At 63.6% G+C, this 257,259-nt stretch overlaps 27 protein-coding genes and 3 long non-coding RNA genes across 43 annotated transcripts in view; 11 read left to right on the top strand and 19 right to left on the bottom strand.

Annotated features, from left to right (window-relative positions):
* The window catches only part of DCTN2 (dynactin subunit 2), a 7,776-nt gene extending 220 nt beyond the window's left edge, over positions 1-7,556 (bottom strand). Inside the window, exons 1-14 of one of the 2 annotated variants that reach the window (XM_062597294.1) lie at positions 7,458-7,556; positions 6,230-6,298; positions 2,308-2,404; positions 2,133-2,194; positions 1,771-1,869; positions 1,523-1,683; positions 1,266-1,413; positions 1,103-1,168; positions 975-1,013; positions 795-872; positions 584-655; positions 369-471; positions 175-266; positions 1-73 (exon numbers count right to left, since the gene is read on the bottom strand). The exon at positions 1-73 is cut by the window's left edge and continues 220 nt beyond it. In XM_062597294.1, the coding sequence (XP_062453278.1) occupies positions 1-73; positions 175-266; positions 369-471; positions 584-655; positions 795-872; positions 975-1,013; positions 1,103-1,168; positions 1,266-1,413; positions 1,523-1,683; positions 1,771-1,869; positions 2,133-2,194; positions 2,308-2,404; positions 6,230-6,298; positions 7,458-7,493 (1,195 nt within the window). In that variant the 5' untranslated portion in view covers positions 7,494-7,556. The remainder of the gene's footprint in view (positions 74-174; positions 267-368; positions 472-583; positions 656-794; positions 873-974; positions 1,014-1,102; positions 1,169-1,265; positions 1,414-1,522; positions 1,684-1,770; positions 1,870-2,132; positions 2,195-2,307; positions 2,405-6,229; positions 6,299-7,457) is intronic. The other variant, XM_062597295.1, reaches the window with a different exon arrangement.
* Positions 7,557-10,030: 2,474 nt separating this feature from the next.
* KIF5A (kinesin family member 5A) lies at positions 10,031-26,230 on the top strand. The gene is given in 30 exon segments (XM_062597160.1): positions 10,031-10,159; positions 12,366-12,453; positions 12,940-13,013; positions 13,129-13,233; positions 13,369-13,417; positions 13,710-13,765; positions 13,876-13,963; positions 14,400-14,524; positions 14,950-15,054; positions 15,191-15,339; positions 15,724-15,872; positions 15,969-16,177; positions 16,311-16,379; positions 17,552-17,758; positions 18,832-18,978; positions 19,248-19,436; positions 19,662-19,779; positions 19,962-20,029; positions 20,374-20,483; positions 20,798-20,899; positions 21,526-21,586; positions 21,677-21,748; positions 22,105-22,209; positions 23,608-23,754; positions 23,756-23,825; positions 24,433-24,556; positions 24,865-24,935; positions 25,080-25,107; positions 25,420-25,512; positions 26,164-26,230. Coding segments are annotated over 29 exon segments (3,093 nt in total). The 3' UTR covers positions 25,499-25,512; positions 26,164-26,230.
* Positions 26,231-27,936: 1,706 nt separating this feature from the next.
* PIP4K2C (phosphatidylinositol-5-phosphate 4-kinase type 2 gamma) lies at positions 27,937-33,012 on the top strand. Of its 4 annotated transcripts, none has more exons than XM_062597288.1 (11): positions 27,937-28,091; positions 29,456-29,515; positions 29,827-29,924; positions 30,066-30,162; positions 30,246-30,386; positions 30,472-30,618; positions 30,879-30,917; positions 31,264-31,377; positions 31,551-31,800; positions 31,887-31,990; positions 32,114-33,012. In XM_062597288.1, the coding sequence occupies exons 1-11, from the start codon at positions 27,957-27,959 to the stop codon at positions 32,192-32,194; spliced, it is 1,266 nt and encodes a 421-aa protein (XP_062453272.1). In that variant the 5' UTR covers positions 27,937-27,956; the 3' UTR covers positions 32,195-33,012. The 4 variants fall into 4 exon arrangements, with proteins under 4 accessions (XP_062453272.1, XP_062453273.1, XP_062453274.1 ...); XM_062597291.1 differs by having other exon boundaries at positions 27,947-28,012; XM_062597289.1 differs by lacking the exon at positions 29,456-29,515.
* A 577-nt stretch (positions 33,013-33,589) lies between these two features.
* DTX3 (deltex E3 ubiquitin ligase 3) lies at positions 33,590-37,659 on the top strand. 2 transcript variants are annotated; one of them, XR_009960973.1, is made up of 5 exons: positions 33,590-33,662; positions 34,894-34,968; positions 35,371-36,031; positions 36,612-36,829; positions 37,109-37,187. XR_009960973.1 is itself a non-coding variant. In XM_062597308.1 (5 exons), exons 2-5 carry the CDS (start codon positions 34,956-34,958, stop codon positions 37,182-37,184), a joined length of 996 nt encoding a protein of 331 aa, XP_062453292.1. In that variant the 5' UTR covers positions 33,590-33,662; positions 34,894-34,955; the 3' UTR covers positions 37,185-37,659. The 2 variants fall into 2 exon arrangements, 1 of the variants encoding a protein (XP_062453292.1); XM_062597308.1 differs by having other exon boundaries at positions 35,371-36,059; positions 37,109-37,659.
* Positions 37,660-39,083: 1,424 nt separating this feature from the next.
* Positions 39,084-44,038, bottom strand: B4GALNT1 (beta-1,4-N-acetyl-galactosaminyltransferase 1). Of its 2 annotated transcripts, none has more exons than XM_062597237.1 (10): positions 43,833-44,038; positions 42,980-43,153; positions 42,527-42,633; positions 42,382-42,419; positions 41,589-41,773; positions 41,158-41,292; positions 40,888-41,119; positions 40,547-40,687; positions 39,477-39,714; positions 39,084-39,298 (listed from the first exon to the last, which is right to left on the bottom strand). In XM_062597237.1, exons 1-10 carry the CDS (start codon positions 44,036-44,038, stop codon positions 39,084-39,086), a joined length of 1,671 nt encoding a protein of 556 aa, XP_062453221.1. The 2 variants fall into 2 exon arrangements, with proteins under 2 accessions (XP_062453221.1, XP_062453222.1); XM_062597238.1 differs by having other exon boundaries at positions 40,888-41,075; positions 41,162-41,266; positions 41,593-41,773; positions 43,833-43,877.
* A 2,939-nt stretch (positions 44,039-46,977) lies between these two features.
* Positions 46,978-53,577, top strand: OS9 (OS9 endoplasmic reticulum lectin). Of its 2 annotated transcripts, none has more exons than XM_062597188.1 (15): positions 46,978-47,151; positions 48,948-49,124; positions 49,437-49,500; positions 49,637-49,713; positions 49,892-49,990; positions 50,113-50,314; positions 50,401-50,508; positions 50,793-50,893; positions 51,052-51,094; positions 51,227-51,315; positions 51,677-51,928; positions 52,014-52,209; positions 52,439-52,606; positions 52,681-52,793; positions 52,924-53,577. In XM_062597188.1, exons 1-15 carry the CDS (start codon positions 46,984-46,986, stop codon positions 53,050-53,052), a joined length of 1,986 nt encoding a protein of 661 aa, XP_062453172.1. In that variant the 5' UTR covers positions 46,978-46,983; the 3' UTR covers positions 53,053-53,577. The 2 variants fall into 2 exon arrangements, with proteins under 2 accessions (XP_062453172.1, XP_062453171.1); XM_062597187.1 differs by having other exon boundaries at positions 50,401-50,529.
* Positions 53,578-54,981: 1,404 nt separating this feature from the next.
* LOC134152060 (glycoprotein-N-acetylgalactosamine 3-beta-galactosyltransferase 1-A-like) lies at positions 54,982-57,193 on the top strand. Its single transcript, XM_062597102.1, has 3 exons — positions 54,982-55,186; positions 55,395-56,131; positions 56,947-57,193. Exons 1-3 carry the CDS (start codon positions 54,982-54,984, stop codon positions 57,124-57,126), a joined length of 1,122 nt encoding a protein of 373 aa, XP_062453086.1. The 3' UTR covers positions 57,127-57,193.
* A 2,126-nt stretch (positions 57,194-59,319) lies between these two features.
* LOC134152059 (glycoprotein-N-acetylgalactosamine 3-beta-galactosyltransferase 1-B-like) lies at positions 59,320-61,178 on the top strand. The gene is made up of 3 exons (XM_062597101.1): positions 59,320-59,482; positions 59,770-60,431; positions 60,999-61,178. Exons 1-3 carry the CDS (start codon positions 59,320-59,322, stop codon positions 61,176-61,178), a joined length of 1,005 nt encoding a protein of 334 aa, XP_062453085.1.
* Positions 61,179-63,526: 2,348 nt separating this feature from the next.
* On the bottom strand, positions 63,527-78,201 carry AGAP2 (ArfGAP with GTPase domain, ankyrin repeat and PH domain 2). The gene is made up of 19 exons (XM_062597099.1): positions 78,042-78,201; positions 70,508-70,566; positions 70,293-70,380; positions 69,265-69,350; positions 69,027-69,168; positions 68,798-68,932; positions 68,575-68,690; positions 68,316-68,471; positions 68,085-68,171; positions 67,869-67,973; positions 67,574-67,736; positions 67,329-67,445; positions 66,862-66,995; positions 66,668-66,794; positions 65,694-65,845; positions 65,529-65,619; positions 65,029-65,251; positions 64,573-64,828; positions 63,527-63,733 (listed from the first exon to the last, which is right to left on the bottom strand). Exons 1-19 carry the CDS (start codon positions 78,199-78,201, stop codon positions 63,527-63,529), a joined length of 2,604 nt encoding a protein of 867 aa, XP_062453083.1.
* A 942-nt stretch (positions 78,202-79,143) lies between these two features.
* On the bottom strand, positions 79,144-81,336 carry LOC134152205 (uridylate-specific endoribonuclease C-like; the record flags this gene model as incomplete). The annotated part of the gene is made up of 6 exons (XM_062597371.1): positions 79,144-79,258; positions 79,399-79,541; positions 79,943-80,049; positions 80,260-80,376; positions 80,511-80,713; positions 81,185-81,336. Coding segments are annotated over 6 exons (837 nt in total), but the record flags the coding sequence as incomplete, so codon positions are not given.
* Positions 81,337-82,737: 1,401 nt separating this feature from the next.
* On the top strand, positions 82,738-87,409 carry TSPAN31 (tetraspanin 31). The gene is made up of 6 exons (XM_062597347.1): positions 82,738-82,913; positions 84,608-84,775; positions 85,605-85,685; positions 86,043-86,183; positions 86,282-86,410; positions 86,507-87,409. The coding sequence occupies exons 1-6, from the start codon at positions 82,851-82,853 to the stop codon at positions 86,579-86,581; spliced, it is 657 nt and encodes a 218-aa protein (XP_062453331.1). The 5' UTR covers positions 82,738-82,850; the 3' UTR covers positions 86,582-87,409.
* A 90-nt stretch (positions 87,410-87,499) lies between these two features.
* CDK4 (cyclin dependent kinase 4) lies at positions 87,500-91,342 on the bottom strand. Of its 2 annotated transcripts, none has more exons than XM_062597304.1 (8): positions 91,301-91,342; positions 90,095-90,346; positions 89,882-90,017; positions 89,641-89,808; positions 88,848-88,957; positions 88,536-88,586; positions 88,322-88,457; positions 87,500-88,133 (listed from the first exon to the last, which is right to left on the bottom strand). In XM_062597304.1, the coding sequence occupies exons 2-8, from the start codon at positions 90,310-90,312 to the stop codon at positions 87,906-87,908; spliced, it is 1,047 nt and encodes a 348-aa protein (XP_062453288.1). In that variant the 5' UTR covers positions 90,313-90,346; positions 91,301-91,342; the 3' UTR covers positions 87,500-87,905. The 2 variants fall into 2 exon arrangements, with proteins under 2 accessions (XP_062453288.1, XP_062453289.1); XM_062597305.1 differs by having other exon boundaries at positions 90,095-90,366; positions 91,301-91,332.
* A 1,749-nt stretch (positions 91,343-93,091) lies between these two features.
* LOC134152120 (25-hydroxyvitamin D-1 alpha hydroxylase, mitochondrial) lies at positions 93,092-98,522 on the bottom strand. The gene is made up of 9 exons (XM_062597230.1): positions 97,423-98,522; positions 96,422-96,612; positions 95,157-95,353; positions 94,500-94,700; positions 94,255-94,418; positions 93,994-94,157; positions 93,835-93,916; positions 93,532-93,729; positions 93,092-93,441 (listed from the first exon to the last, which is right to left on the bottom strand). Exons 1-9 carry the CDS (start codon positions 97,780-97,782, stop codon positions 93,328-93,330), a joined length of 1,671 nt encoding a protein of 556 aa, XP_062453214.1. The 5' UTR covers positions 97,783-98,522; the 3' UTR covers positions 93,092-93,327.
* A 399-nt stretch (positions 98,523-98,921) lies between these two features.
* METTL1 (methyltransferase 1, tRNA methylguanosine) lies at positions 98,922-101,810 on the bottom strand. The gene is made up of 6 exons (XM_062597098.1): positions 101,512-101,810; positions 100,550-100,680; positions 100,283-100,467; positions 99,752-99,865; positions 99,306-99,407; positions 98,922-99,184 (listed from the first exon to the last, which is right to left on the bottom strand). Exons 1-6 carry the CDS (start codon positions 101,808-101,810, stop codon positions 99,053-99,055), a joined length of 963 nt encoding a protein of 320 aa, XP_062453082.1. The 3' UTR covers positions 98,922-99,052.
* Positions 101,811-103,110: 1,300 nt separating this feature from the next.
* EEF1AKMT3 (EEF1A lysine methyltransferase 3) lies at positions 103,111-105,796 on the top strand. The gene is made up of 4 exons (XM_062597097.1): positions 103,111-103,121; positions 104,266-104,467; positions 104,769-104,880; positions 105,206-105,796. Exons 1-4 carry the CDS (start codon positions 103,111-103,113, stop codon positions 105,595-105,597), a joined length of 717 nt encoding a protein of 238 aa, XP_062453081.1. The 3' UTR covers positions 105,598-105,796.
* Positions 105,797-106,648: 852 nt separating this feature from the next.
* TSFM (Ts translation elongation factor, mitochondrial) lies at positions 106,649-109,040 on the top strand. The gene is made up of 6 exons (XM_062597313.1): positions 106,649-106,699; positions 106,924-107,076; positions 107,473-107,601; positions 107,806-107,928; positions 108,100-108,184; positions 108,386-109,040. Exons 1-6 carry the CDS (start codon positions 106,667-106,669, stop codon positions 108,802-108,804), a joined length of 942 nt encoding a protein of 313 aa, XP_062453297.1. The 5' UTR covers positions 106,649-106,666; the 3' UTR covers positions 108,805-109,040.
* Positions 109,041-109,298: 258 nt separating this feature from the next.
* CTDSP2 (CTD small phosphatase 2) lies at positions 109,299-115,198 on the bottom strand. The gene is made up of 8 exons (XM_062597320.1): positions 114,859-115,198; positions 112,136-112,284; positions 111,937-111,975; positions 111,701-111,802; positions 111,492-111,548; positions 111,072-111,164; positions 110,796-110,981; positions 109,299-110,705 (listed from the first exon to the last, which is right to left on the bottom strand). Exons 1-8 carry the CDS (start codon positions 114,920-114,922, stop codon positions 110,580-110,582), a joined length of 816 nt encoding a protein of 271 aa, XP_062453304.1. The 5' UTR covers positions 114,923-115,198; the 3' UTR covers positions 109,299-110,579.
* Positions 115,199-124,616: 9,418 nt separating this feature from the next.
* Positions 124,617-126,499, bottom strand: LOC134152210 (uncharacterized). Its single transcript, XR_009960975.1, has 3 exons — positions 126,112-126,499; positions 125,276-126,004; positions 124,617-125,172 (listed from the first exon to the last, which is right to left on the bottom strand). It is a non-coding gene; the product is annotated as an uncharacterized LOC134152210 (long non-coding RNA).
* A 553-nt stretch (positions 126,500-127,052) lies between these two features.
* SLC11A2 (solute carrier family 11 member 2) lies at positions 127,053-149,193 on the bottom strand. 4 transcript variants are annotated; one of them, XR_009960970.1, is made up of 18 exons: positions 145,669-145,841; positions 143,243-143,326; positions 141,819-141,958; positions 140,918-141,043; positions 140,413-140,532; positions 139,137-139,243; positions 138,383-138,453; positions 138,225-138,292; positions 137,628-137,783; positions 137,012-137,170; positions 136,574-136,660; positions 135,941-136,060; positions 135,550-135,699; positions 135,144-135,217; positions 134,833-134,986; positions 134,176-134,229; positions 129,148-129,268; positions 128,753-128,841 (listed from the first exon to the last, which is right to left on the bottom strand). XR_009960970.1 is itself a non-coding variant. In XM_062597222.1 (17 exons), exons 2-17 carry the CDS (start codon positions 143,274-143,276, stop codon positions 128,764-128,766), a joined length of 1,698 nt encoding a protein of 565 aa, XP_062453206.1. In that variant the 5' UTR covers positions 143,277-143,326; positions 149,128-149,193; the 3' UTR covers positions 127,053-128,763. The 4 variants fall into 4 exon arrangements, 3 of the variants coding, with proteins under 3 accessions (XP_062453206.1, XP_062453205.1, XP_062453207.1); XM_062597222.1 differs by lacking the exons at positions 129,148-129,268; positions 145,669-145,841 and adding an exon at positions 149,128-149,193 and having other exon boundaries at positions 127,053-128,841; XM_062597221.1 differs by lacking the exon at positions 129,148-129,268 and having other exon boundaries at positions 127,053-128,841; positions 145,669-145,840.
* Positions 149,194-151,692: 2,499 nt separating this feature from the next.
* On the bottom strand, positions 151,693-152,927 carry LOC134152212 (uncharacterized). The gene is made up of 3 exons (XR_009960977.1): positions 152,847-152,927; positions 152,450-152,625; positions 151,693-151,737 (listed from the first exon to the last, which is right to left on the bottom strand). It is a non-coding gene; the product is annotated as an uncharacterized LOC134152212 (long non-coding RNA).
* A 1,146-nt stretch (positions 152,928-154,073) lies between these two features.
* LETMD1 (LETM1 domain containing 1) lies at positions 154,074-160,559 on the top strand. Its single transcript, XM_062597302.1, has 9 exons — positions 154,074-154,198; positions 154,654-154,805; positions 154,980-155,095; positions 155,435-155,517; positions 156,690-156,876; positions 157,231-157,332; positions 157,810-157,962; positions 158,734-158,830; positions 159,311-160,559. Exons 1-9 carry the CDS (start codon positions 154,074-154,076, stop codon positions 159,379-159,381), a joined length of 1,086 nt encoding a protein of 361 aa, XP_062453286.1. The 3' UTR covers positions 159,382-160,559.
* Positions 160,560-160,938: 379 nt separating this feature from the next.
* On the bottom strand, positions 160,939-171,268 carry CSRNP2 (cysteine and serine rich nuclear protein 2). 2 transcript variants are annotated; one of them, XM_062597241.1, is made up of 5 exons: positions 169,862-171,268; positions 165,746-165,993; positions 165,302-165,561; positions 164,728-165,024; positions 160,939-164,430 (listed from the first exon to the last, which is right to left on the bottom strand). In XM_062597241.1, exons 2-5 carry the CDS (start codon positions 165,894-165,896, stop codon positions 163,549-163,551), a joined length of 1,590 nt encoding a protein of 529 aa, XP_062453225.1. In that variant the 5' UTR covers positions 165,897-165,993; positions 169,862-171,268; the 3' UTR covers positions 160,939-163,548. The 2 variants fall into 2 exon arrangements, with proteins under 2 accessions (XP_062453225.1, XP_062453223.1); XM_062597239.1 differs by having other exon boundaries at positions 165,746-171,268.
* A 3,770-nt stretch (positions 171,269-175,038) lies between these two features.
* On the bottom strand, positions 175,039-197,012 carry TFCP2 (transcription factor CP2). The gene is made up of 15 exons (XM_062597299.1): positions 196,673-197,012; positions 187,405-187,556; positions 186,736-186,812; positions 186,489-186,594; positions 186,150-186,256; positions 185,173-185,325; positions 182,191-182,301; positions 181,266-181,354; positions 180,677-180,725; positions 179,979-180,072; positions 179,257-179,347; positions 178,077-178,186; positions 176,672-176,814; positions 175,937-175,988; positions 175,039-175,824 (listed from the first exon to the last, which is right to left on the bottom strand). The coding sequence occupies exons 1-15, from the start codon at positions 196,792-196,794 to the stop codon at positions 175,787-175,789; spliced, it is 1,494 nt and encodes a 497-aa protein (XP_062453283.1). The 5' UTR covers positions 196,795-197,012; the 3' UTR covers positions 175,039-175,786.
* Positions 197,013-198,193: 1,181 nt separating this feature from the next.
* POU6F1 (POU class 6 homeobox 1) lies at positions 198,194-211,434 on the bottom strand. Of its 2 annotated transcripts, none has more exons than XM_062597197.1 (12): positions 211,395-211,434; positions 208,193-208,306; positions 205,816-205,928; positions 204,956-205,154; positions 203,028-203,137; positions 202,391-202,616; positions 201,273-201,502; positions 200,682-200,810; positions 200,330-200,548; positions 199,780-199,918; positions 199,463-199,637; positions 198,194-199,290 (listed from the first exon to the last, which is right to left on the bottom strand). In XM_062597197.1, exons 3-12 carry the CDS (start codon positions 205,867-205,869, stop codon positions 198,945-198,947), a joined length of 1,827 nt encoding a protein of 608 aa, XP_062453181.1. In that variant the 5' UTR covers positions 205,870-205,928; positions 208,193-208,306; positions 211,395-211,434; the 3' UTR covers positions 198,194-198,944. The 2 variants fall into 2 exon arrangements, with proteins under 2 accessions (XP_062453181.1, XP_062453182.1); XM_062597198.1 differs by having other exon boundaries at positions 208,197-208,306.
* A 1,900-nt stretch (positions 211,435-213,334) lies between these two features.
* LOC134152211 (uncharacterized) lies at positions 213,335-218,165 on the bottom strand. Its single transcript, XR_009960976.1, has 3 exons — positions 217,887-218,165; positions 217,077-217,156; positions 213,335-213,580 (listed from the first exon to the last, which is right to left on the bottom strand). It is a non-coding gene; the product is annotated as an uncharacterized LOC134152211 (long non-coding RNA).
* Positions 218,166-219,128: 963 nt separating this feature from the next.
* Positions 219,129-223,885, top strand: DAZAP2 (DAZ associated protein 2). The gene is made up of 4 exons (XM_062597372.1): positions 219,129-219,251; positions 221,994-222,115; positions 222,616-222,858; positions 223,566-223,885. The coding sequence occupies exons 1-4, from the start codon at positions 219,239-219,241 to the stop codon at positions 223,692-223,694; spliced, it is 507 nt and encodes a 168-aa protein (XP_062453356.1). The 5' UTR covers positions 219,129-219,238; the 3' UTR covers positions 223,695-223,885.
* An 821-nt stretch (positions 223,886-224,706) lies between these two features.
* On the bottom strand, positions 224,707-227,365 carry SMAGP (small cell adhesion glycoprotein). Its single transcript, XM_062597368.1, has 4 exons — positions 227,303-227,365; positions 226,109-226,192; positions 225,904-225,978; positions 224,707-225,811 (listed from the first exon to the last, which is right to left on the bottom strand). The coding sequence occupies exons 2-4, from the start codon at positions 226,125-226,127 to the stop codon at positions 225,639-225,641; spliced, it is 267 nt and encodes an 88-aa protein (XP_062453352.1). The 5' UTR covers positions 226,128-226,192; positions 227,303-227,365; the 3' UTR covers positions 224,707-225,638.
* A 210-nt stretch (positions 227,366-227,575) lies between these two features.
* BIN2 (bridging integrator 2) lies at positions 227,576-231,952 on the bottom strand. The gene is made up of 11 exons (XM_062597195.1): positions 231,859-231,952; positions 231,073-231,153; positions 230,915-230,969; positions 230,698-230,792; positions 230,495-230,590; positions 229,693-229,800; positions 229,536-229,621; positions 229,309-229,384; positions 228,912-228,994; positions 227,876-228,784; positions 227,576-227,776 (listed from the first exon to the last, which is right to left on the bottom strand). Exons 1-11 carry the CDS (start codon positions 231,934-231,936, stop codon positions 227,611-227,613), a joined length of 1,833 nt encoding a protein of 610 aa, XP_062453179.1. The 5' UTR covers positions 231,937-231,952; the 3' UTR covers positions 227,576-227,610.
* Positions 231,953-232,403: 451 nt separating this feature from the next.
* CELA1 (chymotrypsin like elastase 1) lies at positions 232,404-234,526 on the bottom strand. The gene is made up of 8 exons (XM_062597336.1): positions 234,447-234,526; positions 234,219-234,301; positions 233,989-234,089; positions 233,603-233,728; positions 233,329-233,465; positions 232,842-232,987; positions 232,574-232,723; positions 232,404-232,490 (listed from the first exon to the last, which is right to left on the bottom strand). The coding sequence occupies exons 1-8, from the start codon at positions 234,484-234,486 to the stop codon at positions 232,473-232,475; spliced, it is 801 nt and encodes a 266-aa protein (XP_062453320.1). The 5' UTR covers positions 234,487-234,526; the 3' UTR covers positions 232,404-232,472.
* A 1,377-nt stretch (positions 234,527-235,903) lies between these two features.
* Positions 235,904-249,588, bottom strand: GALNT6 (polypeptide N-acetylgalactosaminyltransferase 6). The gene is made up of 10 exons (XM_062597192.1): positions 249,101-249,588; positions 246,860-247,032; positions 243,604-243,753; positions 243,033-243,267; positions 240,508-240,625; positions 240,077-240,277; positions 239,399-239,530; positions 238,131-238,232; positions 237,712-237,864; positions 235,904-237,518 (listed from the first exon to the last, which is right to left on the bottom strand). Exons 1-10 carry the CDS (start codon positions 249,586-249,588, stop codon positions 237,405-237,407), a joined length of 1,866 nt encoding a protein of 621 aa, XP_062453176.1. The 3' UTR covers positions 235,904-237,404.
* Between the last annotated feature and the right edge of the window lie 7,671 nt (positions 249,589-257,259).

The raw sequence follows: 257,259 nt of genomic DNA, 5'->3' as shown, positions 1-257,259 counted from the left end.
GCTTGACGCGGGCGTCGATGGCAGCAAAGTTGTCTTCTACCACGGCCAGGTTTTCCTTCATGGTCTTCTGGACCTGGGGTGGGGGAGCGGGGTGGGGGTGAGCAGGGGGCAGGAGGGGCACCCCCACGCCGAAACGGGGTGCCCCCCCATCCACGAGGTGCCGGCAGGACCCACCTGGGCCAGCAGCGCGGCGTTGTCCTTGAGGGCACCAGCCATGACCTGCTGCGTCGTGTCCAGGTGCGTGAGGAGCTGCCCGAACTGCATGGCTGGGAGGGAGGCGAGAGCTCAGCGTGGGGGGCTGCCGGCCCCCCGCCTCCTCCCACGTGTGCTGCTGCCCCCCCCCCCCAAATCTCCTGCGGGCTCCCTACCTTGCTCATGCAGCTCCTTGAGGGCCACCAGTCTCTGCACCACGTCGGGCAGGGTGCTGGCCATGGGGCCCCAGCGCTGCACCGTCTCGTAGATCTGGTGGACCTGGAGGAGGAGGACGACGACTGTCAGGGTGGTCTGGGGAAGGGGGGGCTCCTTTGTGGCCCCCCCCCATGTTAGGTTGGGGGTCCCCAGCGTCCTCCCAGCTGGCTCTCACCTTGCTCTGGGTGTCGGCGTCCTCCACGGCCGCCTTGTGCTTGGCGATTTCGTTCACCTTCCCGAGGACGCTCTGGGGAGAGGGGCCGGGATTTGAGATCCCCAACCCCCCCCATCCATAGCCCTCGCCACACGCACGGCGCTGGCTGGGGCCCGGGGGGGGGGGGGGGGGTCAGCCCCCAGCCCCGTGCCCCTGCCTGTCCCCACCTCACCTGCAGCCGGGCCTCCACCTGGTCCAGCACAGCCACGTCCAGGGTGCTCACCTTGGCCTGCAGGATCTCCACCGTCTCCTGGGGGTGGAGGGCAGCGTGAGGGGGGGGCCGGGCGAGCGCCGGTGCCATGGGGAGGGGAGCAAAGGGCTCCCCCCCGCCCCCGCCCCACGCCCCACTCACCATGAGGCTGGCGCCTTTCAGCCCCACTGCCAGCGGATTCTGGGAAGGGGGGGGGGGGAAGAGAGTGCATCAGTGGGGCGCGGTGGGGGGCAGGATGGCGCTGGGTGCCGCCCTCGCCTGCCCCGTACCTGGCTGTCGGGCTCGCACCGCACCGTCGCCTCCAGCTCCGCCAGCCGCTTCTCCAGCTCTGCGATCTGGGGGGGGGGGGGGGGAGAGGGGGGAGGCGAGGGGGTGAGCCGGCAGGCACCCCCCCAGCCGTGCCCCCCCCCCCCAGCTGCGCCCCCCGCTCGCCTTGGCAGCCTGGACGAAGCGCTCCTGCTCCGGCCTCGAGTGCAGCTCGTACGTCACCGTGCTGCCGCCGGCGGCCGGGGCCTTGGCCGGGCTCTTTCCCGGCGCGACCTTGCTGCTCTTCGCCGCTTCCAGCTGCAGCAGCAGGCGCCTGCGCAGGGGCAAAGGTGGGCGCGGGGGGCCGGCACCGCGGCGCGGGGACCCCGCTGGCCTCCCCGGGCCCCGCAGGGCCCGCGCCGGGGCCGCGGGGCCGCACTCACTTGGCCAGCGCGCCGTCGGGGTCCGCGAGGTTTATGGCAGCGTCGGGGCCCAGCAGTTTCTCCAGGTGGCTGGAGACCAGCTGCTGCTTCAGGCCCGCGACCTGCTTGGCCAAGGCCACGGGCGTCAGCTTCTCCTCCGCCGCCGACTCCTTCACCGTGCTCTGCGGGGAGGGGACGGGCGGCCGCGTCACCCCCCCCCCTCCCGGAGATGGCTCCCCGCCGGTTCCCGCCGCGCGGGCGATGCTTACCTGGATCCTCTCCACCTCGCCAGCCAGCTCCTGCACCTCGTGCAGCAGCCGCTGGTACCGCTGCTGGGGCGTCTCCTTGGTGCCAAGGCCCTCGCCGAGCTGTGGGAGCAGAAGCAGCGGGTCGTGCGGCCGCACCGGGCGCCCAGCGGGGCTGCGATGCCGGTACCGGATGCCTGGCTGGGATGCCGGTACCGGAGGCCCGTCGGTGCCCACCCGTGCAGGAGAAGGGATGTGTTCGGTGGCCCTGGGCAGGGACGTGGCCACGGGGCGAGCGGAGACGGGGGACTGGGCAGCGCCACGGCCCCGAGGTGGCCCAGGCGGGCGAGGACATCCCTGTGCCCACCCCACCGCGCTGAACTCACGATTTCGTACTCCCCGGACTCATAGCCGGTTCGCTTGGTCTTGCTGATGCGGTCGGAGAAATCTGAAAGAGAAGGAGCAGGGGGAACGTCACCCCAAGACCCCAAACTAGCCCTGGGATCAGCATGGGGGGGGTCCCCACAGCCCTCCACCCCCACCCCCGGACCCTCAGCTCACCCAGACCCTTGGTGCCAACTCGCTTGTCCTTGAACTTGTCGTAGGCGGCGTTGGGGTTGACGATGAGGTGCTCCACGCTGGTGCTGGTGAGCTCCTCCTGCGCACAACACCCGGCGTCAGGCGGGGGGTTCTCAGCAGAGCCGCTGCCTCGCTGCTCCCCGCAGCGCCGGCCGCCGGCGCTGGGGCCAGCACGGGTGGTGCTGGTGAGGGGGCGAAGGCGGCCCCGTCCTCCCCCAACGCCCCGGGGAAGGGGGGGGGGGTACAACACCGAAGAGCAGCCCTCGGGCTGGGACTTGCCCACGGGGACAGCAAGGGCTGTCCAGGACGCAGCACGTCCCCAGGGCCCGGCGGGGGGGCATCAGCCCCCTGCCCTGCGCCGGCTGGCAGCAGGGCCAGAGGTGCCAGGGCACATCGAGGCTTGAAATCTTGAGCTGATTTTTAGCAGCCAAGTTACTAGTATCTGAAAAAAAAACCTGCTGCTGAGCCCAGGAGCTTTGCGGGCAGCTGGGCCGTAGCTGCCCCACGGCCGCGTCTCGGGGTGGCACCGGGGAGCCGCCGCCTCGCCGCGGGCCATTCCTGCAGCTCCGCCGCCACGGGCCGGTCTGCACCGAGCGGGTGCCGAGACGAAGCCGCCGGCCCAGGGGAAACCCGTTGAGGGGAAGCGCTTCGCCCCGCGGGATTTCAGCCCCTCGAAGACGGAAGCCAGCGAAGGAGCTTCGCCCAGAGCCCGGCTGGGACGTGCCCCCCCGGCCGGGCGCCCGCTGACGGCGACCCTGGGCTCTCCTCGCCCCCCGCTGCGGTCGGGGGCCCTGAGCCAGCGGGGCGCTGCCGCAGCCGCCCGAAGGCCCCCCGCCTGCTCCCTCGGCGGCCCCCGCGCCCCGGCCCCGGGCTGAGGCGCCCGCGGGGAGCCCTGGCGCCGTGCGGACGGACAAGAAGGGAGGTGAGAGCGGCGGGGGCAGCGCTAGCAGAGTTAGAGAGGGGGGGGGGTGCCCGGCCGGGGCGGGAAGGCAGCGGTGAGCGCCCGCGAGCGGAGCGCAGCGTTAGGGCGGCCGACGGACGGGCTCTTACCAGCTCCTTGCGTTTCCCAGAGGTGAGAAAGTCAGAGCAAGGTTAGGAGGAAGGAGGAGAGGGAGGGGAGAGAGAGACAAAAATCGTATTAGAAGGTTTGTCCCATGCACGGCCTGACCGTCGCCCGCGTCCCTGCCCCGAGGCCCGCCGCCGGGGCCCCCGCCGGCCCGGCGCGGGGGGGGGGAGCCATGCGGGACGCGGGGGCCGCCAGCGCGGGGACAAGGGCAGCGGCAGGGTTAGTGGCTGCGAGAGCGGGGGGAGCGGAGGGCCGGGCGCAGCCGAGGCGGCGATCGCCAGGGCCGGCAGCATCCCGGAGCGCAGGGAAAGCGCCTGGGTTTGGGTAGCAGGACGCGGCTGTTGTCCTGGGGCTCAGCGAAGCATCGTCCTGGGGGCTGGAGGGGCCGCTTTGGGCACGAGGTGGGGGCCTGCGACGCGGCTGAGCCCCTGCTCCGATAAACCCCCCTCCCGAGTCTGGCTCTTCCTTTCATCCCAGGGGATTTCAGCTGGGTCGGAAAGGCCTGGAGGGAGGAGCCAGACGCCCGGCAGGTCCACGCGCCGCTGGGCCCTGCGGCGCCGGCAGGATGCATCCAGCTGCGGTCCCGGGCTGGGCTGGGGGCCGAGACCCCCAGCACGCTGCTGTTGCCCCGAGGGGCACGGACCCCCCCATGCTGCCCTGGCAGCAGGGACGGGGGCTCAGCACGGCCTCTCGCACCCGTCCAGGCGCCGCCCAGCCCGGCGGCGTGCCACCGAGCCCGGCAGCCTGCGCTCCAGCCTCAGCCCCAACCAGCCAAACCGCCTTCCCGGCCCTGCAGCGGGTTCGGCTGCAGTCGGCGTCACGGGGATCGATAACAGGCAGCCGCTACTGTGCACATCTACCGCATGCAAAATCAACCCAAAACGGCATGCAGAAAATAGAAGCAGTGAATGGGCTTACTTGTGCAAACTAGTGTCCAGGCAAGGTGGGGAGCAGGGAGGGAAGAGCGGTGGGAAAACTCAGGTAAGTTCAGTGCGCAAGAGTCAACCAACGTGATGAAGCCGCACGAGGGGCTCCAGCGAGCCGGGGCCGGGCCGGGAGGCGGCAGGCGCGGCCGCACGCCAGCCAAGGCAGCGCTGCCAACTCATGCCGGCGGCCGCCGCAGCAGCGCCCGCACCCAGCCGCCGGCCTGGCACCCGCCCGGCAGCGACTGCGGCACCCGCGGCTCCCCTGCTCCGTCCCCACGGCAGCGCTTCGGTCCCAAGCAAGGGGCCCCAAATCCTTTATTTCAGGGGCAGAACGTCACTGCTTCCCGTTTGGAGCAGCCTAAGGCGGGGGGAGGCTCCCAGGAGAGGAAAAACAGAGCAATTAAAAATCTGGTTAACCCTTCGCCTCCTGTCCGCAGCTGGGGCTGCATGGTGGGGAAAATGGGTGCAGGGGCGGCAAGCCACGGCCGCGGCACCGCTGCGTTATTGACGGTGACTTCAGAGTATCTGAGGCCCGACGGGTGTTGTTTGGGGCGGAAATAGCCAATTTCAGCCTGATTTACTGAGGGAACCTGCCAGGACCCGCGTCTGCAGAGACGTGTTTGCCCGCAGGTGCCAAGTTAGCCCTTTCGTGCCCGGCGTCCTCCCAGCCCTGCAGCCATCCAGCTCCAACACGTGCAGCACACGGAGTGTCACGCCAGCCCACGCAGGGTGGGACCGCGCAGCCGGGGGGGACGAGCACGCCGAGGCCACGCCGCCCCCCTGTTCCCCCCCCCCAACCACCAGCCACGCTGCGGTGAGGAGCCGGGTCTGGCCCGCCGCACCGTCGAGGCCCTCGGCTTGGGAGCGCGTGCCGGCGAAGCGAGGCCCGGCGGGCGGGCGGGCAGCGGGAGGGAAAGGATCTGCAGAGCCAGCTGGGATCCGCGGGGCCAAGGCGGGGGCGCAATGCAGACGGCACGATGCAGCGGGGCGCCGGGAGGGCACGCGCACACGCGTGCGCGACAGCCCCGGGCCGAGCACCCCCCGGGAGCGCGCCGAGGTGGGGATCACGGCTCCGCCGGGGCGGCCGGAGGCGCCGCGGCCGGGAGCACGCGCGCGAGCACCACCACGTGCCCTTGTCCTGCCTCCCAGGCGAAGCTGTGAGACAGCCGGCTGCCACGCAACCCCGGACGAGCCCCTCGTGCCGTAACACGCACGGCCTCGAGGACGGGGGGGCTCAGCAGCCCAAGGACAGACCCCAGCACCCCAGAACCGCTCCGACCCAGCCCTGCCTGGGCATCAGCCCCGTGTCAAGGACACCACGGTCAGGCCGAGGCCGGCAGCCCCAAGGATGCGGCAGGCATCGTTCCCAGGAGAACACGGCTTGCACACAACAGGCTGCGGCCCAGGGCTGGTCCGCGGGATCCTACTGCTATTTGGGGCTGCTTTTATGGGGCTTAACCCCCGTCAGCGTGGCCCCGGGTGTCCTCCGCCTGCTGCCAGCCTCTGCTTCCCGTGCCTGGCCCCCAACCAGGCACGCTTCTCCCGGCAAAGCCAACGGGAACGGGGGCAGCTCGCCAGCCTTGCTCACTTGTGCTGCCCTCGGCTGAGTTACGCAGCACGCAGACCCCGGGGACGGGGACGGGGACAGCCACCCGGCACGGGGCAGGGACTGAGCCGTCACTCCTTGGCCCCCGAAAACATCTGCAGCTCAAACAGTAGGTGAGCATCCCTGGGACACAGCACCGTGGCGGGGGATGCGGCACCGCCGGGATGCCCGCGGGCACACGGGCCGGTTCCCAGCCCTGGTGCCGGTCCTGGCGCGCCGGACCTCTGCGGGGGGGGGGGGGGGGGGGGGCGGCGCGGGCACGCTCGCGCTCAGCCGCCCCACGGCGCGGCCCCAGCGAGGCCTTACCGCGTCGAACTCAGCCTGGTCGTCCTCGGGCAGGTCGCTGGTCTCATACACGTCCGGTTCGTTCCTGGCCTGGCAGCGCAAACAGGCTCCAATGAAACCTCGGGGGTCGGATCGGCCCCGCAGCACCCACCACCGCCCACCCCAGCACCCCGAGAATATCCCTCTAACCATCAGATACCCCCACACCTCGAATCCCCCCACATCATCTCCCCAGCACCCTCAGGTGCCCCCTCAATCCTGGACAGCCCCTGCGGTCGCCATCGCCCAAATACTCCTGATCCCTCCTAGGCTCCCCCCGGTGTCCCCTAACACCCTGGGTACTGCACCAGGTGTCCCCGATCCCCTCCCTCAGACACCCCCAAATGCCCCCGATCCCCCCAGTTATTCCCTCGAGTACCCACCACTCCCTGACAGCTTCAATCTCCCCAAATGCCTCATTTACCCCCCCTGACACCCCAATTCCTCCAGGCACCTCCAATGCCCCCAGACACCCCAATCTCCCCCGGGGCACCCCGATGCACTCAGTCACCCCGGACACCCCGATCCCTCCAGGCATCCTGATGCCTCCCCCAGGCATTCCGATCCACCCAGGCACCTCCATCCCCCTGGCACCCCAATCCCTCCAGTCACCCCTGGACATCCTGATCCCCTCTGGCACCCCGATCCTCCCAGTCACCCCCAGACACCCCGATCCTCCTGGGCACCCTGGACACCCTGATCCTCCCAGTCACCCCGATCGCCCCAGTCACCCCCAGACACCCCAATCCTCCTGGGCACCCTGGACACCCCGATCCCCCCAGTCACCCCCAGACACCCTGATCTTCCTGGGCACCCTGGACACCCCGATCCCCCCTGGTAACCTGATCCCCCCAGTCACCCCCAGTCACCCCAATCCTCCTGGGCACCCTGGACACCCCGATCCCCCCAGTCACCCCCAGACACCCTGATCTTCCTGGGCACCCTGGACACCCCGATCCCCCCTGGTAACCTGATCCCCCCAGTCACCCCCAGTCACCCCAATCCTCCTGGGCACCCTGGACACCCCGATCCCCCCAGTCACCCCGATCCTCCTGGGCACCCCGATCCCCCCAGTCACCCCCGGGCACCCCGATCCCCCCAGACACCCCGATCCCCCTGATCTCCCCAGTCACCCCCAGTCACCCCGATCCCCGCGGGCACCCCGATCCCCGGCGCACCCGCGGCCCGGCCCGGCCCGGCCCGCACTCACGATGCCGGGCAGGTCGGCGTACTTGGGGTCGGCCATGGCCGGGGCCGGGGCCGGGGCCGGGGCCGGTACCGGGTCGGGCCGGGCGGCGGCGAGGCGGGGCGGGGCGGGGCGGGTCTCGCTTCGTCTCGCGAGAGCTGCGGGCGCGGGGCACGCCGGGAAACGGAGTGCGGGGGGCGGCGCGCGTGCGCCGCGGGGGTGGGACTGAAGCGGGGGGGGGGGGACACGAGGAGGGGGCACGCGGGGGGGGGGTGCGAATGAACCCGGGGGGGTGCATATGGGGGTGCCCCTGGGGGGCACACGGGGGTGCGAATGAACCCGGGGGGGTGCATATGGGGGTGCCCCTGGGGGGCGCACGGGGGTGCGAATGAACCCGGGGGGGTGCATATGGGGGTGCCCCTGGGGGGCACGCGGGGGTGCGAATGAACCCGGGGGGGTGCATATGGGGGTGCCCCTGGGGGGCGCACGGGGGTGCGAATGAACCCGGGGGGGTGCATATGGGGGTGCCCCTGGGGGGCACGCGGGGGGGCGCGAATGAACCCGGGGGTGCATATGGGGGTGCCCTTGGGGGGCACACGGGGGTGCGAATGAACCCGGGGGGGTGCATATGGGGGTGCCCCTGGGGGGGTGCACGAGGGTGCAAATACACCCAGGGGGTACATATGGGGGTGCCCCTGGGGCTGCACAGGGGTGTGAGCGCACCCGGAAGGGGGGTGCACATGGGGCGCTCACACCAGGCGATGCACAGAGGGTTGTACATGGGGGGTGCTCAGGGGTGTGGGTGCACACTGGGGGCGCCTAGGGGTGTGAGAGCACCTCGCGGGGTGCCTGGGCGTGCGGGTGTGCACAGAGGGGCGTGCTGGAGGGGCGTGGGAGGTTGTGCCACTGGGGTGCACCCAGGAGAGGGCTTGGGGGATGTGCTCAGATGTGGGTGCTCATGGGGGGTGCCCTGAGGGGTGCACACGAGTGTGAGTGAACAGAGGGTGAGTGCACAAGGGTGTGAGCGCACCCAGCTGTGAGTGCAGGGCTGGCTGAGCACGCAATGGCACTGGAGCGCACCCCGGGTAGGCACATGCCAGGGTGAGTGCCCACTGCCCTGAGTGTGCACTGGGCAGGCACTGACGTGGGGTGTGAAAGCAAGAGAGCTGGGGGTGAGTGCACACTCATGTGAGTGTGAGTGCCCCCGGGTGAGGTGTGTGCAGGCGCTGCCTGCCAGTCACCGGGCAGGAGCAGGGGGGGGCTGCAGCCGTTCACTGCCCCTGCATTGCCCCCCCTCCCCCAGCTTGACCCCTGGGCCTGGGTGGGCACCAAGGACACGAGTGTGCCAGGCCTCAGCTCCGGCCTGGGCCCTGCCGGTGCCTGGAGGAGGCTGGGGGAGGGGGGGCCGTGAGTCAGGACTCCTGGGTCCCCGGGCTGGGGGGAGGGGAGCGGACGGCCTGCGGGAAGGCCGGGGGGGGGGGGGGCCTGCAGCCAGGCCCTGGGGCAAACGCCCTTGAGGCTGCGGCTGGGCCGGCTGGGCCGGCGCTGCCCGTGGCCTGGGGTCCTGGCCCCCTCCCGGCTTGGGGCTGGGGACCTCCAGCGTCCTGCCCCCCCCCTCAGCTGAGACAGGAACCCCGGAGTCCTAGCCCCCTCCTTAATGAATCAGCAGTTTTGGGGGGCAGTTGGCAGGGCTGGGGCTGCCCTTGCGGGGGGAGGGGAATGCGCCGGGGGGGGGGAGGGACACCGAGGACACAGACACACACACATACACACACACACACACACTGGGGGAGGTGGCTCCCCCCTCCGCATCCCGGCTCCGTCCACCTTAAGGGCCGCGGGCGGCTCCACCTTAACGGGGGGGGGGGGCGTGCGCGGGGGGGCCCGGCCTCCCCCGCCTGGTACCGGGGCTGCAGCGGCGCCGCGGTCACTGGAGCACGGGGCAGCAGCGAGCACCGGCCGCCGCCTCGGGCACCGCCGGGCCCTGGGTCTCATCCTGCACCGCTGGGCACCACCCGCATCCCCGGGAACCACCCTGCATCCTCGGGCACCACTCGCATCCTTGGGCAGCATCCTGCATCCTTGGGTACCACCCTGCATCCCTGGGTCGCACCCTGCATCCTTGGGCGCTGCCTGATCCCGAGGGAGCATCCCGCATCTCTGGGTCGCATCCTGCATCCTTGGGTACCACCCACATCCCTGGGCAGCATCCTGCATCCCTGGGTAGCATCCTGCACTGCTGGGTACCACCCGCATCCCCGGGTACCCGCATCCCTGGATCGTATCCCACGTCCTTGGGTACCACCCTGCATCCTCAGGAGCTGCTTGACCCCTAGGTAGCATCCTGCATCCCTGGGTGCCACCCCACACCCCACAGTACCACCCGGCCCCTGGGCAGCATCCTGCACCCCTGGGTGCTACCCCACACCCTTGGGTAGCCCTCAGCACCCCTGGGCACTACCCCCATCCCCGGGTACCACCTGCATCCCAGGGGCGCTCCCAGCATCCCTGGGTAGCACCCCACACCCTTGGGTAGCACCTACCGCCCAGGACCCCCCCTTCTCCCCAACTCCTCGGGACCCTCCAGTGCCCCCGGCATGGCGGAGCCCAGCGCCGAGTGCAGCATCAAGGTGCTGTGCCGGTTCCGGCCGCTGAACCAGGCCGAGATCCTGCGGGGGGACAAGTTCCTGCCCGTTTTCCAGGGTGACGACAGCGTCGTGGTGGGGGTGAGTGCGGGGGGGGGGGGAGTGACCCCGGCCCTCCCCCACCCCTGGTGGGGCATGGGGGACCGGGCCTGCCCGGCAGTGGGGAGATGGGGGCAGGATAGCCAGCTGGGGGGGGGGTGCTTGGGGGGCAATAGGCAGTGGCGGGAGGATTTGGAAGAGGATAGAGAGCCGGGGGGGTGCTGGAGGGGGGTAGGCAGCCGGGGGGGATTTGAGGTGGGCAATAGGTAGCTGAGAGGGGGATTTTTTTGGGGGGGTGGGAAAGGCAGCCGGGGGGGAATTGGGGGTGGAATAAGGGGGGGGATCACCCTGGGTGTGGCTGGCAGTGAGGGGACCTGGAGCCCGGTGGGACGCAGCCCCCCCCGCAGCCCCCGCCAGGGCGTTTCCCCCCCTGCAGCCTTCCCCTTTCCCTTTCCGGGGGCTCCGGGTGCCCCCAGTCCCCCCAGTATGGCCCAGTGCTGGGGTTGGGGGACTGTTTACAACAAGCGGAGACGCCCAGATGCCGGGGGGGGGGGTCGGTGCCCCAGGTGCCGTCAGTATCGTGCCTGGAGGGGGCAGTTTGCCGCAGATCCTGCCCCCGGCCCCTCCCTGCGGCGCGGCGCGGCCCTTTGTTAGGCTCCACCGCCCCCTTCCCCCAGTGCCGGGGGGCTGCAAGGACTGGGGCTGGGGACCCCCCAAAGCGGGGCCTGGGGCACGGGGGGGCTTCCTGTACGGGACCAGCCCCGGCCCAGCCGGCCTGGGGACCCCCCCAGCCCCGAGATGGGGGTTCCCCGGGGTGCGGGCCGGGGGTGGGGGTGGGGGTTCTGTGGCTCTGCGGCTGTGTCGTGCGGGTGTGCAGCTGTGCTGGGTGTTGTCGCACGGGGTGTTGCAGTGCCGCGCGGCTGTCGGGTCTGTGCAGTGAGGGGTGTTGTGTCGGAGCGCGGTTGTGTTGGTGCACAGCTGTGCCGGTGCAATGCGGGGTGTCGTGCGGCTGCTGAGGCTGTTCGCTGCGGTGCTGCCTGTGCTAGTGCAGGGCGGAGTGTAGCGGCGCGGGGTCTGTGTGCGGTTGTGACATTGCAGGGTGTTGCATGTTGCTGTGTGTTGCTGCGCTGGTGGTGGTGTGCGGCTGTGCAGTGCAGGGCGCTGCGTGACTGTGTGGCTGTGTGCTGCTGCGCTGGTTGTGCTGTGGCTGTGCGTTGCCGGGTGTTGTGTGGCTGGGTCTGTGTGCTGCGCCTTGTCTGTGTGTGTGCGTGTTGTGTGGCTGTGCTGCGCGTGGCTCTGTGTGTGTGTGTGTGTGTGTGTGTGTTGTGCGGTTGTACTGTGCGTTGTGCAGTTGTACTGTGCGTTGTGCGGTTGTGCTGCGCGCGGCTGTGCTGCGCGTGGTTGTGTGCGTGTTGTGTGGCTGTGCTGCGTGGGCTGTGCAGCTGTACTGCGTGTTGTGCGGTTGCGCTGCGCGTGGCTGTGCTGCGTGGGTGCGGGGTGTCCCCGCGTCCCCCGCGCAGCGGCGGCGGCGGCGGCGGCGGCGGCGGCGGCGGTTCAGCACCGGCGCCTGGACAGCTCCCGCGGCCGCCGGGGGCAGCTGGGGGGTCCTTGGGGGGCTGGGGGATGTCTGAGGGCTCTAGGCGGGTCTGGGGGGATCTGTAGGGGTGTATGGGGGGGTCTGGGAGTGTTTGGGGATGTCTGGGGCTAGGGAGATATCTGAGGGGGTGTATGGGGGTCTGAGGGGATGCAGGGGGCACTGGGTGTTTGGGGGCATTCTGGAGGGGTCTGAGGGGATGTATGGGGATATGGGGGTGTATGAGGGGCTGGGAGTGTTTTGTAAGGTATGTGGAGCTCTGGGGGTGTCTGATGGTGTTTATAGGGCCTGGAGTGGTTGGCAGAGTGTATGGGCAGTCTGGAGCTGTCTGGAGGCGTGTATGGAGGGGCTGAGGGTGTGTGAGAGGTAATGGAAGGGGGTTGAGGGGTATAGGACTCCCAGGAGTGTATGGGAGGTGCGTGGGGGGTGTATAGAGGGGCTGAGGATATATGGGGATCCGAGGGATGTTTTGGGGGATCAGAGTGTAGGGGGGAGGTAGAGGTGCTGTAGAAGGGTCTGGGTTCATTGGGGTGTGAGGGTCTATGGGAGTCTGGAGGTGTGTGGGTCTCTGGGTAGATGAGGGGCCAGGAGAAGCATGGGGACAGCAGAGGGGGGTCTCTCCTGGACACTGACACTCCCCCATTCCATCTCCAGGGCAAGCCCTATGTCTTCGACCGTGTCTTCCCCCCCAACACCACCCAGGAGCAGGTGTACCATGCCTGCGCCATGCAGATTGTCAAGGGTGAGGGGCCGGCAGGCTCGGGGGGCCCCGGGCTGGGTCCTAGCGGGGGGGGGGGTCAGGAAGGTGCTGGATCCAGGTGCAGCTTGGAGGGTGCTGGGGGGTGACATGAGTGTGTGGGACAGGTTGGGAGGAGACCCTGGCAGGGGCAAATGAGCTGGGAGTCCCTCGGGATGCTGAATGTTTCCTGGGGTCTCTGTAGGACTTGTGAGGGGTCTATAGGGTCTCTAGGGGGCCTGGAGAGGTCTGTGAGGTGCCTGGGAGTGTTGATGAGGTCCCTTTGGGGATCTCAGGGGCTCTTGGGCATCTCTGAGGGTCCTGGAGGAGATGTGGGGGGGGGCTATGAGGTCCCCAGAAGCTTAGGGTGCTCCTTGGGGGTGGTTCTGGCATTCTGGAAAGATCTATGAGTTCTCTAGAGGTTCTGGGAGTCCTTAGGGGTCTCTGGGGGGTCCTGGGAGTGCCAAAGTCTCTCTGCCCATCCCACTGCAGATGTGCTGGCTGGCTACAACGGCACCATCTTCGCCTATGGGCAGACGTCATCAGGCAAGACCCACACCATGGAGGTGAGGGGAGCTGGAGGCAGCTCAGCCTCGGGGAGTGGGGGCCTGGGGAGATGGGGGGCTCTGGGATCCCTGTAGAGGCCCAGGGGCCCCAGACTCACCCCCCTGCTGCCCCCAGGGCAAGCTGCACGACCCCCAGCAGATGGGCATCATCCCCCGCATCGCCCAGGACATCTTCAATCACATCTACTCCATGGATGAGAACCTCGAGTTCCACATCAAGGTGGGCTGAGGGCACTGGAAGGACTGGAGAACTAGAGTGCTGGGAGGACTGGGGGGCTCATGGGGCTGAGGGCACTGGGAGGACTGAGGGGAGCAGGTCCTGGTCTCCCCTAACACTCCCTTTCCCTCCTGCCAGGTTTCTTACTTTGAAATTTATCTGGACAAGATCCGGGACCTGCTGGACAGTGAGTGGGGAGGCTCTGGGGGCACTGGCAGGGACTGGGAGATGTTGGAAGGGTATTGCGAAGCACGGGGGGGGGGACTGGGAGGCTCTGGGTGGGTATAGGAGGGCACTGGGAGCACAGGAGGCTGAAGGCATTGGAGGTTGCTGGGAGACACTGGGTAGGTGTGGGGGAGCACTGGAGGCACTGAGGGGGCCCCAGGGCAGTGGGGCTGGGGGCTGCAGGCCCTGGTGGTAGGGCAGAGCTGGGGGGTCACCTCCATCCCCTGACCCCCTTCACTCTGTGTCTTCCCCAGTGACCAAGACCAACCTGTCGGTGCACGAGGACAAGAACCGGGTTCCCTATGTCAAGGTGAGGGGGGTCCTGGAGGGTGCCCGAGGCGGACACTCCATGGGGGGCACCCACAGAGGTTTGGGGGCTGGGGCTGTCCCTCTTTAACTAACTCCCTGCCCGTGCCCCAGGGCTGCACCGAGCGTTTCGTGTCCAGCCCTGAGGAGATCCTGGACGTGATCGATGAGGGGAAGTCCAACCGACACGTGGCCGTCACCAGTGAGCACCCCGGGGTGACAGGGAGCTGGGTGGGGGGTGGGAGGAGGCCCACAGGCTGCAGACTTCAAGGAGCGGTGGTGCAACCCACAGGGGGTCTGTGGGGTGCTGAGTCCCTGCTGTGCGGGGAGTCATGGGTGTCCTTGGGGCACTGTGGGACTCTGGGGAGCTATGGGGCTCTCTGGGGAGCTGTGGGGTCCCTGGCAATCTGTGGGAGTCTCTGGGGTGCCATGGGAATCCCTGGGCACTATCGGGGTCCCTGGGACACTGTGGGGTCCCTGGAGAGACATGGGGCTCCCTGGGGCATTGTTGGGTCCCGGAGTGCTGCAGGATCCTGGGGCCCCGTGGGTCAGCGTGGCGTGGGGTGCTGTGGGTCAGTGCGGTGTGGGGTGCCGTGGGGCGGTGGGGCGGGTGTGCAGCCTCTCCCTGTGCCCCGCAGACATGAACGAGCACAGCTCCCGCAGCCACAGCATCTTCCTCATCAACATCAAGCAGGAGAACGTCGAGACAGAGCAGAAGCTCAGCGGGAAGCTCTACCTGGTCGACCTGGCTGGGAGTGAGAAGGTCGGGGGGCCTCAGGCCTGGGGGGTCAGTGGGGCCAGGGGTCCCCAGACTGGGGGGGGGGTTTGGGTTGAGGGTTGTTAGGGGCACTTTGGGTTGGGGATGTCCCCGCGGTCCTTGGGCTAGAGGACCCTGGGGCTGGGGACATCCCTGGGCTGGGGCCCTGGGGCTGAGGGTCCCTGTGTTGGGGGTTTCTCAGGGTCCCAGGGCAGAGCTCTCTGGGATCGGGGGTCCCTGGGGTGTCATGGGGTTGCACGGCCCCTCAGCTGGGGGTCCCTGCGGGTCCTTGGGCAGGGGGTCACCTCCCTGCCCCCTCGGTGCTCAGTGGGGCCAGCCCTGCCTGGATGCCTGAGTCCTTGGGGTGAGCCCAGTGGGGCAACTGGATGTGCTGCCCCAGGAGGGACATCTGAGCCGCCTCGGCCCCACAGGTCAGCAAGACGGGGGCCGAGGGGGCCGTGCTGGACGAGGCCAAGAACATCAACAAGTCGCTGTCAGCGCTGGGCAACGTCATCTCGGCCCTGGCCGAGGGCACGGTGAGAGTGTGGCCCCCAGCGCCCTGCCACGGCCAGGCCTCCCACCATGGGGCAGGGGTCCGGCTGTGCCCCCAGGGTCCTGCGGTGACCCCCTTCCAGGGGCTGGGGCCCTGCTGAGCCCCTGTGTCCCCCACAGAAAGCCTACGTGCCCTACCGGGACAGCAAGATGACCCGGATTCTGCAGGACTCGCTGGGGGGCAACTGCCGCACCACCATGTTCATCTGCTGCTCCCCGTCCAGCTACAACGACGCCGAGACCAAATCCACCCTCATGTTTGGGCAGCGGTAGGGGAGGGCAGCGGGGTCCCCGGGAACCCCAATTGCACCCCTTGCACCCCCATGCACCATTGCATCCAAGCTACACCCCATACACCTATTGCACCCTCTGCATCCCCTCACACCCCAGCTACACCCCCTGCACCCCCTGAACACCAGCTACACCCCCTGTACCCCTTGCATGCCAACTACACCCTCTGCACACACCCAGGCTCCTGTGATGCCCCCAATTCCCAAAGGGAAGCAGCAGCATGGGGGCTCCGGGGCTGGGAGGGGAGCAGGGTGGACCTTGAGGGGTGGCTGTGGGCAGGGGCTCTGGGGTGGTCCCTGGGGACCCCTGGGGGATGCTGCCTGGAGCTGGCTGGTCCCAGCTGAGGGGTTCCCCCACCCCAGGGCCAAGACCATCAAGAACACGGCGTCAGTGAACCTGGAGCTGACAGCCGAGCAGTGGAAGAAGAAGTATGAGAAGGAGAAGGAGAAGAACAAGGTGCTGAAGGAGACCATCACCAAGCTGGAGGCTGAGCTCAGCCGCTGGCGGAACGGTGAGGGGGGGCCCAGGCATCCGGGAGGGGGCAGATGGGCTGGCAGCCCCCTCGTCCTGTCCTCCCGGCACGGGGAAACTGAGGCTGCGCCCACAGGGGAGAACGTGCCCGAGACGGAGCAGCTGAGCGGGGCCGAGGCGGAGACAGAGACCGGCACCGGCGAGGGGCCGGGGTCGGGGCCGGAGCCCACCAGCGAGACGCCCCTCAATGACAACAGCTCCTCCATCGTCATCCACATCTCCGATGAGGAGCGCCGCAAGTACGAGGAGGAGATCCGCAAGCTCTACAAGCAGCTGGATGACAAGGTGGGCACCCTCCCAGGACCCCCAGAGACCCATCCAGGACCCCCAGGGACCCCCAGGACCTTCAGGACTGCCCTGTGCTGCCCCCACACCCTTGGGACCTGGGTGGCACCAACACCCCCGTCTGTCCCCCCAGGATGACGAGATCAACCAGCAGAGCCAAATCATGGAGAAGCTCAAACAGCAGATGCTGGACCAGGAGGAGGTGAGACCCACCCCCAGAGCAGTCCCTCTGCCTGGCCCCTACAGCCCCCATAACTGACCCTGCTGGGGCCCCCCACCCTGACCCCTGGGCCCAGCTCAGGACCTCTCCTTGGGACCTCTGACCTAGCCACTCTGGGACCCCCACCCTGACCCCCACCCTGACCCCTGGCTCCCACTCTGACCCCAAGGACTCCACACGCTGGCTGCTGGGATCCCCCACCCTGACCTCCCTGGGATGCCCTCGACCCACCCTGGATCCTTTACCCTGACCCCCTTCAACTTGCCCTGGGGACCCCCTCAGACCCCTCAAACTTTCCCTGCTAGACCCCCCCATCAGGGACCCCCCCCGGGTTCCCTCCTTGATGAGCCCTCTGCACCCCCACTTGGGACCCCAGGAGGACTCCTACACTGACCCCCCTGCACCCCAAATGTGCCCCCTTGGGACCCCCCGTGCTGACCCCTTGGGACCCCCTGCACTGACCCCTCTGGGACCCTGCACTGACCCTCCCCCTGCACCCCAAACGTGCCCCTCTGGTGCCCCGTGCTGACCCCCCCCACACACCCCAAATGTGACCCCCGTGGGATCCCTGTGCTGACCCCCCCTGGGACCCCCTGCTCTGAACCCCCCGGGACCCTCTGGGCTGACCCCCTGCACCTCAAACGCACACCCCAGCCCCCCCCCCCACCGTAAACGTGCCGCCCCCGGCCCCCTGCGCTGATCCCCCCCTGCACCCCAAATGTGCCCCCTGGGCCCTCCACGATGCCTCCCCCGCACCCCAGACGCCCCCCCCCCGCGCTGCCCCCCCGGGCCCCCCTGGAACCCCCAAAGCGCCCTGCCGGCCCCCTGCGCTGCCTCCCCCGGCCCCCGCGCTGCCCCCCCCCCCAGGAACCCCCACACCCCAGACGCGGCCCCCCGGCCCCCCGCTCTGCCCCCCGAGCCCCCGCCGCACCCCAGACGCCCCCCCCGGCCCCCCGCGCTGCCCCCCCCCGCACCCCTGACGCCCCCCCCCCCCCGCGCTGCCCCCCCCGCACCCCTGACGCCCCCCCCGGCCCCCCGCGCTGCCCCCCCCCGCACCCCTGACGCCCCCCCCCCCGCGCTGCCCCCCCCGCACCCCTGACGCCCCCCCCGCGCCGCCCCCCGGCCCCGCGCTGAGCCGGGCCGCGCGGCCGCAGGTGCTGGCGGCGGCTCGCGGCGGCGGCGAGGCGGCGCGCCGGGAGCTGGCGGCGCTGCGGGCCGAGCACGGCGCCGCCCGCGCCGAGGTCGCCGAGGTGCTGGCGGCGCTCGAGGAGCTGGCGCGCAGCTACGACCGCAAGGCGCAGGAGGCCGAGGACAGCGGGCGCCACAACCGCCGCCTCGCCGACGAGCTGGCCCGCACCGAGGTGAGCCCCACCCCCCCCGCCCCCCCCGGGAGCCCAGGCTGCCCCCCAGCTGGGGTGGCCCCCTCGACCCCCCCAGGGACCCCAGCATCACGCTGGGATCCCCGGGACTCGGACCCCCAGACCCCCAACCAGACCCGAAACGGGACCCCCAGACCCTGAACGAGGAGTCCCCGAAGCCAGGACCCGAACGGGGGGCAGCCAGAGCCGGGACCCCCCCCAGAGCCAGGATCCCCCAGACCCTGAACCCCAAAGCCAGGACCTGAATGGGAGCAGCCAGAGCTGGGACCCCCCAGAGCCAGGATCCCCCAGACCCTGAACCCCAAAGCCAGGACCTGAATGGGGGCAGCCAGAGCTGGGACCCCCCCAGAGCCAGGATCCCCCAGACCCTGAACCCCAAAGCCAGGACCTGAATGGGGGCAGCCAGAGCTGGGACCCCCCCAGAGCCAGGATCCCCCAGACCCTGAACCCCAAAGCCAGGACCTGAATGGGAGCAGCCAGAGCTGGGACCCCCCAGAGCCGGGATCCCCCAGACCCTGAACCTCAGCCCCAGAGGGACCCCCAAAACCTCAAACCAGAGCCAAGCCAGGATCCCGCAGACCCCAAATGGGGACCCAGACAGGGAGCTGCCGGAGCCAGCACCCACTGAATCCCAAACCAGCACCCAATGGGCAGCACTGGCAGGACCCTGGGGTGCTGGGGGGGGTGGGTCCCAGAGGGCCCCTGGAGGTGCCTGGATGGCCCTGGGGCTACCAAAGATGCAGATGTATTCCGGGGGCCCCAGGGGGGTTGTTGATGGGTCCTGGGGGGGAATCCTGGGTGCTGAGAGGGGCCCTGGAGGTGCTAAGAGACCCCTGGGTGCTGCGGGCTTCCTGGGGGTGTTGGAGGCCCCTGGGGTACAGGAGAGTTTAGGGGTGTCCCTTGGATCCTGTGAGGACCCTGGAGATGCAGGGGGTTCCTGGGGATGCTGGGGGGACCCTGAGGGTTCTGGGGTGTCCCTGGGGCGCAGAGGGTGCTGCGGGGACCCTGGGGTGCAGGGGGTCCCCGGGAGGGCGGGCGCTGAGCCGTGCCCGCAGGCGACGACGCTGTCGCTGGAGACGGAGCTGCAGCGGGTGCGGGACGTGAGCGGGCAGCAGCGGAAGCGGGCGGCCGAGGTGCTCAACGGGCTCATGAAGGACCTGAGCGAGTTCAGCGTCATCGTGGGCAACGGCGAGATCAAACTGGTCAGGGGGGTCCCCAGTGGGGGGGGGGGGGAGGCTGGGCAGGGGGACGGAGGGCACCGGGGACCAGGCACGTCGTGCTGGGCCAGTCGCTGCACCGCGCTGTGCCCGTGCCATAGTGGCACCTGTGCTCACTGCCGTGCCCACGCACGCGTGCGACGTGTCCGTGCCGTGACACGCGCGTGCAGTGCTCACTGCCGTGCCCACGCACGCGTGCGACGTGTCCGTGCCATGACACGCGCGTGCGACGCTCACGCGGGTGCCATGCGCAGCCCGTGGAGGTGAGCGGGGCCATCGAGGAGGAGTTCACCGTGGCCCGGCTCTACATCAGCAAGATCAAGTCGGAGGTGAAGTCGGTGGTGAAGCGGTGCCGGCAGCTGGAGAACCTGCAGGTCGAGTGCCACCGCAAGATGGAGGTGACGGGCCGGGAGCTCTCCTCCTGCCAGCTCCTCATCTCCCAGGTGGGCCGGGCGCGGGGCCACGCGGGACCCACGCGGGACCCACGGGGTGGCCGTGGGGCAGACCCGAGAGCCGTGTCGCAGCCTTGGTGGCCCTGAGCTCGGCGGGCGGCCCCTTGTTGGTGGCAGCGGCTGGGTGGCCCCTGCGGCCAGCGGTGGCCCGTGGCCGTGGCCCGTGGCCCGTGGCCGTGGCCGTGGCCGTGGCTGAGGCTGCTCCCGGTCCCGCAGCACGAGGCGAAGATCCGCTCGCTCACCGAGTACATGCAGAACGTGGAGCTGAAGAAGCGGCACCTGGAGGAGTCGTACGACGCCCTGAGCGAGGAGCTGGCCCGGCTGCAGGCCCAGGGTGCGCGGCGGGGGCCGGGGGGCCGCGCGGCTGCGGGACATGGCAGGGGACACGGTGGCGGTGGTGGTGGGGGATGCGGCAGGGTCACGGCGAGGAGCTGGCCCGGCTGTGGGGCGCGGAGGGGTCCGGGGGGTCCCGGCGGACCCCAGCTCGTCCCCGGTGACCCCGGCTCTGTCCCGCAGAGACGGCTCACGAGGTGGCCATGAAGGACCGGGAGCAGGATGAGACCCAGGAGACGGACGAGGTCAAGGTGAGCGGTGCTGGGGTTGGGGGGTGTCGGGGTCCCGGCTGCATGGGGGGTGCAGGGGTATCCCAGGGCCAGTCCCGGGGGGGAGTGGGTGTCCTTGGGGTGCAGGGGTTCCCTAGAGGTGCTGGGGACTGTAGAGGTCCCCGGGAGGTGCAGGAGGTCCCTAGGTGTCCCAGGGGCAGTGGGGGGTCACTGGAGGAGGCGGGGGGTCCCCAGAAGGTGCAGGGGGTCCCTAGGTGTCCCGGGGCAGTGGGGGGTCACTGGAGGAGGTGGGGGGTCCCCAGAAGGTGCAGGGGGTCCCTGGGGGTCCTCGCGCCCCCCGGCGCTGAGCGCTCGGCCCCCCGCAGAAGGCGCTGGAGCTGCAGCTGGAGAGCCACCGCGAGGCCCAGCACAAGCAGCTGGCCCGGCTCCGCGACGAGATCAACGAGAAGCAGAAAACCATCGACGAGCTGCGGGAGTGAGTGACCCTGGGCACCGGCACCGGCACCGGGCACCGGCACCGGCACCAGGCACCGGCACCTGCCCCGGCCCCGGTCCCAGCCCCAGCACCGGGCACCGGCCCCGGCCCTGGCACCGGCCCCGGCCCCTGCCCACGGCGCCGGCTCCGAGCCCCGCTCCCGTCCCCATCCCCGTGCCCGTTCCCGGACCCGCCGGTCGCCAGCCCGGGAGAAGGAGGGTGGGGATGGGGGCTGCTCTGTCCCGCTGAGGGTCCGTCCGTCCATCCATCCATCCGTCCGTTCATCCATCCCTGACGCCCCGTCTCTCCCGCAGCCTCAACCAGAAGCTGGAGCTGGAGCTGGAGAAGCTGCGAGCGGAGCACGAGGCGCTGCGGGGCGAGGAGCGGGCCAAGGCCGCCCGGCTGCAGGAGCTCACGTGAGACCCCCGGGATCCCTTGGGACCCCCTGGGGCCCCCAGAGACCCCTGGCAGCCCTGGGACTCCCCCCCCCCCACAGCTTCCCCAGGGGCCCTGGGACATACCCCCGATACCAGGACCTTCGTGCACCCTTGGGGACCCCCCAGGAGCCCAATGACACCCCCAGGACCTCCCTGGGACCCTCAGAGGCTCCCGAAAGCTCTGGGAGTCCTTGTGACCCCCCCAACTTCTCAAGGACCCAGGGGCACCCTGGAAGCCCTGGACTCCCCCCCCTCCAGACCCCTTAAACCCCCAGGATCCCCTGTGACCCCCCCCCAAGATGCCAGGACCTCCTTGGGGCCCCCCAAGACCCTCAGGAGCCCTGGGACTCCTTGGGACCCCCCAAGCCCCTGGGGACCCTGGGACATCCCCAGCACCCCGTAACACCCCTGGGACCCCTCAGGATCCCCGAGCCCCCAGGAGAGCCGCAACACCCCCGGAGCCCCCCGGCAGCCCTGGGACACTCGTGGGAGCCCAGGGCCCTGCATCACCCCCGGGCCCCCCCCCAGCACCCCAAGAGCCCTCGAGACCCCCTGAGATCCCCGGGTGCCCCCCCAGAGCCCCCCTGACCCCCGTCTCCCCCCAGGTTTCTCTACGAGCGCCACGAGCAGTCCAAGCAGGACCTCAAGGGGCTGGAGGAGACCGTGGTAGGTGCGGGGGGGGGAATCCGGAGGGGTTGGGAGGCTTGGGGGGGTCCGGGGGTGGCCATGCCCCCCGCTCACCCCCGCCCCCCCCAGGCCCGTGAACTCCAGACCCTCCACAACTTGCGCAAGCTGTTTGTTCAAGACGTCACGACTCGAGTCAAGAAAGTGAGTGTGGGGGGGGACGAGGGGGCCATGGGGGGGCCACGGGGTGATGGGGGGAAGGGGGGGGACACAGGGGGGGAAACTGGGGCAACAGGGGCAGAAAATGGGGGTGACAGGAGAGAAAAACTGGGGGTGAGGGAGGAGGAAATGGGGGGGGCAACGGGGAGGGCCATGGGGTGGAAAGTGGGGGGGGTTGGGGGGGACAACGGAGGAGAAGCATGGAGGAGCCAAAGGGGGGTGGAAAAGGGGCAGCGACACCGTGCAAGCTGGGGGGCCGCGGGGAGGGGGCGCCACCGGGGGGGGCAGGGGGCTGGAGGGGCCGGGGGGCCGGGGGGCCGGCTGACGGCGGCCCCCCCCAGAGCGCAGAGCTGGAGCCCGAGGACAGTGGGGGGCTGCACTCCCAGAAGCAGAAGATTTCCTTTCTTGAGAACAACCTGGAGCAGCTTACAAAGGTTCACAAACAGGTGGGCTGGGGGGGCCGGGACCCCTGTGCCCCCCCGACCGCCCCCCAGCCCGGCCAGCCCCCCGCAGCATCACCCCCCCCGCCCCCCGCAGCTCCCCCTGCTCTGTCCCGGGAGGGGGGGGACCCCAGGGTGGCTTCGCCCCCAGCCCTCCCCCCCCCGAGGTGCTCCTGGGGCCCCCCGCAACCCGGGGGGGGGGGGCCGTGGCCTGTGCTGACCCCTGCTCTGTTGCCCCCCTCTCGCTGCCTCCTCCCTAGCTGGATCTCTGGGTATCCAAGGTACCGCGCCCCGCACCCCCGGCCACCCGGGGACGCCCCCCTCCATTTGAGGGGGGGCACTGCCCCCCGCCTGCTGCACTCCTGCCTGGCTCTGCCCCATTGCGCCCCCCCCATTCCACCCCCCCATCCCCATGCTTCTGCCCTCCACCCGGCTCAGCTTCGCCATCACGGCCCCCCGCTGCTGCATGCGCCCACGGGGGGCACGGCTGGGGGGCTGGGACCCCCCAAACACCACCATGGGGCTGGGACTGCCCAGGAATGCCTGGGGGGCTGAGATCCCCCCAAGGCGCTGCTGGGGCTGGGAGGCTGGGACCCCCCCCAAGGGCTGCCATGGGGCTGGGACCCCCCAAGGCACCACCATGGGGCTAGGACCCCCCCATAGCACCACCATGGGGCTGGGACCCCCTGAGGCACCGCCATGGGGCCGGGTGCTGCGGGCTGGGTGTTGCAGGACACCCCGGGTGCCCAGAGCCGCCGGTGCCCTGGTGCTGCCGCTGCCAGTGCTGTGCTGAGCCCCGGCACGGTGCCGTGTCCCGGTGCCCGTGCTGAGCCCCGGCACGGTGCAGTGTCCCGGTACAGTGCCGTGTCCCGGCACGGTGCAGTGTCCCGGTGCCCGTGCTGAGCCCCAGCACGGTGCTGTGTCCCAGCATGGTGCCGTGTCCCGGTGCCCGTGCCATGTCCTGGTGCGGTGCCGTGTCCCGGTGCCCGTGCTGAGCCCCAGCACGGTGCCGTGTCCCGGTACAGTGCCGTGTCCCGGCACGGTGCAGTGTCCCGGTGCCCGTGCTGAGCCCCAGCACGGTGCTGTGTCCCAGCATGGTGCCGTGTCCCGGTGCCCGTGCCATGTCCTGGTGCGGTGCCGTGTCCCGGTGCCCGTGCTGAGCCCCAGCACGGTGCCGTGTCCCGGTACAGTGTCGTGTCACGGCACGGTGCAGTGTCCCGGTGCCCGTGCTGAGCCCCAGCACGGTGCTGAGCCCTGGTACGGTGCCGTGTCCCGGTACAGTGCCATGTCCCAGTGCCCGTGCCGAGCCCTGGCACGGTGCTGAGCCCCGGCACGGTGCGGAGCCGCGGCACGCGGTCCCCAGCGCCGGTGCCGGCGGGTGCTGACGGCCGGCCGGGGGCCCAGCTGGTTCGTGACAATGCAGATCTGCGCTGCGAGCTTCCGAAGCTGGAGAAACGCCTTCGGGCTACGGCTGCGCGAGTTCAGGCCCTGGAGGGGGCCCTGAGGGAGGCCAAGGAGGGGGCCCTCAAGGACAAGCGCCGCTACCAGCAAGGAGGTGGATCGCATCAAGGAGGCCGTGCGCGCCAAGGGGGCCGCCAAGCGCGCCCACAACGCCCACATCGGTGCGGGCGGGGGCCCGGGGCAGCGGCTGGGGTGCCCTGGGGTGCGCGGGGCAGGGGCTGGGGTGAACTGGAGGTGCATGGGGGCAGGGGGCTGGAATGCACTGGGGGTGCATGGGGGCAGGGGCTGGGATGCACTGGGGTGCATGGGGACGGGCTGGGGTGTACTGGGGTGTGCGGGGACAGGGGGCTGGGATGCACTGGGGTGCATGGGAACAGGGGGCTGGAATGCACTGGGGTGCATGGGGACAGGGGCTGGGGTGCACTGGGGTGCATGGGGACAGGGGCTGGAATGCACTGGGGTGCATGGGGACAGGGGCTGGGGTGCACTGGGGTGCATGGGGACAGGGGGCTGGAATGCACTGGGGTGCATGGGGACAGGGGCTGGGGTGCACTGGGATGCATGGGGACAGGCGGCTGGGATGCACTGGGGTGCATGGGGATGAGGCACTGGGATGCACTGGGGTGCATGGGGGTGGGGGCCCAGCGTGCGCAGGGATTGGCATGGTGCCCCGTGCAGGAAGTGCAGGGGGGCTGGCATAGACGCGTGTTGGGGGGGGGGGTACGGGAGCACCCCGACAAGCACCCTCAGCCCCGCGTGTCCCCGCAGCCAAGCCAGTGCGGCCGGGGCAGGTGCCGGCGACGTCGCCCACGGCCCCCTCGGGCGCCCGCGGCTCCGAGGGGCTCAGCTACACCAACAGCCTCTTCCAGGGCTACCCCGGCCCCCAGGGCTAGTGAGTGTGGGGCAGGCGCGGGGGGGGGGCTGGCAGGTTTGGGGGTGCAGCAGGGTTCTGGGGAGGGCGGAGGGGGGCAGCTATTTGGGGGGCACGGGGTTTTGGAGGGGATGGAGCGGGTAAGGATGTGGGGGTCACAAGGGGGGATGGAGCACAGGGATTATGGGGAGATGGGGGGGTCACAGGGGGACGAGTGGGGGGCCGGGCACAGGGGGGGGCAGGGCGCTGGCACCCTCCCAGTGCCAGCAGTGCCTGGTGGGTCTCACGACTGGTGTCCCCCCATTCCCGTGTCCCCCCGTCCCCCCCAGCTTCGCCAACGGCTCCAGCGCCGTCTCCAGCAGCCCCCCGGACGCCTACCAGCAGCTCAACGTGGACAACGGTGAGGGGGGCCGGGAGCTGGGGGGTCCTGGGGGGCCAGAGACTGGGGGCTCCCCGAGGGGATGGGGCTCCCCGGGTGGGGATGGGGACGTTGGGGGGGGGTCTCCCTGTGACCCCCCCCCGGAGCTGCTGTTCTTTCTTGCAGGGAACGTGACAGACATCAATGATAACAGGTAGGAGGGCGCTGGAGGGATGTGGGGTGCTGGGGGGGGATATGGGGTGCTGGGGGGGTTGTGGGGCGCTGGGGAACAGATGGAGGGAGACACAGGCATCAGGTGTCAGGGGAGCTGGAGACCCCCAGAGCCAGGACCAGGGGCCCGAGGGGGACCCCAGAGCCAGGGGGGCTCAGGCCAGCCCCATGGTGGGGGGCGGTTGGCCACTGAGAGTCTGAGCTGGGGTCCAGGTTGGGGTCCAGGTTGGGGGTCCGGATTTGGGGGCCAGGCTGGGGGTCCAGGCTGGGGTCCGGGCTCACCCCCTGCCCCCAGGAGCGACCTCTCCTGTGCGTGCGAAGCCGAGGAGCAATCCAAGCTGTTCCCCCTGCGCCAGGAGACCGCTGCCAGCTAATGCCCCCCCGCCAGGTACTGGGGACCCCCAGGGACCCCCTGCACCCCCCGGGGACTCTCTGCACCCCCTAGGAACCCCCTGCACCCCTGGGGACCCCCTGCAGCCCCTGGGGACCTCCAGGTCCCCCTGGAGATCCCACATCCCCTTCCAGGATCCCCCTCTCCCAGGAGACACAACACCCCTGGGGTCCCTTCCCACCGCCGCCCCCCCCACATCTCCCCCGGACCCCCGCATCTCCCCTGGGGACCCTCATATTGCTCAGAGGCCCCACAGATGCCCCCGGAGGCCCACATCTCTCTGGGGACCCCCTCCACAGCCCCCCAGGACCCTCCCAGGGCTCTTCCCAAGACACCCGTGACTCCTGGGTCTACCCACATCTCTCGAGGACCCCCATCCCATGGGGCCCCCCCCATCCCATGGGGCCCCCCACATCCCTTGAGGACTCCTCACACCCTGTCAAGACCCCTCCATTCCTTGGGCCCCCCACATCACTTGTGAACCCCCAGCACCTCCCCGGGGCCCCCCCCATCTCCGAGAACCCCCATCCCTGGGAGGTCTCTGCGCCCCCTTCTTTCCCAGCCCCCCCCCCGATGCAGGGTGCCCCGGTGGGGTGGGGGGCACGGGGTGGGGGGGTCCGCACCCCCCAGCCTTCTCTCACCCCACAGGTCCCGCCGGCCCCGGCCCCGCTCGCATGCCTCTGTGCCGCTCTCCGTGTCCTGTGTGCTCGCCGCCACGCTCGCCCCCTCCCGCCCCACGGCGGGGGGCCTGCCCCACGGCAGGGGGCCGCCACGCTTGCCTCCTCCTGCCCCATGGTGGGAGACCTGCCCCACGGTGGGGAGCCGTCACGCTCGCCCTGTCCTGCCCCGCGGCACGGGGCTGCCACGCTTGCCTCCTCCTGCCCCACGGCAGGGGGCCTGCCCCACGGCAGGGAGCTGCCACGCTCTTTCCGTCCTGCCCAATGGCAGGGGGCCACCACGCTTGCCCTGTCCTGCCCCACGGCAGGAGACCTGCCCCACGGCAGGGGGCCACTACGCTCACCCCATCCTGCCCCACGGCGGGAGACCTGCCCCACAGCGGGGGGCCGTCCGGGTCCCGTTCAAGATGCCTTAAGCCGAACCGCAGAGGAATGTCGGGGCCCCCCAAGTGGGGGGTGAGCCCTCCCGCCTTGCACCCCGGCCCCCCACCCCCACCCCCACCCCGCTCGGCGGCCGGAGGGGTCGGAGAGGCCGGGCCCCCCGGGGCGCCGTGGGGCGCTGCCCCCCGTGCCGCCACCGCTGCTGCATGTCCTGCCCGACGCCTCTCTGTAGCCCCAACCCGCCGAGGCGCCCGCCGGGAGCCAGGCAATAAAGGCAAGCGATGCTGGCGCCCGCCTCCGTGGGGCTGGGGGCCGGGGGGCGGCGGGGCTGGGGGGCCGGGGTCTCGGGGGGGGGCAGCTCCGTGGGGCTGGAGGCCAGGGGGCGGCGGGGCTGGGGGCCGGGGTCTCGGGGGGGGGGGACCTGCCTCTGTGGGGCTGGGGGCCGGGGTCTCGGGGGGACACCTGCCTCCGTGGGGCTGGGGGCTGGGGGGGACCCGTGTCCGTGGGGCTGGGGGCCGGGGTCTCAGGGGGGCAGTGGGGCTGGGGGGGGTCGCCTCCGCACCTCTGCGCCTGCCACGGTTTCCCCGGCTGCTCCCCGGAGCGGGGCCCAGCCGGCAGTGCTGACCCTATGGGACCCCTATAGAGGCGGCCTGGGATGCTGGGTGGGGACGCACTGAATGCTCCTATGGGGAACATATAGCAGCCTTATGGAGCACGCAGCATGGCCCTGGAGGGAACACGTAGCACCTCTACGGGAAACGTATAGCATCCTTACAGGGAACGCACAGCACCCCTACGGGGAACACACAGCACCCCTATGGGGAACACATGCTGCCTCCATAGGGAACACACAGCACCCCGGTGGGGAACACACAGGACCCATATAGGTAACATGCAACACCCTTATAGCATGCACATATGACCCCCATAGGGACCACACCCTATAGGCAGCACCCAACACCCTATAGGGAGTGCGAGACCCACAGAACCTGGCGAGCAGGGGAGGTTCCTCAGTGGGGGGCACATGCCCTATAGCCCTGCTGTGGGTTCCCGCAGACCCCCGGGGCAGGGCCGGGGATCCATACAGCCCCCGTGGCGGGGCAGAGCAGGGGCCACAGACACCCCATAGCCCCTATAGGGGCTTATACCCAGCAGGGCCCAAGGGGAGCCGGGGGGCTGCCCCCGGGCGGGCTCGGAGCCGCCGTGACCCCACGGGCGCCCCCTAAGGCCCTACAGTGCCGGGGCGGGGCGGGGGGCTATAGGGCACCTATAGCAGGAGGGGCGCAGCGCGCCTGCGCGGGGCGGGGCGTGACGCACCCGGTGACGCGCCGCCGCTTCCGGCGCCGCAGCGGTGCGGGCGGAAGGCGGGCGGAAGCGGCGGCCATGGCGGCGGCGGGGCCGGCGGCGCCGCGCACCAAGACGAAGAAGAAGCAGAAGCGGTTCGTGCCGCAGCGGGTGAAGGTGCCGCGGGCCGCCGACCCGCTGCTGGCCGTGCTGGCCTGGGGCGTGAACCACCAGGTGAGGGCGGCACCGGCCGCCCCCGCCCCGCTGCCCGGGGCCCTGCCCGCCATCTCCGGGCGCTTCGCCCCCTCCCCCGGCCCGGCCCGGCCCGGCTCGGCCCGGCCCGGCCCCGGGCCCCTCTCCCCAGGGGCGTCCTGCAGCATCGCCCCGCGCGCCACCCGTGGGGCCCCCGTCCCCCCTAGAGGCCCCAGACCCCCTCCCGTGGGGCCCCCGTCCCTCCTGGAGACCCCAGACCCCCACCCGTGGGGCCCCCGTCCCTCCTAGAGACCCCAGACCCCCACCCGTGGGGCTCCCATCCATCATAGAGAGCCCAGACCCCCTCCTGTGGGATCCCTGTCCCTCCTGGAGACCCCAGACCCCCACCCGTGGGACTCCCATCCATCATAGAGAGCCTGGACCCCTCTCCTGTCCACCCCTGTCCCTCCTGGAGACCCCAGACCCCCACCCGTGGGACTCCCATGAGCCTGGACTGCCTCCCGTGGGCCCCCCATCCCTTCTAGAGACCCCAGACCCCCACCCGTGGGACTCCCATCCATCATAGAGAGCCTGGACCCCTCTCCTGTCCACCCCTGTCCCTCCTGGAGACCCCAGACCCCCACCCGTGGGACTCCCATCCATCATGAAGAGCCTGGACTGCCTCCTGTGGGCCCCCCATCCCTTCTAGAGACCCCAGACCCCCACCCGTGGGACTCCCATCCATCATAGAGAGCCTGGACCCCTCTCCTGTCCACCCTTGTCCCTCCTGGAGACCCCAGACCCCCACCCGTGGGACTCCCATCCATCATGAAGAGCCTGGACTGCCTCCGTGGGCCCCCCATCCCTTCTAGAGACCCCAGACCCCCACCCGTGGGACTCCCATCCATCATAAAGAGCCTGACCCCCTCCCGTGGGACCCCTGTCCCTCCTGGAGACCCCAGACCCCCACCCGTGGGACTCCCATCCATCTTAGAGAGCCTGGACCCCCTTGCGTGGGACCCCTGTCCCTCCTAGAGACCCCAGACCCTCACCCGTGGGACTCCCATCCATCTTAGAGAGCCTGGACACCCCTTGCGTGGGACCCCTGTCCCTCCTAGAGACCCCAGACTCCCACCCATGGGACGCCCATCCATCATGAAGAGCCTGGTCCCCCTTGCGTGGGACCCCTGTCCCCCATAGGGAGTCCAGGACCCCTCCCGTATCCGCATCCCCTGTAGGGACCCCGTGCCCCCACCCATGGATTCCTCCATCTGCCATGGGGACCTCAGACCCCCTTTCCTTCCCCTTGGCATCTGTGGTCTAGCCCCACCCAGGTGAGGGGGTGCACGAAAGCCCTTCTGCACTGTGCCCCCTCCCCGCAGCACTGATGGCTCCCCCCCCCCCAGTTTGTCCCAGTAGCACCCCTTGGACTGCGGCGCGGTGCCCCCCGGACTGCCCTGGAGGAGGTGGAGTGGCCCCTGGGCCTGCTCGCATGGCGTGTGCCACCCCACAACGCTTGCAGCCCCCCGGTAACGGTGTTAACCCTCGCCCGCCTGCGGCTACCGCTCGTTAATCCGCTCGTTAACCTGAGCGCCTGCCCGAGCTGCCCCCCAGCTGCGACGTCCGCGTGGTGGGCCGCTGGCGCCTGCTCACTGGGAGAACTGGGGCCTTCCTGGGGGCCCCTCGGCGGGCCGCAGAAGGCGGCGGTGCCACGGCACGCCTCGGACGCGCGGCTGGCAGCGCGGGGGCCGGCGTCACCCGCCCCGCTGCCCCGCAGATCAGCGAGCTCAGCCAGGTCCCGCTGCCCGTCATGCTCCTGCCCGACGACTTTAAGGCCAGCTCCAAAATCAAAGTCAACAACCACCTCTTCAACCGGTGAGGGCTGGCTCTGCTCGCGGGGCGCCCCGGGCAGGGCCGAGAGCCCGCCGGAGGCTCGGGACACCCTCCGGAAAGGGGAACGAAGCCCCCGGCTGCCCGGGGGGGCTTGTGCCCTCAAGCTGGCGCCTCTGTCCCCAGGGAGAACCTGCCCAGTCATTTCAAGTTCAAGGAGTACTGCCCCCAGGTCTTCCGCAACCTGCGCGAGCGCTTCGGCATCGATGACCAGGACTACCAGGTGGGCCCGCGGCGCTCGTGGCAGCTGGGGGCCGTGCCGGTGTTGCCCCGGCCCTGCCTGATGCCTGCGCCCGTCCTGCCCAGGTCTCGCTGACGCGGAGCCCGCCCCACTCCGAGGGCAGCGACCGGCGGTTCCTGCTGTCCTACGACCGCACGCTGGTGGTGAAGGAGCTGTCGAGCGAGGACGTGGCCGACGTCCACAGCCTCCTGTCCCACTACCACCAGGTACGGGGCCATGGCAGCCGGGGGGGGTGGCCAGGGGCCCTTGGGGCCCGCTGAGGGCCCTGACGGGACCCGCGTCTCCCCACAGTACATCGTGAAGTGCCACGGGACCACGCTGCTGCCCCAGTTCCTGGGCATGTACCGGGTGAGCGTGGACAGCGAGGAGACCTACCTGCTCGTCATGAGGAACATGTTCAGCCACCGGCTCTCCGTGCACAGGAAGTACGACCTCAAGGTAATGGGGCGCCCACCCCATCGCCCCAGCCTTGCTGCCCCACCACGAGCCCCCCCCCCAAAGCTGCTAGAGAGGCTTGGAGCTGAGGCAGACTCCCAAATTGGCTCATACTCTTGGGTCATCTGTGTGTCCTGCTTCCCTGTACTCTTCACCTCTGAGTGGATTTAGCTGGCTCTGGCTCCGATGCTCCCTCCTCCGTCCCCTCTGCCGGGAGAGCTGATTCCCCCCCCCGGCCTAACGCTGCCTCTGCTTTCCCCCAGGGCTCCCTCGTGTCCCGAGAAGCCAGCGACAAGGAAAAGGTACCAGGGCACCGCAACGTGGGCAGGATGGTGCTGAGAGCCCCCACCCTGGGAAAGGGAATTGGGGTGATCCTGAGCTTGTTACTGGCCTGTCCCTGGCCTCTGCTTAGCGATGGGGCTGTGGCTTTTGAGGGAGAACTGATCCCTGCCGTGCTGTGGCATCCCGAGAGACTGCGGAGGCAAGGTGCCACCACACGTGTCCCCAGGGAGTCCCCATTATCTGCGAGCCCCCAGGGTCCTCCATAGGGGTGAGGAAGACCCTGCCGGCTGCTTGGCGTGGGGAGGGGCCTCCCGGCAGCCGTAACAGGACTGTGGAGGCCCGTCCCATACATCCCTCTCGCCGCAGGGCAAAGACTTGCCCACGCTCAAGGACATGGACTTCCTGAACAAGAATGAGAAGGTCTACGTGGGTGAGGAGGACAAGAAGGACTTCATGGAGAAGCTCAAGAGAGATGTGGAGGTGGGTGGGGGGCACCGAGCAAAGCCATGGTGCCCATACGTGGGCTGGGTGTTTGGGGATGGGGTGGCTCCTCCTGACAGCGCAGTCTCCCTGGGATTGGTACCTTCCTCCCGAAGACTGGCTGCTGGCGCGAGCTTTCCGTGTCCCCTCCTTTGACCTGCCCATGTCATCAGTTCCTGGTGCAGCTGAAGATCATGGACTACAGCCTGCTGCTGGGCATTCACGACGTGGCACGGGCAGAGCAGGAGGAGGAAGAGGAGGTGGAGGAGGAGGAAGGCGGGGGCGACGAGGCGGGGGCCGCCGTCGTGGGCTCCTACGGCACCTCCCCGGAGGGCATCGGCAGCTACCTCAACTCCCACCGGCCGCTGGGCCCCGGCGAGTTCGACCCCTATGTGGACGTCTACGCCATCCGCAGCGCCGAGGGTGAGCGGGGTGCTGGGTGCCTGGGGGGGTGGGGGGGCGAAGGCCGGTGCGTGGGGCTGACCCCCCACCACCTCACCGCCCCCCAGGCGGCCCCCGCAAGGAGGTGTACTGCATGGGCCTCATCGACATCCTCACGCAGTACGACGCCCGCAAGAAGGCCGCCCACGCCGCCAAGACCGTCAAGCACGGGGTGAGCCCGGGGCGGGGGGAGGCCCGGGGTGTGTATTTCTCTATGGGGGGGGGGGTCAGGTGGGGGTTGCCCCCCCCTCCTTCCCCCCCCCAAGGCGGGCTCTCACCCCATGCTCTCCCGCAGGCGGGTGCCGAGATCTCCACGGTGCACCCGGAGCAGTACGCCAAGCGCTTCCTCGACTTCATCACCAACATCTTCGCCTAGTGGGGGGGCCTCCCCCTCCCCTCCACCCCTCGCCCGCTCTGGGGCCGAGACACCCCCTCGGCCCCCCCACTCCCTTCGCTCCGGCTGTCCCAGGCACGGTGCCCCCCTCTCCCCCGACGTGAGCGGGGCTGCCCCCCCCCTTGGTGCCCGGTGGGGTTGTGCTACTCAAGTGCCTTATTTTCCCTTGGTGGGGGGGAGCGGGGGTCCAGCCCTGCTGTATGCAATAAGCTGGGGGGCTGCCACCTGCCCCCCCCCCAGCCAGCATGGGGTCCTGGGCACCTCCTGCCCTGGCTGCAATGCTCTTGTTCCCCCTCCCCATGCTCTGGGGTGGGGGGCAATTAAACACTACTTGCCCTGGGCTTGTGGGGTGCCCCCTCCTGGGGGGGGTAGGAGGTTCCCCCTTGTTCCCCCCCCCCAAAGGGGGCTGTTCCCGGGGGATCCCTGCGTTTTGCTGACAGTCCTGGGGTGTCTCCCAGTGCAAGTAGGGCCATGGGGGGGGGGAAGTAGCCCCCCCCTTTTCTCTGTTATGGGTCTGGTTGGGAGGGGGGTTACAGCCAGCCTGTGCCCCCCCTCCAGCGCAGGTGGGGCTGGGGGTGCGTGGCCCTCTCCCTGACCCTACTGCAAGTGGGACCACGGTGTGTGGTGGCCCCAGACCCCCTGTTTCTCCCCCCCCCCCTTTCCGTTATCAGCAGGGTCTGGGGGGGGGAGGATGACCCCCCCAGACCCTGTTCTCCCCCCTTCCACTGGGGGGGGGGGTGTCATGGAGGAGGCCACCCTCCCCCGCTGTATCCTGAGAAATAAATTATTGAACAGGTCAAGGCTCTGCCCCATCACTGGGACCCCCCTGTGCCCCCTTTCTGCCCCCCCCCCCGACTCTGTCCCATTACCAGGACCCCCCTGGGCCCCCCACCCCCCATTTCCCCCCCATGCCCCGTTCCCCGGGCTGTGCCCTGTTTATGGGACCCTCTTCTCCGGCACATCTGCCCCATTACTGGACCCCCCCCCCTGCAGATCAGCCCCATGGCAGGGACCCCCCCCCCCCCCCCGGTGCCCGGTTACCGGGACCCTTCGTGTGTCCCCCCCATGATGCATCGTTGCCATGGCGACCACCACCTCGCCCAGCTCCCGCAGGGGGCGGGGCCTGCTCCGTCCCGGTGAGTCCCGCCCCCCGCCCGCCCGCCCCGGTGCGGCCGCCGGTGCCAGGCAGCGCCTCTCCCCCCTCCGCGCAGCGCCGCGCCGTTGCCATGGGTCCCGCCCCCGTTGCCATGGCGGCGGCGCCCCGCCCCACGCGGCCACGTGACGCGCGGCGGCTCCGCGAAGAGCCGCCCCCCCCTCCCTCCCTTCCCCGGTCCTCCCCGCCCCCCCCCCCCCGCCCGCTCCCCCCCCCCCCCCCGCGCCGCCGCCGCCAGCCGCCGCCGCACCGCTCCGGGCCGCGCCGCCCCCGCCATGCTCCGGCCCCCCGGCTATGGTGGGTCCGCGGGGGGGGGCGGGCTGGGGTGGGGCGGGCTGTCCCCCTTCTTCCCCACGGGTAGCGGGCAGAGCCGGGCCCAGCATCCTCCCCCCCCCCCCCGGTAACGGGCAGAGCCGGGACCAGCCCCCCCCCCTTCTTCCCACCCCCCCTCCCGCGTCGTCGTTGTCCCCCGGTCTGGCCGGTTCCCCCCCCCCGCCCACCCGGGGCTTGGGTAGGCCTGGGCTCCCCCCCCCCCCCAACCTCCGGGCCCCGTCTTACCCCCCTCGGCCCCATCCTGCCTCCCCCCCCCCGTTTAGTTCCCCTTCGTCCCCTTCCTGCTCCCCCCTCCGATGCCCCATCCTGCCCCCACCCCAGCCCCATCTTGCCCCCCTCATTCCCATCTTGCAGCCCCCAGGCCCCATTTTGCTCCCTCCATCCTGTCCCTCCTCATCCTCATCTTCCCCCCCTCCTTACCCAGGTCCCCCCTGAGCCCCCCTTGTCCAAGCCCCCCCCCGGCCTATCCTACTCCCCCTGTTTCTTTTCCTGCCCCCCTCATCCCTGTCCTGCCCCCCAGGCCCATCCTGCCTCATTCGGCCCAGTCTCACCCCCCTTGGCCCCATCCTGCCCCCCCCAGGAATGCCCCTGTCCCCCACCCCGGTCCCTCCCTCGGTGGTCCCTGTCCCCTGCATGCTGCCTCCCCAGGCAGTGCTGGGGGGTGACCCCCATAACCGGGTGGGGGGGGGGGCTGCAGCCCCTCTACAGACCCCCCCCAGCAGGGGGAAATAGGGGCAGAAGAACAACCCCTTCCCCCCCCCCCCCGCCGATCGTGGGGCTTCAAGGGGTTTGGGCTGCCCCCGCCTTGAGCAATGGGGTCTGCAGCGGGGGGCACCAAGGGGGCTGTGCTCGCCCCCCCGCCCCGCTGTTCGCGGGGGTGGCGCGGGGCCGGGCCCGGCGCTTCGGGCTGTTTGTTATTGTAGGGTCTCCTGGGGACACCGCGGGGGCGGGGGGGGGGGATTACACCGCCTCTGTTATTGTAGGGCCTCCTGGAGGGGGGGGGGCGTGTGGGGCTGGGAGTGGGGAGCACAGAGCAGGGTCCCCCCGAGCCTTCTCGGGGGCTGTGGGGGGCTCAATGGGGCAGCGAGCCCTGCTGGGGGCGGGGGCTGCCTGGTGGGGGGGGGGGCTTAGGAACAGGGTCTTGGGGGTGGGGGGTGACAGTGTGACCCACATCCGTGCGTGTCCCCCCCCCCAGCCCGTGGCTGGTGGCTCCGCTGATCACGGCTCTGCTGGCGTTTCCGGCCCGCGCTGTCCCCCATGGGCTCACCAGGTGGGTGCTGCCCCGCGCACCGGGACCCCCTCCCTGGGCACCGGGACCCCCCTCCTCGGGCACGGCAAGGGCTCCTGGGTGCTCCCCCCGGGGAAGGGGGTGCCCCCAGACCCCAACGCTCCCCGCTGTGGGACAAGGGGCTGTGACACCCCCCCACCACCACCACCTTGGCTGGAGGAGAGGGTGGGTCAGTCCTTGAGAGGCCTTGGTGGCACCTGGGACACGTCCCATCCCACCCACCCTGGGACCCGGGGAGGGCTCGGGGGGGGGGGGAGGGCACCCCGGCCTGGGGGGAGGCCTGCGGAGGGACGCCGTCAGGAAGGAGCAGGCCGGGGACGTCGGGAGGGGGCTGCGACCCCCCCGGGGCGAACTCTGACCACCGCGGGCCTGGGCCCCGCGCAGTGTCGTTTGTCCTGTCCAGGATGGCGGCGTGCGGGGGGGCCACTAAGAACAAGCTGACGGTGTCCAAGCGCGTGTGGGATTTCCTGACCAAGGAGAGCCCGGCCAAGCTGGCCCGGCTCAAGGAGGAGACCAAGGTGAGCATCCTGGTGGACGGCGAGACCTCGGACATCTACGTGCTGCAGCTCTGCACGCCCGCCCCGGGCACCGCCAACGGCCTCTACCTGGCCCGCAAGGCCCTCAAGGCCCTGCTCAAGGAGACGGAGAAGGAGCTGAAGAAGGCCCAGCGCCACGGGGAGGTGGTGGGCTGCGTGGCCCTGCTGGACAAGAGCGGGCCCGGGCTGGGGGCCCGGGGCCCGGCGGGCGGCGGGGGGCGCGCCGGTGGGGCGCCGGCGCCCGGGTGCTCGCGGGACGAGGAGCCCGACCGGCAGTGCCCCATCTGCCTGGGCGAGATCCAGAACATGAAGACGCTGGAGAAGTGCCGGCACTCGTTCTGCGAGGATTGCATCACGCGGGCGCTCCAGGTGAAGACCGCCTGCCCCATGTGCGGGCGCTTCTACGGGCAGCTGGTGGGCAACCAGCCCCAGAACGGGCGCATGCTGGTCACCAAGGACTCCAGCCTCCTGCTCCCCGGCTACGAGAAGTTCGGCACCATCATCATCCAGTACGTCTTCCCACCCGGCGTCCAAGGGGTAAGACAGCGCGTGCCCCCCGCGCCGGCTGGGCACCAGGCATCCCGGGCTGGTGAGGTGTCCCCGAACCGGCCCTGTGCCCCCAGTAACGGGGCTCCCCCCTCCCTGCTGATGGGGTGTCCCCCTGGTGCTGGGGCGGCCCTGGTGCTGCTGAGCATCTCCAGACCTTGCTGGGCACCTCCGCCTGGCTCTGCACCGCTGCCACCTGGGCACCCTGCTCTGGTTGCGTGCCCTCAGACCAGCTGAGAGCCTGGCACCCAGCTACCCCAACCCGTCTGGGTGCCCCCAATCCAGCTCAGTGTCCCCAGCACCCTTCCGCGGCCCCCAACTTTGGTGGGTGCCCCTGACGCGGCTCTGTGCTCCTGGCACCGTGGGGTTAAGCCCAGCACCCCTGGGCACCCCAATCTCCGCAGGTGTCCCCCGGCCCATCGGGGCTCCCCCAGGGCATCCCACCCTCCTGGCCCCGTGTCCCACCACCACCACCACCCCGTAACGCCTCCCGTTCCCTCTTTGCCCCCCGCGCCTGACGCCCCGCGCCGGCCCCCCTTGCAGGTGGAGCACCCCAACCCGGGCGTGCGGTACCCGGGCACCACGCGGGTGGCCTACCTGCCCGACTGCCCCGAGGGCAACAAGGTGCTGGGGCTCTTCCGCAAAGCCTTCGACCAGCGCCTCACCTTCACCGTGGGCACCTCCATGACCACCGGCCGCGCCAACGTCATCACGTGGAACGACATCCACCACAAGACCAACTGCACCGGCGGGCCCCAGCTGTACGGCACGCGGGCCTCGGCGGGGGGGGGGGGGAGCCGGGGGGCGGGGGGGGGGGGGGAAAGGGGCATCGCCCTCGGCGCAGCCGTGGGGCGCAGCGGGGAGCGCCCCGGGGACGGGGTTAGGGGCGCGGGGTGCAGGGCGGTGGGGCTTCTCCCCCGGCGGGATGCTGTCGTAGCGGGGTTGGGGTGCCCCGGGGAGGGGGCACCCAGCTCTGGGGGGGGGGGTGGAGGAGGTGGGGGGGGGCGCATGCGGCTGACCTGAGCCCCCTGTGCCCGCAGGTTCGGGTACCCCGACCCCACATACCTCGCCCGGGTGCAGGAGGAGCTGCGCGCCAAGGGCATCACCGAGGACTGAGCGCCGGGGTGCCCCCCCGCCCCCCGCCGGGGCAGCGGGGCCCCCCCAGCCCTGGCCCCCCCCCTCCCCGGGCACCGGAGCCTCCAGGCAAGCGGCTCGGGCACCGCCAGGGACGCGAGGAGCGGGCCGGGACCCCGCACGGGGGTGTGCAAGGAGTGGGGGGGGGGGCACGGTGCCACGCAGCCACCCCGGCACGGACGGACGGACAGTGCCACCCTGTACATACCCCCCCCCCCCCGCCCGCTGCCTCCTGCAGCCCCCCATGGACAGACGGGCAGGCTGGGGTGGGGGTGGGGGTCTCACACCCCTTCCCCCCCCTCAACCCGTGTGCCCTGAGCCGGGGAAGGGGTTGGTGCCCGTGGGGGGGCTCATGGGCAGGGGGTTAATTTATTTTATTATTTTTATTTTTATCCCCCCCCCCCGTGTGTCCGCCCTCCTTCCCGGCTCTGTAACTTTGATCCAATAAAAAATATGCAAGACGACGAAGCGAGCGCGGCTCTGGGGGGCCGGGCCCCCCCCCGGCAGCCTGGGTTCCTTGGGGCACAGGGGCCACCCTGGGGGGCACGGGGGGGGGGGCACGGGGCCGGGGCTGGCTGTGCCCAGTGTGGCTTGGGGGGGGGGGCAGGCTAGGCCCCCCAGGCTGGCCCCTCCCACACTGCACCCTGCGAGGCCCCCCGGGGTGGGGTGGGGGGGGACCCTGTGGGACTGGGGGCCATGTGGGGCAGGGACACTGTGGGGCTTGAGGGGCACAGGGGAGGGGGGACAGTGTGGGGCCGGGCGCTCTGCAGGAGGTGGGGGGCTCTGGGTGCCCCTCCCTCACCCCCTGCCCCCCCCCCCGAGCCTGCGGACACCTGCCCTGGCCACCCCACGGGGGACCCCCACCCCACGGGGACCCCCACCCCACGGGGGACCGCCTCATTCCCTGCTCCACAGACACCCCCCCAGCCTCCAAGACCCCCCTGCCCCACAGGGACTGCCCACCCCCTGGACCCCCCCCCCCCACGGGGCAGGACACCCCCAGCCCATGAGGACCCTCCCCCCCCCAATCGCATGGGGCTGTTGGGGCGCTGAAAGCTGCCCCGGGGGGGGCAGAGCGGGGCAATTGCGGGGCTGAACCGGCCCGGGGGGGGCGGGGGGGGTTATAGGGCAGCCCCCGGTGGGGGCGGGGGGCGGGCATTACATCATCGCAGGGCTTGGCCTCCGATTGGCTCCTAGCCAGTGATGTCACCCACCCTCGGCAGCGGGGCTGACACCAGAGAGGGGCGGGGCTACTGCCGTTGTGGGCGGGGCTCTGCTAAAGAGGCGGGGCTCGGCCGAGGGGGCGTGGCCTAGGCAGCGCAGGGGCGGGGCTTGGCCTGGGGGCGGGGCTCCCTGCCCTCCGCCTCTTTTTCTCCCTTTTTTCATAAAGAAAAGCGCCGGGGGGGGGCCGGTTGGTTCTCTTTTTTTTTTTTTGGTCTCGTTAAAATCTCACCGTCGGATAGAAAAGGGCCGGGCGGGGGGGGGGCCCGTGGCAGCGCCCCCCCCCCCCCGCGGCCCTGGCGTGGCTGGGGGTCCCCGGGGAGGGGGACAGAGACTTGGCACAAAAAAATCCTCATCGCAGTGCGGGGGGGGGGGCTGTACAATAGAAAACAGAGTCTTTGCGGGGGGGGGGGCAAGGTCTCGGACGCCTGGCTCCCCCGGGGGGGGGGTCCTTACAGCCCCCCCCCGCCCCCCACTCCCAGGGGCCGTGGGACCATCCCGCTGCCGTGGTCCCCCCCCCCCACCCCCCACCCCGGCCTGGTACAAAAGAGCTAAAAACGCCGTGAGCGGGGGGCGGCCGCGGCGCCGGCCCCGGGGCGGTTGCAGTCCTGTGCCGGGGAGGCCGGCGGCGGCTGGCAGTGGCCCGCGGTGGCCCGCGGGCTAGTTGCCCGTCATGCACTTGAAGCGGTTCTTGAAGTAGAAGAGGCCGTGCTTGAGGCTGAGGCTGTCGTCGCGCGCCGCGGGGTAGCGGTACTTGGCGTACTGCTTCTCGCTCTCCGTCTTGCGCCAGGGCAGCTTCAGCTTGGACGCGTGGTCCACCACGACGTCCTCGCACGAGCCCACGTGCAGCACGCCCAGCCCGTCGATGAAGAACTCTGCGGGGCGCCCCGGCGTCAGCGCGCCCCGGCCTCCGGGCTCCCGACCCGCCTCGGCGTCCAGCCCGAGCGGCCGGGTGCTCCCCGGGGCCGCCCAGGCGGCCGGCGTTGCGCCCGCTCGGGGGATGCCCCCCTCCCCGCTCCCGCCGGGGGCCCAGGCGTCCGGGCGGCAGCTCACCGAGGTGGGCGATGCGGCGGAGCCGGGGGTCGAAGCCCACCTGGCGCACCTTGTCGGTGCGGGCCAGGAAGAAGTTGACGACGCCGTCGGTGACCACGCAGCCCGGGAAGCCGGCGAGGCGGTGGTGGAAGCCGGGCCGCGTGCGCAGGCAGTCGCCGCCGGCGCCGCCCGCCCGCACGCTCAGCCGATGCCGGTACGTCGTCGTGTAGCCCGTGATCTCCCGCACCGCGCCACCCACCTGCGGCAGGGCCGTCACGCCGGGAACCGGCACCCCGCGGCATGGGGATGCACCGGGAACCGGCACCCCGTGGCATGGGGATGCACCGGGAACTGGCACCCCGTGGCATGGGGATGCACCGGGAACTGGCACCCCGCGGCATGGGGATGCACCGGGAACTGGCACCCCGCGGCATGGGGATGCACCGGGAACCAGCACCCCGCGGCATGGGGATGCATCGGGAACTGGCACCCCGTGGCATGGGGATGCACCGGGAACTGGCACCCCGCGGCATGGGGATGCACTGGGAACCGGCACCCCATGGCATGGGGATGCACTGGGAACCGGCACCCCGCGGCATGGGGATGCACCGGGAACTGGCACCCCTGGTACGGGGATGCACCAGGAACCGGCACCCCGCTGCACGAGGATGCACCGGGAACCGGCACCCCGCGGCACGGGAATGCACCAAGAACTGGCACCTCCTGGGCACGGGGATGCAATGGGAACCAGCACCCTCAGGCATGGGGATGCACTGGGAATGCGCACCCAGCACCCCATAGCACTGGGATAAACTGGGAACCAGCATTGGGATGCACCAGGAACCAACACCTCCTGGGCATGGGGATGCACTGGGCACCAGCATCGCCCAGCGTGGGGATGCACCAGGACGCACCGGGCACCGGGATGCGCCAAGCACCAGGACCCCACCAGGGACCCACCAGGAGCTGCCACCCCCTGGCACTGAGCCACCCACCTGCAGCACTGCTGTCACAGCGGGGGGACAGGGCCTGCAGCCCCCCGCCAGCCCCACGCCGCCCCCAGCCCCACGCTGCCACCAGCCCCGGCTCACCAAGTCAAGGCTGGTCCGCTCCAGCACGTCCACCAGCTTCTCCAGCCGCGTGCGGGGGGTGAAGATGAAGTCGTCGTCCACCCACAGCACGTACTTGGTGGTCACCTGTGAGATGGCCAGGTTCCTCCCCGCGAACCAGCCCTGTGGCAGCACTGGGGGTCAGCACTCCACGGCCTGGTCACGGCCACCCCACAGCCGAGCTACAGCCCCACTGCGACCCTCCCTGGGGTCCTGCTGCCCCCAAGGGACACCCTGGGGTCCTGCAAGAGCCCCATCCAAGCTCCCTGGGGTCCCACCACCCCTCGGCGTCCTTCCAGCCCGTTCCACGGTCCCCAGCCCACCTTGCCGAAGGGCATGAGGTAGTGCTCGAGGTGGGGGCCCTGCAGCGGCTCGGGGCTCTGGCTGTCGTCGGCCACCACGATGGTGACGGAGGGGTAGAAGCGGCGCACGCTGGCGATGAGCCCCTGCAGCTTGTCGTAGCGCAGGAAGGTCTTGGTGGCGATGGTGACCAGGGCGCTGATGTTGTACTCTGCGGCAGGTGGGTGACCGTCACCCCCCGGTGCCGGGCTGGTGCTCGGGGTGGGGCTGGGGGCCCCAGGGATGCCCAGTGCTCACCTGCGTCCCCGTCACCCGGGGGGCCGGGGCTGTAGAGCCGGGGCGTGGGTGGGTGCCGGATGCGGATGGTGAAGGAGGCCTCATGCCCATCGGTGGAGAACTGCACTGGAGAGCCGACGGGGTGGTAGGTGCTGGGGTGTCCTCAGAACCACAACCGTAGTGTCCCCAGCACCAGCACCCAGCCACGTCCCACCCATATTGTCCCCAGGGACAGCACCTGTCCATGTCCCACCCATAGCATCCCCAGCACCCATCTGCATCCCATCTGCGGTGCCCCCAGAACTGGCACCCAGACACGTCCCACCTGTGCTGTCCCCAGGGGCAGCACTGCTCCACGTCCCGCCCCGATCTCCCTCCAAGCCCTGAGCCCCTGCACATCTCCCCCCACGGCCCAGCTCCCACACATGTCCCAGCCCCTCGGCAGCACCCACCTATGTCGGCCGTGTTGGGGTGGAAGAGGGTGTTCGTGTAGGTGACGAACTGCAGCTGGCGGTTGAGGTGGTCGAGGCGGGCGGCCGTGAGCGAGAGCCGGGGCTCGCCCTCGCCCTGCAGCGCCACGCCGTCCACCACGGCCGCCACGTCCAGCGTGCCCATCGTGGCCGTCAGGTTCACCTGCAGGGCCGCCAGCGGGTTACGGCCGCCCCAAGGGCGTCCCCGCGACGCCACCCTCCTCCCTGGAGCCGCAGCCAGGACGTGGCCCCTGTGGGCCCCACTGTGCCCCTCGGGATTCACGTCCCAACGCAAGACCACACGGGGACCGTGCAGGTCAGTCCCGTGCTCACGCCATGTCCACACGGGACCAAGCCAGGACCACGCACAGCGATGCCGGGGCCTCGCAGGACCCCACCAGGACCATGCACCACCGTGCAGGACAGTGCAGTGCTCACATTGTGCCAGCAGACAATGACTCTGGGACCACGGATGTCCCTCCTAGGACCACGCACAATCACCCTGACACCACGCATGACCACACCAGGACCATGTACGTTCACACCGAGACCATGCATGACCATACCAGGACCATACACCTTACCAGGACCAAGCACGTCCACACTGGGACCATGCACAACCGTGCCAGGACCACACATGCCCACACCAGGACCATGTATAGCCATGCTGGAACCATGCACCATGCGAGGACCATGCACATCCCTGCTAGGACCACGCACGACCACACCAGGACCACGCACAGCCGTGCTGGGACCATGCTGTGCCCTCACCTGGTAGGATTTCCTGCCCGCTGCCTGCAAGCTGAGCCCTGCGGAGCCGGAGAAGCGGAGAGGATGAGCAGGGCCGGAGGCAGCCCCGAGGCCGGGGCGGCGCGTCCCCGCAGCCCTGCCCCACGCCCACGTCCCCTGTCCTCACCTGGCACCAGGACGCTCTGCAGCGGCCTCACCTCCACGCCCTGGGCCGGGTACTCGAGCGGGGAGTTGGCGCGGACCACGAGGAGCCGGTCGGCCGGGGACTGCACCCTGCGCGGGGGGTGAGACCTGGGGCCCCGGGTGTCCCTGCCCCGCGTCGTGCCCCAGGCACTGCCCCACACGCTGCCCGTGCCACGCCCACGCGCTGCCCCTCATCCCGCCCCACGTGCTGGCCACGTTGCACCCTCAATGAGGGCCACGTCCTGCCCCACGCAGTGCCCTCTTCTTGCCCCACATGGAGCCCACGCCATGTCCCGCACAGTGCCATCACTCCGCCCCATACCGGGCCCATACGGTGCCCCAGGAGAGGGCCATATCCTGCCCCATGCTGCACCCGGGTGACGCCCACATCCTGCCCCGTGTCGTGCCCCACACCGTGCCCACGGCCGCCGCGCACCGGAGCTGCTGCCGCTGGTACTCCTGCTCGCGCTGGCGCTGGATGAGGGGCAGCTCGTCGGGGTCGAAGGCGCCGGCGAAGTCGACGCTGTGAACCTGCCCGAAGAGCTGCTTCGGGAAGGGCAGCGTCATGCCCGGCTCGGCCTCGCAGGAGCAGGCGTTCCTGGGCAGCCGCCTGCCGAGCCGCCGCCGTCACCGCCGGCCACGGCCACCCCCTGCCCCGGAGCCCCCCCACCCCCTGTGCCCTGCTGCTTCTGCCCCATGGGTGCCCCCCATCCCCACCTTGGGGTGCTCCCGGCCCCATGCACATCCACTATGTGCAGCTCCCAGCCCTACGGGTGCCCCGCAAGCGTCCCATGTCCCCCCCACACTGGGGTGCCCCCAACCCTAGAGGTGCCCTACATCCCCACCCTGGGGTGTCCCCCAGCCCCATCATGTGCAGCCCCCAGCCCCATAGGTGCCCTGTATCCCCACTACATACAGCTGCCTGCCCCATGGGTGCCCCACATCCCCACCCTGGGGTGCAACCAGCCCCATGGGTGCCCCACATCCCCACCCTGGTGCCCTGCATCCCCACCCTGGGGTGCTTCTAGCTCCATAGGATGCCCACATCCCCAAGCACATCCACCATGTGCAGCCCCCTGCCCCACGAGTGCCCCACATCCCCACCCTGGGGTGCAACCAGCCCCATGGGTGCCCTACATCCCCACCCTGGTGCCCTGCATCCCCACCCTGGGGGTGCTTCTAGCCTCATAGGACACCCACACCCCCATGCACATCCACCATGTGCAGCCCCCCGCCCCACGGGTGCCCAGGGTGCCCCCCGCGGGGGTGCCAGGCGCGCGGGTCCTTACTCCATGACCTGCTCCTTGAGGCGGAAGGCGATGTGGGGGTACTGGCGGGCCGGCTGGCCGAGGCGCCCGTCCGGGAGGCGCGCGGGGGGCCGCGGCCGCAGGTCCACGCTGCTGTAGGGCTTGGGGGCCCACACGTGCAGGTAGAGCAGGGCCAGGGACGCTGCGGCCACCAGCAGCGCGCACAGCGACTTCTGCACCGGCCGCATCCTGTGGGCCACGGGCAGCTGGGGCCGGGCCGCCGTGGGGCCGCCGTGGGGCCGGGCTGCCCGCCAGGGCCCCAGAGCCCACCCAAGCCCCCACCCACAAAGCCAGGCTGGACGTGGCTGTGTCAGGCCACTGCAGCATTGTGGTGGTTCCCCCCCCCCCACACCGAGACCCCCAGCTCCCCCACAACCATGGGGCCACCCAGGCTGGGCACAGGCTGGCAAAGGAGGTGAGTTGGGGGGCACCCCCATTGCTACCACTTCCCCCAGTACCTCCCAGTGTCTCCAGTGCCCCCCAGGCCTCTTCATTCCCCCCAGACCTGCAGCCTCCCAGGACCCCCCAGCCCTCCCAGTCCTCCCCAGTGCCCCCCAGTTCCCCCAACGCCCCCAGTACCCTCATCCCCCCAACACCTCCCCAGTCCCTCAGCCCCCCCAGCCTCCCCCCAATGCCCCCGACCCTCACCTCGGGGCAGGCGAGGGTCCCAGCTCGGCTTGGGGGGTGCCGGGGTCTCACCCCACGCTCATGGCTCTGCCCACCACACTGCCACGGCCTGGACACAGAACGCGGTGTGAACGGGGGGCCCAGGCGTCCTGCTCTGCGTGGGGGGGGCGCAGACGGGGCCAGCCTTCCCCCCTCTCCCGGTGCGGTGAGCCCGACCGGGAAATGGCTGCAGCCCCCAGCCGGGGGAGGGGGGATGTCACTTTTGCCTAGGGAAGGGGCAGGATTTGGGGGTGGGGGGGTTCTGAGCTCGGGGGGATGTTTTGGGGGTGCTGGGGAGAATCCAGGGTGCAGCAGAGCCTTGGAGAGTGGGGGGGGGGGCAGGGGGATGCGGGGGGGGGGCATTCCGGGGGGCAGGGCGATCTGGGGACATTTTGGGGGTGCAAGGGGGATCTGCGAGGACCAGGGAAGATGAGAGGACAAGGAGAGACCTGGGGGATTAGGGCGATGCGGGGACCCTGGGGGGGGGGGGAAGGGGATCCGGGGGGCGGGGGCCAGCCAGGGCGGGAGAGGGATGAGGGGCCTGGCGGTGCTGGTGGGGTGGGGGGGGGACGGGGCTTTCGGGGGGCTTCAGGGGATGGGAGGAGGCCGGGGTCGGTGATGTGGGGGCCCAGAGGGGAGCCGAGGGGCGGCGGCAGGTGCCTCCCTGTCGCGACATGCCGCGATGGGCCCGGTCGGGGCCGGGGGAGGTGCTGAGGCGCTGGACAGCTCCGGCCCTACCTGGCTCCGCCGGCGGGTCCCGGCGCTCCGCGGCCGCGCACCGGCCCCGGCCCCGGCCCAGCAGCGCGGGGGGGGCGGGCGGGGAGGGCGCCCCCGGCGGCCCCAGCCGGCAACGGCAGCGCTGCAGCCCCGGCAGCGGCGGGGGGGCGGAGGGGGGGCCGGGGCCGGCCCCCGGCGGGGGGGGCAGGCCGGGACCGGGAGGGTCCTGGGGGACCGCGAGGGGAGATGAAGGGTGTCGGGGGCCGCGGGGGGGGGGGGGGGGGGACAAACAAAGGCAGCGGAGAACAAAGGGGGAGGACAAAGACGGCTGGGAAGGGGGGGGGGGCGGGCTGCACCCCCGGGCTGGGCACCATGTACCGGGGCAGATCCCAGCTGGCGATGTGGGGTTTTCCCCCAGATCGGGGTGAGGGGGCAATGGGGGAGCTGGGTGCATGGGACCCAGGAGTCCTGAGCCTGGATTTCACACCCCCCCCCCAGGGGAGACCCAAAGTGGGGCTGGGCCTGGGGAATCTGCACCACCTCGGGCCTGGGGTCTGCTCTGTGCCAGCCTCTTGCCCCCCACCCCCACCCCGGACAGGGAAACTGAGGCAGGGGAGGGGCTGAGGCCACCACAGCTCCCATTCGGGGCAAGGGATTTATTAGCTCCATTTCGCATCATGGGATTAACCCCCTCTGCCCTGCGACACCTCCCTGAGCCCGGCCACTAATGGCATTAGCAGCCCGATCCCCAATCATGGCTAATCCCGTGGCAATCCCGGGTCTCCAGCTGCTCTGGGCCCGGCGGGGGGGGGGGGGGGTGGAGCCAGGGCCCAGCGGTATGGGGGGGGGGGGTACGGTGGGCACCAAGCTCCAGCATGGGCAGGACAAGCCAGGCTTTGTGCCCACGCCAAGAGCCTGCCACAATGTCCCCATTGAGGCCATGGGCACAGGCAGCTGCTGGCACTGCAGCACCAGGCCTGAGCCTGCCTGGGGCCCGGCTGCCTCCAGCTGCCACCAGCGCGGGGGGAACGTAGGGGGCGGCACCTCAACAAGGGCTGGGCTGGGGGTCCATGGCAGTGGGGAAAAGGGGGGGGCAGAGAGGGTCACACACACGTGTGTGCACATGCTGGGCTCGTACGTGTGCCCCCCCCGCCCGCAGCGTGGCAGGGACAGCCCCCAGGCTGCTGGACGGGGGGAGCCTGGCCTTGCCTGGTGCGTGGCCATGGCCGTGGCTAGGCCACAGTGTGTGTGGGGGGGCGCTTGGTGGCCAGGCTGAGGCCACCCCACCCCACGACAGGTCATGTCCCCCCCCACACTGGGCTCTGCGGTCACGTGATGCGGCCGGCTCGTCTCTCCCCCCCAAGATGCTCCGGCGCGCCCTCGACCAATCAGAGCCCCGGGATCGCCTGTATCCTTCTGCACCAATAGGGAGCCAGGCGGCTCCCCTCCGCCCTCGTCCTTTAAGAGCCCGGCTTACGTCATCGGGGCCGGCCGGCCCTCTTCTCCCCGATTGGCTGCTGCCTGCGCTGACTCAGCCCCATCACTTCACCCCGAGGGGAGGTGCTTCCGTCCTCCCACCGCGGCCTCAGTCCTGGAGGCGTCATCGCTACGCAGCTACCAATAGGAGGCGCGCCAGGGCCTGACGGACGGGCAGGATGACCAACCGCCACGCGCGCCGCCGGGAGGCGGGGAGGGCGTGGAGTAGGCGGCGGGCGGAAGCGGCGGGCGGTGGGGAAGGGGGGGGGGGAAGATGGCGGCGCGGCGGGGCCCGGGCCCGGGCCCGGCGCTGCTGCTGGTGCTGGCAGTGCTGGGCCCGGGGCGGCCGCTGCGTGGGGCCCGCGCCGCCCTCAACCTGCAGGAGCTCAGCGAGCTCAAATACGGCATCGAGATCCTTGCCGAGCCCGTGCTGGCCGGGCAGGTGCGACCGCGGCGGGGGGCGCCGGGCCTGCCTGGGGGTCCGACCGGGGCCGGGCTGAGAGGGGACCCTGGGCCCATCTGGGGGCCGTACCGGCCCCGGGAGGGGGGGTACCGGGACCGGCGGGGGTCACCAGGCCTCTCTAGGGGTCGTACCGGGACCAGGGGGCTCCAAGGAGAAACAGGCCAGCACCCGGGGTGGCACTGGGGCTGTCCTGGGGGGGGGGGGGAGTCAGGCTGGGGGGCAGCGGGGTGAGGGGATATCCAGCTCGGGACTTGGTGGGAGGGGACTGGGAGCACTGGGGGAGAGCTGCCTGGGGAGGAGGCTCCAGGGCTGGACTGGGCGGAGCGGGGAGAGGGACCTGGCTGTGCTGGGCAGGCCCTGGCGGGAGCTGTGGCCAAGCTGGGAAGCAGACTGGGAACGTTAGGCAGGGGTACTGGGACTAGGGCAGGAACTGGTTGTGTGGGGCCAGCACCCCGGAGGAGTTAGGCTGGGGAGGGCACTGGACTGATTTGCTCAGCCGGGCTCCCTAGGCACCAGTGCTGGTGGCAGAGGGTGGCTCTGCCTCAGTTTCTTCAGCTGGGACCTGTGGCCGTGGGGCTGGGCCGTGGTGCAGAGCCACAGTGGTGCTAGGAGAGGGGGGCCGCAGCAGGGTTTCACTGCCCCTCTGTGCACCAGAGCCCCTGACCCAGCACCGAGGGTGGCTGGCAGATTCGGTACCTTGCTAGCTTCCTGGGTGCCGGTTCCCTCCGGGCTGGCTGGGCAGCTCCCGGGTGTCGGTGAAGCTCAGCCCCGATGTGGAACCACTCCCGTGGGTCGCCTGGGTGGCACAAGTGACAGTGACCATGTGGCAGGGGCCACACACATGGCAGGACAGGCCCTGTGGCTTCTACGCCTCATTCAAGGCAGCCTGGCCTGAACCTTCAGTGGTGCAAAGTCCTTTCCCTGCCCAAAGAGGCCAGGGCAGGGGCGAGATCAGCCCCCTGCAAGGGCCACTTGGTGCCCGGCCCCCGCTCAGCCCCTGGGTTTGGCTGTGCGGGGTGAGGGAGGCTGTAGGGAGCGCAGCACCCGCTGGTCCCCACCATCCGGCTCAGGGTGACTTTGAGCCGGGAGGCAGGAGCTATCGAACAGTCTCCAGGGTCAGGGTGCCCTGTCCTTGGCCCAGAGAGCCCAGGAGTGGGGGCAGCTGCGGTGCCCAGGCTAAAGCTGGTAACGCCCCGCTGGCTGGACGCGGAGGGGGGCAGTGGTGATGTGTCTGTCCTGTGTCCCCCGCCCCGCAGCCCCGTCCCAGTGCTTTGCCAGAGAGGCTGCGCTCATCCGCCATGTTTCGGGGGAGGGGGGGGGAACTGAGGCACGGGGAGGAGACAGGGCTGTGATTTGCCCCGAGTCCCCGGAGAGGTCGGACCCCCATCCCCTGCGGCGCAGCACGGCCTCCCCGTGCTAGTCCCGCACTACCTACCTTGCTGCTGGGCTGGGCTCTGGGGTTCCCAGCCTCTCCCTTTTGCCCCGATGAGCGATGGCAATGGTGCAGCAGGCTTGTCCTCCCCGCTCCAGCCCCGCTGGCCTGCGGAAGCAATCTCAGTGTGCCCGGAGCTCTTGCCTATGAGCCCTGATTGGTGGGGGAGGCATTTGAGCCAGGTGGCACTCCTAGGAGTAAGATGCGAGTAGGCTCGGTGTAAGCACCAGGAGGGGAGAAGGTGAGCTGGCCGCGTGTGACGTGGGGCTGCCCTGCGCGTTTAGAGGCAAACCTGGCGTGCCCAGAGCCTTTGCCCCACACCCCTGTCGATGTCTTTCCCCAGAGACAGGCGGAGGATGTGGTGACTGTGGCATCAAAGTTCAAGCAGCGATATGAGTGTCGCCTCCCCCCTGCTGCCGTGCGGCGCCAGCCTGATCCCGAGGAGGAAGCACAGCTCTACAATGGCTCTGGCATCACCGAGCTCCTGCGCCCCATGGGGGCTGCCCCCTGCCTCGTCAAGGTAGGGGGATGTGGGGCACCCGCCTGCGTGCCAGGGTGGGTGAGCGGGTGCAGGAGGTCTGCCTGTGGGTCGCAGGGATGGTGGAGGTGTGGGGGCCTGCCCGTGAGCTGGGGGGATGACGGCGTCCTACTGGGGGAGCAGGTTCCTGCCTGTGGAGCGAAGGGGAAGGGGTCACCCAGGAGCACAAGGGCCCTCTCTGAGGACCAGGAAGGGGGATTGAGTCACCCCAGGGTGGTGAGAGTCACCCAGGGCCAATGTCACCCCTTGGAGCCCATCCTGATCCCAGCCCCAGGTCCTGCCTGTCTCTTCCAGACCAAGGACTGGTGGACGTACGAGTTCTGCTACGGGAAGCACATCCAGCAGTACCATGTCGAAGGTACCCCTGCGCGTGGCCCGTCCCCACGGTGCCCGTGGACGGCGGGTGACCCTGAGCGCAGCCAGGGTTGGCGAGAGGGGCAGAGCACTGGGCTCACCCCCGTGCTGCCTGCATGACTCCATCTCTCTCGCTGCAGAATCTGAGATCAAAGGGGACGTCCTGTTTCTCGGCTACTACCAGTCGGCATTCGACTGGGACGATGAGACCGCTAAGGTTTGTGCTTCCCTCCGGGCTTCGCGTGCAGCCGCAGGGCTGATTCGAGGCCATCACGTCCCCTCTGTGCCCTCGTGGGAGGGACCTGTCGCCGCGGGGGCTGCACAACCCTTTACGAGATGCCAGAGAACCTCCCTGGGGAGCGAGGCCCCGCTGCCAGCCTGCTCTCTGCCCCCAGGCCTCCAAGCAGCACCGGCTGAAGCGATACCACAGCCAGAGCTACGTGAATGGCTCCCAGTGCGACCTCACCGGGCGAGCCAGGGAGGCCGAAGTCAGGGTGAGACGGGGGGAGCGTGGCCGCAGTGCCAGGCTGGGGCTGGAGGTGCCGCGGTGGCCCCCGTGGCCCAGGATGGGGGTTCGGGTGGTGGACGTGGCTGACGTCTCTCGCCCTGGGCGCAGTTCCTGTGCGAGGAGGGCGCTGGGGACTACATCGCAAGGGTGGACGAGCCCCAATCCTGTTCCTACGTCCTGACCGTCCACACCACCCGCATCTGCCACCACCCCTTCCTGCGCCCGCCAGCCAGTGCCAGCCCCCAGCCCATCCTGTGCCAGCCGGCCCTCAGCCCGGCCCAGTATGTGGAGTACGTCCGGGCCCAAGTCTGTGAGTATCAGGGACCCATGGGCACGTGGTTGGCCCCTGGCACGGAGCTCCAGGAGTGACGAGTCCCTTCTGTCTTGCTCTTCTAGCTGACACCAAGCGAAAGGTGGAGGAGATCTCAGAAGAGCTGAAGACACTGGACACGAGGCTGTGGAGCGAGAAGGACCCCGAAGACCCAGCACAGCCCCATGAAGGAGGTGCAGAGGCCCACGGCAATGGTACAGCCCGCATCCCCCAAACCTCAGTCCCCTCCTCACAGGGGGGTGACACAGGGGACACGCAGCCCTGCTGGGGGGCCCTGGCAGTGCCCACAGGCGCAGGGTCATGGCTCCTGCCCTGCCCTTTGGCCCAGGAGCTGCTGTGGGCACTTGCTGGCTCTGGCAGTAGGTTTGGGGCTGGGCTGGTGGCCTGCAGTTTGGCTGGGGGTGCCGGTGCCACGTCTGTGGTGCCAGCTTTGCCCATCTCCTCCGTCCTGTGCCAGCTGCTCCAGGGGATGAGCCAGACCCAGCCAAGGATGCCACCTTCTGGGAGAGGGTGCGCGAGGTGACCGGCAAAGACAGCAGCCAGCAGGACAGCGCCAAGGTGAGTCCCCGGTGTCCTCGGGGCCCTTGTCCTCCCACAGCATATGGCTCCTGTGGCCACATGCCAGGATGGGTTGGGGCCAGGCACACGTGACATTGGCTGCCTAGGGAGAGGAGTGTAGTGTGGACTCCCGCTCCACTACCCCATCCTTCCCCCAGGAGGAAGAGCCGGTCACGAAGGGAGCAGAGAGTCGTGCAGCTGGTGAGTGCCTGGCCGCATCCATGGGCCAGGGTGGCTGGACACCACCACTCCATCCCCTCCGTGGCAGGCGCTCTGTCTGGGATGCAGGCGTCAGTCAACTATATTCTTTCTGTTTTTGTGGCTATCTTTTAGATAACCGGAAGAAAATCCACTTCAAAGTGATCAGGAACCCTGGAGATCTGCTGCAGTTCATCGAGGAGCTGAAGGAGAACACCAAGAAGGTGGGCCATGGCTTGACTCCATGTCATAAGCTTGACTCCAGGCCCACCCATGGGTGATGAGACCCTGGAATGGGGGATGTTCCCGTGCTTCCATCCCCATTTGGCTGCGGCAGCTCCTTTTGTCCTGCTCTGTGACTCGATTTCCCTGTTGGCAATGCCACTTCAGTCATAAAGGATGTTCACATAGGTCAGGTGCCACAGTCATGGGCCCCTTCTCACTCCCTCGGGACAGGATTTTGCCCTCCAAATGGATTTAGGCGCCTACTGCCCCTGCCAGACTGTCCTGGGCTGAAGGCCTGTGGTAGCCCTGAGCCACAGTGTGGTGGTTCCTGCATGGCTGAGCCCTCTTCTGCATGTCCAGGCTAGGGAGAAAGCAGTCAAGGAGGAGGTGGCAGAAACCACGGAGCCCCCGGTCCCTGAGGAGCCTCCAGCCACAGCAGCAGATGGGGAGCGCCCAGAGGAGGAGGAGGATGAGGAGGAGGAGGAAGGGGACCTTCTGCGTGGATTTGAGAAGGAACTGGAAGCTGTGCTGCTGCCCCGGGACCAGATGGCCCAGCTGAAGGAGGAAGTGAAGACAGAAATGGAGAAGGAGTTTGACAACATCATCAACGAGGTGAGCTGCCGCGCAGGCCCCGCGGCGGTGCTGGCGGGACTGGACCCATCCTTGCCCCTGCTGAGCCTCTGCCCCTCGCCCGCAGGTGGAGGATGAGCTGGAGACGGAGGGGCTGAAGGGGGAGTTTGACCGTAATCAGGCATCCAAGTCCCTCGCCTCCACCCTCAACCGCCTCATGGACAAGCTGGATGGGGGCCGCCCCAGCAAGGCGGCAGAGAAAGAGGAAGAAGAAGGTCCCCGGAGCAAGGCCAGCCCCAGCTCCCCAGCCGAGCAAGCACCTGGTTTGTCCTCAGCTGCTCTTCTGTGGACGGCCCTTGTCCAGCCGTGTCCTGGAGGGGGCAAAGCTGCTACCCCGGGCCGGTCCCGTCTCTCCTGATTCCTTAGACCCATCCAAGGGGTGGTTTTAGGGTGCTGGGGGCAACCAGGCACCCCTGGCTGCAGCTCTTCCCAGCACCCCCAGCCTACACCCGGGAGGGTGGCCCTGAGGTGGCCCCTCTCTCCCCCTCGCAGATGCCAGCCCAGATGGGCGCGTCCGGGTGCAGGTGAGCAGGATCAGGCCAGGCAGCGCCCAGCACCGCGAGCCTCGCGTGCGGGAAATGGGCCGGGACAATCCCCAGCTGCACCACATCGAGAGCGAAGTCCGGGAGCTGCTGGCCAAGGAGGGCCTGAGGGCTGAAGGTACCGTCGTGGGGCGCTGGGGGCTGCCTCCCCGAGCCGCGGCAGGCTCCCACCGCGTATCCTCCCCCTTGCAGGGAAAATCGAGATCAAGATTGTGACGACGGGGGGGCCGGGTGACGAGGACGAGACGCACTGGCTCTCGGATGAAGACACCAAGAACCTCAAGGACATCTTCTTCAACATCCTGGTGAGAGCGAGGAAACTGAGGCACGGGGCCGGGGCGGGCAGCTGCGGCCGCTTCCGCCGGGGAGGCGGGTGGCCCTGTGCAGTGGGGGCTGGGGGGGGGGGGGCCCAGTGCCCACGGTGTCTCCCCCCAGATCCAGGGCACGGAGGAGGCACAGAAGGAGCGGCGGCGGCAGCAGGCGCTGGAGGACAACTACCGCTTCGTCTGGGGGCACCGCGACGAGCCCCAGCCCCCCGGGGACTCCGAGGACCCCGATTTCTGACCTCCCCCCTCCCCTGGACTTGTGCATTTGCCCTTCCCGGGGCTGAGCCCAGCCCTGGCGTGGGGGTGCCAGGGCCCTGGGAGAGGGCGTTAATGCCCAGGGCGCCCCAGGTACTGCGGGGCCCTGGGGGGCGGGCTGACCCCCCCCGGCCCCGCTCTGCCCTCTCCCTCCCTTTGAACCTGTGTGGGGGACTAGGAGTGCTTGGGGGGGAGGAGGGGGAGCGTCTCGCTGTGTCCCCTGTGGTGGGGGACAACCCTGTGCTGAGGCTGGGCACGGTTGTGATGTGGATGAGCCAGGGGTGGGGAAGGGGGAGCGTGGGGGGGAGGGAAGGGGGGGTGTTTCTATCATTGCCGCTGGAGCCCTTTGTGTCCCCCCCACCCGTCCCTGGGCGAGGGGTGGGGGGGGGAGGGCTCTTTCTCATAATGAGATGTAAAAAAAAGAGTCGTTAAGCGCCTGCTCCCCCCCCCCCCCCCCGGCCCTGTGCCCACAGCTGGATTTTTATCAATAAACCGAGGTCAGCCCAGGGCTGGTGTGTGTCTGTGTCCTGCGGGCCCCCCCCCCACGAGCCTGCCGTGCCCCCCCCCGGCCCCCTGCCCTCGCAGCTGCCCCCCTCCCGCCGAGGCCAGCATGGGTCACCCCACGGGGGGCTGGGTGGGCCGCAGTCCCCACTGTGGGCAGTAGGTGACACTTGGAGGGGGGGGGGGCAGCCGGAGAGGCTACTCTGACCCCCCCGCCCGGGGCTGGGAGGGGGCAGCGCCGGCTCTGCCCTGCCCTTGGGGCTGGGCACGGCCAGTTCCTGCCCGACCGGTCGCGCCGCTCCCGTGGGGCCCGGGCGCGCCGTGGGGCCCGGCCTTAGTGGCCCCCCCCCCCCCCCCCCCGCTGCCGCCCCCCCCTAGGTCACTCTCGGAGGCGACCTGGGGCCGATGGGGCTCTGCCCGCGGGGTGGGGGATAGGGCTGCACTTACCCCGGGGGGGACACGCGTGGCAGTGGGGCCGCGGCGTGGGGCACCCCCCTTCCGCGGGGGGGGATTTTGCCCCCTCGGGGGTGGAGGGCAATATTGCAAAGGGGGGGGTGGCAGCGCGCCAGCCAATCAGGGGCGGGGCGGGGCGGGGGCCCGCGCGGCGCTGGCCAATGGGAGCGCGGCGGGGCGGGGCGCGCCCTGCGGCTCGCTACAATGTAGCGGGCGGCGGCGGGGCCGGGGGAGCCGCCGGGACCCCCCACGCCGCCGCCGCCGGGACCCCCCACCCCGCCGCCGGGACCCCTCCCACGCCGCCGCCGCCGGGACCCCCCACCCCGCCGCCGGGACCCCCCACGCCGCCGCCGCCGGGACCCCCCCCACGCCGCCGCCGCCGGGACCACCCCCCCCCACGCCGCCGCCGCCGGGACCCCCCCCACGCCGCCGCCGGGACCCCCCACGCCGCCGCCACCTCTCCCAGGTAACGGCGCCGCCGTCCCCGGGCGCCCCCGCTGCCCATCTGCCCCATTGCCCGCTCCCACGAACCCTCGCACACCTCCATCACCCCCCCCAGAACCCCGTTCCCCAAATCCTTCCCACTTCCTCACAGGATCCCCCCCCCCTGCGCCCCATCTTAATGGGCTGCAGGGAGCACGTGGGGCTTGGACCCCCTTTTCCACCTCCCCCTTTAACGGGTACCTGGGGGGGGTCTCTGTTGCCCATGTTGTGCCCCCAGTGATGCCCCTTTGCCGAGGCGGGGCTGCCCAGGGGCCTGGCAACCCCCCCCCCCGTGGGTCCAAAGCCCCCTGGATGTCACCCCAGGGCTTCCCCAGTGCCCTGGCAAAGGGCCGGCGCGGCGGATGGGGGAAGCGCGGTGGATGGGAGCAGCCGCGGCGGGTCCCCGCTCGCCCCCGGGGCCTGACGCCCTCGCCCCCAGGCCGCGCCGGACGCCCGCCCCCGCCGCCGGCCCGCGATGCTGCTGCCGGGCCTCAGGAGCCCGTCGCTGGCCTTCCACGGCGGCATCTTCGTGGGCTTCGCGGCCACCTTCTACCTCCTCAACGGCGTCCTGCTGCCGTGGCCGGTGCCGCCGGCGCGCCGAGCCCCCCCGGCGGGCGAGGACCCCGCGGGGGCCGCCCAGCACCCCGGGCTCTCCAGCGTGGTCCAGCCGCGCTCCGCAGGTGGGTGACGCCACGGCAAGGGGCACGCGGAGAGCGCCGGGCGCTGGCTCTGCCCCGGCCGGGGTCTTGACCCCATCAGCGGGAACCAGGGGAGGCTTGGGGTCCCCGGTGCCCATGGGGCATGTTATGGGGGGCTCAGCCCCCTAGAGGGGTGGGGGGCATTTGGAACCCCCCCGGCCACATGCATCTGTGGCCTTCCGCGGTCCAGGAGCCTTCTGCCGCAGGCGGTGCTGTGCCGTGGCGGCCCGTGCCGTGGCCGATGGTGCCCCCGTGCCCGCAGGGGAGGACCGCAGCGTGGCAGACGAGCTGTACGAGCGGGTGCGCATCCTGTGCTGGGTGATGACGGGGCCCCGCAACCTGGAGACCAAGGCCCGGCACGTGCGGGCCACGTGGACGCGCCACTGCAACGTGGCCCTCTTCATGAGCTCGGAGCGGGACGAGCGCTTCCCGGCCGTGGGGCTGCCCACCAAGGAGGGCCGCGACCAGCTCTACTGGAAAACCATCCGGGCTTTCCAGTACGTGCACCGGCACCACCTGGGCCAGGCCGACTGGTTCCTCAAGGCGGACGACGACACCTTCGTGGTGGTGGCCAACCTGCGCTGGCTGCTGGCCAACTACACCCCCGAGCGCCCCATCTACTTCGGCAAGCGCTTCAAGCCCTTCGTCAAGCAGGGCTACATGAGCGGCGGCGCCGGCTACGTGCTCAGCAAGGAGGCCCTGCGGCGCTTCGTGGCCGCCTTCGCCTCGCGCGCCTGCACCCACACGAGCTCCGTGGAGGACCTGGCGCTGGGGCAGTGCATGGAGAAGCTGGGCGTGGAGGCGGGCGACTCGCGCGACACCCGCGGCCGCGAGACCTTCCACCCCTTCGTCCCCGAGTCCCACCTCACTGAGAAGTTCTCCAAGAGTTTCTGGTACTGGAACTACTGCTACTACCCCATCGTGGAGGTACGTGGCACCTCCCGGGGCCGAGCCCACGGCGCCTCCCGGCCGTCCCCGTTCCATCCTGCCGGCGTGGTCCTGGCTGGTGCTTCCGTCACCGGCCACGGATATGAGCCACCTGCTGTGGGTCTCCCCATACGTGGCCACACTCTCCCCTCCCCGCTGGTGGGAAAGCCGTGTCGTGGCTGCGGTCCTGCTCGCAGGGGGGCCGCGCCCCCCCCCAGGTCCCCAGTCCTGGTGGGTCTCATGTGGCCACCGGCTCGGCCCCGTGCACCGCGGGCTAAGCCGGCCGCGGGGTTAATAGCCTCAGCGGGGCGGCGCGACCGCGCTGGCCCCGCGCCCGAGCTGGAGGGCCTGGCCCTGTGCCCGGGAGCCGGGGCCGGGGGCCGCCTCCATGGGGCTGGGGGGGCCCGGCCTCGAGGGCCTGTGGCTGGTCTGGGGGCGCTAAGGACTCCCGGTCGGGGAGGGGAGCTGCCCCTATGCAGGGCTGGGGGTCCTGCCGGGGGGCTGGACGGGTGGTTCTGGGGGTCTGGGGGGGGTCCTGGCTGGGGGGGGGATGTGGGGGTGGCTGTTCTGGGCCTTGGGCTGCCGGGAGTTGCCCTGGGGGAGGCCTGGGAGCTGCAACCCCCCCAACCCTGCTATGGGGGTGGACCCGGCCAGAGGCCACAGTGATGGGCGGTTGGGGGGGGGGGATATGCCCAGAGGCAACTGTGATGTGCTGGCAGAGGGGACACAGCCAGAGGCCACGGTGATGGGTTGGGGGGGGGAGGATCCAACCTCGACACGTGTGTGTCCCCCCTAGCTCGTGTCTCTGCCCCCAGGGCCCCCAGTGCTGCTCGGACCTGGCCGTGTCCTTCCACTACGTGAGCGGGGAGCAGATGTACGCGCTGGAGTACCTGACCCACCGCCTGCGCCCCTACGGCTACCGGCCCCGCTACCGCCCCCCGCCGCCCGCCCTCGCCCCCCAGCCCCCCGCGCCCCCCAACGCCACCCTGCCATAGCCCCGGCCCCGCTGCCACCGCCGCCCTCTCTGGCGGCGGCCCCTGTTTGGGAGACTTGCTGCTCTTTCGGTGGCCGAGGCTGCTATTCTGGTGGCCGTGGCCACTGTCCTGGGGCTGTTACCACTATTGCAGTGGCCAGCGCTGCTATTTTGATGATCAAGGCTGCTCAAGGCCACTAATTTGGTGGCCGTGGCCACACTTCTAGCAGTAGAGGCTGCTTTTTTTGTAGGCTGAGGTTATTCTTTTGGTGGCCAATGCTGTTATTTTGGTCATCAAGGTTGCTCTTTGGTGGCCAAAGCCACTATTTTGTTGGCCCCAGCTATGCTTTCAGTGGCCCAGGCTGCTCTTTTGGTGGCTGAGAGAACTATTTTGGTGGCTGAGGCCACTCTTTTTGGTGGCCATATCCACCTTGGCCACCAAAAGAGCAGCCCCAGCCACCAAGATGACAGTGCTTGATGGTCAGCACTGCTATTTTGGTGTCTGCAGCTGCTGTATTGGTGGTTGAGGCTACTATTTTGGTGGCCGCGGCCACAGTTTTGGCAGCGGAGGCTGCTCTTTTGGTGGCCAAGGCTGCTCTTTCGGTGGCCCAGGGTGCCATTTGGGTGGCCACGGCTCCTGCAGTGCTGCTGCCCTGTGGATGGAGGGGGTGGCCCCCTCCATAGGGGACAGGGACACATCGTCCCCCCCCCCAATGTGGGTCACACAGAAGGGGTGGGGATCCCGGCAGGGGATCAGGAAAGGCTGGGGGGGGTGGGAGCCCCCCGGGGGGGGCTTTGGAGGGTGCTGGGGGAGGGGGAGCAGCCGCCATGGGCTCTGCGGTGGCCACATGCACTGGCCCAGGTGGCCCTCGGGCCGGATCCTGCCCAACCTCCTGCAGTAAAAGCCCTTTGCCCCGGGACTTAACGACGTTTTCCTCGTTTGGGTGCGGCTGTGTACCCAGTGGGGCGGGCGACCGGCTGCGTGGCACCCGCGGGAGGGCTGGGGCGGGGGGGGGACACTGCCACCGCCAGCGCTGCGGCTCGGGGTGCAGCCCGTCACTGTGCCGCCACCCACGACGGGGCCGAGCCGTGGATCGGTCACGGCAGCCTCGGCCCCACGCGGGCGCAGCGGGGGCCGTCTCGCCCCCGTTCGGGCACAGCCGGGTGCCCCTGTTTGGGTGTAGCAGGGTCCCTACATTTGGCCACTACTGGGTGCTCTCCTTTGGGCACAGCTGGATCCCTATTTGGCACAGCTGGATCCCCCATAGGACACAGCTCGGCTCCCCCAGGGCTGGGATGCAGCAGGGTCCCCGGGGGGGCCGGGCCGCGCTGCCCCCGCCCCGGGGCTGGGCAGGATCGGGCCCGCCCCGGACGGCACCGGACGGGACGGGACGGGCGAGCGGGGCCGCGGCAGGTACCGGGTCGGCCCTCCCCCCCCCCCCCCCCGTCCCTGGACGGCGCTTGGGGGGGCTGGGGACAACCTCGGCCCCGTCACTGCCGCGGCCCCCCCCTGCCCCCTGCCTCGGCCCTAATTAGTGCCTGTAATGAGCTTTGACTCATTGCCGGAGCTGCGTGTCCCTGATCCGGGGGAGGGGGGAACCGGGGGGGGGGAAACTGTCACAACGGAGGGACCGGGGGGGGGGGGGTCACGCCGTGCTGAGGGCTTTAAGGGAGCGGGGGGGTCGCATGGGGGGAGCTGGTGGCTTTGGGAAGGGGGTGGGGGGGTGGGGTCAAACCGGGACAGGGAGATGGTGGCTGGGCGGCGTGGGGCCGGGCTGTCACCTGGGGGGACATGGAGGCTCGGGGGGGGGGTCATGGGTGTCACATGGAGGGGAACTGGTGGGGGGGGGGGAGGTCTCACCAGAGCAAAGATTAGGTCGCTTGGGTGTGTGTGGGGGGGGTCATATGGTGGTGGTAGGGACACCGGGGCTCCTCATGGGGAAGGAGGTGGTGGCATTTGGGGGCCCGGAGTGGGTGTCATACTAGGGTGGGGGGGAGGTAGGGTGAGAATTGTGGGTGGGAGTTGGTGGGTTTTTTTGGGGGGGGGTCCCACAGAGTGGGGCAGCTGGAGGTTGGGGTGGGCAGGGGAAGATCTATTGGGCTGAGACCCCCCCCCCCGAAAGACCCCCACAGGAGGGAGATTGCCTGTCTGCCACCCCCCCCGGTCCCGTGTCCCTTCAGCCCCCTCCTCCCTCAGTGACATCCTGGCAGGGCCATGAACATCAGGCACCCACGGGTGCCCTCCTTCCCGCTGGGCTTCGCCGTGGGGCTGGCCCTGGGGGCGGCCCTGCTGCAAAGCCTGCGCCAGGCCCTGGTGCCCCCGGCCCCCCAGGGCACCCTCGGCATCAGCCCCCACCACCGCCTGCCCCCCCGCACAGGTGAGCACGGAGGTGGAGGCTGGGAGGCCGCCTGGGCTCCCACGATGGGGTGGGGTGGGGTGGGGTGAGAGCTCTGCTGTGCACACACACAGCGTGGGTGAGTGGGGGGCACCTGCGTGCACGGGAGGGGGGGGTGCACGGGGGTCCATTCAGCCACGCGCTGCCCCATGTGCAGCATGAGCCAGGGTGCTCGGGGCAGGGGTGGGCTGAGGAGCTCCGGTGGGACCACCACGGCCCCCGCCGCCCCCACCCGGTGCTGAGGCCACGCCGTGTCCCCCACCCCGCAGAGGACCGCAGCGTGGCGGACGAGCTGTACGAGCGGGTGCGCATCCTGTGCTGGGTGATGACGGGGCCCCGCAACCTGGAGACCAAGGCCCGGCACGTGCGGGCCACGTGGACGCGCCACTGCAACGTGGCCCTCTTCATGAGCTCGGAGCGGGACGAGCGCTTCCCGGCCGTGGGGCTGCCCACCAAGGAGGGCCGCGACCAGCTCTACTGGAAAACCATCCGGGCTTTCCAGTACGTGCACCGGCACCACCTGGGCCAGGCCGACTGGTTCCTCAAGGCGGACGACGACACCTTCGTGGTGGTGGCCAACCTGCGCTGGCTGCTGGCCAACTACACCCCCGAGCGCCCCATCTACTTCGGCAAGCGCTTCAAGCCCTTCGTCAAGCAGGGCTACATGAGCGGCGGCGCCGGCTACGTGCTCAGCAAGGAGGCCCTGCGGCGCTTCGTGGCCGCCTTCGCCTCGCGCGCCTGCACCCACACGAGCTCCGTGGAGGACCTGGCGCTGGGGCAGTGCATGGAGAAGCTGGGCGTGGAGGCGGGCGACTCGCGCGACACCCGCGGCCGCGAGACCTTCCACGCCTTCCCGCCCGAGAAGCACCTCACCGAGTCGCTGCCCCGCGACCGCTTCTACCCGCAGTACTCCTACTACCCCGTGCAATGGGTGAGTCCCTCTGCACCCCCCCCCCGCCCCGCTCCCAGTATCGCCCAGTATCGCCCAGCTGCCCACCAGCATTGCTGCTGCCATTCCCTGGGCAGGCGATCTTGCCCCGCCCACCTGCCAGGCCACGCCCCAAGTCCCGCCCACACCCAAGAGGTGCCCATAAACCCCCCCCCCTCCAAGCTGCGCCTGGCCTTATAGCCCCGCCCACCTCATTTGCATACAAGCACCACTTATACAAGACATCACCCAACTGCGAAGCCCCGCCCACCCTATTTGCATTCAAACCCCGCCCACATAGCCATCACCACCCGCCCCTGCATCAGCCCACCCAATGCTAAGCCCCGCCCACCCTATTTGCATCCAATCCCCGCCCACATAGCCAACACAGCCCGCCCCACTTCACCCACTCATGCTAAGCCCCGCCCACCCTATTTGCGTTTAAGCCCCGCCCACCACACCATTCCACCCAATGCAAGCCCCGCCCTCTCTCCCAGCCCCACCCACCCCATTTGCATCCCAGCCCCACCCCCCCGCGGGAGCCCCGCCCCCCCTGACGTGGTCCCGCAGGCGGCGGCGAGCTGCTCGGACCTGGCCGTGTCCTTCCACTACGTGAGCGGGGAGCAGATGTACGCGCTGGAGTACCTGACCCACCGCCTGCGCCCCTACGGCTACCGGCCCCGCTACCGCCCCCCGCCGCCCGCCCGCGCCCCCCGGCCCCCCGCGCCCCCCAACGCCACCCTGCCGTAGCCCCGGCCCCGCCGCCGCCGCCCCCCCCCCACCCTGAGCGCCCACCCGCGGCCCGCCGCGCTGCCGGTGCCCACCGCGCTGCACGGGCCCCCCAGCACCACCATGCTGCATGGGCCCCCCCTCCCCGCACCACCGCGCTGCATGGGCCCCCCAGCAGCACCACGCTGCATGGGCCCCCCCCCGCACCACCGCGTTGCCTGGGCCCCCCAGCACCACTGCGCTGCCTTCGACCACCGCTGTGCTGCATGGCCCCCCAGCACCACCGCGCTGCATGGGGCCCCTCCCCACACCACTGCACTGCATGGGGCCACCACTGTGCTGCATGGGCCCCCCCCCCGCGCCACCGCGCTGCCTGGGCCCCCCAGAACCACCGCACTGCCTGGGCCCCCCAGCACCACTGCGCTGCCTGGGCCCCCCAGCACCACCGCGCTGCATGGGCCCCCCCCCAGCACCACCGCACTGCATGGGCCCCCCCCAGCACCACCACCGTGCTGCATGGGTCCCCCAGCACCACCGCGCTGCATGGGCCCCCCCCAGCACCACCACCGTGCTGCATGGGCCCCCCCCCAGCACCACCATGCTGCATGGGCCCCCCAGCACCACCACCGTGCTGCATGGGCCCCCCCCCAGCACCACCATGCTGCATGGGCCCCCCAGCACCACCACCGTGCTGCATGGGCCCACCACCACGCCGTGCGGTGCCAATGGCACGGCCCCATGGCGCAGCCCTCCAGCACCACCATGGTGCGTGCCCCCCCCCCCCGGCACCCCCGTGCCGCGTCGTGGCCTTCCGGGACTGCTGCCCGGCCTGGGACTGGGGGCACCTGGCACGTCCAGCCCGGCCCCGCTGTGCGGCCCCCCCCACCCCTCGGCATGGGCCTGATGGCCCGACCCTCCGGCCGGTCCCACGGCCCCGGGTCCCACCGCGCCGCTGGGCGCTGCACGTCCCCCCGGGAAGGAGCGAGGCCACGGTCACAGCGCCAAAGTCCGACAGTGTTACGTACTTACAGTCACGACCCGCGAGATTAAAACGCTGTACAGGGGCCCGGCGCCCGCCCCGCGGGGGCCCGCGCGCCCCCCCCGGCCCCCCCCCCCCGGCCCCGCTCGGCCGCCGCGCTGGCCGGGTGCCCCCGGCGGTGCCGCGCCGGCTGGCGTCACAGCGGGCGCCGATACATTCATTGCAGGGGTTGGGGAGGGGGGAGGACCCGGGGTGCTCGGGGGGGGGGGGGGTGAGGGGGGATGTGGTGCCATGGGTGCACCCCACGGCCCCCCCCCAGCCCGGTCTCATGCCGGGACCGGGCTGGGGGGGGGGAACCGCGTTTCCCCCCCCCCCCCCCAGTTCCCCCCCCTCCCCGCGCTGGGCACCGGAGCTGGCTCTCTCCTAAAAGTCTAAACGAAGCAATAAATTAAAGAGGTTCCCAAGGGGACACCAAGAAAAGGGGGGGGGGGGAAGGGACCAGGGTGAGGCCATGGCTGGGGGGGGGGGTTGTACAAAAGGTCATCTAGAAAAGGCCGGGGGTGGGATGCTGGGGCCTGCTCTGCTCCCGCCATGGCCCCCCACCCCTCCCCGGCCCCGGGGGCTCGGGGTGGCACCGGCGAGGTGGCATGGGCAGAGGTGACAGGGATGGGGGGGGGGGTTGAGCAAGGTTTGGGGGGGGGCACCGATGTGCTGGCATGGTCAGGGCAGCGTTGACAAGGGTGGCATGGATGAGGTGGCATGGCCGAGGTGGTCCGGGCAGGGGTGGCATGGACGAGGTGGCATGGCCGAGGTGGTCTGGGCAGGGTGGCCCGGGCAGGGGTGGCATGGATGAGGTGGCATGGACAAGGTGGCCCAGGCAGGGTGGCCTGGGCAGGGGTGGCATGGATGAGGTGGCATGGACAAGGTGGTCCAGGCAGGGTGGCCCGGGCAGGGGTGGCATGGCCGAGGTGGTCCAGGCAGGGTGGCCTGGGCAGGGGTGGCAGGGACAAGGTGGTCCAGGCAGGGTGGCCCGGGCAGGGGTGGCATGGATGAGGTGGCACGGACGAGGTGGCCTGGGCAGGGGTGAGGTGGCACGTGCCTGTTGGTCCGGGGCGGGGAGGGGATGTCACCACCGCGGTGCCAGGCGCGGCGAGGAACCCAGGCATCCCGGCGCCGGCAGGAGCCGCGCAGGCAGCGCGGGGCACCACGCACGGGCTCCCCCGGCGCGGGGCCCAGGCGTCCGGGCAGCGCCGTGGCACTGCCCACGGACAGGAGCAGAAGAGCCCCCAGCAGGAGCCGGATAATAAATAGAGCATTAAAAATACAAAGGGGGCGGCGGGGGGCGCCGGGGGGGGTGGGGGGGGGTCCGGCGGCGCCGGGCCCGGCCCGGCTATACCAGGGCGGTGCGGGCCTCGCAGTGGCCCACGCTGGCCGAGCTGCTCTTGCGGCGCAGCGCCGGCGTGGCCAGGCCGCCGGGGCCCTCGCCGGGGCAGCCGTGCTGCAGCACGATGTCGGCGCACTCCTGGCTGCCGGCGCGGCGCGCGTAGAAGAGCGCCGTGCGGCCCAGCCCGTCCCGCGCCTTCGCGTCGGCGCCGTACTGCGGGCAGAGCGGCTCCGTCAGCGGCGACCCCCCCCCCCCGCCGCCGCCCTCGGCCCGCGTCCTCCCCGCGCCGCATTCCCCCGTGGCCGTGCCACGACCCCCATGGCCATGCCATGGTCCCCGTGACCATGCCATGATCCCCATGGCCATGCCATCTCCCTCTCATGTCCCCCATGGCCATGCTGTGGTCCCCATGGCCATGTCTTGATCCCCATGGGCATGCCATCTCCCTCTCATGTCCCCCATGGCAATGCTGTGGTCCCCATGGCCATGTCTTGATCCCCATGGGCATGCCATCTCCCACTCATGTCCCCAATGGCCATGCCACGATCCCCACGGCCATGCCATCTCCCACTCATGTCCCCCATGGCCATGCTGTGGTCCCCATGGCCATGCCATGATCCCCATGGCCATGCCATCTCCCTCTCATGTCCCCCATGGCCATGCTGTGGTCCCCATGGCCATGCCATGATCCCCATGGCCATGCCATCTCCCTCTCATGTCCCCCATGGCCATGCCGTGGTCCCCATGGCCATGTCTTGATCCCCATGGGCATGCCATCTCCCACTCATGTTCCCCATGGCCATGCTGTGGTCCCCATGGCCATGCCATAGTCTCCATGGCCATGCCATCTCCCTCTCATGTCCCCCATGGCCATGCTGTGATCCCCATGGCCATGACATCATTGCTGTTGCCATGCCACAGTTCCCATGGCCATGCCATGTCCCCCATGGCCATGTCGTGGTCTCCATGGCCATGCCATGTCCCCCACGATTGTGCCACCTCCCTTGTGGCCACACTACGGCCCCCCCACCACGTGCCTAGCTCCAACCTACCCACACCAGCAGCTGGGTGATGACCACCTGGGCCAGGTCGCAGGCCACGTGCAGCGCCGTGCGGCGGTCCTTGTCACCGGTGGCAGCATTGAGCTGCTCCTTCTTGCTGTGGGCCAGGAGCAGCAGCACCGTCTCCAGGTCCTTCTCCTGCACCGCGTGGAAGAGCTGCTCCCCGAGCGGCGCCTCGGCTGCCGGCAGTGGCGCCAGGAACAGCCGCTGCTCGTATTTGGCCCGGATCCACGACTCCCGCTCCTCCCTGCGGGGACACGCGGCGTCAGGGGGCTCGTGGTGCCGTGCTCTAGGTGACCCCGCTTGAGCAGGGGGCTTGGACTGGCTGATCTCCAGAGGTCCCTTCCAACCTCAGCCGTCTGGTGCCGCGAGTCTGCCACACACGTGGAGGGACACGCAGCCACGCGAGGGGACACGCAGAGGCCAGGGGGTCCCGGGGCCGCTCACCGGGACGACTCGGGGGTGGGCTTGGAGCGGCCCTGCGGGTTCTTCTCCCAGATGCTGTTGGCCGTGGCGTTGCCGATGGAGGTGAGCACCAGCGTCAGCTCCCGGGGCCAGTCGTCCAGGTCGAGGGAGCGCACGCGGGACAGGTGGGTGCCCAGGTTGCGGTGGATCCCCGAGCACTCGATGCAGATCAGCGCGCCCAGGTTGAGGCTGGCCCACGTCGGGTCTGGGGAGGAACCGCAGAGGCTCTCAGGGCCTGGCCGGGGGGGGTGAGGGGCGCGACCGGCCCTGGGGCACCACGCAGCATCGCGTCCCCCCCCCCCCCCACCCGGCACCGCGCGGCCCGTGGCGCCGTGTGACCCACGGCACGTGGCCTTCCGTGGCCCGCGGCATCACGCAGCCTGGTGGGTGGCATCACCCGTGGCTTCGCGTGTCCTTGGCGTCGCGCGGCCCGCGGCATCGCGTGCCCTGCGCCCACCGACCCCCACCAAGGTGACACTCACTGGGCGCCCCGCAGTCCACGCACAGCGAGTTGCCCCGGGCGTTGCGGACGGCCTGGATGGCCACGGCCTCGCTCTGGCTGTCCACGCGGGCCTGCGGGGAGACGGCGGTGACGGGGCGGCCGCGGCGGCCCCCCACCCACCATCTCCACCCCCCTCGGGTCCCACCTTGTTCTTGCTGCTCTCGCAGCACTGCAGGCTGGCCAGGATCTGGCTCTCGATGGCCTGCACCCAGGCGTCCCGCTCCTCGAAGCTGCTCGCCTCGAAGTGCCACGTCTGCCCCGTGCTCGACACGATGATGAACTCGAAGTTCTCCTCCTCTGCGGGACGAGAGACCCAGGGCGGGCGGCTGGGACCGGCTCCCGGGGCCCTTCCGGGGACCCTCCCGGGGCTCGGCCAGGTGCCCCCCCCCCCGGCCCGGCCCCCTCCGTCCCACGTCCCCGCGGCCGTGTCAGCGGCGGCACCGGGACGAGGAGCGCGGCTCTGCGCCGTCCGCCTGGAGGGCCGCCAGGGCTCTGCCCGGCCACGGCCACGGCGGCCACGGCCACCAAGGCCACCACGGTGGCAGGGACACCAAGGCCACCACGGCGGCGGGGACACGGCAGCCACGGCCACCACGGCGGCGGGGACGCGGGGGCAGCGGATGCAACGGCGGCGGGCGAGGATGGGAGACAGCCACATGCATGAGTGGAGCCGGCCGCGGACCACGTTACCTGTTTTATAAATATTTCTTAAACTACCAAAGCTTTTTAATTTCCACATTTTGCGCTTGGCTGCGGAGGGTCCGGGGCAGCGAGAGCAGAGGGAGGAAAGGGGGAAAGAGAGTCACGAGAGGAGCCCCGGGGCGAAGCGCGGGAGCCCTCGCCGGGCCGGGGCGGGCGAGCGGGCGGCGTTTGCAGAGCGAGGAAGAGGAGGGATGCGCCAGCGCGGGCGGCGCGGGGCAGCGGCGGCCCCACGGCGAGGACGGGGCCCGGGTTGTGGCGCGGGGTGGGCGTGGTGGTGGTGGTGGGGCTGGCGATCACCTCGGGGTCTCCAGTGATCCCGACGCCGGCTCCGTCGTCCCCGTGGCCCTGGGCCATCGGCCCCTCGGCCCCCATCCCCGGGGCCCGCGGTCCCCGGGGCGGCGTCCCCAGGGCTCTCACCTTCCGCCTGCCCCGAGGAGCCCTCCGTCTTGGACGGCGTCATCAGCTTCTTCCGGCGGTGCTTCTTCCTGTCGATCATGGGCGACGGCGGCGGGTCTTTGCCCGAGCTGCTGGGGCTGGATACGGGCTCAGAGGTGGGGGGGGCGTCTGCTGAGAGACCCACGCCCCAGCGTTGGTGGGGCCACCGGGCTCACCAGGGCCGTCAGAGCCACCAGGCTCGCTGGGGCCACAAGCATCAAGGAGTCCATCAGAGTCCCCAGGGCCAGCAGGTCCACCAGGGCCACTGGGTTTACTGGGGCCACCAGGGTCACTGGGATCGCTGAAATCACTGGGCCACCAGGATCACAGGGGTCACTGGGAGCACCAGGACCAAGGGGATAACTGGGTCCACCAGGCTCACAAGGGCCACCAGGATCACCAGGCCACTGGCCTCACTGGGCCCACTAGACCTACAAGGCCACTGAGCTCACCAAGACCACAAGGTCCCCCAGGATCCAGGGTCACAGGGGTCACCAGGGCCACCAGGGCCACCAGCCTCACTTGGGCCACCATGTCCCCAGGTTCCCCACGGGCCATGGGGCTTCCCAAGGCCACCACAGTCGCAGTCCAGGCTCTGCCCCAGGGAGAAGGTCCCACGAGGGGACACAGAGGGGACACTCACCGGCGCTGGGCAGCTTGGCGCTGGAGGCGGAGGCGCAGCGCTGCAGGGACCGCTCCTTGCCCGTGCCCTTGAGCCCCAGCTCCGGGGGGAGGCTCAGCCCCACGGGAGAGGTGCTGGCTGCGGGCAGGGGACGACCGGTGGGACACAGGGACCTCCAGGAGGGTCTGTGTCCCCTGCTCCCTGGGGCATCCCACCACCCGAGTGGTCTCACCACCCAAGGGGTCCCCACCACGCCGGGTACTCACCGGCCCCCTCGGGCGCCTGCACCCCGGCCACGTCCTTCACCAGCCCGTTGATGCTGGCCGAGGGGCCGCAGGCGGAGATGGCGCGCGGCGGGCGCTTGCCGGGCACCTTGACTGTGGTCCGCAGCAAGTCCATCTCCTTCCCGTGGGTGCTGTGGATGTAATCCTGGCACGGAGGGGGGGCGGACGCGGTGCTGAGCGTGGCTGGGCCGTGTCGCCCCCGCCGTGGGGAGGGGATGCCGTGCCATGCCGCGCCACGGAGGCTGTGGGGAGTCCGTGGGGAGCCCGGGACACTCACGTTGATGCTGGGGTGGTAGAAGAGGAGCCCGTTGCTGGACAAGGTGACGTATTTCTTCTTCCACTCCTTGTTGAGGGAATTGCCGCTGCGTTTGAGCAGGAAGCTCTGGGGAGGCGAAGGGAAGGTGAGCAGGGACGCGTCCGGGGAGGATGGAGAAGCTGGGGGGGGGAGATTGTGGCATGGACACGTCCGGGGGTGACAGCGAAGGGCAGTCACCTGCTTGATGGGGATGGCACGTCCGCTGCCCGCCACCTCGCCCCGGCTGTCCAAGCTCCTCTTCTCCGAGTCGCTGCCCCGGCGGTTCTGCGGGAAAGGGCTCGGGGTGGGTGTCCCGCAGGATGGGGGGCTGGGGGGGCCCAGGGTGGGCTCCCGCCAGCGAGCCACCTTGGGGTCCCCCCCCCCCCGGCACCGGCCTCGGCGGGGCGCCGGGGCCCGCGGCGGACTCACGGCGAAGAGGCTGGTGCGGCGCTTGGCGCCGCGGTGCAGGGAGCTGGGGGTGCCCAGCGCGGCCGCCGCCGGCTCCCCCCGCAGCTCCCGGTGGCTCACGTTGGGGGTGGACGGCAGCGAGGACGAGTAGTCGCTGGCGTGGCCGCCGTTGCTGGCCTGCGGGAGAGGTCGTGGATGCGATGGGGGGACGCTGAGCCCCGGGGTGGGGGGGGGGGCGCATCGCCGTCCCGCCGCCGCCGCGGGAGGGACCGGCGGGTACCTGGATGCCGCCGGCGCCGGGAGTGGAGCCGGCCGAGTGGCTGGGGGAGCTGGGCAGCGACTTGCAGGAGGCCAGGAGCTGCTGCTGCTTCCTCAGCGCCACGACCTTCTGGGCCACTGCGGGGACGGCGGCAGCGTCACCCCGCCGCCGGCCGCAGGGACAACCCCCCCCCCCCCCACCGCCGCCGCGGTGTGCGCCCCGTGCCCCCCACCCCATCGCCCACCTTCGGTGAAGACCCGGTCCACGTTGAGGCCGTACGTGGCGCAGGTCTCGTAGTAGAGGCACCGCTTCATGTCGCCGCAGAGCGCCTGGGCTCGGGCGTCCTCGATCACCCGGGGGTTGGAGGAGCTGATCTTGTCTGCGGGCCGGCGCGGAGGTGAGGAGGAAGGGGGGGGGGGACCCGGCGCGGCCCCGGCCCCCCCCCCCCGGCCGCGCCGCCCCCACCGGCTCACCCTGCGTGCCCACCAGCGCCAGGGCCACGTCGCCGGTGCCCCGGTGGCTGCTGAGCAGCTCGTGCAGCTGCGTCACCTCCTCGAAGCTGCTCTCGTTCTCCAGGCTGAACACGAAGATGACGGCGTCCGCCCAGTTGGCAAACTGGAGTGGGGGGGACACGCACGGGACAGGGGCGTCACAGCTCTGCGTTACTGGCCGCAGCCACCACGGCCGCCCCCCCCCCAAGTCCAGACGCACCTTGGCATCCGGGGGGCCTCCCTCCTCCCGGATAAGCAGGAGGTGGCTTTGGCCGTCAACCATCATCTCGCGCTTGAACTGCCCACCTGGAGCGGGAGACAAGAGGGGCTGTACCACGGGGCAGCCGTGCCAGGGGCTCAGCCCCAGCCCTGAGGTCATGCCCAGCCCCGTGGCCATGCCTGACCCCATGGCCATGCCAAGCACTGTGGCTATTCCCAGTCCTGTGACTGTGCTCAACCCCATGGCCACACTCAACACTGTGGCCATGCTCAACCCCACAGTTAACCCCAACCCCATGGCCATGCTCAGCTCCATGGTTATCCCCAACCCCGTGGCCACGCTCAATGTTGTGGCCATGCTCAACCCCATGGTTATCCCTAACCCCATGGCCATGCTCAACGCTGTGACCATGCTCAACCCCATGGTTAACCCCAACCCTGTGGCCATGCTCAACTCCATGGTTATCCCCAACCCCATGGCCACGCTCAACATTGTGGCCATGCTCAACCACACGGTTAACCCCAACCCCATGGCCATGCTCAACACTGTGGCCATGCTCAACCCCATGGTTAACCCCAACCCCCTGGCCATGTTCAACTCCATAGTTATCCCCAGTACCATGGCCATGCCCAATGCCATGACTGTTCCCAGCCCCATGACTTTTCCCAACCCCATGGCCATGCCTGGCCCCATGGCTATTCCCAACATTGTGGCCATGCCCTGTCCCACTGCTGCACTCAGCCCCATTGCCATGCCCAGCCCCATGACCATACCCAGCCCCAAAGCCATGCTCAGCTCCATGGCCAAGCCCAACTCCATGGTCATTCCGAACCCCATGATCATCCCCATGGTCCTATGACCATGCCTGGCCCCATGACCATACCCAACCCCAAAACCATGCTCAGCTCCATGGCCAAGCCCAACTTCATGGTTGTTCCAACCCCACGGTTGCCCCCATGGTCCTATGACCATGCCTGGACCCATAGCTATTCCTGCCCCTGTGGCCATGCCCAGCTCCAGCCACTCACTCTCCGTGGGCTCCAAGCCCACATATGAGCCAGTGAGGAAGCGGTGCACGAGGGCCGACTTCCCGCTCTTGCTGCTGCCCAGGACACCCTGTGGAGGGGCAGAGAGCGGTGTGAGGGCATGCCATGCCACGCCACGCCACGCCACGCCACGCCACGCCACACCACGCCGCACCACGGGGCTGGCACATGGGGCTGCCCAGGGCTGCAGTACCCACCAGGCGGATCTCGGGGACGGAGCGGCCCAGGGTCCATTCCTGGCTGTTCACCAAGGCCTCTGCAGGGAGGAGAGGGGTGAGCAGGGACCCCGAGGGGGGGCCACTCCCGGCACTGCCGGCAGCACCGCCGGCGGCTCCCGGCGTGGGCGGCCAGGGAGCCGTCACCAAGCAACGGCGCCCGGCACCAAGCTCGGCGGAGGCGGCAGGGAGGGCCACGGGGACAGGCCTTGGCCGTGGCACCCTGCCACGATGACGGGAACCCCCTCCTTCTGGCATGGCCACCCCACGGTCGCCCCCTCCCTGCACAGGGGGGCACAAGGACACGGCGGGTACATGGGCACAGCAGGCGCAAGGTCACAGTGTGCACGAGGACGCAGAGTGCACGAGGATGCGGTGTGCATGAGGATATGGCATGCACAAGGACGCAGTGTGCACAAGGATGTGGCGTGCACAAGGATGTGGCATGCATGAGGACGCAGAGTGCACGAGGACTTGCTGTGCACGAGGACTCGGCGTGCACGAGGACGCGGTGTCCACAAGGATGTAGAGTGCACGAGGACGCAGTGTGCACGAGGACACGGCATGCTCAAGGACGCAGTGTGCACGAGGGTGCAGGGCACGGGGCCATGGCGGGCACAAGGCCGTGGCGTGGCACAGGGATGCTCCGTGGCACGGGGCACGCTCCCTGCACACGTGCCCTGCCGTGGGCCACGGTACCCCAAGCCCCTCCACATCCCCAGCCCGTCACCGCAGCATCTCGCCTCCTGCACCACGAGAAAGGGAAACTGAGGCAGGGGAGAAGCAGAGGGTCCCCCCCATGCGGGTGCCCTCGGGTTCCCCTGCGCCTGGTCCCCAGCGTGGCCCCATGCGCGTGGCAGGCAAAGGGTTAACGCCGGTGCCTGTCACCCCACGCGTCATCACGGCGCTGTGCCACCCACGGGCCCCACTGCCACCCACGGGCCCCCCCAGCAGGCTCTGCCCACGCGGCCCCATGGGGTGGGTGCTGGGGGGGGCGGGAGATCTGGGGGACACGGGGATGAGGTGGACGGATGGACGGACGGGTGGGTGGACGGACGCAGGGTGGATGGACAGGGTACGGGATGGATGGATGGATCAATGGATGGATGGACATGTGGCCAGATGGGTGGACAGACGGACGGATGGCTACAGGGTGGCCGGAGAGAGGGACGGGCAGGCAGAGGGGCGAAGGGCTGAACAGGAGGCCGGGCGCGAGGGGACGCAGCGATGGGAGAGCGGACGGACGGACGGATGGGCCGTGAGCGGACACACGCATGCCTGCCGCCCGTGGGGCGGCCCGGGCTCCCCCCAGCCCCCTTTGCAGCCCCACAGAGCCCTCCCTGAGCCAGGGCCGGGCCCTGCGGGGGAAACCGAGGCACGACGAGCCCAGGCGCCCGGGACCCCCCTCCCTTCGCCCCCCCCCACCACCATGGGGGTCCCCAGGTACTTACTGGGGGAGGCCCCGCGGGGCAGCTCGGTGCTGAGCAGGGCCCAGGGGGGCGCGGGGTGCGTGGGGGTGGACGCCGGGCTCTTGGCGAAGATCCCGCTGATGAACTTGAGCATCTTGCGGTCGCGGGTGGAGGCTCGGCCGCCCTCGCGGCCCCGCTTGAGCCCCGCGCCGCCCTCGGCGGGACCCCCGGGCGCCGCCGGTGCCGCCACCATCAGCCCCCCGGGCCCCGGGTGCAGGTCGCTGTTGTCCAGGGTCTTGCTCTTGCCCTTGCGGGGCGAGAGCCGGGCGCGGGTGGCCGGCCGGGGGGCCGCCTCGGCGCCCGCCTTGCTCCCAGTTTTCGCTCGCCCCTTGCCTTCGCCCTCGGGCCACGAGAGCCGGCTGCCCGGACCCTTGTGGGCGCCTTTGCCCGCTTTGGCCTCCGAGCCCATCTTGGCCCCGCTGGTGGTCACCGTCTTGAAGGGTTTGTTGGCCAAGCGGAGCCGCCGGGGGCCGGCGGCCGGGTGCGGCGAGGACGCCCCGGGACCCAGGTAGGACGAGGGGGGTTTGGCGCCGTCCGGGGCCGTGTCGGGGCATCCCCAGCTGGCCTGGCTGAGCAGCACCCGGCGGGCGCCCGGCGGGCAGCCCTCGGGCGGGGGGCACTCGCGGGGCGCCCCGGCCCGCTCGCCCGGCACCTCCAAGGTGCCCTTGGTCCCCCGGGCGGGCGGCAGGACGGTTTCAGGCTTGGGGGGCAGGAGCGCGGGGTCTGGCTTGGGGGGCACGGCTGGCGGCAGCAGGGCCAGGTCGGGCTTGGGGGGCACGGCCGGCGGCGGCAGCAGCGCAGGGTCTGGTTTGGGGGGCACGGCCGGCGGCGGCGGCAGCAGCGCGGGGTCCGGTTTGGGGGGTACGGCGGGCGGCAAGTCAGGCGAGCGGCACCGAGCCGTGCCGGTGCCCCGGGGGCCCGAACCCTCCGGTGCCGGGCTGGGGGTCCGGGGGCTGCCGGGCTGCAGGGAGGCGTCGGGCGGGCCGGAGCCGGCCGTACTTATCCAAAGCGCGTCCTGCCGTTGGAAAAGCCGCTCCGGCCTCTTGCTCTTGCCGCTGCCGCCGTCCTCAGCGCGGGCACCGGCAGCCGCCGCTCGGCCGCCCGCCGCCGCCGCCGCCGCCGCCGCATCGCCGGGCCCCGCCGGCTCCGCTTCGCCCGCCACCGACTCGAGCTTGACCAGGGTGAGGGAGATGAGGTAGGTGGTCCGGCGCTGGAGGCCGGCGGCCCTGCTCATGGGTGCGGGCAGGGCCCCCCCGAGCCGGGCGGCCCGGGCCTCCTCCTCCTCCTCCTCCTCCTCCTCCTCCTCCTCCTCCTCCCCCCCCCCCCCGGCCCCGCCGCCCCGGGCTCCGGCGCCGCGCGCGGCTCCGCGTCCGCCGGTGCCGAATTGAGGCTCCGGCACGGTCCCCACCCCCGGCCCTGCCTCCCCAAAGCCTTTCCCGCTCGCCCGCCCCCGGAGGGGTTGGCACCGCCGCCGGCCCCCCCCGCCCCGCCCGACGGATCGGGGCCGCCCCCCCCCCCGCCGCCCCGGGGGGTGGGGGGGGGCGGGGGGGCTCCGCCGCGGTGCGGGGAGGGGGGGGGGCGCAGCACCGGGGCTAGCGAGCGGGCATGGAGGGGGGGGGGAGGTTATTGGGGGTCCGGTGTCCGCGGGGGGGGCGGCGCGGGGGGGGCCATGCCCGGCCGCCGCGGTGCCGGTGCCGGCGGCTCACGGCAGCGCCCCGACGGGCTCCTCCTTTGTGGCGGCGGGGCCGGGGCCGCCGGGGGAGGTTGCGGGGGGGGGGGGGGGGCGCCGCCGCCGCTCTCCGCCGTGCGCCGCTCCCGGGCGGCGGCGGGCGGGGAGGGAGGAAGGGAGGGTGGGAGGGGGCGGGCGGCGCCCCCGGTGCTACCGGGCACGCGCGAGCGCTCCCGGGCGCCCCCCCCCCCCCCCCCCGCGGCGGCGGGAGGGACCCTCCGGACACCCCCCACCACCTCGCTGGCACTGGCGCCGGCATCGGCCTTCGCTGCCGGGAGCCGCCCCTCAGCCCTTCCTCCTGCCCTCCTATCCATGCCTCCATCCTCCTCATCATCCCTCCGTTCCCTCCATCCATCCCTGCCTCTCTTCACCTGCTCCATTCATCCACTTCTCCATCCTCCACCCATCCCTGCACCTCTTCACCCCCTCCATCACCTCCATCCATCCCTTCATTCCCTCCACCCATCCCCGCACCTCTTCACCCCCTCCATCACCTCCATCCATCCCTTCATTCCCTCCATCCATCTCTTCTTCCCTCCATCCATCTCTTCTTCCCTGCATCCCCCATCCATCCTCCATTCCCTCCATCTATCCCTTCACCCCTCCATCCATCCATCCCTCCCTCCATCCCTTCTATCCATCCTCCATTCCCTCCATCCATCTCTTCATCCCTCCATCCAGCCCTCCATCCCTTCCCTTCTATCCATCCCTGCATCCCTTCTGCCCCTCAATCCATCCCTCCATCCCCTCTATCCATCCCTTCACCCATCCATCCATTCATAATTCCATCTCCTCTACCCATCCCTGCACCTCTTCACCCCCTCCATCCATCCCTCCATCTGTCCCTTCACCCCTTCATCCAGTCCTTCACCCCTTCAATCCCTCCACTCCCTCTGTCCCTTCATCCCCTCCATCCATCCCTTCATCCCCTCCACATCCCTCCATCCATCCCTTCACCCCTTCTATCCTTCCCTCCACCCCTCCCTTGCCTCTTCATCTGTGCTCCCTCCATCCCTCCTTTCCCTCTATCCATCTCTCCATTGACCCCATCCTTCCCTTCACCACCTCCATCCATCTCTTTCTACTCCTCCATTCACCGCTTCCATCTATTTCTTCAGCTGCCCCATCCATTCCTCCATCTCTTGGTCTTTTTTCCACCCCTCATCCATCCCTTCCACCCCTCTACCTCCACCCCTCTATCCACCTTCCCTTCATCCCCCAGCCCATCCTGCCCCCTTTCCTCCAGCTACATCCACGCACCCACCCTGGTGCCACCTCTACCACCCTCCCTGCATCCCTGCTGCTGCGCCCCGGCAGCCGGCGGGGTGCCGCGGGCCGGGCCGGGCCGGGCCGGGCTGCGGGCCGGGCGGCAGCCAGCGGGCCCAGCCCGCCTCTCTTCTCTGGCATTTTTAGCAGCGGCGCAGAAATCCTCTGCATCCCGTTGCCATGGCAACGGCAGGGCTGGAAATGCGGTAAAACAGCGGGATCTCGCCCCGGGGGCGGAGGCCGGGCTGTGCGAGCTGGCACCACCGGTGGCACCGGGAACCAGGCGGCCACCACGCCAGTGCCCAGGCCCACTGGTCACACCAGCATGCCCCCATTCCCCTGCTCTGCCCGCATGAGCCATGGCCGGGCATGATGCAGGGATGGATGCGGTGCCCAGGGGCCAAGCACGGCACCCAGGGAGGGATACAGAGCTTGGGGACGGACACGGCGCCCGGAGACAGATACGGTGCACAGGGACAGACAGGGTGTCCAGGGATGGACACGGTGTCTGGGGACAGATACGGTGCCCGGGCATAGACATGGCGCTCAGGGACGGATACAGTGCCTGGGGACGGATACGGTGCTCAGGGGTGGATATGGTGCCAGGGAAAGGATACGGTGCCTGGGGACGGATACAGTGCTCAGGGATGGATACGGTGCCTGGGGACGGATACGGCGCTCGGGGACGGATACAGTGCTCAGGGGTGGATATGGTGCCAGGGAAAGGATACGGTGCCTGGGGACGGATACGGCGCTCGGGGACGGATACAGTGCCTGGGAATGGATACGGTGCTCAGGAATAGATGCAGTGCCAGGGAACGGATACGGTGCTCAGGGATGGATACGGTGCCAGGGAACGGATACGGTGCTCAGGGATGGATACGGTGCCTGGGGACAGATACGGCGCTCGGGGACGGATACGGTGCCTGGGGACGGATATGGTGCAAGGGAACAGATACGGTGCCAGGGAACGGATACGGTGCTCAGGGATGGATACGGTGCCTGGGGACAGATACGGTGCTCAGGGACGGATACGGTGCCTGGGGACGGATATGGTGCAAGGGAACAGATACGGTGCCAGGGAACGGATACGGTGCTCAGGGATGGATACGGTGCTCAGGGATGGATACGGTGCCAGGGGATGGATACGGTGCCTGGGTCAGGCTGGGCGGAGCAGATGCCTCGTCCCCTCTGGGTGCACCCGTGGGTGCCCGTGCTGGGGCTGCCGGCAACGCAGCAGCAGGGATGGGCAATGGGGACCGGCCTGCGCACCCGTGTGCGGTGGCAGCGTGGCAGTGCCACCCGGGAGGGACAAAAACACCCCACGGGGATGGGGGGGGCATGGAGTCCCCGGAGCCCCCAGGGTGGCCCGTGGGGCCGGGCACTGCATCCTGCTGCCCGCACCAGGGTCCCAGGGGAGCCGAGCCGGCTCCCGCGTGTCCCCCCCCCCCCAGCGGGCTCGTGACGGCACCGGGCACGTCGTCACGGCAACCCGCCCACGGCCACGCTGGCATGGGGTACACAGCCGCCCACCCCCCCCCAAGCCGCCTGCCATGGGGGGGGGCCACGTTGGTCCCCCCAAACTGCCCCATGGGCCCTGCGTCGCCCCTGCCACCGAGCCCCAGGGATGGGGGGGGGGCGACACGGTGCCCCTAGGACAGGCCCCAACCCCCCCCCCCCATAGGGGAGGCCTGGCCCCTTGCAGCCCCCTGCCCCCAACGGTGCCAGTGCCAGACTCCCCCCAGTGCAGCCCAGTCCCTCCCAGTGCTCCCCGCCAGACCCCGGAGAGGGGCTGGGGACCCTCCCTGGTGCGTATGGGTGGCCGCAGTGGCACCGCATCCCGGCCGTGGGGGTGACACCGGGTCACTCCAGGCCTGAGCCCCCCCCCCCAGTTCATTCGCACCCCCACTCCATCCCGCAGACCCCCCAGTCCCTGCCTGCCCTCTAAGTGCCCATGGCGGCAGGGGGCCATGGGGTGCAGGAGGGAGGGGCCCCCTGCCACCCCCATTGGGGTGGGGGGAGCTCTGGGGCAGGAGCAGCACCCGGGGGGGGCAGCAGGGGGGGGACCGCTGCCCCCAGCGCCGGCGGTGGGTACCACCTCCCGGGCGCCTAGCAACAAGGCATCCCCCTGCTTCCCGTCGCCGCGGCAACCGCGGTGATGCCGGGGATGCGGGGGTTTGGCGCGGGGAGGGGGGGGGTCCCAGGAGCGGAGCGCAGCCCGGCCTACACCATCCTCCCGCCCCCCCAACCCGCACCACCGTGGGGGGTCACGGGGGTCCGTCCAGCCTCTCTCCCCCCCCCTTCCAGGGGCGCGGGGCCCCGGCGGGGGGCGCGGGGCCCCCCGGGCGCCCGCCGGAGGTGAGGAAACGGCCCACGTCACCGACCGCAGCGCAGCGCCGGGGTTGTTGCAGCGGAAACCGCTCCGACGGTGCAGCCGCCGCGGCCCCGGGTGGCGAGGGGGGGGGGTGTCACGGACCCCCAGCCCCGCACACCAACTCCCCCCTCCCCCGCCGTGGCCCCCCAACCCCGCACACACGGTGCCCGCCGGGCCCAGCCAGCTGCGCCGCTGCCCCTGCCCACCCCGGCACAGCGCTGGGCAGGATGAGGCCTCGGCCCCGCCGGGGTGCCAGGGCAGCGGGGACCCCTCGGTTGGGGTGTCCCAGCCCCCCCACCCCGTCCCAGCACCCACAGGAAGCCAGTGCTAGTGGATGAGACCCACAGGGCAGGCGAGCGGCGGGGCCCCTCGGCCCCCAACCCCCCCCCGCCAAGGGCGACATGGCACCCCCCGACGCGCCCCACGGCGCTGCGCCGGCCTCGCGGCCCCCGCCGGGAAGGCCTGGATTCATCCATCCGTCCGTCTGTCCGCCCAACTGCCCGTCTGCTCTCCCACCGCTTCACCTGTCCGCCTCTCCATCCCGCCGCACGGCCCCCCCGCTCTACGCCACCCGCTCCGGCCGGCCGCCCCCCGCACCCGCCGCGCCGGGCTCCCGCGGGACCCCCGGAAGGATGGTGGTGCCGGGTCCCCGCTCCGCGGCACCGGCGCTCCGGGTACCTTGCACGACGCTGAGCGAGGCGGTGAGGCTGGCGCGGAGCCGGGGGTCGGGCACCGTCTCCACCAGCCGGATCAGCTTGTTCACGTGCTTCTTGGCCCCCTCGTGCCGCTTCACCTCGGCCCGGATGGCGGCCAGCACCAGCTGCCTGGGGGCGCTCATGGCGCCCGGCCGCCCCTCGGCACCGCGCTACCCCCGCGCCGGGCGCCGCCGGGACCCCGGGGCCACGGCTCGGCCCCGGGCTCGGCCCCCCTGCCGCGTCCTCACCCCCCCACCCCGGCCCATCCGGCCCCGCTGCGCCTCGCCGCGCTTCCTGCCTGGCGTCACCCCGGTGGGGCTGGCGTCACCCCGGTGGGGCTGGCGCGGGCGCCCGCCGGCGGGCGCAGGGCTGGGCCTGGGAACCGCCGGCCCACGGAGCCCCGACGCGGCGGGCGGCGGCGGCGCCCGGCGCCGACGCGGCACGTCCGGGCACGCCGGGACCCGTCGGGCGGCCCAGCACGCCCAGCCCTGCCGCCCTGCCACCCCCAGAGCCCCCGCTGCGGTGGCACGCTTGCCACGGCCCCGCTGGGGCTGCCCCCGATGGAGGGGGGCACGCCGGGGGCGGGGTGGGGGGCGTGCGGGCACCAGGACGCGCTGGGGACACGTTGGGGACGTACCGGGTTGCACCGACAGCCCGGCGACACGCAGGTGCCAGGGATGTGCCACGGACGCGGGGACACCGAGGACGTGCCACGGGCACGCGCACGCTAGGGCCATGGCGTGGACACGCACCACCGGGGCCACATGCAGCTTGCACGGACACGCTCGGGACACGCGTGCGGCCACGCGCCGCACGCCCACGCAGCCGTGTCCTTGCCACGGCCCCGGCGCAGCTCCGAGCGGAGCCGTGGCCCCGGCTGGGTCGGGAAGGGCCCGGGAGGAAACGCAGCCTCCCCCGTCGTCCCCCCACGGCTTCCTGCCACCGTGACGTGGCACAGCACCCATGGTGGGGGGGGGGGCAGCACCCAGAGGAACGGCGCCGGGGCAATCGGCCCCACGGGGACCCCACGGCAGAGGCAGGGCGGTGGGGGACGAGCGGGGGTTTATTGCCCCGCGCGGGGCAGCTCAGGGGCTCACGGGGTACGAGGAGGCCACGAAGCGCTGGCCGTCCCCGTAGAAGGAGTTGGTCCAGGAGTAGGTCTGGATCTGGGCGGCTTTGCCCCCCAGGCTCACGTGGCACCTGCGGGGATGGAGACAGCGTCGTGACCCACGGGAACGAGGCCGTGGGCAGCGGACCCCTGTCCACGCTGGAGGGCACCGCTCAGTGGGGGGGGGGGGGGTCCCAGCTGCCCCCCAGCTGTGGGTCCTCCCCACACTCACAGCTGGTCGGGCCGGGCTTTGTAGCACAGGGTGTAGAGGGCCAGGTCGAACTCGGGGCTGGAGCCCATGAAGACGGAGCCGATGCTCTTGAGGTAGCCGCTCCAGCGGTACTGCAGGGCCAGGACGTCGGGGAAGGCAGCCCACTGCGGGCACAGGGGCGCGTTGGGGGGACGCTGGGGATGGCCACGGGGGCACAGGGGCGCTGGGGAGATGGTCACGGCGGGGGGGGGGTGATAGGAACTGCAGGGGCAATCATGGGGCAATGGGGACGCGGAGGTTGGTCACAGTGGGGACCCTGGAGATGGATGTAGAGGAAGAGGGACCTTGGGGATGGTCGGAGCAACAGGATCTCTGGGGACATTCACTGGGAGGACGTTAGGGACCTTGGGGATGGCCATAGGGGGGCACAGACCCTGGGAACAGGCACAGGGAGTGCCTGAGGCTGGGATATAGGAGCTGAGGACAAGCTGGGGAGCTGCCAGGACCCGTGTCCCTCGGGGGGTGAGAACTGTCCCCTCCTGGGGGCCGCTGTCCCCGCACTCACAGGCCCGTCGTAGCTGTAGCTCAAGTAGTTGAGTTGTCCCGACTTCTCCAGCTCATAGAGCTGGACCCAGCTGTGGCAGCCTGACACCTTCCCCTTCTTGATCTCCCCTGGGCAGAGAGCAGGGTGAGGGCAACGCGTCCCCGTGTGCCCAGGCTCTGTTCCCCCATGCGCCCCATATCCCCAGCTCCCCAGCTCCCCCTGTTCTCATCCCCATGGGCTCGGTCCCCGGCATCCCCCCGTCCTTCCCTTCCCCACGTGTCCTGTATCCCCCCATCCAGCCGGCTCCATCCTCCCCGTCCCCCCCTTCCCCGTGGTACCGTGGAAGACGTGCTCGAAGCCGGAGGAGTCGAGGGCCGCTCCGCTGGAGCGTGAGTACAGCCCAAACCACATGTCCTTCAGGTCAGCCCGGAAAGCGTCCACCGAGGGGTACAGGCCTGGGGGAGACCATGCTGCTGTGGGGCTCGGCCATGGGGCACAGCCACCCCCTGCCCAGGCAGCACCAGCCCCTTCCTGGTGCCATGGTATCCCCAGCCCCATTTCTCCACCGTCCCCTGGCCCCGTCCCTTACCCTTGGCAAGGAAGAAGCGCGTGAGCGTGGCCATGACGGGCGTCTGGAAGATGGCCTCCAGGAAGGCCTCCTCCTCCTGCTCCTCCTCAGACGTCAGCGTCTCAGCGTGGCCTGTCACCTCGTTGTAGTTGTCCAGCAGGGCCAGGAGCCGGGCGAAGGTGGGCTTGGCAAAGAGCGTGGCCTCTGCCACGTACTTGAAGAGCCTGGCGCCCGGGGAAGGCGAGTCACCAAAGAGGAGGCACAGGAGAAGGTTATGTGGGTGGGTGGATATGGGGTGGACGGACAGATATGGGATGGATAGGGATGGCTGGAAGAACAGCAGACAGATGGAGAAGGATGGAAGGACAGACAGGTGGACAGCAAGATGGATATGGGCAGACAGACGCATGGAGAGTTGAGTATAGGAGGGATGGATGAACGCAGGGTGGATGGATGGATATAGGATGGATGAAGAGAAAAACATATGGGTAGACAGGGAGATGAACGGACAGGTAGATGGACAGCCATGGATGTCTGAAGGGTGGATAGACAGCTACGTGACTAGTTGGATGGACGGATGGGTGGACAAACCAACGACCAGATGGACAGACAGATGGCTGGCCAAAAAGGACAGCTAGGCAGAGGGACCGAGAGGTGCGCTGGCACTTCCGGCGCTCTCTCCGCCGGCTCGGCACCTCTTGGAGGCGTAATCCTTGCCGGCGCTGGCCTCGGAGCTCGGGATCCTGCGCTGCAGGTCGAGGACGATCTCCCCGTCGGCGGCCCTGTTCCCGTCGGCGGCGTAGAGCTGCTCCGAGACGTCCCTGAGCTCGTCGTCGGAGATGGGGGAAGCGGAGGAAAGGGAGAGACGCGGCCCCACGGCCGCCCCGTCCGCGAGCGAGGCGCCGCGGGCCAGGCAGGGCAGGAGGCAGAGCAGCCCCAGCACCGCCGCCGCCGCCATGGTGCCACCGCCGCCGCCACCGCCGCCGCCGCCGCTTATATCCCGGCTCTATCGCGGCAGATAGCGCCCGAAGGCCGGCGGCGGGGCGGCACGTGGTGGCCACCCCGGGGCCCGGCGGCCGCCCCGGGGCCGGGGGCCGGCGGCGGGGCGCGGGAGGCGGGCGGCCCCCTCCGCTCGCCCCCCGCCTCCGGGCCCAGCGCCGAGCCGCTTCCGACACCGGCCCGTGATTCGGGAGGAGATGGCGGGGGGTTGGGGGGGGGGGGGCTTCGGGCTCCCCCTCCCCAGCCCCTCCCGGCCGCCCCCTTATCACTGGGGGCTGTTTAATATTTAACGGACCAAATGTCGCCGGCCCAAGGCCTTCCCAGCACCCGGGCCGGGGGGACACCCGCCGCCAGGGACACCCGCGCTGGCCCCTCGCCCTGCATCCGGCGCTGGGGGGCAGGGACGGGTGTGGGGTCGGGGGAGGGGGCTATGGGGGAGGCCTTGGGAGATTGTGGGGGGCCACGGAGGCACCTACGGGTATATGGGGGGCTACAGGAGAGTCCTTGGGAGATTGTGGGGGGGCACGGAGGCACCTAAAGGTATATGGGGGGCTACAGGAGAGTCCTTGGGAGATTGTGGGGGGCCTTGGAGGCACCTAAAGGTATATGGGGGGCTACAGGAGAGTCCTTGGGAGATTGTGGGGGGCCACGGAGGCACCTACGGGTATATGGGGGGCTACAGGAGAGTCCTTGGGAGATTGTGGGGGGGCACGGAGGCACCTAAAGGTACATGGGGGGCTACAGGAGAGTCCTTGGGAGATTGTGGGGGGCCACGGAGGCACCTATATGGGTGCCTCCCATATAGGTGGGTATATGGGGGGCTATAGGCGACCATAGGAGAGGCCGGAGGGCAACAGGGCCCTGCAGGTACCTGAGCGGCTATGGGGGAAGGGGACCACGGGGTACCTGGGGGACCATAGGGGCGCTGGGGGCTATAGCAGACTATGGCGGAGCCTGGGCGGCTACAGTGGAACCGTACTTGTGGGGCTGGGTGGGGGGGCCATAAGCCTGCCCCAGGGCGGGCGGGCGGGGGGGGTGGGGGGCTGCTCCATCCGGGCTCCCACCCCCCACGCACATCCCCATAGGCAACGACCATCCGGGCATTTGCCCCCCCCCCCCCGTGGCGGCTTCAGGACGCGCAGTGCGCATGCGCCACCCTGCTGCGGAAGCACTTCCGCCCGAGCTTCCCGACAGCGCAGGCGCGTGGGCGGGGCCGGCGACGGCGCAGGCGCGGGCTGGCGGGCGTGTCGCGCAGGCGCAGTGCGGCGCTGCGCGCTGGGCCGGGATTTAAAGGGCCAGGAGCGGCGGGGCCTGCGCTACCCCCTCGCCCCGGCCCTGGGGGCCCCTTCCGCGCTCCCCAAAATGGTGTGCGGGGGCTTCGCCTGCTCCCGCAACGCTCTCTGCGCCCTCAATGTCGTCTACGTGGTGAGCGGGGAGGGGAAGGGCGCCTGGGGTGGGGGGGAGTCGCGAGGAGGGAAAGGCGAGGACCCCCGTCTGGGGACTGTGGAGGGGGAGGAGGCCCTCGGGGGGGGCTGGGAACCCCTTTTTTTTGGGGGGGGGCTGGAGTTCCTAGGGGGAGGGGAGAGTGAGATTCTCCCTCTGAAGGGGGCTGGGTAGCTGTTTTGGGGGGGGGGCTGGGGGTCCCTAGGGGAGGGGAGGGGGAGAACCCCCTCTGGGGCGAGGGGGAGCTGGGCACCCCTTTTGGGGGCTGGAATATGGGGGGGGGGCCTTAGAGGAAGGGCTGGAGGGGGGACCCCTCCCTTGCTGGAACTGGGTCCCCCCAGTGTAGGGACTGGCGTTGCTGTAGGCCCCCCCACACCCACAAAGGGGCTCTAGGGTCCCGTTGGGGCCCCTCATTCCTGGGGGGGGGGAGTGACTTGCCCTGCATAGGCTGGGGTCCCCCAGGGGCCGACATGTGCCCCCCCCTCCTGGGGGGATATATGCCCCCCAGAGGGGACTGGGAGACCCTGCCAGACAGGGGGCCTGTCAGATCCCCTACCAGAGGGTGAGGGTTTTTTTTGGGGGTCGGGGGGAGCCTGACCAGGCAGCCTTGTGATGAGGGGGGAGGACCCCCCCCCCCAGCTGCCCTGAGCCCCTCCAGGCCCACAGCTACAGCTGGGTGGCCTTGATGCAGGGTTGTGGGGGGAGACAACTAGTCCCCAGCAAGGGCTGTGTGCACCCACTCCCCGACCAAAACACCCCCAGGGCCAGCAGGACTCCCCACCCCACCCCACCAGCCCCTGGGAGGATCTGGCTGGGCAGGAAGGGGGCTGGGGGGCTTAGGGAGGCCAGGCTGCTCCCTCCCCCCCCCCCCCCGGCCTGGCCCCTCTAATCTGCTGGGCCAGGAGTGGGGCCCGGTGGTGACAGCGCGGCTCCGGGGTGGGACGTTTCCAGGAAGAGGCCCCCAGGCACCCGCTGGGCATTTCCCGATAACGGGAGACGTGGACGCCGGCCCCGGGGCTCCCGCCAGCCCGGGGACATCGTTGCGTCCCCCTGCCCAGCCGCTGCCCCTGGGGCACCCCGTGGGGCACGGTCAGCTCCCCCCCCCCCACACACACACACCAAATCTGCTGGCTCGAGGGTGACCGTGTCCCGAGGAGCCAGACCTCGCAGGGCCCGTGGGCTCTGGGCTGCGCCCCCCGGGGCAGCTCCGTGGGGTTTTCCAGCACCCTTCTGGCTCGCCTCCTTCCTCTGCCCTCCCACGGCCTCGGCCTCAGCAGCCCTCCCTGGTGGCGCCGGCTCTGCACGAAGCTCCCGGTCCAGATGCAGGTGGCGATGCTGGTAGGGGGGCAGCTGCGGGCTCTCGGGGTGCTGGACACCCCTGGTGTCATTTCAGGGACCCCCCAGTGCTGTCCCATGGCCTGCCAGGAGGAGAAGCACCTGGCGATGAGGGACTGACTCGGAGCAGAGCAGCCCTGGGCTGACCCATCCCCGTGCAGGCGCTAAGCCCCTGAGATCGCAGACACCCCCAGGGCAGTGTTTTACAGCCAGGGAAACTGAGGCACGGGGCAGACTGGGTCTCTGTCTCCTTTCCCTAGTCCAGCGCAGCTCAGGCTTGTTGGTGGGCACGGCGGGGGAGGGGGGGAGGGGGCTGTGGCTGATGCTGCCCCTCGTTGCAGCTCGTGGGGCTGCTGCTCATCGGCGTGGCCGCCTGGGGCAAGGGCTTTGGCATCGTCTCCAGCATCCACATCATTGGCGGCGTCATCGCTGTTGGCTTCTTCCTCCTGCTCATCGCCATCGTGGGCCTCATCGGAGCCATCCACCACCACCAGGTCATGCTCTTCTTCGTATCCTTCGCCAAGGGGAAGGGACGGGGGCGCGGATGAGGGGTGGGTGACGTCCCCCACGTCAACCAGCACAGACCAGGCAGGACTGTGATGGGGGGGGGACCCAAAGCAGCTTAGCCAGGGCATGAGGACGCAGGGCCTTGGCTAGAAGACGCAGTCGGAGACGGTGCCGGGGTCGCTGCTCCCGTGGCCCAGCGCGGGTGAGCGCTCGAGACACGGCTCTAACCCCAGCATCTCGCCAGCTCTGATCTGTAAGCAACCCACGGCGAAGCTCTGTGCTCCCCTCTCCCAGCCCAAGAGAAGGAGCTGCTGGTTCAGACCCCTCTGCCCGGAGCCAACCCCAAAACACAGCCTGGAGCCCCCCCTCTCCCCCCGACAGGCCCTGGGGATCCAGGTGCCCCCGTATCCCCAGGCCAGGAAACACGCCCGTGGCAAGACCGGGTTGAGCCGAGGCTTTGGCGCTGGCTCTTCCCCCTTCCCCCTGGGAAGGGAAGCAGAGGGGGAACCACAGCTCGGCTGGCGTCTCCGCATGGGCCCTGCACCCATGGGAGAGCTTCCTGTGCCGGCCCAAGCAGCGCCGCTGGGCGCAGGAGCACCACGGCCATCGGGGCAGGACGGCCAGGAAGGGCGTTGGGGTTTATGGGACCGTGACTGGAGCTGTGGGGGGGGGGCAGTGACAGCCCCCAGCTGCCCCATGGGGGGTCTCCAGCTCCCTGGAGCTGGGGGGGGGCAGTGGCAGCCCCCAGCTGCCCCACGGGGGGTCTCCAGCTCCCCGGGTGCGAGGAGAGGGCACTGCCGAGCCTCTTGCCTTGACTCCAGCCCTCCCAAGTACATGATCATCCTGGGCCTCGTCTTCATCTTCCAGTTCGGCGTGTCCTGCTCGTGCCTAGCTATTAACAGGACCCGGCAGGTGAGTCCTTCCCCACGCGGGGCCGGACGGGGGACAGGGCTGTCCCTCGTCTCCCCCTGTACCCAGCCCCCCATGGGGGGGGGGACACTGGAGGCCACCGGTCCCCAGTCACTCGCCGGCCAGTGTGGTATTGTGCCAGCCCAGGGGGCACAAGGACAACGAACACTGTCCCCTGCCAGCAGGGACGGACGCCCTTTCCTCTCCTTGGGGTCCCTCCAGCGGGTGCCACCTCCCCGTGCTTGCACCAGCGTCCCTGCCTGTCCCCGTCCCCTCTGTGCAGAGGGGTTTTGACCGGTGGGGGCCCCGGGAGCGGGCTCTGAGGGCGGCGGGGCCCTCCCGGTGCCCCTTCCCGCGCAGGAGGGGCTCTTCAGCTCCACCTGGCCCATCCTGAGCAACAAGACCAAGACGGAGCTGGAGAAGAACCTGGACTGCTGCGGGCTGCTCAACAGCACGGCCGACTTCCAGACCTTCCAGGCGGAGTTCGTCGTCTGCCCTGCGGTGAGTGGGGGTGTGGGGACCCCTGCACCCCCCGGGATGCTGTCCCACACCCCCCCTCGCTCACTGTGGGTGGGATCCTCCCCCCCCGACCCCTGCAGAAGTGCAAGACCCTCCTGGGCAAAGACCCCCGAGCCAAGTGTCTGACCTGCGGCGAGAAGATGCTGCAGCACTCGGACGAAGCCCTGAAGATCCTGGGTGGCGTCGGCCTCTTCTTCAGCTTCACAGAGGTAAGGGAGGACCCGGGGGGGTGCCGGGCGCCCGCGGGGGCCGTGCCAGCGCCCCTAACTGCACCTCCCCCCCACCCCGGGCCACGTCTCTTGCAGATCCTGGGAGTGTGGCTCGCCATGCGGTACCGAAACCAGAAGGACCCCAGAGCCAACCCCAGCGCCTTCTTATAGGGCCGGTGCCCTGCCCCGTCCCCCGCTGGGGCACGCGCCGCCCCTCTGCCCCCGTAGCCGCTAGCAAGCCCCTCCCGGGGACCGTCTCCGTCGGTGCCAGGAAAGGTGCCCCCGCTCCGGGCACGCGGGCCCTCGGCCACGTTCCCAAGCCGCTGATCGGACGCGCTGCTGCCGCATGAAGCCTTTGGCACGTGGCAGCCAGGCCCGAAGGGCTCCGAAAAGAGAGAAGGGTGGTGGCGCCGTCGGAGCGGGCCGGGGTCCGGCTGCGCCCCGGCCGGATGCGGCCTGCGGGGCGGGGGGCCAGCCCCAGCTGGAGCTGGGCTCGCGGCCACGGACCGTACCGGCCCTCGGGGCGGGCACCGGGGCTGTGTCCCGGCGGCACCGGCTCCGCAGGCGCCGGACAGACCCGGCCCCTTCAGGCCAAGGCTCCCCACTTCATCCCCCACCTTATCCCAGTAAGCTTTGCCCCCCAGACTGGTGCATGCTGGTTATTTATATGCTGGGAAGGGGAAACAGGACAAGCAGCACCTAAAGGACCTCTGCAACTTCCTGCCCACTTTCACCCCCTCCCCTGGCACAGGGCTGGTGCTGCCCCTGGGTGTCCCTCCACCCCGGCACTGGGATGGCACCAAGGGCTGGTGGGTGCCCCTGCACCCCGCTCTGTCCCTGTTCTGGGTTCTTGACCCCCTCCCCCCCATCCCCTCTGTGCCAGGGCAGAGCACGATGGAGGGGGTGGCAGCACAGTGCGTGCCCCCACCCCGGCCTGCCTGCTGCCGCCGCAGGGATGTCACCATGTCCGAGACGGTTCGAATAAACGCGATTCAGTGACGCTGGCTCTGGCTTTCTTTGGGGGGGGGCACCCAGGGCGGGTGGCTTCCCGCCCCCCACGACGTGCGATAGCCGGGCGGCCGAGCCAAGTGACGACGCGGGGACGGGGCCAGGCCACCCCGGGCACTGCCGGCGCCCCTTTATTGGGAAGGGCAGTGGCTGGAGCCAGGAGAAAACGCGGTGCGCGTCTCTGCGTGCCCACCCCTCCCTGCCCCCCAAAAAATCCACGCCGAATCCTCATAAATAGCAACCGGCAGCCGCAGCACAGGGGGAGCGCGGCCGGGCCGGGGCCTCGCACGAGGTACCCCTCGCACGAGGGGCTCCCCCCCCCCTCCCGCCCCCAGCTCCACCGCGCGAGCAGAGCACCAGTGCAGGGAAGCCTCGTCTTCCCCCGCACGCGGCTCGCGCGAGGGTTGGGGGGGGGGGGAGCGGGGGACCCGGGCGCCCGGCCCCCTCCCCGGGTGGCTCGCGCCCCGGGACCGCCCGCGCGAGCGCTTCACAGGCACTCACCGGCGGCAGCCCCCGCGCGAGCCCTTCGCACGCCCCCGGCGCCGCGGGAAAAGGGGTCGATCCCCGAGTTCGTAAGCGCTGGGGGGGCCGCGGGGCCGCCGGGGCCGAGTCCAGTCCTGCACGGCCCCTCGCCCCCGCCGCGCTCCTGGAGGTAAAGGTGCCGCAGTGCGTCGTAGGCGGAGATCCGCTTGTAGGGGTTGAAGGTCAGCATCTCCTGGGGTGGGGGCACGACACAGAGTTGGGGGGGGGAATGCACACGTGCTCCCCACGCGCCCCCCACGTGCCCCCCACGTGCCTGAAGGTTGCATGGGTTCTCCCCAGCCCCGGGCACGTTGGGGTCTGTCCCCCAGCCCGGGACACCCTCCCCCCCCCCCCCCCAGTGTTGTCTCCCCACCACCTCACCAGCAGCAGCTGGGTCCCCAGCGGCTCCATCTCGGGGACGAAGCCCTCGACGGGCTGGGGGGGCCGGGCCGTGAACGCGCAGCGGGGCAGGGCCACGTCCAGGGGCCAGTCGTCCTCCACGGGGAGCCCAATCATGCTGGGGGACGGGGGCGTCAGGGCCGGGCACCCCGGGGTGCCAGCCCCACAGCCCCCCCCCCCCCCGCTAGACACTTACTCGAAGATCTTGCCCAGCTGGTCGGCCTCCGAGTTACCGCAGAAAAGGGGCCTGGGATGGGGGGGGGGGGGGACAAGGGAATGTCACCGGAGCGGGGACACAGCGCTGCCATCACCCACCGGCATCGCCCGGCCATGCCGGGGGACACGGGCAGGCGGTTCGGGGCAGGGATCTCCCCCCACCAGGCCACGTTTGTGGCAGGCAGCACCCTGTGATGGGGGCCCGTTGGGGACCGCAGGACACGTCGGTCCGTCCCCCCCCGCCCCGAGCCACCCGCCGGCCCGCCCCCCCCCCCCCCCCCCCCACGCTCACTTCCGCCTGAACATCTCGGCGAAGATGCAGCCCACGCTCCACATGTCCACGGGCGTCGCGTAGGTCGACTGGAGCAGCACCTCGGGCGCCCGGTACCACAGCGTCACCACCTGCCCGCGGCACGGGGACGGGCTCAGCGCCACGGCCCCCAGCGCCTGCAGGTCCCCTCCTGGCCGGGGGCCACCGCCACGGAGACCTGCAGCCGCCCACGCCCAAAGTGCCCTGGATTCGTGGCCACCTAGATCTGCACCCTCACAGCTTCCTCGGTTCACGGCCACCTGGTGCCAGGGCCACCAGGATCTCTGCCCGCAAGTCCCCCCCTCCCAGCCCTAGAGACACCGGGGACTGGTGGCTCTCCAGATTCGCAGCCACGTGGATCTGTGAGCATCCACAAAACGTGGCCACTCTGCCCTGCGGTGGCTTCCCAGACTAGGTGTTCACCAGTCCCTCCCTGGGTCACCCTGACCTGCAACTCCCTGGGCTTGTGGCCACCCATGACCCTCAGCTCCCTGGATCCATGGCCAACCCAAGCCATGGCCACCTAGATCCGTGGCCACCTGAGCCCCACAGCTGCCTGGATCCATGGCCAACCCAGCCTGTGGCCACCCAGGACTCACAGCTCCATGATTTGTGGCTGCTCGGCTCCATGGTCACCCAGCTTCACAGTCACGTGGCCTGTGGCCTCCAGCCACATCGCTCTCTGCGTTTGTGGCTGTGCAGATCCACAGCTACGTGGCCCTGCAGCCTCCCAGGACCCCAAAACTCCCCAAATTCATGGCCCCTGGCCACACACCACAGGGGTCAGGGCCATCTGGCAGCTGTAGATGCGGGCCAGGCCAAAGTCGGCCAGCTTGACCTGCCCGTTGCTGGTCACCAGGATGTTCTCGGGCTTGAGGTCCCGGTGGACGATGCAGTTCGAGTGCAGGAAGTCGAGGCCACGGAGGAACTGCCGCATGAGGTCCTGGAGGGGGAAGAGCACCCGGCGTGAGCGGCCCCGCGGCCACCACGGTCGCCGTCCCGGTTCCCTGACCCACCTTGATGGTGTCGAGCGGCAACCCGGGCGCAGGCGCCTTGTCCAGGTAGGTCTTCAGGTCCTGGTCCACGTGCTCGAAGACCAGCGTCACCTTGGTCTCGCGCTCCGTCCGCGCCGTGGCACAGACGTCCATCAGCCTGGCCGGGGTGGGGGACGCGGCGTCAGCGGGGTCCCTGGTCCCCGCGAGGCGGGAGGCGGCACCCGCCGGACTCACCGGACGATGTTGGGGTGGTCGAAGTGCTCGAGGCGCTTGAGCAGGGCCACCTCGCGCACGGTGCTCAGGGGCAGCCCGTTCTCTGTCGTCTGCACCCGCACGTTCTTCAGCGCCACGAACTTGCCGCTCTGCAGGTCCCGCGCCTTGTAGACGGTGCCGTAGGCGCCCACGCCGATCTCCGCCACCGGCTCGTACTGCTCCCGCACCTCCTTCGCCATGCTGGCGCCGCCGTCGGCCGGGGCCCCCGGCACCCTGCAGCACCCCGGCACCCGCTGACCGGCACCGGGGTCAGCCGGGACTCGCCTGCACCCCACAGCCAGCACCTCAAGGAGCGAGGAGCACCCGGCGCGTCCCGGACGCCCGGCTCAGGCGTGGGCGCAGCACCCCGCAGCCCTTGCACCCAGTGCCATATGGCCCCCTCTGAAGCCCAGCCCCAGCGCCCAAGGGATCAGCGCCCCAGAGCACCCTGCAGCCCCCAAGGGGACCAGCACCCCAGGGGGACCAGCACCCTACAGCTCCCAGCACCCCCTAAGGGACCAGCACCCTGCAGCCCCCAGCACCCCAGGGAGGGAGCAGCACCCTGCAGCCCCCAGCATCCCGCAGCTCCCTGCAGATCTCGACACCCCAAGGAGGAATCAGCACCCCACAGCTCCCAGCACCCCATGGATCCCCCCCCCCCAAGCCTCTGCTGCTCTCCTCCGTGTTAGCGCTGCCCCCCCCGCAAGGGACACGCGTGCAGCAGGGACCGGGGGAGGGGGGACACAGGACTCTGCCCCCCTCGTGCAAGGTGCCGGTGCGCGGGGAAAGGAGCGTGCAAAGGGGGCCGGGAGGGGAGGGGCCGCCCCCGTGCAAGGCGCTCGTGCAAGGCGGGGGCCGCCCGCGAGCAGCGGGGCCGGTGCAAGGCGCGGGTGCCACGCGCGCACGGGGGGGGTAAGGGCGGGGGAGGGGGTCCCACGCATGCAAGGGGCCGCTACAGGGGGCCGGGGTCCCACGCGTGCACGGGGCGGGGCCGTGCGCAAACGGCTGGTGCAAGGGGGGCTGGGGGGGGCGGGCGATCCCGTGCGTGCACGAGGCTCGTGCAAGGGGGCTCCGCCGCGTGCACGGGGCCCGCTCGTGCAAGGGGGCCCGTGCAAGGACCCGCGGCCGTGCAAGGCGCCCGTGCAGGGGGCCCCACTCGTGCAAGCGGCCGCGCGCGCCGGGACTCACCCGAGCAGCAGCGCGCGGCCCGCGGGTCTCGGCGGCGGGGCCCGGGCCGGGGGCGGGGCTGGAGGACCGGAACCAGAGAGACGGGCCGGCCGGAAGGGCCGGGGGGGGGGGTGGAGATGAAGGAGTCGGACGCCTGGGCCCCTCTGGCTTTATTCGGGGGGGGGGTGGGGGGGAGGGGGAGGATGCTGGGTGCCGGTTCGCCGGGAGCAGCCCCGGACGCCTGGGTTTCTCCGACGCCTGGGGTGGGGGGAAGCCCCCCCCCCCGGACGCCTGGGCCCCTCGCCCCGTATATGGGGGGGGGGGAAGCAATGGGGAGGGGGAAGGTGGCCCCGGCCGGACTCGAACCCGCGGCCCCGTGCGTTCCTCTGCCCCCGCGGCGCCGCAGCGCCCCACAGCGGGCAGCGACCTGCCGGCCCCGGCGCCGCGGAGCCCACGCGCGGCGGGGGCCGGAGTCACCGGGAGCAAACGGCTGCCGTGAAATCCGCGTGTCCCCAGCGCGGGGCTGCCGGGGCGCCGCTCCGCCACTAGCACCCCCCGGCCCCGGGACCCCCCCCCCCCGGGACCCCCGGCCCCGGGACAGCGCCGCCGGGACCTCCCTGGGCCCGAGAACCACCCCCCGGCTCCGGGACGGCCCCCTCGGCCCCCCCCCCCCGGCCCCGGGACCCCCAGAGCACCGAGAAACCCCCCCCCCCGGCCTCTCCCCCCGGCCACGGGACCGAGACCCCAAGACCATCCCCATCTCCCAGCAAGGGGTTGGACCCCCCCCCCACAGATCTCCCCTCCCAACGCTGCCATGGGCCCCCCCCCGGCGGCACCACGACCCCCAGGACCCCCCCCTGCGGGGGGTGGGGGGGGACACCCCCTCCCGGGACCGGGACCCGCGGGACTGGGACTCCCCGAGACCCCCAACCTGGGCACCGGCCCCTTAACCGGAGCGAGACCCCCCCCCCCGGGGGCCCCCAGGCGCCGACCCCCCCCCCCTCCAGGGGCCCCCAAGACCCCCCAGCCGCCGACGGGCCCCCCCCGCCCCGGGCCCGCTCCACTCCCCCCTCCCGCCGCGGCCGCCGCCCGGGCCCGGCCTCTGTCCGTGGTGCTGAAACGGCCCCGGCGCCGGGAGCGGCCTGCGGGGCCCACGGGCGACCGGGCCCAAGGGGGGAGGAGAGGGGGGCGGACACCGGGACCACCGGGAGGGGGCACTGCGCCCTCGGCGGTGGCGGGGCGGGGGCAGGAACCCACGGGAGGATCAAGGCCACGGGAGGAGGGACCGGGCCCACGGGGCGGGGGGGGGGGGGGAACGACACACGGAGGACACCGGGATCATGTAGGGCACTGGGCCCACGGGTGGGGGAGGGCCCGGGGGGAGGCGCTGGGGCAGCCCCGGCGTGGGGAAGGAGGGGGAAGAGCCGGGCACGGGGCAGCGCTGCCGGCTCCGCGCCAGCCCCGGCCGTGCCCGAGCCGCCACGCACGGCCGGGCCGCGGCGGCGGCGAGAACCGCCCGGGGCCCCCGCGGGGTCCAGAGTCCCCCGAGCATTGACGTCGGCGCCGCGTCCCCACGGCGCCGGCGGGGACATTAACCCGCCGAACGGGCCACCCGCGGCCACGACCGGGCCACCGAGGTGGCCCCCGGTGCATCCCCGCTGCTGCCCCGCGCAGCTGTGCGGGAGCCCCGGGGTGCAGCACCAAGCCGGGGCGATGGGGAGGGCTCAGGAACGGGGGGGGCGAACTCAGCGGCTCCCCTGCAGCCGCGGCCGGGGCTCGGCCAAGCGGGTGCACGGCCGCCACCGCCGCCTCTTCTGTACAAACTCATTTAATATCCGCGGAGCAATAAATAAACCTTTAAATATCGTTGCAGCGGGGCCGGGAGCGAGAGGCAAGCGGGAGACGCGGACAGACCCGACCGGCCGGGCTCTGCCATGGGTGAGCCGGGTGCCGCCTGCGGCGTCTCCTTAAGAGCAATAAATAGGGCACTGGGGGGGCTTAATTGGGGGGCAGAGGGGTCGCAGAGAGGCGGACCGGGGGGGTCCCGCTCAGCAGCTCAGGAACCGCAGGTTGATGTCCGTCTCGGGCACCAGCAGCGTCCGCGTCATGGGCTTCACGGGGCGCCCGCCGGGCTCGGGCTTCACCTCGAAGCGCCGCAGGATCTGCAAGAGCCGGTGGTTGGGGGGCGGAGGGTGAGCGGGGCTGCCGCGGGGAGGGGGGGACGCGGCGGCGTTGGGGGGTCCCGCTCTCACCTGCGCCAGCGCCAGGTGGATCTCCAGCTCGGCGACGCGGCGGCCGACGCAGCTGCGCTTGCCCACGCCGAAGGGCACCGAGGCGAAGGGGTGACGGCCGGGCTGGCGGCGCAGCCAGCGCTCCGGCCGGAAGGCGTCGGGCTCCGGGAAGAGCCGGGCGTCGCGGGACGTGGCGTAGTGGCACAGCGTGATGAGGGTCTGCGGCGGGGACGGGACGCGATGAGTGGCGGGGCCGAGCCGCGGCGGGGAAGGGGCGGGAGGGAGACGCGGAGGCGCCCGGCGGCTCCCGCTGCCCCGGCTCACCTGGCGGGGGATCAGGTAGTCTCCCACGCGGATGTCCCGGTCGGAGATGACGCGGGCGTTGCCGGGAATGACGGGGTACAACCTACAGCGGGGGAGGGATCCGGTGAGGCTCAGAGGCGCTGGGACCCCCGCCGGTGCCCGGCGCCCACCCGCGCTCACCTGAGTGTCTCCTTCACCACGGCCTTGAGCAGGGGCATGCGGGCGAGTTGGGCGGCCGGGGTGCCGCCGTCGCCCAGCGCCGCCGCGATCTCCCGGCGCAGGGCCGCCTGCACCTCGGGGTGCCGCGCCAGCTCGTACAAGCTCCACGACAAGGTGCTGGAGATCTGCGGGCGGCCGAGAGCGGCGCTGAGCCGCGGCGGCCCCGCGGGAACGCCGAGCCGGGGCGGCCCCGCGGGAACGCCGAGCCGGTCGCCGCCTCACCGTGTCCACGCCGGCCAGCAGCAGCTCGGTGACGTTGCCGTAGATGACCTTCATGGGCACCTTCTCCCGGGCCAGGTGGTAGGTGAGGTGGTCGCCCTCGGCCGCGTCGCCCCGCGAGAGCCGCTCGGCCGCCTCCGCCAGGCGCCGGTCGACGTGGCCCTTGGCTGAGGGAGGACGAGGCGCCCCGTGAGCGTCCCCGGGTGCCACCGGCGTCGTCCCCCCCACCCCAGCCCCGCGTCCCTCACCGAAGGCGAACATGTAGTCCCAGGCCTCGCAGAAGGTCCTCCAGGGCTTGGGGAAGAGGCGGTGCAGGACGCGGGGCATGGCCATGGTGAGCAGCGTCATCACGAACATGGTGTTGATGGAGCGGATGAAGGTCTCCGTGTCCCGCGGCACCTCCTGCTCCAGGCAGCCCAGGCGCGACCCGAAGAGCACCGAGGAGATGCCTGCGGCGGGGGGAAGGCGGTCGCACGGGGGCCGGGGGACGCGGGAGCCGCAGGGACGTGGGAGAACGTGGGGACACGGGAGAACGTGGGGACGCAGGGGACCTGGAGGGACACGGGTGGCCCTGAGGGGGACGTGGGAGAACCTGGTGGGACATGGGAGCTGCTGGGGACACACAAATCTCAGGGACGTGGGAAACTTGGGGGGACGTGGGGGACCCTGCGGGGGACACAGGCCCACCTGGGGGGATACAGGTGGCCCTAAGGGGGACATAGGAGAACCTGGGGGACATGTCAGCCCCTGGGGACACGGGAGCCCCTGGGGGACAGCGGGGACCCTAGGGGGATGCATCAGCCCCGGGGGACCCAGGGGAGCCCCACGGGGTGGGTTTGGGGGGGGACAGAGCCCTGCACGGAGCAGGCCAGGGACAGCGGTGACGCCCCCGAGCCCCGACCCACCTTCCAGGCCGAACTTGTAAAACTCAGTGGCGACGTCGGGGACGAGGTGCTGGGGGTGGCGGTCGCGCTGGCGCTGCAGGCGCCGCAGCAGGTCGGCCACGACGCCGTCGAGGGCGCCCGCGTAGGCCTCGGCCGCGCGGGGCCGCAGCAGGTGCCGGCCCACCAGGCTGCGCAGGCGCTGCCACTCCTCGCCCTCCCTGCCGAGGGACGGGGCACGCGCGTGTGCAAAGCGCCCGCAGACGCCTCTGCCTGCGCAAACCCCACGCGCGCGCGTGCAAAGCCGCGCGGGTGCGCGCGTGCAAAACGCCCGCAGACGTCTTTGCGCGCGCGAGCCCCCACGCACGCGCAAAGCTGCACGCGTGCGCACGCGCGTGTGCAATAGCGAGCGCAAGCGCGTCGAGGCGTGCGTTCTGCACGGACACGTACGCGCCCACGTACGGCGGCGGCGGGGACGCAAGGGCGCGCGCAGCCCTGCGTGCAAACGCGCGTGCGAACGCGCGTGCGAGCGCAGGTGCGCCCGCGTGCCAGCCCGTGGGCTCGGCGCCGCGCGCGGCCGCCGTTCCCCTCGCCGGCGGTTACTCACATCCTGCGCTGCCGGCGCGGCGCGGCCGGGGGGGCCCTGAATCACGCCTGAGTCACGGCGGGCTCGCGCGGACCCTCCCTGCGCCCGCCCCAGCGCCTCCTGCCCCGCGGGACGCCCTTCCCGGAACGGCACGTGGGCTGGGGCCCGGCCGCCCCCCCACCCACCCAGCCCCACGCGCCGGACCCGGGACCCAAACCTGTGCACAGACTCCCAACCCCATGCAAAGACCCCCAAGCCTCCTGCAGGGACCCCCAGTCCCATGCAAAGACCCCCAAATCCCCTGCAGAGACACCAGTCCCATGCAGAGACCCCCAAACCCCCGTCAGAGAACCCCAAACCCCTGGCAGAGACCTCCAGCCCCATGCAGAGACCCCCAGCCCCATGCAGAGACCCCCAAGCCCCCTGCAGGGACCCCCAAGCCCATGCAAAGACCCCCAAACCCCCTGCAGAGACCCCAGTCCCATGCAGAGACCCCCAAACCCTCAGGAGAGGCCCCCAAAGCCCTGGCAGAGACCTCCAGCCCCATGCACAGGCCCCCAAGCCCCCAGCAGAGCCCCTCAATCCCATGCAGCGATCCCCAGTCGCTCTGCACAGACCCCCCCAGCCCCGGGCACAGACCCCCCCCGGTCCCCCAGCCCCGGACACGTGCCCGGGGTGGGGCGCAGCCCCCGGCCCCACTCACGCGGTGAGCAGCCCGCACGCGTGCCCGCGGCACGTCCGGTAGTCCTTCCAGGAGGAGAGGTGGGAGCGCACGGGGCAGGGACCCTCCTGCCGCAGCACCTGCTCCACCAGCCCCGCGTCCGCCACGTGCACCGTGAGCACCGGCCCGAAGCTCGCCTTCCACACCGGCCCGTAGCGCGCCCGGCCCTCCAGCTGCGGGGACGCGGGCGCGCGTCACCGGCCGCCGGCGCGTGGGGACGGCCCCGGCGAGCAAGGGGGGGGGGGGGGGGCTGCAGCCTCCCAAACTGCCCTCCCCAAAAGACACCGGCCTCCCGAAGCCCAGGACGGTGGCACCGGTGGCTCCCTGTCCCCTTCAGCCCCAGGCTGGTGGCATCAGGGTCTCCCTGTTCCCTTCCGAGCCCCAGGGTGGTGGCATCAGGGTCTCCTTGTCCTCTCCAGTTCCAGGATGGTGGCACTGGGGTCTTTCTGTCTCCCTCCAACCCTAGGCTGGTGGCACCACGATCCCCTTGTCCCCTCCAAGCCCCAGGGTGGTGCCACTGGGATCTCCCTCTCCCCTCCAACCCTAGGACGGCAGCACCAAGGTGCTCCTTGTCCCCTCCAAGCCCCAGGGTGGTGGCACCGGGGTCTCCCTCTCCCCTCCAAGCCCAGCGTGATGGCACCGGGGTCTCCCTGTCCCCTCCAAGCTATAGGGTGGTGGCACCAAGGTCTCCCTCTCCCCTCCAAGCCCAGGGTGATGGCACCGGGGTCTCCCTGTCCCCTCCAAGCTATAGGGTGGTGGCACCAAGGTCTCCCTCTCCCCTCCAACCCCAGGGTGGTGGCACCGGGGTCTCCCTGTCCCCTCCAAGCTATAGGGTGGTGGCACCAGGGTCTCCCTCTCCCCTCCAACCCCAAGGTGGTGGCACCGGGGTCTCCCTGTCCCCTCCAAGCCGCAGGGCAGCGGCAGAAGGCTCCCTGCGGCCCAGGGAGGAGGCGTGGGGCAGCCCCCAGCCGCCCGGCCCGTACCTGCAGCTCGTGGAGCCGCCGGAGGCCTCCGCGGCAGAGCAGCTCGTAGCCGAAGGCGGCGGGGCTGGGTCCCGGCATCTCGGCGAGGCCGCGGGGGCCGCGGGCGGCGGAGGGGGCGGCGCGGGGGGCGCCCAGCTCGGGCAGGCAGCGCCCCAGCAGGGCCGCCCGGGCGGGCAGGCGCAGGCTCTGCGGCATGGCGGGCGCCTCGGGGACGGGCCTCGACTGAGCCCGGCCGCCTCCGCCGGGCACCTTTATAGGCACCCACGTGGAGCCGGGCAAGCCCCGCCCCCTCTGCCCCGCGGCCCCGCCCCCTGCTGCGCCAAGCCCCGCCCCCCACCTTGTTGGGGGGGGGATTTGCATAGGGGGCAGGGTGGCACCTGGAGACAAGTGGGGTTTGGGGGTCCCTGGAGCGGGGGGTTTGTTTGGGGGCAGGGGGGAACAACATGCCCTGCTTCCCCCGGGCACACGTGTACGTGCGTGCGCACCCCCTTGCACACGCGCGTGCGCACCCCCTTGCACACATACACATGCACCCCCATGTACACAGGCACGTGCACACCCCCATGCACACGCGTGTGCACAAGCAGCCGCCTCCCGCGGGGCCCCCGCTGCTCCCCACGGTCACAAACCAACTCCTGCGCCCAGGGCTGCACGTGGGGCCCAGGTGTCCTGCGCTGGGGGGCAGAGGGGGGGGGCAGAAAGGGGAGCGGGAGGCGCCAGGGCCCCGACGGCGAGCGGCCGCCCGAGCCCCCGGAGGGGCAGCCCAGAGGGGCAGCTCGGAGCCGGGTCCCCCCCCCCCCCAAGCCAGCCCAGGCTGGGGGGTGTCCCCACGATGGGGGTGGGGGGGGACGGGGGACGGGCCCGGCTGCCCCCACGCTCACGGGCTCGGGGCAGGCGGAGGCACGTGGCGCCCGCGAGGAGGGGCCCGGCCGTCCCGGGGAGGGAGAGGGCCCCCAGCAGCATCGCCCGCCTCTGGATTCTCGGGAATTACCAGCTTGCAACACAGGAAACGCTGCCGCTTGCGGTGGAAAACACCCGCCGCCACCCCCCGCGGGCCAGGGAGCCCAGCGAGACGGGCCCCCGCCGGGGCCGCGCCTGCCTGCGCCCACCACCCGCCCCCCGGGGGGCTGCCGGGGGCCCGGCCGCGGGGCCGCCGAGGGCGCGGGGGCGCCGCGACCCCCGGGGCCGAGCTCGGCGGGGGTTTCCTGGGGCTCCCAGCGCAGCTGCTGGCGGCAGACCCAGCCCCGCGGGAGGGGATTTGCTCACCTTTCCCAGGAGGCTGAGATCATGCCTGAACCGCTGCCAGGCGCTGGGGAAACTGAGGCAGCCCGCGAGAGCGGGAACCGGCGCCGCCGCGGCAGCGCGGCCCTCAGGGCTCCCCAACCCTCCTGCTTCAGAGAGGGGCCGGCAAAAACAGGCCAAAAAAAAAGGGGGAAGGGGGGATCCAGCCCGGCGCCCGTCGGGCGCCGGGGCCACGCAGCGGGTCAGCGGAGCCGGGATCAATCCGCGGCCTCTCCCAGCGCCGCAAAGGCTCCGATTTATTCCGAAATTCCGAGCTCGCGGGAGGGCGGGCGGCAGCGGACGCCCCCCGCGCGGGCCCGGCGCCGAGGCCCGCGCCGCTCGCCGCGCCTCACGCCTCCTCGCGCAGCGCCGGGTCCTCGACGCGCCGGAACACGGCCGGGAAGGTCTTGCCGCCGCTGCGCTGCACCTTCTTGCCCTCCTCCGTGGAGGTGCCCAGCCGGGCCACGACCGGGTCGCCGCTCTGCGGACGGAGCGGGGCCGTGGGGCGCCCCGGGGGGGCACCACGGGAGGCCCCCGCGGGGGCCGCGGTTTCTCGGAGGGAGGGAAGATGCCGCTGCCCCCCACCCCCTCCCGGCTCTCACCAGCTCGGCCAGCGGCACTTCCTCGAAGAGCGGGTGGCTGCTGAAGTGTTTCACGATCCACTCGTGCACCTCCTCCACGTCCGTGATGGTGTAAACGAGGCCCTGCGGGCGGCCCGGCGGCGTGGCGGCGCCTCGGCACGGCCCGGCACGGCTCGGCATGGCACGGCCCGGCCCGGCCCGCGGGCGCGCCGCGATGCGCCGGCGCCATGACTCAAGCCGGGGCGAGACAAAACCTCGCTCCTCGCGCCGCCGCCGCCGCGGTGACCCATCGCCCCAGACAGACGCCGGGCTCCCACGGACGGAGCCGCGGGCACCGCAGGGAAGGGAGGGGAGCCGCGCGGCGCTGCCAGGCATGGAGCTGGGATCCCCCCCCGCCTCCCCCCGCCAAACCGTGGCCGGGACCCAGCCTGAGAGGCGGCCCGGGGCCGCGGCTGCCGCGCGCTCACCCCGACGCGCAGCACATAGCCGTACTCGGCCAGCAGCGTGGGGCTGATGATTCGCCATTTGTGCTTGGTTCTCTTGAAGTGAGGGTCGGGGAAGAGGAAGAACATCTTGCTGAGCTGCGGGGAAGACGGGCAAGACGCCCCAGGCGGGCAGGGAGCGGTGGGGGGGGGGGTTCGGCCTTGCCGGCGCAAGCCCCTGCTCGCCGCCTCTGCCCGAAATCGGCACGGCCCCCGGCGCGACGGGGAAAGCCCGAAGCGGCGCCCAGGGACGGCTCCCGCAAACTCTTCCCGAGCCCGTGATTCAGAGCTGTGCCGGGAGCCACGTTCGCACGGCTGCGCCGTTAACCCTCCGCACGCCGCAGCACCCCCTCCCCTCCCCCCAGCTCCCCGCAAAGGGCTCGGGGCGGGTCTCGCCCGCTCCCTGGGGGATCCGGCCGGGGGACCCCAGAGGCAGCGGGGGCCACAGGCTGCCGGCGGCTCCTGCGGGCCGGGGGGCGGCTGAGGGGAGCGCCGCGCCGGCGGCGTCCGACCCACCTGGCCCTTGCGGAAGAAGTTGGGCAGGTGCTTCATGGCGTTGGTGCGGACGCAGGCGATGTTGTCGTAGCAGCCGGGCTGGGCCGCCCGCAGCGCCCGGATCCGGTCGCGCACGTAGTCCGACACCTTCACGCGGATCTCCAGCCCCAGCATGAGCGTGCGGGGGAAGAGCGGCGCCAGCTCCACTGCGGGAGGCCGCAGGCGTGAGCGGGACGCCCGCGGCGGTGGCGCCGGCCCCGGCCCCGCGCTGGCGGCGGCCCCGCTCACCCAGCAGCCCGCCGTAGCCGCAGCCCACGTCGGCAAACTCCACGCGCGCCGGCGGCGCCGCTCCCTCGGCCGGCGGGGCGAAGAAGGCCGGGTACAGCTCGGCCCAGTCCATGTCCTCAGGCCTGGCGGGGCTGCGGGGCAACACACAGGGCTGAAACAGCGGGGGAACGACCCGGCCCGGCCCGGCCCCGGCCCCGCTCCCGGCCCCGGCCCCGCTCCCGGTCCCACTCCCGGCCCTGGCCCTGCTCCTGCTCCCGCTCCCAGCCCTGCTCCCAGTCCCACTCCCAGCCCTGGCCCTGCTCCTGCTCCCGCTCCCAGCCCCGGCCCCGCTCCCGGTCCCACTCCCGGCCCTGGCCCTGCTCCCGCTCCCAGCCCCGGCCCCGCTCCCGGTCCCGGCCCTGCTCCTGCTCCCGCTCCCAGCCCCGGCCCCACTCCCGGTCCCACTCCCGGCCCTGGCCCTGCTCCTGCTCCCACTCCCAGCCCCGGCCCCGCTCCCGCTCCTGTTCCCAGCCCCGTGGCACTGCCGCGGCACCGCAGCAGCGTCCCGCTGGCGGCCGGTGGCTCCCGCCTTTCCCGGTCCCGCTGCCCAGCCCCCCCGCGGCTCGCGGGCAGGAGGGTCCCGCGGCGCGGTGTAACCGGGTGGTGGGGTGGGGAGAATCGCGGTTTTCCTGGGAACGGCCCGCGGTACGGCGCAAGCGGGACTGGCCGGAGCAGGGAGGTCCCGGTGCGACCGGGGCGAGGACCGGGGTAACCGGCGCTCACAGAGCAGGGGGTCCCGGTGCGACCGGGGCGGGCGGGGCGAGGACCGGGGTAACCGGCGCTCACGGAGCAGGGTGGGGCCCGGTGCGACCGGGGCGGGAGGGCGCGGGGGGAGGGGGGGCCCGGTGCCTCGTGTAACCGGCAGCGGGGGGGGGGGCAGGGCCCGGTGTGCCCGGAGCCGGCGGCGGCGGCGCCGCACTCACTAGCGCAGCGTGTGGTCGGCCAGCGGGTTCGAGTGCGCCCGCTGCCGGTAGAAGCGCTTCTGCGGCGGCGCCGCCTCCATGGCGGCCCCGGCGCGGCGGCACGCGCGGGCGCCCGGAAGAGACGTCACCGCGCGGCCCTTCCGGTCGCGCGAGCGCCGCTGCCCCGCCGCCTTAAAGGGGCCGCGACCACCGCCCAGCGCGCCCCGCCCATTTCGGGGGCGGGGCCTCCGCAGGCCCCGCCCCTCCCCGTTATCCTTATTCCCCCCCCCCCCCCCCCCCCACACACACACAGCGACCATCCCATTGCCCCCAGTCTCCCCCCAGTGACCCCCGGGACCATCCCAGTCCCCCCACTAACCCCCAGGGACCATCCCATTGCCCCCAGTCCCCCCAGTGTCCCCTGGGACCATCCCAGTTCTCCCAGGGACCACCTCATTGCCCCCAATCCCCCCTCAGGGACCATCCCAGTTCCCCCAACAATCCCCAGAGACTGTCCCATTCCTCCCAGTCCCTGCTAGGGACCCCCAGGGACCATCCCAGTTCTCCCAGCGACCCCCAGAGACTATCCTTGTCCCCCCAGTAACCCTCAGCAACTGTCCCATTGCCCCCAGTTCCCCAGGGACCCCCAGAGACCATCCCAGTCCCCCCAGTGACTCCCTAGGGATCATCCCAGTCCACCCCGCTGACCCCCAGGGACCCCCAGAGACCATCCCAGTCCCCCAGTGACTCCCAGCAGCTGTTCGATTGCCCCCAGTGCCTCCCAGAGACCATCCCAGTCCCCCCAGTGACTCCCTAGGGATCATCCCAGTCCACCCCGCTGACCCCCAGGGACCCCCAGAGACCATCCCAGTCCCCCCAGTGACTCCCAGCAGCTGTTTGATTGCCCCCAGTGCCTCCCAGTGGCCATCCCATTGCCCCCCTCTGCCCCGGGCCCCCGGAGGCCTGGTGTGGAGAGGGCCCCCCCCCCCCCATGGGGCTTGTCACAGGCCCTCCACGTCAGCAATTAGTGCCGGCCCCTAACGAGCCCCTGCTGCCGGGGCTGGGCCGTTCCTGGCAGCAGGGCGCAGGGGAATTCGGGCTGCGGCGAAGCCAGGGGCGATTTCTGAGAAGGCGCCGGGGCTTGAGCAACGCTGGGACGCCCACGGCCGAGCTGCCTCGTGCCCGTCCGTCCGTCCGTCCGTTCCGCCAGGCCCCGCAGCTGCAACCCCCCCTTCCCCCCCTCCCCCCACAGCCCCCGGCCCTGCCCGGAGGCCGACGGGAAGCGGCCCGAGGCCGCGGCTCATCGCCCAACGCGCCCGGGTGGCCGAGCCGTGGGGCTGGGGGGGAGGGGGGGGGGCTCAGCGCGGGGGGCAGAGGCGCCCAGGCCGCCCCGGCCCCCCGCGCCGTCCCGCATTAACCCGGTGACGCGCGGCGTGACGCAGGCGCCCTGCGGGGGGTCCCGGCCGGGGTTAACCAGCGCCGCCCCCGGGGCCCCGGCCGGTTGTTCATTAGCCCCGGGGCCGGCGTTTGCTCCGGTTACTCTTTATCCCGGCGCTGGGAACGGGGCCGGGCGGCCGCTGTGGCGCTGGGACGGTAGGGTGACAGCGAGGCAGGACGGGGATGGCGCTGGGGTGGCAGCGGACGGGATAGGGACGGGGCCCTGCGGCAGGGTGGCGCCGAGGCAGGGACAGGTGACACTGGGGTGGGACGGGACAGGGCCTGGGACAGGGCAACCCTGGGACAAGGTGACGCCGGGACAGGCCCGGGGTGGCCGGGTGCCGGCAGAGCAGCTGGGCCCAGGGCGGGCGACGCGGGGCCGGGGTTGGGGGCAGCGTGAGGACAGGGCTCAGGGCAGGGTGACGCCGGAGCACGTTAGGGACAGGATGAGCCAGGGCCAGGTCGGGACCTGAGGCCGGCGGCAAGGTGACACCGGAGCGGGTCGGGGCCAGGACAGGGGCAGGGTGACACCGGAGCGGGTCTGGGACAGGGGCAGGGTGACCTGGGCCGGGTCTGGGCCAGGACAGGGGCAGGGTGACACCAGAGCGGGTCTGGGACAGGGGCAGGGTGACCCGGGCCAGGTCGGGGCCAGGCCAGGCGCAGGGTGACACCGGAGCGGGTCCGGGCCAGGGGCAGGGTGACCCGGGCCGGGTCTGGGCCAGGCCAGGGGCAGGGTGACACCGGAGTGGGTCTGGGACAGGGGCAGGGTGACCTGGGCCGGGTCTGGGCCAGGACAGGGGCAGGGTGACACCAGAGCGGGTCTGGGACAGGGGCAGGGTGACCCGGGCCGGGTCTGGGCCAGGCCAGGGGCAGGGTGACACCAGAGCGGGTCCGGGCCAGGGGCAGGGTGACCCGGGCCGGGTCAGGTCGGGGCCAGGCGCAGGGTGACCCGGGCCGGGTCCGGGCCAGGGGCACGGTGACCCGGGCCGGGTCAGGTCGGGGCCAGGCGCAGGGTGACCCGGGCCAGGTCCGGGCCAGGGGCACGGTGACCCGGGCCGGGTCAGGTCGGGGCCAGGCGCAGGGTGACACCGGAGCGGGTCGGGGCCGGGTCGAGGCCGAGGACGGGCGGGGGGGGGGGGGGAGGGCGGGTTGTCGGACCCCGCGGGGCATCCCCGGGGGCGGGACCTGCCCCGCCCCCGTCGCCGGAGCGACGTCCCGCTCTGGCCAATAGGCGTCGCCGGAGGGGCGGGGGGTGGAGGGGGAGAGAGGCGGGGCTCGCCACCGCCAATCGGAGAGCGGAGGGGCGGCGAGGCCCCGCCCCTCCGCCAAGATGGCGGCGCCCAGGGGGGCGCCCGGCGGCCTGGCGGGGGCCGGGGCCGGGGCCGCGGCCGCGGCCGCCCTCGCCCTGCTCCCCCACGACCCCGCGCTCTTCGCCGACGCCTTCCCCGAGGAGAGGCGCTACCGGCTCTGCGGCCGCGTCCTGCGCATCGCCCAGCACCACGGGGCGCGCCTCGGCGTGGCGGCGCCCGTCTGGGAGGCGGTGCGGGGCCGCCGGGGTCGGGGCCCCGGGCGGCGAGGGATGGGGGGGGGGGGAGGGATACCGAGGAGTGGGGGAGACCCGGGGGGACCCTCGGGAACGGGGGACGGGGGGGGGGGACCCATAGGGACCCCGGGGGCGGGCGGAGGCCCCGAGGGATGAGGGAGACCCCGAGGGCGCCGGAGGACAGAGGGGGTCTGGCCCTGGCCGGGGGCTTCCGTGCGCCGTGTGGGGACCCCGGCAGCTGGGACGGGGGGCGGCCCCAGGGCCGAGGGGTGACGCCGCTGCCCTGCTTCCCCCGCAGGCCCTGGCCCTGTGCGAGTACTTCGAGGAGCAGCGCCTGGACTTCCAGGGCAAGAGCGTCATCGAGCTTGGTGCCGGCACCGGCATCGTGGGCATCCTCGCCGCGCTGCTGGGTGGGCACGGGGACCCGGTGGGGCTGGCGCTGGGGCGCGGCGGGTGCCTCACCCCCGCGGAGGGCCAGTCCCACCCCTCCGTGGGCCCTGCGCCTCGGCAGCCGGCTCCAGTAAGAGCCCAGTAGGGAGCTGGGAGCGCGGCACAATGACTGGCAGGGTGCAGAGAGCTGCTCCGCGTTTATTGGGACTCGGTGATGGAAGCAGCTGCTTCTTTTAGGGCGCTTTGGGCAGCGGCAGGCCCGCGAGGCCTCCGCGTCTGGCGCGCAGGGAGCAGATCGGGGAGGTTTGACCGCCGTCCTGAGCCCCGTCGCTCTCGTGCCCTCAGGAGGCGACGTGACCATCACGGACCTGCCCGTGGCCTTGGAGCAGATCCGGGAGAACGTGAGGAGGAACGTGCCGGAGACGCTGGTGCCTCAGCCCCGCGTCCGCGCCCTCTCCTGGGGCCTCGACCACGACACCTTCCCCAGCGGCTACGACGTGGTGCTGGGCGCCGACATCGTGTACCTGCCGGAGACGTTTGCGCTGCTCGTGGGGACGCTGCGGCACCTCTGCGGGCCCGGCTCCGTTGCCTACCTCTCCTCCAAGATGCGGCGGGAGCACGGCACCGGCCTCTTCTTCGAGACGCTGCTGCCCCAGCACTTCCTCGTGGAGCTCGTCTGCCGCGATGACGAGCAGAACATCAACGTGTACAGGGTGACCTGGCGGCCCGAGGGCTGAGCCCAGCCCCGAGTCGGGGCCCGAACCTGCAGCTGGGGGCCCGTCGCTTGCCCGAGGACGACGCAGACGGCACCAGAGGCGCTGGGGGGGGTCACAGCCGAGGGCATTTATCCAGCCCGCCTGGGGTGTCCCGGGAGCCGCCCTGCAGTGCATTAAACAGCCCCGAGACCCCGCGGGGCCTTGGCGGTGCCGTGCTGAACCCGGCTGCCGGGTGCTGGGGCGGGGGGGGGCTCTGCGGGTGCCCCGGGGCAGCTGCCGGCTGCCAGAGCGGCGCTGGGGGGGACAAGGGTAGTCGGGGCGGGGGAGGCGCCCCGGGGGGCAGAGAGGTGCTGGGGGGGGGACAAGGGTAGTTGGAGGGAGGCGCCCTGGGGGCAGGGGGGTGCTGGGGGGGACAAGGGTAGTTGGGGGGAGGCACCCCGGGGGGCAGAGGGGCGCTGGGGGGGACGAGGGTACTTGGGGGGAGGCACCCCGGGGGGCAGGGGGGCACTAGGGGGGCACAAGGGTAGTTGGGGGGAGGCACCCCGGGGGCCAGGGGCCTCCATAGGGGCCGGAGGGGGGGGGCCCTGCGGTGGTCAGGGGCTCCATAGGGGCTGGGGGGGGGCCTGCGAGGGTCAGGGGGCTCCATAGGGGCCGGGGGGGGGGCCCTGCGGTGGTCAGGGGGCTCCATAGGGGCCGGAGGCGGGGGGGCCCTGCGGGGGTCAGGGGGCTCCATAGGGGCGGGGGGGGCGGGGGCTCTATGGGAACTCGTCGAGGGCGGCAGCTCGGACCCTGGGGCGGCCTGGGGCCCCCTCGGCCCCGCCCCTTCCTACCGCCCCGAACGGTCCCGCCCCTCTCTCAGCCAATGGGGGAGTGCCGTCGCGCCTCGGTGACGTCATAGCCCCACCCATTCCCCGGGCGACATCCAATCGGTTTTCTCCAGTGAAAGACCGCCACAGGGCGGGGTCCGCATTGCGCATGCGCGCGGCGGGGCGGGGCGGGGGGCGGAGCCCGCTTTGGCCTCCGGCGGCGCCTGTAGAGCGGCGCCGTGACGTATAAAGCGCGCGCCGCGGGCGGGCGGGCGGGCGCCGCCATGCAGCGGGTGGCGCTGGGCGCGGTGGCCCGGGTGAGCGCCGCCTCCACCCCCCCCCTCCCCCCCCCCCCCCCCCCCCCCCAAACCGGGACCCTCCGGCGGGGGGTCCGCGCCCCGCCACCGTCCCGGGGCCCTTCCCCCGTCGCGGGGGGGGGGCGCAGGCGCCCAGGCCCCCCCCCCGACTGGCGATGCGGGGCGGGGTGTCGTGGGGCCCGGCCGCGGCTCATGCCTCCCCCCCCCCCCCCCCCCCCCCGCAGGCCCTGCTCGGGGCCCCGGCCCGGCTCTTCCGAGCCGCCCCGCAGGCGCTGGCGGCCGACAAGGAGGCGCTGATGAGGCTGCGGCGGAAAACGGGGCTCTCGTTCGTGCACTGCCGGCAGGCGCTGCTCCGCTTCGAGGGTGACCTGGCACAGGTGAGGGGCCGCGGCAGCGCTGGGGGGGCCCTGGGGCTGCGACCCCCCCACCCCCCGGGCAGCCACCGGGCTGCGCCGCGCCGGGCCTGCCCGCCCCGGGTCAGCCCCATGGCGGGGTCACAGCTGAGGGGCCGCCCTGCTGCGGGGAGCCGCCGGCCGTCCTGCCTGAGCCGCTAAGGGAGCAGGTCACGGTGCGGGACGGCAGCAGAGGCCAGCGGCGACTTGCCAGTCGGCTCTGGGAGCCTGCGCACGGGATGGCGGCAGAGGGGCGCCCGTGGGCGTCTACGCTGTCAGGTACCCGGGCGCCCCTGGGGAGCTGCCAGCGCTTAACCCCCTCGTGGCAGCCTCGCGCTGCCTGGTGAAGACCTGGCTCTTGCTTTTCTTGGTTCCCCCCAGGCCGAGGCCTGGCTCAATGAGCAGGCCCAGAAGGAAGGATGGAGCAAAGCCACCAAGTTGCAGGGGCGGAGGACCAAGGAGGGCCTCATCGGGCTGCTGCAGGAGGGCAACGTGGCCGTCATGGTGGAGGTAGGTGCAGGCTGGAGCACCCGGCGCTGACCTCATTCCCTGGCACCTCTGGGGGTAACGCCAGCCCTTGCAGACAAAAGCCCCCCGGGGCCCCGGCCTGGGGGCTCCGTGTGGGGCAGAGGAGCCGCAGGGAGGCCCTGCTCTGCTGAGGAGGTGGCTGGGGACGTTCGTCCCCCTCCCCCGGAGTGACCCCGACTCTTGTAGGTGAACTGCGAGACAGATTTCGTGGCCAGGAATGCCAAGTTTCAGCAGCTGGTGCAGCAGGTCGTGCTGGGCACCATGTTCCACTGCCGAGGCGCCGCAGAGCAGCTGACGTCCTACACTAAGGTGAGAGCTGCGGCTGGCCCGGGCGCTCGCCAGCCCCGCGTTCGGCACCTGCTCACCTCACCGCGGCCCTGAGCGGTGCATCCAAGGGGGTGGGGGCGCCCCCAGGCCCAGGGGCGACTGGGACACAGGTGGATCCAGGTGGTTGAACCAGGTTTTTCCCTCCTCTTTCAGCATTTTCTGAAGTCGGATGAGCTGTCCCAGCTCCGGACGGGGTCCGGCGGGGGCCTGCTCAGTGACCAGGTGGCTCTGGCAATAGGTGAGAGCTCCTGGCCGGGAGGAACCAGTCCAGGGGCGGGTGGGAAGTCTGCAGGCGGGAGCAGGCTCCTCTCTGGGAGCGACGTGTCTCCTCGACGTTACCCTGTGGGGTAACGAGCGCTGAGGAAAGCAGAGCCAGGAGACAGGTAGGAAACCGCCGTGGGCTGCCCCACGGTGACCCACACCCGCCCTGGCTCCGCAGGCAAGCTGGGAGAGAACATGACGCTGCGGCGGGCCGCCTGGCTGGCCGTGCCGGAGGACTGCTACATCGCCTCGTACGTGCACGGCTCGCTGCCGGCGAGCGCCGCGCCGGCGGCCGCCGTGGCCATGGGCAAGTACGGGGCGCTGGTGGCGTGCCGGCTGGCGGAGCCCTGCGCCAAGGGCAGCCTGCGCGACGTGGGGCGGAAGCTGGCCCAGCACGTGGTGGGAATGGCCCCGCTCTCCGTCGGCTCCCCCGAGGACGAGCCCGGCGGCGAGACGGAGACCAGGATGCTGGCGCAGACCTTCCTGCTCGACCCCACCGTTACGCTGGGCCAGTTCATACAGCCGCGGCGCCTGGCCGTGCTGGACTTCGTGAGGTTCGAGTGCGGGGAGGAGGCAGAGCAGCCGCGAGCCGCGTAGACGGCGAGGACGGAGCGGCCTCTTGGGCCCAGCACCGAGCTCTGCCCTGCACTTTGAGCCTGGATCAGCGACTGCGCGAGCCTGGCTGGGGACACGGCAGCCGGAGAAGGTAAAAGGGCCGATTCGTATCGCGGGCCAGGTCTGCGCTGGCCCGGAGGAGCTGACTCGAGGGGCAGCACGAGCCACGTGTCTGACCAGAGCGAGGCAGAATAAAGAGATGCCCAAGCTCAGCGGTATCTGGCCCCTGGGCACTTTTTGTTCAGGGAACATGGGCCGGTGAGAGCCCAGCGGTGTCCCCGAGGGCTCCTGTCCCTGCTGGGCAGGGACACGGGGCAGACAGGGGAGTGGAGCGTGGGCTGGAGAGCGGGGGGCAGATCCACCTCCCCCCTTCCCCCCCCCCCCCCCCCCCCCCAAACGTGGGAGCGGCTCCCAGGCCTGCTCCCCTCGCAGCGGCAGCCCCAGATCCCCACCGCACACAGACCCTGAGCCGTTGCTTTTCTGCTGGTTTCTTTAATCGCAGTTAGTACAAAGGGTCCAAAAACAGAGCGAGGCCAGGCTGGGCCGTGGCCCCTTCAAGTAATAAGAAAAGGAGGAGGCCCCCGAGGGTAGCACTGCTGAGACGCCCACGTTGGCGGGCTGCACCCAGGCTCGGGGGGGGCTGCCTGGGGCATCCCTGACAGGGGGACACAACCCCCCCCCAGAAGGCAGATGAGGGCTGAGCAGCACCCACTCCACGGGGCGAGAGCTGGGGCTGGTGAGAGGCTGCCCAGCGCAGCGCTGCCTGCCCACAGGGTGCTCTTGAGCCCGTTTCAGGGGCAGCAGCCCCACGCCCTTGGTCTGAGCAGGGGCCACCAGTGGGTGCCGGGGGGGGGGGGGCTGGTTTCCTTTGGCAGTGACACCGTGGGAGGGGGAGGCACGTAAACAGAGGGACATGGAGGCTGCTCCCCGGGTCCCCTGGGCTCAGGGTGCTGGTGGGGACTGGGTGCCTGAAGGCCTGGGTGCTGCCCTGGCCCGCACAGGACACAGAGCTGCACAGGATACGGGACCCCCAGGACTGGGCTGCGTCGGGCGGTGGTTCAGACCCCCAGCGCAGAGGTGCTGGCACCCACGGGTGTTACCTGAGGCACGGACAGGGCCTGAGGACCAGGTCCCGGATGGGAGATCGCTCCCAGTCCCATCTGGGCCGCGGGGAGGGCGCTGGGCCCCGAGGGGGGTGGTAAGGCTTGGTGGCCGCGGCTCGGCTGGCGTCGCTCCCCGGGTGCGGGGAGTCCTGGGCCAGGGCCGTTCCGCAAGGGGGACGGGGAGGCTGCGGGGAGCCAGAGCCGGAGCTTTTCCCTGCCTGCGGCAGATTCTGGCGGTGCTTGTGGGGCTAGAAACCCCGATCCGAAGGGAGACAACTCCCCCAGCGTGGAGTAATGCCCTGGATCCAGGCGGAGATGGGGGAGCAGAGGTGCCCCACCGGCCTGAGGCGCCCTGAGGAGGGGGATCCTGATGCCTGTCTGCTGGGCTTTGCTCCCAAGGAAGAATCAGTCCAACCCAGTTACAGCAAACTGGGGGAACTGGGCTCCTGGCACCCTCTTGTACGGAGCCCAGACGAGGGGCAGGAGCCAGGAGGGAGCCGAGGTCTCACTGCCGCTGCCCTGCGCCCGGGCAGAGGGGAGGGGAACCCCCGGGCTGGGGTCCGGCTGTGCTGCCCCAAAGCAGCATCTTTGATCCAAGGCACTGAGTGAAGGTTCCCCGCCGTAACGGGGCCGGGAGGAGACCCTGGGGGAGCCCTAGGGTGCCCGCAGCTGGCCGAGGCTGGCATAAACGTCCTCCGCCTCACTGAGCTCCTCGAAGATGGGGATGAGGTTGAGCAGCTCCGTGTCTGCCATGTCATCGAACCAGGACTGGACAGGGACCTGGCGGGGGGAGGAGAGAGGCCCGCGTGAGCCAGGCCTGCCCGGGGCCCTCGCGGGGGGCGGACAGGGCCGGAGCGGGCAGGGACTCACCGCGTTGCCGGGGTGGAAGATGTAGGAGGCAGGTGAGTTGTCCAGGATGAGGGTCTTGTGCAGGTCCCGGCCCAGCAAACTCAGGTCCTTCACGTAACAGCCCTGGTGGAAGACGCAGGATTCCCGGAAGAGCCGAGCCCGGAAGACTCCGCGCTGGTCCAGGAGGTCGGTCACTGGGTCGGCGTACTGGGGACGCAGGGGGACAGGCCGGTCACGCGCGGCACGGGGACGGAGATCCGTGGGGAGCCGGACCCCCCGCCCCGTCCCACCGCTCACCTTGGCCAGGCTGGCGGTGAAGAGGACGCACTCGAAGAGCTCCCCCATGCGCCGCAGGAACTCGTCCACAAACGGCCTTTTGAGCACGTAGACCTGGCGGGGAAGGTCCCTCAGCCGCGGCGGCGGGTGCTGGCCCACCCCCCCCCCCCCCCCCCCCGCGGTGCCACAGCTGCCGCCCCTCCCTCCTCCGTGGTCCCCGCGTCCCCCCCGACCCCCCGGCTGTACCTGCTGCCGTGGCCACGTCCTCCACGTCACCAGCCGCCTCCTGGGACAAGTAATCGAGAATAGGCCGGGGATGGTAACAGCCTATCCTGGATTACTTGAACCGGGCCACGGCCCCGGGGGTCCTCGCAGCTCTGCTCTTCCCCCTCTAGGTCCCCAGCTGTCCCGTCCCCCCCCACCCCCCCCGGGGTCTCTCACCTGGTGCGTGGTCCCCTCGATCTCCACGGGCACGATGAAGTCTGCATTGCTGATGGGCTGGCGGGCGGGGGGGGGAAATGAAGCCTCCGTTAGCAGGGAGGGAGAGCCCCAGGGCCCCAGGCCCTCGCTTGTCCCCAAGGTAGCTCACAGGACAGGACAAGACGTCCCCCCCCCCCCCCCCCCCCCCCGCTCTTCGCGTCCCCCCTCACCTTGAAGGAGCTGTGCACCAGCGTCTCGTCGAGGTCGATGACCACGCAGATCCGGCCCTGGTCCTGCTGCGTCGCCTCGGGCAGGAGGCAGGTCCCGGGGATCTGCAGGCGGGACAGGGCCGCTGTCACCCACCCTGCGCCCGTCCCCGCTGCCCGCGGGACATCCCCTCCCGCCCGGGGCCAGCAGGTCCCCGTGGGGGCCATCGCCCGCGTGTGGGGACGGGGGCTTCACGTACCTGGTAGAACTGGTACTGGAGACACGGCAAGAGATCGGACTGGGAGGGGGCGAGAAACAGGCATTAGGACACGGGGCGAGTTGTTGCCTCCCCCCGTCCAGGTCACCACGGAGCCGCGTGCCCCACAAGGGCTGGGCAGCCCGAGGGGGGGACCCGGCTGGTATCACCCCCCCGCACACACGTGGGGGCAGCCCCTCACCTTGGCGACGGTGTTGGGCTCCTCCTTGCAGGCCCCGTGCTCGGCCCCGCAGCCCCCCTGGCCCCCATTCTGGGCGCGGAGGCAACAGAAAAGCGCTTTGAAGATGCTCCGGCCGCGGGGTTTCTTGGGGGAAGACCTGGAGCCGAAGCCTGAAACGAGGAGAAGGGACGGAGACGCGTGAGAGCGGGCAGGAGCGGCACGGGCTCCAGCGCTGCCCCACAGGCCGCCGGACGGGTTTCGGTCTCCCCGTGCGTGGGGGGAGAAGAGCGTCTCGCCCCCCGCCGCCCCGACCCGCTCCCCCTCCAGCGAGCGGCAGCTCCGAGAGGCGGCGAGCGGAGCCGGCTCCCTCCGCCGCGGCGATGCCGCCGCCAGTGCTCCCCGGTGCTGGTGGCCCGTGCGGCGGGGCAGGCCAAGCGCCAACGTCCGGCGCCGGGGGGGGGGGGGCCGAAGAAAACGCTGCTTTGGCCGCGGAATCGCGGCGGCAGAGCTCGACGCAGCGCCCGGGAGTCCCCCAAACGGGACGGCCGTCACCAGCCCCGATCCGGGGTGGCCGGATCGGCGCCCGCCGACGCGGCTCGGCAGGAGGTGGCAGCACCGCAGCGGAGCGTCTCCGTGCAGACAGGTCCCTCGCACCCACGGCCGAAGTCTCCCTGCCAGCAACTTTCAGACCGGGTTCCCACATCCTTACTTCCCGAGCGGGCTGGGGCAGGCGGCTGTCGCTCATCGACGACTCGTCCCGGTAGGGACTCGCCGCCTCCAAGCGGCGCCTGCGCCGCAGACGCATCCTGGCTGCTCGCTGCGCTCGGGCTCCGGCTCCCGCCGGGGTCCCGGGGCTGCGGAGCCGCCCGGATCTGCCCCTCGCTGCTCCCGGCGCGCACGCGAAGGAGCCTCAGGGCTACCTGCAGCACTGCAAAGCGGGAGCCGAGGGACGTCGAACCACTCGGGTCTGTGCCAGCACCGGCCCCGAACGGCTCCTCCGAGCGCAGGACAGGGAACGACCCAGCCCGAACCCCGTGGCGGGGGGCAAACCACCCCGCCGGGGGCTTCGCTCCCTAAGGGCCGGGGGAAACGGGATGGCGCAGCTCGCCCAGCAAGCCGGCGGCAGGGACTTCCCACCTCCCGCGGGACCCCCCGCTGCCTCCGAGTGGGAGATCCTGGCACGGCCGCCGGCGCAGACCCCGTCTCCGGCGTCGCAGCCGCAACAAACAGTCCCTTGCGAATACGAAGGCAAGGGCTTCCGCCGGGCTGAGGCCCAGCTGAGACTCTCCGCATGCTCCCCCCCCAATTCTGTTTTTTTTTGTTTTGTAAGATGGATTTAACGGGCGGGTTAAAGCAGAGGTTAAAATGGCCCCGCAGCACCAGCCGATTGCCCCGCGCATCCAAGGAGCCCGCCTCGAGCTCACCCCTGCACAGCAAAGTGGGGTGCCAGACCCCGAAGTGGCCTCAGCCCCCAAAACCCCCCTGAGCCCAGCCGGCCGGGAAGGGCAGCAGGACACGGCACCGCCGGGAGCAGGTGGTGGTAGGGGGACAGGGACGGCTTGGGGGAGCAGGAACAAGAGCAAAACCCCCCTGCACAGCCCCCGAGAAACACCCGGAGAGGAGGTGATCCGAGCCTGGGAAAACTCGTCAACGATTAACGGGAAGCAACAAAACAACCCAGGAGAGAGGAAAAAAAAAAAAAAAAAAGGCAAAAAGAAAACATCGCCGCTCCCATCGGAGTCAATCGCTGCTCTCGAGAAGGAAAAACCTCGTTGAAACTTTGCTGTCGAAAGCAGGGAAAACGGGGCGGGGGGGAAGAAGAGAGTTTCCAGCAGGCCGGCTCGGCCCCAGCCGCTCGCCCTCGGACCCCACGCGCCCGCTTGCAGCTATAATTAAGCGCAGCTAATTGCCAGGCCGAGCGGTGGCGAGGCGAGCCGCCCTGGCACCGGCTCGACGCCCCCGCGAGCGGCTCCGGCCCGGCGGCCGGGCACAGACCGGACGACGAGCCGGGACCGGGGTCCCCTGCGAAGGGGCGACCTCCCGGGCGAGGCGGCGGGTCCCCGCGGCCGGAGCGCGGCCTCGTCCTCCTCTTCCTCCGTCGTCAGCAGCACCGGGAAAAGCCCCCGGGTTCGGCAAGGCCGAAACGGAGGCGTCGAGAGCGAGGGGCGCGAGGGGCTTCGCCGGCCGGGCCCCGCGCGGGGTCGGCCCTCGGCGGGACGGGGGCCTCCTCCAGGACACCCCCCGCCCTCTGCCCCCCACTTTCCCCCGTGTCCTGGCACCTCTGGGGCTCGGGGGGGGGGGTCCCGTGGGGGCAGCAATAGCAGGGGAAAAGCAGCTCTGGGAGCCCCCAGCCAGGCCGGGGAGGGGGGGGAACCAGCCTGGCCTCGGGCAAGGCCCCAAGGCCCCCCCCAAACCCCACTGATAGACCCCTCGGCCTTGTCCCCCCCCCCAGGGACCCCCCTAGCAGCCCCCCTCAGCCCTGTCCCCCCCAGGGACCCCCCTAGCAGCCCCCTCGGCCCTCTCTCCCCCCAGGGACCCCCCTAGCAGCCCCCCTCGGCCCTATCCCCCCCCCAGGGACCCCCCTGGCAGCCCCCTCGGCCCTGTCCCCCCCCCCAGGGACCCCCCTCATGCTCCCCCGGGGCTCTGCCCCATCCCCGGGCGATGCCACTCCCCCCCCCGCCCCGGGCAGATGGGGGGGTGTCTCCCCCCCCTCCCGGGAAAGTTTGGGGCCTGGGGGCCCTTACCGGGCGCGGGGAGCCGCGGCGCCTCCTCCCGCTGCACCTGGGCGATGACGGAGCCGCTTTCCATGGACGAGCCCCGCGGGGCCGGGGCAGCCCCGGGGCGGGCGGGGGGGGCGCGGCCGCCCAGCGCCCCGGCCTGCGCGGCCGCTCAGCGCCGCTCCAACATGGAGCCGCGGCGGGGCCGGAGCGGCCGAGGAGGAGGGTTGGGGGGGAGGGGGGGCGGGGGGAATCAGGGGAAAAACAGGAAAAAAATCAGAAAAAAAAAAAAAATCAAGGGGAAAAAAAAAAAACCCCACGCACAGGGCCCGCGCGCGCGCCCGCGGAGGAAGCGCGGCCCGCGGCGGTTTCCAGGCCCCCCCGCGCGGCGCGGGGCGCGCGCGCGGGGCGGGGGGAGGGGGGGGGCTCCGCGCGCGCCCCCGCCGCGTTCGGCGCTTTGTTATTTTGTTACCGACCCGGGGAGGGGAAAAAAAAAAAAAAAAAAAAAAAGAGGTGGGGGCAGGGGGAGCCTTGAAACGGCTGCGGCGCGCGGATTGGGCGGGCGGGGGCGGGGCCGCGGCGCGCGGATTGGGCGGGCGGCGCGGCGGGGGGCGGGGCCTCGGCGCTTACTATGCGGTGTTTACCGAACAAACATTCCAGGCGGCGGGCGGGGCGGGCGGACACGCCCCCTGCCGGGGGCGGGGCCGGGGGCGGGGCCGGGGGCGGGGCCGGGGGCGATGGCCCCGCCCCACGGGCCGCTCCGCCGCCTCCTGCCCCATCTGCCCCACGGGCGCCGTCCGCTCCCGGCTCCTCCGCCGCCGCCGCGGGCCGCGTGGGGCGGGAGGCGCTGAGCGAAGCGACCGGCCCCAACGCGGGCGCACCGCGGCCTCCAAACTCCCCGCCCGGGGCTGTGGGGCGGTGACGCCCGGGGACCGCGGGGACACAGCGTCCAGGGACATGGGGCCACCACATCTGGGGATGGGGGTCACCACATCCAGGCACCGCGGGGACACGACGTCCAGGGACACGGGGACACCACGTCCGGGGACACCACATCTGGGGATGGGGGTCACCACATCCAGGCACCGCGGGGACACGACGTCCAGGGACACGGGGACACCACGTCCAGGGACACCACATCTGGGGATGGGGGTCACCACATCCAGGCACCGTGGGGACACGACGTCCAGGGACACGGGGACACCACGTCCGGGGACACCACATCTGGGGATGGGGGTCACCACATCCAGGCACCGTGGGGACATGACGTCCAGGGACACGGGCACACCACGTCCAGGGACACCACATCTGGGGATGGGGGTCACCACATCCAGGCACCGTGGGGACACGACGTCCAGGGACACGGGGACACCACGTCCGGGGACACCACATCTGGGGATGGGGGTCACCACATCCAGGCACCGTGGGGACACGACGTCCAGGGACACGGGGACACCACGTCCGGGGCCACCACATCTGGGGATGGGGGTCACCACATCCAGGCACCGTGGGGACATGACGTCCAGGGACACGGGGACACCACGTCCAGGGACACCACATCTGGGGATGGGGGTCACCACATCCAGGCACCGTGGGGACACGATGTCCCGGGACACGGGGACACCACGTCCAGGGCCACCACATCTGGGGATGGGGGTCACCACATCCAGGCACCGTGGGGACACGACGTCCAGGGACACGGGGACACCACGTCCGGGGCCACCACATCTGGGGATGGGGGTCACCACATCCAGGCACCGTGGGGACACGACGTCCAGGGACACGGGGACACCACGTCCGGGGACACCACATCTGGGGATGGGGGTCACCACATCCAGGCACCGCGGGGACACGACGTCCAGGGACACGGGGACACCACGTCCAGGGCCACCACATCTGGGGATGGGGGTCACCACATCCAGGCACTGCGGGGACACGACGTCCAGGGACACGGGGACACCACGTCCGGGGCCACCACATCTGGGGATGGGGGTCACCACATCCAGGCACCGTGGGACACGATGTCCCGGGACACGGGGACACCACATCTGGGGATGGGCGTCACCACATCCAGGCACCGCGGGGACACGATGTCCGGAGATGTGCAGACACGATGTCCGGGCACAAGGCACCCGGGGCTGCAGGTGCAAACACCCGAGACGATGGGGGGGGGGGGACACATGTGAGATTTCCCAAAAGACGGAAAAACTGAGCCCGGGGGGAGAGGAAAAAGCCCAGGCGAGAAGGGGAAAGCGGGAGCCGGGGGCTGCTTTCGCGTGCCGGGCAATTCCCGCGCGGCGCCGGGGCCGTGGCCGCCGCCGCGCCGGGAGGTGGGGGGGGGGGGGGGCGAGGGGAGCGGATCGCCCGCTTTTCCTCGGGAACGGCAGCTGGGAAACCGGAGCCGGGCTGGTATTTAGAGACGAGGCGAAGCAAACAGCGAAGGGGGCGGCGGGGGGGGCGGGCGGCAGCGCGCCGGCCTCGTGCCGCGGGGCCGCGTGGCGCCGGGTCCCGGCGGTTAAATTAGCCGCCGGCTCCCGAAATAGGGAAGCGCCGGGAGCGGGCGGCCTTCGGAAAAGTTTCCTCCTTGCAAAGTTTCCCGCGGTCTTGGAGGGCGCCGGGATCCCCACCTTTCCGGGGACTTGCAGAAACAGGAATAACTTGCAATGACGTGGCCGCGGAGCTGCTATTTCGGGGGGGGGTTTGGGGGGGGGTCGCATCACGGGGATTTTTTTTTTTGTTGTTACGTAAAAACGTCGGCTGCTGGAGTATTTCATTTGGCCGGGAATTCATTGCAGATTCCCGCCTTAACGGATTCGCGAAGCAAAAAGCCGAATCAGTGCTTCGGCGCGCCGCCAGGACAGCGGTAAAATCCTCGAGGTTTTCAGCAGCCCTGTTCAGGCACCGTAATATTTTTCATTTTTCATATTTCATTTTTCGTATCTTTCAGCACCTCCTCGGGCTGAGGCCGCTCGACTCGTCCCTGCCGCGACCCCGCAGAGCACCGAAAATCTCCGGCAAAGGCCGAGCGCCTTAATCACACGATCGCGAGCGTTGGGATAACGACGGGAATAATCGGCCGCGCCGGCTGCCGGGCGGGAAGCAGCGGCCGCCGCGGAGCGGGAAAGGGCCGGATTCCTCCCGCGCGGCGAGCGGGGCTGCGCAGAAACGCGGGAAAGGGGAAAGAAACCCCCCCCCCCCAAAAAACACTTCCCCGCTCTAGAAAACCCCGAGGAAAAAAAAAAAAAATCCGGCAATAAATCGGCGGTTCTGCTCTCCGGAGCGGCGGACGCCGAACGGACCAGCCCCTCGCGAAGGGAGCGTCCGTGCATCCCGCGGGCGGTTTTTCTACCCGCTCGCTCGCGCCTATAAACAGGAAAAGGAGAGGCAGGAGGCTGCAAGGTGCCGGGGAGCGTCCCGGCGCCCGCGCCGCCTCTCCAGCTCCTCGCCGCGTGCTTCAGCCTTCCTGCCAAACAGACCGGGAATTGCCAAAAAAAAAAAAAAAATAGCAAAGGAGGAAAAGAGGGAGCATCTTTGAAATGCTCCGAAACGGGCTGGTGACACTTGAATTAAGGAGAGAAAAAGAAAGAAAAAACACACACAATAAAGGGCCAGCTGGGGTTTTTTTTGGCTATTCCCCCTTGCCCTGAAGATGCGAAACGGAAGCAGCCCCCGCCCGTGGCTCCGCACCAGCGGCGCAGCCGGGGTCCCTGCGGGCGGGAGCCGGGCACCGGGACGCTCTCGGAGGAGCAGGACGAGCGCCGGCTCCGCGAAGCCCCTCTGCCCGCCCGCCCCATCCGGCCGGCCGGCCCTCCGTCCCGCCGTCCCTCCGTCCGGCCGCCCCTGCTCCGGCCCCAGCCTGGCGCCTCTTTCTTGGAAGCCGGGCTGGGGTGGGTGGCGGCGGCGGGGAGGGGGGGGGGAGCTGCTTTCCTGCAAATCACATGGCCTCGCTTATATAAATCACAGCTTGTTTGCGCGCCGGGCCCGGCTTTAAAGGCGCTGGGAGGGTTTTTCCAGCCCTTCCCAAGGGCGCTGCGAGCCCGGCTGCCGCAGGCCGGGCAGGGAAGCAGCCCGGAGGCGGCCGGAGCGAAGCTGCCGCACTGCTCCCGCCAGGGCCGGGATGCTTCCCCGCCTCCGGGGCCGGCGGCACCCTTCCCCGCAGGGAGAAAAGGGCTATTTGCACCAAGGGAAAACTTAATTCATCCTAAAATTATATACACAGAAGGGAGTCGGGGCTCAGCTTTCACCTTCTTTCGCAGCCCCTGTGTGCAATAAAGCGCGTGAAGCCCAGTTCCTCTGCCCCACGTGCCACCCCAGATACCTTCGGCAGCTACTTCACACTCGAGAGCGTCGGCGAGTCCTACGCCGTCGCAAGTAAAGCATCAACCAACTACACAGATATAATTTTTAAAATCAAAATCACATGGAAATGCACCAATGGGCAACTCCCTCTGCCGAAGCGCTTTGGCCGCATTTAAGAACCGCGTCGCTTTTGAGGAGCGAGCGCCCGTGCCGAAGCCGCCCTCGGTACCGGCTCGCACCCAGCGAGAGCCGGGAGATGCTCGACGCGGCTAAGGGCTCCCCGCGCCGCTTCGCAGTCTGACGACGAAGCGGGAACGCCGCAAGCGCCCGCCGGGGCGCAAAGACAGGAAAAAAACGCAGCTTGCAAAACCGTTCGGATCCTTTCACCCGCACAAAACCCCGCCACGCTGCCCACGCAGGACGCCCGCCTCCTCCTTTGCCTGTGCCTCTTATTTTTTGCAGAATTACCAGCTGAGCGAGAGACACAAAAACCCGGGAGAAGCTTGGCTAGAATATAAAACGCAGCCTGACTTCAGCAGCACGTCTGCTCGCTTGATGGCTGCACGTGCCCTGAATCCTTCAGCCTCACCTGACCGAAAACCCTGCAAGGAAAAGTCCCCGGGGACGCACCCCGCTGCCGCTGAGCCGGGGCGACTCCAGGCGCCGGAGCTGCTCTCAGCCCATCGGCACCGGCAACGCGTCCAGGAAGCAGCCTGCCTGCAGGTTCAGGGCCTCACGGAGGCAGAAATCCCCTCCGGGTCTCAAACCCACGCTCTGGAAGATACCAAGGTTTCAATTTAGCACGTAGGAACCGGATCTGCCGGCGACCAACAAATACGCTTTAGCTCGGTCTGGAGATGCAAGGGAAGGTGCGAAGAGCGGCTCGTTCCCCGCGTGCAATCGGCAGGTCGTGCTGCTGCGCCGACAGCAGTCAAGTATTTTGTTGCTTCTAAGCAACCCGCAGGCACCGGCAACCGCCGCAGAAGCATCGCTCCTGGGATTGCAACCATTAATAAAATAAAATAAGAGCAAACCGTCCACGGTGGCACGGCCTGACCCGCTCACGAGCGCAGTTTGATAGCGGACGTCGCGGTAGGAGAGCCAGCGAGGAGAGCGCGCTGCTCCGGAGGGAAAGGCAGCGCGGTTTCGGCGGCGTCGACCACCGTCCCGCGCTGCCGGGCGCAGGCTGGGCGCGAAGGGATTCGCACACGCAGAAATCGGCGTTTGGGGCTGACTCGCCCGAACGCACGGTTCTGAGAGAGCAGAACCAGCTGCTTGGTTTCATTCGGCATCCCAGAGGTAACGCGCAATTACCTTATTTCGAGAACTCAATTTAGCTGAACGGAGAAGACGGCAAGGTTGAAAACCGCTTCCAAAAACGGCAGGCCAACCTCCCCGTTCCCACCGAGATAAAACCAGGTTAAGCAATATTTGTCTCAGAATTTGGAGGAATATAGGAACAGGGTCCGACCTGTGCCTATACACAGCAGGGATTTATGAGGGGAAAAAAACAGAGTAAAAGAATTCAACTCGGATCAGCCAAATCTGCAGTTTTTTCCTTTGCCTCCCTCCACCTGTGTTACTTGGCATTTTTTAAATGCTGAAGTTGTTTTTCATTCCGTCCCTGTGTTCGCTCCAGCTTAGAGGAAGCGTGCATGTACAGTCAACACCGCCACACTCAAAAGGGCCTGGAGAAGCTGCTGATTGGAAATTTTAAAGCAATCTTCCTCTATTTATAGCTCCTGGGAATTTTAAATTGAGACTTTTCATTACCTAAATTTCTTGCGATTGCATAAGCAAGCCGAGTTGCCCGAGTTGCGTATAAGCACTCAAGTTTTAGCGGCTTGTCGGGTGTTGGACAGGATCCTTGGTTGCTAGAAGGTATCTCTGAAGAGCTGGCACAGCTACCGCTTTTATTTTGGGACTGCTTATGTGTACGGGAATGCTGGGGCTGGACTTTAAAATAAGCACTGAAGTTTAAAAGAGAAACATGAACACAGTGAGCAGGAACTCAGAAACCCTGTCATAACAGACAGCTAAATATGTCAACAGGGTTTCTTAAACCACCTTCTGCTTCTCCTGTTCACCCTTCCTTAGCCCTTTTGCTGTTGTTTATTTGGAGGTTGGGAAATGTTGGCTTAATGACCAACGTTTTTGTGTTTTGTACCATCAGAGGCAGATCGCACAGGGTCCGCAGAGCTTTCTGAGGCCACTTTCCTCCTGATTTGCTGCTTTCCAACCCTTCCTGCATTGGCCTCCCTTTCGGAGGGAGTTGCCAGCATCAGCAAATTAATTTGAGTGTGGTGTAAGAGGGACAAAAGTCCAGGCGGGATCGTGCCACCAGCGTGGACCTATTGCATTTTCGTTGCATTCCCCCACAGCTTTGGGATTGGACACGGTGCCCACCCACGCTTTCCCCTTGTCCGATGCTGCTGTGGCCCCCGGCAGCAGGAGGTCAGGAGAGGCAGGGGCGACTGCAGCTTACAACAAAAACGGCAAATTTGTCTCGCAAAGCAGCGCACAGGGTTTAAGCAAGCAGATCTCAGCCCAGAATTTTGAAGCCTGTCTTATTTTTGGAGAGGAGTTCTCCGATGACCCACTGCTCACGTCAGTGCTCGTTTCGGTATCATTCTTTCCGCTGTTGCCTAAGGACCAGACTCATTGCCTCCCTCATTACACGCTTTATTAGTGCATTGTGGGAATTAAAAAAAAAAAAAAGAAAGAAAAAAGGCACACAACACAAGCCCAACCAAACCTGACAAAGCAGCACTTTGTGCAAATCGGAGAGCGACGCTCCAGCTGGCAACCTCCCCGGGAAGACGATGCCGCCTGGCGGGTAGATACCGCACAGTCCGCGGAGGAGCGAGAAACGACTTCTCCCTCCAGCTCGGGCTCCTCTGCTCCCACCTGCCGACTTGGGCTGCTTGCCTTGAAAATAACTGCTGTTTTCCTGTTGACACTCACTAGAAACGCCTCGCTGCTAACGCTGTCCAAGCCTCTTCTGAGGCTCCATACAGCGTTGTCTGGTTAGTTATATTTAGTTCCAACTAAGAAATTTGCCTAAATCCCACTGGCAAAGCAACGCAACCAGCCTCGACTCCTCTCTCAGCCCCGCATCCCGGTGCTGCCCCGCACCGGCCCTCGGTGCGTGCGGACGCCCATACCACGCGCCCAATTCCTACCGCGTCCGCTCCTGCGGCGCTGCGAGCCGCGTCCACGCACCGGATTCCCAAAGTTTTGATGCAAATTGCAGCATGCCCTCTGGCTGGCAGATTATAACCGCCTCGAGCATGCCGAGTCGCAGCGGGGGAACAGCACTTGTCCCCGGACGGGGGGCGCAGAACAGACCTACTCACCCCAGCGAGCACCCACCCGGTCTCCCGTTGCGGTGGCGAAGATTTTGCTCTTACAAGTGGCCAGTCGGAGCAGATGGAGTCCAGGCGGAGCAGCAGGTGCCGGGGCTTTCTAGGAAATCACAACAAGGAGAACTCCCGCTATCGGCACCACCACAATCCTCTGCTCTCGGAGGAAGCTGGGAGCGCAGATGGCTACAGGCAAAGAATAAATATTTAATCAAGTCTGAGGTGAGGGTTTTTCTTCTGTGCAGGTTTGTGGCTGCCGCTTTGGCAACTACTCCCCCTTCCGACAGCCTCTTTCTTCCAGGAATTATTGTAATTATTTTTGTCTTCTCAAAACAAGTTAACCCCTTCCCGTGCAGTGCGGTGTTCGACGTCACTCAAAAAGTTGCTCGACGCGTAGCAAAGCCCGTTTGTTTTGCTGCAACATTAGACAAAACAAATACTTAGCAAAGAGGAGAGCTGCGCGACAGTTTGTGCTACGTGGCTGAGCTGCTGCTCAGTGTCATTCCTATCGCAGCTGTCCTCTGGCTCACGTTGTTGTTATACGCTGACCCTATTTACTCATTTTCAACAAAATAGATGCTGACAAGGCAAAAATAAAGGGGCTTTCTTAGTGGTTGTGGCATCCTGGTAAAGCTATGTACAGGACAGAATGGCCATGATCTCATACGAGCAGATCCTTTACAACTTTTGGTTAAAAACATATTTATGATCCACCATAAACTCATCTATTTCCACCTCGCATGCATCTTTCACCTGGGCATCACTGTATGACTCCAAAAATGTGGTATTTTAAGGATATGCAACAGCACAAGGTTTAGTTCGTTTTATTTTTCCAGGCAAACATGCACTAGAAGGGAACGATGCTCAACTGGGAGGTGGATGGTGTCTTGAGAGGGGAGATACCCGAAACCACAGGGACTCCGGGGGAAGTTCACTCTTAATTGTTCAGATCCCCTCCTCTGCTTGGAGGTTTGTCCCGCATTTTAAATTAGGGAAAGAAAAAACGGGGGTGGGGGGAACAACCTTTGGGTCTTCTGCAACGCACCAGGTGCTGCTCAGCTCCACCTCTCCTCCCCTCGCTCCCCTCCGCCCGGAGGGGCACCAGGGTGGGACAGCTCACCGCCCCCAGAGCCGGCTCCGCGCGCGGGTGCACGGACACGCGCAGCGGGGCACGCGGCAGCCGGGCTCGCTTCGGCGCCTCCCAACCTCGCGCGGGCTCTGCCTTCGATGGAGGCGAGGAGGCAGCTGAGAAAAGAGCCGTTTATCCCACCGAAAAGGGGCCCGGGGATAAAACCACCCCTGGGGAACGGGAACGTTTTGGCCCGGCGATACCCAACTTTGCCGCCTCAGCGGCGAGGGCCCCGCGCGGGCGGGCGGCCCGGGGGTCCCGCGGGGAGGCCCAGGCCGGGTACCGGGCCTGTATTTGGGGGGGGGGGGTTCGGGCCGTGTCTCTGAGGGGGAGGTTTGGGCCGCCGGTGCGAGGGGCACTGCGGAGGCGGGATGGGCTCCCCCCCCACACACACAACCTGCCCCCCCCCAGAAGCGTAGGGGGGAGAGGAGAGGACAGGCTGCAAGGAAATGGAGGACAAGGGGCCGCCCCCCCCAAAAAAAAAATGGGGGGGAAGAGTAACCCCCCCAAACAGGGAGAAGGGGCTGCCCCTCAACCCCCCCCCCCCAAAATGGCGGGGAAGTGGCGGCCGCTCCGCTGCCCCCCAAAATGGCGGGGGGGGGGGGGAAGGGCGAGGCCCCGCCCCCTCCTGAGGTGGGGGCGGCGGGGGCGGGGCCTCGGCTCCCCCCACCCCCAACTCCGCGCGCCGCCAACATCCGGGTCGCCACCGCCTCCTTCTCTCCCTCCCCATTGGGCGCCCGCTGCGTGACGCGAGCTGACGAGCGGGTGACGCCAGGAGGGCGGGGCAGGTTGGGGGAAGGGGGGGGCGGGAGGGGCGACGGCGGCCGCGGGTTCGAATCCCGCCCCGCGCCCCACACTGCGCCCCAGGCCAGCCCTGCCCCCCATCGCACCCCACACCCCCCCCACCCAGCTCTGGGGCGGGATGCCCCCGACCCCCCAGCACCAACCGCGCCCCGGCTCTCGGGGAGCCCCCCCAGCCCCAAAGTCACCCTCCGAAGGGGGCAGGCGAGGGGGCAGCGGCCCGCTCCGTGGGTCGCCTCCGCGCTCTCTCTCCGTCCCCGGGGGCGTCCTGACCCCCAGCAGCGCTCGCGAGGCCTCAGCCCCTCGTCCCTGCCGGGCCGGGGGCGCTGGGTAAAGGTGCTCGCCCGAAGAGCCCTTTCCGCCCCGTCGCTGGGAAGCTGTTGCACTTCAAAGGTGACTTCTGCTGTAATTCTGTTTTTTTTTTTTTTCCTTAGCTGCATTCCCTCCTGGATGGGATCCTCAGCGCTACACAGGAGTGGAGCTCCCTGCAAAACATCTTCAAGCCTGGGTTGCGTCCCGTAGATGATGCGGGCAGGAGCCGCGCAGGCTCTACGGGACGGGGAGAATCCTGGCAAACTTCCGTCCGTCGGACTTCGTTACCGTGGTTAGTGGCACCGATCGTCCCCCAAAGAGCAGCTTCCCTAGAGCTTAGCAGCGATTTGCACGTGCCATGCTACTGAACCTGGCCTCATCTGTATGCGTGGCTGTCGATTAAGCAGCTTGCAAGGCCGCTGCTTGCTACTTTGGAGCCTGCAGTGGTGGTTGCAGTTGGAAGATAAAAGAATTAACAACTAAATCCAATTTAAATATCAAACAACAAAAGTAATGAAAAGTGATTTACAGGACAGTTTACCTTCAAAACCCAAATTCCTGGAGATAACGATCTGAATTACACTTCCCATCCTACTTCTGAAAGAAAAAGGATTACAGGAGAGCAATTATACTTACATGAGTAGTTCTGAGGAATGAGCAAAGCCACTTTCCGACACACAAAGTTCAGTGCTCTGTTTTTAGCGTCGCTGTAATGTTGCGCTTGAAACACTCCAGACGCTGCCCCAGGAGAATTAATCAGAAGCTCACAATGCCAATTCCTCCTTGGCAACGCTGCCTGCTGCAATTTCTCCTCCAGATTACCCGCATGCACGCGTACGAGACACCATTTGACACTCTTTAAGCCAAAATTACATTTTCTGCTTGAAGAAGCCCATTAACATCACTGTTTTCCCGCCTGAGCAGGGATGGCAGGATTTCTTGCTGTGCTGGGCTATGTTCTTTGCAAGCTCAGAAAGACAGGAGACAAGAAAATGTCAGCGCATCTCATGCATGCGAGAGCGGCAGCAGGAGGCTTTGTGGTGGGAGCGCTGACAGCAGGCAGGAGAATAACTGATTTGTGCAATGTCTTTCCAGGACACCGCTGCGCTAGCTGGGCTGTTTTGGGGTGCAAGTGGAAAAGAGCAGCAAGGAGTATCCTCCTCTCCCTCTGGATTGAAGGATGCAGCTTTATTTGCTCTGTATTTCCAGCCAGGGCTGTCCAATTCCAAAGCTAACTTCTGTAAACCACCACTGGTTGACTCGTGACAGGCTGTTCAAATTGGGGTTTACCAAATCACTTAATGTCCAGTCATTAACCTAAAAACTCAAGTAACTGGTGTACCAAAGCGTTCAAGGATACATGCCAGATAACCTTACCTATGCTGAATTCTGCAGCAAAATGCATTTGCATGAAGACAAATTGTTGAGTGACGTTGATTAAAAGCACCATCGCTGCCACCACTGAGCACAGCGGCCATCAGCGCAGTCAGCAGCGGGACTCGCCTGGGGAAGGACCGTTCCCGGGTCTCAGACAGAGCTGGTATCTCCTGTCCGCAGCCACGGGCTGAACCCAGGTGCTTCTGCACACCTTGGGGAGCCTGGTACGAAATGTCTTAGTAATGTTTATATGGGATTTATTTAAAAATGAGTGTTTTAAGTTAGCTTTGAGAGATTTGGGGCTTTTTCTTTAGCGCTTTGAAATCAATACAAATAAAAGCACAAATTCAAAGTGGATTAGTTAAACACCACTGAGACTCCAACTGAGCTCCCTCACTCACAATTAAGTGATGTTAATTCAATTTACTTTAATTTACTTTAGAAATGAATTCAGTGAATTACAAACGCACTGAGCCCCCATGTAGACATTCATTAGAGATTAATGTAGTTGAATGTAGCCGTGAAAAAAAGTCACTTAGGTTGAATGTTTCACAACATCCCCACCTAATCAAGTCCCTTGTAATGAAGAACGCACCTGGGTAGCTCCTTGGACTCCTCCTGTGACCTGCTTTAGGGCTCACATCATGGTCTTCTCCACTAGCCTGGGGAAGTCTCAAAGCCTGGCACACCTCTATCCACGCAGCAGACATCAGCGAGTCTGTGTGCTAATGCTTAGAGAATCCTCAGGTATTTATGACTTTTAAACATGCTATATAATGTATTTTACTTACCTTAAACCTAAGTACTACAATATAAACAAGTGCAAACAGTGTAATTTGTCTGTATATTGAAAAAATGGAAGCGTGTTAACTTCCTCCGGCAGAAGTGACCACGAATGTCAGCTTTATTTCTTAAAAGGGATGAAACCTGAACAGAAAAGGTTAAATTGAATCTGACACATTTATTGGAAAATTCTGCCCCTTTGTCACATTCTTCAAAAGCCACAATGTAGTCAGTACATTGAATAAGTTAGTGCCAAGTATGTAGAAACAAAAAGGCTTAACTGGTAAAAGATTTAATTAGAACAAAGACTGAATTAAAAGAAACCCAAGATAGGACATATAAAAATGTGTCCAAAACACCCTCAGTCTGGGGACTCAACAGTGTCACTGCAAAACAATTAACCAGAAAAAAAGAAAAGAGGAAAAAGAAGTGTGTTGCCACTGGAGGCTGCTGCCTCAAGCTCCCTGCTTGGGAACCTCCTGTAGCCCAGAAACAGCCCCCAGCAACACCTGAAACTTGTTGAAATGCCACAAAAACACAGAGCAGCTGCTCCATCCTAGGTGTGCAAGCTCTGCCCTGCTTTCACCAGGGAAAGGTAACACCGGGCTCGCCGGCTCAGAGCCAGGGCAAAGAGCCGCGGCAGACAGCAAGGCCGTGAGTTTGTTTGCTTTGTACCTGCTCTGTGTTGGTGAAAAGCATTTGCTGATGCTCTCCTTACAGAGCCCGGCCCTCAAATGGAGCTTTTAACCCTGGAACAGCAGCTTCGCTGCTGCACGTGCAGAGGTAGATACTGGCACCGAATCCTCTAAGCTCTCCCACAAAGCTTGCGCCTGACGCTAGTCCTGACACCCACCTCTCTGCTGTCTCGCGGAGGAGCCCGCGTTTCGGCTCAGCTCTGGAGCAGGGACAGGGATCTGAACGTCTTGCTGCAGTGTCAGTCAAACAAAAACAGGGCCCGTGACGACAAGAGAAAGAGAAACGCACACAGATGGTTTTGCTGCAGCTACTAATCAACGTTATTGTCACAGGGACAAACATGTAGGAAAACTGTAGGGACCAGAGCAGCTCTGGACTGGACAAGATGCCAGCGGACAGGGGAGGTAGCTGTTTTCTGGGAGCTGAAGGCCTTTAAATAGCCACAGTGGAGGTCAGATGTGAACAGGTATTACAGCAAAAATAGCCATAAGTACCTGGCAAATATAACAGACAGCTTCTAGAGAGGACTGCTGGTTGCCCTGCTGTATACACATGCAGCCTGGCCAGGAAGAACAAGCTCCACACCTCAGCTTCACAGCCACTTCTCATCACTGTCTTCCTTTCTCCTCCCAGCTAACCTGAGTGCACCTCGTCAGCAAAATCACTAGGAATCGAACGAGAAAACTCTGCTCCTGCTCAGTTGGCCAAGCTTGGAATTTTCCCAAAGTAGGAAAAATTAATTAATTAGTGTCACATCAGTACCAGATCTATCATCAGGCAGGAGAAGTTTGAATCTAAATCAGTAAAATGTCGACAAATCCCTTCCCAGATCAGATGCAATTATTTTTTAAAAGTGTAAAAACTTTTAAGGTACGTAAAAAGCAAGACACTGACCCCGACGTCAGCAGTATTATGAGGTGGTTTGGACCCAGATCTTCACTTGTGTTGGTGTCTCTGTGACTGATGAAATGCTCAGGCTCTGCAGGTCCTATCACGCTTCTGTTCACCCGACAGTTTTATCTTGCAGTCCTCCCCGGAAGAAATCCTGGCTTCTGCTGACAATCCGCAGCCGTACCTGGTTCTGTGCTAGCCCCAAGTGATGGAAACAGTTTTCTGCAGCACAAAGGGCTTCCATTAAAAACAGATCTGTTCTTACTACTGTGGTTCCCGGCATCATCTAGTCACAACAGAGTCTGTATCAACATTGCTCAGAAGGAAGAGTTCGGGGTGAGTAGCGAATCCCAGGTGATACTGCAAGAGGCAAAGAATAAGAGAGTTAAAGAAACCAGCAACCGCGAAGCCTGCGATGCACATGGTTAAACAAAGCCCAGTAAGACCAAGATGCATCACCAGAAAGACTTGTGTTTTGGCTTAGGTCAGTTTTTGAAAACTTTTGGTTAAAAACAAAAGAGATAGAGAGTATCTAGAGCAGGAACAGAGGCATCCCCAGGCCACAGGTTTGCAGAGAAGGGCCCACATCCCTCCTGCAGGTACATCCCTGCCTCCCCGCCTGCAGCCAGAGGAAAGAGGCACCCGCCGGGCCCCTCAGAGCATCACCATGTCAGGGAGGAGGGCTGCTCCTTTGGTCCCGTCCTGCTTAACCGAAGCTGCACATTTCCATGTGCGCAAATCAGAGGCGGAAGTTTAGGGATTCCTCTTTTTTGTTCAGTTCAGGACCCTTAGATATTCAAACCAAAGCATCGTTAAAGCAATTTTAACACTTTCTTACATAACATTTTCTTTTTTAATAGAGCTCTTATAGATTTGATGAGATGGGTAATGGGACCAGTTAATTGCGAGTGCTTAATTAAGCTGCAGGGTGCATCGCTGGAATCACTGAGGCCGCATGCAGCCGATTAGGAAGGGAAAGCAAGGCCATGCTCGGCTGAAGCCGGATGACCATTCTGCTGCTGCTCCATGCTTCCAGCACGAGATTGCGCCATTTAATTGCTAATTATAGTTTAAAGCTGAAGAAACAGTTTGATACAACACAAATACCTATTTATTAGTAAACAGATCCACTTTAAGAGCATGTCTACATGTGGGGATATTCCAGAATAGCTATTTTATTCTGTAGAACATTCCCTCAGTCACTTTTAATCAACTTTCTTCTTCGTTCAAATTAAGTTTGGGTGTAGATAAGCCTTAATTAGGACTAACTGATTACACAGTTCGGTTAAGTTAAAAAAAAAAATGTTGTTTCACAGCAGTGAGGTTCTGTGGGGTGGTCACTCACCTCCCCCCAGAAGTAAATTTGAGTAGACAGTATTTCCCATTCATTCATAGGCAAATCCCCCCAAAAGGCTGAGGGAATCAGAATGCATTATCACACTGGCCGTGACAACAACATGCAAGTCTGGCTCCATCCACACAGACACGGAATGAGCTATTCCATTCAGCAAACTTTATTTTCATGCTTAATTATTCAAAATTGGTTAAAAAGATTTTGGCTGCTCCAAATCAAAAGGCAGGTGCAGTAGTTTGCGAGAGAGCAAGACTTACCACGAACATTCCTTACCAGATAGAAAACCTAAATGGCATTCATTCTCTCAGAGAATCGTGGCAGGCTTACAAATTAATCCTTCCTCTTCCAAAAAAGAGAATAAAGTCCCCCAAGGGACACAAGCCACTTCCACAACCTTCCTGGAAAGCTTGCAGAGGTGGAAAGAAAATTTCCCAGATCACACAACAACACCTCTTTCCAACCTCCAAAGCCTGAGCTGGTGTTGATTGGAGGGAGGAGAGAAGGAACAAAACGAGGCAGCGATTTCTGCCTCTATCTGAATTTTCCCGTCCTTCCCAAGAAGATTTCTAGATCAACAAGAGGCAGTGAGATTGTCCCTTTGATCTCCTGTAAAAAGCAGGCTACAGAATCTCACCCAGTTGGTCTGGCCTCTTTCAATTCCAAATTAAGAGGTCTTTCAACTCCTACTTTCACTAAAAGGAAAAGGAGGGCATAATAAAAACCTGTAAGATATTTTTTTAGTGCAGTTGATGGTTTGGCCAAGGAGCGGACAGGACGATCTGCCACCAGAGGCAGAAGAGCCAACAAATGGGCTACGAGTAGGGAGGGATGTGCGAGCTATGGCCCAGCTCACCCACAAATACCCCCGGAAATCCTCCCAGGCAGGCACCAAGTGGCTAATGGGGACCTGATCCTTCGTCTCTCCTGGCTCTTGATACTGCCTTGAAGGCGGAGGAAACCATCATGCCAAACTAGGTGCAAGGAAAGCCGGAGCGCCTCAAATGCCTGCAGCAACGGCAAAAGCAGGAGGGTTTAACTCCTGTTGGGACAAGGAGCGAGCTTGTACCATGCCGCTCGTGTCTCCGAGTTAGCACAGGCTGGTTTGCAGGACATCAAAACCTTCCCATCGCTGGCAAGGGTTTCTGTTATAGCCACATATTGCTAGCGATTTGGAAAAGAAAAAAAAAAGATAAAAAAAAAAGACCCAAGAAACCAAGTTGAAAAAGTATCCGTCTTTTAATTGAAAACATAATTTGTACAAACTAGTTCAAGGGCAGATATGGGGCTGGGGGGAAAGTAGTTTCACAAAGAGCAGAAGCCAAGAAGCAAGGAGAACTCGATCCAGAAGCTCCTGCACAGAGCTACGATCTGTACATTCTCATTTCTGGAGAGCAGCCAAGAAAATCTCCTCTGACTTGTTACAAATCAAAAAACTCAGAAAACATAAAACAGAGAGATTCATACAATGATATTACAGAACTCATTGGCCAAGGAAGGCAAGCAGTTCCACGTTTTACAGTCATCCTGGTCACAAACATGCCTTTGGTTAACAATCCAGACCATTTTCCACTTACAGAAAACAAATTTACACTCTAAGCTTTTTGTCTGTACCACGAGACAGTGGGATTAGGCATAAAACCTACAAGCGTTACAAGGCAGGAGTTAATATCAACAGGAATTTTTGAACCAATAACTTTAAATATATTATGTTTTAGTGCTTGCTAAATCTGAGGAGGGAGAAAGTGAATTTCTGCTGCCTGAAGGGCAGGTGTAGTGTAATCAGTCCTGTCCTTAGTTAAAATAAAGTTTTAATACTATGCTTAGCAGCTTTTTTGTCATTTTGTCATTTGCTTCTAAGAAACATGTCAGTAGCATCATCAGATTCTTTATCAAGTTTCTAAAAACTCTTCCCTTAGTGTACTTAGGGCTCTGTGCTGGCTGATACGCGCGCACATCCCACGACCGCCTCGGGGGCTGCGATGGGCTACGCGGGGTCTGAGCTGGCAACCGGCAGCCAAACACGCTCTTGCTCCCAAGTCAGTTCTGCCATTGCAAAGCAGAAACAAGCGGGAATTGCTCTGAGCCACCCTGTCGTGGAAGCTACGGATAAGATGCTACCAGGAAGGCAAAACAGGAGAACATTGCCTCTGAACGTGCCTTTTACCCCCTGCTCCTGTGCTCGCAGTCACAAGAGCGGATGGCGTGCCCGGCCTGAAGCGTTTGTGCAAGAGAAATCAAAGTCAGAAGCAAACTCCAAAACGCTATAAGGTCTGTAAAACGCGTCTCTCTGAGGCTCTGAATGCGACAGAGTGGTTATCTTTGCAGAGGACCTCCCTCTCTGTGACTAGAGAAACACCGAGGAAGACAACAAATTTCCTGAGAAAGCCTCATTTTCAACGAGGGGCTAAAGAAGCCCAGCTCGTGAACGGCCCTACGCTGGGCTGTCCTGACCAACCTTCCCCAAAACACTGTCTGGGCTGAGATGAAACCCAGCCTGCTGCTTTGGAGAGGGGAGGCTTGCACAGACCGGGTTGCACCAGAGCAGGCAGCTCCGGGCCGTGGCAGTGCCCCCCGAGATGTCGGCAGCCGTTTCTGAGCCCTCTTTATGGGTACTAGAGAAACTGCGGCTCGGTGCAGAGATGCGCAGAGGCAGAGGGATTTGTATCTCTTTCACGACTATCCATGCCAACCCCAAACTATTGATTCTGTGTTATCGAGCCCAGTTACAGACCGGGAGAGGAAGGGCAGAACTGCCAGCAGCTACATTATGTGAAAGTGTCCATTAACAGAGATCGTTTGCTACACACAAAACCACTTGTATGTGGTCTCTCAGATCCACAAAAGCATTTTGATACCTGCAGATCTCTCTGGAGCTGCCAACCAGCTACAGCTTCCAGATAGCAATAGAGAAACTAGACCAAATAAAACCCTGGTTTACCATTTCCGACACACGATTTTCACAGTCAAATCACATACATAAAAGACACTTAAAAACACCCTGTCATGCAGGATATAAGCTATTAATTCACACAAAATTGGGAGAAAAAGTGGGCAATCTTTTCTAATCACAGAAGCAGCATGTACAGTTCTCAACAACATAATTCTTGGCCACATCAGATTTAGGTGTCTCCCAGGTTAATATTTGACTCCCAAAAGACAACTGGACTACAATAATTGCTAACAGAGATGTGCAATGAGACAAGTTTTGGATTAAACTTAAAACAGGGCCAACAGGAGTTGCAAATAAAAAAAATGAACTTGTGTTACAGTTTATGACCACACTGGAGAAGGCTATTGGCATATTCTGCAGTATGTGAGCCATGTAGTAAGGATTTTTGAGAACTACAGAGTATTTCTATTAATTGCATACATATGAAATAAACTCATAAAACCATAAATAACCAGTAAACATGAAAAGTCTTTTCCTTTGCTGACCATCAAAATCACATGCCAGGCAAGAAAAAAAATGACAATGCTTGTGCTGAGGTTTCCTGCCCTTATGCTATGGGATATTTTTCTGGCATCACAACTCTCATGCTTGTGGAAGCAGGCTGCACGTCATGTTCAGCCTCACTTTTAATTAAACTGAGACTTTTCCTCCAAGTATTTCAAGTGAAAAGCAAATCCAGTCAGATCACGAATAACAGCCACAGTATGACTTTAGAGGTAGACTCTGAATGTAGTGTCACTACTTTACACTTTGCCCAATGACAGTAGCAGAAACATCCTTCAAACATCATCAGAAGGGTAAGATTTTCTATTTCCTAGCTTACTGTTTCATAGATTCTGCAATTCTGTTCAGAACCAGTGATTACCTGGAGCTAGATCTTCACTGTGCTTCAGTGTTTCTGCTACATGTATTAAAATGCTAAGAGATGAAGGTCTGCTGTTTCTGATGCAAAATCAGAAAGAAGCTGGAAGCAAAGATTGGCCATAAGGAAGAGTCAGTTTGCAGCACGCTGTGTGCTACTCTCTGCTAAGCTATGAAACACGTTAGTGTCTAGAAATCAGGCAAACTGCATGCAGCTTCTGTATCGCCCAACTGACATCATGCTACTTCTTACAAGTGTGATTAGAGGCGCTCAGCAAAGAAAACAGCTGACTTTTTAGTATTTTAGCAGCAAAACATTTTCCAGTATGTACATCTGATTTTTATACAACAAACATAACTACACGACTATTCTCTGTGCAAACTGCACATACACTTGTATATGTTCACACAGTAAACCATAGAAACGCACTGGCTCTGATGGCTACTCTCTGTGTACAGACAGACACGGTATCTACTTAGCGGAGTGAGAAGGTGACTCTTCCGTGAGCAGTGTTCTAGTGACGCTTACCGTTTTCCCACAGGCCAGGAAGGAGACTCCCAGAGCGATCAGACACAGCCAGGTCTGCAATCGAAGAAGGTGTCAATGATCAGAAACACTGCAACACGTTACGGAGACTGTTACAGACATTGATGCTGCAGGGACCATGGGCTCTGCTTGTCTAAATGCTGTCACATGCTTAACAGTAAGTAAATTGGCATTTGAAATAATAACGGAGGGGGTTAGAGGTGAAAAGAACTACACTGATGGGCATTTTTCAAATGTCCGATACCTCTGGCAATATACAGGCATGTACAAAGGAACCAGGAACTGTGAATGATTCCAGAGTCTCCTCTGGCCTTTCAGCTGCTTTGACAGCAAATCAAGGCCCTTTTGGGAACAGCTAACAGGTGAATTGCTAAAGGAATGGTGAGAAGAAGGGGGACAGAAAGGCTACGTGGATTAGTAGGCTCAGCACAGAGCAGATCCTCAAGCAGATCTGGCCATGAAACCTCAACTTCCCCATCTGCTCTGACCCTGTGGCAGAGACACTATAGTGACTGTAAAATGTGACACTATTAACGTAACAGCAGCTCCTGAGAAAATAAATCTATCGATTTATCCCACCTACAAGGACACTCAGCTCAACGGTTACTAATACCAGGACCACAGGAGAACGAGACTTACCAAATACGCTACAAAGGACAGGTAGACCACACTGAGAATTGCAGCCCCGATGTACAAAGCTATGTGGTTCAGGGCCATGACGTAGGCCACCACAAAGTACATGTTGATGGAGCAGACCACAAGAATCACCACGCCACCACCAATCTTCCAGAACCTGCACAGAAAATCAGAGCAAGTGGGGTGAGGTGGCAGGCCCAGTCGTGCATTTGGAAGAGAGCCGTAGGTCATGAGGCTAGGAGAGAAATGAAATGTGTGCCTGAGAAAGAGCAACACATCCTCCCCTGCCTGCAGGTGATTCCCTTTGTACTTACAATCCATTGGCAAAATCATTCATGACACTGGGCAGGCTGGTGAATGTCAGGACAGGGATCAAAGCGAAAGGAAGCTGGAATAAGCAACAAAATACAGAAAAATTAAAAGTGGAAACAGTTTTGATTATATCAGCATGGACAAACCTCCAAGGTTTGTTCATATCTCACAGCATTTCCCCACAGCTATTGTAAAGTGAGTCAAAAGGACTTCCCCTAGCTAGAAGGCGGAAGCAATTTCAAACTGTGGGTGATCCTTTCTACCTCCCTCCAGCAGATCAAAGCCTACTGACAATAACTTGCTCTGCTTAGCTGCTCCCACAACCCCTTAGGCACCAGAAGCTGAAATATCCAGTGCTACATGGCTTTTTTCTGAGATCTGTCCCCCAAACCAGGCACAGCTGCTCACCTGGAGGCTCATAAGCACATTTAAGAAGTCATTCATGCCAGTCAGGTGTTCAACATCCTGAAAGATGGCAACAAGCAGGGTGGGGGTGATGGCAATAGAGCGAGTCAGCAGTACACGGGCAAAACGGGACCACCTCAGGTTCAGGAAGCCCTGTGAAAAAAACATTGTGGCTGCTAGATGAAAATAGCACACAGGCTTCAAGCGCAGCAGGGAGAGGGAGGTTGAGGGCAAGATGAAAAGCTGATTTGCTTGAAAGCCACGTAAGATAGTTTGCTGCAACTTCCTGCAGGAGCTGAGTGTCCAAGGAAGGGGCCATTACCCATATTATCTTTAAAGACTTGGGAACAGAGAAGTGTCAGATACATGGTTACAGGAAGCTGCTGCTAATTACCTCCATGACAAACTGTCCAGAGTATGTCCCTGTCATCGTTGAGCTCTGGCCTGCAGCAAGGATCCCAATTGCCCAGATATAGAGAGCAGCAGGGCCGAAGTAACATCCCAGAACAACGCCCTGGAACAGAGAATTGCAGTCTCACATTAGCCCATTCCCACATTTGAGAGCTTGAACAAGAAAGAGGAGGCAAATTCCTTCGTGGCCATCTCTTCCATCAGTTTAATCACAGGCACTGAGCTGAAAGAAAAGGAATAATCCATTTGGAGGGGAGGGAACAGCATGTCTGCTGCAGTTAAGGCAAGACCCCATGGACCTCACTCTTAAGAGGATTCAGGACGGATGCAAGGAAAAACTTTGTATTCACCAAGCTAATAGAGCAGGGGAATAGATGGCCAAGGAGTCCCTGAAGACATCTTAGATGTAGCAGGATTAGCAAAAGCAAAGATAATTCGGGCTGGGCAGAGGGCTAGACTCAAGGACCCTCTGAAGCCTTCTCCAGCTCTATTTTTAGTAATTCTATTACAAGTCTTGACCTTCAACAGTCTCTGTTTACCCAAAAGAAACAGTTGCTAACAGACAAGGATGCCAGGCTGCTGGAAACGAGACCATCCCGCCCAGCAGGTCACTCACCCCCTTGTAGATGTCCACTTCTAGTGTTTGATTGTTGTTTGGGAACAGCGAGGAGTGTGGACTGCTGGCGTTCGTACAGACTGCGCTCTGCAATGACACAAAGGGGCAGGAGGCTCGACTTGTTCAGCCAGAGAAAAGTGAGGCAGAGCGTTAAAGGCTGCAGGCAAGGAACAGCAAGGTCCCAAGGCGCTCGGTGCCTCCTCAGGCTAGTCTGAGCGGAAAGAGCCAGCATTTTTGTTCTTATTTCCTCCTTTCCACACAGATTACACGTGTTCCCCTTGACACAGGGGCACTGATGTGTCTCGGACCCGTCCTGTCTGAGCCATCTACTAAGACAGTCTTCCTTGCTGATCTAACGGCCCCATGATTGAGTGTCAGTGAGTCTCCAAAAACCACAGCCCACAAAGAGCAGCATCCCAGCTCCAACCAGCAACTTACCACATTTTCGTTCGTCTTTTCAAAGAAAGCCTCAGCAAAGACAGACACAACGAAGATGTTAATGATGAAGGAGACAAAGAGAGCTACGCAGGACTCGATGAAGAAATATTTATTGGCTTCTTGTACTTCCCTCTTGTTTGCACGATTCACCTGCCGGGACTGAAAAGGAGATGGTCACAATAGCAGTTTGAGAAACAGGAATTCGTTACTATACTATTTATAGCTACAATTATATTATACTAACAGTGGGACATGGGACACAGAAAGGGAGGAGAATACGTTGGAGGAAAGATAAAGCAAATCCCAACATTTGAAGAATTAACAATGGTGGCTTGGAGTCTGAAACGCAGCGGTTTTGTCAGTATGTCCATGCTAGCCCAGAGATGGACATCATGGTCCCCACATACCCACGTAAAGAACATGTGTCTCTAGGCTCTCACAACAAACCCTATACCGGGACTCAGCTGGCCGCCTTGGAGGGGTTTGCTATGTTCCCACTGAAGTAATGCTCAAAGCACGCTCCCAAAGGCCCATAACTTTGAGCTCTTGAGCCTTTCAGGATGCCGGTGCATCACCCCTGTGCATGCTTTCTGCATTAATCAGAGCAGCCGCTTACCTTGACCAAAGCGGAGTGCAGGTACATGTTGTGCGGCATGATAACAGCACCCACAATTCCCACAGCTTGTTCCAGCTGAGGCGTGCCACAGTTCTGGCAATACGGGACAAACAGCCCTTTCAGCAGACTCCCCTGATCTGGTTTTACTGTAACATACTGGACATAGACACAAGAGAGACACGGGTAATTTTAGCTTGACAGGCATCATACAGCAACTTAGTCCATTTGGAGACACTCATGAGCTAAAATGTGGCCCCCTTGAAAACAACAAAACCAAAGCGTGGCAATCATCTGTCATTTAATAAAATAGAGGATGCTTCACTGAAGAGCAGACACAGTATATGCCAGCGTCCACCCCCAAGAGACAGCGTTCAGTACAGCCCTCACTGCAAGTGTGTTAGCCAGATGACAGCCACAAATCAGAATCCTGCACCACTGGAAACACAGATCCAACTTCAAATGGCCTTAATTTTAATCACAAGTGTCTGCCTCTGCGTTTTCATGCTGTTCTGGCACAGGAGTTTGCCAGTGGTGGGGAGAAAAGGAAACTGTCACCAAACAGCTCTGGGGGAAACCAGAGAGAGCCAGTGAAGGTACCTCGTATCCAAACGTAAGAGCCATGATGGTAATCAGAAAGCCAAAGAATGCTTCCAGTTTTCGCAAGCCTGTAAAGACAAAAAGACCATCAGCAACCTCAAAGCAAAGCTGCACCTCAGATTTAGCTTTCAAAAACTGAAGGAAAAAGGAGAAATTACCATATTTGTCCAGGAAGAGAAACACAAACGTGTCAGCAATGGTGATGAGCACGCCACCCCACAGTGGGATCCTGTGAGAAACAGACAAGAGCAGGCATTAGTTTACAGAACACTTTGACCTCATCTTTTAGCCACATTAAACTTCAGAGTCCAAAATCTCCTTTTAATTAGAGTGTTTGTTTGGGAATGGAAGAACTGCATTGTTCAAGGGTTTGTTTGCAGTCTGACAAGACGTTTGGCTACATGGGGCAAGAGACCATAGGTTTGTTTTCTGCACAAACAGCTCAGATAAGACTTTTCTCCCTGAAACTAGAAAGCAAATCACATGCTCATGTTGAGAATGACAGGAGTGAGTTAGACTTTAATAACTAATTGGTACAAAAGTGTCACTTCTCGATAGATTTTCATTTCAAAGCTTCCTGTCTAAAGAGAGTATCTTTCTGGCAGTGCTTTACTGGGAATGTAAAATTTGCCAGGAAGGCTGCAGCCCAATTTTGGTGTGCATCAGTTACAGTTAAAATATAAGCCAGCCACCCACAGTTCCCCTTGTAGCAAAAAAAAGGCACCAAAGGCTGAGTCATCCAAGACAAATAGCTAACATGGCTTGGCTTAGATGACTCACCCTCCACAAAGTGCTTATTTCAGAAGATTTATAAGAAATAAATGAGCATATTTGGCACATACAGTGTCACTTTCTTAATCCTAAAGAAGGGCATTAATTTCCTGCTTGCCTATGACAGTGAATCCTACTTACTTCCCCATCGACAAGAGGTTCATAGCAATTGCTGAGCCAATGACTTCTTGCATGTCGGATCCGATGATAGCAAGTTCGACCATCAGCCACAAGATAATCCGAGGAACCTAGAGATACAGAAAGCCCAGTACCATCAACAAAAAGGGAAAATTTCTTCTCCCTGTAATTTCCTATATAAGCATGTGATTGCAGGTGATTACACATTCAGAAATGGTCTCTTTTTCCAGACTTGCCACGGCTGTATCAAATTAATGTGTGGAAAAGTTGTTGACAATTGCCATTTTATGGCTGGCCCAGAGCAGAAATACAGGTTACCTGCGGCAATCACTGGAGAAGGTTCTTGGATCATTTGTATATTCTAAATTACTCAGCTTAATAGGTTTGGTTCATTGGGACAGTGAAAGTAGACACTTCTGCGTACAGAGGTGCTGAAAATGGGCATTGGAAAACATTTCACATGGCCAGACCAATGACAAAGTCTCAAGTGTTTGCTGAGAGTCATCAAACTGTCTACACCGACTTGCAGAGATGCCAATGACTTCCCAACAGCCCTTTCCCAATGGGCAGCATCACTCATCTTCAGATGAAGAAGATGCAGAGTCCTTTTTTACACAAGACACAGATATTTCTTAAGCAGGGAAATTTAACAGCCATGCAACGATCTTGTTCTAAAAGGCCATCTCTCACCTCATGATTCCTTGAGCTCATTTAACTGACTGTATTTGAACAGTCCTGGTCCTATTGCTCAAGGAACCTGATAGAACAGTCTAAGTAAGATAGGGAAAACACCACCAGGATGTGAAGTGTCCCCAACCTGTTTTCCTAAAAGTCCAGGTTCTTCACCAGCCCTTGGTTAGTGCTAAATCATGGCTACAGTTAAAAAATTCTTCTAAATTTGCCTTTCCTTCAACTGTGGGCCAGAACTGAAGAAATCAATTGAAACTCCCAACTTCTCTGACAATGACAGAATGTGATGATGAAAATGTATTTTAGCAACCGAAACACTTCCTCAAGAGGAAGATTTGGCACTTAACGGGCAGCAGCGATCCCTCACGGGTCCCACGAGAGAATCAAACTGATGCAGACCCACGAGGTTATCAGGAGAGTCTCTTTACACAGCAGAAATTAGGAACTGGAATAAACCCAATGACAACTCTGCAGAGAAATTTAGGCTATGCCAGGCCTGGTAGACCCTCTGTGCACCCTTGTAGTGAGGAGCAAAGCTTCTCTCCATATCCCTCTGGTTTGCTGTATATTAGGGAGAGAGGTCACCTACCTTCTGATACTGCCGGTTACACACTTCAGCGAGATGCAGCCCCGTCACCACCCCTAGCCTTGCGGCCAGTCGCTGCAGGAGCAGCCCGATGATCGTTGCCAGCAACAGCACCCACAGTAGCTGAGGGAAATGGGAAGACAGGAGTGGGTGGCCTGACATAACAAGACACTACAGCCACACGCAAGGCCCCAGGTCCACCCATGCCTAGCCTTGCACGGACTTTTGGGAATCCCAGGCACTTGGAAAGAATCACTACTGACAACTGGAGGCTGTTTTAGGAGTCTGGGGATGGCACAGGATGGGACCAAAGGCAGATAGGGCCAGGAGCCAGTGTTGGGGAGGGCACGTGAGAGAGTCTCTCTCTCCCCTTGTCCTTCTTTGTGGCATTATCAGCCCAGCAGCAACAACGGGGCTTTTAGTACTGCTGCCCTAAAACACAGGGCAGCATTGAGGGTAGAAGGGGTAGATAACTTACAGGGCTTAATTTGTAAGCTTCTGCACTGACCTTAAATCCTGCGACAGCCCCGGACTGTAAATCCGACTCGATGTTGCCCGGATCCAGGTAGGCAATGCTCATGAGAAAGCCTGGTCCTGTGAAGGCCCAGAGCTTGCGAAAGCTAAAGCATGAGTGCTTTTAAAGGGAAGAGAAGACAGGGAGATAAGAACTCAGCTCTGCACTGGAGCCCTCTCCTAATGCAGAGGACGGATAACCTGACAAGCATCATCCCCAAGAACCATCCAGCTGTTAGACATAATGAGTAGCAAGAGACATTCGGAGCTGCTATTTCAATTTGCTTGCTGCTGCAACAGAGAGTGGCCCTGGCATGATCAGTCTGTTATTTCAGCTTGTCCTAAACTCTACAGCAATTTCTTTACTTTGGGACAACCAAGGATACAATCACGTCAGTCAGAGCGGGAGGTGAAGCCTCCTTTGCCTGTAGCTGAAATGCTGCCTTGTTGCTCAGTGAAAACTAAAGAGGGCACCTACATGCTGAACACAGAGCCCTCTGCAAAGGAGACAGTCCTCACTGGTGATGTTACAAGGCCAGTTAAGCCTTGACAAGGGAACAAAGAGCCAACCTCCCCTCCCCTGGGGCTACACACACAAAAATTTCTCTGCTCTTTGGCTAGTTTTGTTGATTACAGCCAGGCTTTCTAGAAGAGAAATTACAAATGGTGAATCAGGCATCCCACAGCAAGCACAGGAGATACTTCACCCCCTTCTCTCCCAGATCTCCACTGACTGGGGCAAGGCAGCCTCGCCACCCTTCTCAGTCTAGACAGGAAGGGGAACCATTCCTAGGCTTAGGACCTAGCAAATTACTCACCCTGGTTCCAAACACGTTCAGATTTTCCTATCAGATTTTCCTACTGGGGCAGGTGGGGGAGGACTCAGCTATACTTACTGTTTCATCTTCAGGAATCGGGATCTTGCTATCAAAGTAGGTGGTAAAGGGCTCCTCTGAGGAGGTATCAGGAGAATGCAGTGGATTCATGCTGTTGGAAATTGTGCTGACAACCTCCCCATTTTCCCCAGAGGCATCTTCTGGAGGGACAGAAAAGAAAAGCAGAAAACGGGTGAGGAGTTAGTACGAGGGTCTCTGGAAACACAGAAAAAATTGGCAGAGGCCTGGCAAGACCCAGAGGCAAAGTGAAATGAGTGTGTTCTGGCTTCACAGATAACGCTGATCAAACTACTTTTAAAGAGATAAACATGTGAAAATAACATACTGTTGTAAACTCGCCCTAGGAGCCCACACTCCTCATCTTGCACAAGCTGCCTTGACTAAACTCTCCCTCTTTCACACAATGAGTGGAGGCTGATTAGCTGGCAGTTTGTTTATTCAGATTTGCTACAAAAAGCTGGCCCGGGGCATTGCCTGTAACGGCAGCCCAGCAGTATTACCATAATGACTAACTGGGACTCAGCAAGTCAAATCCAAGAGAGACTTGTGTCGACTTTTTCATGATCACAGAGAGCCTTCCTCCAAGCTAGCCTGGAGAAATGGATGTCTGAGGAGTCTAGTTCAAGTCCTGGAAGGACTCTGCTACCAGGCAGACTCCAGGGAAAGTACAATGCAGCATTTGTTTGGAAGTAGGCGACAAGTAGGAGACTGCCTGATAATCTTCCCTTCCCCTAAAGCATTAGAGGAACAGGGGAGAGCCAGCCCTGCTGAATTTTCAGGACAGTTTCTAAATTTATCTTGTAAAAAGGTGTACAAGGTTAGTCCGGCAATGAAGTCCCAAATCCCTGCAGATTGCATGTAAAGACCCTCCCCTGCCCAACTGCCACAAAAAGCCACATCCAGAATAGAGGGAATACTCACTTTTGCTACCTCTACGTGGCATTTTCCTCTAAGAGCTGAAGAGCAGCATACGTCCTGGCCGTCTCGTCTTTTTAAGAGGAGGACTAAAAACAAGGTCTGCTCTTTTACCAAGTTTCCTATTGCATCATCAGAGTAAACTGAAATTCATGGCTCCTCCTTTTTCCCTGCCTCCCAAATACCTCACACGCCTGTCAGCTAAGGCATTTACATAAAGGCTTTGGAGCTACCTGTGTGTGTGTGCGATCAAGAGAGATCTGACTGCACAAGACCAGCTTGTTCATCTAGTTAAGCAAGGCTGCGCGAGTCGCAGGAACCACAAGTCTATTGCTGGAGTCATTTGAGAAGTGCGAGGGTTTGTGTCCGCTACAATAATCAAGCGTATGGGATAGCAAACGGGCACCTTAAATTCTTACAGTGTTTTGTGTGGAACAAGGGAATAAATTAGACAGAAAAGAAGGTTGATAGATCAGAGTACGTCTGATGTGCCACAAAGCACACCTTACCATAGGACGCTTTCCGGTCTGTACCGGGCACCATGGTGGAATCCTTCCCCTGGCTGGGCAACTGCTTTAAATTGGCCACATCAGCTGCAAAGGAGAGGGGGAAGAGCTGGTTACCAAAACACATCAAGGAGAGTAACAACCTGTAAGAAGCATGACAGAGCCAACAGCTACTGGCAGGGACAGAGTTACTTCTCCAGTCCTTTTCCAGCTTTAAAGTACTTGCAGGCCTAGAAGGAGAGTGTTTGGCCTGGAACCTGCTTGGAAACTCCTGTTGCCACAACGTGAAAAAGAAGTGGACAGACCAACCGGGCAGACCAACATGACAAAAGTGTTTGCAAGCTCCTAGGCTTAGGACAGCGCATATTGTGAAACTCCAGCTAAAGAAACAAGAGTGGAATTTCCTTGATGTGTAAAAAATTACATACCATCCCTCCCCCTCCAGGCATGATTATTAGCCTTACGGCACACCCTCTACAGGGTCCCTAAGTCTCTTCTAAGAGATGATGTAACTCTTTCACCACGGTTCATTTTTTTAAGTCTAATCCATGCAAAAAGAAACTGGGATCTGCTACAGGACTTCAGATGAAGCTGGCATCCTCCAGACTTTAAACAGTTGACCCCTCAAGCCCTTCAAGGACAAGTCAAAGCACCAACAGTATGTATGTTTGGTATGTAAAGCACTTAACCTCCATCAAAGCCTGTTACATATTAACGGGGAATTTTCGTGTAATATGTCTTCACTGATAGACACTGAACCAATAAAAGGAAAACATTAGCTGGAAATTTACTTTAGTGATTGAACCAATTTTAGATTTTTAAAGATTAATTTACTGGTTCCATAATGAGCAAACCTCCAGCTACAAAGGTGGTTTGTAACCAAGCCTGATATGCTAGCCCAGAGACGGTTATCTCACGCACGGAAAGAGCAAAACCGTTTCTTGTAGGCACGAGTGCAATTGATATTTATCTATCCCAATATACTCAAGATTTTAAAGCAAGAGATTAATAAAGCACACACCATGCCCCAGGAGCTCTGAACTCTGCACAACTCGCTGCTCACACCCGCCACCGAATCTGCCAACGTGCAACGCTCAGGGAAGGTGTTTGCTTATTCCGCCACTTTGCAAATAATTTCGAGTGTTTCCTCTACAGGAGCATGGAGAAGAATTAACCTGCGCCAGTGCAGAGCTAAGCATTAAGGTTGCACTAAACTAAGATTTTCTGTCACTCACTGTCACTTTTTTGCTGCTCCCATATGGTTGCACACAAACTGTCCCTGCCTCTTCTGCAGAGGAAAAACCATGCACCAAGTCACCGGCTCTCGCAGCCTTACGGGCTCGGGGCAGCGGAAAGCGGCGCTGGTCTGCAAACTGCATAGACGCAAGGCTCCCGGGGACAGGAATGCTGACCCCTGCCAGCCGCCGCGTCCGGCAAGGATGCAGGGCTTTTATTCTAAAAATCTATAATTCAGCAATAAGCCATCTTTTCCGAGACCCAGTCCCTTCGAGAGGAACAACGCTTACCTTAGCAGCAAGTTCCAAGAAACATTCACTTGGTTAACAAAGGCAAAGGGGAAGAAGATCACATGGCAAACATTCGTTACACTGCGAGACTGACCTAAATATCTCCTTGCAAAACACATCTTCGCTAAGGCGTGAGCAAAATTGGTTCCCCTATCTCTGCTGACAAGCTCCCCACAGCAACCGAACTCCTGACACATTCATTCACAACCTTATTCCGGGAACACTTTCCTACGCACGCTGGCTTAGAAACGTGGCTCACAGACCCTTCTCCCACACAATTCCAATAAAAGCAGCCATTGCCTGGTACTCAGGCGTGAATATTTTGCCTGTGCTATTTCACATACTTCCAACCTCACTTAGATGACTGAGCTGGAGAGCTGCTAAGAGAAGTAAGGCAAAAACACATCCGAGGGATGATTTTGCCCACTGTCCCCACATCTGGATGCCTTTCTAAAAGATCTGCTTTACTGACACACTGTCACTGCTCTCAATGCAGTGGTTACGTGGACGAAATAAGAGGGTTGGCAGTACACAGGAAATAGGGATTTATTGTTCCTTCTATCCATAACCTCTATGAATATCTTTAGTCAATTCCTCAAACCAAATGAGCATGTTATGGGCTCGCTTGGCTATGTCCTGTCTTCTAGAGGCAGAACACCTACTGTATATGATTTGTAAGTTTAATTTTATAGACCATATTCACGCTTATGCAAGACATCCAAGTTCCCAGAAGGAAACATTTCTTGGAATAAATCAAAAGGCCAAGAACAGACTATTGTAAGGCTGCTCTAATCCAAAAAACAAACATGCTACTTCTGTTCTCTAAATATTCAATACCTACGTACGAAACAACAGATCATTCTTCCGTGTACACCCTGGCTTTTTGTTGCTGAATAGGCGCACCTCAGTCCAATGGGTCTTTTCTTCTTGATTGCAGCAAAGCAGAAACGCTGTCTAGCGAGGGGAAAGGGGAGCAGATCGCTGCTTGCCATCATCAGTGCGAAGGCACGAGGGTTTCTTAGACAACAAGGAACTTTGTCTTGACTCGTGTGGAGAGCAGTTCCTGCGATTGAGATTTCTGCATTTGATGTTGGGCTTTGAACTTTGCTGGTTTCTGCGGGGCATGCTGCCACAGTTAACTCTTTCAAAGCAGCGTGGAGGAAGATGCCTGGGCAGCATGGGTTGGCTTTTCTGCTCGTACACAGACGTTGCCGTGGGCTTGCAGCACGAGGCTGTCCTTTATATAAGGACATGGAGAACCTAACTGCATTCTTTACAGCTTATGTCATGTAAGTCGCACGGCCACAATGCTAAGTGCAACACACCTACAAAATACGTAGCAGAAGACCCAGTTAATCACTCGTCGTCCCACCAGGGTAATTCCTGGCACTCCAGCCCTTGCAGGCATGTCACCCTGGCCAGGCTTCCAAACACCTACACTGCCACCGCAACACCCGAGCCCTCGAAACCCTTCTCCTCCGCACACGCCTAGCAAAAGCATTCACCCCACGGAGGCAGCACTGCTGCTTCGCCCCTGCAGGATTCCTCCTTGCTCTCAGACCAGCTCTCACCCACAAGTCATGCTGATGACCAGAGATAAGCAAAACAAGTAAAGATAAGCCTGTAAACATCAACCGCTACAGCTTCACTCAGCCACTCCGAGGCAGGTCGCCAGGCTGGCTCCAAAATAGGTTAGATGAGCCCCCTCCTTGCTAATTGCTCACCTCTTACTGCACGGCCAGGGTCACCTACTTGCTCAGCCTGAGCGAAGACACGCTTTGACCTACGTCAGGAGCGCACCGAGCAAAGGCGCAGGAGGTCCTAGCCCTCCAGCTGTGATCCCGACCCGCTTGAGGCCTTGCCAGACCTCGCCGGGCTGACCTAAGTGTGCTTTTCTTCTAGAAACAGAGAGCATGATTTATTTATTTGTTTTAGGGAGGTAGGGAAGGAGAACAATACCTAGGAAACAACAACCTGAAAGCAAGAAGAAACTCTCCTACAGAGTCTGTTGGGATCAGAAGGCTCCTGGATTTAAGAGCATGTCTCTAAGCTGCTCCCAGTTGTTCTCTTCTGTTTTTTGTAAGCGTGGAAGGAGGGGTGGGATTTTGCTGCACACCTGAGACTTGAAGTACAATTGCAACACACAATAAATAAAACTGATTAAAACCCTTCATTTTTACAGTGGCCCTGAGGCTTGGAGATTAAAAATGTCCTCAAAAAATGAGGCAATGTTGGAGACAGACTATGGAAACATCAGTTAATAATCACTGTAAAGCAAAAAGACAGATGAGCAGACACTGAACTGTGGGATCACCGCATCTGCAGTCCTGGCTTGAGGCTGCAAGCTTGGACAGTCCCCTTGGCTTGGGACTGAAGCACAGGGTCATCCTATAACCCCAAACACCCCAGATCTTGTCCCAAACCAGAACAGAGCCCTGGCTCTTTGCTGACTGCAGCACCCTGGTCTCTACCAAAACACTCCTGTAACCAAGACCTCGTTTTACAGTTCCCATTTAACAAGCCGTGCTCGCTGCCCTGCTGGGGAAGGGGCTGCGTGCCCCCAAGACCGTAGGAGAACGATGTCCCTCTGCGACACATCTCCTCCGAGGAAGCCTCCAGCTCCCATGGGCAATCGTGCGTGGCCTTTGGTCCGGGCCTTCCTCTCTGCCGGCTCCCCAGCGCCGCAGGGCCAGGCGCAGAGACGGGGGAAACGCAGCCCTGCGGAGGGTCACGCCGCCCTTTGCTGAGCTCAGCCTGGCGTTACGACGTTTGGCCTTCTTCACACAGAAGCGCACCGAAAGCGATTGCTGCCGGCTGGCCTCGGCTTTCCCAGCACGCTAACGCTGAGCGCCTCCCCAGTCGGACGCCGGAGTTTGGACCTCGGGACGCTCGACTGTGGCTCCGCAGTGATAACAGGACGGTAAATACGTGGCGCAGATCACACAGCCCTGCTTCACTGCAAAGCTTACACACAACATCAACTTTCGCGCACGCGAGCACCCTGGGAAGTCGCTTCAGGCTGGGAAGGCTGGGGACGAACTGGGACAGGTTTTGCGCTGTCAGATGCACCAAGCGCAGCAAGGCTGGACGCATCCACACTCCCCCCAGCCAGCACCAAACACGCTGCGGTTTCTACAGCGTTACAGCCACGCAGACAGAAATGCCAGAAAGGTCCAACTTAAAATACAGTCGGCAACTGCTGTATTTCAACAGGAAACAGAGCAAGCGCGAGCGGGCAGCTGAAACCCGGAGGTGTGCTGGCTGGTGGGGATGGCTCAAGACACACGCAGCTCCGCAGCTGCCGTGCGAAACACAGACCCGGCCGCCTGCTTTACGACGAAGCCAGCGGGAAGGTGATCGCGCTGGCGGATTTAACAGCAGATCGAGGCCTTGGGGAGGAAAGCAGAGACTTAAGGACAGGGTCATGCAGATCCCGGGCCCCGACACAGCTCAGGTGCAAGCTGAGCACTCAGCTACTCCGCTCGGGCAGGTGCTGGCAAACTCCCCGAGGCGCTGCAAGGTGCTGAGACAGCGACCGCCCGCCCGACCCTGCCTGCAAAGCATCGTGCTGCGCCCGCAGACACCCCCTCGGCGCGAGGCCCCGCGGGCCGGTGCCCGGCTCGCCAGGCAGCTCGCGGGGCCGGGGGACGCCCAAGGTCACCGAGTGCCCGGGGATGCCCCGGCCCCGCTGAGCGGAGCTGGGATGGGGGGATGCTGGTGCCCTGGAGGCCAGGGGCATCGGGGCCTCATGATTCCCCCCACTCCCAAATAAAACACACTCAGCAGAGTGGCCGGACAGTGGGGGATCCCCGGCGTCCCCAGGGGAGCCCCCAGCACTCACCAGAGCAGGGATCCACCTGCCCCAGCACTCACCGGAGTGGGGATCCACCTGCCCCAGCACTCACCGGAGTGGGGATCCACCTGCCCCCAGCACTCACCGGAGCGGGGATCCACCTGCCCCAGCACTCACCAGGCTGAGGAGCCATCTGCCACCAGCACTCACTGGAGTGGGGATCCACCTGACCCCAGTGCTCACCGGAGCGGGGATCCACCTGACCCCAGCGCTCAGCAGGGTGAGGAGCCATCTGCCACCAGCACTCACCGGAGTGGGGATCCATCTGCCACTTGCACTCACCAGAGTGGGGATCCACCTCTCTAGGCACTCACCAGAGCAGGGATCCACCGACCCCAGCACTCACTTATGAGTGTGAGAGGAAACATCCCCCTCAGCACTCCCGGGAGTGGAGGAGAGCACTCACCTGCCCCAGCGCTCCCCGGAGTGAGTGTAAGGGTCGGACGCAGCCACCTCCCCGCCCCTCCCCCGGGTGCCGGAGACTCCCCCCGGCCGCCCTCGGCACTCACCGCCTCGGCCGCCCCAGGCGCCCCCGCCGCCGCCGCCGCCCCATGCCCGGCTGCGGCCCGCACTGCCGCCGCCAGCCCGGCCCGGCCCGGCCCGGCCCCGCTCGGCTCCACTCGGAGTCACTCGGCTCCACTCGGAATCGTTCGGCTCCGCTCGGGCTCGCTCGGCTCCACTCGGAATCGTTCGGCCCCGCTCGGCTCCACTCGGAATCGTTCGGCCCCGCTCGGCTCCACTCGGAGTCGTTCGGCTCCACTCGGAGTCGTTCGGCCCCGCTCGGGCTCGCTCGGCTCCACTCGGAATCGTTCGGCTCCGCTCGGCTCCACTCGGAGTCGTTCGGCCCCGCTCGGCTCCACTCGGAGTCGTTCGGTCCCGCTCGGAGTCGCTCGGGCTCGCTCGGCCCCACTCGGCTCCACTCGGCCCCGCTCGGGCTCGCTCGGCCCCGCCCGCTCGGCTCCGCGCCGCGGCGGTGCCCGGGCCGGGCGAGGGGTTGCGGGACACTGGGACCCTCAGCGTGGCTCAGCTGTGGGGCCGCTGCCCCCGCCCCCCGCAGCACAGGCCCCACCGTGGGGTCACCAGGCCCCTCGGTGCAGCTTGGCCATGGGGTCACCAAGACCCTCAGCAGCAGAGCGTGGCCGTGGGGACACTGACCCCCCTTTCTATGCAGTCCCCCACCCATGCAGCGCCATCGTGGAGGACACATCCCCAGCCCCGCGGGATGTTGGGGCTCTTCGCCTTCAAACTCCTGCCCTCCTCCCAGGCTGGGCAGGGCATTTTGAGGAGCAGCATCCTAGGATCATCTCATAGCTAACGTTCACCGCAAGGTCCTTCACTCTGGGCCTGCATAAACTTAATTTCTCAAGGCTTGCTAGTCTAGTCAAACCAGGAGCGGGCCGATTAGGAGGTGTGCACACCTGGTAGCACATCCGAATGCTCAAACTTTCATTCATTCATTTCCAAACAGGTTTTTAGAAGAGGAGAACAGTCAGGAGTCACTGCCCTGGGTCTTGGAAAATGTGATACACGGCACAAACGCCGGTTTTGGTCTCTTGGCTTTCGAGCGCGTTAGCTCTACAGAGTGGATGCTCCATTTCTCTGTTAAAAAGATAGCTCAGGCTGGGCCCTGTTATACAAGGGTCATTGGAGATCTTTCTGATAGATGGTTTATTCCATTTGAAAATGCAGATTCATCAGGACCAAGAAGGTTCCTTAGGGTTATGCTGATGTCAAGAACGTTTTTCATGCCTACAACCTGAACTTCCAGATCTTCAGCTGCCAACGGGACAAATGGCCTCAGACATGGTCTCTCTCTGAACATTTTCATTTAAATTTTTTCACAATAAATCTATACTTTGCATCCCTTTCACAAAAAATATACTGCATTTTGGAGAAAGGAGACTCTTGATTTCGGTTTTGTTTGGTTTTCTTTAAGCCTATCTTTTCTGGAGGGAAATCCTGCTCTTTCACAGATTTCCTGTTGCTCTGGAGGTTCCCTTGAAAATTTAAGATACAAAGATACTACTTTCTGATAACAAAGGCAAAAGATTTCCTTTGTAAGGTAGAGGAGAAACCTGCCAGCCCTGGAATTAGTGTGTGACAGCATCATTTTGAAAGGCACATCCACGTTCTCATTTCTCAACCTTTCTCATTTTTCGGTAAATTATCAAGAAAGCTCTCTCATAACCACAGCCTGATCACAGACACAAGGGAGAGCGAGAGACACAGAGATCTGGCTCACGAGCAAAGAAGCGTGCAAATGCTGATCCACACTAGAGAAGTCGCCTTTTGAAAACGAGAGCCCTTCACAGTACGAGAAAGGAGGGGAACCGGAATTCATTTCTCACTTTTCCCAAACATGCAGGTTTTGCAATTCGCATTCCTTTTTGCTTAAACAAGACAGCAAAACAATCACATGGGACATTCCCAAAAACCCTGAATCCAGGAAAGATAAGAGGAGGAGAAAACTGGGAAAGGGGAGATTTGGCAGTTGCTTGCTTTACCCAACCTCTGTAGAGAAAGGGCCAACAGCCCTATCCAGCACGGGCTTTAGAGGAAAAAAAGAAAACAAAAAGCACAGCAGTCACAGTGTGACCGCAGCCCTAACCCTCTCCCATCAGGATGGGTGCTGGGAAGGTGCACTTGGCAGCTTCCTCACTTAGAAAGCAGCCACCATTTAGCATGCAGCCACAGGAAATTATGTGGAGGTGGTTCTGGGATTTTATGTCCCTCAGAGGGAGATGCCAATAGCTTTTGTCCAGAGGCTGGAAATTTTATCTTGTTCTGAAAATACTGCAGGATTAGACTGAGTGAAGCATCAGCCAGCAGATCCCTAACCTGTCTGCAGCGAGAACATCCCCGCAAGGTGCTGCAAGCAGAGGGAGGAAATGAAACAACTGTCATTTGGAAATATGTCCTATATTTTTTGTGAGCTTAATGGAGAGCTTAGTGTGGAGAGCAGCTCACCCTCCTGCACCCAGAAAGAGGCTTTCCAGGAGCGGCTTTCCTAATGCTAGGACTTCGTGATACTCACCCAATTCACAGGTCGGCGAGTTCTGCTTTAGAGTGTATTTCTTGGGCATTGCACAGGAGGGTTGCCGCTTCTTGCTCCGCAGTTTCTGGGAGAGGATAGCCCAGGCAGCGTTCCCTCCTCTATATAAGAGGCGTCCCCACCCGTCCCGCCGCTCCACTCCCTCTCTCCTCCGCCCGCGGCACACGGGCACTGCAAACAGGAGCCCTGGTCCGGCCGGCGCTGGGCAGAGTTCCCCCAGAGACGCTCAGCAGACAATTCAAAGTCTTCCGAACGCAATTACATCTATTTCTGCCTTATCGTAACCGTAAAACTGTCAAAGTGGAATTAATAGGACGGCCGCGCGCTTTGATGCGGAGCCTTTTCTGCGTTGTGAGTGGCAGCAGCCGGCTTGGGGAAAGGTGGGTTACGTGGTCACCGGGGCACATTATCAATCTTGGACCTCAATTAAAAAGCCATTTTGTTGAGCATCAGAGCGCTCTGGTGATTAGTTCAAAACGCAGCCTGGACTCTGCTCCACTGGGGCTATTTGACAGATTAAAGCCCAAACTGGCACTATTGTGCATTTTCAGTACGTGCAGCACTGATAAGACGTTATCCCTTCCCTTGCCTGGATCAATACAATATATTATCACTGATTCCTGCTGGTCTGAAACCCATGAAAGCACAACGATAAACCCAGAGTTTTTCTCAAACCCGCAAAAGGCCCCTGGTGCCTTTTTCTGATAAGCAACAGCTGAATGCGCAACATGTGGAAAAAAAAAAAAAAACACACGTACAAGGGTAACAGACTTACTTACCACCCAGCAGGGCAAAGACACATGTGTGCGTGACTGCCTTCACGCTGCTCCTGCCTTCCTTAGATGTCAAAGTGGCTCATGGTGGGTTTTTTGGCTTTCTCTAGGGAAAAGATGGGATCTTCCTTGGGAAAGCATCTTTTGAGAACTCGCAGAGGATGCAGGAGATGCTGGCAAACCTGGAAATGAGAAAACATAGTGCTTAGCTTTAATAATGTCTGGGAGGAAAAAAAAAAGAGACAGCAAAGCTTAGCGATAGACACAACAGATCATCTTTAAGGCTCTTGACCCTGTTTCCTGTGACAATCTCACAGCCAAGGAAACAAACACGACCTGCACGAAACTACGCAGGAACAGCTGCAAAACTGGTTTGGCCACCCAGTTCCCAGGTTATTGGCACCTTGCTGCTGAAGGGAAGAACAGCTGGAGGGATCATGCATGGCTTTGGTGCCCAGTCCCACGCAGCAGTTTCATCCCTGGGCTGATGGCGCAGGGAATGTCCCGCATGGACCTGGGTGGGGACGGCTGCTCCCACTCGAGGCCTTGACAAAGGGAGGGATGACTGGAAAACAAGGAGGGACAAAGGTGGGGTTGAATGCTCAAAAATATGCCCAGGATGGGGACAGAGAGACTGGCAGGAGCTCCTCCGAAGAGGGACGTGCCTCAAGAAGAGCTGTCAAAAAGGGAAAAGGGGCTTCATGAAGGGGAAAGCCCTTGGAGGATGGGACATCTCCCATGGACTTGAACCAACCTTGCACCAAGGGAAGTCAAGGCAGGGCAGGGGAAACCTTCCTGGAGCAAGGACTGCCAAGTACTGGAGCTGAGTCTGCCACGCAAGGAGCAAGACAGGGTTAGACCAGCACCTGCGGACGTGGCCTGCACAGAGGAGGCCTCACCTAGGGCAGAGGAGGCCTCAGGTGACCCAAAGACCTTCCACTGCGGTGCTGGCCCACACTGGGGACATGGTGGCCTCCTGCCCACTGCTGGGGACAGGGCAGCGGAGGAAAAGCTGGGACGAGTTACAGCCTCCCTCCTGGCGCAGCCACGGCACGACTGAAACACCCAGGAACCAGGGCTGCGCCCAGCCCCTCGGCCGCCCAGCCCCCTGCCGCGACCCGATCGCCCTCTGCTTCGTAAGGCGAAACGTAGCTCTGCCAGGCCTCTGCCGGCGCCTCGAGGTACCTCGCGAAGGTGCAGAACAGGCTAATGTGGAACTAAAAAAGACGCTGCTGACAACCCGGGCCCTTAGTGGAGCAGGGCTTTAACGTGGAGTCCCTTAAAATGGGGGCCCGTCACGGAAGGGGCCTAAATGAGGGGGCCTAAACGGGGGACCCTTAATGGAGGGGGATTAATGGGGGCCCTTAATGGGGGGGAGGGTCTTAATGGAGGGGCGTCAACTGCGGGCCCTTCACGGAGACCCGCCGTGCAGAACCCCCCAGCGCTCCGCCATGACCGCACCCGCCCGCGGAGCCACTTCCGCCCGCCGTCACGTGATCGCCCCCGGCCACTTCCGCCCGCCGTCACCCGCCCTTCCCGCCCCCGCTCCCTTCAGCCAATCAACGCCCGCCGTTCCCCCCACCTGACCTTTGCCCTTTGGCTTTTGCCCCTCGGCGATGCCCCCGCCAAGATGGCGCTGTCCCGGGCGGGTTGTTGCTGGGCGCTTTGGCGCCGCGGCCCCGGGCCGGGCCTCGCTGCCGCCCTGCGCCGCTGCCGGGGGCTGCTGGAGCCGCGCTCCGCCCGGGGGGCGCCGAGGTGAGCGGGGCGCCGGCGGGGCCCGAGTCTCGCCTCGGGGTCAACTGTCTCCCCCCACGCCCTCCGTTACCGGCCCTGGCGACCCCCTCCCAACACACGTCGTTACCGGCCGCGGCCCCTTACACCCCGCCAGCGGCAGCCCGTCCGCCTCCCCCGGGCCAAATATCACCCCTAGAGCCCCCCCGTTACCGGCCATGGGCTCCCAATTCCCCGGCGACAGCAGCCCGCCGGTGACCGGCCTTACCCCCACCCCTCAATTACTGGCCGTGACCCCTAAATACCGGCGGTTCCGCCCGCGGTTTGGGGACGGGGGCTGCGGGGGCCAAGCAAAAGCAGCCGTGGCCTCTCCCACGTTGTCTCGCAGCCACCTCGGGCTTTCCTTTGCGGAGCCCGATCCTGCAGAAAGCCGAGAAACCTTTGCTCTAAGGGTGCTGATGGGCGGCCTTTTGTTGCAGGCACCCGGTGTGCTGCCTCTCCACCAAAGCAAGCTCCCGAGCCTTTCTTACTGCCCTCGTGTCGAAAGTCAAGCACATCAATGGGAGATACGAGAGGTTTCTGGAAAGGACATTCCCCCGCTTCTATGTGCTGTATGCGACTTTCACGAAAGGTGGGTCTGAGAGAGGAGGAGGCGGTTTTGCTTCTCAAGGGAGAACTAATGGAGCTGGATGCGCTGCTTGTTCTCTTTTTAACCTCCTCAAAAAACTACAAATCACTTTGTCAGCAATGCTTCCGATTGTTCATCTGGGATGCAGGGGCCTCAGTGTCATCTCTGTCTGTGCAGGAATTCAAGCGCTGTTTTGGGAAGTAAAAGAAATAAGGAAGATCAGGCTAAAAATGTCCCGTCAGCGGCTGAATTTTCATCAGCTTCCCTACAGGGAGATGGAGAGGCTGAGACAGGTGCGGCGCGCGGGCTGGGCTCTGGGAGCGAGGATGAGTGTCCGAGTCGGACCGCCTGGCTCCGGCGGCAGCGCCGTGCTTTGCCTCCCTCCTGCTGCCCGGGGAGGGCAAAAAAACTCCTCTGATTTTGCATGCAGCTGGCTGGCTTCAGCAGGGGGTCGGAGCGGGACAGACCGGCAGCTTTCTCTGGGTTATGGGCTTATTAACGGGGCGTTTCCCGCTAAAAATTGGGTTTGGAAGTTGCCACTGGGGTTGGGATCTATCTCTTGCTATTAATTTTTAGTGAGTTTCATTAACTTCGTATTAAACCCTAATTGTCTGTTTTAATTTCTGAGACAGTTCCGCAGGGACCTGATCAAGGCAATTCCTATCGGGATTATCGCCATTCCGCCTTTTGCCAACTTCTTGGTCATAGTCCTGATGTGAGTACGAGCTTTATAGAGCTCCTAAAACGCTGCCTTTCCCCAGCCAGGGCTTTCCTGGGATAACGACGGGCAGACGCTCAGCGGTGAGCGCAGGGCTTCGGCAGCGGCGCCGATCTTTGGGCTCCTTCCTTTCTGCTTTCTCAGCTGCCTGGGGAAGGAGATTCGCTGCAGAACAGCTATCTCTGCAGACGCTTTGGGAGCGCTTTCGGTAGCGTTCAAATTCAGAGAAAATACGTTTCCCTGTTTCCCAGGCCTGCCTTTTTTTTTCTTTTTTTTTTTTTTTCTAATTTAGTCCTTTAATTGCTTCTGAATTGAGAAAGTATAAAAGGAGAGATCTGTTATCTGCAGACATGCGTTGCCCCCACTGCGCAGACTAAATGCCATGCCAGGTCTCTGGATTGGGTTTTTTTCTTTCCTTCTTTGTACATTTAAGTTCTCCCTTCTGTCCTGTCCTCCACAGAGATCCGGTGTCTTAGATTTTGTGGGATTGCTTTTAGACCCTCTCTTGAGGGCCAGGTTTTGCTGCAATAAAAAGTACCTGTACCTGAATAAACCCAGCTGTCGTTTCACTGTTGCAGCAGGATTTTCTTCGCTGTGTGCAGATCTCTGCCTTTGTTTCTAACCTACAGAAACTGAAACCCGGCGCGGTGCTGGGACCGTAGAGCGCGTGTCCACAGTGAGCAGCCCTGCGCGCGTGGCGCTGGAGAAGCAGCCTCGTTGCACAATTCCTTCCCGGCTGCCTCTCTAGTTCTTCGAACGCTCCTCTCCCTCGCTGCCTGAGCCAGCCAGGCTGTTCCTGGATTTCGAAATTCTGCTTTCTGGGTTTTATGAGCTGTGAGCTGGGGAGAGCCCCGCTGTGTAAACAGCGGAGGGCAGATTCCTTTCGAGGCTTTCCGAGACCGTCAGCCGCAGCTGGGAATGTCCGTCTGGGAACGGCTGCCATCCAGTTACCCGAGCGGGCCTTTCCTGAAGGGCCCGAGCGCGCCGTGCCCTGGGGCCGGGCAGGAAATGCGCGTGGTTCAGGCTAGAGAGAGACGAGCTGCCCCGGAGCACGACGTGGCTTGTGCCTCTTTTCCTCTGTAAAACGAAATCCCATCACCCGAGCTCGTCCGCGCCTCCCTGCGTGCGAGGCTCCCCCCTCTGATCTCGCATCGTCCTTTCTCCCCCAGGTATTTCTTCCCAAGACAGCTCCTGATCCGCTACTTCTGGACCCCACAGCAGCAGGTTGAGTTCCTGGACGCTTACCACGCTATCCGGAGAGAAGCGTATTCGGACGTGGTAAAGAGCTTAGCTCTGGCAGCACGGTCCCTGCCTGAGCCGCGGCTGCAAGAGCAGCTTCAGGAGCTCTGCGCCAAGGTAAACGCCGCCGCCGGCCCGGTTGCGTGGGCTGCCCGGCCCGACACGCGCCTCGGCACGCGCGCTCGCGCTCTGGCTGCGGCGTCCCGTGCGCGCAGGACCCGGCGTCGTGGCGGGTAGGCTGGATCTGGCGTGTCCGCGGGGCTCCCCGAGCTCGCTTTGATGAGCTTGGGTGCTGCTGGTCACCTGGCGCAGCTGTCCAGCTCCACCGAGCCTGATGCTGCCGGAATTAGGCTGCTAATTCCCGATTCCAACGTTGGTCCTCCTTAGCTTGGATCCGGTAGTGACTGGCACCCTTGGGGTGGTCGAAGGGCTCTGATTTTTCAGTGACAGTGAACGTTTTGGCGCTTTCAGGTGCAGCGAGGTTCCCAACCGCGCGTGGCTGAACTCTATGCTGCGAGAGGCTTGTTTTCGGGGTCTCCCTTGGGCCTGAACAAGCTCCGGGTGCCTCACGTGGTGAGTGCCGCTTTCCTCCTCCCCGCGAGTCGGAGAACGTGCAGGTGCCCGTTTCGGGTGCCCTTTTGACCGCCCCTTCTGCTGCGGGTCCCTCGTGCGCTGCTTTGGTCAGACCATAGGCTGCATCTGAGCCTGCCCACGAACGTGAACACGCTGCAGCCACCTGCATCCAGCAGCTCGACTCAGAGTCGAGCTGGTTTCTCTGAGCTCTCTGCTCTGTGCTTCGCTCACTGGGCCACGCTGCTGATTTGGGCGGAATGAGAACTGTCAGGGGCAGCTCAGGGTTTCCCTACGGGCTGTGAGCAGTTGTCTGAATGATTAAAGGGGAACAAAGTGCAAGACAGGACGGAGGAGGCGGCGCTTTGTCCGATTTAAATTTGGGCCTGAGCGGGTCGGACGCTCCGCTCCCGCTTCTGTGCTGTCGTGTGGGCTCACCTGAGATCGCGCCCTTGTCCTCGTTTTCCTTCCCTGCCTCAGAAAGCCCTAAGCCACGTCCTGTTCCTGACGCCTCATTTGCCGGCCTTGTTCCTGAGGTATCGCCTGCGGAGCCACGTCTTGGAGATCCGGCACCTGGACCGTGCCATGCTGCGGCTGGGGCTGAGCGAGCTCTCCGAGGAGGAGCTGAAAGCGGTGAGGATGACGCCCCTCTCCCTTTGCGCTGGGCGCTGTAGCAAGCGCGGGACCCCCCGCAGGGCTCTGTCGTCCTGGCCCTCCCCGTTGCTGGCCCTGCCCCGTTGCGTCCGGGCAGGTCGCGTTCCTCCAGGCCCACCGCACGCCGCAGGATTCCCTCCTCTGTGAGGGTGTTGTCTGAGCCTGGCACCTCAAACCAAGCTGTTCTGCAAAGTAGTGGAGGAACAAGGACTCGCTGTTAAATCCCTGAGAATGCCCCAGCCTTCCTGGTGAGGGCAGAACTCCCACGTGCCCCGCTGAAGCCTGTGTGCGGATGTTGTGCGTGAAAGCACTTCGTGCTGTGGCCTTTTACAAAATCTTGTTTATACTGGTGTCTGAGACAGAGCCAAGCCAATAAATATTCACGTTCAGCTGCAGCTAGCTATCTCGCCAGTAAGTCTCTGAGCAGGGAGACAGATCATGAAAGAAAGAGCAACAGGGAGGCTTGGCCATATCCCCCTCGAGTTTCCCTGCGAAAAGGCTTGGCTCTCGGCACGCAGGGGGCTCGGATCTGGGGGGGCTCGGGGCAAGTGGCAGCGCCACCCACCCCCAGACAGCGCTGTGCGCGAGGGTCGCTCCACGGCACAGCGTGGAACAGTTCGATGTGTCCTGTTTGGTAAGAGGTGACGAGGAAGGATGGCAGCGCGTAACGCTTGACGTTAGGGATTCCCACGTGATCTGGAGCGGCCGCGCCTGAGTGCCCCCGTGCTGATTCTCTGCTGTGATCCGTAGGCTTGTTACCTCCGCGGCCTGAACTCCACGCACCTGAGCGCGTCCGAGTGCAGAGCGTGGCTGGAGCAGTGGCTGGGGCTGTCCTGCAAGCTGCAAGGTAACGGAGGCCGAGCCGGGCGGGCAGAGGCCGACTGGCGGCGCTGAACTGGGCAATGCTGGGAGATCCGCTGCGCTCCGGGGAGCAGCTCCGAGCGCCCTCGCAGAGGGATGCGAGTGTGGGCGCCGGTTCACGCGTGCTGAGCACCAGCCGGGCGGGGATGGCCCGGCCTGCGCCGCTCGCCTGGGTGCCGCTGTCGCGTGAGCCCTCGCGGTGGCAGCCTTGAGCGCTGCAGCAGGGCTGGTGGAAACAAAACGAGCAGAAGGGAAATCGGGTCCCCGAGTTGGGCAAAGAGCCCTCGGGAGAGCGAGGCCGGCTCCTCGGGGGGGGGGATTAGGGACAAAGAGGGGACCCACAGCTTGTGGCGCAGCTCAGGCTGAGCGTGTTTGAAGCTGCCTGGTTTATATCCTGCCGTTTGCAGCCTCTGCTGTGCTCTGCCTCCCTCCCCGTGCTGCTCTGACTCAGCTTTTGTCTTTTCAGCTTCCGAGGCCTCTCTCTTGGCAAACAGCATGGTCTTACTGTCCCTCAACTACATAAGGGCCAAGGAGTGAGAGCAGAGTCCCCGGCTGCGAGCCCTCACCTGTGGCATTGCGCGTGGACTTCCGATCCCAGCCCGTCTCCGGCGCTCGTTGGCTTTGATGGAGCGGAGATCCTTTTGGCAGTGTGGCACGACGGCCCGGAGTCGGCGAGAAGAGCCCCGCGCTCCCTCGCGTCCACACACACACACATGCACACACCCACACACACGCGCGGAAGCGCTGCCGCGCGGACGAACGCGGGACTCGCTCCCTTCTCCGCCGGAGGCGAGCCCAGCTCACGGCTTTCCCGCTGCCCTGCACGGCCCCTCGGCAGCAGGAACGCGCTCTCGGGACCTGGAGCAGGGCTGAGCGCGGCCTCTGCCTTCCCTCCGCCGCGGACGCCGTTCGGTGTTGGCGGGGGGAGGTGGCTTCACTGTTACAACTCTTAAGCTGTGTCACTTTAGCTACAGCCCTTCACAAGGGAGAACAGGCATCTCCTCTGCCTTTCAAAGCTTCCCCGTAGTAACTCCTGATAGCGGGCTCTGTTCGGCATGGGTTTTGCTGCGCCCTTCCACAGCAGGGCTCTTGCAGAAGATTTACTTGGTTTTCTGAGCAGTCTTACGTAGAAAAATCGCCCTCAGGGGTTAGGACCAGACCGCAAAACCTTGTGCTGCCCCCACAGCGACCTTACCTGGCGCTGGGAGTTTCTGTGCTTCTGTTCGGTTCTGGCTGCCTCCCGGGAGCTCCTCTCGCTGCAGGACGGAGGCGGGGGCTGGCGGGAAAGCCGCAGCCTGCGCGGGCGCCCACCTCACCTCGAGCTGCAGCCGGTGGGGCTCCGTCCCCCGTGCCAGAAACGCTGCCGCAGACACGAATTGCGTTCGAGAGGAAATGCTGAAGCGGCGTCTTCGGTTGAGGACGCGGTCTTTGTTAGTCTCCGAAGCGATTAAAGCTCTGCCTAATTAGAGTTTAGCGCTGCGCTTTCCGCTCGGCGCGCAAGGCTTTGGGGGGCAAGAGGCTGGCTGGCAGCAGCTCCCTGCGCGCTCCCCTTGCGTGTCCGAGGCTGCAAGTCGTATTAAGGGATTAAAAACTCGGCCTTTTACCAACTAGTCTTACCCAGCACAGTCAATGCATGAGAACTGTCCATCTGTTGAGTGAATTTGAACCTGCTGTAAGTGTTGTTAAGTGTTTTATTAAAGACAAAAGGAAGTGGGTGTCCTGAGGTTGTGTCCTGCCTTCCGCTCGCTGGCCTGCCGCCAGCTCTTCCACCCGAGGAAGCAGCCCACTAACATGGGAACTTGCCCCCTCCACCCCCGCTTCTAACTCGCATTAGGGTATAAATAGAAACGAAACTGGAAAAAAGAACCAGTAACCAGTTACCTGTGCTTCAGGCCAGCTTTAGGGGCTCCCTCGCCCCGTGGGGAAGACAGCCCTTTCCCTGGCCCAGAGCAAATCCCGAGGTGCGATCCTGGAGCCTGCGCTTGTGCTGCTGGGAGCTTTATTTTTCCTGACTCTGAAATCCTTATTCCAGCAAGAGCATTTCACCGATGTGTTTTTTTTTAATGCCCTGTAAGATGAGATCGACTCACAGTGCAAGTTTGAGCATTTCTTTATTTTTACACTTAAATATTCTCTTTAAATACAGCATTATCACAATGAAAAGAACTGAAAAGGCAAAAAAAAAAAATGCGGAGGACCTGACAAGCTTTGGATTCACACTGGAAAAAAGAAAAAAAAAATGCCACCTGTATACAGTGTGTGTGAGAGAGTTAGAAAGTAGCAGAGTCACTATTTAAATAGGAAGAGGAGCCAGGCGAGCTAGCGCCAGAGTGTTACAACTCAGAAACTAGCAGGTAACGACTGGCTTTCGAGGCGTGATAGCAACGCTGCTGCCGGAACAGCTCAGTAGCACCAGAGAGGAGATGGGTTTCTTACACAGCTAATCGTTCCGAAGGAGCCAGTGCGGTACCAGCATTAGTGTCAGTGAGTTATGTTGAAAAACAAACAAACAAAAAAAAAAAGGCAGAAATGCGCTTTCATTGCACTATTAACAGCATAGTTATCTTTGTAAAAATAGAATAAATCCTATTAGTTCTTTGCTTCTTGTGAAAGCACCCATCCTAAACAGCCACTTAGGATTCATTCTGGCGGGTCAGGGCGAGCAGCCCAGGCTCGGCTGTCCCGGAGCGCTGCCTCCCCTCGCGGGAGGCTCCTGACCTGGCTTCGCTTGTTCCTGCAGTGCCCAAGGGCTGGGACACAAATCTGGGAAGGGACCGTCGAGTTAATTAATTAAAAACAAACAAATGAGAGGAAAAAAAAAAAAAAAAAAAAAAGACTTCAACCTATTCAAGTGTCGCTGTTGGCGTTGCAGCGCAGAGCTGCTCCCGTTCCCGCCCCGCAGCCGTGGGGATGGGCAGGGCGCCGGCCCCGGAGGCTTTGATCCGAACCGAACCCGGCCCAGGCGGCCGCCGGGCTGCGGCGAGGGACGAGGCTGCGGCGTTAAGGCAGGAAGGAAACAGGGAAAGAGCGAGCCCGGGCGAGAGGCTCGAGGACGAAAGCTGCCCGGGGAGGGCTGGAACGGGGCGGCGATACGATCCCGGCACCCGCCGGAGGAGCAGACGTTGCCGCCTGCCCGTGCATGCGCGGGGCTCAGCGCCGGCTGGGAGGGAGGGACGCAGTGGCGGGCGCCATGTGGACGGACGGACGGACGCTGCTGCGGCGAGGGCTCGGGCACAAAAACGGGCTTTCAACCACCTTTCGACAAAGCAAGCGAAACTGGCTCAGCCGCTTCCTGCACCGCAGCGAGAAGCTGCCAAACAGAAGCACGAGAAGAGCCTTAAAAAAAAAAAAAAAGATTTTTTTTTTAAAATTCCCAACCCAAAACAATTCCAGCACTTCTTCAGCCCAGTTTCGCCCCAGTTCTCTCGCCGTGGTCTCCAGGGGCGGCTTCCCTTTGGTGCAGGGGCTCCTGCTAGCAGCTCCGCAAGCCGAAGGCGGTTTCCAAAGGGAAGGCGAGGCGGCAGCCCGGGCTGCTGTCTCGGGCTCCGGCGGCGGCGGCAGGGAAGGGCTCCAGCGTGGCGCAGTCCCTCCTGCTCCCCGCGGCGCTGCCGGGGCTCCCCGCGCCCCCTCCTGCCGCGCGGCCCCATGGATGGGGAAAGGCTGGAGCAGGAGCGGAGCTCCTCGCCTCGCCCGGGCGAGGAAAAGCTGCGGCTCTTCAGCACGCCGGAGCCTCCCGCGCGCGGGCGCCGATCGGGCCAGGAGCGGGATGTAATTAAAAGCAACAAGGTGGTTAAAAAAAAATAAAAATAGCTTTCCAGAAGAGTTTGGGGGCCGTGTTCTCACCCCTCTTGTGCAATTAAAAGGAGGTCGCTAACGAGCGTGGGAAGCCACAGGCAGCATCCCCCTCCACGGGCTCTCCCAGTCCATCCTTGCCCTTACTGGGGAGGCTGGAGCCCGCTGGGGCTGCGCCGTGGCCGAGCGGCTGCAGCAGCACTGGCAGCTGCTGCCTTGCTACGTGGCCCAGTAAACATTCAGTGTGTTAGAAAAAGTCAGCTTTTGTTCAAAAAAAGGAAAAAAAATGGGGGGAGGGGGAAAAAGAGCAAGCCGGGAAGGCGAGCGGTGCCGCCGGCCCGTCCGCAGAGCGGCCGGAGCAGCGGGGCCGGCAGAGCGCACCGGGAAAAAGCAAAACGCTCCCCGGAGAAGCAAGCGGCTCCGGGTCGGCGTGCGGACGGTGACCGAGCGGTCGCAGGCGCCGGCGGCGCCGCGGCAAGCCGATCTCTTCCGGGCCGGGAGAGGCGGGAGCGGCGCCAGCGAGAGCACCGTCGGCTTCGCCCGGGACGAGCAGCGGGACGGAGCCGCCGCTGCCTCCATGTCAAGCCCGGCGCCGGATGCTTGGGAGGGACGAGAACGAGGGGCGGTTTCGCGCTATTGCTTCTAGGACGCGTCCTCGTGCGGAGCGGTCGCGGGAAGAGCCGCCCGGCTCACGCGCCGGCGCTTCCAGCCTTCGAGACGAGGAGCCGCCGGCGCCCGCAGCCTCGCGAGGCGGCCGCAAGCGCTTGGAGTCGTGTAAAACCGTCTGTACAAAGCAGCCCCGTTCCCCTCCCTCCCCCCGGAATTAAATAACCTCGAGCGGCCGGTGCCGCTCCATAAAATATCGTCAATAAATAGACAGTGGGGAAAGGAGCGCCGAGGTGCCCGGGCCAGTCACACGGCCAGGGCAGGCCCCAGCGCCCGCTCCTCCGCGGAGGGCAGCTCGCAGGCTCTCTCCGGGGCCGGCTCCGGCTCGGGGCACGGAGAGTTTGTGCAGAAGGGAGGAGCGGCCGCCGCTCGGCGGCTCTCGGGAGACGGAGGAGCCTCCGAGGACGAGGAGGCAGCGGTTTTGGCCGCTTCGCCCTTGCTCGGAGGCGCGGCGCGGCTGCAAGTCACCAGCGAGGCCACGGGGACGGAGATGACGCTCGCATCCTTGTCGTTCGTGCACGAGGAGGGCGCCTCCAGCTCCTCCGCGCCGCCGCCCTCTCCCTTGGCTCCCAGCACGGACCGCGGCTCCACCTGGTAGTAGACCACGGGTGCATTGTTCAAGTAAGGCTGGTCGCCCGCCGCCGCCGTCGCCTGCTCCGGGCTGTCCGCGAAGCACAGGACGGACGAGCCCGGGGGGAGCTGCGCTTGGATGAGGATCGGGGCGCTGAGGCCCGGGCACAAGCCCTCCGGCACGGCCAGAGGTTCCTCGAGGATGCAAACCCCCAGGCTCTCCATGCTGGAGCCGCTGCTGGAGTCTTCTTCAGCCTTGAGCCTCTCCAGCTCCTCCGCCGTCTGCAGGTGCATGACGGCCGTCTCGTTCTCCGCCATGAACTCCTGGAAGTCCTGCGTCTCCGAAGACTGCGTGCCCAGCCAGTCGCTGCCAGAGCCGTGAGCGGACTCCTCTTCCGGGGCCTGGGGCCGCGTGCCTTGGCGCTTGTTCTCCAGCTCCAGTTTCATGATGGTGTGGAGGTAGTGAGTCCGCACCCGGATGGGATTGAATTCGATCCGGCCGGCCATGTTCCCGCAGCCGTCCCTGGAGCAGCCGCAGGGGAAGGACATGCGATCCACCTGGTAGGGAGGGAGAGGCTGCAGCAGAGGGATGGCAGCACGAGGACCCGCGCGCTCCTCCGCAGGAGCGTGCCCGAGGGGGGCAGCCGCCCTCGGTGTCTTCCCGACCACGTGGGTGGCCCCCGGAGCAAGGCTGGAGCTGCAGGTCTCTCTCCTATGATCCCACCTCAATCTCTTCCTGCAAGCCAGGTGCCAGGAAGACCCCAAGGAGAGCCTGAGCACACCGGCACCGAAGCTGCGACCAGCCCCACCGGAAGGACGTGGCCGAGGGGGCTCGGCAGCGCCACCCCAACTCACCTGGCATTTGATCCCCGCCTGGCTGCAGGCACAGGCCTCCGGATCGCAGTACAGGCGACAGTCACAGCCGCACTCCTCCCGCGACAGGCGGATGGCCCGCAGCTCCTGCTTCTCCTCCGCGTCGATGCGGTGGACGCCGGAGGCTCGGAGCAGGGCCCGGCGCCGCTTGGTGGGCAGCGGCTGCAGGAAGAAGTAGTCGTCCACTTCCACGTTCTCCACGTCAATGTCGTCGTCCGACACGTCCTCCAGCGTGAGGCCGTCTGCCTCCTCGGACTCGACGGTGCCGTTCTTGGTGAGCTGGGGGGCAGAACCAGCGCGTTTAAACGAGGGTCAGAAGCAACGAAGGGTCCGGATCCAGCTCCCACGGAAAATGTATCCGGGTGCAGGAAGGCGCCTTAAACTCCCTGCTCCGTCCCCTCCTCCCCACGCTGCCCTCCCCAGCCTCCACTCCCCCGCGGCAGCAACGCAAGCCCCGGCTCCGAGCGTGGGGCGCGAGCGTCCTGCCGAGCCGAGCCGAGCCGAGCCGAGCGGCTGCCGCTGCCCCGCGCCGGCAGCGGCGCTCCCCGAGCGGTACCTTCATCTTTTTGGCGTGGAGCTTCTCTTCCTTGAGGTGCTCGCGGAGGATTTCCCGGTGATTCACCTCCTGCTCCTGAGCGAACTCGCAGAGCGTGTAGCTGCGGACAGAGTTGTGGCGCTGGGCCATGCCCAGCGAGCTGCCGCCCTGGCTGGGCACGCTGGTGAAGCCCTGCCGGCGGGCGAAGTAGTACACGGTCACCTGGTCGAAGCGCACGTTCTTCCGGCGCGGCGGCTTCTGCCGCTTCAGGATGGAAGTGGCTGCGGGGAGGGAAAACCCGAGCGGATACATCGGAGCGAAAGGAGGCGGCCCAAACCCGCGCCGCTCCGCCGCCCGGCTTCTCCGAGCCCTCCGAGCGCGCCGCGGAGGAGGGCAGGGGGGGCGCGGGCCCCACGCGCTGCCCTGGGCCCCGGCGCGGACCTCGCTGGCCGCGCGGGCACTCACGTATGAAGCCGGCGGAGCTGGGTGGGTTGACGCTGTCGCAGCTGTCCGCGCTGTCGCTGTTGGAGATCTCATCGTCCGAGTTGGAGACAGGCGAGCCCACGTCCGCCTCCTCGAACTTCCTCTTGAGGCTGGCGCTCGTGACCGCGTCCATCGGGCCGGGGCTCGCATGGAGAGCCGCGCAGCGGGCAGGGGCGAGCGCTTCGCCGCGAGGTCTCCCGCGCCAGCCCCCGGCGGGGCTCTCCAGGTACCTGGGGGCACACGGCGCAAAGTCAGCGACCCGCCAGGACGCTCCATCCCAGCAGCAGGGCTGGCGCGGGCTCCGGCGCAGCCCGCTCGACCGTCGCCAGAGCGGGAGCAGCCCGAGGGCCGCGCAGCTTCCAGCCTCCCCCCCGGGAGACGCCGAGAGAGGCCGCCCAGGGCAGCGGTGACAAGCCGCCTCCAGCAGCGCTGGACCACAACGCAGCCAGCCTCAACGTCGCGGCAAAGCTTAAGAATAAACAAGGCGACGTTGGGAGCAGCAGAAAGCACGAAAGGATCCTCGGTCCCGGAGCAAGAGATCCGCGGCCCGGAAGGAGCCGCGCCGCGAGGGCTTCGGCAGCGAGAGCTCCGCCGCACCGGAGGGTTTCCGCACCGCCGCGGCCCCTTCCTACCCCGGGGCCAGCTCCCCAGCCAGGAAGGAAGCCAACGAGCAATCGAGTTTTCTCAGAGACAGGTTCATCCTCCTGAGAAAAGCTGAGAAAACGGTTCAATTCGGATGCAAACAGCCGCACGCGTTAAGTTCAACTGGTCGCAAACTCTCAGCCCGCTGCTCAAAGCAACTCGTCGGTGCCTTAGGCTAAGCAAACCCCCAACGCGGTTTGTAGCCGAGCACAGCACGTGCTTTCTGCTCTCTGCTTTCTGCTTTCTCCTTTTTTTGCATCGCTTTATTATTGCTTAGCGAAACGCCCCAACTCTTGCAGAGCACCGAGCAGGTCAGCGGCAAAACCACCTTGCCCGCGGGGCTGGGTCTCCAGCTAAGTCCCCGTGCGAGAGACGTCACGCTGCAAAGGTTCTCCGGAGGAGCGGGGGGCCGTCTGCCGCCGCCGGGCGCGGAAGGCGAAGAAGCCCCCGCAGGACTTTGCCGCGAGAGGTTCGGGCGTTTTCCCGCACGCTCCAAAGCGAAGAGAAACGCCGAGGCCTGGCGAGCAAGGAATTTTTGGAAGCCCGAGGGAGAAAAGGCGGGATGGAGACCGCTCGCGCTCCCGCTGCTGCCCCTCCGCCCGCACCCACCTCGGCCGCGGGAGCGAGGTCGGCTCCGAAGCGCGGCGAGCGGGACGGGGCCGAGGCGCCGGGAAGGCAGCGCCCGCCACCGCCGCCACCACCCCGGCCTCCCTTCTCCCTTCTCCGCTCCGCGTTTCCTCCGGCGCGGTGGCAACGGTTCTCATGGCAACGGAACGAAGGGGGCTCGAACAGAAACCCACGGACCGCGGGGTCGGACAGATGCTCGCGCCTCCTTTTGCAAGGGCCGCGCCGCCGCCGCTCGGGTTCAGCCTGCAAACACCTCTCGCGCAGCTACGCGCGTCTGCACGGCGAGGAGGTGCCCGGAGCGGGCCGGCGGTCGCCGGCAGCGTTTCTACCCCGGGATCACCTCCCCGTGCCCGGCGCTGCGCGGCGCGGGAAGAAAAAATTAATTCTTGCTGTAGGGAGAGCAACCGGGGCGAGACAGCGCGAGGAAGGAAGAGGAAAGCCGCGGGGAGCCGGGGCTGAGCGCAGGTACCAGGGAGCAGCGAGCAAGCCGCCGAAGGGGGAGGTGCTACACAGGATGAGACAGCAGTAAAGAGACCTGCTGCTAATTCCTCCATGCTGGAAATTCCCGGCCGGAGCGTTGCCCGAGCAGGGATCCTCCTTCTCCGGCCGCCCGGTCGCTCCTCGCGGTGGGAGAGCGCCGGCTGCGGGCGAGAGGCGACGGCCAGTTTCCTTCATTCATTACAGCGAGTTTATATATTTTTTTTTTAATAGAAAACGCACTTGCTCGGCGTCTGGGCCCAGCTGAGGGCTCGCGGCCGGTTCGACGCCCGCCGCGGCAGCCGCCGGGGACGGGCGCCGCGCCGGAGCGGACCCGCGTGCTGGTGCAGGGAGCCGGGAGCCGTCCGGGCCCTCGCGCAGGGCGAGCCTGTCCTCCTCTCTCCTCGCCTCCCGGGCCGAAGGCAGAGCCGGAAAAAGAAAGAAAATCTATTTCCGAAGGCGGCAGGAGTCGAGGAGGGTGCGTGTGGGGGGGGGGGAAATAAGAGGCACGTAGGTTTCATTCGTTTTTATACGGAGACAAGAGCCCCAAGGAGGGAATTTGACTGGAACGGAGAAAGAAAAGGAAACTTCCCCCAGTCCCGGGCAGAGGTTTCCACGCCGTGCTCCGCAGGAAACCGCCACGTGACACTAATTCCCCTTCTTTCCGCTATTAAACCGCGCCGAAAGGAGCTAAACTAAAAATACTAATTTTTCCATGTCAGCAGTTGCTGGAATTGCCTTTGGGAGCGGGAGCGGGGAGGGGCTCCGCAGAAAGCAAAGAGACGGGACAGGCACGGTCACGGGCGCCCAGCGAGACGCCCCGGGGCGAGGGGCGGCGGGGCCCCGGGGCGCCCCGGGCAGCACCCTTCCGCCGTGGCCCCGGCCAAACCCGGCAGCTCCCCGTCGGAGGCTCCCGGCGAGCCGGGGCCGAAGGCGAACGCCGCAGCCGGCAGCCCCGCTCGCAAGCTTCGCCTTTCGGGGAGGCCTCCGGGCGCAGACCCCGCGGCGAAGCCGCCTGCCCGGCACGGCCAACGGCACCGACGCGCCAGCGCTGGCCGGGGCTCGAGGCGTTCGGGTGAAATCAGCGGCGGACAAAGAGCAAGAGGCACAAGCTGGTCCTGCCCCGCGACGACTCTCCGGTCGCAACAACCACGAACGGAAAAACCAGCCAAACGCAGCTAAACTCGGGGGACCGCGGCGCTCCGCACCCCCCCGGCGGCGCACGGGCATCGCGCGGCCCCGGCCACCGGCCTCCCTCGGGAGCAGCCAGGCGGGGAGTTCGGCCCCGGAGAGGCAGCATCTTATAACCCCGTCCCCATGAACAACGGGCTGGATCGCGATACGCAGGAAAAAAAAGCAAAAAAAAAAAAAAAAAAAAAAAAGAAGAAAGCAAAGGAGCCCATTTTATTCCGCTGCAGCACTGAACTCATCCTCTCCCGCGAAGGCGACGTCAAAACGCAAGGCGGATTTGGCAGGTGAAAGACGCCAGCCTGCGGTTTCACCCTCGCTCGAGACGAGGAAGGCGGCGCCCGGCCGCCCTTCCCAAGGGACGGCGGTTCTCCCGGGGCCGAGGCGGCTTCTCCCCAGGCTGGAAGCCCCCGGCGAAGCGGCTTCGCTCTCGAAGTCTGACCCGCTCGGCTCGCGGAGCGCCGAACCCGCCGCGGGCTGCGAAACGCCGGGGGAACACGAGCGCTTCCCCGGCGCCACCCTCGGCCGGCGGCTCCCGCCGGGCCCCGTCCGAGGGCAGCGATGAGGGCGGGCACAGCAGGAGCTCGTCCGAACGAGCCGCAGGAAGCAAATTAAGGAATTGCCACCGCGGTGGGACAGTCCCCGAGGCGGAGCGCGAAAGGGACGCAGCTACTCCACAAACGCGAGGAGTCCAGCAGTTGCGGCTTAGCTTGTTTACAAATTAGTCATGAGAGGCTTTCCCCAAGGATTCGGGTACCGGCCTCTGCAGCCAAAGGCTTTACGGATCTTTTACGCCCCGAGCTGTCTCAGTTTCAAAGGACGCGTGCTCCGATAAAGCCTCGCCGGTCAACACGCCAGAGACCGGAGTTCAGCCCGCATCGTTCCTTAAACCAACAGGACTCAGGCAAGCAGCCGGCCGCAGGTTTTGCAGCAAGCCGCACAAGATTCAGGTTCTGTTCTGCGCTGCTGAGAGCGAATGCAGCTAACAAATAAATCTAGGCTACAGCTCCCGCAGCAGAAACACCAGCAGCGCTGAAGCCTGCACTTATGCAACCGGCATCAAAATTAGCAGCAGTGGGTCCGGGCCGCCCGAGCGCAAACAACCCCTGAAATCGCATCTTCGCGTACGCCGCAGCTGGGCAGCTCTTCCTGCGCCGCTACCACTCTCCTGAGGACAGTCGGACAGTCGGACAGTCGCTGCGTCTTAACGAAACACTCGGGCCCTTCGCCCATCAGCGCGTCCCCGGAATCAAGCCACAAGGCTGGATGTACCCCGCAGTCGCTCGACGGGATATCTTGTTCCAAAGACCTTGAAGATGAGGGTGAAGGTACCACAGTAGGGAGAAGGCCACCATGGTTATCTTGCTGGTCCAGCTTCTCACGAGGGTAAGCACGAGGTTGCTGAATCCGAACTCGAACCTCTAGATGTTCTTCTCACCTGGGTCACAAGGGAAAGACTTCGTACGCAGGCAGATGCGCACTCCAGGGCTCCCTCCGGACAGCAGCCGTAACCGAGGAAAGCTGAGGTAGCTAGGCCCTGGCCAGCGACAAGGAGAACAAGGAGCACCTGAGCTGGGTAAAGCTCCATCCGCTCGGAGACCACAGCTCCTCCTGAAATAAGCCTGCGGTGAGGAGGGGCAGGGCCACATCGCCGTAACTCCAGGGCCTCGGCACCAGCAGAGACACGCTCCGCTGATGGCTGAAGGAAACGGGTGAACAGGCTCCCACCCCTAACCAACAGCAGGGAGGTCTTCAGCAGAAACAGCTCCCTTCCTACTCCTGCTCCCCGCTTCAGGAAAGAAGGCTCCTGGCTGGACAGGGTGGAAGTCACGGCAACGGCGATCAACTCCGCAGCCCCGACAGCAGGAGGTTTCACTCTAACCACCTTCCCAAACATCACCTTTCTCCTGCACGTTTATGACGTGCCCAGAGTCCCAGCTTTCCTTCCCTCTCATATCTTATATTGAGAGAAACACGGTGAGACCACCAATCTTCTCTTCTCCAGGACGTACCTCGAGCTTAAAACCACCATGACAGTCCTTTGCTCTGTATCTGCTCCAGAACACGACCAATATATCCAACTCCTCATCACCTGCTTCTTCCTGTAACCACCCTGCCAAGACCCCAAGGTCCCACGGTTACCTGCCTTCCCAGCAAGGGGGATGAAGAACTCCACAAAGGCCTCACCCAACTCTGGTTGGTCTCCACTGCCTAACTACTCCTTAACCCAAATCTTACACCATCTCCACCCTAGAAGGAACAGCTCCATAGCTGCATCCTTCACCGAGGGAGGACGAAGCCTGTAACTACCCCATCCGTCACCTTTGCCTGCCGCTTCCAGAAAAAAGGAAGGCCCCACAAGTGGCCCAGCGCGCCCGCAAGGCGCAAGAGCAGCAGTCCCACGGGATGGACGGCGCCCTCCATCCATCTTGCATCTTCCCTGCGAGCAGAAGACATCAATCCCCACGCTGACTCGCCAAACCCCAGGCGTCCCTCGAAGCGCCCTCCCCAGAGCGGCGCCGGCCCCGAGGCCAGGAGAGGACGACCCTGAGGCCGTTCCCTCTCCGAGGGGGGGGGAGCGGCGGCTCCCTGCCTGCCCCGCGCCTCGGGGGCAGGGGGGGGGCAGCCCCGTCCGCCCCCCAACCGCCCCTACGGCCGGAAGGCAGCCAGCCGCAGCGCCCCGGGTGCACGGGGACGCCCCGCGCGCCCCGTCCCGCGTCCCCGAAGGGGCAGCTCCTCGCAGGGGCGTCCCCTCTGCACCCCCCCCCCCGTGGTGGTGACCTTCCTGTGCGCCCCAGCGATGGGGACAACGCCTGGGACCCCCGGCGTCCTCCGTGTGCTCCCGCCATAGGTGCCCCCCCCCTCAAAGTGCAGCAGGGGGGCAGCCCCAGCCCCCCCAGCTGCGAGAGCACCCCACGTCCCGCCCCACAAGTAGGGGAGGTGCAGCCACAGAGGACCCCACCTACAAGGGCCCCCCACAACCCGTGCGGCCCCCAGCTACCAGGGCCCCCCCCCCCACGCCTTATAGGCCACCAGCTATAGGGTAGGGGGGAGCCCCAACCCCCTCCAGGTACGAAAGCCCCCTACGTTCCCTATAGGCCCTATACAAGGAGGGCAGAGGGCCCCAGCCCCCTCCAGCTGCAAGTGCCCCCCGCATCCCCTACAGGCCCCACGCGGGGGGGTGGGGGCAGAACCCCAACTCGCCCCCCCCAGCCCCACGACCCCCCCCCCCAGCCCTACAGGCCCCTCCAGCCGCAGCCGAGCGAGCGCTGCAGCCCCCTCCCCAGCTATAGACCCCCCCCACATACCCCCCCCGAGAAGAAGGGCCCCCCCCCCCCAAAGGGGGGGCAGCGCCGCCCCCTCAGAGGCGGGAAGGGCCCCGCCATCCCCCGCCCCGGTCACTCACCGGCTCCGCGGCGGGGGGAGGGGGGGTCTGTGTGTGTGGGGGGGGGGGGGTCCGGGGGCGGAGGCCGGGCGGGGGCGGGGCGGGGGCGGCTCCCCGGGCCGGGGGGGAGGGTGGGGGTGGGGGCGGGGTGGCGGCTCGGCGCGCTCCGGGGCTCCGGCCGCGCGGACCCGCCCCGCCGCCGCTCACCGACAACAATGGAGCGGCCGGCGCAGCGCCGCCCTTTATATAACCCCGCGTCACGTGACGGGGCGCCGCCCCCGGCCCCCCCCCCCTCCCCGCCAACGCCCGCGCCGCGCCCGCCCTGCGGCATGACGGGAAAGCGAGGCCGGCGCCGCGCCGCGGACGCGGCGGAAGGGAGGCGGCGGCGCGGGGCACGCCGGGAAATGTAGTGCGGAAGGGGGAGAAAGGGACGCTGGGAAATGTAGTTTTTTTGGGGGGGGTGTCTGCCCGTGCGCTGCAGGGAGCGAGCGCTGCGCAGGGGCGGGGGGCGGCTGGGGGTGCAAGGCCTGGCCCCCTCCCCCCTTGGCAGGCCCCTGAAGCAGTGTCAGGGATGTTCCCCCCCCCCCCCCGCACCCTTTGCCCCCCTAGCCAGACGGGGTGCACGCACCCGGCTCGGCCCGAGGGTCCACGGGGGCTTTGGGGGCTGCAGGGTTTTACCCCCCTCCGAGGCCTCGCTGCAGAGCCCAGCGTCCCCCCCCCCCGCCCCCCATCCCAGCTTTGCTCCAAGGGGGGGCTAAGGGGAGCCCCGGAGGCGGGAAGGCTCCCGCCCGCAGCGGAAACCCAGCTGGAAGAGCCGAGGTGGCCAGAAGCTGCATTACGGAGGAGTCTAGACAGGAGATTAGCAAGGCTAGAAACAGCACGACGAGGCAAAAAGCGCCTTATTTCAGAAATAACTCAACAGCTGCAGCTTTAACGGCGGAGAGGCCGAAGGGCAGCTCAGCCAAAAAGCGGGCGGGTAAGCCGGGCCTCGGACGGCTCACGGGGGCCAGGCCACGGCTGGCCGCGGGCAGAAAGCCGCCCCGGTCCCCAACCCGCACCCTCCTCCTCCTCCTCCTCCTCCTGCCAGCCGAAGGGCGCGCCGGGAAGCGGGAGCGCGGGACGCTCTCGCCCCGAAACGCTGCGCGGACACCGCGAGGTGGGGGGGGGGGACGCACGGGATCCCCGGCGTTCCCACCTTCGGCTTTTCCCTCCCCTGCTCGAGAACCCGTCGCTCACCTGGGACCGGGGGGACCGGCGGGGAGGGAGCCCCGTCAACCACGCTCATCTCCGGAAGGGTTCAGCGAGCAGCTGCAGCGCTTCCCCCTGGCTTAAGGATTAGCTCAGTAATTAACTAATAAGCAGGTCAAGTTATTCATGCAGGAAAGCTGTTCAGGCAAAGAGCGATTCGATTAAAAAGCCTCTTCGTCCGCCTGCTCCGACCCCCTTCCTCCCGGCCAGGGGCCGGGGTGGACGGAGGACCGGCCCACCGCTACCTTGCCCAGCTGGGAGCTTCCCTTCGCCTCCCCGAGCCGCCGCGTGCGACCGCGGAGACGCGAAGCACTTGGCCGGCACGTTCCCGTACGATGAATCGGAAGAACGTGTACGCACCCAGAAACATGGATAGAAAAGGTTTACCAAGTCCGTGTCGCGATTGTACATGTCTTATTACACTTCTCGCATACTAACAGGAAAAAAAAAAAAAAAGCCAGGATTAACACACACACCTTCCCAGTGGCCGGGCACACTAACGTACGCACAAAAGGCGAGCTGCCCGAACACGAGCACCTCTGCGCGCCGAGTCCGCTGTCTGTCCGCTCCCCGGCACGCTGCACCGCTCACTGCGAGAAGCGGGCAAAATTGGCTTTTACACCGCTTTTCCTGGCGTGAGGCCTCGGCCGCTCCCGTCAGGATCCACGGCGGCTCGGAGAGCGCTTCCCGGCTGCGGAGAACCCACCGGCAGCTTCGCAACGAAGCGCAGCCTTCTTCAGCACCGAAGTCGGCCGGGCGCTCAGCTTTGCTCCTCTGCTGCTCCCGAAACCGCTGATCCGCAGGGACCGTTCGGTTCCTTGCCAAGCCCCTGCTATCCAGGCCCGGACACGGCTGGGAGGTGATCTGGGGGCGAGGGGGAGCGGACGTGGCTCTGAGGAAAGGAATCTAGAGAGCTACTGGTCTACGGGCCCTTTGCACGAGGGCAGAGTAACGCGCCGAGGCCACGGGCGCTCGGCTGGTGCCGGACGGGAAGGTCTGGCCTTCCCCCTCCCACCAGCTCCCGTTTGTTTCAGGTATTTTGATTTGCATCTCCATGGAAAAGACATATTTTTTTTAGGAGATAGACAAGGATGTCAGGAACAGATTATTTTATGGCTTATAAATAAAGAGCAGCAGCCAGTATGTTAGCAGCAGGGATGTGACTGACAGATTGTCGCAGACACCAGCGCCTTCACTCACCCCGTGGGACCTTCCCTGGCCCGAACCAGGACCTACATCTTCTGCCCTGTGCTGGGTCTTGTTGCAGCCTTATTTCAAATAAGATGCCTGATTTATAGCTTACTTTTTTCCCTACTTATTTTGCTCAAAGCTCTCTCGGGTAATGCTAAGCCCCACTTGGTTAAGAGGCAGGTGTTATCCAGGGCATCTTGATCTCTACTATGATCTTACAGACGGGGAAGTACGATCTACTCAACTGCTGTCCTGGCCATCTGTACACAGGCACTTTTGTCACCAGCAAGTCCAGCAGTTCTGAATAAACCCTTCCGACTTGTCTAATTCCTCCTTAGTGCACGCAGGGCTTGACTGGCACCGGTCAGCTATGGAGGCTGGGCAGGGGGATGCAAGGGCAGAAAAAAAAAGTCAGCATGCAGCTACCACTCAAATTTTCATTAAGGACACCTATGCCTTCCTTTCTTCCCCTTGAGACACTTAAAACATGCAGGAAAAAAAATCCCACAGACCAAACTAGTTAGCTATTTCTTTATCCAATTTCACTTTGCTTCACTCCACATTTTGCTCCAACCGTATGCATCCGTACAAACTAAATCTGTATATAAAGTTCCTGACAACCTTAGTACTCGCGAGGGAAGGATGGCGCCACAACCACACCCATGCACAAAGTCAACACCGCTTTCAGGGTGGGCGGAGAGGAGAAAACAAAGTCACCACCTTTGTCTGACAGATGCATTGTAGTATTAAAGGAAAGCTTAAAAAATAATAATAATAAAAAAATCCCACCCAGCCCTAGCCTACCACTCCATCAGCGCAGTACGCAGCACGTTTGAGACCTGCTCAGCTCAGCAATCGCCAGGAAGTGTTTGTTGGGCCAGTTTAATCAATGTTCACTCGTGAGTCTGAGTGTCATGGGAGCCGATGCCTCTCAGAAAAGCAGAGCACGTTTGCCACAGAAAAGCCCTTACACAGGTCTTATGTCCCAATGGCAAATTTCTATCGATAGCTATGTGAGAGTGCGACCTGGTAACTTCAGCCTCACAGCTCCAGCAGTTCCGCAGCACGCTGCTGTCGATGGCAGTTTGCATGCCGTAAGAGCAAGGAGGTTGCCTGTGAGAAAGTCCAGCAGAGTAACCAACAGATGAGGGTCTTTCGAGAAGGTGCCCAGCAATTTCCAGATCTCTGCTTGTGTCCTTGTGCTGTAAGTGAAGGGTCGTTGTGTGTGACGAGGGTACCACGCACGTTCCTCATCCTGTCCCCTCCTATTTTAAGATGATGTGGTAGCTATCATTGGTTTCAGCTGCAAAGGAAGCAGAGCTTATGAAATACTCACAGCTGGAAAGGAATCTGTTGGATTCTTCTTCCCCTGAGAAGTACAGCGGCAAAATAACAGAACACATGTGTTTACGCACCTTTCATGGTGTCCAGAACAAAACATGATTCATCTTGGAAGTTCTGTATCATCTGAAAGAAGCCATGAAAATCAGCTTAGTCAAAAAATTATTTAAAACACAGTGTAAGTGCTTCATAGCCATATGTGAAGGCTTTGTTTCCTCCGCGCATTCTGTCATTCAGTGATGGGCACAGATTTAGAGTACCGAAAGGGCTAGAAGGTTCAGTCAGGAGAGCTCAGTGCTCTAGGAGGTAGGAAACGCACCAGCCATAAATATTTATTCCTTCCTCATCTCTACAGAACTGAACCAGCAAGCCAAGAGACAAACGATCAGACTCCAGGATGCTCAGAGCAAAGTCTCCCAGCAATCTGTTTCTATAGCAAAACTAGAAGAAATCTAAGCACGGAAAGAGGGTGTGAACACAACCCGGACTAACTCCAGGAGAGCCATTCACATGCACAGAACTTCACAGGTCTCAGCGAGGTGTCCCTGGTAGCAGAGCAGCATTCCCAAATCCTAACATCTCCGGCTCTGCAGGCTTCAACAATCATCTCCAACCCTTTGGAAGTCGGAGGTGACTCGAACGTGGCCCTTCCTGAAGACCTGCTCAGGCAGGCTCAGGGACCTGCTCCTCCAGGGCCCCAGGCAATCTCTGCAGCAGAGCTCAGAGAGCAAGCAGACATGAATCAGCTGAAACAACCCAGCTCAGGAGGTAGCAAGGAAGTTCTTGGGTAGCACTTAAGAGGCTGTTACCTCATCGCTGATCAGCACGTGTATCCCTGTTGGACCTTGTTTGTAAATCTGGCTGATCTGTCGAGAAGAGATACTGAAGAGCTGGGCTAATTTCTCTGTCAGTTCCACCGCTGTCAGCTCCTCCAGATAAATAGCGTGGTACACTACAAAGAGGACAGGAACTATTACAGCTAGACGCCAGTACAACTTTGGTGTCTATATGATGGATACAAGGACACTTAAGCCAGGCCCACACACGCCAACCCAGGGACAAGATCGTGCAGAGGAGCACTGCCAAAAGGCAGCTTTGCTCATGCACGACACAGCTCGTGCCCAGAACCATCACAGCCACGTTGGGAAAGGGCTGTGCACAGACTATGGAGCTTTGCTTTTCAGGAGGTTAAACACCTGCTCTGCTGTGTCCATCTCATGCGGCTATCATCTTTCCAAGCCCCAGCTGCTAAGTCTATATGCAATTATAGCTCAAGGATCTCTGCCCTCTGCACTCACTGCATGGTTGCCACATACCCTGAGCTAAATAAGCAACAATTCTGCAGCAAATGGGTTCTCACCACTGTCCTGCAACGCTCGTTCTGTGTTTATGCAGTCCTTGCCCCCTAAACCTTCCTTCTGGCTTCGCATCAGTTGAGCGGCACTTTACACCAGTCCTGGCAGTCTCCAGTCACAGCAGGACAGAAAAGCCGCTCTGGCACCTCCCCAGAACCCCCCCACTTTCTCCCACTCCCGCAAGGCAGTTCCTGCAGGGAAGTGAGAGGAATCTGAATTGGAACAGGGCAAGGAAAGGACGAGCCATTTGCTTTCGCACTCGCCACTCCAATCATGGAGGTGGATAAACTGGCGCCTGGCGGCTCCGCAAATGTAGGTCACTCATTGTTGTCTGGGCGATGCTGGATTCTCACTGGAGCTATCATTTGTCAGTTTAGCGCAGGCAAAATGCCAACAATGAGATTCTGCAGCCACCCATTCGGTTGGCAGGGAGAAAAATCAGCTGGATAGGAAGGGGACAAGTGAAAAGGGGTTACTGGAACCTTACACCACCCCCACCAAAGGACAGGGCGCACAGCAGAGCCACAGCCCTTCTGCTCTCCTACAGAGCCTGCGTTAGCTTGCCTGAGAACTTGCTGCCTCCTCGCAGCGAGGAGAAAAGAATGACAGCAGCCAACACAAGGCATAGCAGCTTGAAAGCAAAAGCCACAAACCTTCAAGGTGCTACGCAGATAAACTGTATTCCAGTAAAATAAGCAGCCCTGCCTGAGAGAGGGTCGTCTGCTAGGTGATGCTTGGTGACAGCTCATGGACACTCCTGCACTTCTGTTTGCTTAACCCTGCTGCTGGTTTCTCTTCCGTGCCCCACCTGCGGCAACCCAACCACACATGCCCACAGCAAAGGCTGCAAAGCCCTTACCAAAGAAAGTACTGCTGGCCGTGTCCCCATCCTCGTGTTTCTGCTGCTGGAGGTCCCTCAGCTGCTGGGACTCCTGACACACGTAGATAGTCAGTCTGGGCCGCACCATCCTACAGGCAGAGCAGCGAGTGAATGCCATCGAATGCGCTCGAGGACTTGTCTAGTTCCCCTGACGCTTAGCCAACACTCCTTTCTCCTCAATATCCTCAGAAGCTAAAAAGCGGATCAATGGACTGATCTGTCTTCAAGCAAAACCAGAAGACGCATCGTGGCCACCTCCACCTCTCTGAAGCGGTGCGAAGGTGCGAGGCGGCTGTGCACGAGGAGGGGATGAAATCGGCACGGGGACACGGTCAACTGGCTACTGAGCAGCTTACTCATCCGGCCCGCTCCGAGGACAGAGCGGCTGCGGCACAGATCGAGGCCTGCTGGCAGCACACGGGCTGCTCGTCACTCAAAGCAGAGTCTCGTTCTGCAGTGCCAAAGCAGCCAGCGTCTCCTGCCCTCCACGTCCTTCTCCCCAGCAGGGAGCTGCGACGTTTTAGTGCTATCTCAAGAGCTATCAGAAATGGTACATTAACTCCCTGGAATGCTTTACACACGCATAAGCTCTTGCTGCCCCGTATCAGAAATCTGCGCCGATACCTCCCCAGAGCCTCCTCCAGGATACAGCCCACCACGAGCCCTCGGCTGCTCCGTCTGGCTGCAACAGTTGCTTCTGAAATGCCTCAATTCGGAGAGAAGTTAAACACTAGGCCTATTTTTTTTTCTTGTTGTTTTTGCAGAGAAAGGTGGCAAAGGAATATTCCTTTTACAGGAAGGCTATTCCTCTGAGACAGGTTTAGAGGCACATCAGAGGACAGAAGAAACGAGTATGATGCAGGGAGGGGTCTCGTCTTCTGTCTAGATTCTCTGACGTCTAGTCAGGAACACGCTGACCAAATCTGTCCCCTCTCCACCTCAAAGGGCAAGGGCATTTCTAATACTTCTCCTTCACACAGACGTTCTCCCTAGGTTGTCTCTGGAGCGGCTATCCTGCTGGCTAAGTTGTCAAACTTGACTGAAACAGGTTCAGAAAGATTTAAACTCCGTCCTCCATAACGGCAAGTTCCAAGCAAGCAGCCTAAAATAAATACAGTCACCTACTGTCCACGACCAGCTTTTACAGTGTACAACATACCGTCCTTTTAAAGCATTGAAGAGCCTGATGCCATCTGCAGGGCCACAGATCTGGATAACATCTTCTCTGGTCAGCTTCAGTAAATCTGCACCTAGAAATTTAAAATTGAGAGGAGAAGTCACACAGCCAAGCCCAGATTATCTGGGGAGGAGGCCTGGACACCACAGCTGTGCCAGCACTCCCTCCTCCCACTCACTGAGCTCACACTATGCTCTAACTATTCCTGCTTTCTGCTAATAATCCCCCTCCTTTCCCACAGAAGGACATTTGCAAGCATTTCCAGACTGGTTTTGCAAGAATGCGTTTTGGTACAACGGCGTGTCCTGCATTATCAATGTTTTTCTTTCTACAGCTTGCTATCTAGCGCCCCTGTGACCCTGGATAACGGAGACAGTATCACTAGGGAAGGAGAGGAAAATAAATATGAAGCATTTCTTTATGCATAGCATTATCCCCCAGTGTGCATCAGATCAAACATCTCTCAGCCTGTTTTAGAATTGGGGGGTGCTGTAAACTTTTGGAAGAGACACTGTTGCTGTCCTCCTATTTTGCCAGCTGAAAGCAAGGTGAGAAACGAAGAACACAACTTTCAGAAAACCAGATTTTATTGTGTTACAAAAGAATGATATTTTAAAACATTCATATTTGCAACGGTAATGTAAAGACAGCCTCCCAAGCAACCAGAGGGAAGGGGCAGACCAGGAGGGGTTGTCGAAACCTACCTGAGAAGTTTGTGAAAAGCCGTGAAAAAGTGGAGAAGCGGTTTCGGTGCAGCCACTGCTGGGCCTCCTGGGGTGTGCTTGTTGGCAAGAGGTTCTGCAATGCAGGAAGAGAAGGGTCACAGCCTCAGAAGCGATATGAAAACACATTTCCGTGGAGGGACAATCACAGGTCAACTGAATCAGTGTTTAGAATCATAGTCTTAAATCCAGACCCAAGCGCACTAGTGTCACACACAGAATAAAGGCTGCAGCCTGGATAGTTTTTGATTTAAAAGATTTCAGAGGTGCTGAGAAAGAGGAGAGCAGCAAAGGGGAAAGCACCAGCCAAGATCGATGCCGTAAGTAAAGGCAGATCGTACTGCAGACTTTTTACACTAGCACGTCTTTTTCTAACTAGGAGTCAGTGAAGGCTGCAACTCCCCAAAGACGATAACAAGAGCAGCCTCCGGCCTGTTTTACGCAAGCTCAGGTTTGCTGCATAAGAGCTGTTACAGATCAAAGCCTGATCTTGTCGCATCTCACCCCTCCAGCCAGCCCAGATGCAAAGACAGCCCTTCTCCCCCTGCCCCAAACTCCGGAACGCAGCTGTTAACAAACCTGCCGCCGCTAATAAACCTGCTGCCGCTCAATCATAAAACCCCCTTTTCTGATCTTTGTGCCCTCCTTACCACAACCGAAACATCTGAAGTGAGACTTACATCTGCGATCGGAGGGGGTGGTTCGGGCTGATGGTTTGGGGAGCCATTTCTAGAGCGGGGAAAAGAGGCAGACAGAAGAGAACACGTGGTTAGCACCTCTCTCCCCTCTCCAGCGTGGGATCCCGGCAGGCAGCGCAGCACCACCCCTCTCCCAAGCACCGTGCCTCGCTGGTGGATGTGCCGCGCAAAGACCAGCACGTTGAAACACGGCTATGGGACCGTGGCAATACCCTCATCGCTGCGGCAAAGCCCTTTGCAAGAAGAAATGGCTTTTATAGAAGAGTATTAACGTGATGGGGAAAGGCAGAGGGAAGCAGGCTGGAGAACGAACACAGGGGAAAGTGCTGATCAGACGCGCACACACTTCTCATGCAAGAGTCGAACTGGACGGCAGTCAGGGAAGGTAACGGCGCTCATCTCCAAGGGCCTTCATTTTTCATGGCCCTTAGCAGGCTGCTCCCTCTCTCTCTCTCTTTGGACCAGGCACTTCTTTAGCTACCGCTCACTGCCAGCTCGGACATATCAATCTCTCGTGCAAGCCAGAAATCGATAGCCAGGCAGGCAGCCTCTTCTCGCTCTCCAGACTTACCCTTCACCAATGGAAAAACTGCTGTGGGAGCTGTTGAAGCCAGGGGATGGTGCATTATTGACATATGTTATCTCTGGCCAGGGAGAACACTAGAAAGGAAAATCCAGAAGAGTCACAGGATTGCTTTTAAGAAGTCCATGTATCTGCTCTGCTCAGCGCAGGTTAATAGCTATTTGCTGACTGACAACCTACTAGGAAACGGAACCAGAGAATAAAGCAGGGGATTAAAAGAAGTCAAGCTGATTCACTGCAGACGGTCACAAACCTCAGACTAAACGAGCTGTCAGCTCAAAAGGCCAGAAGTCACGAAATTCAAATACAGGGAGCTCTGGGATCCAAATCATCTCTGGCACTGGGCCGACAAATGCAACAAGCAGCAGCCAAAGCACCTTCATGGAGCAAGCAAAGCCACAGCTCGAGGCTGAGCTCAGGCCCCGACAAGCACCCCAGTACTCACACGGGGCAGCACAAGGGCTCCCTCCCCAGGACATTTAGCAGTGTTTAGCATGGACACTTCAAAAGATCACATTTCTATAGACTGACGCCTTCTACCAGCAAAGGAAGAAAACAACAGGGGTTTTCCTGCTGACTCACAGTCTCGGTGGCCAGTGGCCACACAGGCAAAACAAAGTCTGCAGGTAGAGGTAAAATCTTTTATTAGATCATCTTTTACAGCGTAGGGGGAAAAGCAGCAAGTTTCCAGGCACAGGAGCGGAGCCCTTCTTCACATCTAGCAAGAAATGCCTCTCTGCCTACAAACTTTATCTTGCTTTTGTCCCTCAGCTATAACAACTTAGCCAAACGTTTCACAGCATTTCAGTACGCAATGCAACACCCCGTTTCTTGCATCCTGTGACCAAAGTAACCCAGATTTTGTTAAAGTAACAAGCCCAGTTGCCTGTTGCTGCATGAAAGAGCATCCCACCTCTGTGAGTATCGTGGTTTCGTAGGAAGGCTGGTATTTCTCTTTCTCATGAGGTGTTCGCTTCTCCATCTTTTCTCTATCCGTCTTCTGTTTCCTATCAGCTCCTTTGGGCTGGAAAGGAGATAGTTCTGTCAAAACACCAGTGCTAGGCAACATGGAAGAGAGTCAGCAGAAAGTCAGATTTACAGTAAATGCAAAGAGCAGACAGGATGACTTCTTTTTCAGCTCACCCACTTGTTGCTTTACAGAGGAAAAAGGAAGAGAGCTGGGACAAGCTGCCCGGAGCATTAATTCTACGGAGAGCATCCATCCTATAACAGCCTTTCCCAAATTAATGCGAATATCCTAATCTCCCCGGAGCCCTAAAAACAGCCCTCGATTCCAGAGCATCTGAACACGGAAACGAAACATTTTACAGAAGAAACTTCTCCCAGTCTGAGACAAAGTCATAGCACAAAGGGGACAGAGACCAGTTTCCGGTGCTGCAGAGGTGAGAGAAGCACACATCTGAGTTGGGTTATGTTTGCTGCAGCGTAATCACACAGTTTTAAGAGGTGGCATTTCAGTGGCATGTACTGCTGCGGAAAACAGGACAGCTGTGCCACAATCTTGAAAAACAAGTAATTCCTGCACCCTCTTTTCTCACAGGCAGGATTAAGATGATCTTGATTGCTGCCTTTATCGAATGCTCAACGCCTCGGGGGAAGGAGCAAATAAGAGAGAGGCACTGTGACCACCTGAGGTATTCTGGTGCTCCCCTTAAAACTTTCAGATTTAGATGGAAGAAATTTGGCTTTCGCTCTCTGCCAACATATGGGTGCCACGTGAGCACGTCAGCGCATCCACGGCACTAGCAGAGGAGCGTTAGGACACTCGGGTACCACCACAGCCTTCCTATTCTTTCCAACTCTGAAACAGGCATTTCCTAATTTGTTTCTTCACAATTAAAGAACAGACAGAGCCACGTTTCACTGCTCCTCTTGCAACCCCCTTTTTAAATCTGCACAATCTGGTTATCGCAATGTAACCGCCACGACAACGAGGACGAGAGCAACCAAACCCGGCCTGGGGCGCACGAACCCTGGATTCGCTCTCCCTCCGGAGAGCCAAGCTGCGACCTGACGCCCCGCTGCCACCAAGCCCTGGGCCAGGCAGGAAGGTGCTGCTCAGCTGCAGCCTGACCAGCCAACCCAGCCAGGAAAATCCAATGGTTGCTATTATCTTCCCAGTTTCCACAGTCGACGCTGTTGCCTCTGGGAAGAGGAATCTGTGCTCCAGACCCCAGAGAGCGTCGATAAGAGGCTCTCAGCAGGGGTTTCAAAGCACAGACACGCACCCGGTTTGGAGGGGCAGAGAGGAGAAAGGGCAAGGAGCCCAAATATAACACAACAACCCGGGAGAAAGGACACCCTGCAGGGAACAGGTCGCACCCAGGCCAAGGGAACCGCCAAAACACCGCGTCAAGCCCGCCGCCCCGGCCACCGTCACACCACGGAGCGAGCGGCCGCGTCTCACGAGCGGCCGATAAGGCCGATACCAGCAGCCGGGAGCCTGGCCAAGGGCTCTGGCAGGCGGCCGTCGCCGCGCTCAGCGCTTCCCGCGATCCGCCGTCCGGTGGGACAAACGGCAGGTAGAGCTCTGTTCTAGAGCGGAAGCTTTTCAAACTCCGAACCGTAACCGATCGCTCCGGCCCCAGGCACGAGCGCAGACCCCGGCCGGGCGATCCTCAGCGCGGACGCTGCGCCCTGAAGGTGCTGCTTTGCTTGCGGGGATTCCGGCTGCTGCTAGAAGCGCTCCCGCGTCAAGGATGGTGGAAGAGGAAAAACAACAACAAAAAAAAAAAAAAAAAAACCAAAAAAAAAAAAAGCAAAAGAAAAAAATCCCCCAAACACATCCCCTGGCACGAAAAGCTGCAGCTCAGCAGAAGTGCGGAGGCAGATGCCTTACAAACCCCATCACTCCTCCGGTGCTCGTTCGTAAGCAGCCTCATCCCCTAACTCCATTTGCATCAAGACACCGGGCAGCGCTCAAACAGGCCCTAACGAATCGCGCTCCCACCTCAGAAATTTTATAATCCGAGTAGGTAAAACAGGAGAGAGAGCAGAGGGGGGAAAAAAAAAAAAAGCCAAGCCAACATCAGCAGGGCACGCTGCCCAATACCCCACAGCAACTTCACGGCAAAACTGCAGAACAGCCCAGGCTCCCGGCCAGGCAGCGGACCCAGCCGCGTGCCAAGGGCCCCTGAAGGGAGAAGAACCGAGGGCTACAGCCAAGAGTTTGCACGATGTTACAGGCAGGACAGGGAAATGGAGCCTCTCCAAGACTACGTTATTGCACCACACTGCACGGGCTCAGCGTGCCCAGAGCCGCTCCAGGACGCCCTCCGGCACGGCACCTGGGCTTCGCGGCACCAGCCGTGCGGCTTTCGGCCGCCCACAGCCGGGCACGTGGTCTCGCTGGCGCGCGCTGCTTCGACGCTTCCGCAGCCAGAGCGGGGCTTTGGGTTCGCTGCAAGCAACTCGCAACAGGGACCAGCTGCCTGCGCCACCCGAACGCCCGGCTGCGGATGGACCGCCAGGAGACACGGCCACCGCAGGGACTGGCAATAATAAAAGGAGGCGTTTGATCAGACACCAAAATCTCTTTGAGCATCTCCAAGCTGATTAAACTCAAGGCTAAGCCTAGGAGCTTTTGGAGAGGACAGCGTAACCCACTCTCTCCCTGGCACGTTGTTCTTGGCTTATTGGTTTGCTAGCCACAGGGACACCTAGGCTCGACGGACACCCAGGAACCAGGCTGCCAGGAGAGAGAGATGGGCAGCACAAGAGAAGGATGGAAAACCCCATCTGCCTGGAAGCTAGGCCACGGTCCCACACTCGTGACGTTTGCCGAGGCCGGAGGGACTCGCAACCAACTCCAGGTGGTTTCCGTCAGGGGGAACGACACGGACTGGATCTGTGTTTGCACAGCAGGTTGAGGTACCTTGAAGACCTTGATCTGGCAGCTGGCAGAATGCAGGTGCTCTGTGTACTCCCCGTTTTCATTCTCCTTAAAGGTGTCTATCTGGACCCGAAAGGGCACTCCCTTCTCTCCTCCATGCTTCCGCATGGTGAACTCCGTGCTGATGCAGTGAACCTGAGAGAAGCCAAGGCATCTCACTGTTAATACGGCCGCCACGTTTGAGTACGCATTCACTGGTCGCATACAAACACCCCATTCCCCTCGTGCCAGCTAGGACAGCGCTCACTTAAAGGGTAGCCCAGCGAATAGGGCAAACTAGAGGGCTTGGATGGGAACACACCGAGCAACACCAGCATTAAGGAGTTAAGGGGACATCAAAGCAGAGGTGGAGCCACATTCTTCCAACAAGTTTTGCAACCTCTTAATGTTACAAGCGACCTCAGATCAGCAGGGCAGAGAGTTCAGCTGCATCAGCCTCCACCTTCTGCAGCCAGTTTATTCTAGGAGGAAGGGCCAGATTTCCAGGGGGTATTTTGGGCAGCTGGTAAGATCTGCAAAAGCATCTAAGCAAGAAGGAGACCTAAATCACCCAAACCAGTGAGAGCTGGGTATTAGCAGGGATGTCAAAAGCAGCCAGACTATACCCAGGCCTCTTTCCTAAGGGAATATAACCCTTTGGAAAAGCTGACCCAAGTCTTTTCTCAAATGCACAAACAAAACAACTAATAGGTAGTCAGCTGCACTTGTGCCTTGCTAACGCATGAACTGCCACTCTCTTGCATTGCTTGGGGTAGGGGGTAAGGTGAATTGCAGTTTACATCCATCTACCACTGCATCTTACATCCATCTACCACTGCATCATCTAGCTGCTATTTCAGAGCTTCGAGTCCAATAATAAGTAAATAAATAAATAAAAAGCAGGTTTTCACCCTAGGAAAATTTTTATTTTTCTTTCCTAAGCCCTTACAAGAATAGTTTCCCCACACCTCTTCTTTTACCTGGATAAACACTGAAGTTCTCTTTGAAGGATCCCACAGAAACTCCACTGTATTGAGCTGGGTTGGATTTGCCCTAGGATCAATGATCCCCACGGACATTGGGATATCTGTAGGAGCACGCACGGAGAACAAGCTGCAGTTTATGGCAGGAAGAGGTGAAGGAAGACAGATTCACAGGGAATACACAGAAGCACCAACAAATCTCACCTTCTCTCTCAAAATGCGGGACATGGATAACACTTTGTCTTTTAAAGTCAAGAGACTGGGGAGCTTGGTGGGGGACACCTCAGGCATCCACATTCCTTACAGCCCTGGCCAAGATGCTGCCCCGGTACTTACCTATATCCAGTATCCTGTCTCCAGGCCTGTTCCACCTCCAGCCCTCCAGCTGCTGATGCTCCGTGTACTGCAGCCGCCGGTCGTGAAACACCACCCGGAATATGCTCTAGAGGGAACAGACAGTCGCCGTCCGGAGTCGTCCCCGGGCAACCCGACAGTTCTCGAGCTTCCCTGACAGCGTCAGGGATAACGACGCCTCGCACGGGACGGTCCCGACCAGACACGCGAGCCTGTGCTCTCTGCTCACCTTTACCAGTTTCCCATTTATCTCCGGCAACTCCCCGATTTTCCTGTTGTCCAACATCCGGATTTCGTACGATTGCCCTGAAGGAAAGAAGACAAAGGCTCCTCGCCGTTAGCCACGGAGGGATCTTTGCTGCTGCTGCCCCTCCTCTGGCGTTTTGACATCTTTTGCTGTCACACTGGACACATCACTTGATCTCTTTGCCGCGTTTTAGTCAAGGGTCATACGAGCACGGGCCACGGAAAACAGCCGCTGCCGTAACGCGCCTCTCCAGGAGCGGGCGACCCTTCTCCTTTCCACTGATCCGTGCAGCGCTTTCTACAAACTGCCCTCGCCAACTCACGTGCGGTCAGACCAAGACGAGGACTCGCTCGTCCTGTCCTCCGAAACGCTGCGGACGCTCCGGCGGCAGGAAGTTAACAAACTGCATAATCCACCTTGCGCTATGCAGGTTTTTGTTATGTTAAATCCTACAATTTATGTTACCACGGTAAGCTGATGGCAGGCAGGAAGATACAGGAGCTGGCAGCTAAACAGAAGCAATCTGGGGATTAATAGCGAGACGGTGCCTATTTGCAAGGGGAAATTTCCATAGGTGGAATTTTATTGTTAAAACTTGGAGCGTTTCAACGAAAGACGCACGATCTGGGGAAGGCACCAGGCTTCGCTCACCTTGGTTGAGATAGGTGAGCGTTTCATCGTGGAGCTTCACTGCAGGGGAAGTGGCTGCGCACAGCACGTACTGGAAGGGCAGAATTTTGTTCTCATTTTCCGGAGGCAAACTCGATTCTTCCTGTTTGAAGATGGGCAGGGCAAGGACGTCGCTGAAAACAGATTTGTCAGACATATTCATTTCAGCTCTGGCTACGGAGGGATGATGCATCTGACATTTAGTTCCTTCCCCTCCTACGAAAAGCATTGTGGTTTTTTAATTAAAAAAATCACATACCCCGACATCTCTCTGCAGAATTGTAAAGGAGCACTAAAGCAGAGTAGTCTGCAGCTAAGAAGACGACCCCAGCACCCATTTTTGCTAGAGTGTTTTTCAAGATAGCCTCCCTATCCAAGGCATGCATTTCTTGCTTCAAACCTGAAAAAAGCAGTCAAGTTAGTGTTTCAGGTGAAAACTCAGCTCCTCCAGCAGCCTGATGCCTGTACTGCTTGTGCACCCACGCAGAGCCGCTGCACAGGCGGCAGGATGACATCAGTGTCGCACCGAGAAACTCCTGTCCCCTTCCTCGAGGTACCACGCTGGTGCCTCCAGCGGTGCAGATGGAGCCCTAACGCTTTCCCTTCCGTTCAGGGATCTGTCAGCTAGGTTTAACTCCGGAGGGAGAGGAAGGGAAGCGGCGAATTTGGAATAAACCCCCTCCTTCCACAACAGGCCGCTCCCCTCCAGGCAGAGCTTCAAGACGAAAGAGTGGTGGGACTTGGCCTGTGTGAAACAGAGGCCCTTGGCCAAATAAAAACCCTTCCCTTCGCAAAAACATCAGAGCCTTGCACAAGCGGATGGACCAGCCTGCCCACATCCCATGAAGGAATTTCAACCACCACCTTGAGTCGAGCAGAGGAGCCAAGAAACTCGTTTACCCCTAAGGAGAGGCTCGGCAGGAATTCGGAATCCTGCTCCGGTCAAGGTCACCAGTTTTTCCCTCTTCCTCCTCCTCCGTGCTTGTAAAAGCCACCCACCGGCCCTGCCAACGGAGGTGTCACGCAAAGCGGAGGCTGAGACCTCGGAGCACATCACCCGAGGTACGTGGTTAGGGGGCTGAGCCCTTCCTCCCTCTGCAACGGCGGAGGAAACCCGCAGCGAGACGCACGCAAACCTCTCGGTGAGAAAATCCTGCAGGCTGAAAAACGATCTCCTTCGCACAGGCTGCGCAAGAGCCTTCCAGCGTGAAAACAGCAGGAGCGGGACTCGCAGAGCTTTTCCTGCTAAGTTTCTCATTAATAAGCCAAGAGCCCTTTGCGCCAGGTACTGCGCCAAAACCAGCCCCTAACCCTGACCAAGAGCCTGGGACTCTCACGGAGGAAACGACCCAGCAGCTCCCAAAGCCGCTCAGTGGCAGAGTCCGGCAGTACCAGGACCGCCACGATTTTGGGAGACGAGACGCTTCACCTTGTGCGTGGCACGGCATTCACGTCGGCACGTGCCGTGGGTCCCCGCTCTACGTGACGAGGGATAAACCGGAGCCGGCTCCAAGCAGCTCTTTACCTTATGGCGCTGCCTTTTACCAAAAGCTGACGTGACTTGTGTCCAGCCTACACCTTAACGACACAAGAAACCGTGCTCCGGGGAGCAATCCCAGGCCAACAGGATGGCTTGAAGCTATCGGGGCATCTGACAGGTCGTTAACCTGCAACGGCCAAGGCATCTTCCCAGCTATCATGTTATATGAGATGAGTTATAAGAGAGCTCCTTACTGCACCCCAGAGAAGCATGGAGATGCTCCAGCTTGGGCTCGCTGTCCTCCGGATGCCGTTACACTGCTCCTGGCACTAGCTGGGAGGGAAAGGAGGAGACAGCGTCCGGGGTTTGCATTCAAGCCCTGTACTACTGACTTTCTGGGGGGAGGAGGACATCCCCCTATCTTTGCAACTGTGCAAAAAGCTTGCCGCCTCCACTTTCACTCAAGACCACAGAGGCTTTTTCCACACTCAGAAAGGACGTGCAGCAACAAGAGCTTTGTGAATGACATTCCTTTCAAAAACATCAGTGATACCACTTAGCGTACAAACATGCATTTATTAGAAATTAGAATTAGAAACTCTGCTAGAGACTGGCTTTCAGCAGTTGTTTCGAGCCATAATGACGTCCAAGAGCAATTACTCCCCAGCATGTGAAACAGGACATCGCCCCACCCGTTCACATCCACGGACCGTGGGATAAAACTGGAGACAGTGGAGACAGCACAAACATGCTTCAGGAGCACGCACGCTACCTCTCCGGGCTCTGGACTGGCTGCCAAGGAACCACCAAGCTGTGTGGCGAAATCCCGCCAGTCCCTTGTTAAAACGACAGTGTGGGAGCAAAGAATTATTCTCACCATAGAGCTATTCTCACTTGCAGCAGGAGTCTGTATTAAGAGTACCTTCAAAGCATGAAATTCTGCTCAACGGTCAAGTTATATCCCTTTTCTGTTACAGACTTTGGGACTTTGGATGCTTAGAGGGGAGTACAAGGAAGAAGGAGTTAAATTAGATCCTTAAAAGGTCAGCTTTTTTTTTTTTTTTCTCTCCTCCTTTAGTTGAACATTAAAAGTTTTCCCAAGGAAAAACTGGACTTATCTGGACAAACACCAGCTTCCACCCTAACAGGACTTTAACCCTTTGGTTTCAAGAGATCAAGTGTCCAACTTTCTTCCAAAGATGTCCCAGTAACATCTATAATTTCCATGCAAACCCAAGCAGGGGAACGGCTTGGTGGCCTCTTGCAGGTCCTTCACCTCTCCCTACATTGAATGCCAAGTCTCACCACCTCGGTGCTTTCCAACCTTCCCTCCCGTGCTGTTCCCAGGCAGGAGAGGGAATTCCGGGTGGCAGGGCCTGCCCCAGTATGGTGTTTCCTATGTTCGTATCCAGCACATCCTCCCGAGGCAGCAATGCCCGAGAAAAGCGGCGCCGTCCTCTGCCCCTCCTGCCACGTCAACCCCACGCTGCTGAACCATCCTCGCTCCCCTCAGCGCTAATTACACCAAAGTAAACAACACACAACGATGCCCATCAGCTCTGGAACTAACTTGAAGCACAAGTGCTTACCAGTGCATGACGAGCTCTGTATTAAACTCTCCTAATAAGACCGGGGAGAGCTGAACACGAGCAAAACATGCGCTCCTGCCAGCCCGTGCTGACCCAGGCTCGGGAACGGGCCAAGCAGCAGCACTGCTGCAAGGTGCTTTGTATTGCTAGCAACATCAGCCAGAGAGCAGAGCAGAGAAGAAATATTCAGGGCCAGATATTCCTCTCCCACCTAAATCCCAATTTATTAGACATTGCTTATAGCTGCCCGGATGCCCCAGACCCATAACGATGCAGGAGAAAATGAATGTATGGAATTAAGCAAATTACGTAACCCAGAGGACAAGCTTTGCTGCAGAAGCATCTCATTAGCAGAGGAACAGCTATTCCACGCAGAAGGGTTTGTTGCTCACAACACCACTAAACAGTTTGCCAAGGCAGGACAAAATACGGATGTTACCTTCTCCCTACAACGAAGCACAACGTGTAGTAGCACCAGCAAGACAAGTGTCATCTCCCTGTACCAAACACTAACCTGATGCATCGTGACAGGCTGTGAAATGCATTTAGAGACCACGTGCTACACGAGCTCTTACGGCAGTCTTGCACACAGACAGTCTGGGTGAGAAAGTCAAGAGCCTGACAACTAGAGCACATTAAAGTCATCCTAACTTTCAGGGTAGGAATCGCCACCATCCCAGAGAGCTCAGGCCACCATCTTCCGGTGCCGGGGGAGCTCTTACACAATGCTGGATCCAAGTTACACAGCAAAAGTCAGCAATGCAGCTTGCTGTAATATCTCAAGCCACTTTTCAGAGCGCCAGAAGCTCAGCAAGTCTATTAACGCTGCATGGATATCTGCCAGCCGGGGCTGCAGAGCCATCACTTCAAAACCCTCCTTGAAATCAGGGCTCTCAATTTCTGTTTGCTAATACCCCTGGGAAACTGATACCTGAAACATGTTTTACTGGGAGCTGCAAAAGCGAAAATGGAGGGCAGATGTACAGCTGTATTTCTGGAACAAATCAGAGTCAAACCCCAATTAGTCAGGAATAACGACCGACCAAATGGTGCCACGCCACTGATGAACAGCGCTCTCGCCGCCCCGCAGCAGCGGCTGTTGCGGAGGGTATAACCACACGAACAGGAAGGTTGTTAAAGCATCCCCGATATCCCTGTCCGCCTGGAGCGATCCTTTACCGCAGAGGCCGGACGGGGCCCGCGAGCTGCTTCCCGGCCTTTCGATCGCCAAGGCCGTGGGTTTTGCTAAGAGCTCCTCGGCTGGGAACTCGGACCATTTAGACACCATTACACTTCTGTGCTATACGACCCAGGTAATAGGGTCGGTTTTACATGTTGCAGGGTGCAATAAAAAGTTAAATATTTATAGGGACAGCATCATTGTAAAACAGCAAGGGACTGCTGAGCTTTCTAAGCCCTTAAAAGATGGGGAAGAGGCCTGGACTCTTAAACAGCATCTCCAGGGGAAAACCTCAGCCACCTTTGAAAGGCAGCAAAACGCTGCAGCCGTGGCTGCTACCTGTAACCCGACCGAGGCGGTGCAGAAGGCACGTTATTCATTCTGTCTCCTGCCAGTATTCCACGCTGCCATCGTCTGCCCAGCTCAAGACAAGTCATTTTAAGTTTTGTTTGATGAGAGTCAGGAAGCTCCAAGTCCTTCAGCGACTGCGGTGCCGCGAGCAGCTCCCTATGGGCCCCGCGCGCCCCGGGACTCACGGCCGGACACATCCCGGCAGCGCTGGCGCAGCCGAAGAAAACAGTTGTCAGGAGCGGACTGCTCTGCGGACAAACCTACGTGGTCCTGCCTACTGGAAAGGCACCTGAAGAAGCTCCTGAAACCCTTGGGGATGTAGTACACCTCCCTTCAAAAGAAAAAAAAAAAAGAATTCATGGTGCAATTTAACAAGCTTTTGGGAAAAGGTGCTTCGCTTAAGTGCTCCATTTCTGGAGATGGGAAGAATCTCCTGGAAAAGAGGAAAGAAAGAGTTACAGAAAAATGCTGCCAGTGGAAATATAGAGCCAATGCCCAATTAGCACTTCCAAAGCCACCTCTCATCTCCTGAACACCCGAGTTCCAGGAAACTCCAACAATACCAAAAATTCAGATTCATTAACAAATGCAAAATTTAATCCTACAGCGCAAATGGTAAATGAGGATAAGCCGCCAATCCTAGCAACCACCCTCCTCTTGCTGTCACTGAGAGCCACCTACCAGTGTTCATTCCCCAGGCAGAAACGTGCCTCTTCCATAGGGAGAATAACTGGCCACTGAAAAACCACGAGGGGCAAGTAAATAAAAAGCCCCAAACACACTGGGAAACAAGATGCCTGTTGAAATCTGCCCCCCTTCCTGTAACTGACACACGAGGTTGCCGCAGGAGAGAAGGAAGAAAATGTCAGATGTCAGGACACAAAGGTCAGCACACTTACCTACAGGGGTACGGGCTCTATTTATGGGCAGCTTAGGTCAACAAAAGTCTTGGAAAAAGCGAGTCGGATTTCAGACGGCCACGCAAGTCCCGAGCAGAGCGCGGCTTCTGGCAGAGCCGGGCTCGCTTACAGCGAGGCGCTGTTAGAGCAGCCCGGCCACGGAGCCCCGGCCTGGAGACTGCCGCAAGCGCTTAGCTCCAACGGGTTTTAAGCCATCAGGTAACGCTGGGGTGGGAAAGCTTTGCCAGGGGCTGGCGCCTGGCTCCGGGAAAGCACGGAGCCGCTTCCTCAGGAAGCCTCCAGCCCACCACCTGGCAGCCAGGACAGCTGGGGCAGCCTCGGCATGCTCTCCGACCAAGGCCACTTGCCCGGTTAAGGGTGTTTTTCTCTACCTGCAAGCTATCAGCTGCAAATTAACTGAGTTTTTTCTTGTACAATTACAGCTTTGAATCACTGCTGCTAGGTTTTAGCACGAATGGAGGCAGGTCTTTGCATTAAAATGACGTGCAGCAATTTTTCTCACCCTCTCCAAGAGGGGAGGGTTTGAGTTGCTGGCCACGGGGCCAGGCTGCCCACCAGCCACGAGATAACCCCAGCAGCACATCCACAGCACAGGACCACGCACCTAAGAGAGAAAAAGGAGCTTCAAAGTTTCACGAATCTCCTCCTCAAATACCAAACAAAGCTGTGATTCCCCACCTCTAAGTGTACACAGCAACAAAAAAAAGAAAAAGCAAAGTGTGAGCAAAACTTTGCGCTCAAAGCTTGTGGCAAAGTACCACCGCAAGAAAGCAAATCTACCCCAACTCCTCTTTGCATTTCACATTTCCTTACAGCCACCAAATCCTGAACATCTCTCACTTGACCAAACCTGACAACACCAACGTTGCTGCTTATTCTCATATCTGCAGACGGTTGCCACCCTGTGCTCTCCGCTCACGGGACGCGGCCACGCCGACTCGGCGTGGAGCAGGGATTATCTCCTGCTTACACACCCGCAGCGGGTCCAGTGCCACCAGGCCACGGCCAACGGATGGAGACCATCACCATGATTCTCTTAATATTAAGCCACCTGCACACATCGAGCCTCACTCCTGCTGCCCCACTACGTAGAGGGCTCGGCTGACCCATTCCCTCCCTCCCCGAAAAGGCAGAGAGGGTAAGAAAAGAGGAACCGCTTCTGGAAAGCCACCCGTCGCCCTTCAAGGTGTTCCTACCACCATAAAGAGGAGATGGACACACTAGCCGGGCTCTCCCCGAACTCTCATGCATCTGGGACTCCATCAGCTAACCGCCTAGAGGGTTTTAAAGCACTCCAATAAAAAAGAGATTGTGACAGATCCTAATAATAGTCAGGAACAACTCTGTTGTGAAAGAAGGTGCCGGCTCTCCTTGTCTCTGGAAGGAAGGAGAAGTCGGCTGTGGGCGATAAGAGCTGCTATTTAACACCCTTAACACAGTGAGAGGTGATGGAGCGGCTCTGCGTGCTCACAGCAGACCAGGGTAACGGTGAGGCCAAGGCTGCACATCAGCTCCATGCTAACGCCCACCGCTTCCCTCTGGAAAATGTCAGCAGGCTAGAAGTTACCTTCCCGCTGCCTCCTTCTTCTCCCCTGCCTGTTTTACAACGAGCGATTACCCAGCAGGTCTTTTTGAATTCGGACATCGAACGTTTCTACTCGCAGCACTGCCCGAAAGCTCGAGTCTTACGTCAGTTCAGGCTGGGAAAGCCTCTCTAGCGGAGAGGAGAGGAGAGAAGAGAGGTCATGGACACGTTCGAAGATTTATCTGAGCTCTTTCTGGCTACACCTCCAGGCTGGAGGGGAGACCAGAACAGCTTCCTCCATTTTCGCATCTCCGAGCCAGCTTTTCCCCAGCTCCTGCTCCACCTTCAATCCTTCAGTGACCTGCAGATTTCAACACTGCTGAACACGCTTGTTCTTGGCACCGTTCTCTCGTAGCAGCCTTCTCCACCCAGCTTGGCTACAAATGCCTCTAACCTCCCACTCCTGGTTCCCTGACAGCGTGCTCATCCGGTCCCTCCTCCCAAATGTCTTAACCTCAGCCCCATCAGAGCCCAAACTCCAACCTTTTGTCCCCACCGCAGCCACAGGTGCAGCTCCAGCCTCACCAGCACTCCCGGCTGCAGCGCAGGATCCATCTCATCTCGCACTCCCTCCTGCTTGCTTCAAACCAAGGTGTGTTAGGAGGAAAACAAGCAGAACAGAAATAAGCCTGTGTGGGCAAGCTTTTGAACTAATGAAGCTCTCATTTCAAATTAAGGCAAGGCAGCTCTCTTGCAGACTACAAGCAGCTCCCCTGCAGGCTGTGCCAACTGCTCCAGCTCGCTCGCTGGAGCCCTGTGCCCGGCTCCCGGGTTCCCACCGGGCACCCCACACCGCTCAGCAGCACGAGACTGCTCCACACCTCGCTCCATCTCCCAGCTCCACCTACAGACCTCAAAACACCTTTCAGGGCACTTAGGCCTGTCCCAGCCAGCAGAGCCTGAAACCAGGCAGAAACGCTTCCCAGGACGGAGCCAATTAATAAAGGGTGCTGATGGGGGAGAAAAACACATGGCTGCTCCTAAACTGACTTGGCAACCCACCGTCTCATCTACAGATCGTGCTTCCTCATTACAGCTCAGGAACGAGGCACTACCAGGTCTCCACCGGCAAGCATGACACACCATTTTGGCCTTGCTGCTGCAGAGAGGCTCGCAGCTCAGGACAAGGCTGCTGCAGCAGCTCAGCTCCGAGCAGGACAGTCAGACGCCGCAGCCGGCATCGGGAGGGCAGAGCTACCAGGCGAGCCACGCCGGTTCTCCGGAGCGACGGCCACGTACGTCTGCGATTTGGTTCGAGTGTCCAGCGCTACAGGGTCCTGACCACAAACGCTCTCTGCTCATTGCATTAGGCATTTGATCCCTCGGGGGTCCTGGTCCGCCTACCCCCGAGCCATAAGGACAGAGCCTGCCGCGCTGGACGGACGTGGGCCACCGTTCTTCCGGGAGGGCAGTTATTTAGGGCAAAGCAACGCTCCTGGGGCGACGCGTGTGAAAACAAAGCGAGCGGGAATGGTCCCTTCTAATCAGCAGCAGATGAGAAGCACAAGATTAATGCTGGATGATTTATCCACGATTTGAGGATAGCAGGAAGCCAAACACGGCAACAGCAGAGGATGGTCCACACAGCCCTGCAACCTGATTTCAGGCAGCACCAGGACCAGCTTCGGAGCTCCAGCCACCTCCACGTCCAACAACCAGAGCCATGGTGAACACCACAGGGAGAAGGAAATCCAAGGACCACATAAAGCACAACTCAACTTTAACGTACATGATACTCAAAACTACTACCCACAGAGTTACTAAAGCCCTGGCCACCACAAAGAAGGTCCAGCTCTTGGCAATGGAAACACCATCCCCACCAACTCTGAGCAGTGTGAAGCCCTAGTTCCCCAGCAGCCCCAAGGTCTGTGCAACACCAGAGCACCCCGATCTCTCCCAACGCCCCGAAGCCTCACAGACACAGCCCGACACCATCCTTCCGCGGCCTGGACCGAGCCGTCAGCACCTGTAGCGAGCCTGTAGGCAACCTGATCGCTGTCTTCAGATGGCCCTCGCGGCAAGCAGCTGCTCGGAGCGGCGGCACCCACCGCAACCCCTCCGACGCCCCGCTCCCTCCCCGGCTCGCCAGTGCCTCTCCCAGGGGGAGGAGAGGACGGTTAAGGCTAGCGCGGGCGTCCCACCTACCTCATGCTGTAGGCCCCAGCGCCCAGCTCTTGGCCGATGCCCGACAGGCTGGCATCGAAATCCTGCACCAGGCCAGACTCGATCACCTCGTCCGCCAGCGGCAGCTTCAGCGCCCAAGCCATGGTCACCCAGCGGTGTGGGGCGGGGGCCCCGGGCGCGCGGGGCGCAGCGGGGCGCCTCCGCGGCCCCCTCGCCGCGGACACCACCAGCCCGGCCGGCGGCCCCCAGCCACCGTCCCTCCGCGACGGGGAAGGGGGCACGGGGGGCTGGCGGCCCTGGGCGGGCGACCCCGAGCCCCGATCCCGCTCACGCCCTGCCCCCCCCCCCAATCCCGTCTCCTCCTTTCCAGGGACCAAGGCGCCCTGCGCTGCTCCCCCCGAGGGGTGCCGGGACCCCCAAGTCACCCCTCGCAAGGGGCTGCACTAGCCCCGAGGACCCCCGCAAACCCTAGAGCCTGCCCCCCCCACCTGGACCCCAAGCCCTCCTGACCCCCCCCCAAGGGGCTGCACCCCCTGGGGCCGCCCCAAGCCCCACAGTCGCCCCCTTCCCAAGGCTCTGCCCCCCTCCCCCGCAGCGGGGGCACCCCCGCAGCGCTGCACCCTCTGAGCCCCCCCCAAGCCCTAGTCACCCCCTGCCCGAGGGGCGTCGCGACCCCCCCCCGAAGGCGAGACCCCCCCCGTCCCCTCCCGTCCCTCAGGCCTGCGCCCCCCGGTGACTCCCCCCTCACCACGGGGCCGCCCCCCGCCCCCGGCCCCGAGGGCCCGCCGGCCCCCAGCCTCCGCCGCGGGGCTCGTCCCGGCCCCGGCCCCGGCCCCGGCCCCGCCGCCGCCGCCCCGCCGAGGGCACCGGGCCGCGCCGCCCGCGGCCCCCGCAAGATGGAGGCGGCGGCGCCGCGGACCCCCCGCTCCAGCCCCAGCGGGGAGCCGGCCCCGCCCCGCCGCCGCGCCCAGCCAATGGGAGCCGCGCGCGGCCGGGTGACGCGCGGCGCGTCGCAGCCAATGGGGCTCCCCATTCCGGGCAGGGGGCGTGAGGATTGGCCGGCGGCGGCGGCGGGGGCGGGGCGGGGCGCGAGCGGCGCGGCGTGGTGCGGTCGGGTCTCCCCGCCCCGGCGGGGCACGGGCCCATGCGGCGCCTCGCGCTGCCGCGGGTTCGAGGCTCGCTCCCGGCTCATGCGTGCGCTGAGTTGTAGCGGGCTCAGCCGGCGCTTACCAGCACCCAGACCGCAGGCGGCCCAGCGAGCCAGGAGACCCTGGAAGCTCTCGGCAAGAGACGGGGGTGGGCAGCGATGATAAGGCAACGCGGCCCAAGCCGCTGGGTACCCATCACTGGCCCGATGCTACCTCACGGGGATGGCGAGTCCAGCCGGGGAGGCTGGAAAAGTCTGTGTGGGCTCAGGGGAGGCCGAGCTGAGCCGGCAACGCGTCCCTCCACCATCGGGAAGGTGTCGGCAAACCCTGTCGCTCCCCCTCCAGCCCCCCCCGCCCCCCAAATAACAGGAAGAGCAAAAAAAAAAAAAAGAAAAAAGAAAAATACTGTTTATTTCACACCACTACATCAAGTGCATCGGTCTGACGCGTCCCCGGCGGCGAGAGCCGGCCCCTGGTGAGCCCCGCGCGGCGGTGCCGAAGCCCCGGGGCTCCTGGCCAGGCCGCCCCCAACCCGAGAGGCTCCGGAGCTCCAAAACGGCGTCCGTCTGTCCGTCTGTCCCCGCCACGGGCCGCAGGAGCCGCCCTCCTCCGAGGGCTCTCGAGGGCTTTGGCCGGGGGGGGGGGGCCGGGACGGTGGCGGGGAAGGGGGCGCACGGCAGCAAACGCTCCCGCCGGCCCCCGGCTCCGCGAGCGCGACACCGGCGCGGGAGCCGGCGCGATCCCGGCGGCGGAGAGCGGCCGAACCGACCCCGGGTCTCACCGGCAGCACGCCGGGCCGCAACGCCGGCCTCAGCCTCGCAAACACGGGGAAAACCGCGGAAAGGGCAAAACCGGCCGTGTAAAAGCGAAAATCGCTCGGGGGGGTTGGGGGGGGGCGGTTAGAAATGGGCAGCGGCGGGGAGAAGGTGTCCGACACAGAAACGCGGGAATCGCGGCCCCCGGCGCGGGAAGGGGACGGACGGAGGGCAGCGGCGGCGCGGGAGCCGGGGGCCGTCAGGCGCAAAGTGCTCGTGGCCGGGGCGGGCGCTGGGCAGCGGCCGGGATTCCCCCTCCCCCATATATATATATATATATATATATCCATATATATGTTTTTTCTTCTTTTTCTTTTCCCCCCCTCCCCTTTAGGGAATCTGAAAGACGTTGAGTTTGCTGGTGTTTTTGAGCGTCTGTCGGCGGTTGCAGAACCAAACGCGGACGACCTCGCGGTCGTAGTTGAGCTCCTTGGCGATCTCGGTGATCTCCTGGCCCGTGGGCAGGGCGTTCTTCTCGAAGTAGGCGTTGAGCGCCTCGATGGCCTGCGGCGTGAAGGAGGTGCGGCGCTTGCGCTTCTTGGAGGGCTCGCCGCCCACGAACTCCATGAGGTTCTGCTGGCCCTCCTGGTTGCGCAGCTCCGCTTCGCTCAGCCACTTCTCCAGCACCGGCTTCAGCTTCTGGGCGCTCTTGGGGGTGATGTCGAGCTTCTCGAACCTGCGCGGCGCCCCGAGAGACACGGTTCCCCCGCGTGCCACCGCCGCGGGCCGCCGAAGCCCCGGGGTCGCTTCGGCCACCCGAGCGCGACCTTCCCGCGCTTCCTTCGATTTTCCTCCTCCGGGGGAGGGAAGCGCCCCGATCACGCGCGCCGTCGCCCCGCCGCCGGTACCTGCAGATGGCCGACTGGCTGTAGGCAGGTCCCTCGGTGGCCGTCAGAGCTTGTCCCACCTGGGTCTGCGTCAGGCCGAGGGACAGGCGGCGGATCTTGAAGTTCTTGGCGAACTCGCGGATCTCCTCCAGGTTAATGCCGTCCTCGTCGGCGCTGGCGTTGGCAGCCGGCGCCTCTGCGAGCCCCGGGGAGGAGAAAGGTGACGCGGGTGCGGGGCGGCCCCGGCGCGCCGCGTCCCTTCCCCTCTCGCCATCCCCCCCGGCACGGTGCGGCGCGGCGCGCGCGAAAACGCCCAGGAGGAGCCGAGCGCGACTCACTGGAGACCAGCTGGCTCACGGTGGGAGTCTCCGAGCACGTGATGGGGACGGGAGCGGACGAGGGCTTGGCGGCCGCGGCCGGGCTGGCGAGTACCACGGCCGGCTGGGACAGAGCCGGGGCCGGCTGGATGGGCTGGACCTGGGAGCCGAGAGCGAGGGTCAGCCGCTCCGGAGCGGGGCACGGCGCCGGCGCCGAGCTCCCTCCCTCCCTCCCTCCCTCCGGACGCCGCCACGGGAGCAGCCGCCGCGCCGCTCCGGCTCGCGGCGGGGACCGAAGGGGCTTGGAGAGGGCGGTGAAACCGCCGGCTGCCCGGAGACACCGGGCACGGGGACGAGCCGACTCCGCTCCGGGCGCGGAGCATCCCAGCACGCCGCAGAGCCCGGAGGCGACGCGGCGAGGAGCAGCCACGTGCGGCCGCCCGCGCGGCACCGGCGCCAGGGCAAAGCTCGGTCTCTTCCCATCCCGGCCGAGAACTGGGAAACTCAAGTCTACGAGCGGGCAGAGGCCTCGGGGCCTGACGGGGCGGCCCGGCGGCTCCCCGGCGCTCACCTCGCTCTTGGCCGGGGACTCGGGGGCGCCGGGTTTCTTGATGGCCGCGGCCTGGATGGTGCCGCTGGCCAGCGTGGCGATGACCTGGCCCTGGGCGTTGAGCAGCAGCTGGGGCGTCACCGCCTGCACCTGCAGGCTGGGGGCCGGCAGCGCGGCCGCCGCGGGGCCGGCCGCCGTCAGCCCCGGGGGGGTCACCACCCACGGCAGGGTGCCGATCACCTGGGGAGAGCCGGAGCCGTGGGCGCGCGTCCTGCGAGCGCCCTGGCCCCGGCGGCCGGCCGGCCGGCGGGCCGAGCCCGTCTGCCCGGCTTCGTGGCGGGCAGCGCGGGGGCCCTCTCTTGCCGAGCCGTACCTGGCCCTGCGCGTTGGTCAGGATTTGGCCCGCGATGCCCTGCACGCTGGAGATGGCGTTCGCGATCACGGGGGCGGCCGCCAGCGAGCCGAGCAGCTGGGTCTGGCCCCCGAGCGAGGCCGCGCCGATCTGCGGAGAACCGAGAGCCGCCGGTGAGACGCCGGGGGGGGGGGGGGGGCACGGAGGTGCGCGTCACCCGCGCCGGCGAGAGGCAGGCCACCCCCCGCCCCGGGGCCGCCGCGCGTCCCCTCCGAGGCTCCCCCGCGCCAGGGCAACCCCCGCCGCGCTGCGAAGCAGTCGCTCCGAGTCCTTAAGCGCCAGGGTTTTTGCCTAAACCGCTTGTCCGGCTCCCTGCGCAGCCGCTGGAGAGGGAGAGGTCAACATCCGTCGCAGCTGGGGAAACCGAGGCCGGGGATCTGGGAAGATCGCCCGCGAGTCGCCGGAGAGAGGCGCGTCTGCTAGGAGCGCGCCGGGTCCACGGCAAGCACCCCCGCCTGCAGCTCTCCGCGGCCACAAAAGCGCCGGGCTAAGGGGAGCGGGAGGGAAACTCGTCCGGCTCCGTCTGTCCGTCCGTCCGTCCGGGCTCCTTACTATGCCAGGGTTAAAGGCAAATCCCGCAGGCTGGACTGTGATCTGCGTCTGCGTCTCCAGGGGCTTGGGCAGGGCCGGCGCAGCGGGCTGCGGCAGGATGGGGGGCTGCTGGCTGGGCGCCGGGGCGAAGGCGCTCGGTGTCTGCGCGGCGGGCCGGGGCTGCGCCGGGGCCGGCGCCGGCGGGGCGGGCTGCACCGGCGCTGGTATCGCTGCGTTCAGCACGGCGGCGGCTGGAAGCAAAGAGACGGAGAGAGAGTGAGCGAGGCACGGAAGGGGACGGCCCCGGGTCCGGTGCATCCTTCCTCCTCCTCCCTCCCACCCTGCCGGCTCCCTTCCGAAGGGAACCAGCAACTGCAGCTCCAGCACACGCTCACGCTGGCGTGATCCTGCTGCCCTGCCTGGCGCTGGGAGACCTCCCAGCGCGCCCGTAACACGCAGCGCTGAGCTCGTCTGCAGCGGCAGGACCCATCCGGCCCGGCCGAGGCGCTGGCTTTAACGCGAAGCAGCTGCCGGGCGGCTGCCGTCGGCGCGGAGGGACAGGGGCACCTCCACGCCGCGTCGTCTCCCCCGGCTCGGATGTCTCGGCGGGGCACGAATCGCTCCTGGAAGCGATTCCGGCTCTCAAGGGAGCTCAGGCGAGGCGGTTCCCTCTGACGGATAAGGGCATGAAGCCCTCGCTCGGCATCGCGGCGCGACGGTCGGGGAGGCGTTAATCCCTCTCCGGCCGCGGGCAGGGACGCCCCGCAGGTCTCGGCAGCGCCGGGGAGCTGGCTGTGCCCCGGGGCAGGGCGCTGCGCCCGCTGCAAGGGGGGGGTGGGGGGGCGGCGTATCCGGAGCCCCGCATCGGCGCTGGATCCCCGCGGTTCTCAGCTCACGCCCCTCGCTGCCTTCCTCCCTGTCGCCGTCTCCGTCCTGCCCTCCCCGTTCGTCGGCCTGGTCCAACGCTCCCAGCGATTTTCGCGCCCGGGGAGTCGCAAAATAAACTCCAGGTCTTCACGTCCCCACGATCTGAAACCGTTTCAGAGCCATCCCGGGCAGGACGGGCTGCGGTTCGGCACGAGCCGGGGAGGACCAGGTGCGCAATTAGGGAGGCCGTAAAGCAGAAGGGCAACGGTTACCTTGCAAATTGGCTATAGGCGGTTTGAAAATTCCCCCTGTAGGAGAAGCAGCCGTCAGTCCGGGAAGGGCAGCGACCGTTGCTGTAGGAAATGTCCACACAGCCAGCCCCTGCTGACCTGCCACTTGACCTGCAATACTGATGGGGATAAGAAGAGGTTGAGTAACTGTCCCTGCTGGAACCATTACTCCTGTCACAACTGTTGCTAAGTTTTCCTGAGTCAAGACCTGCAAAAGTAAACAAGATTTAAAAAAGAACAAAAATCAACGCCACTGCAGACAGCATCAGCGAGGCAAGAGCGAGCGCGGTCTTTGCGACGGGGCGGGGAGGGGGGGGGGGAGATGCGCGGAGCCGGCAGCCGCTCGGCCCGGGGTCCCTCCCCTCTCGGCAGCTGGGTTCCCAGCTCGGCGCGGCGCCCGCAGGGCGCGGGGGGCCCCCCGGGGAACACCCGACGCGTCGCCGGCAGCGCCTCGGGGCGCGAGGGCGCCGGGCCGAGGCCGAGCGGCTTGGTTCGGGGCGCCGCTTGCGCGCCCCGCGCCAGGAGCCGCCGCCGCCGCCCCGTGTCTCCGCGAGCGGAGGGGGGGGTCCCGCCGCGCTGCTCCCCACCCCGCCGCCGCCGCCCCCGGGTAGTTAGTTACCTGCGGGGCGGCTTGCACAGCCAGCGGGGCCATCGGCTGCGGCTGCTGGCTCGGGGCTTGGCCGAAGGCGCCGGCGGCCGCAGCCGCTCCAGGCGCTGCCTTGCTTTTGCCTGCGGAAGAGGAGACGGGTTGGAGAGGCGCCGCCAGCCCCCCAAAGCCTGCGCCCGGGCCTGGGGGTGCGGGGGCTACGGGACCCTTACGCCTCGACGTCGAGGCTTGCAGCCCACCCACAAGCAGGGGCAGGAGCTCAGCGCCTCCCCGCAGGGGCCTCGAGCTCAGCGCCGGCGGCTGGGACCGCGCCGGGTCCGCGGCGCCCGCGGGCTCTGCGTTCCCGCGCTCTCTCGCACGCCGTTTAACTTAGCTTAACTTAACTTTCTCCATTTTCTGGGGAGGGTGAAGCTTCCTGTCTGAAACAGGTGAAGTTTTATGGTCATTTTGTGTTTTGGGGTGTTTCTTCTTAGTTTTGGGCCCCTTTTTTAAACAAAAAGAAGGGTTCTCTGCCTGGATTGAAATACAATAACTAACCAAATACAGATACTAACCAAATATAGCTACTACTAACAAACCAAAAGAAAATGGATCCAATTTACCGCATAGGTGAAATCTTTCACTCTTCTGCTAAGGGTTTCTTACTGAAAATTTTCATTTGCGTTTTTCAGCCCTCCACCCAGATTTGAAAGACGAATTAGAATTGCTTAGCATCACTAACAGTCAAGTAATAGGAAACCTTGCTCCTAATCCGTATTTATTACTTTCAAAATTACTTACTTGTTGTTTGAGCAACCTCTTCTATATATTCTGCCCAACTTCTAATAATGGTAACCCCTGAGTATAAAATCTGCTTAATCCTCTTCTACTTTGGTAAAAAGAAAAAATACCCTTTTTGTGTCTTCGCCTTTGGCAGAAAAGTTTTACCAAATAAATATTTTCCTCAGCTCAAAGCCAGGCATTTCTCGCCTTTGGTTCCTGGCCCAGAAATAGCTAGATGTCTGCAAAACTGGAAAAAGCCTTTTAAAAAAATTGCGTACCCGAGAAGAAGCTGCGTTTCCCCCTCCCCTCCCCGCCCCGTTGTTTTCACAACACGGATAACACCCCGCGCATCCCCGCAGGGGAAGGCTGCGTCACCAGGCACCGGCTCGCGCCGCTCCCCACGGCGCGGCGGCTTTTGGCGTAACCTTGGGGCTCTCCAGCTCCTCGAGCCCCTGGGCAGGCAGCTCAGGAGCATCTTGCAGCCCAGGGGGATGCTCGCCTCCTTGGCTTATAAAGGACTTAAAAAGACACCAAAGTGCCCTGCTACAAGCCTGGTGGGATATTTCTTTTTTGGGGAAAAGGACCTGTCTGGGCACACCTCGAAGTGACAGCCAGGGAGAGAAGAGGCATATTAAAGCTAAAGCTCAGAGCGGGAAGAAGAGGGGAGAGGATGGCAGCGCCTGCAGGCACATTCGAGCTGCACCTGCGAGAGGACTGAGATGCTGGCCAAAAGCAGCGAGGAATAAAGCAGGGTCTTCCCGAAAGCTGTGCTAAAGGCTTGTTTCCAGGGCCGCATTCCCACCTCCGGGATGGGATGTACCAGGTTGACACCCTGGAGCGGCTCGGAGCAAAGGGAAGAGGAAACCCAGCTCACTGCGCCTGCGCTCCTTCGAGGGCTGCAGGGAAACCGAGCTCCCCGGCGCAGCAGCTCCACGACAAAACGCCTCTGTTTTAAGCGTTTGCTGTCCTCAATGCAGGATGCTTTCCCCAACCAGCTCCCGGAGGAGCTGCTTTGGCGAAACCCTGAGCTCGGCTAAGCGCGGGAGCGAGGCTCCGGAGCAAGGAGAGACTCTGCTTTGCGCCGAAGGGCCAGCGTGGGTGCAACTCTCCTCCCGTCTCCGAGCAGCGCCCCGAGCGGAGCAGCCTGGGGAAGGAGCCCAGGGAGGAAGGTATCTTACCAGCCATGTCCCCGCTGCCCGCGGTCTCGGCGCTGGGCGGGACGTCCTCTCTGGCCGGGTCAGCGGTCTGTCCCGGCGAGCCCCGCGCTACTTCCCTCGCGGGCATCTCCAAGGCTTTCCGGTCCTCCTCGGCCGGGAGCGGGGCATCCACGCCGACCTCCAGCACGCGGATCGTCTCGTGGCTGGACATCACGATGACCTGGCAACATGCCCCACAGCATCCCCCCGTCAGCTCGGCTCTGCCCCCAGGCCAAACTCCTGCCCCACCGTTACCCTTACAATTAGCCAAGCAGAGCTCACCCCGTCCCCGTGAGAGGGGACGGCTACGGGGACCAAAGCCAGCTCAGTGCAGAGCCCTTGCCCTGGCCAGGGTCTCCCTGCTGTAGGTAACCAGCAGTTTCAGGGTTCTCCTAGTCAACCCCAGCCCCATGCGCATCGGTGGGCGACGTCTTCGGCAGCGAAACGCTGCTATTAACGGCCACACCGCACCCCTGCGCTGCCTAAAGGCAGTGAGCCAAATTCTCTGCAAGCTTGCGAAGCGGCTCCAGAGTCAACACCGATTTACAACCCTGCAGGTCCGAGCTGGACGAACCCTCCAAACCGCAATACAGTTTTCCCTGTGCAATAGTGCACTGGGACACGTGAAAAGGGAGCTGCGAGTGGAGACGCCTGCTCCTCCGGAGGGAAAAGCAGGAACACACTGGGCCAAGAGGGTTTCAGATACGGTGAGACAGCGGGACTCAGGCCATCTCTGAAATCCCTTCCAAACCCTGTGGCCTTCCCAACCTGCCAGTTTTGGGGCGCAAACAGCCACAGCAGCTTGTCCTGCCGGTCACCCCGAACCTTGCGACGGCCCCTACCTGCTCATTGACGGTCAGCGAGGCCTCCTGGGGCTGCACAGCTTCGGTGTCCATCGCGTCCCCGGGAAGGTGGCTGCAGAGGGCAGGGGGAGCCGGCTCAGGCTTTCCACATGCTGCAAGCAAGGGACACGGGAGCGTTTGTCACTGAACCGGCAAGTGATTCGGGGGACCAAACCAAAGACCCCAACCCTTCCCTGACTCTTCTCCCGCTGCCCCGCCGCAGGTGAGGACCCAATCCCTACTGTGCCCTGGGAAAACCCTTAAAATCAAGGCACGACCCATGTGAAACTGCTCCTGTTGGAAGCGCAGGGCAGGTCCCCAAGCGCCACGTCGCGGCCACCGCGAGCCCCCAGTGCTGAGAGTCAATTTGCTCTTTCCTGAGGGGATCCGATTTGATGGGGCTGAAATTTCCTGGCAAGTGAGATGGGATTTTCACGAAGGGAAGGGACTCGGCACACCTGTTGGAAGGCGACTCTTCCCCTTTTAACGTCCTTCATTAACTGATTTGGTCACGTATTGTCCCCTCGCTGCCTTACAGAAACATAATTGCCTTTATAAGAGGCTTATGAATTTTTTATTAGCAGTGTCTCTGGGATGCATTTAACCAGCCAGCCTGGATGACATTCAAAATTACTTGATGCATGTGCGAAGGTGTCCTTGTTTGTGCAACTGCTCAGGAGCCCGGGGGCATGTTTGCACTGGTAGGTGCAGGCAGAGCCCCGCTCTCCCGAAACTCCGGGCAGCGCGAGCTGCCCTCTGGCCGGGCGCCCACCGGCCGAGTTATCTCCCTCTGAGGCCCGATCCTGCCTCCCTCCCAGCGAAGGCGCTGGCACGGCCCAGACCGGCCGGCTTGGGACTCTGCGAGCTCTGCGAATCCACAATCTTCGCCCCCCACTCTGAGCACCCGGCCAGGCACCGCCCGGGATCACCACTGATCCGAAAGGGAATCTCTCCCCTAAAGCTGCACTGATTTAACTCGTCTGAAGGGCTTTACTTCCGCACGGGAACCTGGCCCGCTGCGGATACCCCCTGCCGCCCCTCAGCTCAGCTCTCCCGTGATACATTGGTTAGCTGTGTCAGACCAGCCAAAAGGATCCGGAAAACATCCCTTCGGCTTCATTTTATGAGCCATTTAATGGTGCTTACTGTGTTCTGCGTCTCGGAAGCCACCAGCCTCCTGCTGAGGCCGTGGAGCGTATCCTTAGCAGGGCCCGGCATTTACGTGCAATTAGTAAACATAGTTATTTGGATCCTGTTGATCCAAAGGGGCCTAAATTGAATTAAGAGCCCAAATTCTCATTTCAAGCTCAACAGGGGCCAAGCATCTAATTCCCTTCGGCTGTATTTTGTAAATGCCACTTGCTATTTATCATCTGCAGCGACGTGATGCTCAGGGTCCCAGCAGAGAGGGGCGAATTCCACGGCAAACGCCGGGAGAGGGCTCACAAACTGCTTGCTCCGGATCTGCCGGGATCCACCGAAAGATCCAAGCAGATCCCCAACCTGCAACTGTCGGCCGGTGAGCTGGGAAGTTTTAGCCCCGTTGTCAGACTAAATGAGGACACTTAGAGCGGCCAGTGACTGATCTCTGGTAGCTGCTGCGAATTTTTAAGCCTGGCCTCAGCTTCAGAGTAGACAAACACCTTGGGATGCCAGTGCACTGTTTAATTAACAATTTATTCTAGTGCAACAGAGAACAGAGCAAGGGACGAGCGAGTGGCTTATGCAGGCATCTGGCAGTATTAAAAGTTAATGAGCTCTCCGACAGCCGGAGCCCGGCAAACAGCAAGGAAGTCGGAGGACGGGATAGCTGCACTGCCTCCGTGGGGCAGCCAGGGAGAAAAGCCGGAAACGCAAAGGTGCGACGCGTCCTGCTGCGAAACAGGCAGGAACGAGCTAGGGAGGATCTCTGCCGTGGGAAGAGGGACTTTCTGAATTTCGCTGGGGGCAGCTGGGTGGCTGGCAGCGGGGACGGGGAAGGCTCCGGCCCCGTGTCCTGCACATTTCACCCCACGGGGTGCAGCAGGCTCCAGGTCGCTGCTATACGGGACTTTATCTTCCCTCTGCATCACCACACCGCGCTGGCCCGGACAGACACAGGCACAACCTAAAAGCAGCCCCGGGGGCTTTGCTAACTAGGAATAACCACCCAGCGTCTTCCCACCGCTCCGCACGCAGCTGCTCCTTCCTACGGCTACACCGGAGCCTGCCATTAGGCGAGACGGATCCTGGGAGCAGAGCAGCATCCAAGCAGCTGCGTTACCTACGGTTTCCTCGGAGCGGACGGAGAGCACTGGGAAACCTCCGGGAAGCAAGCGCGTCCCGGCACGGCAGTTCTCTGCAAGGAAACCCGGGGCCGGGAGCCCTGCGTACTCACTCACTGTTTGCTCCGGGGTGGAAGGAGGCTCCTGGCGGGCGACGGGGCGGTCTCCCGGGTCCCGCTCGTCGGGGCAGGCTCTCCGGCTGCGGCGCTCCGGGTTTACTCGGTCGGCTGTAGGGGAAGGAAAAGCGCAGCTGTGTCAGTGCCCGGCCCCGTGCCTTTTCCCTGCGAGTTTTGGGAACGTCTCCGGACGCGATGAGGAGCAGCGAGATCCCACGCGGCGCGGCAGGACGGGACAGCTAAGAAGCATCCTCGTCCCCGCAAGTTCATTTTCCCCTACCACCCCTCATCGCTGCCAACGGAGGTGGAACAAAGCGGAAGGGCGAGTCAAGGCTCATCTGCAAGCTGCCCCAAAAGCCTGCAGTAACTAAAACGTAACGTATTATATTCACTTTCCCCAGCGATTCGGAGTTTGCTGATCTAAGACGGCTGCAGATAGCTCATTTTTATCCGTCCAGATCCATCACAAGCTAAAGAGCCTCGCTCAGGACCGCGGATTTGTTCTAGCGAGACCAGAGCCGCGCGAGGCTGGAGCGGGCTCTAACCGCTGTCTGCATCGCAGCGAGAGCCGCAGATGCGCCCAGGCCTGCCCCGCGGGGGAAGCCTCAAACGACGCGGCGAGAAGGAGAGCGAGAAATTTTCCTCGGTGCTGTGCAAAGAGCCCAATTAGCGCGCGAGACGATTAAACAGACATTTCCTAATGTCAGGCGCGGCGCGGCGGCACGCTTCGGATCGCGGCGCGGGCCGCCGCTCGCTTAGCAGACGCAGCGCAGGTTTGTAGTGCCATTTCGTTTTGCTGCTTCTCGCTTCTTTCTTTCTTTTCTTTCTTTCTTTTTTTTTTTTTTTGCAATTAATGGGACAAATAATTTGGCCAGATGGTGGTGGTAAGTGCAACGCAGCAAGAAGTCAGCCATTTCGCAACAGATGGTGACAAGGAAATGAAATGCACAAAATAATAATAATATGAAAAAAGTAAAAAAAAGAGGAAAAAAAAGAAAAAAAAGGATAATTTAAGATGCTCCGAGTCTCACTGCAAATAATTGCCGTGTTAATTACAAGCGTTGATGAGTCAGATGTAGCCACTTGCATCCCAAGTAGGTGGAAATCTAAGTTTGAACAAACTTGCCACAGGTGAGAAGACGGCACAGGTGAGAAGACGGCACCCACCGCCCCGGCGAGCAGCTCCCCGACGAAGCCCTGCCGCGGAGATCCCCCCCGCGCACCCCAGCACCGATTCCTCTTTTTTTCCCCCCCTCTCGGCAGCATCGGGCTGCAGCGCCGAGCGCGCTCTCCCGCCGGCTGGGAGCTCCCGGGGCTCGAAGGGAGAGCCGGAGCCCGCCGCAGGACCGCGACGGCTCGGCGGACGGACGTTTCTCCCGCTCGGGAGGCCTCGGGCAGAGGCAGGGCAGCTCCCCGAAGCGCTCGGGGAAGAAGCTACGCCGGGGCCGGCCAGATCCCCACGGCGAGGCGGGGAGGACCCGTTTAGGAGGCTGCCGGGAGGACCCGTTTAGGAGGCTGCCGGGAGCGATCCCGACGCCGGCGAAAAGCTGCACAGTCGATAAGAAAGTTCATCCAACAGATGGAGCGGCCAACTCGAGCTCCGGGGCCGGCACGAGCCGCGGAGGGACCCCCCCCACACCCCGGCGGCGGAGGCTCTTCGCGGCCCGGGCCGTCTCGGCCGCGTTTTGCCGGGGAACCGCGGGGCGAGCGCGGCTCGCTCGGAGCCGCCGGCCGCCTTTCGGCCGCTCGCTGCTGCAGCCCGGGCGAGCGAGCAGGAAATACCAGGCGGAGGGTCCTCCTCCGGAGGCGCGCGGAGCCAGCGCAGCTTCGCAGAGCTGCTTTTAAAAAAGGGGGAGGAAAAAAAAAAAAAAAACCCAAAACGTTTTAGCAGGCTTTCCTGCCAATTCGGGGTGTTCAACTCGGTTATTTGCAAAATCCTCTTTGCGGCATTAAACTTCTCCCTCCCGGCCACCCCCCAAACGAAACCCGCTCTTTGGTGCCGCGGGGACCCGCGCCGCGAAGCGGGCCAGGCCGGTGCCGCCGCCGGCGCGCGCCCGCTTCCAGCCCAGCCGGCGACGCGCCGGGAACCCGCTCGTTCCTCCGCGGAGACGGGGAAGCGGTTTTATTCCCGCGCAGGGGATTAAGCTCAGCTCCCAAGGTCACGCGAGCGGAGGGCGGCGAAAGCGGGAGCGGACTGCGGACCGCGCCAGAAGCTCCCGTCCCGTCCGAAGCTGCCCCCGAAACAGCGACGGCAGCGCCCGTCGACGTCTCCGGCGGACGGGTCCCCCCCCCCCTGCCCCCGCCGTGCTCCCCCATTTCTGGGTGCTCGGCCCGTGCGAAGCGGGGACGCCCGGGGAACCTCGCCCCTCCGTCGGCGCTCCCTGCCCTTCCATCCAACTCGGCCGAAAAACGGGTCTTTCTCCCGATTTCCGGCCCCGAAACGCAGGCTTCGCCCGCCCCCGCGAGCACTCCCCGCGGGGCGGCCGCCCCTCGACGCCGCGGCGGCGGCGGCGATTCGGGGTTCTCCCGTGGGCACCCCCAGGCGCTATCCGGGGGGGGGGGGGCGTGCAGGGTGGGGGGCAGCTCCCCCATCCTCCGCCCCGCCAGGTCCTCGCCCCATTGGGGCTCTGCAGCACCCCCAAAAACCGCCCCCTCGCCCCAAAATGCAAGCGGAGGGGGGGCTCAGGGTGGCAGCAGGAGCTGCCCCCCTCCGTGGGGTCCCTGGGGCAGTAGCCCCCCCCCCGCGGGGGTTGGGGGGGGATGCACGATCCCTCCGTGTCCCCCCCCCCAGCGCTCCCCTGCTCGCCGGGACCCCCCCCAACATCGCTGCCTGTCCCCAAACCGATTTCTGCTCTGCCCCCACCCCAATTTCTCCTGCGCCCCCAAATCGGGGGGGGGGGGAATCAGCGCCACCCCCTCCCCACACTCTTACTAGGGCACCCCCAGCTCGGCTGCCCCCCCATCATCATCCCGGTCTCCACCGGGGGCCCCCAGCACTAACAGCGCCCCCCATCCCCCCGCTCCCCCCTGCCCCCCATCCCCGGTGCTGGGGGGGAACCGCCGCCGCCGCCGCCGCTTCCCCCCCCCCCCCCCCCGCGGCGCCGGTCTCTCTTTATCATAAATATATAAATTATGCTAATTACGGCATTGCATATTCACCGCGCCGGGGCCCCCCGCCCGCCCGCGGCCCCGCACTCACCGCGCCCGCGGCCGCGGCCGGGCGCTCGGCGCTGCGCGGGGCTCGGCGCGGCTCGGCGCGGCTCGGCTCGGCGCGGCTCCGCGCCGCCCCTCTGCCGCCCGAGAATTACAAATTCATCTCACAGCGGCGGCGGACAAAGGGGAGGGAGGCGGCGAGCGGCGCCCGGCTCGGCCCGGCCCGGCCCGGCCCGGCTCGGCTCGGCCCGGCTCGGCCCGGGGGGGTGGGGGTGGGACGGGACGCGGCGCCCGCAGCCCCGCGGGGCGCTTCGGGGCAGTTTGCGGGTTCGCGCTGGGGTTTTTTTTTTTCCCGTTTTTCTTCTTTTTTTCTTTCCCTCCCCCTTCCCCCCCTCCCCGCGATGGGATTTTTTAGCTGCTGCGTCATGAACATAATTTATGCGCAGGCCTTTGCCGCATCCGCGGGGCTGCCGCGCTGCCCGCGGCCGCCGGGGGCGCACGGAGCCCCCCCCCCAGCGCCTCGCCAGCCCGGAGCCCCCCAAAACCCCGAGCACCCCCCCCAAACCCCGCGATTCTCCAAACCTGGAGCCCCCCCCAAACCCCGAGCCCCCCCCCAAAACCCAGATATTCTCCAGCCCAGAACCCCCCAAAAAACTCGGAACCCCCCCCAAACCCCGCGATTTTCCAAACCTGGAGCCCCCCCAAACCCAGCGATTCTCCAGCCCAGTACCCCCCCCCCAAAACCCAGAGCCTCCCCAAACCCAGCGATTCTCCAAACCTGGAGCCCCCCAAACCCCGAGCCCCCCCCCCCAAACCCAGCGATTCTCCAACCCAGAGCCCCCCCAAAAACTCAGAGCCCCCCCAAACCCAGCGATTCTCCAAACCTGGAGCCCCCCAAAACCTGGAGCCTCCCCAAAACCCAGCGATTCTCCAGCCCAGAGCCCCCCCCCCAGACCCAGCGATTCTGTAGCCTGGAAGCTTCTCCCCCCTCAGACCAGACTCCCCCAAACTAAAGTGCCCCCCCCAGGCTCCCCAGGCCAGAACCTCCCCCAAACCCAGAGCTCAAATCCCGGCTCCTTCTTAAACCTTGAGCTGAAAACACGGAACCCCCCAAACTGCACTATCAGAGCCCCAAACTGTGCCCTCCTCCCGCCAAGAGCCAGAGCTGCCCAAATCCGAGGCCCCCAGAGGAGCCGGATGCCCCCAAACCCAGAGCATCAGTTCCAAAACTCCCCAAAATGCACACCCCTAAATGCCCGCATCCCCCAAACCCACCGCCTCCGTTCCAGAGCTCTCCCCAAAACCCAGACCTCAAAATCCCAGAACTTCCCCCAAACCCACATTTGCAATCTCAGACCCCCCAAAAGCCAGAGCCCCCCAAACACCAGCCCAGATCCCCGATTCTCCCCCAAACCCCACTCGGTTAGTGAGCACCCAGGGCGCTGGGGCGGGAGGATCCGGGGAGCCCCCGGCTCTGCGCCACACCTCGAGGTCAGGCACGGAGCAGCGCTCTTGACTCCCTGACCTTGGCTCTGAGCCGGCTCATCATAACCCTAATGCAGCATTTCATCATCATAAATTAATACATTAATCATCACATTACCGTGCACCACCCCGGGGCGGCACAAAGGATTCAATTTGTTCCCCCTCCCGCCCCGCAGCCTGTTATCCGCTTCCCTCTGGGGCCAGGGCTCCCGATAAAGCCCTGGGGCCAAACACCCTTCCTGCCAGGGAGGGTTGGGGGCTTTTACTTAACTAATCACCCCAAAAGCCTCGGAGAAGCTTCGAAGGGGGAGCTGGAGGCGCGAGCCCGGCTGGGAGCAGCGCCTGCCTTCGCGCGGCGAAGCCGTAGTAATAATTCAAGAGGCTCCATCTTCCCGGCATAGCATTAGCCTCAGATCCGGCCTCCCAGCATAATATGCAGGAGGCTGGCTCTAAAAACTGTGGGTTTATTTAAAACGGGACCTGACAGGTCCCCGACGGACACGTACGGGGGCTCCGGGAACTGCTGGAAACCCAGAAGCGAGGAGGCGCAGCACCCACCGGACAGCACCCTTCCTCCGCAGGGGTGCCGGGGTGCATCGCCCAGCGCAGCCCGGCGCCGGGGCTCGCGTCGGCGGCCAGCGCTCCCTCCGCCTTCGTCGCCCCTCTTAATTCGCGTCCGCGCTCGGAAGGCGCCGGGTTGGAGCTGCAGGCTGCTCGCGGCCGGCCTGTCCAGCAGCAGCAACGTTCCTGGGGTAGAAAGAATAAATAATATAAATAAATACATGCTCCTGGAGGCTCTCTGAACCCTACTGGGCGATTTTAATCCCCAGGTGGGATCACGCAGACCTGTGCAGCGCTCCATAAATGAGTCACAGGAGCTCATCTGCCCGCTCAGAGGGGACTTCTGACTTTCTTTTTTTTTTTTTTGAGGGATTTTTGCGGATCGGGTGAGGGATCAAGGAAATAAGCTCCATAAATGGAACTCAGGTGCAACTTTAACCTTGTCACTCTATAATTAAAAGGAAGAAAACTATTTCTGTAATTGCAAAGCTCATTAGAAGCACAGGTGCAATTCTGTGGCTTTTCAAGCCAACTTACGGACCAATTATAGCTTGTCTGGAATCATTAAAAAGAAAGGAAGCAAAGCATATTACTACCTTGCATTTTGTATGTTATTATTATTTTTTTAATTGTAACTTCCTTCTTATCTCCAAGCAGGGGAAAAGGGGAAAAAAAAGATAAAAACTCCGACATAACATCTCAGTTTTTGGCACCTCTTAAAAACGAGCACAGCTTGATAAAGCTGAATTATTTTTACTTCATTCTTTCACATCCACATTAGCTGAACAGAATTACACCTTCTGTCTTTCTCCGCAGAAAAAGCTAATGGGCTAATTTTAAATGCTTGCCTCTTAATACACCTTTCCGCGTTCATCGTGAGATATTCAGAACTTGCTTCAGAAACGCACTGATTATACATGAGTGAATATATACATTAGAACATAGGTAATGTGCATTAACGTCAAGGTGTAAACACCACGCGCTGTTCTTCCGAGGCTAAATTCTATCCCATACCCCTTTCTTGCGAATATAGAAAGGTTTCTCAAATTAACATATCGTAACCTAGACTATCCTTTTATTACCAACATAACGTGATACTATTTAGTGCCAATCAGCAACAAATTAGAGGCGCTCGGTGATACGTAGGCATAGCATTGAAGTTTATACTTAGATTCCACCGACTTCAACAGGAATTAAGCATGGGCTTAACATTTGGTAGAGGTTAATGCCACCGCACGAATATTAACAATCGCACTACCAGCGCTGACCGCATTTTCATTACTAATCGAATTCGGTATGTTAAAGCATCTTCGCCCGAGTACAGCTGTTATTTGAGACTGCAGTGCAATTCTGCTGAGAGCCTGGTTTGCATATGCTGTGCTGTGATTATGAATATTTAAATACTTCCAGCTAGTTGAATTTCAGACTCATTTACATACATTGGCATACCATTTAATATAATGCATATGGGGAAAAGGGTGCACATTGCATTTTTAATTTTTCTTCGAGAGGAATTGATTTTATGAGTGCTGAAAAGCTTTTTCAGGAAAATAGCTTGTTTGGGAGAGAGGGGGAATTTTAATTAACTATTTGACAGAAGTAGCTGGTAAAACTAAAATGTGTCCTTTGTTCCTGGGCTTGCTCTGTCGATGAGAACTCTTGGTAGGTGACCAAATTAATATTGCAGCTTTCTTGTCCACGCTTCTTTTCCGATTTGGCTGCTCTAATCTTATTCAGTAATGGGTCAGAGAAGGGCTTGCACCTGACCATGTGGTCTCTGGCACATCTGATTTGCTAGAGAAAGGTTTCCAGTGCTACAAGGAACAAATATTCCGTGAACCAGCTTGTTCCAGATCTTCCAAGAATGACTGAGAGTGCAGGAAAAAGCAGGCCAGACTTTATTTTGGCTTCCACGCAGCAAAGCGACTCCAGTTGCTCACAAACTTTACTGAATCTGAGCTTAAACACATGCTTTTAGTGGCCACAGAGGGAGCTTAATGCAAGTTCTTCAGTGCCATGATAGATCTGGCCTTAGGCTTGTTTTCCTCCCTGAAAGCTGTAAATAGCCTCTAAAATTTCCATGGGATTTCTGGGCTTTCCTTACGTCACTTTATTATGCTGGGTGAAATCTTGTCCCAGTAAAGCCAGGGACAGAACGTCCTTAACCTCATCGCTGGTGGAAGGAAGGGCACAATTTCGCCTAGGTAGAAGATACCATAAAGTAGCTATGAACTGTCTATTCATTATTTTCACACCCTTAATTACAGGCCTATACCTGCAGGGTGCTCCCTGCCTTAAACAACCTTTCACCTCTGATTACTCACCTGGGTAAAGTTTCGCAAACACGTAACAGCTCAATTCTTACACTTGAACAAAGGGGCAAATCACAGATATTACCCAAGCCAGCTCTGCTCTCTGTGGGGGTTAAATAACCTCCTGTCAGGTAAATATGGGCTTCCAGCACGGGCCTTTGCTCACCCAAAAGGTACACCGGAGCGTTTGTGCCTTTATCTGCGCAGCGCCAAGGCGACACCGGGCTCTTTGCAGACAGTCCCTCTGCCTTTCCGAACTGCCCCGCGTGGGAAGCGAAGCCCGCTGGCGCACCGCCAGCCATCCACAAACTGCCTCAGCTTTCTTTCACAGGTTTCCATTTTGGGACTGCACAGCTTAAGACACCACGAGCCGTTTTTTTTTTCAGAGCTTTTGACATAAACTGGAGTTTTCCTCTCGGAGACCCAAGAGGCCCTTAAAAAAGGTAATCAGTGATAAAAAAAAATACAAATAAAAACAACCCCAAGGCATCTGAAGGCAGGTGCCTTCTGAAGAGCCTGGTCCTACGGATATAAATGTCTTCTCTTGCCCTTTGCATCTCCCAAAGCATTTTCACTTTTCCTTTGCAATGAAGTTTTCTGTATAAGCATGTACTCATTAAAATAAACAAGGCCTGAACCCAGGAGCTGCTGAACAGTCTCCTTTCTGGGCAATTTTAGCAAGCTCTGGGGCTTTGCAGGGTGGGTTTTGCAGAGGGGACATCAGAGCTCAGAAATCACCTTCCTGGATGTGGCTTCTTCGCTGCCTGGAGGCACTCTCCTCTTCCTTTGCTTTTGCTGTGCTTAACTCCAATCTACCTCACTCAGCGTTTCCCTGGGCAGGTTTCAGGCCATCTTCTCTCCCACTTTAAAGGGTAAATACATACACACACACATATATATTCTTACAGTTCCTGTACAGTTGCAAGGTGAAGAACATTTTCTGAACATGAATTATTTATGAAGCCCTCCCAGGCACAGCAGCCAACGTGCATATTCATCAGGCAGCGAGTACATTATTCATGAGAAGTTCACTTAAACAGGAAGAGAACAATGATATTGTTGATTGAGATGCCTGAAAAATGAGCTTCATGAAGAAGGTTCTGCCCTCCAACTCTGACCAAAATGCAGACCGAAAGCTTACCAAAATCAGGACAGAAGGGGGTTTGTTTTCTTCATTTTGTGCTCCTTTAGTGCCATCCATATGGATTTTTAAAGTTTATTTCCAAGAAGAAAGACTTTATACATAGAAACTACTGGGAAATTGCATCATACTGTCTCCGTCTACACCTCCAAACCTCTGACTGCACCTTCTGCTGGCCGATCTTGGGCAGGGGACTGTGACAAGTCCATGCACAGCAGCTGATCCATACCTCACTGAAGAGCTTTACTTTCGTTCCTTTTGTGTCTTAAGTCCCACAATGACAGCGTGATCCAAACTCTATCAAGCAATCTGTAACAGATTTTTGTTAACAGTATTTAGACCCTAAACTCATAGGAAAGTCATTAAAGATTGGTTAACATTGGGGAAGTCCCTTAAGGTTAGATCACTAAGGCCAATTCAGCTGATAGATGCTCCTGGCAAACACACCAAGAGGGTGAGAACGGGTGACTTCTGCAAAAGTGGGGCTGATTTCAAGGCGAGAAGGCACTTGAACTAAAGAGGTGTTTTTTCCCTAAACCTACTGCTGTGCTACTGCTGGAGGAAGGGGACCAATAGGGCCAAAGCCTGAGAAACTCACACACACCCCTCCTCCATCTTCACCTTTGACTTTTTAGCGATGTTTTGGCTATGTTTATGGCAAGGGGGTATCACAACCTCTCCAGGAAGGAGGCTGTTCTTTAATGCAGGCAAGAGATGCTCTGTCCCCCACGTGCTGGGCTGAGGGACAGCACACAGATGCCGATGGGTCACATTGCAGGATACTGCTGTCCAAAAGGAAGGTCTCTGCGGCACCTTGTGGGTTCACTGCCACTGGGGGCAGAAAATAGGGCCTGAGGAAGGTCTTGGGGCCTCTCAACAACAGCCCCAAGGATACAGTTTAGAAGAACTAACATAACCTGGAGCTCAGGTTGCAGTAACCAACAAAGCCCTCACTGTTCTAATGAGTAGTTCTGCCTGCTGAAGCTTCACGTAGTCCTTAAGGCTTAATTAAGTTTAACAATATTTGGAGGTTACCAACCATTTCCATTGATCTTTTATGCATGAACTTAGAGGTAGCTTCTCGAGCTGCGTCTAATCCATGAGGAAGCAGGAAGAGAGCCAGCAGCTCTTTCCCTCTCATTTCCTTGGTGCTACCTCAGACCCTATGAAGACCCTCACTGGACAGGGCAGACCCCTGGCCTGGCCTGGGACCTGCTAGAGGAACCCCTAAGAACCTCTGGGCCCCTTAAGAGGTCCCCCCTCATCTCTAGACCCCACCTGGGGGACTCTCCTCACCTCCAGGCTCTGCTTAGGGTCTCCCCCCCTCACCTCTAGGCTCTGCCTGGGGCCCTCCTCCCCCTCTAGGGCCTGTCTGAGGTCCCCACCACCACCCTAGGCTCCACGTGGGGACCCTTCCCTCCTTGCTAGACCCTGCTTAGCGGTCCCCCTCCCTGCAGGGCCTGCTCAGGACCCTCACAACTACTCTAGACCCTGCCTGGAGACCCCCTCCCGACATACTAGGCCCTTTTCAGGCCTCCCCCAACCATGGGTCCTTCCTGGAAATGCTGTCAGCAACTGCAGGCCCTCCCTAGAGACCACCCTTTCCCCTAGGGCCTGCTTAGGGACCCCCAAAACTACTCTAGGCCCCACACGGACCCACATCAGGCCCTGTTTAAAGGCCTCCTTCACCCTGCGGCCTGCCTAGGGACCCCCCCTCCACTACTCTAGGCCCTGCCTGGAGACGCCTCCCTCCCTGCCGGGCCCTGTTTAGGGTCTCTCCTCACCTATGGGGCCTCCCCCAAATGCCCTGCTTGGAGACCCCCCCCCACTCTAGGCCCCAACTGGGGCCTTGTCCCTCTCCAAAGGCCCTGCTCGCCCCCCCGCCCCCGGTACTCTAGGCCCAGCCCGGGCCCCCCTCGCTGCTCTCAGGCGCTATTTAGAGGCCGCTCTTCCCCCCGAGGTTCCGCCTGGGGCCTTCGCATTCCCGCCGCGGCCCCGTTTGGGCCCTCGCGGCCCCCCTAGCCCACGCCCCCCTCTGCAGCCTGCTCCCCCCCTCCGCCCCGCCCACGCCCGGGAAGGGGCGGAGCCCCAGCGAAGCCCCGCCCCCCTCCTCCACGCGTGCGTAGTGGGAGCGCCCCCAACGGCTCCTTTAAGCGCCCTTCGCCCCGCCCCCTCGTGCGTGCTGACGTAGCGGCGCGCGCACCGCAGCACCTCCCCCCCGCCTCCTCCTCCCCCCTCCCTCCCCCCCCCCCGCGCGGGCCCTGCCCCCTCCCTCAGCGCCGCAGTGACAACAAGGAGGAAGCGCGCGGCGCGGGCAGAGCGGGAGCCGCCGCCGCCGCCACAGCCAGCGCCGCCCCGGCCCGGCCCGGCCCGGCCACCGCCGCCGCCGCCATGAACAGCAAAGGCAAGGCCGCGGCAGCGCGAGGCCCCGCCCCGCCGCGGGGGGCCCCGCCGCGGCGCGCCCCCCCCCCCCCCCGCCCGCCCGCCGGCTCCGGGCAGGCCCTCACCCCCCCCCTTTCTCCCCCCCCCCCCAACTCCGTTCCACCCCGCTCCGCTGTGCGGCGCCTTTAAGGGCCGCGCCGCAGCGCGTGACGGCGCGGCCGGGCCGGGGGCGCGCGGGCGCCGCTCGGCCAATGGGAGCGGGGCGCGGCGGCGGCGGGGCGGGGGGGGCGCGCGCGCGTCGCCATGGCGCCGGCCCGGCCCGGCCCTTAACCCTGCGGCTGCCGCGCGCGGCCCGGGCGGGGCGGGGCCCCCCCCGGGGGTGACGGGGGGGGGGGAGGGAGAGGAGACCCCCCCCCGTTAGCTGTCAAGGGAAGCTGCAGGGCGGGGGGGACCCCGTCCATGACGTAAGGGGGGGTCCATGACGTAAGGGGGCGCCCATGACGTAAGGGAGGGGTCCATTAGACGTCGGGGGGCAGCTGGAGCAGGGGAACCCCCGTCGATGTGGGGGACCCCCCGATGACGTAAGGGGAACCCCGTTATGTGTCGGGGGGGCTGGAGGGGAGGGGGGGGCCTGGGTGACATAGGGGCCCCCCTTGACGGTATAGGGGGAGCTGGATTGGGGGAGACCCCCTGGGTGACGTAGGGCCCCCCCCTTGACGGTATAGGGGGAGCTGGATTGGGGGAGACCCCCTGGGTGACGTAGGGCCCCCCCCTTGACGGTATAGGGGGAGCTGGATTGGGGGAGACCCCCTGGGTGACGTAGGGCCCCCCCCTTGACGGTATAGGGGGAGCTGGATTGGGGGAGACCCCCTGGGTGACGTAGGGCCCCCCCCTTGACGGTATAGGGGGAGCTGGATTGGGGGAGACCCCCTGGGTGACGTAGGGCCCCCCCCTTGACGGTATAGGGGGAGCTGGATTGGGGGAGACCCCCTGGGTGACGTAGGGGCCCCCCTTGACGGTATAGGGGGAGCTGGATTGGGGGAGACCCCCTGGGTGACGTAGGGCCCCCCCCTTGACGGTATAGGGGGAGCTGGATTGGGGGAGACCCCCTGGGTGACGTAGGGCCCCCCCCTTGACGGTATAGGGGGAGCTGGATTGGGGGAGACCCCCTGGGTGACGTAGGGCCCCCCTTGACGGTATAGGGGGAGCTGGATTGGGGGAGACCCCCTGGGTGACGTAGGGGCCCCCCCTTGATGACAGAGGGTCACACGACGGAGTAAGGGGACCCCAGTTGGGGTTGGGGGAGCTGGAGCATAGGGGGGACGCCTGGGTGGCATAGGGCCCCCCCGGATGATGTCAGGGGCCCCCATGGGGTTCGGGGGATGGAGGAGTGGGGACCCCCTCCCTCCCTGGGATGATGTGGGTCCCCCCCCCCCCAATGACAAGGGGGGTGATTCTGTGTTTGGGGGGGCCACCCTGGGTTGCACGTTATGGGGGGAGGGGGATGAGGGGAACCCCGTGATACAAGGGGTGACCCCTCGCCCCCCGGCACAGCGTAGGGGGCGGGTGAGGGGGGGTGTGTGTGTGACCCCCCCCCCGGCGTTGGGGGGGGGGGGGGGCGCGGGGAGAGGACGCTGCTCCTCAGGCCGGCGCCTGGCGGCCGAGCCTGACTCACGCTCCCGAGGCGCCTTCCAAGTCTCGCTCAGCTCCTGCGAGAGACCCGAGATGTCCGCAGGGCAGCGCGGCGGCGGCGGCGGCGCGGCCGGGCGCCCGCCGTGCCCGTTCCTCCCGCTGTGCGGCCAGACGCGCGCACGGTCCCGTCCCGTTCCCCCCCCCCCCCCCAATTACTGTGCCGGCCTGGGGAGAAGCACGAGTTTGGAGCTCAGGCTTTAGTACCAGTTGCTCTTCGAGCCGAGCTGGCACCGTCAGGACGTGACAGAGCAATTAAACGCAATTTCCTAGCGGTCTTCACTTAAAGATCAACTCTGTTTCGAAACCGCTTCTGTTGGTATGTGAGAAACATGTCGCTGAGATGGAGCATTGATCTTTGTTCCGCTCCAGCTTAAAAGGCCCAGGGGTGGCAGGTATTGTCTCGGCGTTAGATCTGCTTTGTTTAGTTTGCAGTACAGAGCGTGTTGCACCCTTTCTCTTTTGTACGAACCAAACACAACGCTCGGTTTCTCGGGATGGGAGGCAGATGGAGCGACAGTCTTGAATTATAAAATGTTAAGATCGCTAACAGCTGCTCTCTGCAAGTCTCGCTGGTGGCAACGCGCTGGTAGCTTCAAGTAGAAGGCGAACCTCGTAGCGGCGGTGCTCCCGCACCGCCCTCGTTCTGGGGCCGCGGCTCGGTTTGAGGATTTGCAAGAGCGAGCGCCGAAGTGGCGGCTGGCAATAACGCGGCTGGAGCGGCTTCCTCTGCCCGGCTTCCTGCCTTTTCCGTAGCCTGATTCCTGTGAAGGATTTCAACTTTCCGTTTTGCTTTTAGCCCCGACTGAAAGAATCTGAAGGCTTTGCCGGGTGCGACGGGGCGGACTGTGGGCAGAGTCCTCTGGGCGGCCCTGGCGCGGAGGGGACGGGCGGGTGGGTCCTGCCGGCAGCTGCGGACGCGCAGCCAATACCGCTAAGTAATTGCGGACAGGCACTCCGAGATCTGCTACTCCTGCTCACGTGATAATTAAAAAGAGGGGCTTTCCGCAAACTCGGCCGCTTCCTGCCCCGCTTCGCCGAGTGCTTCTGACTCTGGCTGATTTCTTTCTCGCAGGACAATATCCCACCCAGCCCTCCTACCCGGTCCAGTCTCCGGGCAGTCATCCCGTGTACCCACAGACTATGCCCCTTCCTCAGCCGCCGCCGTACACAGACGCACCTCCTGCTTATTCTGAGGTACGCAGGATCCTTCTCCTAGGGTTCGTTTTATTCTGGGGCCCCTCCAAAGGAGAAAATGTCTGAATGAGTTCGTAGCAGCAGGGTTTTTGTAACCTGTAAGACTCGTTTCCTGTTTGTATCACTGGGCAGCAGTCGGTCCACAAATTCTCTCATATGAGACCTGAATCATGCACTTGAAGTGACAAACACTGTTCCAAGCTTCACCTTGAGTTAACATGATAAATATAGTCAACCTGTAGATTGAAAATACGTCTAAGTTAGTATCTTGTAGTTGGATTCCTGCAGACACGGGGGGAAACTCCCCATGTAGCAACAGTGGGAAAAAACATCCTTTTAGGGTACACAAAATTAAACGTTCAGGAAAGGGAGCTCCTTTGTGCAAGCAGAAGGGTGAAAGTCAATCTCAGGGCTAGTGCTTTGAAAGCGAACCTGAATGAGTAAATGGGGGTGGGGAATAACAGATACTTAAACTTGTTGGCATTGCTTTTCTTTTCCAGCTTTATCGTCCCAGCTTCGTGCCTCTGGGGGCTGCCACCGTACCTACCATGTCTGCGGCGTATCCGGGCACTTCGGTGTTCCTACCCATGGCCCAGTCGGTGGCCGTGGGTCCGATAGGCTCTTCCGTCCCCATGGCGTATTACCCCGTGGGACCTGTTTATCCTCCGGGCTCCACAGTCCTCGTCGAAGGCGGTTTTGATGCTGGAGCAAGGTTTGGGGCTGGTGGAACAGCCAGTATCCCTGTAAGTATAAACGTACCCTCGAAGCCCCGCGTGCTTCGGTTCTAGAGGTTCACGGGCAGTAGCAGGGGAGAAGACGTGCTCTGATTTCTGAGCAAAAAATATTTCGTGCCTGACGGACCGTTTGGGAGCACAGTGGCTACTTATGTGTTGGAAGAAGGAGGTTGAGTTTTTGCTCTCTGCACCTCTTAGTTGAGAGCAGTCTGGAGCCGGGTGTGCTCGCAGGTGGCTCTGGCTCACAGCAAAACCGCCACGTGGCCGATGCTAGCCCCGCTTTGGCCTGGGGGCCGTGGGGCAGACGTGCTTGGGTGGGAGACAAGGCGTGGGGCTGCTAAGCGCCCTGGCTTTCACTCGCCCCGCCTGCAAGCCTGGCCTTGCTCTGGGCTGCGGTGGAGCTGCTCCGCTGGACTTCCCGCTTGTGGCCACGCGCAGGTCTTGTTCCACAGCTCGCAGGCAGAAGGCCGGGTTAGCCGTACGGACTCCGTGGGCTACGGGCCCTGAAAAGAGGGCAGGGAAGAGGAACCGAGTGTTTCTCCTCCGCTCTTGGCCTCTCACTGCTAATTTTTGCTCGGTAGCGAGAGACGGGTACTGGGCTGTCGCCGTGGAGGTTTCTTGTCCACCTGCCGTTGCAGCAAACCTCGCGGCGGGCCGAGTTCCCGTCGTGACGTGGACTCAGCCGTCCTCCCGCCTGTCCTTTCTCTGTCTTCCAGCCCCCCCCTCCCGGCTGCCCCCCCAACGCCGCCCAGCTGGCCGTAATGCAGGGAGCCAACGTCCTGGTGACGCAACGGAAGGGAAACTTCTTCCTGGGAGGCTCAGATGGCGGCTACACTATCTGGTGAAGAAGGAAGGGGAGGGGGGGGGAAAAGGGGGGGCTACATTTGTGTAAGGAAAGACATCACATACTGTCAGCACTTCTCACAACGTAACTGCTTTAGTCCATATTAACCTGAAGTTGCAGAGTAGACACACAGCCGTGAGGTGTCTTCCTGGTTCGGTGCCCGGCCCTTCAGGCACTTCAAAGCGAAACCAGAACCCCTGTAGTGATAGCGGTGCCCCTGTTGAAGCAGGGAAGGGAGATCAGTCCGTGAAGCGCGTGCGAGCTGAGCAGCCCTGCCTCTTCCTTTCATTTCACTGGAGCGATGCTGCGGCACTGTCTCTGAGCTTTTATTAATCGGCTATCCGTACACTGGCTTTGGGGAGGGCGAGGGGAGTGAATCCGCTTTCCAAGAGCAGCTCCTTCTCCTCAAGCTCGTAGTTGTTCACTGCCTGCCGGTTGGACTGAGATCCACAAAAACATTCGGGTTTCCCCTTCCGTGGAAGCAGAGGTGCTGGATAGAAAGCTAGGCAGCCTTCGCTTCCCGGGGCGTCGCGCTGCGGGGGGGCACCCGGGCGCTTCTTCCCTCCTGACCTCACTCTAGAGCGGATCCCCTGAAGCACGCTCTGTGCTCACATTCGTCCTTCGATTTCCTCCAGGAAGGTATGCAGCTAGCGTATATCATGGGAATTTTTTTTTTTATACACTCCAAGTAATCTTGGATTTCTTTGCACATTAGATCTAATCAAAGCCATGCTTTGGTGCCAGAAACACAATGCTACTCATGTTTGAACATTTCATTAAATGCTAACTAGGCTTTTAGAATGATGCTTAATAAACAAACTTTTTTTTTTTTTTTTTTTTTTTTAACTCGACCTGGTGTCTTGACACCAAAAATCCTTAAGGCTGTTGTTCAAACAGAGAGGCTGGTTACCATCTGTACAAGGGTGTGTAGCAACTGTCAATCAACACACAAATTAGCTTGGTTAATGGGTTGTTTTATGAATGCATACTTCAAAAATGACTTGGGTATAATGAAGTCTTATTAGGGTTAAGAAGAATATTTCAGGGATCCTCAATGTTTTGGTTTCTTTTTTTTTGTTTTGTTTTATGAAGAAAAATATCAGATTCAAATATATTTTATCTTGAGGTTTCAGTTTAATCTAAATCTGTGTCTTGTATATGTTGTGTTTAACCATACAACTGACTGTTATGGAAGTTCAGCATTATGTCTCTCTCTGTATACACTGTGGTGCACTTAACTTGTGGATTTTTTTATACTAAAAAAAAAAAGTAGAATAAAGACTATTTTGAAAATTTGAATAAAGTAGCAAATTTGCATTGGACGTCAAATAAAGGCCCTCGGCGCCTCGCCTAGCGCCAGCCTTAGGCTTGCTTCGCTTCTGTTTCCTCTTCGCTGCAGCTTTGCGAACTTCCTCCTCCCACGCTGCTGGGTTTGGTTTAAGGGAGGAACTGCCCCCCGCTCCCGAGCCGAAGCGGGGCGGACGCGCGGCGGAGCCGGGAGCCCCGGGACGGCGGAGGCTTCGCGCCCGTCCCGCGCGCGCCCGTAGCCTTGCCCCCCTCCCAAATCAGCCAGGGTCATTAGCCGGCGCCTAACGGCGGAGCGGCTCGGCTTGGGTGTTCGGCGAGACGGAGGAAGGACGACAGCAACCCCGCGAGCGCTTCTCGGGGGGCTGTATTGGAAAGCAGCGCGGGGGGGGGGGGGGGGAGACGAGGCAGCTCCGGCGCGCCGGGCGCTTCCCGCGGTTTCTCCCGCCGCGCCGAGGAGCGACGGTCGAAGCTGCGACCTGCATCCCCCCCCCCCCCGCCTTTTTTCTTCCTCCTTCAAGGGCTGGCTTAATAAATTAGGGGAGGAAGAAGAAAGGCTTCCAGATCGCGGCGTCCGAGAGAGCGAGGCGCCGTGGCCTCAGGCCTGAGCGCGAGAGAGGCGGGCGCCGGACCCGGCGCGTTAGATAAAATATTCTTCCTTGTCCTTGGGCGAGGCGTCCTCCGTCGGCTCCGAGCCGTCGCTCCCCGCCGCCGGCTGCTCGTAGGTGAGGTAGCTGCCCTTGTTTCTGTACAGGTAGACGACGATCACCGCCAGCACCGTCAGCAGGGTGACGAACACCAGGGCGACGACCGCTGCCGGAGGGGGGGAAGGCGGAGGCGCGGGGTTAAGGCAGCCCGAGCCGAGCCGTGCCGAGCCGTGCCGAGCCGCCCGCGCCGGCCCCTACCTGCGATGACGACGGTGTTGGCTTCCTCGTGGGGCGGCGGCGTGTTCGCCCTTCCCAGGGACGGGGTTGTCGGCTCTTTCCCGCGGCGCCGGGGGAGAGACGGGGAAGGGTGGGGGGGGGGGGGGGGGAAAAGCGTGAGCCGGGCTTCGGGGGCTGCTCAGCCCGGGCGCGAACGCCGGCGGGCGAAGCCGCCCCGCGCCCGTACCTGCCCCGGCTGCTCCCATGGCGGCGTCGGCCCGAGCCGCGCCAGCTCCCTCCAGGCTCCTTCCAGTCCCGGCGTCTTTCCGAGCTGCCAGGAAAAGGCAAGAGGAGGCGAACGTTTGCCGGTGCCTTGCAGCGGCGAGCGAGTTCCCCTGCGGTCCCGGGGCTTGAGCCTTGCAAAGCCTCCGGTATGGCACGGCACGGCTCGGCACAGCACAGCTCAGCTCGGCATGGCACGGCTCGGCACAGCTCAGCTCGGCACGGCACGGCTCAGCTCAGCACGGCTCAGCTCAGCTCGGCACGGCACGGCTCGGCTCGGCACGGCACGGCTCGGCTCAGCTCGGCACGGCACGGCTCGGCTCAGCTCGGCTCGGCGACGTCCCGCGCTTTCCCCGCCGGCCGCTCCGCGATGGCTCCGGCGCCTCGCGTGACTCAGCGGCTCTCCGGAGAGGCACCGCTAGGTGTCAGGAGCAAATAGGTTATTTCACGAACAAATAAATAAATAAAACAAGGGCGTAAATTCGGCCGGGGGACGACGCGCCCGCGGCCGCTCCGCCGCCGACCCGGCGCTGCTCCGGGAGCGCGGCGCTTCCCCCTCGCCGGGCTGCACACGGGCGGTTTCCGAGGCCGATGCAAAGCCCGGTGCGGTCGTTTCTCAGCAGCAGTTTGGGCAATTTTAGGCAAAAACCCTAAGACTGGGGTATTTTTTTGGGGGGGAAAAAAAAAAACCCGGCGCAAAGGGGCAGCGTCGGCCGCAGCGGCGTTCCCGGGCTGCTGCGCCGCGGCCGCCGGCGCTGACTCACGTCGCCGCTCGCAGGAGTTGCAAAAAAAAAAAAAAAAAAAAAAAAAAAAAAAAAAAACCCAAAACACCCAAACTTCCTCGTTTTTTGTCCTCCATCCAGCTCGGAGAAGTTGCTCAAGAGCCGTTCGCGGGCGCGAGCGGCCTCTCCCGCCCGCGGGGCCGGAGCGCTGCGCTCCGGGGGCCGTTTTAGGTTTTTCCTCTTCCCCCTCCGGTTTCTTTTCCCGGCTCTGCCGGAGGCCGTTTCGCTTCCTGCTCGCTCCCCGCGGAGCGGCCGGGACCGCGGGAGCCGCCGATCGGCTCCGGCGACGCTTTTCCTCCCCGGGCTACGTCTTCCCTGCGAAGGGCCCCGGGGCGGCCGAGGGGCTTCGCGCGCCCCCGCCGCCGCCGTCCGCTTACCTGGAGCCGCCGCCGCGCCGGGACGCGCCGGGACCTTTCCCCTTCCTGCCTCACCTTTCCAACCTTTCCAGTTTTGCCGGCTGCTCGGTGCCGCGGATCCTCCCCCATTAACCCCTTGCTGCCTCGCGGGATCGGCGCCGGGACCCCGCGCCCGCCCCAGGCTCCGTTTAAACCCTTAAATCTTTCCCCCCTTCCCACCCGTCAGCGTTCCCGGCTTCTTCCCACCTCCCCGATCCCCTTCCCGGCGGATTTCGGCGCTTTTCCAGAGCTCGGTGGCGTTTTTGGGCAACGGCTGGCGCCGGCCGCCTTTATTTCGACGCAGATGGGGCTGCGAAGCGCGTCGCAGCCGCGCTCGGCTCCGTGGGCGACCCGCTTCCCGCCGGGACGCCGGGCTCAGGCGCTGCCCAGGGGCTCGGCGACGTCCGGGGGCTCCCGGCTGCCGTCGGGCTCCGGCGCCGCGGCGAAGCCGCCCTCCTACGGGGCCGAGAACCGGGTCAGCCGCCGCGCCGGGAGGAAGGGGGGGGGGGCAGAGCTTCGGCCTCGGGCCGGGCTCTTCCTCGCCACGGGACCCACCTGGGGGGCGGCGCGGGGACCGTCGGCCCCGGGGCTGCCGCTCGGCTCCTCCTCGAGGGCGATGTCCAGCCCCACCTGAAACCGGAGGAGCGTTTTTGCAGGGGAGGGAAAAAATAAATCACTGCGCGGCGCTGGAGCCCGCCAGGGCCCCTCCGCCGGCGCCGCGGCCCCGCTCCGCTCCGCTCCCGGCACCCCGCTCTCGCCTGCGTTCGTGCCGCTTTGGGGGAAAGGTCGATCTCCTCCACGCTCTCCCCGGAGTCGCTCTGCTCCGCAGCGGGCGGCTCCTCGGCCGGCAAAGACGCGGCCGCGTTCCCGGGCTCCGGCACGCCGCCGTCGCCCCGCTCCCGGCTCTGCCCGGCGGCGGGCGCCTCTCCGGCGCTTCCCGCCGCCTCGGCCAGTGCCTGGGACAAGATCTGCGCTGCCAGGGACGCGGCGACGGCCCCGGCGTCTCCCGCGCGCTCCGGCTCCGTCGGCCCGCTGGAAACGGCCTCGCTGCCGCGGGAACCTGCCGGCGGCTCCGCTTCCACCGGCGCCTCCTGCTCCGGCTGCAGCTCCCGCTCCGCCGGCAGCTCCTGCTCCGGCTCCTGCTCCGGCTGCAGCTCCCGCTCTGCCGGCGGCTCCCGCTCCGGCTCCTGCTCCGGCTGCAGCTCCCGCTCTGCCGGTGGCTCCTGCTCTGCCTCCTGCTCCGGCTGCAGCTCCCGCTCCACCGGCGGCTCCCGCTCCACCGGTGCCTCCTGCTCCGGCTGCGGCTCCGGCTGCGGCTGCAGCTCCTGCTCTGCCGGCGCCTCCTGCTCCAGCTGCGGCTCCGGCTGCGGCTCCCGCACCGGCTGCAGGGTTTCGGCAGCGGCCGGAGGCTCGGCCGGCGCCGGGGGCCTCACGGGCGAGGAGATGAGCAGCGAGCGGCGGTTGCTGCGCGGGGAGGACGGAGGCTCCGTGCAAGCACCCGACCGCCGCCGGCTCGGCCCCCGGCGGCTCCGTCTCCGCCTCCGGCCGGCCGTCCCCGCTCGCGAGAGGCCGGTTTTTCCCAGGCCTTTACCTGGGGACGCCCTTGACGATGAAGACTTTGCTGGAGTGCTGCTTGTCCAGTTTGCTCATCACCTCATAGAGGTCGTGGTTCAGCTGAAAACAGGGAAAAAACGGAAAAAACAACAACAAAAAATCACCCTTCAGAGCTGACCCCAGCGGGCGAATCTCCCGCCTGCCGCGTCTCCAGCGCCCAGCGCTCCCGCGAGCAACGCGGTGAGAAAACGGGTAAAAACCCCTCCGTTTCCCTGCCGCGGAGCCGGTAGATAAACGCGTTTTGCTCCGGCCTCTGGAGCTTTTCTGGAAAAGGTTTCCCAGCTCGAAGAAGCCCGCTGGAGCTCGCGGCGCAGCGCCGGGCTCCCCCGTCCGCCGAGCGGCCGGGCGCCGCCGGGGCCCCGCTTCGCCCGCACCTTGCTCATCTCCTTGTAGAAGGTGTCGCGGAGGTTGGAGATGTTCTGGAAGACGGTCACGTAGCAGGCGACGCGGCTGCGGGCGAGGAGACCGAGTGGGGCTGGCCGCAGCTTTCCCCCCGCCGCCGCCGCCACCGCCGCTGCCGGTGGCCCCGATCGGAGGCTCCCGGCCGCGCCGCGAGCGCGGAGCCGCTCCTCCGACCCGCCGCGGCCTTCGGGGCCGATACCTGCCGTAGAGCACGGGCAGCTCCTCCCGCAGCTCCCTGTTGAGGTCCTCGAAGACGCTCTGGGCTTTGCCGAACTCCTCCTCCGCCTGCGGGACGGGATTTGGGGACGGCGGCGCTGGCGGCGGAGCCGGGCGCCCGGCGCCGCGCGGGGCTTTACCTTGGCGATTTTGGTCTCATCCTTCTTCTTGGCGCTTTGCAGGGCTTCGAGGTGGTGCCGGGCGCTGTCGTAGTCCACCAGCTTGCGGCCGCGCTTGGCGATGCGCTCCTGCGCGGGGCGAGCCGGCTGCCGAGGGGCGGCCGCCGCGGGGACCGGCCACCGGCCCCCGCGGGAACCAGCCCCCAGGGGAACCGGCCACCGTGGGAATTGGCCACCGCGGGAACTGGCCCCCGTGGGAACCGGCCACCGTGGGAACCGGCCACCATTGAAATCAGCCCTCCTGGCCACTGGCCACTGGCCACCGTGGGACCTGGCCACCACTGGAACCGGCTCCTTGGCCACCATGGGAACCGGCCCCAGTAGGAACCGGCCACCATTGAAATCAGCCCCCCTGGCCACTGGCCACCGTGGGACCTGGCCACCACTGGAACCGGCTCCAATGGGAACCAGCCTCTGTGGGAACTGGGAACTGGCCACTGTGGGAACCGGCCACCACGGGAATTAGCCCCCCTGGCTACCGCGGGAACCGGCCACTGGCCGCTGTGGGACCTGGCCATCGGCCACCACGGGACGTGGCCACCACTGGAACTGGCTCCTTGGCCACCGCGGGAACCGGCCATGGTGGGAACCAGGCACTGCAGAAATCAGCCCCCTGGCCACCGTGGGAACTGGCCACCGGCCACCGTGGAAACCAGCCCCCGTGGGAACCGGCCACGGCCACCACGGGAATGGGACCCCCGGGCGCTGCGGGAACCGGCCGCTACGGGAATTGGCCGCCGTGGGACCCGGCCGCCGGCGGTACCTTGACCTCGCCGAACTGGGCCAGGTAGTTCTCCATGAGCCGCAGCGCCTGGTCGTCCAGCTTCGCCTCGTAGTCGTCCCACAGCAGGTCGTTGCTCTGCGCGGAGAAAAAGGGGGCGGAAAAAAGAAAGAAAAAGGGGGCGATCGGAGGGGAAAAAGGGGGGGATCAGAGCCCCCCCCCGCGCCGCCGCCCCCGGATCTCACGTCCGCGATGGCTCTCAGCTCCTCGCGCCCGGCCCAGTCGGCGCCGTAGATCTCCTGCAGCGTCTCGGCCACGCGCCGGGAGCTCTCGTGCATCGCTGCGAGGGGAGCGGGGAGCTGGCGGCGGCGGCAGCGAGCGAGCCAGAGCCCAGCCGGTGCCCCGGCGCCGCGGGAGAAGCCGCTGCCGATGCCGGTGCCGGTACCGCCGCCGGCTCCGCACCTTTCACGGCGCCCAGGAAAGCCTTGAGGTCCTTGTAGAGCTTGTGGCCTTCGCTCTGCAAAGCGAGCGGCGGCGGCTGAGCGCGGCGGCGGCGGCGGCGCCGTGCCGGGGCGGCCCTGCGCCGGGGCGGCCGCCCGCCGCCGCCGCCGCGTCCCCACCTGCTGCTGCTGGAAGTTGGAGGCGCTCAGCTCGAACTGCTCGTCTCTCGTCTCCACCGTCTTGCCCAGCTTCTGCAAAACCTGCGGGAGGGGGACGAAAAAGGCGCCCGGCGGCGTGGGGCGAATCACCCCCGTTTTTAAATAAGGGGGAGATTTTTTTCCCCCCCTTTTATTTATTTTTTTTTTTGGAGAGGGGAGCGGAGCGGGAGACGGGGGCAGTTTGGGAGCCGCCGCAGCGCGGCCGCGCGCCCTCGGCCCGCCGCATCCTGCCCCGCGCGCTGGCGGATGCGGCCGCGCGCCTTATCCCCGGGAAGCAGCCGGAGCAGGGCCGGAGCGGGGCCGCGGGAAAGGCGAGCGCAGCGCCGCCGGCCTCCGCCATCCCGCTCCGGCCGCCCGGCGCGTCCCCCCGGACGGCGCCCGATCGCCCCGTTTCCCCCCGTTTCCAGCACTGTTCCCCCCCCCTGCTTCCTGCAGCCCCGAGCTCCTGCGCCGGCACCGTTTTGGGGGCAGAAACCTGCTTTTAGGGAACGCCGCAGGCTACCGGCGCGGCTCGGAGGCCCACGGGGGTTTTGCACGCACGCGCAGGGGGGAAATTTGCCCGGCCGAATAAACCGATATCAAACGGAGCCGGTGAAACGGGGCCGCCCAGCGCGAGCGCCCGCCTTGGCGAAGCTGCCGGCTCGCGACGGCCTCCGCGCGGGCGCCACCGCCGCCCCTCCGGGGGAGGAAAGCAAAGACGAGGAATAAATCAATAAACGAAAACACGAGGATGTGGGGGGCCGGTACCTTCTCCTGCGCCCGGCTGAGGTGCTTCTGGACCTGCTTGGCGAAGAGCCCGGCACCGCCGCTCTTGCCCTCGGCCATGGCTGCCGCCCCGTTGCTGCTGGTTTTGGTTGGGTGGTTGGTTTGTTTTTTTTTTTTTTTTGTTTTTTTGCTCAGCAGCAACTTGCGGTTTTACGTTTTCTGCCGGAGGAAGTTCGACGCGAGGAGGCAGCCGGCACCAGGCGCCGCATCCGCCTTCGCCCCGCGGGGGCAAAGCCCTCCCCGGCGAGCGGCGGGGGGGGGGGGGAGACGGCGCCCGCCGCCTCCGTGCACGGGGGCAAAACCTCCCTCCCTCCCTCCATCCCTCCCTGCGCAGGGGTTTCGGGCCGAAACTCGGCTCGCGCGGCGCGACGCTCCGGCTTTCCGCCCTGCCGCCGCGTGAAGCCTCGCGGACGGCGAGACACAGCCCGGACGGCGCCAAAACCGGAGGCAAAGAGCCCAAAAGGCGCCGGCGAGAGAGCGAGGGGCCAGCGGCGTCGCGCCGGGGAAACACGGTTTTATTGGCACGGGAGAGGGGCCCGGCGGCTGCCGCCGGGAACGCGGGGCGGACGGCGGCTCCGGCCGCCCCCGCGGCCCGCTCAGTTTTGGGCGATCACCTGGAGGGAGGAGAGAGGCCGGCCGTGAGCGGCGGCGCGTCCGGGCTGACGACCGCGGCCGCCTCGCCGCCCGCCCCCCTTACGCTGTTGATCCAGGAGATGTAGGCGGACACGCGGGTGAAGACCGTGGGCTTGTTCTTCACGTTGCAGCCCAGGCTGGAGACGAAGCTGGTGACGCCGTGAACCTGGTAGCGGCCGTTGACGGCGCAGTGCAAGGGGCCGCCCGAGTCGCCCTGCGCCGGGACGGGAAAGGGGACGTCGCCGTCAGCGGGGCGGGGAGGTGGGGGAAAAGCTCCCCGGGGACGCTCCGGGGGCGGCCGGAGGCTCGGCGTTCCCGCGCCGCGGCCGTACCTGGCAGCCGGCGCGCACGCCGTCGCCACCGGCGCACACCATGGTGGATTTGACGGTGGAGCCCCAGTAGGACGAGCTGGAGCAGATGTCGTAGGCCACGACGGGCAGGTACGCCTGGAGCAGCACGCTCGAGAGCTGCCCGTTGGCTGCGCGCCGCGGAGCGGCCGTCAGCGCGGGGCGGACGCCGCGCCGGTCCCCCCCCCCCCGTTTCTCGCCCCACGTTGCAAAATCCGCCGCGGGGTGCGGAGCGAAACGTGCCTGGCGCCGAAGGGAGAGCGCCCATTCCCTGGAAAAAAAACCCTCCCCAAACTGCCGTGGCCTCGGCGGCACCAAACCCGTCCTTGCGTTTTGCCTTAAAACATCCTTCAAGTTTCCCACGCCTATAGCCCGGAGGTTTGCAGGCCGCCGAGGCCGTCCGCGTCCCCGGCGGCAGGAAAACCGCGGCAAAGCCGGGCCGCCCCTCGCCCCGCTCGGCCGCGGCACCTACTCCGCGTCCGGCCCCAGCCGGAGATGTAGCAGGGGTAGTTGTTGGCCAGGATGGTCCCCTCCTGGGGCAGCACCGCCAGCTGCACGTAGCTGTTGAGGGTGGCGCTGCCGGAGAGCCGGAGCAGGGCGATGTCGTAGCTGCGGGAAAAGGGGCGAGAAGGCAACGGGGCTTCGCCGGGATCCCACCGGCGCGGGGAGAGACCCCGGGGCGCGGCGAGGGGCGACGGGTGCCCCGCGGGGGGTGACGCCTCCCCGGCGAATTCGGCCCCGGTTACCCCGCGGCGACGTTGTTCTTGTTCCAGAAGGGATGGATGATGATCTTGCTGACGCTGAAGACCTGCTCGGTGCCCTCGTTCTGGTAGATGTTGTGATCTCCAGCAACCACACGGAAGTTCAGGTTGCTGCGGAGGAGGCGGAAAAGCTCGGCGTGAAGCGCTTCGGCCTCGGCGGGCGAGTTGTTGCCGCCAGGGACAAGCGGATGAAGGAAAGATCAAGGCCAGAACAAGCCGATCCCAGGGAAGGGTCTCGCAACCCTTTAGCACGGGGTCAGCAAAGGCTTCGAAGCGGTGTCCCCGGCCGTGCCGGTGGGGATTTCTCTTTGGAAAAGGCTTTCTGCTCTCGGAAAGCGGGGCGCATTCGGCCCCCCTCCGGCCCCACTGACCTGTCGACGCAGTGAGCCGCCGTCATCACCCAGTTCTGCCGGATGAGGGACCCGCCGCAGGTGTGGTGCCAGCTCCCGCTGGAGTAATACTGGAGGGAGATCTGGGGGAGACACGCGGAGGGGACACGGTTCGGCTCGGGGCGGGCACGACACGCTCGCTGCTCCGTGGCCCCGTCCGGGTTTTCCCAGGGAAAAGCCCCGGGAGCGGGGGGCTCCGCCGCGGCGCCCACCTGCGCCGGCCACGCGTGCGGCTGCACTTCGGTGCCGCCGACCACCCGCTGCGCCTTGTCCGGCAGCTCCTCCGAGCAGCGTCCTGCGGGAGAGAGGGAGGCGAGAGGGGTCGGCGCTGCGGGGAGAAACGCCGGAGGAACGGGCCAAATCCCCGCCCCAGCCCGCAGGAATCGCCGGCAGAGCCCGCGCAGCCCGGCTTCGCGCCTCCCGGCCCCGCCAGCGCTCACCGCAGAGGACGAAGGCGGCCAGGAGCAGGATCCGCAGCATCGCGCCGGGTCGCGTCGCCTCTTTGCCGGCTGTCGGGGCCCCGTCGCTGACGGCGGCCGAGTTTTAAAGAGGATGGGGAAGGCGGGATGGGAAGAGAAGCAGCTGACTCGGTCATATCGAGCAACCTTGGTGGCTCTTCCAAAGCACACAGCGCCTCGAAGGCCGGGGCAGAAACGCTGCAGCCTCAGGCTAAAAAAAGAAAAGACAAAATAATTGAACAACAAAAAAAAACCCCCACGGGTTTGGCCCCGTTCTGAACAATCTCTGCTTCTGCGGGCAGCGCACGTGCCCATCTCTCCAGCCGAGGCTGCGCCCGCGCCGCGAGGCCGCGGCCGTCCGTGCCAAAGCCCGGCGGCCCCGGGGCGCTCCTGCGCGACGGGTCGAGGCGAACGCGGGAGGAGCGTCCAGCTCCTCCGAAAGAGCCGCCCAGCAAAGGCGGCACCAGAGCCGGGAAGCAGACTCCCGGGCGAAACGGGTCAGAACGCGACGTTTTTGGACTTAAGAGAAACGCTGATGTTTCGACCTGGTGTCAGGACGCAGCAGCTGTTTCAGCAAAAAGCTTTTCAACGTTTCCCCCCCTCCTCAGAAAGGGGCAACTGGGGTATTTTGCCTGCTGCTCCCCGGGCTCCGGTGCTCGGCGGTGGGGTCGGATCGGCAGCAAACGAGGATCCCGCGAAGCGGCATTGGAGACAGCAGCTAGGACGGGATATCAGCTCCCCTGGAAAGCAGAGAAAAACAAACAGCTCATTCGGTAAAAGACACCTGCTGCATTTCTGCTCTTATCTCTAAGAGAAGCTTGAGGTTTTGATTACGCGGAGGGAGTTTTCCCAACGCCTGCTAATCCACGTGCAAGAAAGGGCGCAAAGCCCCGGGCTGCCGGCCGCGCTGCCAAGCGCCCTCCCGCGCCCCGGCGATCCCGACCCTCGGCTCCTCGAGCCGGGTCGGCCTCGGCGGAGGCTGCGCGGCGCAGAACCGCGGGCGCAGGCGACCGAGCCGGGAGGCAGAGCCCTCGGCGGCCCCTCGCTCGGGGCCGCCCTGCCGCAGCTCGAACCGCCGCGCTAAAGCGCACGTGTTCGGGCTGCAAAGGTCCCGGGGGACTTTCCGCGGCGACTCGGCGGCGGTGGATGAATTCGGATTAGGGCGCTCGGAGGAAGAGGCGTCCTTCAGCAGCGGGAACTTCCCCCCGGGGAAGTAGAAAGCGCCAAATATCCCCGCTTTTGCCTCAAATCGGTCTGGATTTGGGCCACGAAGACTGCGCGCCCCAGACCCGTGCTCGGGGTGCTCCGTGCCCACGCGGAGCGGTTTTGGGCACAGCCTGCACCTTTTCACCGTCCAGCCTTCCGCCGCAACGCCGAAGCGCAGCTGAGGGCAGCGGAGAAGCCGCCGACGGCCGAGGAAGCACAGCCAGAGCCGGGACGTTTGTAAAATAAAGCATCTCTTTATTCCGTGTATCCAAAGACAAGTTCTTCCCCAATTCCAAAAAGTGTTTTTTTTTCCCCCCCAAAACTAAATTGAAATAGGAAAAAAAAACACTTGCAAACAAAATAGTGTAAACTACAGTAGTCAGGTTTAAACAAAAAGAGAGAAAACAGGAGGTTTTTACAGCCGGGCTCCTGCGAGGAGGTTTTTACAGCCGGGCTCCCGCGAGGCCCCTTTCCTGGAAGACGCTGCCCGACCGAGGCACGGCCGCCGGTCCCAGCCAAAGACCTCGCGCGCGGAAGCCCAAACGCGGCCGCCGGCGCCTTTGCTCCCGCCGCGGGGAGTGCGAACGCCCTGAATTCGGGTCACCGGGATTCGCACGTCCCCTATCGCTGCCCAGGCGGCGCTCAACGTCTTTTAAATCAGTGTAAGGACAAACTGAACCACACCAAAAAGAAAAGCAATTGAACAAAAAATAATCTAACCCTTCCAAAACCAAGCCTGCAATCCGAGGCAGATGGGGTCAGAGGAGCCGTGAATCCCTTCCCTTCCCGCGAGCGAGGAGCTTGCTTGGCCGTGGCGGGCGAGAGCCGGGTCCTGGCGATCTGCTGGCTCCAGGAGCCGTCTCGCACCTCCCAGCGCTTCGTCGACACGGTGATTTTGGCTCTTACCCCCGCCAGGCTGTGCCACCAGTTCACCTCCGTCCGCTCCGGCGGGGTCGGGTGCACGCTGCCGGCCACGACGCGTTTGCACGGCGCCAACCGTCCCAGCTTTCCCCGCGCAGGGGCCAAGTCAAACGGTGATTCACCTCCCCGCACGGGGCTAACCGTGCGGCGAGTCCCTTTTGATTTGCAACGCCATCGGTTCTCGCTCTCCGTCTCGCTGGCAGGAGCTTCCCCGCCAGGTTTTGCGCGCGGGGCAGCGGCAACGTCACGGTGCGGCACAGCCGGTTCATAAAACGCACGTGGTCGCTTTTGGCAGAGCCCCAGTTGCTCGTCCTTCCCGGCGCGGGAGGTTTCCAACCAACGCTACAGTCTCCGTTTCAGGCTCCTCACGTTATCGCTGTCGAGATCCGTTCTCTGGGCTGCCCCGGGGTTAGCAAGTGGGGCCGGTCGTCCCTGAGTCACCCTGGCACGGCCGGGTCCATGCTGTTTGGCTTTGGATGGGTTCTAGATATGACACTTAGGTTGGCTGCAAGTGGCAGGAGGTTTTTTTTTTGTTTGTTTTTCAGTTTTTGTTTTTTTTTCTTGGCTTTGTCTCAGAAAAAGGTGAGACAGCCAAATAATCTTCTCCTCTGCAAATTCCAATATTTGATCCCTCAAAAGGCACAGGAGTGAATTCAAGGCAAATGTGAACTGCAGCATATTTAAGGCTTTAGCTTCTTTTAAATTAAAGAGGAAAAAAGAAAGAAAACGGAGAAAGTTTTGGGTTCTGGTCTCCTGAGTGCAGTTTGGGATCGCCAGGGCCTCCTGCCTCACTCGCGCTGCTCTGCTTTCCCGCTAAGTAAAGAACCACTGCTGATGGGAATCCGACGGGTTGCAGGAAGCCATCGATGGATGCTTCCCTCTTGCTGTCAAGCACATGTTGGAGGCTACGTTTTTAATCAGATGATCCTTAAAAAAAAAAAAAAAAAGATAAAGACAGCTTGTATCTCTGTGCAATGCCCCCCATAAGATGCACCGAGTTCTGCAGGAAGACAACTTAAAAGCCAGGGAGAAGGAAAACAGCAGAGAAGGGCTCCTGGCCCCTCTCCTTTCCCTGCTTTCTCAAAAACTTCCCCGCAGGCGCTGTCTCTGCCCTCCTTACCTGCGCCAGGTCCCACTCCTCGTTCGCCGGCACCCGCGTGTTCTTCCCTCTGTACTGGCAGTCGCCCAGCTCCACGGGCCCGAAGCCGGACCGGAGGCAGAGCTGTTTGCCGATGTTGTGCCGCAGGTCCTTTTGGGTCGTGTACTCAAAATACTGGGAAGGGAGAGCAGAGAGGGGACATCACGCTGCTGCTGTGCGTCACCGGCTGACGCTGCCCCAAGCACGTGGCCACCCGGGCTCCAGACCTGGCTGCCCACGTCACGATAGAAGTTTGGGGAAAAAAATGTGATGGGTTTGCAAGGGGAAGCAAGAAGTAAGGGAAATTGCCAGTGGTAAACGTGCTGTTCAAGCTCTAACCAGCAACGCAAGAGGGTTCCTCCAGGCCTTTCCCGAGCCGAGGGGGTCGCACAGGTGCCTACCTGGTTGCCGCCCATCCCATGGCATGGGTACATGATGAGCGGCTTCCCACCATGGTTATTTTCGCCAACATCCAGGCAGCTCTTTGTCCCCTTGTTTTTTATCTGCAAGAAAGAGTGCAGAGCAGAAAGCTCAGGTCTGGGGTCCCTTTGGCCTGGAATCACCACCTGCTTGGGCAGGGACCAGCGTTTGCTTTTGGGTTCACAGGGCACCTCAATATCACTGTACAAACACGCTCCCGGTACTCAGCCCTGAGTCCGGATCTCTAGTTTAGTTTCCAGGATGTAAGCAATGCCTACACCAGCTCCTCCCCGTCACACCGAGTGCCTTCCTATAGCTTGTGCAATTTATTTAAGTCTAAGGTAGAGCGACTTGGCCAAAGTTTCGGGAAATAGAGCTGAATTAAGACCTGGCCTGGAGCCAGCGGAGGGCTTTATTGAAACGTGTGTTTTGCATCTCTGCAAACTGGTTTCACAACATTGCCACAGCAGAGAAGGACTTTGTGCACGCAGATCAGCGGTTGCAGGGGTTGAGGAAAGGGCTTTTCTCAGTAGCTCCCTCCTTTGCAGTGATCTCTGTGGGCTGCGGAGGAGCACAGATAAGCGGGGACAGGGCCAGTGCTCCACGTTTCTGGCTGCTGGCCTGGTGTTGGGAGCTGCTCGCCAGGGAGCTGGGAGACCTGTGGTCCAAACTCATCCTTCTGACTCAGGCTCTGCATGTGATCTTGGGCAAATCACTGCCCTTTGGAGCTTACAGAGCCATTCAGGAGTTGAACGCACATCCACGCGAACGCTAACTACCCTGAGCATCCAGCTCGCCCCCAACCTGCCTGATCCCTCCGCACAGCAAAATTTGGCCTGTGGATTTTTAAGCCCCACCTTGCGCAGGCCAACGCCCAGAGCTGACAGCGCTAAGGCTGCCTGAACTCTCCCCGAGGTTTTACTTGTTTTGCCTCTTTTAACCAAGTGCGACATCCCCTCAGGGCCCCCCATAACTTCGGCCTGAAACCAGCTCTGCCGGATTCCAGTGCTCTGCCTTGCCTTTTGCTGTCAGCCACAGCCTCATCAGCTGGCAGCAGACGAGGCTCACCAGCACCACAAGCGAACTGGAAAGGCAGGGTCTCTGCCTCCACCCTCCTCCTTGCTGGTTTAGGGTCAAAAGCGAAGCCTAGTCTCCTCTGGACCTCACTGCTGCGGCTTATTTCTAGAGCAGGACTAAGCCCAAGGGGCCGGCAGAGCAAGCAGGCAGCTCCAGACACTCATGTACTTACTGCTCCATAAAAAGTTGGAGTCAAGTCTGGGATGAACATCTCTGGATAGATGGTTTCTAGGTACCAGGTGAAGTTCTTGCAGTGCAGCTGCTCCCTCAGCTTGCGCCGTTCTGTAATGTCACCATACGTTTTCTATCAACAAAGTCATGTGAGAAAATTAAACTAATCTCCAAAGCCAGCAACAAAACCCTGAGCAAGGGCTCAGTAAATAGGCCCTCCCAGACTGGTCATCCCCTTGCTTAAGATCAAGCCCATGTCCTACTACAGCTAAGACCAAGGCAGGCATTAAGAGCCTTACAAGACCATATCTGGCTCTTACAGGTAACTTCAGACTCTGGCCACTTGCAAAGAGAGCTGGAAAGTCAAAGCCAAAGCAAAGCAAATTCAAACCCCTTCGAATTGCTTTGATATTGTGGGGAAGAAAAATCTACTTCTTCCCAACAGAAAACATTAAGGCAAAAGATGTACACATACACATGCATATATTTGGCAATGCATTTCCACCCCTGCAAGCTAAACCTGCTGAGCCTTTTTGTTTTCTTCTGCTCGGGATATGGGCTCCCTGCGGGACTGCAGCCTTTGGGACAGCATCCCAAGACGCTGCGTGTTGTGGAACACATGCTGGCGCTACCCTCCACCAAGGAAACGCTGCCGATACTCCGAGGAAATGCAGGGTACCTCTCTGGCCATCTGCGAGGCCTGCTGGTTTCTTCTGTAGAAGATTTCCTTGTAGTCGTCCATCCAGACCTCAGCCAAGCGAACTTGGTTCCTGGAAATCACCTGGGTCCCTTTGGGGAAGGTGTGGGGACTCTTGGAGCGGAAGACGTGTCCGACGACAGAGCAGGGGATTATCTCGAGCTGGCCGCCGCACTGCCAGACCTGCGGGGAGGTGAGGACCTGGCGCCTGAGCCGTGGAGGAGCCTCCCCGACCACGGCGGTGCTTTCGGACCCCCACTGGGCTCGGAGCTGCCCCCTGCTTATGGGAGTTCGGCTCCATCGATCCCACCTGGAGCTTGGAGACATCAGTGCCCCTTTACACACATCCTGAGCTCCCGAACAAGGGATTTCCCTGAAGTCACTCTTTAAAAACGCACAGACTTTGCTCTTACCCTGAAGGACATTTCCACATTCTCTCCTCCCCAGATCTCCATCTGATCGTCATAGGAGCCAATATACTCAAAATAGGACCGGGAAATTGCGAAGAGCCCACCGGCAAAGGTTGGTGACCTAGGAAGAGACAGAAGCAGAGTTTAAAGGGAGGATGCCAGGAGCTCTGTGAATTTTACACGCCAGCAGCCACATCCTCCATCTGCAAAACAGGTAGGGATTAAAAATGCAGAGGTTGGAGTTTTGAGGACAGTTTTCCCAGGGAGGAATTACAGAGAGGCTGCGACCCCCATGCTGGCTCCCATGTAGTGGCTCCGGCGAAGCAGCTGGGTCTCCCTTGCCTGTCCCGAGCTCCAGATATTGCCCCTGGTGCTGCCCCGGGCAGCGGGGAGGGCTGGGGCATGCGCCAGGCCCTGCTGCGCTACGAGCTGGACAGAAAAGGCTTCGTCAGAGGGGAAGCTGCAAGGACAGACCCGCCCAGAGGTCAGTGGACGCTGCCACGAGCGGACAGAGGAGCAGAGGAAATCTACAGCAGACGTGACACCAAGCTGCCAAGGGGCCTCGCTGGCTGCTCTCCACTCGAGAGTGAAACTTGGATATTATTACTGAAAACCTATAGCAGAAGAGAAAGAGATTAGCTCAGTGACTGGGCGCCCTATTCACTCCTCTTGCTTTTATAATCTGTTCCATCTGATCTTTGGAAGAGGAAGGTTGGAACAAACTTGCTTTTATTCAAGAAAAAGAAAAAAGGATTCACTGAGCTGCTGTGTTCCTGCCGAGAGGGGCTGAGAGAGATTAGATGCTGTTTGGAGCCAAACTAGCAGCCCTTGGGGAAAAAAAAGGGACCTTTATTGGGACAGAAACATCTCCCGGTTGACCTTTCCACAAAGCGGAGTTGTGCTCCGGGCCAAAGAACAGGATGCGGAAAGGGCCAAACACGGTGTTGGGTATCTCCCTTGGAGAACGCGAGATCGTTCGGTTTATCAAGGGGCATTGGCCGAGGCTGGTCACCCACAGCAGCTGGCTTCGAAAGGCGCAGAGGGAAAACCTTCCTCTGCCGAGTATCGCGAGGAAGGCGCCAAGACATCAGGAGGCAGAAGGTTACCTGAAGCTCCCTCAAGCCATCTCCTGGTACTCGCCAGCTGCTGCGAGGCTGCCTCAGGGCAAGGTGCATTCAGTGCAATGCCTTAGCAGGTGTCGAGGGTTCTTGGCTGAAGCCATCAGCAGGGACGTGCCCCTGCCTTCCTTCCCTGCACACCTCTACGCAGCCCGTCTCTGCGGGCAAGGGCCTGAAGCCTGAAGCTCCTGCAGGAGCAAGGGTCTGATACGCTGATCCCAGGCAGGGGAAGCAGCACAAACTCCTGCCCCAGACAGCAGCCTCTCCCAGAGCTACCGGCCAAGCTCACCCCAGGAGCTGCCAGCTCCTGGCCCTGTACTGACAGCACTGGTCAGTGCACGAGCGTCCGGTCACAGCACAGCGGCTCTGTTCGCATGCCAAGGCGCACTCCGTCCCCATCCTTTGGGGATCCTGCAGCCAAGGCAAGACTCAGACGAACATCCCGCAGGAGTGGGAGCTGGTAGGAAAAGAAGAGCCTGTGCTCTAGCCACTGGGGCGCTGCCTCTCTCCAGTAACCCACCGGTGGTCCTGCAGAGCATCGAGTCCTAGCAGAGAGACGTTCCCTCTCGCCAGGTTTCTCTCCATGCAAAATAGAGGGGGGAGGAAGGTCTCTTTGTGCAGTCTGACCCACAGGTAGCATCCCCTTCCTCCTTTGCCACCTCTGGGCACCTACCCGGGGGGGTCTGGGTGACCAAGTTTCCAAGATGAAGTGCAAAAAGATAAGACGACGACAGCTGAACCCTTAATGAGAGACTTTGGAAGAATCAAGATCTGTCTGGAGCCTGAGGTAATTAAAGGCTCCTTTCATTTAGGAAAGGGCGACATTATTGCTCCGCTGTCACCAAACCCAAACAGAGATTTCTCCTCTGCCAGCTCCTCGCTCTGACCTTGTTTGAGCACCCCCTCCCAGGCAGAGCAGTTACAGGGCAAGAAGAAGTTATCTGAGGTCTTCTAACCCAAGCGCCCCACAGGCAAAGCTTTCCTGGGAAGAGACAGCTCTGTCTGCCTGGCTCCACACCAGCGACCCAAACCATCTAGAGGCACCAAGGCTACAAAGCTGCTGCTGACAGAGAGAAACTAAAGTAACAGGAAAAGCCCGACCTGTTTTAAAAGAAGGAAAAAATAACTTAAAATTGGTAGTTTTCCACCACAGGGTAGATTTTGAGTCCAGCTCTGCCATTTTTCTCCATATCTCCCTAAGCATTATTGAGCCTTGAGGTAGCCACATACACCCGGCCAATTCGTTTTGTTCCCCTTAACTTTGGGCCTGGAAGCTGGATGCTGCCGCTCTGCTCACAGAGCTCATCTAGCACCTGCTAACAGCACTCCCAGCTGCCGAGGGACCTTAAGGCTCTTCCTTGCCACAGACATTGTGGCGAAGAGGGCACCAATACCGCCGCAAACGCTTACTTGATGGGGAAGGTCTCGTCTTTCCTTCGCTGCTTCTCCCGGAGCGGGACAGCCTCCCAGCCGAAGGTCAGGCTCCAGTCGAAGTTGCCCCGGCTGTGCTGTTTGCCGTACTGGACGGGCTTGGAGAACTCGAAGGTGTTGAGGTCGATGGTGGTGATGTCAGGGCTCACGACAGCCGTGGGCTCCTCTGCAATGCGGGATAAGAGGGGCTCCAGCCAGCCGTGGAAGCACTCGCCTGGGGGGACGGGGAAGGATTCACCAACGTTGCGCACACAGGAGCTGTATTAGGGGCAAATCCTCAGACTCATCGTTTCAGGGCATGCAATGGGCTGCCTCACCGGGGCGATCCAACTTCTCCTGTGCTGGGAGGCCTCTCAAAAGCCTGGGATTGCCTCGGTGGGCTCTCTCGTGGCAGTGAGCACTCAGCCACACGCAGGTGGAGGCATCTGGCCACTGGCTTCACGTCCCCAGGATGAGACCTCGTCCCACTTCCCCTTTCGCCTCATGAGCTGTGCCGGGGACCGCAGCCCCGCGGAGCTGGAGGGGGAAGGGGAAGGCGGGCAGTACTCACAGTGCGCGTCCAGGAAGGTCAGCACCTCTCCGCTCGCCACGCGGGCCCCAAGCAACCGCGCCGTTATCAGCCCTTTCCTCTCCTTCTGCCGCACGACTCTCACGATCTGCAGCTGCTTTACGTAGCGATCCAGCTCGTCTTTCAGATAGTCTGGGGACAGGAGAGCGGTGTCAGGGAAGGGAGAGGAGTGACAGGAGCAGCCCAGAGGCCGTCCAAGCCCGTCCCTGCAGGGAGACATCCCTGCTGCCCCGAGCGGCTACGTCCCTGCTGCCCACGCGAGGCTGGTTGTAGTGATAGCGCGTGGGCTGCAACGCGACTGCAGCGTGGGATGAAGCCCTGAACCACCTGCCCCCTGCACCCTCCCCACAGCACCGGGGTCTGCAGCGACGCAGGGGAAAGCGAAGGCAAAGCACCCACACTTCCGAGCAGCTTCCTTGGTCCCTTACCATATCTGCTGTTTCATACCCCCTGGGGAGCTGTTTACACACAGGATAAGATGCTGCAACTATTTTTAGGTCTAAAAACCTTCTAAATAAATCCTAGGGGAACCCCATGCCAGGCCTTCCAAGCAGCTTCCTGTTACAGGGAGGAAGTGGTGCTGCAGATAGTTGATAAATCCCCAATAACACTGAAATTATCTAGATTAAACAGTTTGCTCTGTAAAGTTGAGAAATGAGAAGCAGCTTCCCCAGGCCTGCTGGCTCTTCCCCTCCACCCCCTGCTTCACATCTGGCCTGGGCAGAGCTTCCCGTTCCCCACCCATGAAGGAGGTTTTTAATTGCTAAAAGAGAGAGTGAGGCTTGGAAATGACCCCATGGAGCTCTTTAGCAGCTCTAATCCCTCCCGCCCGCTCTGCATCAAAGAGAGATTAGCTGGGATTAGAGGAATGACGGGGTGAGAAAGCCTCTTGACCTGTGGTTAAAACTTCACCACGACCAAGCGGACAAGGGGTAGCCAAGGGAGAAATAAGGCAGGTTTCAGACCTGACAGTGCTGAAGGGAGGGAATTAGTGTCTCTCCTCTCTGTCAGATGCTCCTAAACAAAAAGCCATGAAGGGATAAGGCCAAAATGAAGGGGAATGGGTGGGAGAACAGCTGGAAAATCCAGAAACCATGTCCTTGACAGTCTCATCCTGGTCAGAAACCTTAAGTCTTGCCTGTTCCCAGCAAGTGCTCAAACCAAGCAGCTTCTCCATAGCAGCAGAAGCGATGCTAGCAGGGATTTATCGCTTGTCCTCCTGCAATTGTGCCTGACCCAGGGAACCGTGCAAGCCTCGCTGCCGCCAGATCCACGTCTCAGGATCAGATTCTCTTGCATCTAGTAAGATCCAAGAGCTTGCAGGGGCTGGTAGCTTTTAAAGCATCCTTCTCCAAAAGCTCCTCCAGCATCTATCAAAGAGGGTGCTCCTGCCATTCCCGCGGCGGGGTGTTATTGGGACCCTTCTGCCTGTTTCTGTGACACATGGAGGAACTGACTATCTGCCAGGCCACAACCTCTTGGCCAAAGGTGGCAGCAACAGTCGAAAGTTTGCTGGGGCGGAAAGACAGATGCACAGAGCCTGGTCACAGGCAGCTCTGAGCTCCGTCCTTAAAGAGGACGGCTTGCGCTTTAACGAGAAGAAAGAAATCCTCAGAAGAAAAGAACAGTCGTCTTATGAGAAAGCACCAGACTGCCTTTCCTGGGGTACCTGGTTTCCAAAACGGCACCCCACCTGCCAGGCACTGCCGTGCAGAGCGGGGCACGGAGCAGCAAGGGCTGACGGCTGCCTCCACTGGAGGCCAAGAAGACAACGGCTGCAAGAGCCTCTCCCCTGTTCCTCCATCTCACGTTCATGCTCTGCCTCCTGCTTTGCTTGATCTCTCTGCTCTGGTAAGCTGGCTGCAGCTGGAAACCTCTTGCCGTGCAGCACCTAGCACCCAGCTGCAGTGACTGTAACCGCCACGCTGCCCCCTCTGCCCTGCGCGTGCAAAGGGAACTCAGGCAGGCAGATGGCACTTGACCATGGGCTGATGGCCCATTTACAGAAGAGAGGGGAAAAAAAAGAAGAAAGAAAGAAAAAAGTGAACGGTATTCAGTGCTGTAATAATGAAAAAAAAAAAAAAATCAAGCCTCCTGGCAGCCCAGGGACGGAGGGTCTGTCCCTCCTCTCCTTGCTCCACCGCCGCAGAGCAGCGGCACAATAAAGGTCGTTGAACCGCTGCGGAGCCGCTGAATATCTCAAAGCTGCATACAGGAGATGTGTTTCCAAGGGCCAAGTCAGCAGAGCTCTTTCAGAAGGGCTTGTTGTTAGGGAGGGAAATAGGATATGCTTCGTAAAAAGCAGGGGGGAAGCGTTTGAAGCAAGAGCTCAGCAGAGCGCTCGGGTGCCAGCTCTGCCCCGGGAAGCGGCTCAGGGCCCTTTTGGTCCATGCCAGTGGGTTGCAGGTGTCCTGCCCTGAAGGACGGACGTCCATCTGCCACAGTCTTGGGAGAGACATTTCCCTCCTGCGCACCAGGCCTCGCTCTGAAGCTCGAGGCCGGGAAAGGCCAAGGGACCCATGAGCAAGGACAGAGCAAGCTCTTTGCAGCAGGGCCAAGACACATCCCCTTCTCCCTCTGGGATAAGCCACGTGGGCAAGGTCCTGCACGGTAGACCCAAGTCCCAGTACCTGTCACACTTAGTGCTGCTCAGCCCAAAGCAGGCACGAACCAGGCCAAGCCCCAGCTCCCGAAGCAATCGCTCAGATGCATCCTGACACAAGAGCCCTCGACCACAGAAATCCTCTCTTAAGGTTGCTGTTGCATCACATGAAGGTTTTTGCACCTCACAGATCTCTGCTGCTGGCAGAAAAGGAGGGTTTAGCCCCGGGATAGAGCGAGGGTAAAGTCTAATCTTCTCCAACACCCTGCTCCAGGCAGCCCTGACACTGAACCATGTCATTAGTTTACCCTTGGTGTAACTAATTTGGATTGCCAAATTGCAGTGTACCAGACAAGCAAGTAATTTACTGAGATGGAAAGTGTAGGTGCTCTGTTTACAGGACGCGGGAGGAGCGCCTGGCGTGCAAGTTTTATCCAGGAGCCAGATTAAAAACAACACACAAAGAAAAGAAAACCCGAGCACGCTCATGTGACTCAAGGTAATTACAAAGCAACATCAAAGGCTCATCTGGGGGCGGGGGAGGAGGGAAATCATCCCCCTGTCCGCGGGCAGAACGGGGTTTTGGGACAGTGGCGCTTTCCTGGACGCCCTTCCTCGGAGCTGGCCCCAACTCACCGTCCGTGCTGGCGTCATCCACGAGGATGATCTCTTTCAGCAGGACGGCCGGAGAGGCGTGCAGGACGCTGTACACCGTCCGCAGCAGCGTGGACCAGGCCTCGTTGTGGAAGACTATGACGACGCTGGTGGTGGGCAGCGGTGGGCAACGCTTGAATTTCTGATCGATGCACCTGCAAGAGGCGAAAGAACCCAAGTGTAAGTGAGGTGTAGGCACATACGAGGCATAAACCACCAGCCAGAGCTCATGCTGTCTACTGATAAAGTGTGGATCCCAGTTAAACCCACAGATGTGCTGAGATGGGCTGATTTTTCCTGCACAGAAGTTTTTATTAACTGGGAGAAATAGGTTTCAGCAGCAGAAACACGAGCTGGATTTCCGCTCCCACGTCCAGACTTGCGGCCACCCCAGCAGCGCCCTGGGAACACGCCGCTCTCGGGGCGGGCGGTAAGACCAAGGCCTGGCCAACGCGCCGAAAACGAAATACCCCTCGCCCCCCTCCGTCCGGCTTCCCCGGGCCGGGGAGGGGGGGGGGGGGGGCCGCGAAAGCCTCTCCCTCCCGCTGCACATCAAAAGGCGGAAGCGTTCCACGCGGCCGGGCACGGGCGCACAATCGCGGCCCTCCCGCTCGCCGCCGCCGCTTTCAGCTCCGCGGTGCGCTTTAACCGCTTTAATTTAAATTGGTTTATACCTCTGCCCCCTCGGTTGACTGAATAACATTCTTGCCTCGGCCTTGCTTCCCAGCCCCGGGACCCGGTGTCCCTCCATTGTCACAGCTACACCTGCTAGGCACAGATAATTGCCTGCTGGCTCGGGGGGGGGGGGGGGAAGACGGTCTGCAAACCAGCGCTGGGTTTCTAACTCCTACACAAGCCTTTTTTATTTTATTTTATTTTATTTTTCTCGCCAGGAGACCCTCCAATGCCTTCCCCAGCCCGGCAGGGGTTGGGGCACGCTCTAATCTCACAGCACATTGCCGGAGGCCACGGGGAAGGTGATGAAGTCTCTCAAGTTTAGGCTCCTTCTTTTGCCCCCCTGCCTGTCCGAGTCTCAAGCTGTTCCACTCGGCTAAGAAAACAAAAAGTAAGATTACGGCAGAGGCTGCTAGAATAAAAGAGGGAGGGAAGTGGGGGGGGGCTACCCGGATGCTGGAGCAGCAGGGCCTGGAGCAGGTACACAGAGATGTGAAGAGCCACTGCATGGTTTAATGTGTCATGATTTAAAACCAAGCACCAAGTATAAGGAAGGTAGGAAAGGGAGTATAAAAATTAGTGGAAAAGAAAGGAGGGAAAAGTGCTACTGTGCACCCCAGGCTTGCTTAAAGCCTGCGACAGGGTGTGTGCAGACCTCAAAAATATCAGCAAGTCCTTCCTACAGCTGGGTCACCACCAAGGCAACCCTCCTGCCACTCGTCCCTGTCACCCACGGGACGGCCAGCCCCGGCACACGTGCTTCTCCGACATCCCAGGCTGCTTCTTTCCAGCAGCCCAGCTCTGCTCTCCACGACAGGAGGGCTGAGCCCACGCAACGTGGCCTCTGTGCATGGTGCTGACCTCCTGGCTGCAACAGAACCGCCAAAAAACGGCCTCGCTTTTGGTAGGAAACGTTGCTGGCCTGAGGGGGCAAGTGTGAGTTTGTGTCCTGAGGCTTTTCTGAGAAGTAGCGGGTCACACCTGGAGCAATTTTCTCCTCTGGATTTGTTGTAATTAGGAGGCACGTGGCCAATGTCCTTGGGTTACCCTGCAAACCCTCAGCTCCAACCCTCTCCGCTTCATCTGCGGGGGCAGAGGAGATGTGTCATGCGTGGTTTGCCTGGACAGAGGTGATAACATGCAAAGCATAATAACCACCAAGGCAGAGAGCTGACAAGGGCTGAATTTCCCCCCACTGATCTTAAAGTAGGGGAAAAAAAAAAAAAAAAAACCTGCAAACGCTGCATGAAGTCAGCACGGGGAACCAAACCGCAGGGCGCTGGCTACGCGGACGAGCTGGACTACGAATCGCGGCGGGCGGGAGCCGCGCAGCTGCGGCGGCCCAACCAGCCGAGCGTTAGCCACCCGCTTCTGCTTCGCCGACGCGGAAGGCCGCAAGCCCCGTTTTTACCTGCCCTTAAACACGACCCCCAAGGGAGTAAGCGAACCCTGAACACGTGCACACCCCACCGCTGCCGGCATCACCCAGCCGGCGCCCCTCTCCTCCCCACAAACCGGCTACGTGGCCGTTTAGGAGACGGCGCTTACTCCGGCGGGCGGCTGTCGGGCCCCAGCGCTCTTTGGAGGGAGATGCGGTCGCTGGCGAAGGCGTTGAAGCAGTGCTTTTCGTAGCCGCGCTCCTTCTCCTTGGTTTCCTCCGGGGTCCACTGCTCCTTCTTGAAGGCTTTGCCGTCGGCCCCGGGGCTGTTGGGGTCCTGGGGCGGCCGCTCCACCAGCGGCCTCAGCTCCGCGGCCGTGTAGTAGCCGGGGAGGCAGGACTTGGTGCTCTGCGAAGAAGCCTCTTGCTGAACCGGAGCCCGGATCTGAAGCTTCGGCATCGAGTCCCGAATGTTGTTTACTGCCCCCATCATCAGATCGATGACTTGATCCTTCCCGTTAACAATGTTTTTCAGCCAGGGCTCCTCGCTCGAGTCTCTGTTCCCAACGTCCCTCTGCATGATGAAAAGGCAGATGACAAAAACGACGCCCACCAGAGCCACCTTCAGCGGGCTGTAGCGTCTCCGTAAGAGCCTCATCCTCAGCACAGTTTTCAGAGAGGTCTTCCTACGTCAGAGCTCCGCGCGTTTCAGGGCCATGGGATGTCTAGGCACCTCACGACGATCTTCTCTGCCTTTCTAACCTGAGGAGGAAGAGAAAGGCACGCAAGGTTAATTCACTAGCAGGCTACTGAGAGGACAGAGCCAACAGGACGTCTCTTGGGTACCGTACAGAGAATTCAGTCCACGCAGAGGAGCAAGCGAGAATCTTTCATTCTTGGCATTGCCGCTGGTCTGGCAGCGTTTCCCTCCCCAGAAAGCTGCGATACGAGCAGACCACGAGCCCCAGGCACGAGGGACGTCCTGCAACCCTCTCCCAGCACAGCACTGCCCTCTCCCAGCCCCTCAGGCCTGTGAGTCCACATTAAAAAGACGACAAATAAATAAATGAGTCAGATTTGAAACTGCAAGATGTTCTGGTGCTAGATATCATGAGAGCGAGCTGTCTTCAGTAGTTTCATGTTCAGTCCTGCAACCAAAACATCTGCTACAGCCACCCCCCTTCCCAGCTCCACGTGCACAGAGAGCAGCATAATGAAACTGAAAAGAAGCTGCAAGTTTTACTGAGACGTTTTTGGACGTGCAGAAAGATACTTTCCCCGTGCAAGTCCGACAGCTGAAAGGAATCACATCCTTCCACTTGCTTGGAGGTAGCCTCAAGCCCGAGCGAGCCGGGTCCAGCGCCCCGTTTCCACCACCGGCCTCACGTACGCTCGCGTGCGTTTAACCTCTCCCTGCCTCGTCTCTCCACCTGAGGAGCAGGACAACGTAGCAGGAAACTGCTTGAAAGACTTTGGCTTCTGCGGACTGGGAGGAGCAGCAGCAGAGCTGGGCTGCGGCGCATGCCGCCCTGCCTGCCCTCGCTTTATCCTGCCTCCGGGGCCAGCTGCGCAGCGGGGCGACTTCGCAGAGGGCTACGCTCCGGCTGCAAAAAAAAAAAAAAAAAAAGACAAACAAAAAAAAACCCTCTGCAGACAGCAGAGGAAACGCAGAAAAAGCTCGTGAGCGGCAGCGCTTCTCCAGCGCTAACAATGCTCCCGCGGGCCGCGCTCGCTTTGGGGGCTGCTGCCACTGGAGCATGGACAAGCTCCGGAGGAGGCATTCACCGGCATTTCTACCTCCTCCTCATCCACTTAGGAATCTCCCCCTCCTTTTTTTTTTTTTCCTCCTCCTTCCTCCCCCTCCTCCTTTGGCCTTGGGAATCACACAACCCTTGCTGGTGCCCTGGAGTGGAAAAGGACACCTGCCATTAACTTCAAGGGCGAGAAGCTTAGCTCGGGATTCCTCATTCTTCTGCGGCCGCGTGAGGCTTTTCGGGCCAGGAGAAAGAAAGGCAGAAGCGCTTCTAAAGGAGGCGAGACAATCCCAGCCGCAGCCCCGGAGGTCGCTGCTTTTAGCTCCGTGAAGGGCCCCGGGATCAAAGCAGCGGCGCGGCGGGCGAGCCGGCCGGCAGGCCAGATTTCACTTCCAAGGGCGCCTGCTGAGCCGGGGGGACGAGCACCGCTGCCGGACGCGGCGGCACCCGTCCCCCGAGATTAACGCTGACAACCGCCCATTTTCTCTAACTCAGAGGAAATGGGAATTACAAAAAAAAAAAAAAATCTTTCTTTGTATCATTTCAAATCTAAATACACAAAGAGGTGGTCACCCCGCTCACACCCCGGATCCCAAACGCGCTCGCTGTACGGTGCGGGCCATTGCCGTACAGCGAGGCAGGCCAGCGGCGGACGGCAAAGACGAATCTGTTACAGGAAGGAAAAATCCACTTACACTGTCCCCAAATCCCTCCGATCGTCTCCTACCTACGACGTTGCTGCTGGGCTGAGCACGTTAAAGATAACGATGTGCTCATTACCCGCGCGGTGCTAGTAAGCCCCACTGCAGCATAAGGGCACGGGGGAGGGAAAGGTGAAGGGCGCAAATTTGAAGTAGCAAAGCATCTTTGGTAGAAAAGTCTAAGTTATTTAAAAGAGAAGGGAACAAACCTGATGCAAGCACCATCCCAGCAAACTCTTCCTTGCACTAGGCAAAGGGACGCGCTTTAAAGCCAAAACAGAGCTCAGCACAAGCTGCCGATTTATCACGTCAGTGCAAGCGACGGTAAAAAGCAACAAGCATCAAAACAACCCTGTGGCCGACTGCATCCCCCAAGGGTCGGTCCGCGCGGCGCGCAGCCCAGCAACGCGGGATTTCCGTGCTAATAACCACGCCGAAAGCAAACAGCCGAGTCCCTCCGGCCACGGCTCCGCACGCGGGGCTCGCCGCGGCTCGGCGTCGCGGTCGCACGCTCCGTCCCTGCTCTTCCTCCTTCCCGAGGGTTGGTTTTTCTGAAAGCTCCTCAGACCGACCGCACACAGCGGCTACTTCTCGTGATAAAGGCGACAGCCTGAGTCTTGGGTCACTTTGCCATTGGCAGCAGAACAGGAGCAGCAGCAATTTCTCAGCTCTGGCAAAGGATCTTTCACCATTTGGACCCGACCAGCTAAAATGTTTTCTTTAGGTAACGGAGCCTTGGTCTGGTATTGCAAAGCCCTTGCCCCTCAGCAGATACCAGAAGCACGCAATCAGAGGAGCTGCAACACGAGATTACTACACTTCACGTCGGAAGAAATCCATGTCATTTCCTTGCTTCGTAACGCTTACGGTGTCGCCGGCAGTTTTAACTATAAACGCTTCAAGCTACTTGACCAAGTAGCTTTTTCTCCCCCAAATTGAAACACAGCCACCATTCTTATAAAATCCAGCGGGCAGGTTTTCCGATTACGCTTAAAAACGCGGTCTTTAGCAGTCAGTTCCATTGGGAGTCAAACAGACCCAGGCTGCCGCACGCCCCGAAATGGAGCAGAAGCGCTTCTGCAAGCATTTCTCTTGTATAAACCAAATGGTATGTTTACGAGAGAGTTTCTGGCTTTAAGGGATGAGGGTCCTCCCCCAGTCCCTACCCTGAACTGTCTCACCAGCCCCTGCCAGAAAAGGGCAGCAGAAAACCCACAACACTGACATTTGGTCGCGATAAAAAAGAAATCTCACTCCACCCATTTCCAAAAGTATCATGCCCCACTTGTTGTCTGACGGCTGAGCGGCTACCAAAGGTGATTCGCAAACGCTGGCAGCTTCTTGATTTTTTTTTCTTTCTTTTTTTTTTTTTTTTTATAAATTAGAACAAAAAGACAAACATGAGCAAGCGAGCAGGTATGCATTTTGTACCCCCCCCGCCCAAAAAAACCCAGGCTTTGCCGCTGGTGGCAAAGACAACAGACTTCTTGTATCCTGTCTGAAATAAAATTACACCTTAGACACTTTTACGGGAGCTGAGTCACGACTTCCAACCCCGCAGCAGACGCGCCGGATCGGTTCGCCGGGGTGGATTTTGCAACAGGGTTGGATTTTGTCACCAGGCTCACTCACGCTTTCAGTTTTCATCCCTTCGCCTCCCGGCTGCAAATCTCTTTCTGAAAGCGATGAATCAGTGCCGGCGGCGAACGACCGCGCGCCGAGCCCGGAGCGGGGCGAGAGAGACGCTCCCGCTTCCTCCCGGAGCCGTAAAATCCCCCGCCGCGAGGCTCGGGGCGGCACCCGAGCGGCCTCCGCCGCGGAAGCGCCGCGTCTCGGAAAGGGCCGAAAGGGCTTCGGTAAAAAAATTAAATATAATAATAATAAAAATAAAAGCGGTTCGGTTAGACGCGGCCCCACGTGACGCCGGCTCGCGGGCATGTGCGGCGAGCGGCACTTCCCCGTTGAGGCAGAGGGATGTTCCTCGGGAGACTCGCGGCTGAACGAGGCGACCGGCCTCCCGGCACGGGAAGAGGAAGAGGGGGAAGGAAAAAAAACCCCGAAACCCCTTAAATCTAGACGCGACAAAGAAGAGGGAAGCTCCCGAATCGCAGCGCCGCCCTCGCTGCCGGGAGGACCCCGAGGGGGATTTTTTCTTTTCTTTTTTTTTTTTTAGTTTTTCCCTTGTTTTTCAAGGCTAGGCCCAAACCCCAGGGGGACGGGCGGGATCGCGGGCCGCCAGCGCGGCTCCCCCCTTCCCGCAGCGGAGCCGCTGCTCGACGCCGCCCTCGGTTCTCCCCAAGTTTTTCGCGCCTCCCGGTTCCCGCCCGGGAGCGCCGCCATCGCCGGGCGCGACGCCGCCTGCCCGCGGCCTCTCCGAGCGGAGCCGCTTCCCCCCTCCGCCGCCCTCGGGGAAGCGGCTCCGGCCCCTCACGGCTCGGGGCGGCGGGGGGGGGGGGGGGGGGGGGAGGGCGAAGCGGTTCCCGGGGGAGTTTTGTCCCTCCTGGGGCGCCGTAGCAGCCCCCTCCTCGCGCCCGCAGCGGCGGGCCCGGCTCACCTGGCTCCGGCGCGGCAGCAGCGGGCGCGGCAGCAGCGGGCGCGGCCCCCAGGTGCCCTCCCGGCGGGGGCGGGGGCGGGCCGCGGCGGGCCGGGCCGAGCCGGGCCGGGGCGGGGCCGCCGCCGCCGCCGCCACCTGCCGCCGCCGCGGCCCGCGGCCGCGCCGCCGCCCCGGGGCACAGGTGCAGGCAGCGCCGCCCCCGCGGCCCTAGCGCCGTCCCCGCCGCTGTCCTAGCCCCGCCCACGAAGTAGCAGCCCCGCCCCCGATGTCTTAGCCCCGCCCCGTCGTGGCCCTAGCCCCGCCCCGAGATCCTAGCCCCGCCCCTCCACGCTCTTAGCTCCGCCTCGAAATCCTAGCCCCGCCCCTCCACTGTCCTGGCCACGCCCCCTCCACGCTCTTAGCTCCGCCTCGAAGTCCTAGCTCCGCCCTCCGCTGTCCTAGCTCCGCCCCCGCGGTCCTAACTCCACCGGACCAAGGAGAGCCGGGGGGGGGGAGGGGGCGACGGGGGCCCGTAGGGGCCATGCGGGGCCTGACAGCCGTGTGTGGGGAGTGACGGTGGCCTGTGGGGGCCATAAGGGCCCGACAGCGAGGGTGTGGGGAGCAGCGGGGGGCCTACGGGGTGCTATAGGCGGAGGAGTGACGGGGGCCCGTGGCAGCCATAGGGGCCGGGACAGCGGACGCGTAGGGAGTGACGGGACCCTATGGGGGCCATAGACGCCTCGCACCAAGGATGCTGCTAGGAGCTAGACTGGCCTATAGGAGCTGTAGGGACCTGACACGGGGGGGGGGGGGCTGCTGGGTGTGGCAGAGGCCTATAGGGACCATAGCGGCCGGACCAGGAGTGCTGGGACCATATAGGGACATATAGGGGCCGGACAGCAGGGACGCTGCTGGGAGCTGTAGGCGCCAGGGCCGTGCAGGACCCAGGGGTGCACGTCTGCAGCTCTGCGTCCCGGTACGAGGGCGGCCGGAGAAGGGTCGCGTTTGCCCCTTCTCCCTCACTCCCGCGCGCCCGAGCGCCGACCAGCCTCGCTGCGGTTTTCCCTGCGACGTGGTAACGGCCGGTCGCGGTCTCTTGCATCCCTGCGTGTAGCTATAAATAGACCATTTACGCAGCAGCTTGCTAATTATTCCCGTTACTGGGAGCCGTCTGCTGTTGCCCTGCCTGCCTGCAAGGCGCGGGGGCCTGGCTCCCCGCGCGCGGCCGAGCGGCTGCCCCGAAACGCGAGGCACCCGGGCGCCCGCTCCCCGCGTTCTCGCCGCCCGGTTTTAACGCTGGATGGTGACAGCTCCACGGGGCCTCGGCTCGCGGCTCGGCCGTTCCCGCTCCCGGCGGCAAAGCGCCTGCCCGGCTGAAGAGCGTCGGCGGAGCAAGGAGCGATACGGGTGGTGTGAAAGAGCTGCTCGGAGGGAGCGTCGCGGGGGGGGGAGATGTGCTCGGGGGTGATGTGGCAGGTAACGTCCCAGGCAGCTGCTTCGCTCAGGGGATTTTGATATTCCAATATTCAAATGACCATTAATTTGGGTTAATAGGATCCTACTTTGAAAATTAACCTTCCTAAAGGGGGTAACTCTGCGGCGGTCGGCGTTGTGGAAGCCCAGATACCCGGCAGCCTCCACGTTAAGGCACTAACGAATCACTAGAGAAAGGCTGGGGGAAACTGAGTCGCAAAAAGGCACCTGGCTTCCCCAGCACAGCGCAGCGGGTTAACGGGAGAGCCAAACCGCCGTCAGGCCGGAGTACCCTTGGCCTCAGAAACAGTCCCCTTGGCTTCTCGGAGCTTGCTCAAAACCTCCGGTTCGCACTGCGGCTGCCCGTGATCTGCTGCTGCTTTATTTCCTGTCTTGTTGCCGTGCGTTGGTTTTGCTATTAACATAAAAACTGAAGGGAAATTCCCTGCCCCAGGGTTTTCTTTTACTGAACTTTTTCAGTTGCGACTCGCCAACGCCAATGTCGCAGAGCAGCCGACCGGCCTGGGCAAGCAGGGTCCCCCAGCAGAGTAAGTGTTTTCCTTTGTAAAATTGAGCACTTTGGTATCATCGTATCGCTGGCTGGGATGGGGCGAGAATGGGTTTTTTTTTGCCAGATTAAACTAGCTCTGCTCCCCGGGAGCCGAGGGACTTTTGACGGCATGGCTGAAGACCAGTCCTGCCCTGTTTCTCCAGCGCTGGCCTGAAATGGCTCAGAGAAGCCCAAATATCTCATTTCCCAGTGATTTTTCATTTTCTGATCACTTCTTTAATCATAACTTGTGAAATATTTTTCAGGTTACAGAGGAGATTAAAATCTCTGAGCGTGCTGTTGTCCTAATGCCATAATAGCAATTTTTGTTTTGGCGGGGTGGGGTGGGGGGATGAAGAAGCAAGCAGCTTTTGATAAAACAGCATTAAGCACACTAAATCAATACAGGTTTGCTTGGCAATGAAAACCCCCGATCACACACTTCATAATAATTAATAGGTAGAGCTATATGTAACTCTCGGACAAAATATATCTTAGTCTTTGATTTCATGTATTTGCAGTGCAGCTGGTTGCTTTGGAGGGCGTACGATCAGATTTTTAAGAAACGGTGGGACCAAACCAGCAGCAAGTAAATTTAAACTACCGTCACGGCTTTGTTTGTGGTGTGAGGAGCGCTGGAAAGGAGCCTTACCGCTTTGTCAGAAGTTTTCTTTGTGCCGGCTCCGTTTCCTCCAGGTTAGTTGTGATTTCTGCCCTTCACCCACAGCAGGGACTCCCCGTCGTCGCCCTGAGTGCCAGAGGAGGCTTCATCGAGCCGGTTAGCAAAGACCCTAATTACCAAGCTAGAGCTTGAATTTTCACTGCGAAGCAGTCAAAAACCTGGAAAATATGACAAGAAGCCAAGTTGATTTGCATATTTATGCTAATAGTCATGCACGAACCTTTCAAATTAGAATATACTTTTAGATGGCTTATACCACGCTTTGGTTTTAGTTACTGTTCCTCAGAATGGTAATGATTGGTGTAATATGGTAAAACTGAAAAGTCCCATCCACAGTACAGCTGCTAAAGCCAGGAGAAATGTGCTGTGTACAACAGAGTGATTTTTATCTTTAGTAGTGAAAATATTTGATTCAAGCGTACGATGTGGGCATGAGCTTGACTTCCATTTGCGGAATATTTTCGAAGGCAGGAAGGGCAGTTTGGGGCTGAGCATCGTGAAAAAAGGCAAATCGTGCCGCCACGTTTGAACAGCTTTCCCATTTTGGGTTCATTCCTAGGGATTTGTTCTCCTACCATGGCACAAAAATTCGATGTCCTTGATGCCCAGCCCTTGGTGATGTTTGCAGCCGATGCA

Source organism: Rhea pennata, chromosome 29 (genome assembly GCF_028389875.1).
Source record: "Rhea pennata isolate bPtePen1 chromosome 29, bPtePen1.pri, whole genome shotgun sequence".
Classification (NCBI taxonomy): domain Eukaryota; kingdom Metazoa; phylum Chordata; class Aves; order Rheiformes; family Rheidae; genus Rhea; species Rhea pennata.
Note: the sequence above shows the minus strand (reverse complement) of the source record. Positions and strands in the feature narration are given on the sequence as shown.

Excerpts from the sequence above, each read along its gene's own strand:
- PIP4K2C (XM_062597288.1), top strand. The coding sequence starts at position 27,957 with ATGGCGGCGGCGGGGCCGGCGGCGCCGCGCACCAAGACGAAGAAGAAG. Across the intron at positions 30,163-30,245 it reads TCGATGACCAGGACTACCAG|GTCTCGCTGACGCGGAGCCC; the intron begins GTGGGCCCGCGG and ends CGTCCTGCCCAG. Across the intron at positions 30,387-30,471 it reads TCCTGTCCCACTACCACCAG|TACATCGTGAAGTGCCACGG; the intron begins GTACGGGGCCAT and ends GTCTCCCCACAG.
- BIN2 (XM_062597195.1), bottom strand. The coding sequence starts at position 231,936 with ATGGCCGAGGGCAAGAGCGGCGGTGCCGGGCTCTTCGCCAAGCAGGTC. Across the intron at positions 231,154-231,858 it reads TCAGCCGGGCGCAGGAGAAG|GTTTTGCAGAAGCTGGGCAA; the intron begins GTACCGGCCCCC and ends CCCCTCCCGCAG. Across the intron at positions 228,785-228,911 it reads ATCGTCAAGGGCGTCCCCAG|CAACCGCCGCTCGCTGCTCA; the intron begins GTAAAGGCCTGG and ends CTCCCCGCGCAG.
- LOC134152060 (XM_062597102.1), top strand. The coding sequence starts at position 54,982 with ATGCTGCTGCCGGGCCTCAGGAGCCCGTCGCTGGCCTTCCACGGCGGC. Across the intron at positions 55,187-55,394 it reads GGTCCAGCCGCGCTCCGCAG|GAGCCTTCTGCCGCAGGCGG; the intron begins GTGGGTGACGCC and ends TCCGCGGTCCAG. Across the intron at positions 56,132-56,946 it reads GCTACTACCCCATCGTGGAG|GGCCCCCAGTGCTGCTCGGA; the intron begins GTACGTGGCACC and ends CTCTGCCCCCAG.
- TSPAN31 (XM_062597347.1), top strand. The coding sequence starts at position 82,851 with ATGGTGTGCGGGGGCTTCGCCTGCTCCCGCAACGCTCTCTGCGCCCTC. Across the intron at positions 82,914-84,607 it reads CCCTCAATGTCGTCTACGTG|CTCGTGGGGCTGCTGCTCAT; the intron begins GTGAGCGGGGAG and ends CCCTCGTTGCAG. Across the intron at positions 86,411-86,506 it reads TCTTCTTCAGCTTCACAGAG|ATCCTGGGAGTGTGGCTCGC; the intron begins GTAAGGGAGGAC and ends CGTCTCTTGCAG.
- CTDSP2 (XM_062597320.1), bottom strand. The coding sequence starts at position 114,922 with ATGGAAAGCGGCTCCGTCATCGCCCAGGTGCAGCGGGAGGAGGCGCCG. Across the intron at positions 112,285-114,858 it reads GCCGCGGCTCCCCGCGCCCG|GCTTCGGCTCCAGGTCTTCC; the intron begins GTAAGGGCCCCC and ends TCCTCGTTTCAG. Across the intron at positions 110,982-111,071 it reads TCACCGCCAGCCTGGCCAAG|TACGCCGACCCAGTGACCGA; the intron begins GTGAGCGGTGGG and ends CTGCGTCCCCAG.
- LETMD1 (XM_062597302.1), top strand. The coding sequence starts at position 154,074 with ATGGCGCTGTCCCGGGCGGGTTGTTGCTGGGCGCTTTGGCGCCGCGGC. Across the intron at positions 154,199-154,653 it reads TCCGCCCGGGGGGCGCCGAG|GCACCCGGTGTGCTGCCTCT; the intron begins GTGAGCGGGGCG and ends CTTTTGTTGCAG. Across the intron at positions 155,096-155,434 it reads AGATGGAGAGGCTGAGACAG|TTCCGCAGGGACCTGATCAA; the intron begins GTGCGGCGCGCG and ends TTTCTGAGACAG.
- TFCP2 (XM_062597299.1), bottom strand. The coding sequence starts at position 196,794 with ATGGCTTGGGCGCTGAAGCTGCCGCTGGCGGACGAGGTGATCGAGTCT. Across the intron at positions 181,355-182,190 it reads AAACCACGATACTCACAGAG|TGTTCTCCCTGGCCAGAGAT; the intron begins GTGGGATGCTCT and ends TTTCCTTTCTAG. Across the intron at positions 175,989-176,671 it reads ACGTGCTGATCAGCGATGAG|ATGATACAGAACTTCCAAGA; the intron begins GTAACAGCCTCT and ends GGCTTCTTTCAG.
- CDK4 (XM_062597304.1), bottom strand. The coding sequence starts at position 90,312 with ATGGCGAAGGAGGTGCGGGAGCAGTACGAGCCGGTGGCGGAGATCGGC. Across the intron at positions 88,958-89,640 it reads AGATGGCCCTGACCCCTGTG|GTGGTGACGCTGTGGTACCG; the intron begins GTGTGTGGCCAG and ends TGCCGCGGGCAG. Across the intron at positions 88,458-88,535 it reads CAGCTGGGCAAGATCTTCGA|CATGATTGGGCTCCCCGTGG; the intron begins GTAAGTGTCTAG and ends CCCGTCCCCCAG.
- B4GALNT1 (XM_062597237.1), bottom strand. The coding sequence starts at position 44,038 with ATGCGGCCGGTGCAGAAGTCGCTGTGCGCGCTGCTGGTGGCCGCAGCG. Across the intron at positions 39,715-40,546 it reads AGCGGACCAGCCTTGACTTG|GTGGGTGGCGCGGTGCGGGA; the intron begins GTGAGCCGGGGC and ends GCCCTGCCGCAG. Across the intron at positions 39,299-39,476 it reads CCGCCGCATCGCCCACCTCG|AGTTCTTCATCGACGGGCTG; the intron begins GTGAGCTGCCGC and ends GGCGCCCCGCAG.
- DTX3 (XM_062597308.1), top strand. Across the intron at positions 36,060-36,611 it reads TCCCACCCGGCGTCCAAGGG|GTGGAGCACCCCAACCCGGG; the intron begins GTAAGACAGCGC and ends CCCCCCTTGCAG. Across the intron at positions 36,830-37,108 it reads TGCACCGGCGGGCCCCAGCT|GTTCGGGTACCCCGACCCCA; the intron begins GTACGGCACGCG and ends CTGTGCCCGCAG.
- LOC134152059 (XM_062597101.1), top strand. The coding sequence starts at position 59,320 with ATGAACATCAGGCACCCACGGGTGCCCTCCTTCCCGCTGGGCTTCGCC. Across the intron at positions 59,483-59,769 it reads CCGCCTGCCCCCCCGCACAG|AGGACCGCAGCGTGGCGGAC; the intron begins GTGAGCACGGAG and ends CCCACCCCGCAG. Across the intron at positions 60,432-60,998 it reads CCTACTACCCCGTGCAATGG|GCGGCGGCGAGCTGCTCGGA; the intron begins GTGAGTCCCTCT and ends GTGGTCCCGCAG.
- AGAP2 (XM_062597099.1), bottom strand. The coding sequence starts at position 78,201 with ATGAGCGCCCCCAGGCAGCTGGTGCTGGCCGCCATCCGGGCCGAGGTG. Across the intron at positions 69,351-70,292 it reads GGGCTTGGAGCCCACGGAGA|GTGGGCAGTTCAAGCGCGAG; the intron begins GTGAGTGGCTGG and ends CTCCCGCTCCAG. Across the intron at positions 64,829-65,028 it reads CCCACCCCCGAGTCGTCCCG|GGAGGAGCGGGAGTCGTGGA; the intron begins GTGAGCGGCCCC and ends GTGTCCCCGCAG.
- LOC134152120 (XM_062597230.1), bottom strand. The coding sequence starts at position 97,782 with ATGCAAATCCCCCCCCCAACAAGGTGGGGGGCGGGGCTTGGCGCAGCA. Across the intron at positions 96,613-97,422 it reads GGCGGCTCCACGAGCTGCAG|CTGGAGGGCCGGGCGCGCTA; the intron begins GTACGGGCCGGG and ends GCGTCCCCGCAG. Across the intron at positions 94,419-94,499 it reads GGACTACATGTTCGCCTTCG|CCAAGGGCCACGTCGACCGG; the intron begins GTGAGGGACGCG and ends GTCCTCCCTCAG.
- DAZAP2 (XM_062597372.1), top strand. Across the intron at positions 222,116-222,615 it reads CACCTCCTGCTTATTCTGAG|CTTTATCGTCCCAGCTTCGT; the intron begins GTACGCAGGATC and ends TTTCTTTTCCAG. Across the intron at positions 222,859-223,565 it reads GTGGAACAGCCAGTATCCCT|CCCCCCCCTCCCGGCTGCCC; the intron begins GTAAGTATAAAC and ends TCTGTCTTCCAG.
- POU6F1 (XM_062597197.1), bottom strand. The coding sequence starts at position 205,869 with ATGGACACCGAAGCTGTGCAGCCCCAGGAGGCCTCGCTGACCGTCAAT. Across the intron at positions 199,638-199,779 it reads CGTGAGCCAGCTGGTCTCCA|AGGCGCCGGCTGCCAACGCC; the intron begins GTGAGTCGCGCT and ends CGGGGCTCGCAG. Across the intron at positions 199,291-199,462 it reads AGCCAGTCGGCCATCTGCAG|GTTCGAGAAGCTCGACATCA; the intron begins GTACCGGCGGCG and ends GGCGCCGCGCAG.
- METTL1 (XM_062597098.1), bottom strand. The coding sequence starts at position 101,810 with ATGGTCGCTGTGTGTGTGTGGGGGGGGGGGGGGGGGGGGAATAAGGAT. Across the intron at positions 99,866-100,282 it reads ACTTCTTCCGCAAGGGCCAG|CTCAGCAAGATGTTCTTCCT; the intron begins GTGGGTCGGACG and ends TCTTCCCCGCAG. Across the intron at positions 99,185-99,305 it reads AAGTGCCGCTGGCCGAGCTG|AGCGGCGACCCGGTCGTGGC; the intron begins GTGAGAGCCGGG and ends CTCCGTCCGCAG.
- OS9 (XM_062597187.1), top strand. The coding sequence starts at position 46,984 with ATGGCGGCGCGGCGGGGCCCGGGCCCGGGCCCGGCGCTGCTGCTGGTG. Across the intron at positions 50,894-51,051 it reads GCCAGCAGGACAGCGCCAAG|GAGGAAGAGCCGGTCACGAA; the intron begins GTGAGTCCCCGG and ends TCCTTCCCCCAG. Across the intron at positions 52,607-52,680 it reads GGAGGGCCTGAGGGCTGAAG|GGAAAATCGAGATCAAGATT; the intron begins GTACCGTCGTGG and ends TCCCCCTTGCAG.
- SMAGP (XM_062597368.1), bottom strand. Across the intron at positions 225,812-225,903 it reads CAACACCGTCGTCATCGCAG|CGGTCGTCGCCCTGGTGTTC; the intron begins GTAGGGGCCGGC and ends CCCCTCCGGCAG.
- CSRNP2 (XM_062597239.1), bottom strand. The coding sequence starts at position 165,896 with ATGGACGCGGTCACGAGCGCCAGCCTCAAGAGGAAGTTCGAGGAGGCG. Across the intron at positions 165,562-165,745 it reads CAGCTCCGCCGGCTTCATAC|CCACTTCCATCCTGAAGCGG; the intron begins GTGAGTGCCCGC and ends CCCTCCCCGCAG. Across the intron at positions 164,431-164,727 it reads AGGCGGGGATCAAATGCCAG|GTGGATCGCATGTCCTTCCC; the intron begins GTGAGTTGGGGT and ends CCTCCCTACCAG.
- SLC11A2 (XM_062597222.1), bottom strand. The coding sequence starts at position 143,276 with ATGGTGCCCGGTACAGACCGGAAAGCGTCCTATG. Across the intron at positions 139,244-140,412 it reads GTAACCGGCAGTATCAGAAG|GTTCCTCGGATTATCTTGTG; the intron begins GTAGGTGACCTC and ends CTGTATCTCTAG. Across the intron at positions 138,454-139,136 it reads AACCTCTTGTCGATGGGGAA|GATCCCACTGTGGGGTGGCG; the intron begins GTAAGTAGGATT and ends TGTTTCTCACAG.
- TSFM (XM_062597313.1), top strand. The coding sequence starts at position 106,667 with ATGCAGCGGGTGGCGCTGGGCGCGGTGGCCCGG. Across the intron at positions 107,077-107,472 it reads TCGAGGGTGACCTGGCACAG|GCCGAGGCCTGGCTCAATGA; the intron begins GTGAGGGGCCGC and ends GGTTCCCCCCAG. Across the intron at positions 107,929-108,099 it reads AGCTGACGTCCTACACTAAG|CATTTTCTGAAGTCGGATGA; the intron begins GTGAGAGCTGCG and ends CTCCTCTTTCAG.
- GALNT6 (XM_062597192.1), bottom strand. The coding sequence starts at position 249,588 with ATGAGGCTCTTACGGAGACGCTACAGCCCGCTGAAGGTGGCTCTGGTG. Across the intron at positions 243,268-243,603 it reads GACCTTCCTGGACGCGCACT|GCGAGTGCTTCCACGGCTGG; the intron begins GTGAGTACTGCC and ends CCGTCCCCCCAG. Across the intron at positions 239,531-240,076 it reads CCTCGCAGATGGCCAGAGAG|AAAACGTATGGTGACATTAC; the intron begins GTACCCTGCATT and ends CTTTGTTGATAG.
- CELA1 (XM_062597336.1), bottom strand. The coding sequence starts at position 234,486 with ATGCTGCGGATCCTGCTCCTGGCCGCCTTCGTCCTCTGCG. Across the intron at positions 234,302-234,446 it reads GGCCGCCTTCGTCCTCTGCG|GACGCTGCTCGGAGGAGCTG; the intron begins GTGAGCGCTGGC and ends TCTCTCCCGCAG. Across the intron at positions 233,729-233,988 it reads GCGGCTCACTGCGTCGACAG|CAACCTGAACTTCCGTGTGG; the intron begins GTCAGTGGGGCC and ends CCTCCTCCGCAG.
- EEF1AKMT3 (XM_062597097.1), top strand. Across the intron at positions 104,468-104,768 it reads CGGCGCCCGTCTGGGAGGCG|GCCCTGGCCCTGTGCGAGTA; the intron begins GTGCGGGGCCGC and ends CTTCCCCCGCAG. Across the intron at positions 104,881-105,205 it reads CATCCTCGCCGCGCTGCTGG|GAGGCGACGTGACCATCACG; the intron begins GTGGGCACGGGG and ends TCGTGCCCTCAG.